The sequence below is a fragment of the Paroedura picta genome, chromosome 2 (genome assembly GCF_049243985.1).
Source record: "Paroedura picta isolate Pp20150507F chromosome 2, Ppicta_v3.0, whole genome shotgun sequence".
Classification (NCBI taxonomy): domain Eukaryota; kingdom Metazoa; phylum Chordata; class Lepidosauria; order Squamata; family Gekkonidae; genus Paroedura; species Paroedura picta.
Window position 1 is genome coordinate 91734671 of NC_135370.1, and position 213630 is coordinate 91948300.

Consider the following 213630-nt stretch of genomic DNA (forward strand, 5'->3'; position numbering starts at 1 on the left):
TTTTTTTCTGCTGCTTGGAGCTGCGAAAGGCTCCTACAGGGTTTTTTTTTTTCTGCTGCCTCTCGTCGGCGCGGCGGCTTGGAGCTCCTACAGGGGTTTTTTTTTCTGCTGCTTGGATCTGCGAAAGGCTCCTACAGGGTTTTTTTTTCTGCTGCCTCTCGTCGGCGCGCCGGCTTGGAGCTCCTACAGGGGTTTTTTTTTCTGCTGCCTCTCGTCGCGCTAGCGGCGAAAGGCTCCTCCGGGGGTGTTTCTTTTTTCTCTGCAGCTTCTCGGCGGCTGGAGTCTTGTGTTGTGTTTGCGGCGGGGGCTTCCTTGGGGCCGGCCTGACGCGGTGAGAGACGCTTCGCGCCTCTCACCGCGTCAGGCCGGGAGCAACTGCGAGCCGCGCTGAGCGCGGCTCGCAGTTGCTGGGGCTGGGAATCGGAGGGACCAATCGGCAGGCGCTTTGCGCCTGCCGTTTGGTCCCTCCGGTTGTCTGTCATGAGGAAGGGTCCAATCCGGACCCTTCCTCATCCCGGACACATCCCGCCCCAGAACCCCTTACTGTTTTATTTAGTCCGTGGCGCCGCGGCGGCGGTGTACAGATAAGCTTTTGCACGGTTCTTCAGATACATTGAAATGGAAGTTGCAAGTCCACACATATTTGTTGTTGTTAGGTGCGAATTCGTGTTCGACCCATCGCGACCCCATGGACAATGATCCTCCAGGCCTCCCTGTCCTCTACCATTCCCCGGAGTCCATTTAAGTTTGCACCTACTGCTTCAGTGACTCCATCCAGCCACCTGATTCTCTGTTGTCCCCTTCTTCTTTTGCCCTCGATCGCTCCCAGCATTAGGCTCTTCTCCAGGGAGTCCTTCCTTCTCATGAGGTGGCCAAAGTATTTGAGTTTCATCTTCAGGATCTGGCCTTCTAAGGAGCAGTCAGGGCTGATCCACACATATAGGCAGCAGCATAATAATAGATGCAAGGACCAAATTGGAATAACAAGCTAAGTTTATATTAGTCACCATTTGTTTGGGTTGTTAATTCTGGGGGGGGAGGGAATAGAGTACAGGAAATAAATATATCAAAATCAAAGGTTTTTAAAATGACTCTTGAATAACATCACACTATATTTTCCCGTGCATTGAAAGCAACCATTGTTGAATCATAGCAAAAGACTCTGGTGAAACACAACTACACATTGGGGGAGAGCTTTAATTACACTGAAGATGTACAAGAGTTTTGTTTTCCTATCGCTTTCAGCCAGCATTTGGGGGAAGGGTTATGTTGAGTCCTTTTCAAAGGCAGAGACAGGTGAATGAATCATGAGATGAGATTAAAAAGCGATCTGAATGGGATTCTGTCATCTTTGCATAGAATTAGGTTTCTGTACAGCTTTTCCCCTGGGAAGCACAGGCTAATTTGCTCCAATACTTATGGTATGAACCAAATGGCTTCAGTTATACTTCTGGTACTCATCTGTACAGCCAAAATAATGCAAAGGAGTTTTGTGATTTAAGGTATTTGAAATGAGGCATTTCAGTGACTCCATTGGAAGCACAGCTTTTTGGAATCACTCTAGACAGAGCAAGGCTGGCATCTCAATCCTAAATATTTTTAATATGCTCACCAACTTCAGTGGGACTGAGTAACAGTGCAACCCTATGCAGAGTTACTCCAGTCTATCCCCGCTGAAATCACTGGAGTAACTCTGCATATGATTGTATTGTCCTCTGCAAGTGAGTGTGCAAAGGATTGCAGACAGCCTGCAGCCGATGCTCAGCTGCTCTGCTGGAGTGTGCAAAGGCTTTACGGAAGAAAGGAGGAATTAGATTAAAATAGCTGCACAACAGCCATGGAGACCCAAATGGCTGTTGTGAATGTGTAGGAAATAAGAGAATGACCCCAGGACATCAAGGCAACACATTACTCTGTTGCAAGCTGCTACACATAACTGTTCTGGCGGATCTTCAATGCCCTTAAGAGAGTGCACCTTAATGCTATTGTTTATTTTGCTGTGAGACACAGAAGTTTGCTTTCCCTTTGATGATAATCCAAGGAATATTGGCTATCAAGCATAAAGTAAATATTAAAGAGAAATATTGTGCATTAACAACAGAAAGGATCTGAAGCATTCATGTTCTGACAAAAAACATCTGTATTGGCCATAATTTAATTTACAAGAAGCAATAAAGTCCAATGGACTTTGTTTTGGCAGCACAGTATATTATGGAATTATTCAATTAATTTCATTTTAGGAAAAAAATTAGAATCAAAGTACAGCTGTTGAACCATAATGATTCTTTGCTCTGGCATTTTAAGGGTCAGCATATCCCCTTTTGCTAGGGATGCCAGTCCCGATCCCCTGGAATTATTGTTCATCTCCAGACTAAAGAGATCATATCCCTTGGAAAAAATGGCTGCATTGGAGGGTGGACTCCATAGCATTATACTCTGCTGAGGTCCCTCCCTGCTCCAAATCCCACCCACTCCTGGCTCTACCCACAGTGTCTTCAGGTATTTTCCAACTCTGAGCAGCCCTACTTGTTGCTGGCTGGTGACTATATTTTGGCTGGCAGTTTGTTTGGTATAGTGGTTAGGAGGGTGGACTTCTAATCTGGTGAGCTGGGTTTGATTACCCGCTCCCCACACATGCAGCCGGCTGGGTGACCCTGGGCACTAATAAAACTGTTTTGACTGAACAGTAATATTAGTGCTCTCTTAGCCACACGTACCTCACAGGGTATCTGTAGTTGGGAGAGGAAAGGGAAGGCGATTGTAAGCCGCTTTGAAATTCCTGCTGGTAGAGGTAAGCAGTATATAAGAACCAACTCTTCATGTGCGGATGGACAAACTCTAACGGAGGATGCAGAAAAAGCAGAAAGGCTCAGCGCCTATTTTACATCTGTTTTTTCCCACAGGTCAAAGGGTTTAGGCACATCTAGAGATGGCAGTAGCCAAGAGATAGTGTCTGGGTGGCAGGTTGACATGGACAGAGAGGTTATCGAGAGGCATTTAGCTGCACTGGATGAGTTAAAATCCCCTGGGCCGGATAAAATGCACCTGAGAGTGCTCAAAGAACTTTCTGGAGAACTTGCACAACCCTTGTCCATCATCTTCGGGACCTCTTTAAGGACTGGAGATGTCCCGGAGGACTGGAAGAGAGCAAACGTTATTCCAATCTTCAAAAAAGGGAGGAAGGATGACCCGGAAAACTACAGACCAGTGAGTCTGACTTCTGTTGTGGGGAAGATAATGGGGCAGATATTAAAGGGAGCGATCTGCAAACATCTGGAGGACAATTTGGTCACCCAAGGAAGTCAGCATGGATTTGTCTCCAACAGGTCCTGTCAGACCAACCTAGTTTCCTTTTTTGACCAAGTAACAGGTTTGCTGGATCGTGGAAATTCGGTTGATGTCGTTAACTTGGATTTTAGTAAAGCTTTTGATAAGGTTCCCCATGATGTTCTGATGGGTAAATTGAAGGACTGCAATCTGGATTTTCAGATAGTTAGGTGGATAGGGAATTGGTTAGAGAACCGCACTCAAAGAGTTGTTGTCAATGGTGTTTCATCAGACTGGAGGGAGGTGAGTAGCGGGGTACCTCAGGGCTCGGTGCTCGGCCCGGTACATTTTAACATATTTATTAATGATCTAGATGAGGAGACGGAGGGACTACTCATCAAGTTTGCAGATGACACCAAATCGGGAGGACTGGCAAATACTCCGGAAGATAGAGACAGAGTTCAACGAGATCTGAACACAATGGAAAAATGGGCAAATGAGAACAAGATGCAATTTAATAAAGATAAGTGTAAAATTCTGCATCTGGGTCAGAAAAATGAAAAGCATATGTACTGGATGGGGGATACGCTTCTAGGTAGCACTGTGTGTGAACGAGACCTTGGGGTACTTGTGGATTGTAAACTAAACATGAGCAGGCAGTGTGATGCAGCGGTAAAAAAGGCAAATGCCATTTTGGGCTGTATCAACAGGGGCATCACATCAAAATCACAAGATGTCATAGTCCCATTGTATTCGGCACTGGTCAGACCACACCTGGAGTACTGTGTGCAGTTCTGGAGGCCTCACTTCAAGAAGGACATAGATAAAATTGAAAGGGTACAGAGGAGAGCGATGAAGATGATCTGGGGCCAAGGGACCAAGCCCTATGAAGATAGGTTGAGGGACTTGGGAATGATCAGCCTGGAGAAAAGGAGGTTGAGACGGGACATGATAGCCCTCTTTAAGTATTTGAAAGGTCGTCACTTGGAGGAGGGCAGGATGTTGTTCCCATTGGCTGCAGAGGAAAGTACATGCAGTAATGGGTTTAAACTACAAGTACAATGACATAGGCTAGATATCAGGGGGGGGGGGAAATTGACAGTCAGAGTAGTTCAGCAGTGGAATAGGCTGCCTAAGGAGGTGGTGAGCTCCCCCTCACTGGCAGTCTCAAGCAAAGGTTAGATACACACTTTTCTTGGATGCTTTAGGATGCTGAGGGCTGATCCTGCGTTGAGCAGGGGATTGGACTAGATGGACTGTATGGCCCCTTCCAACTCTATGGGGCTTTTTGCACGCCTTCAAAATTGCACAATGGTTGCCAATTGGAAACGCTATTGATTTGCCATAACGCACGACGTCGTAGACAATCTGCCACACACCTGAAACCAATCTGCAAAAAGCGCTTCCTTGTAGCGCTTTCAGGGGAATCCCAAAAAGTGGATTCACCCTCCGGAAAGCGCTACACTCTTGCAACCAATCTGCAACACTAGCGAAAAAGACCTGTGCGTTAACATTGTTGCGGTTTCTTCAAAGTCCCTCCTCCTGAGCCTGTCCTCCAAACTTCCGGCAAAGCGATCGCCATTTTTTTTTCTCCGAGCGAGCGGGGATAAACGCACCAGCGAGCCTCTTTCTGTTTAGAGGCTTCCCTGGCTTCAGTCCTTCACCTTTAGTCACTAAGCACAAACCACAGAAAAGCCCGTTTGCTGAAATAAAGTCCCTTTATTTTTTACACATTAATTCAGCCGAAAATCGGGCCCGTGAGAGGGGGGGGGATTTTTTTTTTTCACTCGAGGCAGCGTGGCAACGATCATACGATCAAACGACAGCTCACATTAGGCAGCTGGATGGGTCTCTCCGTTGCAACGAATCTACACAGATTCGTTACAATGGGTCTGTTTTTTTTTTTTTTTAAACCTTTCTTAAAGGGAAAGGGGCTGTTTGGGAGCATGCTAACGGCTGTCCATTGGCTGCTTGACGGCCAGGGGCGGGACGAGCTTGGCAATAGCGCTTCCTTTTCTGCCGAGACCGGAAGCTGTGGGAAACGCTACAAAACGCAACTGGATTCCACTACAAAGGCAGGTATGCATAACGACGAATTCCACTATTTTAAATGGCAATTTTTCATTCAGTGACCAATTTGCAACAAAGATCCCGGTGCGTAAAGCCCCTATGATTCTTTGGTTCTATGTTCTTTTTTTAAAAAAAAACTGTTACTACATTTCACCACATTTATATAGACTAAGGCTATTCATGCCTCCCCTCTTGAGTTCCGTGGGACAATAGGAGCCGTGACTTACCACTGGGCTCCAAGTTGCCATCCGCAGAAGAGTGAGCCTGGCAGCAAAAAGATGCATCTTCTTGACGAGTCGATAGGGTGAGCCTCTGTTTAGAGGCTCAAAGAGGTGTGTGATGCCTCTGTTAGGCGGGGGAGGAGTGGCCATCACTGACGCCCTTAAAAGGGGCTGGGCATGTGTGCTCGGCCTCTTTCCTCCCTGGTTTTGCAGCGGGAAGCTTCCCATCCTCCATCCCTCTTTTGTTAAGTGTACTGTTGTGCAATTGTGTTCAGGGTTCAAGTTAAGGGTTTTTTTCGGGTTGGCATCGGGAGAATCTTTTTTGGGGAAATAGGTCTGCGCCTCAGTTTTCCCCCGTCTTTGGGGGTCTCCTTAAGAGATCGGCGCGTATGCAAGTGGAATGCCAACCCGACTGGGTAGGCAGGCTCTCATTGCCAGGTGGTTTGGGGAGACAGACAGAGGCTAACGCCCATTGGATCCCCATTCAGCCACATTCCCAGGGTGGGTTTCAGATGGCCAGGAGTCCCACACTATAGGCTGATGCCAGGGCACCATCTGAGACCTTGGGCTATTCATGGTCTGCTCACTGGTTCTCTTGCCAGATTCTTCCTTGTGCCACGCCAACGCTCCATTGTGAGGAGTGTAATAAAGCTGTGGCTTTATTTATTCCAAAAACATTCTGGTGTGGTGTCTTTTTCTGCCCTCCTGCTAGTCAATCACAACTAATCAAAATGTAGTCTGTCTCCAAGGCTAAATGGGATATTTTCTATGTGGATATTTAAAAGAAGGGGGTGTGTACTGAAATTTGGGTGTTGTAACGGTAAAAAATTTTACTCAACATTTCCCTCTCCCCGTTAGAATATTCCCAAATTTGACAAAGCAGCTCCAAGTGAGAAACATCACTTATCAGATAAAGTCAAATGTTCCCAGTGCTCCCAGTAACTGAACACGTGCACTCTGTGTGCTTTTATTTCTTTCTGCACAATCCCACATTACAACTGCATGGAGAAATGCATTTCCTTTATAGCAGCTTTGAAAGAGTCTTCACAGTTTATCTTTATGCCTAATTCTTTGCAGCTGTTCCCAACTGCAGACGTACCACAAGCATACAAGGCAACTTGACTGGAGGGGCAGAACACGATCGAGGCCTTTTGCCATTTCTGCTTTTCTGCACTTAATCCCTTTTTGCTGGCCACGATCCGATGAGTGCCTCCCAAAAAACAGATGGCAGTAACTGATATGTTTAGTAATTGTGGCCAGTTAATAGCTCAGGATAACAGTGAGATAAGGACTAGGCAAGCTAGACTTCTTTAGACCAGCTGCTGCTGTTTTAACCCTTTAAAGGGTTCATTACAAACTTGAGAATTTTTTTTAAATCTCACAATTAGCTCACTTATATTCATTATAATAAGTTTTGTATGTGTTTTCCCAACCATTTGTTTGGGTGCTGCTTAATTGTGTTTCACTTAGCTGCTGTTGTTAGCAATATGCATAGCACTTTGAACAGAGTGTAAGACCGATCCCTGTTATTTTTCTCCCACAGTGTCTTTTATTAGTCCAATTTGGATTTTATAGCATTTTATAGCATGTATGCATACATACAGTTTGCATACAGTTTTTCATTTATGAAGATTTTCATCTTCTTCCTTTCAAGGTTAGCCTTCCAATCAGTGCTTTGCTTTGAGGTCACCCCCCCCCCCAATAAGAAGTCCCCTGACACTGATGGGCATCTAAGATTATTTAAATAAACAACTCTTCCTACTAAAATTTAGGCAAAGTATATTTTGAAAACCTAACAAAGATTTTTTACGTCTGAATTATCTTTCCAAATTCCTAATAAAGCAGCCCAAAGCAATGCCAGAGTGTTAATTATAGCAGTGGCTTCCAAAGGCCCATTGTCATATTTTAATGAGTGAATACAACATCATGGGGAAAATATCTAAATTAGGTAGTGCAATTTACATGGTAGTAGATCCCACTGATTCTCGTAGATCAATCCTAAGTGACTCACCTTGAGTTCTCTTTAGAATAAAGGCAGGTTAAATCACACTCTTTGGAGCCGATACTTTGTATTGAATCAATATTATATGTTCAGTTTTAAAAGTACATTTGCAAGGGAAACAAGAGTAGAGTAAGAGAGATTCAAGGGCCTTACAAGCATAACAAGCTAAGTTTATATAATTTGTTTAGGTTCAACTCTGGGAGGAAAACAACCCAAACAAATGATAACCTTATAAACTATGTTCTGCAAGTGAAAGCTTATGCATGGAAAAAATTCTGTTGGCCTTAAAGGTGCCACTGGTCTCAAATTTTGTTCTACTGCTTCAGACCAACACGGCTACCCACCTGAATCTATAAAGTTAGTGCAGTTACACAAAAACAATACCATCTGGAGACTGAACTCGCCTGCCTCCTCTCTCTGGAGTATAGAACCAACTTTTTACATCTCCCCAACTTTTCTTCCCCCATTAAACATCTTCACATTGTTGTGAGTTTGTTTTTTTCAATTTTGTTTTGGAATAGTAGCAATTTTTATATTAATAAAATGTTAACTTTATATACAAAATGCACTTTATAATGTCCATTTTATGTGGTTTATATTGTCAAACTAAATTAGGTGAGAAATATTTTCAGTGTTTTTTAAAAAGCTGTTAATTTCAAGTTTAAATAACAGATTTTAACTTTATCAATGATTAATCTTTGTGTTGCAGTTTTGTCAGCTTCCAGACTTCAGCCAACTCTAATTTAGTAGCAATTACAGTGTACAAGGTAGGTGCCTGAATCTTCCTTGTTATGACATATTCAAGTGGGTAGCCATGTTAGTCTGAAGTAGCACAACAGACCATTTTGTCTGAGGAAGCGTGCATGCACACAAAAGCTCACGCCGTGAATAAATCTTTGTTAGTTGTAAAGGTGCTACTGGACTCAATTTTTGTTGTTATGACATAGTTAAGGAAAAACTATGGTGGGGGCCTTGATCAAACACTCAATCAAGACCTTGGCCCATTCCGCACAAGGTTCAATGTGGCAAATTGCTTTCGGAAAGAAAAAACGGAATTTTAAAATAGTGGAATTTGGCGTAACGCATACCTGCCTTTGTAGTGGAATCCAGTTGCGTTTCAGTCGTTTCCCACAGGTTTCCAGTCTCAGCAAAAACTGCTAGAAAGGAAGCGATTTTTTCTGTGCTTTGTCCTGCCCCTGGCCGTCAATCAAACGAGCAGCCAATGGGCGGTTGTTACCATGCTCCCAAAAAGCCCCTTTGCCTTTAAGAACAGGTTTAAAAAAAAAAAAAACACACGTTGCAACGAATATGCCTTGATTCTTTGATTCCTTGCTTCCTTCTAACGTAGAGACTCATCTAGCTGGCAGCTGGCGTGTGTGCTGCCGATTCATCGTTGCCACGCTCCCCCGAGTGAAAAAAAATCCCCCCCCCGTGCACGGGCGCGATTTTCGGTGAAAATAAAGGGAACTTGCAAATGAGGCTGTCTTGTGCTTGGTGACTTGAGGGGAGCTTTAAAGCAGCTCTGTGGAGGGACTGCAGCCAGAGAAGCCTCGCTGGGTGAATGAAGGATCGCTGGCTCATTGCTCTCTGCTCGCTCCGAGTAAAAAAATGGCGATCGCTTCGCCGGATGTTCAGAAGAGAGAGCCAGGGGGAGGGACTTTGCTGAAACCGCAACAATGTTAATGCACAGGTCTTTTTCGCTAGTGTTGCAGATTGCTTGCAAGAGTGTAGTGCTTTTTGAAGGGTGAATCCACTTTTCTGGATTCCCCTTTAAGCGCTACAACTAATCGCTTTTTGCAGATCGGTTTCAGGAGTGTGGCAGATTGTATGCGACATCGTGCATAACTGCAAATTAGTAGCGTTTACAATTTGCCACACTCCTGCTACATTTAACTTGTGCTGAATGGGCCTAAGATTTTACAAACATAAAACTGACCACAGCATTGTATGTATACAAATTTATTTAAAAAAAAGATAATTAAAATTTATTTTCAGACTCAAAATGGGTTAATTCCATCTGAGCTCCCATTTATGGATTCTGGCAAGAAGTATGCTTTTAATTTGAAGGAAATACTGTCATTACTGTGTTCAGAAATGGTAGTAAATTGTACTATTTTTTTTCTTTTTCTTTTCTTCCTTTTTCTTTGGTCAAATTCCAATATATTCCCAGCAAGTGCAATCCGTTTCTCCCAGCCTGACCTAGAAGCTACTTCCCTTGCTTCTAGAAGAGAAAACCATGGAGAGTTTACTGTTGAAGTTTATAACAAACCTCATTGTAACAATTATTGTTTTTGTGATATCTGTCTTTTTTCTATAGCAAACCAGAGTTGCACCTTTCTAAAATCATTGACTTGAATAGATTTACAAGGGGATAGCCCTGCTTAAGGTGGCACTGAAAATATTCAAAGCCCTTTACTTATGCCATCCCTTGCCTACTATAATTTCACTCCCATACCCCCAGGAGATCCTCAATGAAATGACTAATTGACAGGTTTTGGCAGGAAAAAAGAAAAGGCGAGATGAGTCAAATATATTTATATAAGAAGTTTCAAGTAGATCTAGGAACTCTGACCAAATGTCATTAAATTTAGGGGGAAAGAGTCTTTCCTTTAACAATGAGTCTAGCTCTGTTATTATATTGTAAATTATCACAAGCTTAAGAGAAACTTAAGTTCTTCCTTTGCCATCCAAATTCTGAATTAGAGATGTAAAATTTCCAGAAATTTTGAATTGGGGAGGAGTGGGGTTTCATTTTTGTTTTCCTCCTGGGGGGGAATATGGAGGGAAATTTAAATATATGTAATATTTATTGTCCTATCAAGCCTAAACTAATTTTTCTGCTTTAACAACATAAAAAGCACAATGGATAACTTACTTAGCATATAAAATTGCAGTGATTGAAATATTTATCGAATTTGGGAGTTATAAATGCTTTTGCTTTGTACAAGCCAAACTGCAACTATATCTGATATTTAAGAAAAAACTGGGAGCTGATACACCATATGCTATTTTAATATATATAACATTTTTTTTACTATCCGGTTAGAGAAAGATAATGAAATTTTCAACTTTCCTCTGAGGCACTGGTGCATCTCCTTCTTACCTTTTTTCTCATTCTGCAAGGTAACACAATAAGCTACTATTTACCCCGTCTGCGATTTGACAGAGAGGTGAAAAGGTCAACTACATCCCATCCAAGGCATATAACTGGTATGAAGCAATGAAAGCCCTGCATGCTCCCCTCATGAAGATCATGTATCCTTCTAGGCGAAGAAATATATCTTGGATTTAAGAGCTATAGCATGCCCACCTTGTCTTTAAAAGCATTTTACCCATTTAAAAAGAAAATATTATTTCATAGAGTTACTTCATTACTCCCCCAAATTTACAGAAAAATACCACTTCCCCCCATTCTTTCCAGGGCTTTCACATCTCTACTCTGAATCAGTATGGGAAACATAAGAAGGTTAAAAGAAGTTCAGACTTCTTTCCTTAAGTGAGATATGCAGGCACCTAAAGCAATGCAACTGTCTCTTCTATCTACAGTGGATATGTGTCACTTCCACACCATGACAGTTTTCTGAGTAGCTTTCATCGCCACTACTAAGGCATTTGCTGCAGCAACAGAGCAGCTGCATAGCAGTTCCCTATGTACTTTCTGTGTCTCAGCGCCCTGTGGCCACCATTCCTCTCCTGACACTGGAGGGGTTTTCAGTATTTTCAAAACTGGCTACCCACTTGAAAACTGGCAATTGACAGCTACATATTATGACCCACCTCCTGTGAATTCCCAGCTTTCTTTTTTTTAAAGAAAGAAAGTAGTAGTAGTAGTAGTAGTAGTAGTAGTAGTAGTAGTAGTAGTAGTAGTAGTAGTAGTAGTAGTAGTAGAAGAAGAAGAAGAAGAAGAAGAAGAAGAAGAAGAAGAAGAAGAAGAAGAAGAAGAAGAAGAAGAAGAAGAAGAAGAAGAAGAGGACTTGGAAAGGGAAAGGGCATATCTCTGTACGGAAAAGGGTGACTTTTAAAAATGAAAGCTGGGAATTCAGAAGATCTGGTAGATATATCAGTATAATTGGTATAATTATAATTAATTAAAATAAGATCATATTCATTGTTACACACACACCAATGGGAAACAACCATTTTATTTTGGCAGCTTTAGGGCTACAGTGATGTAATCATTGCTGCTTGTTAAAATTCTGAAAGGTGCCCTAATGGAATATGGGAGGGATGGGTAGCAGGGAAGGGGGGCTGAGACAAGGCAATTGGCTCTGATGTGCACAAGATACACACTTCATCCAAACTAGGTACAAAAGAACTTCAAATATCATACCAAGCAAGGTTTGGGAAAGACTGCAGAAAACTGTGGAAGACTCAGAAACTGGACAGTTAAGGGAGAACATTGGATGGATGCACCAAACCCTCTCGCTCCCCCCAAAAAACTCCAAACAAAATAGCTGTGGAAGCAGCCCTGCTTGGATGCACAGTCCCACATTCTCAGAAGGCACTAAATAAAATTCTTCCAGGGACCCACATCTACATCTTAGGGTGTTCCATCTGTACAGATCAAACTTTGAGCTATTTTATCTGAAAAATCTCAAACAGTCTCAGCAGCATCCAGGTTAGTGGGACGAATAACATCTACAAGGCCCCCTATTAAAGACCACCCCCCCCAGGCCATAGTCTGCTTCCAGGTGAACTGCAGCCGTTTAAAAAAATGGGGCTGTTGATATGGATATTATTTTACATCATCGATCGATTTAATGTTAAATTTAGTTTTAATTCACTGTTAATTTTATTATCTGATGTATGTATGAAATTATGAACACTGCCCTGAGCCAGCTTGCTGGGAAGGCGGTATAAAATTCAAATAAATAAATAATAGTGTCATTAAGAGTAATACAGAGAAGTCCCTCTGCCATGGACCACTTCTACGGATTGTGTAGGCACAATGGTGACTCAGATGCATTGCTACTTTACCACCATTACCCTGATCTAGATAGCCCAGGCAAGCTTGATCCCATCAACTCTCAGAAGCTAGTATTTGGATAGTAGACCTCCAAGGATTTGGGAACTAGTTCCTCCAAAGAATGCTAGAGATCTTCTGGCCATGCTACACAGGCCATACAATAAATAATCACCACCCTCACTGCCACAGAAAAGGCTTGAAAATTTGAACTGGTCCTATCTGTCCCTCTTAAGAAAACAGTAAGGGGTATTGGGGTGGGCTCAGTCCGGGATGGGGGGCACAACAATTGGCCCCGGACTGACAAGCGGAGGGGCCAATCAGAAGGCGCTTCATGCCTTCCAATTGGCCCCTCACCAGGACAGACCAAAGTTCCATCCAGTCAGCCAAGCCAGGGGCACTCTGGAGACATGGCTGCCAGTCTGCCCCTGACCACCACAGGGAGAGGAGGTCAGCAAGGCTGCCAAGGGGAATGAGAACAGAGGCTGTGCCAGACCTTTTCACCCCAAGGCTGTCCTAACTGTCATGTCCAACTGTAACTTGCCTCAGAACCCTGACAGAGCTTGGCCAAGGTTTTGATTGGAATGCCAGCCATGTTAACAATGATTATCCAAAGGGTTGATATCTGGAACTTTGAGAGGAGGCTGCCCATCCCTGCACAGATTTTCCCCTGATAATGGTTTGTCCGAAATCGCCATTTCGGCGGCCGTGCATAATGGGCTTAAAATAGGGCAAGTTTGTGTAAAATAAATGGACTAAAGTTCTTATAGTAAGAGAGAAGAATTAGTATGCAGGTTGTTTTCTAACTGGAGGTACTCCTGCTGTTCTTTAGATAATCCTGTAGGTAACCAAGCAGCATTATGACACCACCTAGTGAAAATGTGTAAGTATCACAAGCATTTCATCAGAGGTTTTTTAAAACACCATTATAAAACTAGGAGCAGGGTTAGGGAAAGAACACGAGGTAGCAGAAGTCTGTGCCTTGATGAACCACAAATAGTAAACTACAACTATTTATCATATTAACTTACCATGAGGGACAGGTTTACTTCTGGCTCCAAAGTTTAAAACTGATGAGTGAATAAATGTATTACATATATTCTATATAAGTGTGTTCCCAAAAAAAGAGAGAGAGAGAGAAAGATTTTATCATAAGACTTGTAAATTGCATTTTAGCCATTGAGTTTCTGCCCAATGAATTACTGCTTTATGGTTGTGGCTCCTTTCTTCATGACATTTATCCCCACCAGCTAATGGTTCCTTGTACATTAACAAAGGAATGGTCGTATTGACTTGACTCAGCTACAGTTACAAACCACTGCCCTTTTCTGTTCTCATGGGGGAAAGAGTTGTATGCTCATTATGGTGCTCTTGTTTGAATAAAGGTTTACAATGAACAATCTTGGATTTTAAGGGAACTTTTCTAATGCTAGGGGGAAATTTTTCTGCCTAAATTTCTCGTTTTGAAATAGGGCCTGTGAGTGTTGGGAAGTTCTACAAAAACTCTTGCTTCATCTGTTTTATCTTCTCCCTCCCTTTGAATGGAAGAAGAGAAAACCGACACTTCCAGGTGCTATTTTTTCTCTGTCCTTGTGACCATTTTTTCCTCTTTTTTATGGCTAGAAGAGTTGTTTTGGCTTCCTAGGGATGCCAAATGAAGCTAGCAAACGAAGCTAGCACATTTACCTATGTGATGATATCTGAAGCTAAAAGTGCATGAGGAAAAAAATCAAGGGAAAAATTGAGAAAAACACTATATTTAGAAAAGTTCTATGCTGCATCTCCCAAGAGAACCTGTTTGAAGTGTCTCAAAGTTCAACAGCTGCAAATGTGACTACCATCATAGGTAGATTGGTGCTTTCCTCCCTTTATGCATGTCTTGAATTGTCTACAGGGATCCCCTGTTCCAGGGCAAAGAACAGGGTAGCAACAGTTGAGAGGGGGGGGTAGATCATCCTTTTTTTCCCCCCTTGTAACCATGCTTCAAGAAGATCATGCATAGGAGACAGATTATGATGACTGAGCACTAAAGAGTCCTTAGGAAACATCCTAGGCAGGTCTCCTCAGAGGTAAGTGCAATTTCATTCACTGGGACTTACTCCCATGGAAGTGTTTTTAGGATTGCAGTTTTAATACAGCAGAACTCCAGGGACCTGTTGTTCATGTGTGAAGGATTTACCTTTTCTACCCATGTGATGCATATTTATTTGAGAGGAGAGAATTGCAGGTCTCTTTCTGAATACAAAACAGGGACCTTTCTGCATCCGTTGGATAATGCACTTTCAATGTGTTTTTGCATCTGAAGTGCGTTGAAAGAGCATTGTCCAGGAGATAACATATATCTGTGGGCTCATGGAAGGAAGCCAAGACACTGGGCATAAGTGTCTTGGCACTTGGTTGTGATCTCAGCATTAGTGCAAGTTGTAGTAAGAAACAAGACAGAACCCCTCCTCCCAAAAAACCCCACATTTTTACACAACTCAGACAAAGGATCTAACTACTGGTGCACGTGATTGGTAGACTGAGGTTCAAACTGATTGGATCTGGCAGATGGGATCTTTGCTGTGCATTGGTTTATTACGCATCTGTTTGGATCATGCCTTGGACCTCAAGCTTGATCCGTAACTGATCCACAAACACAACAATAGCTATCTTGGAATAATCAGTGTAGTGCATATATGATATAAGATTTCCAATATTCAATACATTTGACACAATAAAGTCAGTGTGAGTTTTGCCGCAATGGGAGCTGAAAGATTTGAACTGCGACAAGGAATGAGCAACTGCCACTTGGGTGCCTTATAGGGCAGGGACTGATTATACATTCTTTAATCCCATTTCCTTCTAGCAAAACAATAGATTTACTGTGACTTTATAGCCGCTATATGTCAATCAGTTGGCTTTCCATCGCCAGCATTCTTTCGTTACCACTGACCTGTTGCTTCCACTTGGCCCTAAGCCGTACAGTAAACCCTTTCGTGCTGTATAGTTTGATTCAGACAATGCCAACAGCCCCACTCACGTGCCCTTCCTGCTTAGCGGAAGGCTGTTGCTGAACATCTTGTTTTTTCATTTGCTATAGACATTTGTTCTTGCAGCTGACCATGGACAGAAAAATTTGCTTGAGTTCCAGAAAAGGACAGCTGCACCACAAATTACCTTAAACCTCCTTGCTTCAGGGATTAGTCCAATACAGTGAAGTGTGTGTATCTCAGAAAGGGGGGGCTTTTCTTACCATAAACATAGTTATTAACCTTTTATTTACTATGGACGTTTCTAAACTCAGAAATTGATACAATTTGGGTGTCATTGGCCACTTCTGGTTGATAATTTATTCTTTAAAAGCGGTCCTCTTACAGCATTTGTTTTGACAGTGACCACCTCTCATCCCCTCATGAATTCGACTCTATTTGCTTCCCTTTACTTTGAGCCTTTATATCTGCTAAAGGCCACAAGTTGCACATGCATGAATATTAAAATCTGATAACATCTATAGCATTGGTTTTCTGAAAGTTAAATTGCATATTTTCAGTTGTAGTAAGAGCTCGGAATACAATAAATGAAATAAAGAATATGTTTTCCAAAATATTTTGTAAAGTAAATAACAGTGCTATCCTAAACAGAGTTACTCCCTTCTATGTTTATTGACTTCAATGGATATGTCACCATAAACCAGCTAACTATATTCTCTGGCTCGTATGGGTAACTATGAGGAACTGTAAGATTAAATAAATACCCGATAGTGAACTGTTCTCTGTTGTGAATGGAAACTAAAGCATTTGTTGATATACTTTCTTCATTTATACCCTGACTTGCTCCCCAGTAGGTAGCTTCCATCATTCTCCTCTCCTCCATTTTATCCTAAGCCCTTTGTGCATGTGATAGAAAACAATGACGCCATTACAAATAACCACTGGGACTCACAGAACTCATGAACAGTCGTGAAAACTGTCTTGAATATGAATTGCTAGTTACTGAGAGCCAGCATGAGTTGGTGGTTAGATTTTCTGGACTAAAGGAGTGGTCAAACTGTGGGTGCTGGCAGGGGCTCATGGGAATTGTAGTCCATGGACATCTGGAGTGCCACAGTTTGGCCACTCTTGCAACCACACTAATGAGAGAATGAACAGGCATGGTTGCAGGAGGTGGGGGCAGTACAGTGAGCTGGGCTCAGCCCCAGCCCTGGCCAGCCATCATCTCTGTCACCCATCTTCCTCCCTCCTTGGTCCTTGGCTGCCTCTGCCTCAGCTGTCCACTCTGTGCTTGGCTCCTTTCACATTTACTGGCTGCTCCCTATTTCCCTTGCCTGTCTGGTTTGAGAATAAACATACATGTTTAGGGTGGCAAAAGGCATTTCTGCCTCCTTAATTTAAGAAATATTACTTAAATTTTGTTCAGAGTTTATCCAGTTGTATTGCCAAGAGGCAAATTGTGCTTTTCTGCTAGGGGATTAAGAGGCAATAAACAAATCAATGGTGAAGGAGAGCAGTTATATTGAAATCCCTCAGTAATTATCACAGAAAAGAAATCAGCAAGTCATCAAATAGAGAATACATGCTCATACCCATTTTTGATTCGGAACCCCAAGAACAACACCAGGTAGACTCCTATAACTGGCTGATATGCACAGCACTGCTTCAAGGTCCATCCTGAGGCAAGGTTTGCTATTGAGGGGGTACTCAGAGCCAGTTTGCTATAGTGGTTAAGTGTCAACCTCTAATCAGTGTTCCCCACTGAATTTGTAATCTGATATGGTTTTAATAGATTAAAATTTGGGATAAACATAGGCCACAAATGCCTCTATTGAAATCAATTACTGATTACCCTGAGCTTAAAACAATGAAACTGGCATCTTCATTGTGTGAGTAAGACATTGTTTGAGTAAGTTATTACATTTCAGTGGTATCCAGTCAATAATTCAATGCAGTGAAATAAAAATGGAACCCAAAAGAGATTTCTATGTACTAATACATACAATTAAGGGTCTTACTTTTTCTCAAAAGGGATTACTGAATCTTTCTATAGGGGCATCATGAAACATACCATGCTGGTGTTATCATTCAAGAAAAAAATGAAACAGATTTGTCTATTATTACTAGATCAACAAAGGAATGGAGCAAGCTGCATAAATTAATGTATATAGTAACATATTAAAATTAATTAACCCTCACCCATTCACGAAACCCTTCCAGGGCTGTCAAGAAACCCCAGGGTTTCACAAAACCTTGGTTGAGAAAGCCTGGTTTAGGAAAACATATGAATAAAATAGCAAGTATAAAGTATCTACTGGAAAAGAAACTGTAGGGAAGAAACATTTACAGAAGAATTGTACCGGTTTGTTATTTATTGGAATATGAAGCATAGTGTACTTATGTCCATCAGGAGATTTTATTTTGTGCATAGCACAGGTTATTTTCTTTGTATTTCCCCCCTATCATCATGGTGAATTAGTATTTATTTATTGATTAGATTTTTATACTATCCCTCCTTGCAAATGGACTCAGGATGGTTCGCAATAATAAAATACAATAATAAAAACAGTTTAAAACAAAATTTAAAACCAGTTCCACCTACCCTCCACCACCTGAACATCCCCTGCTAGTTAACCAAAAGTGTGATATAGAATGCGGGGGGGGGGGGGTCAAGGAGGAGGGGATGCCCATATATTTCCAGTCCACCATGGTCTCAAGCATATGCCTGGGGGGGGGGGGGAATGCCATTTTGCAAACCCTGCAGAACTTTGATCGACTTGAAAGTTCTTGTATTCATGTATTTGGCTCAAATCACCTTTCTTTTTTCTTGCCATACATGGCAATTGGCCACTTTGTTAAGGATTTACTAAGGAATGGGGGTAGAATGGTAACAGGCAAGGGAGGGCATAAGTGAAGGGCTTTGTATATTTTCTGCGCCATCTTAGAAATCTATTAATCTATTCAAATCAGGTGTAACTTACTGTGAAAAAAGAGAGAGATCAAAGAAACAATAACTGTTACATTGAACCCAAACAAATGATAACCTTATAAACTTAACTTGTTCTTTCTGTAAGGCCTTGAATCTGTTAAACATCTTCATCACACTGTGTACTAATTTATAGCTCACCCTCTGCCTATATTTGTGGACTTGCAATTCCCATTTCATAGTGTCTAACAAAGTGTGGTGGGCACACGAACCCTTACAACTTACGTAAAACTTTGTTGGTCTTAAAGGTGCCACTGGACTTTTGACTTTAGAGAGTGATTCTGTTCCCTACATGCTGAAATCCAACTGGCTCTCTTTTCTCCTTCTGTCCACTGCTGCCTTAAAGATAAAAAAGAAAAGAATTAAAAAAGAGCAGGTATACTCTAGGCAATTCAATGACTCTGCAAATAATCTTCAGAGTGGCCCAGCCATGTAAATCTGTATATATCCTTATCCATGGTTCCTCTATATATTTGTGAAACAGCCTGGGGAGTGGAACATGCCCAGCTGTCTGAGTTGGAATAGGGTTGCACCCTGATTGGCCCTGCCCCTACAGATCCCTCCCTCCCTGCCTGGACACTAGCCACGTTCCTCTCAGACACGCCAGAGACAGAGAGTGACACACAGAGCCCTGCCAGACTGAACACTGACCCTCATTCCCTCCTATTGCTCCTGCTGCGAGGAAGGCAGAGCGAGAGACAGAGAGAGCTGCTCCAAGCTGCTGACCAGCCCTGCTTCCCTCCTAAGAATGAGCCCTAATTACCTGTTATGCCTCTTGCTGCCATGAAGAGAGAGATACAGAGAAAGCTGCCCCTGCTGTGATGGAGGGAGAGAGAGACAGGCAGAGAGCTGCCCCAAACTGCACTCCAGCCCTGCTTCCCTCCTACAATCAGCCCTAATTATCTGCTATGCCTCCTTCTGTGAGGCACACCAAGAGACACGCAGCGAGAGGGGGAGAGAGACACAAAGAGAGATCTGCAATGGGCTTTCTTGCTAGGTTTTATAATAAAAAGACAGGAATAAGAATAACATGTACAGTACTATGATTCCCCCAACACCAGAAGAATGAAAATGACCCATTTGTCGTGCTATAGAAGAATGCCCTTCATAAGTTTTCAATCGTTATTGGAATTCTGTAAACCTTACAGATTAACCTTCAACATATTAAACCATTTAAGTGTCTACTTTCACATCTGACAAATTCATATCCATGCTCCACCTACTGTTTACAGACAAAACATTTCAGGTATTCAAATCTGACTGCTTGAGGAACTTGAGCAGAGCCGAAAGAGTTAAGAGTTTATTGCATCTTTACACATTTTAAGGGGTCATCTTTCAACAATGGCAGTAAAATCAGCATGTAGCTTGAATTTTCTATGGTTGAACCTTGAACGTGAATCATTATATTACAATGTAGTTATTGATTTCAACAGGAAGAGGATTAAGCCCAGAAAATCAGGTTGGAAACCTGAAACTTTACTGAGGAAAATGGAATTTTTCTGGTGCTAAAAATCTCTTATGTTATGTAAAATACATTAAAATTTTAGACACAAGATTTGGCCATTTGGAAAAGATCATTGCATGTCATCTCAGAAAATATAATTCTATAGTAAGGCACAGAAGTCCCTTATAGTTGAAACAAAGCCCTTCTAATTTTAATGTATTTTTTTAAAACATTGTTGTTGTTGTTATGTGCGAAGTCGTGTCCGACCCATCGCGACCCCATGGACAATGATCCTCCAGGCCTTCCTGTCCTCTACCATTCCCTGGAGTCCTTTTAAGTTTGCACCTACTGCTTCAGTGACTCCATCCATCCACCTCATTCTCTGTCGTCCCCTTCTTCTTTTGCCCTCGATCACTCCCAGCATTAGGCTCTTCTCCAGGGAGTCCTTCCTTCTCATGAGGTGGCCAAAGTATTTGAGTTTCATCTTCAGGATCTGGCCTTCTAAAGAGCAGTCAGGGCTGATCTCCTCTAGGACTGACCGGTTTGTTCGCCTTGCAGTCCAAGGGACTCGCAAGAGTCTTCTCCAGCACCAGAGTTCAAAAGCCTCAATTCTTTGACGCTCGGCCTTCCTTATGGTCCAACTTTCGCAGCCATACATTGCAACTGGGAATACCATAGCCTTGACTAAACGCACTTTTGTTGGTAGGGTGATGTCTCTGCTTTTTAGGATGCTGTCTAGATTTGCCATAGCTTTCCTCCCTAGGAGCAAGCGTCTTTTAATTTCTTTGCTGCAGTCCCCATCTGCAGTGATCTTGGAGCCGAGGAAAATAAAATCTGTCACTATCTCCATTTCTTCCCCATCTATTTGCCAGGAATTGAGAGGGCCGGCTGCCATGATCTTTGTTTTCTTGATGTTGAGTTTCAAGCCAACTTTTGCACTCTCCTCCTTCACCCGCATCAACAGGCTCTTTAGTTCCTCTTCACTTTCAGCCATTAGAGTGGTATCATCTGCATATCTGAGGTTGTTGATATTTCTCCCTGCAATCTTGATCCCAATTTGTGACTCCTCTAATCCCGCCTTTCTCATGATGTGCTCCGCATACAAGTTAAATAGGCAAGGCGACAGTATACAGCCTTGCCGAACTCCTTTCTCAATTTTGAACCAATCCGTGATTCCATGTTCAGTTCTCACTGTTGCTTCTTGACCTGCATATAAATTTCTCAAGAGACAAATAAGATGCTCTGGTATTCCCATCTCTTTAAGAACTTGCCACAATTTGTTGTGCTCCACACAATCAAAGGCTTTAGCATAGTCAATGAAGCAGAAGTAGATGTTCTTCTGGAACTCCCTAGCTTTTTCCATGATCCAGCGTATGTTGGCAATTTGATCTCTAGTTCCTCTACCTCTTCGAAATCCTGCCTGTACTTCTGGAAGTTCTCGGTCCACATATTGCTGGAGCCTAGCTTGTAGGATTTTGAGCATAACTTTGCTAGCATGAGAAATGAGTGCAATGGTGCGGTAGTTTGAACATTCTTTGGCATTGCCCTTCTTTGGGATTGGAATGTAAACTGACCTTTTCCAATCCTGTGGCCATTGCTGAGTTTTCCAAATTTGCTGGCATATTGAGTGTAGCACTTTTACTGCATCGTCCTTTAAGATTTTGAATAGTTCAACTGGAATGCTGTCACCACCACTAGCTTTATTGTTGCTCAGACTTCCTAAGGCCCATTTGACTTCACATTCCAGGATGTCTGGCTCCAGGTCAGTAACTACCCCACTGTGGTCATCAGGGATGTTAAGCTCGCTCTTGTATAGTTCTTCTGTATAATTTTGCCACCTTTGCTTAATCTCTTCTGCTTCTGTGAGGTCCCTACCATTTTGGTCCCTTATCATACCCATCTTTGCATGAAACGTTCTCTTCATATCTCCAATTTTCTTGAAAAGATCTCTGGTCCTCCCCATTCTATTGTTTTCTTCTATTTGTTTGCACTGTTCATTTAAGAAGGCATTCTTATCTCTTCTAGCTTTTCTCTGGAATTCTGCATTCAATTGGGTGTATCTTTCTCTTTCTCCCTTGCCTTTCACTTCCCTTCTCTCCTTAGCTATTTGTAAAGCTTCCTCAGACAGCCATTTTGATTTCTTGCATTTCTTTTTCTTTGGGATGGTTTTAGTTGCTACCTCTTGTACAATGTCGCGAACCTCCGTCCATAGTTCTTCAGGCACTCTGTCTATCAGATCTAATTCCTTAAATCTATTTGTCACCTCTACTGTATATTCGTCGGGGATATGATTTAGTTCGTACCTGAGTGGCCTAGTGCTTTTCCCTACTTTCTTCAATTTAAGCCTAAATTTTGCAACAAGAAGCTCATGATCTGAACCACAATCAGCTCCTGGTCTTGTTTTTATTGCCTGTATAGAACTTTTCCATCTTTGGCTGCAGAGTACATAGTCAATCTGATTTCTGTGTTGACCGTCTGGTGATGTCCATGTGTAGAGTCGTCTCTTGGGTTGTTGGAAAAGAGTGTTTGCTATGACCATTGTATTCTCTTGACAAAATTCTACCAGCCTGTGCCCTGCTTCATTTTGTACTCCAAGGCCAAACTTGCCTGTTATCCCAGTTATCTTTTGGCTTCCTACTTTAGCATTCCAATCCCCCGTGATGATAAGCACATCATTTTTTGGCATTGCTTCTATAAGGTGTTGTAGGGCTTCATAGAACTGATCAACTTCATCCTCTTCAGCAGCAGTGGTTGGGGCATAGACCTGGATCACTGTGATGTTGAATGGTTTGCCTTGGATTCGAACTGAGATCATTCTGTCATTTTGGGGATTGTATCCCAAGACTGCTTTTCCTACTCTCTTATTGATTATGAAGGCTACTCCATTTCTTCTGCGAGATTCTTGTCCACAGTAGTATACCTGATGGTCATCTGAATTAAATTCACCCATTCCTGTCCATTTTAGTTCACTGATTCCTAAAATGTCGATGTTCAGTCTTCTCATTTCTTGTTTAACCACGTCCAGCTTGCCTTGATTCATGGATCTGACGTTCCAGGTTCCTATGGAATAAAAATCTTTACAGCATCGGACTGTCTTTTCGCCACCAGTTACTTCCACAACTGAGCGTCCTTTCGGCTTTGGCCCAGCCGCTTCATTCATTCTGGCGCTACTCGTACTAGCCGTCTGCTCATCCCCAGTAGCATATTGGACACCTTCCGACCTGAGGGGCTCATCTTCCAGCGTCATATCGTTATGCCTATTGGAACTGTCCATAGAGTTTTCATGGCAAAGATACTGGAGTGGTTTGCCATTTCCTTCTCCAGTGGATCACCTTTTGTCAGAGCTCTCAGCTATGACCTGTCCGTCTTGGGTGGCCCTGCACGGCATAGCTCATAGCTTCACTGAGCTACGCAAGCCCCCTTGCCACAACAAGGCAGCGATCCTTGAAGGGGGTTTTAAAACATACATGCACTCAAAAGCATGAGACCACCTCAGTTGGCAATAATAATATTTTCTTCAGCTCATGAATAATGGAAACAACGTCACTCAAAAAACACTCATTTATAGACACGGCATGTCAATAACAAAGTTTGAGTCCAGTGGCACCTTTAAGACCAAAGTTTCATTCTGGGTATGAGCTTTTGTGTACACATACACTTCTTCAGATACCAGATGGTGTATCACCTACTTTGAACTAAGTCAAGGCTTTCTCTGGTGATGTCTTAGCACAAATCACAACCCAGTATTATAAGTATGTGTGGCAAATTATGCATTGGCCTCAAGACAACATCTTGCTATTCAATGTATTAAACTGATTTGTGTCCTATTTAAATATCCTAATGTATTTGAATAGGTGGGCTGTGCTAACATAGGCTGCTGGAGGCTGCCTTTTCAGGCAGACCTACCCCTAACTCCAAACACTGCCAGCATCTTCTACCACATTTGTTTATCATCACCTGTATACAATGCGCAGAGAGGTGCCCAACCCCAGCTCCTCACTTAATGTGCTCCACAGCCACAATCAACTGCACTCTGCACCAAGGACCATTCCTTCCTAACCATGCCACACCACTCAGCCAGTGATATGGCGGTCCAAACACTTTCTCCGCCATTTTGGATGTCTTATGGTGCTTGCCAATTATTCCTCCCTATCATGATCAGCCCACCCTGCCAAATTAGTTATGGCCTAAACAGTCAATTGATCAGGCCTAAATTACATTCCTTCTGGCTCATGTTTGATCCTAAATCAGACAGAACGTTTAATCTAAGTAGAAGGATAAACGATTGTATCATGTGCAATCACTGTGTAATCACATTGTATCACACACTCAAACAATTAAATGTTTCAGTTCAATCTCCTTCCTGCTTGGTTCTCTCATCCTGGGAGGAGAAACTAAAACATTCACTAAGCAATGGGGACTAATATATTGGAGATTGGGGAAAATAGATATAATTACTGGTTTTAGTAAGATGTTGTAAGCTTCTTTGAGGACTTTGCTGTTGAAAAACCATGACATGCTTTATGTGTTTCCCTGTGCACATTATTCATTGATGTCATACTATCACATCTCAGGTACACGTACTGTCCTCTACACTCATCACCAGAAGAAAGAGGATGTCAGACAAATTACAGAAGTGATTTGGAAGTGACAGGAGATTAATCTTCCAGTAATCTCAATAGTATCTAGTTTGGAAATTATTGTACTCATTTTCAAATCACTGAGAAAATAGTATTTGCGTCGATTTAAAGTTCCACCAGGCAGTAGGTTTATTATCTATACTTTTCAAAAAGAAAGAAAGAAAGAAGGTGCACACGTATAAAAACAACATTAGGCTGATTTGTTTTCGATTTAAATCTCTATAGATGGATTTGGCATTTGATGACAGAGAAGAGGGCCCATGAACCTGTATTTCAGACACACACAACACTAGCTTTGGCACTGCATGTGCACCTGGTATCACTTCCACTCTTTTCCCAGGCACCTTTAAAAATAATAATCTAGACAGGATTTACACTAATGCACTATATTAAAAGCACATCTTAAATGGATTTTCTTAAACTCTGTCTTGCACCAACCATTATGCTGCAAATGTTTTTGAAACTTTAATTTGAACTTCAAATGACATATTAACCAAACTAGTCTGGGGGAGCAATGAGAGAACAAGTCTCAGGCTTTCCTTTGTAAACATATAACTCGGCTAGGTTTCCAATTAATTGCAGCCAGCTAGATCATGATTTCTGAGAAGGAATCTGCAACAGCAGACGGACTGTGTTGGCGTATTGGGTAAAATAGCAGTGGAAATAGTGTCCTCAGTTTTTCTAGATATAGCTAGAATACAACTTTTTATTTTTTGCATCCAACTTGTTGAACTGGACACACCTTGGAATGGTGAGAGTGGTGGACAAGTTGTATTCCATGGAGAGAAATCTATTCTGTCTGCTGAAATCCTCCATTTGATCCAACTTATGGGGGCTTTTTGCATGCCTTCAAAATAGCACAATGGTTGCCAATTGAAAACGCTACTGATTTGCTGTTATGCACAACGTCATCGACAATCTGCCACACACCTGAAACCAATCTGCAAAACGCGCTTTCTTGTAGCGCTTTCAGGGAAATCCCCAAAAGTGGATTCACCCTCCGGAAAGCGATACACTCCTGCAACCAATCTGCAACACTAGCGAAAAAGACCTGTGCGTTAACATTGTTGTGGTTTCTACAAAGTCCCTCCCCCTGGCTCTCTTCTCTGATCTTCCGGCGAAGCGATCGCCATTTTTTTTTCTCCGAGCGAGCGGGGATAAACGCACCAGCGAGCCTCTTTCAGTTTAGAGGCTTCCCCGTCTTCAGTCCCTCCCCTTCAGTCACTAAGCACAAAGAACAGAGAAGCCCGTTTGCTGATGTATTTTCACTTTATTTTTTACATATTCATTCAGCCGAAAATCGGGCCCGTGAGAGGGGGGGGGATTTTTTTTTTTCACTCGGAGGGAGCGTGGCAACGATCAAACGACAGCTCAAACACACTAGGCAGCTAGATGGGTCTCTCCGTTGCAACGAATTAACACAGATTCGTTGCAATGGGTCTGTTTTTTTTAAAAAAAACCTTTCTTAAAGGGAAAGGGGCTGTTTGGGAGCATGCTAACGGCTGCCCATTGGCTGCTTGATGGCCAGGGGCGGGACAAGTTTGGCAATAGCGCTTCCTTTCTAGCGATTTTTGCCGAGACCGGAAGCCTGTGGGAAACGCTACAAAACGCAACTGGATTCCACTACAAAGGCAGGTATGCATAACGACGAATTCCACTATTTTAAATGGCAATTTTTCATTCAGTGACCAATTTGCTACAAAGATCCTGGTGCGTAAAGCCCCATGATTTCTGAGTTAGGTAAACAAGTATTTAACCTCCACACTCTGCTGATATATCTCTTTGGATATACTCCGGCAGTCTGTGGTCAGCTTCGTTTGCAAGAGACTGACGGACATTAGTGAACTTTCATAGCACTGTGGGGATTCAAATCCGAGGTCCTCATATTTTAGTCTGATACTGTAAACTATGTGATCAATAGATTGTAGAGCGACCAATTATTTTTTTTTACCAAAGTCTTTCTTACCCACTTTGTATACTGGAGAAGTCTGAAGCAGCCAGTCAGGGCTCTCTAAACCCTGAGAGGGAGATGGGAAGGGGAACTGGAAGAGTTAAGAAGGATAATTTAACTGCTATTTGTTCAGACAGGGTTAGAAATCCTACAGGCAGATTATGAGTAAATCTATCTCATAGTTTCTTCAGGCATCTGTTTAGTAAGATTGCCAGGAAGGGCATACACTAGTGAAGGTATACAACTTAACTCTACATAGAGCTGCCTTTCTCAAGGTTTTTACTGTTGAAAAAACCCTAAAACATTTGTCAGACTTTGATAAACTCTGGAAGTGATGTCAGCAAGCCACATGTCCCTGCCACACTCCCAGAAGCCACATGTCACCAGAAGTGACATCACTCCGAGAGTCCCACTGGATGTGGCATTACATTCTGTCACCCCCTACCTGCTCCCATGTTAGAAGTGGCCCAGTGGACTACTCTGCTGGGCTGGGAACAGGGCTGGGGAAGGCATCCCCCTCCCAATGCAGTTACAATGAGAGTACTTACCTCTCTGGACTCCAGTTACCATGACATGCAACAAGCCTTGCCCAGCAAGGATTTTTATGACTGGATAACATATATATATATCTTATCCATAGTTCCTCTTAATATTTGTGAAAGTGGCCTGGGGGTGTCTGGGGAGTCCAAGTTGGAATAGTGCCAATCAGGGTGTGGCCAGCAAATTAGCCCTGCATCACCGACCGCTTTCCCCTCAGCTCACATGCACCTCTGGCTGCCCGACCCAGCACGTCTGCAACAATCTGCCACTCCGCCCATGCCACAGAACACCCTGGCCCCAATGCCAATGGCCCAGCAGCACCTGCCCACAGATACCGCACTCTAATATTCCATTTCGCCCGCCCAGAACAAGAACCTGGCCTGCCCACTGCCATGGGACATGACCAGCTGACAACCCACCTGTCAATCCTACAAGCTGCAGGCTGCCACTGCACACTGGGGGCATGCCTCTCCCCATGCCCAACACTAGCCCAAGCATGCTAGGGAAGCCGCGGGAACTGGGGTGGGGACCATGCAGAGTGCTCTGCCTGTGCCTCTGATGAGCTGCCAGCCCCACGCAATCACTTCCCGCCTCTGAAGCTGCTCCCCTAACAACGGCAAGCCCACTCAATCATGATCCACCTGCCCCTCGAGCTGAGCCTGTGCGATCCAGGGCAGCAGCAGCGGGGAGCTCCCCACCCTGCCTGATCCAAGTCCCCGCAGCTGCCTGCTCCACTATGGGCCCTGCTCATGCCACCGGAGACACCGCCAGCATGCCACTGGTTCTTGGGTGAGTTACCACCACTGCTGCAGAAGGGGGGGCTGCTAGTGATTTCAATAAAACCTTTATCTACTAGTGACTTCAATAAAACCTTTAATGGTAGTAGCAATAATCCATAATCAGATATATTCTGACTACTTGGAAGAAACAGATATTAGTGATAATAATAATGGAATGATGTATATCAGTGGTCCCCAACCCCCGGTCCGGAGACCGGTCCCAGTCCGTAGATCAGTCGGTACCAAGCCACGGCTCCTCCTCATCCCCCTCCCCAGCTGCTGCCTCAGGGGCTGCCCTGCCACTCTGCCACCAGCTCACCTTTGGTGCTCTCCAGCGACCACCATGGCTGGGGCTCCCCCTCAGCGTGGCACTGCGCAGCTGCTGCCCTAGAGAGTTGGAAGCTAAGGGCAGACTGAAGTCTGTCTTATAAGCTCCTGGATTCTTTAACTGAAGTTGGGAACACCTCATGGAAACATATCTGTTCTACTCTCATATGGCATACTGGCTGTTTCTGGGTCTCTTAGAAACGTTATATTCTAAAGTAAACTCTCCACATGGTTACAAGCATAGTTAATTCTTAAACACCAAAATATGATTTTTCCTTCAAAAAAAGTAATAAAGTTCTTGTTTTATTTACCTCAGTAGAAGATATTTACCTCAGTAGAAGATATTATTCCATCTTAAAGACCAAGGTGGGGTGAAATGAAATGTATCTACATAGCATATTTGAGAAATTAACCAGTAGTAAATTTACTTCAGGGGTGACTAGCTGTCAGGAAATCTAAACCTGAGTCCCTCTCAGCCGCTGCCTCCCAGACTAGGAAGTAATGTTCAAACTTATGGATCCCTGAATGCTAAATGCACACAAGAAGACCAAAACCTTTGGGAAAATACAAACAGATTTATTGAGCAAATAAAATACTACTATGCAATACAATCTCTAGAATTAACAAAAAACACAGCAATAGCTACATTTTTCTTCCTGACACTTTAGTACTTGGCATTAACGGATGCACCAGTCAAGATTGCAGCATCCAGACTAGAAGTTTATGCATCTGTCCCATGGGACTGAAAGTTAGTGTATGTCACCCTGATCAGCCCAATTACAGTTTCTTGCTCTCTGGCATCAGGCAGTCTTTGGAATCCAGTCAGAGTGCTTGTTCACTGGAGCCCTCCAAGAGATTATTCAGCTTGCTCCTGGCTCCCCCTTCCCATGTAGTTATAGAACTGAGTACCCCTTTTTTCACATAGCCAATTATCCCATTCTGATATCAGGCCTTGAAAAAGATACAGACTATCAATGAGAAAGGCTAATTAGAAACACCTGCAAGCTGAAACAGACTCCACTTTTATTCGTATTAACCCTTGATAAGATCAAACATTTTTTGTCAGTTCCTAAATAGTTGACTGAGTTTTCACTGTGGTGGATGATGGTAGTGTGGGAGTTAGTTATATAAAATCCATAAAACTAATGTAATGTCATAGAGGACACTGGGTTTTGTGAGTGTGTATTTTAAGTGTAGGATATTCCTGCCAGTACCTGCAAACTACTAAATAAAATATTCTTAACACATAGAAGTACCATAAATGAATTATGCTTTGAACTTTTAACCTTTATGACTGTGATTCAACAGAGAAGTAAATGACAGGACCAATGATTGTAAAAGAACCAAAAAGGACCAAGAAGTAGAGGAAGTAGAAGGGATAACAATAGATGTCCGAGAGGAAAGGATCCTGGCCCAGTACCTCAGCCAAGAGCACCAAGCAAACCACACAGGGGCTGGCTGCACAGAAGGGACAAACCTGCCCTCCTCACCCCCTTACGGTTGCGAACTCCAGAATGGGCAATTTCTGGAGATCTGAGCTGAATCTGCATGGAGCTTTTATTCCAATCCCAGGTCGATTCAGTCTCTGCCGTCTACACTGAATGTGATTTCCATTTTGATTTTGGGCGATTTAAATATTTCATCTGCAAAAAGCATGAAAGATCTGGAGTGACCCTACCGTGATATCCTGGAGTGGATATAACCCCCTCTGCTTTTCCCAAACTAATGTGCTGCCTCGAGCCTACAATGCTGTAGAAAAGCCCTGATTGGCCAGGGCATCAGCTCAAAGGCCTCCTTGTTCCCAGGTTGGAAGGGACTTCTCACCCAGCCCAGCGCTGCCCCTGCTAGAGGCCTGTGTGGGCAGTCATGGGGCACCACAGAGGCCTGGCAGCCCAGTGCTGTCCCTTCCGCAGGCCTGTGAGATTGCAGTGCAGTGCAGTCCCCCCCCCCCCCCCCGGCCAGTGCACGAGGCCTGTGTGTTTGCAGGGCAGCATGGGTGCCTAGTGGCCCAGCACTGGCCCTAACTGAGGCCTGAATGGTTGCAGAGCAATACAGAAGCCTGGCTGCCCAGCGATGGCCTCTTCCAAGGCATGGGTGGTCACAGGGCCGCATGGAAACCACCCATGCCAGCACTGCCACAAAGGTGAGTCTAGGGAGGGGGTGGGAGGGAGGCAGCAGTCTGGGTGGGGGAGGAGGGGTCTGGGTGGGAGGATTTGGGAGGGAGGAGTCTGGGTTGAAGTGGGAGGGAGGAGTCTGGGTGTGTGTCTGAGGAAGGAACGACGGACCAGGAAGGAGGTCAGGAAAGCCAGAGGTAAGGGTGGGGGGATGAATGGGGGGGGAGGAGTTTGTGTATGAGTGTGTCTGAGAGGGGGGAAAGGAGGGACCAAGGTGCCCCTGAGCGGGTATGTGTTCCACATACTTTGTGATAGTCGAGCTGTCACTGATTTATTTGATATTGCTGTATAAACTTCAAACCATGTTGCTTTAAAAGCCATAGCAAATTTATGAATGGGACTGTGCAAAGAGGATTTAAAAAGAGCTCGGCAGCAAGTGTTCAGGGGCCTGCCACCAGGGTAGCATGAAATCATTTGATAATTATACCATAGCCAAGGTGGATTAGCATATCGCAAAAAAATAGGGCTGCATCATTTTTATTTATATAACAGATAGATCCCAGAAAGGTTTCCTATCCCCCCCAATTAAAAAAAAATGAATGCAACACCACGCCACTGTTGACAGAGGATTTAAAAGTGTTACAATATAGCCAAGCCAAAAAATTAGAACATGTCACCATTCCCTTCCCCCATCCCACAGTCAAGTAGAAGAAAGCTGAGAAACAAATGTTAAATGATCTTGCATGCTGGGGATTACTCAGGATACAATGCTGTCAGGAAATATAGTTTTGCAGTATCTAGGTGGTTTAATTTTCAGCTGCTTACAGTAAGGAATTATACTATACAGTTAGCATTATAATTCTTTAGGAAATTAAAGGAAGAAGAGCACAAAAGAAGATTAATGTATTATCTAAGGCAGATTTATTTTGTTCAGTAACTCGTGAAAATACTACCACATAGAGGAGTCTGAAAACAGCTATGATGCCCATTTCTCTCCCTTGGAGACAACATTTACAAATCAGGGGTTGGAAATGTCTGCATTAAATCACTATAGATAACTCTGGGGTAAAAACAGTGCATGCACAGACTTTAATTTTTATGTTTCAGTCTAATGAGAGTTTAAGCTTTTCACAGAGTCTTAAATCTTTATGTTGAGAGGTTTTTGTTCCAGTGTTTTCCCAAACATTCTAGTACACTTTCTTTTAATATTCTCTGACTCCTCTATTTTCCAGAAGGTTGGTGCACTCTTTCAAGTACTCAAACCTCTTTTCTTGAAATATCTTTTTTAACTAACTCATAAAGTCTCTAAAGCAGTGGTCCCCAACCCGCGGGCCACGGCCCGGTGCCGGGCTGCGGCTCCTTCTTCCCTCCCCGCCCCCCGAAGCGAGAAGCCTTACACATATAAGACCAAAGTTTGTTGACGTTAAAGAAGCCACTGATGTTAAAGATGCCACATGAATACCATGTGAAAGAGTCACTTGTTAATGTTTACAGGACAAATAAAACAAAGATGTTTTTAATGTTTATTATTCAGTGTAAAATATTACTTTTACATTGTAAAATTTGTTGAGACAAAATAAAATAGATGCCTTGGAATAAACAAATTTGCTGCATGGGAAAGTTGTATATCAAAAAGTGAAGAGCTGCACAACCAGAAGGGTACAACTGTATAGAAGGGTACAGAACATGAAGGGTACAGATGTATAGAAGTATCGTTACATTTAATACTTTAAGCACTATCAGAAAACTACCTGCATCAATATAAACATTTCTTCTTATTACAGTGAATAACATGTAGAGGTTGTAAGAAAAAAAACCTAGCAAACCAATTATTTTGACTTTTCCTTTAATAATTTTTATTTATTGTGTACTTCCATTTATTCTCAGAAGATTGGTCAGAATCTGTGGATAAGAGGATGCTTATTATTAATGCACCAGATTACAAGCAATTACAGTTAGGTAAAATGTATCAGCAGTCTTCCAGGTGGGTATTTTTGTTTAGTAATGGAATCCATAAGGAACAGTATCCTGCATATTATTTCACTGTGCAAATTCCATGACTTTAATTAAATATTAAATATTTTAATATTTTACTTTTTGATAAATTGTTTAAGAAGCTGTACTATGTTGCAAACTTAGACACTGGTTGCTTCAAAACTATTAGATTTGCAAGGTGGCTATATGAAACTTTTTAAAGCAGAGCTATGAAACTTGGAAGCTTCTCCATATAATTTTATTTGCCTTAGTTTTATAAAATGTAATTAGCCAAACAGCACCTTCAGTCAAATAATATATTTGATCAAATAAAATATTGAGTCTTTGTAGGTCTGACAAGTTTTATATAATATCTTTTCTTTTGATCTAAAATACAAAATAATTAACAATCTAGAAAGCTACTCAGTTTTGAACAGCAGTGTTTATTTCCAAGTCGGTTTTTTTTTAGTAGTACCCCTCCAAGCTATTGTTTTTGAAATTCTCACAATTTTCAAAAGCAGTTTGTTTGTTTGTTTGTTTTGGGGGGGAGACACTCCCATCCTCATATGTGCTGCTTTTTAGCTTGTGACCACCCTCTTTACAAAAACGAACAAGTCACTTGTGCAATATGATATTTGTAATATTTAAGCAGGATAATGTCAAAACAGAATTTTTATATTTCCTACAAAATATGTTTTCACATAACCCCACAGAACACTGTAGGAAATCATATTTTGTACCAGGATATGTATATACATACATATTGACAATTTGTCCCTGATAAAAATGTCTATAATTTGCCTTTTTTTGTATTATTAGTGTGATTTACACTGAACAGCCTTGAATTTTTTTTTCGTATAGCTCTCTTTGTAAGGTTTACATTCAGTACTGTAGGAAATTCTAGACTTAAAAGTTTTAAGAAAGCAGTAGTGCTGTGAACAACAAATGAACTAGACTACAACTGAAATCAATACAAAACCATCCTGCTCACTGTGTATGTTGAAGTCAATCCCTTTCCTTTTGAAAGTTGGCACATATCACAAAAACTAAACTTTATTAAGTTAACAAGGCTCCAATCCTGCAAAACTTTGGACTTTGTTGTAACAACTGATTAAGAAGAATAAGTAATAAAAAGTCTAACTATAAAAATATGGACTGAGAGTAAACCATGCATCCTGATCCAGTAAAGATGAACTGCGTGCAGAAGTAGCATTCCACACATACACACAGCTGATATGGATGTTCCTTTGAATGCGCATCTTGACCTACACTGCAAGGCCTACCTTTCAGCAATGAATTGGCAGCATATGAGGATGCACTAATTACACTCAGAGTCCAGTACAGTAATAACAGTTGGTCTAGAGCCATTCTGTGTAATAGTTGTAAAGGCTGATTCATATATCAGTCAGCCTCTTATCTGAATATAGTTCAGATGGTTTGTATACTCATACACATAATATAAGATATAAACAAGGAATACTCATAATACTGTAAAAGCAACTTTATTGAACAAGGAAGTTTGAAAACTTACTTCCTATTAATCATAGCTGCTGCCATGGTATCATGTGAATGATCTCCGCACATATTATGTTGCTCACACGAATAAACCACTTACCATGATCTGTCTGTTAAAAATTCCTGTAAACTGGCCATTAGTATTATATGAATTCACACTTGGAACACTGAATTCTTGAAAGAAACAGTTATTTGTGGAGCTGCGTTCAAAAAAATGTATCATTGTTAATGAAAGTTGACCTAAATACAACATACCAGAACTCAGGAGACTGATACATACTTAAATTGTAGCTCTGTTTATAATTCTGGGTAACTGCATTTTTCAAAAGATGAGATGTCAATGCTATTTTTTATAATTCTTGAAGTAAAAAACAATTTCCTGATTTCTTTTAGCAACATTTCATGACCACTGGCAAGAACAGTCTGTGGGTTCTTGAATTGTGTAGCTGACCCATGTTGAGTTGCTACTACAATATAGCTGCACATTTCGTCTATGCAGTCCGAGTTCTCTGCAGCATTTGCAGAATCTTGCATATGCATTGATGTTATAATTATATATACTGGCTGAAGGGCACTTTCCATCACAGGAAACAATGTTTACCTGAAATAAAGAAAAAAACACAAACTTCATGCATAAATTATTTTGAGTAAGCCATAAGACTAAATTTCAACAATGGTAAAAACAGTATCCATGAGCTGTCATGTCTTCACTTACTGGTGTGTTACTTCGGCAGTCATTCTTACGTATTGTCATCCTAACAGTGACTTTTTTACAGAATTTTCCATCTTCTTTGCCTGGAAAGAATAGATTGAAACTGTAGTTCACAGTTTTACTCAAGCAGAAAAGTCACCATAACTGCGTATGCTAAAACCAATATTCCACCCAATAAGCAGCAAGGCTGAGCAGAGTCTCCTTTGTCCTACTTATAACCACACCAGATAAAACATGTAACATCTCAGAAAATCAACAGCATTTATGTATCAGAAGCTGCATAGTTATGCTTAAAGTTATTTATGCTGTTAACCTAGTCAAAATTACATCCTTTTTAATGTTAGGAGGCTAAAACACCACTTAGGATGGCACTGTTAATTCTCCTTAGTTCAATACAACTCATGGTCAAACTAGAACTAACAGTGGGCAAAGGACCATCCATGGATACCAAAGCCATTTGATCTTTAAAAATGGCCACCAGGCCAAGATTGAGATTACAGTACAGCAGCTCCAGGAACTCTTGTCTCCCCAGCCCCCTTTTAAGTATTGAAATGGGCATGGATTGTTCCTGCACCTGAAAAGATACTAGGGGAACAAAAGCTCCTCGGGCCGCCTGATGACACTGACAGACATGGGTCACTTTTAGGGGTGTGCATTTGGCTAATATGAGCTGAAAAAATACTTGAAAAATCCCTTATTGTTATTTTGAGGGTACTAATGCAGCCAGATTTTGTCTGTGTGTGTGCTACTTTTCTAGCTATCAAAATAGCTGAGCTCCAAAATTCCCAGAAACATTCAGGATTTTTCAGGACCACCAGATAGCCATAGTTAAGACATTTAAAGAGAATGAGATTCCTTTGAATGCCTTTGAATGCCTTACTTCAAGCCGTGACTTCACAGCTTGGAGTGGAGAAGGCATTTAAAGGGATCTCGGTGAAGGCAAATGAATTTCGAGGCATTTAAAGGGACCTCAGACCCCAAACACTAATTTTGGGGTTCAGAATCCCTTTAAATGCCTCAGACTCACAACCTCACTTAGAGTGGAAGCATTTAAAGGGATGTAAGTCCCTTTAACAAGGTTGACTCAGCCTTCCATCCTTCCGAGGTCGGTAAAATGAGTACCCAGCTTGCTGGGGGGTAAACGGTAATGACTGGGGAAGGCACTGGCAAACCACCCCGTATTGAGTCTGCCATGAAAACGCTGGAGGGCGTCACCCCAAGGGTCAGACATGACTCGGTGCTTGCACAGGGGATACCTTTACCTTTACCTTTAAGTCCCTTTAAAAGTCTTGGACACATGGAGACAAAAAAACCCACTGGCATTCTTGAATATTTACCAAATCTGAATACCATACCCGTTGGGATTCAGGAATACCAGGAATTTTTTTTTTTTGCATTCAATATACCCAACCCCCTTGCAGGTGTTTTTTTGCACACTCCTAGTCACTTGTAGATTGGTTCTAAATTGGTCTACATATGTGTGTAGGTTTATTTGATGAGTACAGCGCACAAAGCAACTTTTATAGTACAAAACCAGTAAGAATTGCTAAATTTAGTTATTAGATTATTATCCTGCTCTTCAGTCAAGGAACCCAGAGTAGGATATCTAGGATTTCATCCCAATTTTATCAAAACATTGTGAACTAGTTAAGTTAAGTTCAAATAAACTATTCAAATTCACACAATGAGCAGCAGAGCAGTGCAAACTCTCTTTGATCCTACTCCTAACCACCCCTGACCACTACACCACACTCTACTGGCTACTGTAGCGTGGTTACTCTTATTTCTCAAAGTAATCCATCTAAAATTAATGCAGTCTTTTAAAGCATAATCAATTTCGTGATTGTGGTTTAATTAATTCATTCAATAGGCATTATACACCATAACACAAGCTGCAATCCCAATAACACCTGCCTGGGAGTAAGCCCCTTTCAATACAACGTAATTTACTTCTTAGTAGACCTCCATTGGCATACTCCCGAAATGTTCTAAATTAATAATCTGTAATTCTAACAGTCACCAATGTCTAACTGTAGGACAGAACTGCATGGAAGGGTTGTGGTACAGTTAAACAAGAGAGAACTAATCTATGACTCCATTCTAAATAATTTTGTTGTCCCCTCCAATTCTATTTTACACTGGAATTACAAATGACATAATAGGCAAGCATTTTAAATAAGTCAAACTTTTCTCAGTCACCATACATAGGTTTTCAGTGTAGTCACACTGCACAAAGTGACATTGTGGTGAGAAAAAGAGAGAGAACATGAACCTGTAGGGATTTAGAAGGATTGCTTTAGTCATATTGACATTAAAAGTGGACTACTGCACTAAATTTCCACTTTGTTCACTAGTTTCTCATATATCCTCCCAGGCACTGATCAACTTTCTAAGAGTTGAGATAGGATGGATTTATGTTTTCCTACTTGTTGCATTCAAAGACAAAAGGGGAAAAAACTTAATGATGAAAAAATATTTGATTACATTTTTATTTTTAATGGAAAGAAGTGTAATTGTAAGATATCTAGGTGATCTTAAAAATGACCATAAAAGGGAAAAGAACATAAAAATGTATCACAGACATACTGTTTGTGTGAATTAATGTTTCTAATGTGGATCACCTACATTTAAAAAAAAACATCAGACACTGCTATAGAAATCGATGCATTTGTTTAAGACTATCATTGTGAAGGCATAATTTCACACCATTCATGTTTCCATATAAGTTGCACATTGTTCTGCATGCTTTAGGTACTCATGCAGGGACTGTTGCTTCACTGTACTAGCTTTTGCTGGCTTAACATTCATTCAATCCCAAAAGCACCACTTCACTCAAGAAGCAACATTCCATTAATGGTGGTACTCTTTTTTCAATTTATGAATGTCTGTTGCCTTCCTTGAATGAAATGGTACCTCTAAATTCAACCTATTATTACATCACTACCTGATCGCTATACTACTGGCCCTGATTTTTAATATGCTTGTCTATTTTAAATGAAGTGGTTATATTATATCATGTGGTGATATAATGCAAATAGGTGTATTTGATCAAGAAATCCCTTCACAGAGGCCGCGTTGACATGCAGTTGCCATCGACTCACTTCCCTGTTGGAATGATCATATCTAGCTAAGAAGTGCATGTGGGTGACAACACCAGGGCCGAATGCATAATTCTTTACCATCCAATCTGTATCATCATAGAAGGGAGAGGGCAACTGTGTGGGACAGATCCACAAAATTATGACCATCCATGTAGTTAGTTCATCGCTCACACCCCCAGCTACGTGGAATCATACCACGAGTTTGGAATTACACATGTAGAAATGCCTAGGTGTATCAGATTTCAGTGTTTTTAGCTCTTCATGAGGATGCATAAACCACACTATAACTTTAGTAATATTTTATAAGGAAAGAGAATCTTTAGGTATTAATTCACCCCACACCACTGAGTGAAGTAACATATATAGATCCATACCATCTGTGGAACAGTTATTTGAATAGCAAATTTTAACAAGCAAAGCAGTTAGTTTCTATGTTCTACATTATTATGGAAATTACTGGAATGAATTAATGATTTAAACATGCAGCAAGGATCAACAAACATGCAGAAAACTAAACTCTATGCAAATGCATTCTACTCACAGTACATTGTTGGCTGACAACAATGCACTGCCCATACAGTGCAAAATGAAAAGATGTGTGCAAATTGGAATAGTGAACACTTAATAATACCACAATGCAATTTCTTTCAACTAGATTTTATGGCCAGAAGTGTGATGCTCCTATAGGGGAGTACATTGTTGGAAATCAACAATGGTTCTCATCATTTTGTTCCTATTGATTTTTTTTAAAAAATGTACCTGTGTTACAGTTAGCGCTAGGTGTAGGAATGACTGGGCTAACAAGGAATGGGAACAACAGTGATATTGCAGAACCTAGTAGGAACATTACACATTGAACACGTTAAATAGGATACAAAGGTGTTCCAAAATCAATATTCAGCATTTGCTGATCAATTTATAATCTACCTACAATGGGTCAAGACATACAGGATCTTTTCTTAGGACATGCTCTTTTTCAGTGTGCATATAATCCCTATGACTCTTGTTCAATTATGTAAAAAGAAATCCCCAGTGGGTATGACTAGTTTTTATGATCTTCAGATACACAATCCTGTAGGCCTAACAAACTACTGCATTAAAAATATTAACGTGATTCTTAACCCAAAAAAGTTGTTTACAAGACAAGAATCTGAGAACAGCACCATTGGTGGCAGACTAATGGGGGACCCTGTTATACTAGAAGAAGAAGAAGAAGAGTTGGTTCTTATATGCCGCTTTTCCCTACCCGAAGGAGGCTCAAAGCGGCTTACAGTCGCCTTCCCATTCCTCTCCCCACAACAGACACCCTGTGAGGTGGGTGAGGCTGAGAGAGCCCTGATATCACTGCCCGGTCAGAACAGCTTTATCAGTGCCGTGGCGAGCCCAAGGTCACCCAGCTGGTTGCATGTGGGGGAGCGCAGAATCGAACCCGGCATGCCAGATTAGAAGTCCGCACTCCTAACCACTACACCAAACTGGCTCTATGACTGGCTCTACTAGCCCCATACTCTCCACAAAATGAGAGCCAGTTTGGCGTAGTGGTTAGGAGTGCAGACTTCTAATCTGGCATGCCAGGTTCGATTCTGCACTCCCCCACATGCAGCCAGCTGGGTGACCTTGGGCTTACCACGGCACTGATAAAACTGCTCTGATCGAGCAGGAATATCAGGGCTCTATCAGCCTCACCCACCTCACAGGGTGTTTGTTGTGGGGAGAGGTTAGGGAAGGCAACTGTACGCCACTTTGAGCCTCCTTTGGGTAGAGAAAAGTGGCATATATGAACCAACTCTTCTTCTTCTTCTTCAAAAAAGAACTCAGGATCTTAAACTTTAATCCACCACTGTCCAGGACAAAGCATGTGCAAGGAGAAGATATTCTGGTCTATTTTGGATTTGATCCAAAACTATTTGGCTCCATCGAAAACGATGGTGCCATTCAAGTCTATGGGAATTTTCCGTTCCATTGTTTCCAGGTTTGGGGTGGGTGGGTGTTTGAGGTAGAGGCACCAAACATGTAACATATCTGCAGGAGCCTCTCCTCAAAATAACCACCAAGTTGCAAAAAGATTGGATCAGGGGTCCAATTCTAGGGGGACCCAAAGAGGGGTGCCCCCAACTGATCATTATTTCCTATAACTAGCCAGAAAGCCCATTGCAACCAGGAATGCAATGGGCGCTAGGACCCAGGGGACACCGGGAGGTGCAGATCTCTCTCTCTCTCTCTCTCTCTCCCCCTCTCACTGTGTGTCTCTTGGTGTGCCTCGCAGCAGGAGGCATAGCAAGTAATCAGGGCTGGTTTGTAGGAAGGAAGCCAGGCTGGTGTGCAGTTTGGGGCAGCTCTCTCTGTCTGTCTCTCTCCCTCTGTTGCTGCAGTGGTGGCTCTCTCTGTGTGTCTCTCTGCCTCCCTCACAGCAGCAGCGATAGTAGGGAATGTGGGCTCGTGTTTGGTCTGGCAGGCCTCTGTGTGTCTCTCTGCCTCTGGCGCCTGAGAGGAACGTGGCTAGCATCCAGGAAGGGAGGGAGCTGTAGGGGCAGGGCCAGTCAGGGTGTAGCCAGCATTACTGGCTGCACCCCGATTGGCCCTATTCCAACTCGGACAGCCAGACACGTTCCACCCCCCAGGCTGTTTCACAAATATACAAAGGAACCATAGATAAAGATAAGGGGGAAAAGCAGACTCTTTTGTCTTTTTTGCAATTTGGACATTCATTTGAGGAGAAGTTCCCATAGCCACACTGAAAATTTATTTATTTATTTATTTATTTATTTATTTATTTATTTATTTATTTATTTATTTATTTATTTATTTATTTATTTATATGCTGCTACTCTCCAAAGGTCTTGTGGTAGTTCACAACATAATAAAATACAGTAAAATAACATTAAAAACCTGTAAAAACACCCCTCACAAGCAGATGGTGATCAATTGGTGCCTCTACCTCTAACCCCCATCCTTCAAGACGCCAGGAAAGACAAAAAGGGGAACTTTCCCCCCTCTCACTTTCCATTTAAGTTTTAAAGGGTACTTGTTTGAATTGGTGACTCAAGCAAGCTTGATTTGGCCATTTAAGCATATTGGGAAATGGTGATTTAAACTGGATTTAGCTTGGTCATGCCCAAATCAAGGCCGCTTAAGGTACCTTTTGGTCATATCCAATTGCACATGTCTATTAGTAACAACGGGCTCCTTGATGTTAAACCCCCCCTTGTTAGGTATATTAGTTGGGGGAATTTAGATTTTTATGTTTTTAATTTAATTATTGTTTTTATGATGTTGTTTACTTGCCCTGAACTGTATTGGAAGGGCAGCCTAGAAAAACAAAGCATTTATTTATTTTAAAAATCTGTGAGTGAAATAGTATGTCTCAACCTCCTGCTGCAGCCACTGGGCCCTTGCCCAATTCTCTTCCAGAGGTCAGGAAATCTTCATGAAGAGCATAGGAGGCGATCCAGAGATCCAGTAGGAGGCAGGGGGGAAATTAAATTCTCCACATATCCCTCCATCAACAGAAGGACCCTTCAGAATGTTACTTCTTTGGTTGACAGATATTAGCATTGTTTCCATCTCTGCGTATTGCTCTTTAAATATTTTAGAATAACTAATGCACAGATACTTGTTACTTGTATATGAATATAAGTATTTCAATGATCACTTACATGTTTTGCAGCATCCGTCTAGGAATGGTACAATATACCCTCCAACCTGAACAAGCAAAAAAAAAATCAGATTCACTATAATCATTTAACATTTATTTTGCAGTTCCTATTTCTATGAGATAAACTACTGAAAACCTAGAGGGTGGTAAAGCGATTTCTCCCAAAGGATTAACATGTATAGTAATAGACTCATTCTATCTTGCAAGTGTTGTTAATTGGGATACTTGGTCTACAGGACTCTCTTATTATCTTCAAGGCCAGAGTAAGGAATGAGATAATTAGTTCATCATGAGAACCTGTAAGGAACAGGATGGGAGGGGGAGAACCAGGAATGATGAGGTAACTTTCTAGAGGGTTTTAGCAAGAACATATCCTGATTGGCTAGTCATCATCAGCTGGCTTCAGTTACCCAGAAAATCATAAGCGGGCTAAAGAATGATAGAATGGAACTAGCTTGGATTCTAATGGACTAAGGGCCTTGACCATAATCTACTTATTTACAAATGGTCAGCAATGTAGAAAATACGTGAACTAAGGCAGTGGTCCCCAACCTGCGGGCCGTGGCCCGGTGCCGGGCCGCGAAGGCCATGGCGCCGGGCCGTGGCTCCCTCTCCCCGCCCCCCCGCAGTAAAAAACTTCCCAGGCTGCAAGCTTGCGGCTCAGGAAGCTTCTTACTGCGGGAGGGCGGGGAGAGGGAATCAGGGCCGGCCGCGCCCGGGCGCGGCCCGCGGGTGTGGCCCGATGTGTGGGCGCGGCCCGCGGGAGCAGCCCGCGGGTGCGGCCCGATGCGTGGGCGCGGCATGCGGGAGCGGCCCGCAAGTGCGGCCCGATGCGTGGGCGCGGCCAATGCGTGGGCGTGGCCCGCGCGGGCCACGGGCCGCGCCCCAATGCGCTGCCGGTCCCCAACCTCAGAAAGGTTGGGGACCACTGAACTAAGGCCTTCAATGTCATCAATGTAAGATTCTGTCATCTAATACAACTCCTGACTGTATTAGATAAGCTACTTTCCCTTGTTTTCTGTGTTGCATATGTTCAAAAAGATAAATTTGGATTTTGAAAATTATGTTAATAAATTTAAAATATTTTTACAAAAACTGTTTTTCTCGTGCACACCATCTCTGGGAATCCATGGGATTTAGGTTTAGACTTCTTGACATCTAGTCACTATGTTAATGGAGCTAAACAATTCAGGTTTATAATTTAAACGTTTAAAGTAAACAAAATACAATACAAGTTTGCTTAAATTAAACTAGGAACAAAACAAAAAGGCTGTCTGAACAAAGCCCTCTGAACTGAATGCAAATAGCATAATTATTATTCATTTATTTATACCTCACCTTTCTCTCACTGGGGATCCAAAGCAGTTTATATTGTTCTCTTCCATTTTATCCACACAAAATAATATTGTCTTTTATCCTTTAGTTTCTGTTGCTTGTGACTGGTCTGTGAAGTACAAATTCCTAAAGAATTCCACTCCTAATCTCCAGATTAGTAACTGATCATGTTTTTCACATAATCTGAGCCTCTATTTGTCCCTGGAACAGACCACTAGCTGTGATATTTTTGCTAAATCTTTTGCTGATAAAATATCATGAATATGATCAGAACTCAAAGTCAGTTATAACATAGGTTCACCAGAAGAAAGACCTGACACACCACCTGGCTATTTATGGATCATTTTGACCCAATTTCTATGATGAATGTCGTCAAAAGAGCCTCAGGCCCTACAGGCCCAACAGAGCTCTTCCAACAAGTTTCTGGTTGGGGCCAGTAAATTAATAACACTACATAAGTGAGCCCTCCCTAAGAACAATCCACCCCTATAGGATAGCGGGATAACATAAATCAAGATTTTTACCTGATGTGGGTTTGATGTAATTTTAACTGTTTTTCATTATTTTAGTTATTTAAATTAGTAGTAGTATGTTTAAATGATGTAAACTGCCCAAGCAGGTAAATACCGGAAGGATTGGTATAGAAATTTAATTATAAATAAATAAAATAAACAATATCCTGGGATCTGTGAAGGCTATTACTTGTACTCTGGACTCTTGCCTGCCCTGGCTGCTAAATCATGTAAGGAACACATCAACAAACTCTTATTGTGTACTATAAGTCATTAACTCAGGGCCTTTCCCTTGACACCTAAAAGAGGCAGTTATTTGTCCACTAAAACAGTGGTCCCTAACCTTTTTATCACCAGGGACCGGTCAATTTTACTGAGGCTTGGGGGGGGGGTAGTCTTTTGCTGAGGGATGTCGCCGCTGCCTGAGCCCCTGCTCCACTCGCTTTCCCACTGGGGCCCCTGACTTCCCACCGCCCACTGAGGGGCACTGTCAGCAGTAGCTGTGCAGTGCCACACCGAGGGGGAGCCCCAGCCATGGCGGCTGCTTGATAGCACCAAAGGTGAGCCGGTGGCAGAGTGGCAGGGCAGCCCCCGAGGCAGCAGCCAGGGAGGAGGACAAGGAGGAGCCGCGGCCCAGTACTGACTGATCCACAGACCGGTACCGGTCCCCGGATCGGGGGTTGGGGACCACTGCACTAAAAAAACAAACCTACAAAAAAATACTGTGGCCAATTATTGTCCATCTCTAATCTACCCTTTCTAGGCAAAGTGATTGAGAGAGCAGTAGCAGACCAAATCCAAGTCCTCTTCGATAGCTCATCTGCTCTACACATTTTGAATTCTAGTTTCAATTCTATGGGACAGAGATGGCTTTAGTTGATGACCTCAGTCTTTGCGTAGACAAAGACCAAGCCTCTCTGTTGCTCTTACTGGATTTATCTGCAGTAAACCATGCTGAAGTCGTTTATCAGGGGATGTGCATTGAACTCGTACAAATAATTCCTCAAGGATTGGATTCATTCCTCACAGATTGCTGTTGGAAACTAGTTGGCACTACTGTGGGACCTATCTTGTGAGTTTTCACAGGGTGTAATTCTATTCCCTATATAATTCAAGCCATCCCAGGGCTTGTTGGAACGCTTGCCCCCGCCTGCTGCTCTGCTGTTCTTGTTCACCCGGTAAGGACTGTTCCCTCCCCTCCTGTCCGGAGGGGTCAGGGGAGGGGAAGGGGGCCTTGTTTGATGTATGCTTTAAGTCTAATTCAAGGTTCTTGGATTCTGTTTGGCCTCAACAATAGGTCCGAAAGAAGATCTTCATCTTATAGACCCTGTGGAATTTGAGAAGTTCCAACAGGGTCCTGATGTCTTAAGGGAACTCATTCCATTAGGCAGTAACTTGGCTGTGGGTGAGTCCAAACGTATTTCTTTGGGGAAAGGGATCCTCAATGGGTTGGTGTTACAAGACCAAAGTGTTCTCTGTGGAATATATTCAGAAAGGTGGTCCCTCAGATAAGCAGGGCCCAGATGGTGTAAGGCCTCAAAGGTAAGTACCAAAACCAGGATAATAAAACCAGTATAATAGTTATTCATTAAATACAAGCTGTTTTCAACAGTAACCCATTGCTCATTGTAAGCATAAGGTGCATTCTAGCCCTTAACTATGTGGTGCTTCAAATGGACATAGGTAAAAATTCTCTGAGGAAAAAAACAGGAATTTACAGAAATCATATGAAAAACTAAAAAAAAGCACCGACCTTCACACACTCTGTTTCATTGAAGGGTGGACAGCTCACAGAAGAAGTAATTAGTACAGGTCCAACTGGTGTGTGTGTGCAGTCATATCTGACACAGTTTGAAACCCAGCTTGTACCAGGCTGTTTAAATATTTAAAATAATAATCAGAAATGCAAGCACCAGAATTTGCAAAATGTTAGCTTAAGGCAAGAATATGTTCAAATATTCACACTGAGGGAGCAGTTATCTTCCCTAAGGTGCAATGTATCAGATACTGTGTTTCTATTAGAAACCAGGTTTCCAGATACATCCTTGAAATGATGCAGTACTACCAATGCAATTCTTACTTATTTTTATATGGTTTTAGCACACTAATCTCTGTGATTCAGTATACACATATGGGAAGCAAATACTATTCAGAGTATTACTGGTTCTTATCTTTTCCTAACTTGTCTCTTGTGAAGCTGAAATAGTAATATCTCAGGCTAAAAGGTAGTTTTATGCCACCTTTACCAACATAGATGGAAGCATAAACTCCTGTGACCCATAAGCATTTATAGTATTCTACCTTCATCAGGCTGACTGGCTCATAGGAAATATGTGGGGTCTTTAAAGCAAGTATTCAATTTCTGGTGGTACCACCATCATGCAAGAAACATATACATTTATCTTTCCTGAGTACTTCCTTAATTTAGCTACTGCTAGTTTGGTACAAACTAACTGCAAAGATAACTTTATACAAATTCTTTTGTTTTGATGTACAAGCTTTACTCAATAAACAGAAAACCAAAAAATTACATATACCAAATTACCTTAAAATGTGAAACAGTTCCATTGCTGAAAGAGTGAACACAAGACACATTCTTGCATTGCCCACAGCAGGTTGTTAAATCTTTTGGGGGTTCATATATCTGGTTCTACAAAAAAGAAATCTTAGAAAGTTACTGCAACTATAGGTTAAATCAAGACTCAGTATTATAACTGTGACTTGGATCTCATGGTAAACCTCCACTAGCAGAAGTTCTATCAACAGAATGGCAGTTCCTTGCCTCTTCCCCTCACTGCTGCTACTGGAGGACTCAAGAAACGCCCACAGCAGCAGCCTGGGGGAACAGCTGGAATTATACAGCAGGAGGGAGGAATCGTAACAATCAGTTGTCTTCCATTAGCAGAAATTTTCCATAGGATTTCAGCCTGTACATCTACTGTGGTGGTGGCTGCTGCCATAAAAAGGGAGGAGAAAAAAAGGGAAGAAGGATGACCCGGGAAACTACAGACCAGTGAGTCTGACCTCTGTTGTGGGGAAGATAATGGAGCAGATATTAAAGGGAGCGATCTGCAAACATCTGGAGGACAATTTGGTGATCCACGGAAGTCAGCATGGATTTGTCTCCAAAAGGTTTCCTTTTTTGGAAATTCGGTTGATGTTGTTTACTCGGATTTTAGTAAAGCTTTTGATAAGGTTCCCCATGATGTTCTGATGGATAAATTGAAGGACTGCAATCTGGATTTTCAGATACTTAGGTGGATAGGGAATTGGTAAGAGAGCCGCACTCAAAGAGTTTTTGTCAATGGTCATCAGACTGGAGGGAGGTGAGTAGTGGGGTACCTCAGCCCAGTGCTTTTTAACATATTTATTAATGATCTAGATGAGGGGGTGGAGGGACTACTCATCAAGTTTGCAGATGACACCAAATGGGGAGGACTGGAAAATACTCTGGAAGATAGAGACAGAGTTCAACGAGATGTGAACACAATGGAAAAATGGGCAAATGAGAACAAGATGCAATTTAATAAAGATAAGTGTAAAGTTATGCATTTGGGTCAGAAAAATGAAAAGCATGCCTACTGAATGAGGGATATGCTTCTAGGTAACACTGTGTGTGAACGAGACCTTGGGGTACTTGTGGATTGTAAACTAAACATGAACAGGCAGTGTGATGCAGCGGTAAAAAAGGTGAATGCCATTTTGGGCTGTATCAACAGGGGCATCACATCAAAATCACAAGATGTCATAGTCCCATTGTATATGGCACTGGTCAGACCACACCTGAAGTACTGTGTGCAGTTCTGGAGGCCTCACTTCAAGAAGGACATAGATAAAATTGAAAGGGTACAGAGGAGGGCAACGAGGATGATATGGGGCCAAGGGACCAAGTCCTACAAGGATAGGTTGAAGGACTCGGGAATGTTCAGCCAGGAGAAAAGGAGGTTGAGAGGGGACATGATAGCCCTCTTTAAGTATTTGAAAGATCGTCACTTGGAGGAGGGCAGGATGCTGTTTCCATTGGCACGCAATAATGGGTTTAAACTACAAGAACAACGATATAGGCTAGATATCAGGAAAAAATATTTCACAGTCAGAGTAGTTCAGCAGTGGAATAGGCTGCCTAAGGAGGTGGTGAGCTCCCCCTCACTGGCAGTCTTCAAGCAAAGGTTGGATACACACTTTTCTTGGATGCTTTAGGATGCTTTGGGCTGATCCTGCATTGAGCAGGGGGTTGGACTAGATGGCCTGTATGGCCCCTCCCAACTCTATGATTCTATGATTCTATAAGTCCTAGCAATAACTGCTTTCTGAAACTGATTGGATGAAAAATGCACCACCAGGGGCTGAATATCATATATCCTCACGACTGGTAAGCATACTCTCCCCAGTCTTGAGTCTAGGGCAATTAACCTGTTGTAGGTAGGAAAGATGAGACTTTTTCTAATAAATGAGGAGACTCAGACCATCTATAGTGTAGTGGTTAAAGAGGACCATTTTTTTCTGAGTTAGCTACAATAAGTCAAACATCTGGATATGGATTACTTTATGGTAGGAGATCACCATGGACATATGTTTGGTGAACACTCTTGGGGCTGTGGCTAGGCCCGAAGACCAACACACAATACTCAAAGCAGAAGTTTCCACACTGGAATCTCAGGAATTTTCTGTAATCTTCATGGATGGCTATGTGGTAATGCACATCCTTTAAGTCCAGGACTGCAAACTACATGCCTTTCTCTAGGAACTCCAGAAAATAACCACAAAGCACTATATTTAACATCCATGCTAGGGGCTAGGCTGAGGTTTTCTCCTGTGCTTCCCCTGTTGTTTTCTGCTGGGTTGCTGGTGTGGTTGAAACTGTTGCTGTGCCAGCTGGTAGTGGTAGAGCTTTGTGTAGTGAAATAAATGCCTGAGGAAATACCACAGCTTCCCTGAAGTGGAAAGGGTAGAAAAAGAAGAAGAGTTGGTTCTTATATGCTGCTTTTCTCTACCCAAAGGAGGCTCAAAGCGGCTTACATTCGCCTTCCCTTTCCTCTCCCTACAACAGACACCCTGTGAGGTAGGTGAGGCTGAGAGAGCCCTGATATCACTGCTCAGTCAGAACAGTTTTATCAGTGCCACCCAGCTGGCTGCATGTGGGGGAGTGCAGAATCGAACCCAGCATGCCAGATTAGACATCCGCACTCCTAACCACTACACCGAACTGGCTGATGCCCAATGATCTGGCTGTTAGTATGTTTTTCCTCATTCTTTCAAGCATGGCATTTGTCTCCATGCAGAAGAGTTCCATTTCCTTCAGAAGTATTTATTCTCAGAAGTTGTTTGGCATAAAGTTTCAAGTCCTAATGTTTCCTCTGGTAAAGGCATTGATAGAATTGGGCAGACCCTGTCTCCAAATTGTACAGATCCTGTTTCAAAGAGATACGGCTGAAGGGAAATGGCACTGACATTGCCGTTTGTAGTCTGGGTCCACATAAGTTGGGTGGTATGCTCACTGAGAGCTCCAAGCTGGCTGCTGTTGGTCATCTTGGCCTTGTGGAGGAGGGAATCATGACAGGTAAGGAGGACTCCATTGGAATTTGGGCATGGTTGGAGCTGGTGTGGTGGAGGCCCCTGTTTTTGATGGAATCAACATTGGAACCTGCGTCAAAACCTCAAAGACAATGCTGTCTTAGGAGGACTGAAACTCAGGCATCTATCCAGAAGATGAAGGAGAATGTTCAGCAACCGGGATTGATTCTGACCAGCTCAGAGACTGGATCGGGGGGGGGGGGGGGTGGAGCTAGATGTTGTCAATGGGATCATGACCCCCTGAACTGAGGGTGGCCTGTGTTAACTTGTGGAAGGGTGTTTAGCCTGGATTTGGGAGTAAACTGCCTGCACAGACCTAGGTATCATGTGCCTCTCCTAAACAAATAAAACAGGAGGTGTGACTGTGCTATCTTTGTGCCACAACTGGAGTATTTCTTAAAAAGAGTCATTAGGCTAAAAAAGAACAAAACTCCCTCCAGACAGCTGAAGAAATCGCAGCTCTAGCTAACAGATTTTCTCTCTATGGTAGCAAAGAGAAGACGGAGGGAAAGACTTCTCTTTAGCTGAATAGATGGGAATGGCTGTCTCTGGTTGAGAAGGTGTACTCTGTCCGCACCTAGAAAGCTCTAGAACAGTGGTTCTCAACCTTCCTAGTACTGCGACCCTTTAATACAGTTCCTCATGTAGTGGTGAACCCCAACCATAAAATTATGCTAGTGCTCTTTCACAGAAATTAAACTGAAACTGACCAATGGTGTGAAGATCCATTGTTCATGATTGTATATAACTTGGTTATAAATTATATATAAATTGACGGTAACCTTCAGGAGGAGCGGCAACAGTGGCACCCCCCCCCAAGCTGCTCGTCCTGCTGCGACCCCTATGAAAGGGTCATTCGACCCCCAGGTTGTGAACCACTGCTCTAGAAGCTTTAAAAAAATTCCCTCTGAGGCTGGCGGAGGCATGTCCAATCCCATGTTGAACAGCAGGCACAAAGTTTAATTCCAAATTTCTTACCGATTTGCATCTTGCCACACAGTCTACAAAGGAAATATTTATCCGGAAGTATTTAGTAACAGGATCAATGACATTTGTGCAATAGGAAGTATAACATATGCCACCAGGTGTGTGTTCAACAATGGATTGTCCTGGAAGCAGAACACCTCTTTCGTTGTTCAGACATACTTTATCTCTCACTGTAACACATTACAAAATAAATAAATAAATAAGCATTGAAATATTTTAGACAGTAAAAACTGATTACAATGTTTCTTTCAGGGCAAAGGCAATGAATTGGGTCCTAATATAATACTTGCAAAACTTCAGATCTATGATCACTGCCATTTTGTTGGATCCCATTAGCTTTCTTAAACATATGGATTAAAACCAATGACTTAAATGGACTCATTCAGTATCCACAACGTTTTTCATAAAGACTTTTGAAAACAGTGAATGGATTAGAGCAACGGTCCGCAAACTTCCACTTGCTGCGGACCGCTGCGGCGAAGTGGAGGGAGCGGGTGGCCCGGGGCCCGCGCACGTGTGGCAGCCCCAGCGCAAACGCACGGCAGGGGTGCAAACGCACGTGCGCGGCAGTCCGCGCATGCACGTTTGCGCCGCCACCATGCCGGCGGCCGCTGCTTCCCCTCCTGGCCCCTCCTGGCCGTGAGCAAATCGGCCGCTAAAGCGGCTGATTAGCTTGTGGCTCGGCAAGCTTCTCGTCCCTCCCCTCCAGAAGCGAGAAGCTTGCCGGGCCACGAGCTAATCGGCCGCTTTGGCGGCTGATTTGCTCGCGGCCTGGTGAGCTTCTCGCTTCGGGGGGGAGGGAAGAAGGAGCTGCGGCCCGGCACCGAGGCCTTAGCGGCCTGGTGCCGGGCCGCGGCCCGCGGGTTAGGGACCACTGGATTAGAGAAGAAGTTATAATCTCCTTAACAGCTGGAGTAACATCCTGGATTCCCACATGGTGACACATAGATTTGAATACTATATACCGAATATATTGTCATGTGTTCTTTTAGACCACCTGCAAATCTCATATAAAATTAAAAAGTAAGAAATGTTGCTCAGCATTTGAAATCTTCCTGGTTTAGCTGGGGTATATTTGATGCATCTCACTTACCATTCAATTTCTGAGTAGAAAGGGCATTCCTAAAAAAAATTAATGAACTGAATTCCTTATCTACTTACAACATTTGTACTTAGTGCAGTGACAAACATTTTCTGTGCTGTTCTGGAACTGTTCATCTTTAATCAGTTTCTCTCCCTGTTCATGGAAGAAAAACAATGCCAATGTATTTACTCAAAAGGAAGACAACTGTGAATGTACAATGACCCCTGCCCCACAATGTTATATACAAAAAAAGGTTTTATTACTGGACACAATTTTAACGCATACAAATTTAAGATGTCCTCTTTTTTATGGCTTTCTCCCTCTCCCTACCTTCATTTTCTTCTTAGATTAAAATCTGGGAGACCTACATTCAAATCACCATTCTGCCATGGAAGCTGGCAGGGTGACATTGAGTCAGTCCTTCTCTATCAGCTAATCTACCTCACAGGGTTGTTGTAAGGATACAATTAACAGAATGCAAGTCACTCTGGGACTGCCTGGGAGAAAAGCAGGATACAAATATCTAAATATATGCTCTCTCTGCAATTTCTTTTCCATCATCTAGAAACCGATCAACCTCCATAAATCTTCCTGTTTTGATTCCAATAATTATTTGCTCTCACCAAAACATGGCTTTGTCTCTCCCTCTCCTACTGCTACTGTGGACATATCTCTCTTCACTCAGTTCAGCCTGAGGGCCCTGATAGTGATGGTAGACTCCTTTCCTCCAAGTCTTCCCCTCCATATCCTCTGACATTATTCTCCAAACAATAAAACAGACTTTGCTTATATTTGACTTCTGTCTCTTTCGCTTACTATACACAATCTGTTGCTAAATCTTCTCATAACATCACCCTGCCTGAACTCCCTCAATTTTGCAAGACCTGTAAAAGAGTCCTTCACCAGGCATTTGCCTGAGACCAACCAAACCCAACAACACCCATAGATTCCCCCCCTCAGAAATCTATGCTCTGAACCAGTCTGACCTCTCTAGGGGCCTATTTAAATTATCGTTCCCGTTATATTGTTGATTAAGATTCAGAAACACTGTTGGATTATTGTTTACTAGAATTTAATCCCGCTGTGGGCAAAATACAGCAGGCGCTAGCGGGCAGTGGCTGGGTGCGGGAGCCCCCCCCCGGCCTAGCTGCCCCCTGCCCCCGGCCCCCTGGGCTCAGCCCCCCAAATTTGGCCGCCCTCCCCCACCCAGCCGCCTCCCCCATGAAACCTCCCCCTGCAACCCCCTTCCGCCCCGAGTCGCCAGCTTCAGCACGGAACTCGGAGCAGGCCTGCCATGTCTGGGACATGGCAGGCCTGCCCCAAGTCCCGTGCTGAAGCCTCTCCTGCCCGCTCCATGTCTGGGACGGGCCAAGGGGCCAATCATAAGCCACACGCTGCGTGGCTCCTGATTGACCCCCTGGCCCCGGACTGACACTCGGAGGGGCCAATCGGGAGCCGCGGAGCAGCTCCCAATTGGCCCCTTTGAGTTTTTATCCCAGACTCACCCCGCCTCTTTCTCCTCCCACCTACCACATGGTTTTCTTTTTACCGCTCCCGCAGAGCGGTTTACAGTTGTTATTTTTGACGATGTTATATGTTAGATTTTTCCGTGTATCCCCCGGCTATGTTATATGTAAACTGCCCTGAGCTGTATGGAAGGGTGGTATAAAAAACTAATAAAATAAATGAAATAAAAATAAAGCTTTCCATCTCTGTAGTGAAAACCCTCTTAATGTCTGTCACCTTTTGTTTTGATTGTAGATTCATCCTTTCTGTTCTTCCATTCATATGACTTCAACCCTATTCAGCACTCAGATACAAAATTTCTTTATTTCTCACCATTCTGGGTTTAAATCCCTAAACTGAATCGCATACACTCCCAAATACAGCACATACAATCCTTCTTGATTCCCTTGCTTCTCTATCTCTCTACTTCCAGATACTTAATTATTTAAAGGATTTATATCTTGCTTTTCTCCCAAACAATGGGACTCAAAGGAACTTTAAATTTTAAAATTCCCTTATAGCCACGTCCATGACTTTTGGTTCTGTAGCTTCATCCCTAGATATTTTCTACTGTCTCAAACAACTCCACAGTTTCTTAGTTGCTGCCCCGTTTGCCTGCACTTGCCTTCCTGTATGATGCTCACTTTTTACTTCTCTCAAATCAATGTTAAAACCCCATATTTTCTATTAAACTCAATCTCTTTGTCCTAAAAAAATTAAGCTATATCTACAGCTGGAATAAATCTGTCTTCTTGCATATCTAAAGGACTATGAACATGGGTAGTGCTATATAAATGAATTAATAAAACATTAGAATGTTTCAGTGCTTTAATTAATGGTTTATAGGGATACAGATTTTTCAAAATAAACAAGCTTTTAGTAACATTTCATGTAGACTTTTCATGCACACAATGCTTTACAATATCTATCTTACACATCTTCATAACAACTTGGAAGAGTAACTTAACTGTCAAGGGTTAATGCCGAACAGTCTGAGAACCTCTGAGTGACAGGCTGTTTGAACAAAATTCTGTTGCGAGAGCCAGTTAAGGAATGACTGTTGGGAATTGACAGTTGAAGAAGAGAACTGTGGGCTGAGAAGGAGGCTGAGTGAATCGTGGACCCTCATTAAAGCAAAAAAAAAAAAAAAGAAAAGAAAAGAAAAGAAAAGGGAAATGGCTTCTACTGAAACTAAATGATCCCTGTCCAGTTAAGAAGGAAAATACCTTCTAGTTGTGATTCCTGGTTTGTAAAACTAAATGATCCCTGACCAGTTAAGAAGGGAAATAGCTTCTAGTTGTGATTCCTGGTTTGTATATAAAGAAGGATTTGGGGAACTTGGTTGTATGTACCTGAATTGCTGAAACTCATAATCCTATGCTTGAATGTTTTAAGCAGAAACTGAAATTTCTTCTTTTTTTCCTCTTGGCAGCCCTCAAATCCTCACCTTTCTCTGCTTCTTTCTCTCCATCCCACCTACCATGTGATGTGTTATTCACCTTTCATCTTTAGCTATAGTTACATCATTGCTCACTCTTCCATTCTATCTTCATGAAGACCCTGTGGGGCAGGGTAGATTGTGAGTGTATGACTGGCCCAAGATCAGTGAATTCTTATGCCAGAGTGAGGATTCTTACTAGGGCGGCCCAGGTTCTCTATAGGAATACTAATCACTGCACTGGCTTTTGTGGGACAGCTGATGTTAAGCAGGAATAAGGAACCAAGCCTGGGTGAGTTATACAAACAACATGTTAGCTTGTTGTCTGAGAGTTGCTGCCAAAGCTCTTGGCAAAGCTCTTGGGAGGACTGGCAAATACTCCGGAAGATAGAGACAGAGTTCAACGAGATCTGAACACAATGGAAAAATGGGCAAATGAGAACAAGATGCAATTCAATAAAGATAAGTGTAAAGTTCTGCATCTGGGTCAGAAAAATGAAAAGCATGCCTACTGGATGGGGGATACGCTTCTAGGTAGCACTGTGTGTGAACGAGACCTTGGGGTACTTGTGGATTGTAAACTAAACATGAGCAGGCAGTGTGATGCAGCGGTAAAAAAGGCAAATGCCATTTTGGGCTGTATCAACAGAGGCATCACATCAAAATCACAAGATGTCATAGTCCCATTGTATACGGCACTGGTCAGACCACACCTGGAGTACTGTGTGCAGTTCTGGAGGCCTCACTTCAAGAAGGACATCGATAAAATTGAAAGGGTACAGAGGAGAGCGACGAAGATGATCTGGGGCCAAGGGACCAAGCCCTATGAAGATAGGTTGAGGGACTTGGGAATGTTCAGCCTGGAGAAAAGGAGGTTGAGAGGGGACATGATAGCCCTCTTTAAGTATTTGAAAGGTTGTCACTTGGAGGAGGGCAGGATGCTGTTTCTGCTGGCTGCAGAGGAAAGGACACGCAGTAATGGGTTTAAACTTCAAGTACAACGATATAGGCTAGATATCAGGAAAAAGTTTTTCTCAGTCAGAGTCGTTCAGCAGTGGAATAGGCTGCCTAAGGAGGTGGTGAGTGCCCCCTCACTGGAAGTCTTCAAGCAAAGGTTGGATACACACTTTTCTTGGATGCTTTAGGATGCTTAGGGCTAATCCTGCGTTGAGCAGGGGGTTGGACTAGATGGCCTGTATGGCCCCTTCCAACTCTATGATTCTATGATTCTATGATTCTATGATTCAACCAAAATAGCTGTGGAAAAGGTCCTAACCCTTCCCCTGCCTTTTACTGACAGAAAACAAAGGTTTAATGAGGGTGACACTATTATGGTTGTCTAGTAACACCCACCATGGCCACTGAAAGGATAGTCATGTCGTAAAGCTACAGGTCTGCTTCTATTGTGAAAGGTTTTTAATTCCCCAGTTTGTTTGTTTTTTAGGATTTCAGATTTATTACCCCAAGCTGGAGCCTGAGTCTTTTTTAATCTTCTCATGGCTTTAGTCTCTTGATTTAAGTATTCAGGTGGCCATGTTGAGATTTAGATCTATTGATATAAAATAAAGCATTTCAGTAAGATTTTATTTTCTTACCATTTTGCACTGAGGCCTAGGAATTGTATCACATGTACACTCTAAAATTGAAAAAGAGAAAAGTGATATAATAAGCATCCAGAAATCCCTCCATACATTCCAACAAATACAGTAAAGAACCATTGCTCATAGCTCAAGACCACCTGATATTCTATACTTTCATATTAAATCTGGCAACTTCTCCAGGATTTTGGCCACTATAGATCACTTTTTCTCTATAATACTGCAAAAGGTTAACTATGTTCCACAGTGGATGACTCTAAATTAAAAGAACTTTGGGAGAAATTCTGTTTATGTAACAAGATTTTAAAAACTACCAAGATAAACCTTTGTACTTGCCCAAATGTGATTCCTTAGAAGATTAAGCAAGTAACAAATAGGGATGGTCATGGCCAAGTTCAAAATAATGTGATGAATTCTGGCCAACTGAAGAACCACCATGAACTTTCATGAATTCTGTTTAATGACTCTGAACCATTAAAGCACCTGCTTTCAGCTCTTAAAGGAAAGCAGCTGAGTGGTGGGAAGAAGAAAGCAGGGTTTTAATTGGCTCTTGAGCTTTCTGTTCCCCACTGGTTTTCACAGAGAAACTCTTTCTGCCTCTCATGAAAGTTGGCAGAAATCAGAAAGCAGAACTCCTGCTTTCTGCTGCTCAAATGTTTTTGATGAAGAACTTGGAACCATTTAAACCACTGCTTTCTGTTCACCACTGCTGCTTTCATTGGGGAGCAGAAAAAAGGGGGTAGAATAACTCTAAGCCATTTAACTGCCTTCCTTTGGCTCTCTGCCACTCAACTGTTTTTCTCAAGAAGCAGAAAGCAGGTGTTTAAATGACTCAAAGCCATTTAAACACCAGCTTTCTGTTCCCTGCTGCTTTTTGTGGGAAAAACCCTGCTTTCAGCTCAACAATGCTCTTTGTGGGGAAATCCCCTGATCTGCACTGCTCTTAAAAAGTGGGAGTAGAAGGTAGGAAGTTAAATGGCTAGGAACTATTTGAACCCACACTTTCTGCTCCCCACGATTCATGGTTCAATTCACAAACCAACCTCCCAGTGTGTGGTTTGGCCATAAATGACAAACAAATTGCAAAAATGCAGTTTGTGCCCATCCCAAATAACAGACCAATGTAAAACAATTACAAGAATTACAAAATGTGGTCAAAAGATAAAGAGCAAAAATATTGACAATAGTAAATAAATTTAAACAATTAAAGGAAAATATGCTGTAATGAGAACAGGAATCCAGGTGTAATGCAATTTCAGCAATCTTTATCAGTCGATACTTGGTTCACATCTGATTGTACAGATCTAAGAAAGACTAGCTGGGGACTTCCACTGTCCTTTCAGCAGTCTTTGAGGAGCAGCCTTTCCCACTGCACAGTGTGATGGCATTCATGCATGTCCAGATGGATGTTAAAGGTCCTCTTCTTATTCACGTGGATGGCGTGTGTTTATTTCGCTACCAGTTTGTTGTCATCATGTGGGCGTGCCTTTGGTGACTGGGGCTTCCACCCAAACAATATGGGATTCACTCCTTCTGCATTGGGGCAGCCCCACAGGCTGCAGCCTGATTGCAGATCAGATTATGTCCTTAGGTAGCTGGCACTCAACTGCTTACAGGCAGTATGTGTATCTGGACCTCATGCTCTAACCGCTATCACTTTTTGCAGGACTTGAGTCAGCTGTCCCATTATTACTGATCACTGGACACAGCATCATGTTTTGGGCTGCTCATTACATTGTCAGGTCTGGTTGGGGCAGCAGCCTGGATTTCGAACGCTGGTTGAATATTTCCTGGTTGGGCTGATGTGGCATACAATGGGGCTCACTTTGTCTGCATCAATGCATCCGGATCGGGCACCAGAAGTCATAATCATTCAGCTGGGCATCCCAAACCATGATGGGAGATTTGAAGTGCATGCCAGCAGAAATGCATGCCAGCAGTGCATATCATCTGGTTGGCCCTCATCGAGTGGCATCCCTGGCGTGGAGTCTGCTCAGATGGGTCTAGCCAAGCACAAGGATACTAACGTGATGGCCAAATTCTTGTCTGGGAGCCAGGGAGCTGTCATTCAGCACCCAGTCATCAGCTATCAGTAGTAGGCCATCTTCTGGGATGATGGTATTCATCTGTCTGAATGGGCTGTGGCAGGTATGGAGCATGGGCAGATCCATTTGGGGGAAGGCTGAGCCATTTAAGGGGGCCTCCACAAGAGGCCAGACAGATGCAGAGCTTACCAAAGAGGGCAGGATCCTTCCCATTACGCTCTGTTATATCAATAAAACTGTAGCCAAGTTTATGCCAAAAGGTTGTTGCCTGTATCCTAACTAAGGCATGGAAAATGTCTCCTTGCCAAGTAAATGTCTTATTCAAGATGTAGTTGAGATCAAGACTAGATTTTAACGTTGCCAACCTAGAAAAGAATATTTAACCAGCTGATTTTTCCACATGTTCTACACTGAGATAATTTAGGATTAATGTATCCTACCACATTGTTGTCTACAAAAAGATATTTTCAGACTAATCTCCAGAATATGACAGATATTTGCTCAAAATTGCAATGTTAGTAAGTTTGTTATCTAATACTACCTTTTATATTATATTATTAGACGGAAGTTAAAAAAACTGTAGTTACCACATGTACGATATGGACAGCACTTTTCCGGACTCCAAACTTCAACCAAGGACATACCTAACACACACTTGAACTCAGGACAACGGTATGTTTCACAAACTGTACATTGGTAAAAACAAAAACAAATGGTTTTAAATGGCCTAGAAAGAATTCAATTGCTGAAGCTACTGAATACAAATGAATATCAGCAAACACATACTATGTACATTTTGCCGATTTAACTTCTTTAAGCTTTAAATAAATATTTTAATGGCCATACGTGTCACTAGGTGAATAATACATACTATTTCAAGATAGCGACTTTCTATACCTCACATATGGCTATTTTTAAAATGAATGTGGAAGATCAAAACAAATTCCTATTAATGATAATACTGTGTCCTTAATTTATTTATAGACCGGGGTGGGGGAACACTGCAAAGTAATAAAGAAAGCCCCTATAGAAACTGTAATATCAACTTACCACACTGGTAAGTAGGGCAGCACCTGTCTGTAGTATTGCCATCCACGGTAAGGACTTCTCCTTCCTGGCACTTTGGAATTTGATCAGAGCATATACCACATGCTGAGAAAGAAAAGGATGCAAACTACTAAAAACTGGGAGTGCATGACACATCTTTTCAATGCATTAAGCAAACAAGGTTGCACTGAACTGTAACTGTTGTTCATTGAAGTCTTGTGTGCAAATACACTTTGAAACTATGGATACTATGGATGCACAGACCCGCCATGGGAAACTTTTCAAAGCAAAACTCCAGTGAGAGGCACCCATGCCCTGAAAAGCACAAGCATCTGCCTTCCTGTCAAATGCACATGTGTCCTCTGGACATTTCCCCAGTTCCAATGACACCACCATAACATTCCTTACAATCCGACCTGAACAGTCCTCTTCAGCTGGAACTCGTAGTGGGGTGTGGTGGGGGGGAGGAATGTGTGTCTGCATACTAGTCCTCAATGAATGACATTTACAGGCAACCCCATTTTCATTTTCCATCTTGTAGTGTAGCCAAAGTTAACTTCGAAGGTGCGGAGCCCTCAGTTGTCTTGCCAAACTCTGTTTCCCTTCTGTCCTCTAAGTCCAAGACATAGTGCTTTATGAACATGTCCTCCCTTGACCAGGTTGTGGCTCTGCAGATTTCATCCAATGGAACCTTTTAATGGAATGTCATGGATGCATCCTAGGGCCAGAGGGAATAGGCCTTCACCTCCTGTGGACACGGAAGCTTCACTACCCTCCATGCTGTTTTTATAGCTGCTACCGTTCACTGGGCTATAGACTGTGATGACACCGCCAAGACCTTTCTAAGTCCCCAATAACAAACATTTTGATTTTCCAAATTGTTTTGTCTTTTCTATATAATAAAGCAATGCATGCTTCAGATCCAAGAAGCTTCTTCTCTAGCCCAGACACAGGTTGGGGGGGGGGGTGAGGGGGGAGGGACTGGTAAAATGATTTCCTGCAAAACTTGAACATTAGAAACTACTTTAGGTTGAAAATTTGCCCTGGGGCATTTGGTCACCATCCCCAGAAAGAATTGTAGATTGGGAGTGGGGAGAGTCTATTCATAGAGCTGCCAATTCTCCCACATGCCTGGCAGATGTGAAAGCCACCAGGAATGCCACCTTAATAGACAGCAATCCTAGTGACACCATGGCCAGAGACTAAAAGAGTTATTCTGTCAATGAAACCATGTGTGGTCATGCAGTTGTTCTTCCCAGTGGTAATGGGGAGGGACAACTGCATGAACACAAGTGGTTTCAAAGGAAAGATATTCATTTGGCCTTTCAGGAAGTGTTGAGTTAATCCTATATAATGAAATGTACAAGGTACTTCTCACAACACTCTGGCCATCTGGTTGGCCCTTGGGGGGGGAGAGGGCTCTCCCTGAGAGCCAGTCAGAGGACTGGAACACTGTCAAGGCCATGGCTGCCTTCTCGTGCCGCTGGCACCTTGAAAAGCTCCCAGTCTCCGCAATGCCCACCTGTCTCCTCAGTGCATCCCCTTGCTGCTACCACTGGCTGGGAAGCAACCCCAGCCCGCACTTCCCCCTCCAAAACTTTTTGTTCGCTGGGTGAAGGCATTCCCCAAAGCTTCCTGTCCCCTCCCTCCTGGGACACTAAACCTTGGGGCTTTTGTGTAGCTGGTGGAAGCAAACAAGTTTACCTTGGGAAACCCCCATACATGGAAGACCCTTACCAATGCCCTTGCCATTCATAGGAGCAGCTCCCCATGGAGATAATCCTTACTGGAGGGTTACCCACCACCTCATTTGAAGGGTTACCCACCACCTCATCAGAAGACAGGTCAGAGGCCACACTGGGGCTGATGACGTGCTCAAGTTCACTCCCCTCCAGTGGTCTGAGACATTATGGCATCTCACTCACAAAGTCAGGTGCATGGTCAAACCCCAAGGAGCAGCCAGGTTCATCATCCTGCAGTGGGAGGTCTCTCTGACGTAGGTACATTGGGGACTGCCCATTGTCTGTGGTCAAAGTGGGTTTCCAAATCAGAGACAGAGGGTGGGCTAATTCAAACTGACCTAAAGCAATTTCAGAAATAGTCTCTCCTCAATAAGATATGGCATTCCCAAATGATCTAGCAATGGGAGGGGGTAGTGCAGCACAAGGTGTCTGGAGTCCCAACTCTTAATCCCTCAGTTTCGACGGAGATAGTTCCTGAGCTGCATGAGGTTGAGATTTATCGTTATGCTTGCTCTTCTTGAGTTCTTTGGTGGAGGATGCTCAGAGGAAGGCTCCTTCTCCGCTGTCTTTTCAGGTGGGGACTTAAGAAAGGCCACTGGCTCCTACTGAAGCTGGGTGCTTCAATGTATCAAAGAGCTAGGCTAGCCTTATAATCAATGAATGCACTAAAGATGGGCCTAACCTTTGAGTCTTGTCAGGATGTGGAATGGACATCAGGGTAGGTTCTGATCTGACTCTGCGGGGCCCCACAGATAAAGCTTTCTTCCAGAGGGTGGCTTTGAGGCAAGAGGCCCTGTCCAATCTAGCCACTGGGGTAAATTTTTGGCATACCTTATACACGGCTACATTATGAGACTTGTTCTCATTGGAATGTGGCATTTTGACACTGCACTTCCCATATTTCTTGAAGATCGCATTGGAAGACATCTCCAACAAGAAGGTAAGTTCTCCACAAAGAGAAAGTGGTAGAGAAAACACAATGAGCAGAGCTCATCGAAAACATGTCACAGCGGTAAAAATGGAACTAGGGAAAGGAATGCACTCCATTCAGAGGACATGTGGCACATCCAGCAGGAAGGCAGATGCATGCGCAGTTCAGGGCACAAGCTTTGCTTGGAAAAGTCTTCCATAGAGGACCTGTGTGTGTGCAGTCCCAATGTGGAGCTCCACTACAAGATGGAAATGAACTGCTGCTATCAAATTCTTCACATTTTTTGTGTCAGTATACAAATTCTTCCTAACAATATGGAAGGTAAAGCAGAAATCTAATCATAACTCTTTAATTAAAATATTCATATACCACATCCTCTCTGGGGTCAAAGCAACTTAAATTACTGAATCTTTTTTCTGGTTTATTGTCTTAGTGTGACGATCCAAATATACAGTATATGGAAAGAAATATTTTTTATTCGCATTAGAGTTCCTTGCTGCTTGTGTAGAGTATTTTGAGCAGAAAATGGGGCAGTCTTGGCATTTTCTAATTTCATTGCTTATTTTAATCTCAGTATAAAATAAATCGCATAGGTTGCTTCTTTTCTGATGTGACTCTAAACTATCTACTTGAATTTGCAAGAAAGCAGGATTTTGGCAATGCACATACAGTACCCAGAACTATGATTTCAACAAAAGAAAGAAAAAATGGATTATTCCAGGTATGCCCCAAAGTGGCATTTGGAATAAAACTGCCATCTTTCTCTATGGCTTTATAACAGTTGAGAGTTTAAAATACTGGTATTTAGTTTCCAGAAATGCAATAGAAAATACTTGTAGGGTTTTTTTCAAAGGAACTAATAATCTTTTCTGATTAACTTTTAGCACTTTTTCTTTGTATCTTATGTAGTTCTATTAGTATGAACAGTACTGGTTTAAACTACATTTGACTATAAACCTTAATCATCTTACAGTATTGCCAGGATCTGATCCCAAGATACTTAAACTGCCTCTGTTCACCCAAAGACTAAAAATGGATTCCCTGTTCTGTTCATGAAGCATGGGCTGATTCCGCACTTACTTTGTTTTTTCCATTGTGGATCCTGCTGAATTCAGATCGATTTGACCTCGGGTCTTCATTCATCCCCTCCCCCCAATTGAAGCAAAAAGTATTTTGCACTCGATTGGGAAAGCTCAGAGCGCAGAGGGGAGCCAAGCGCAGCAGGAGTCTCTTTCTTTCTTTTCTTGAACCAGGGGCATAGGGTGTGGGGAAGACGACTGGAGACAGCAGAGGAGGGGGAATAAATCTAAAAGGCAAATCTCTGCTGATGCCCTGGCCAATCAGGGAAGTCTGCTTTGCTACAGCATTGGAGGCATGGGGCAGTAAGTTAATTCACAAAAAGCAGAGAACTACACATTTACTGATGTCCATTTTTGAAATATTCAGAGTTATATCCACTTCTGGATATAGCAGGGGAAAGGTAGGGTCAGTCTGGATCAATCATGCATGCTGCAGAGGGAAAATTTAAAGCGCCCAAAATCAAATTGGAAATCAAATTCAGTGATCATCAAATCAAATTCAGTAGGGATTTATTTGAGCTGGCAGTGGGTAAAAATCCCCGTGCAGACTACACTCTTCTAAAGCCTTTATATTAACCTGATGACTGTTAGTAAGAAATGAACTTGACATACCACAAATGTATGATACACAGCAGGTACCTTCCACATGGGCAGCAATCAGAGTTTGATCTGGTTGACAGTTTGGAATTTGTTCCATGGACTCACATTTTTCTGGATCACATTCTGAAACACATAGAATAATCTTAATCAGCCATTGGAAAGAGTACTAATATCCTAGTGCCCTTTGTGAAGAGACTGAATCAGCATGGGGGAACATAGATGTAGTTACTTCTCTGTATATGCCAAATTAACATCTTGCACAAAAAACAAGCATATATGTTCTGTAATCTTTTCTAGGCATAGACTATCAAACATATCCATTTAGGGTTAAGAATACTGCCAGCCATGAAGAATATTTGGGTATCTTTTTTTAACCTTTCTTTTGTTTTGTTTTGTTTTTTACTTTGGGCTTGATGTAGACTATGAGATTGTGATAAAAGATGCCTTTCTGTTCACAGAGGTTTTTTAGCTCAAAGAGTCTTTCTTTGAATGGAAGGGGATCTATCCCTAAGATTCTTAAGAGAATTTTTTTTATCTTAGTGGTATTTTATCTTAGTGGTAATTTCATTTGTCACTATTCAGATAGTGAAGGACCTTGATTACAGTTCGTACAGTGAGGGCACAGACTGCTTGTTTGATTTCATTTATTCATTCAATACTTACCACATGTATAATTGGGACAGCAGGAATCATCACGGTAATAAGTAGCTAGCTTCTCTAGCCCTTTGCATTCAGGAATCAATGTTTCACAGAGGCTCTGATTACAAGCTTTTGAGAGAGGAGAAGAAGAAGCAAATAACGACAAAGGCATATTACCAAATGTGGTAAAAGTTGATGAATTTATAAATCCAGTCAGAGTGTTTGTTGAGTATCAGATGTAGGTAACTGCTGTAAGCTAAATCCACACAGGACTATAGTAACAATGATAAACATATTTGGAGTAAGGGGCATTGTGAACATTCAAAGTAAACCACCCTGAGCTGCAAGGGAGGGCGGTATAAAAATATAATAAAATAAATAAAATAAAATAAATAAAATAGGAGATTACAGTTTCCCTTATCCCCTCAGATTTGCTAGTTTGAAATACACTTTTAGATTAATCAAGTCACCTAAAGGGTTATACTGGCAGTCAGCAATGATTTTCATTTTCATTGTTTTAAAGAAGAGATAAGAGCAGCAGTACAAGATTACAGCTACTGAAATATAAATATACTAGCTTCAAAGCCTATTCCTAAGAATGGGCCTTGAAAGTGTCCCCTCCCCTGGCCCCCAGCCAGGCAGCTTAAGGTGACTTTGGGCCTCAGCTTGCAGCCGGATCAAGTGGGGCGGGCGGGGGCTGGCCAGCTTGTTAGCAGGCCCAGGGCAGAGCTCCTTAGCAGGTAGTCAGCAAGCCGGGAGGCCCTCATTAGCAGGCCCTGCTTAGCAGGCCAAGAGGCCCTCATTAGCAGGCCCTCTCCACTTACTTGCTGCTGGCTCCTAGCACTGAGGCTCATCTGAGAGCAAAGAGGCTAGAGTCTGGGGACAGGGGGCTGGAGCTGCAGGGGAAAGGCCAATCATGTGCAGCCAGCTATGCTGGCTGCACCCTGATTGGCCCTATTCCAACTTAGACAGCCGGTCACATCCCATATTTCACAAATATACAGAGGAACGATGGATAAGGATGGCTACACGATATATTTTTAAAATATCAAAAAAGAAGACCTGACCGGGAGCACTTTTAACCTGTTCTAAGGAAAAGTTCACATGTTGTAATAGGATTGGGGGGGGCATGGGGGGAACCAGTGGGAGATTTGGGGGGGGGACATGGAGGGGTGTTACTGGTGCTGATGAGGTATCACTTGTAGGTAAACCTGTAAATTACATCATGACCCTCTAAAAATTGCTGGTAAATCTATTGCAAAACCAAAGAAGAACAATGCTATTTATGGGTTTTCCCCCTACATGACATCAAGCCATTGTTTGTCATTAAAGGAAGGAGCTTGAGGAATTCTCAGGCTCTCATGCTCTTTCTTCCACCCACCACTACCAGTGAGAAAATTAAATGCTCCTGCCTTTGTGGCACTCCATAGCTTGTAATTTCACTTTGTAATGTCACTAAACCAGGTTTCCAAACTAGGATTTAAGCTATGGTTTACTACAAAAGCATAAGCATTACATTTTCTAGTTGTAGATTCAAATGGGTAGCTGTGAAGCTGTTTTATTGCGAAGGAACTTCAAGAACAGGCTAGAAAGGGAGATTGCAGAAATGCAAGTTATTACAACACTCAAAACTATGACATACCCTGGACTTAACAAGGACATAGATTTTTTTTATCTCACTATTCATGCTAACCTTGTTCAACTTGTGTATCCATATTCCTCCTATCATTATTTGTGATAATGTGACTGTAAGGTAATGGTAATGTAATGGAATTTTAAGTTTAACTCCCAGTTCTTGGGATGAAATAATTGCCAACAATTCCCTTACAGGAATGTTTGACACTTGTATGATGACAGATGGGGTGAATAGCAAATGGTGGGGTGGGAGCCTTTGATCACTGACAGAGTTTTATTTTTCCTATGTTTTTGTGAACTACAACTGAATTCCAGGAAATTTATTGCCTGTTTTGGCAAAGAATTATCATATGGCTGTATTTGGATGTGTGACACAGTTTACTAATTTAACAGAATTATTTTTTGGTATATATCCCCACTGTCATGTAGGGAGTTCTTAGTCTGAGGAAGAGTGCTTGCACTCGAAAGCTCACACCTTGGATAAATCTTCGTTGGTCTTAATGGTGCTACTGGACTCTGATTTTATTTTCTAGTTGTGTGGATTTCCCAGGTTGTTCCTGTTACTACAAACCCAGGAACAACAGCCATGGTTTGTTGTACATCTTACCTAACTTTTTTTTTTTTTTGCATCATGAGGATCTTTGTTCATCATATGATTAAACATGTTGGCTAATAAATAACCAAGCATGTTAATAGCCACTACTTAATTGCCAATGGAAAATTAAAATTCCCCTCAGGTGATCAACTAAATGGGTTCTATGAAGAATAGATGTATGGGTCTCTTGTTATTTATAGTTTCAAAGATCTACTAGTTTTGATTCACAGGGACACAAGAACAATGGCCACAATGATATATAAATTTGCTTGTCCACAATGACATAGAAAAAACAGATCTGCAGTATAGCAGAGCCCTCTCTTTAACCTTTCTAGATTAATCTAGCGCCATTTTCACACTCACTGTATAGTCCTGCAGAAAGCAATTTGGGTAGGAAAGCAATTGTGGTACAAGCTGTGTTAGGGCAAAGAGACAACTTTACAACATTCTATTTAAGTTTCTAGTTACCATCTTTGAATAGTGAGGAAAATACGCGAAGGTGGTGGCAAGTGCATTCAAGTCACAGCTGACCTATAGCAACTCTATAGAGATTTCAAAGCAAGAGATGCTCAAAGGTAGTTTGCCATTGCCTGGCACAACCCTGGTATTCTTTGGAGGTCTTCCATGTAAATCCTAAATTGAGGCAACCCTGTTTAGCTTCCAAGATCGGACTAGCCTGAGCTATTCAGGTCAGAGCAAGAAAGAATGTCAGTACAAAGGAGGAACTTCAACCAGGCTAATAATAATAATTATTATTATTATTTATTTGATTTGTATGACCGCCGCTCTCGGAAACCGGCTCGCGGCGGTTCACAACATTTTAATACAATACAATATATTAACCATTAAAATTCCCCATTAAAACCCCATTAAAACAATGACTAAGTCACAATGATGGCGATTAAAACTATTCCCGTACAGGCCCACTGGATGAGCAGAAGGGAACGGAGGATAATTGGGCATAGGATGGAACACTCTGGGGAACCAGGTCAGTTTAGTACTGGCCTCCCCCCTCCGGGGAGAGGGGTCCGATCTTAGCCCCGGGCCATCACCCGGCCTTAGACAAACGCCTGGCGGAAGAGCTCCGTTTTGCAGGCTCTGCGGAACTCAGAGAGCTCCAACAGGGCCCGCAGCTCTTCAGGGAGCTCATTCCACCAGGTAGGGGCCAGGACCGAAAAGGCCCTGGCCCTTGTCGAGGCCAGGCGTGCCTCCCGGGGTCCTGGGATCATCAGCAGATTCTTACCCGCAGAGCGAAATGCCCTGCGGGGGGCATAAGGAGATAGGCGGTCCCTCAAGTATGCAGGACCCAAGCCGCGTATAGTCTTAAAGGTTAGTACCAAAACCTTGAACCTGATCCGGAAACAAACTGGCAACCAGTGCAGCTGCTTCAGCAGAGGCTGAACATGGGACCTCCAAGATGATTTAGTGAGGACCCGTGCAGCTGCATTCTGTACCAGCTGTAACTTCCGGGTTAGAGACAAGGGTAGGCCCGCGTAGAGCGAGTTACAGAAGTCTAATCTAGAAGTAACCGTTGCATGGATCACAGTGGCCAGGTGTTCCGGGGGCAGGTAGGGCGCTAGTAGCCGAGCTTGGCGTAGATGGAGAAACGCCGTCCGGGCTACCTTAGTGACCTGGGCCTCCATGGAAAGTGAGGCATCCAGAATCACTCCCAAATTCCTGGCTTGGGGCACAGATGACAATTGTACCCCGTCCAGGCAGGGAAGACGCGCTTCCTGTTCCTGCTCCCTTCGGCCTAGCCAAAGGACCTCCGTCTTAGAGGGGTTGAGTCTCAGGCGGCTCTTCCTGATCCATCCAGCCACTGCTTCCAAACAACTGGCGAATTTTTCTGGGGGGAGATCTGGCCGGCCATCCATCAAGAGATAGAGCTGGGTATCATCAGCGTACTGGTGACACCCAAGCCCATAACTCCGTACCAGCTGAGCCAGGGGACGCATATAGATGTTAAATAACGTGGGGGAGAGCACCGCTCCCTGTGGCACCCCACATGGGAGTGCAAAGGAGTCGGATAACTCCTCCCCCACAGCGACCCTCTGTGATCTGTTCTCTAGAAAGGAGGATAGCCATTTAAGAGCCACCCTTCCAATCCCAGTATCAGCGAGGCGGTGAACCAAGAGCTCGTGGTCAACCACATCAAATGCGGCTGACAGGTCTAATAGCACGAGAATGGCCGACCCGCCCCGGTCCAGCTGGCGCCGGAGATCATCTGTCAGGGCGACCAGCACAGTCTCCACCCCATGGCCAGGACGGAAGCCAGACTGGTATGGATCAAGGGCCGAAGTTTCCTCCAAAAATGCTAGGAGCTGGTCCGCGGCGGCCCTCTCAACCACCTTGCCCAGGAATGCAAGATGCGATACCGGGCGGTAGCTGGCGGGGTCCCGCGGATTCAGCGATGGTTTTTTCAGAAGAGGGCGAACCACTGCCTCCTTGAGCCGCTGAGGGAATTCTCCCGATGTAAGGGAGAGGTTTATAATCTCCCTCAGGGGAACACCTATCCGTGGGTCGCTGATCTTAAGCAACCACGACGGACAGGGATCAAGGGGGCAAGTGGTCGCCCTCACCGACCCTAGCAATTTGTCCACTTCGGATAAAGAGAGCCGCCTGAAGCCATCAAACCTGATCCCCCGTAACGGCCACGGAGCTTCTAGTTCACGAACTGTATCAACTGTGGCAGTAAGGTCACGACGGAGCGACAAGATCTTATCCGCAAAATAGCTCGCAAAAGCCTCGCAGCCTAGTTCCAATTGACTACTATTTTGATGCCCTCCTTCGAGGGCAGTAAGGGTCCGAACTATCCTAAATAATTGGGCTGGGCGAGAGCTAGCGGACGCGATTTCCGCAGCAAAGTAGTCACACTTTGCCGCTTTCACCGCCATCTCATACGCCCTCATAAGCGTGCGATGAGATGTTCTTGTAGCTTCGTCGCGGGTCTTCCGCCACACTCGCTCTAGCCGTCTCACCTCCCTCTTCCTCTCCCGAAGCTCCGCGGTAAACCACGGGGCCTGCTTGAGGCGAGGGCGGAGAGGGCGCTCAGGAGCTATCTCGTCAATGGCGGCCAACAGGCGGGACTGCCAGTCCTCCACCAAGGCCTCCAACGAGACACCGGAGGGCATCGGGTCCCGCAGAGCATTCAGGAATCCTTCGGATTCCATAAGTCTCCGTGGGCGGACTAAAATGCGTCCGTCACCCAAACAGGGGAGGGGTGGCATCCGTAGGCGAGCCTTCAGGGTATGGTGGTCAGACCACGGAACGATGTTGTTAGCCACCAGATCGATCTCAACACCAGCACCAAAGATCAGATCCAGGGTGTGGCCAGCCTGATGAGTGGGACCAGCAACAAATTGCGAGAACCCCAGTGTCGCCATGGCCGACACCAGGTCCAGGCCAAGTCCTGGAGCCGACGAATCCGCATGGACATTAAAGTCCCCCAAAATTAATAATTTGGGGAACTGCAATGTCCAGGCGGCCGCCGCCTCCAGCAGGCCCAGCAGGGCATCGGGCGGGGCAGTGGGTGAACGGTACACCGCCCAGATGGCCACGTTCTCGACCGATTCCCACGTCAGGCCGACACATTCAACTCCTGGGATCGATGGTGCTGGGAGAGCCCTGAAGGCATAACTGTCCCGGACTAGGATCGCCACCCCACCCCCCCTACCATGGAGCCGGGGCTGATGGAGGACCGAGAAGCCGGGTGGCGCAAGATCTTTAAAGCCTGCCATATCCCCTCACAAAGAACCTCTTAATTGCCCCTTACTTGTCCATCCTTTAGAAGATACACACCCCTCTTTCTTTGTTCTCTGCCATCTAATTTCTTCTTTAACATTTCAAATTGTGAAAAACTCAAATACTGCATTAAAAATTAGACAAGTTAAGTAATAGTATATTTGTATATTTTGATATATAGAATGATGCTGATTAAGCCATAGTTATAATACCATGAAAAATTAGATAACTAGTAAGTAAAACTCATGTATTACATATTAAAGATACTTACTGCAGACTTTCTGAGGACAACAGGTCTGATCATCAGGTACAATTAAAGCCACTTCTCCGAAGTGCTGGCACTCAACTTCTTGACTAACCGAACAATTGTACTCTACAGGAGTAATAGTGTCATTGTCAACACATCTGTACATGCAACATCCACTAAGAGAGGTTTTCCACGTCTCACCCAATGCATGAGGCACTCCAAAGCTGTCTGTACAAGCTGAATTATTGGGAAAAAATATATAAAATGCATAAAGGTCTTGTTTATTCTGTGACAGAAAACAAACACAAGTCATAAAGAAAGTGTGTATTCAGATTCAATATTTATCATGGAAAACCACTGTTAATGCTGCAACTTTTCTGATTTATAGTACTTCGCAATCTACATTTTTGAAATATGGCAGTTTCTATGAAACTCTTAAGTATCTGTACACTCACCAAGAAATGTTTTACTGGAGAAAGCAAAGCAAGCAGACAGCTCTCTAAACTGCAACATTTCAGAAGCAATGCTGCAACTCCTATTTCTGCTAGAAATTACATGCATTTATGCATACCTTTATTTATTTATATTTATTTATTATACTTTCAACTTTTACCCTGCCTCTCCCAGCAAGGCCAGCTTGTGGTGGCTTACAAGTTTAAAATAATACAAAGATATTAAAACCATCATAAAACTTAAAAGTTAATAGCAACCCAGTAGCAGCATCATTTACAGAGATCATAACAGTAATTAAATATGTTCCATCATGTTATCTTCTAGCCAGCAGGATATGAGATCTAGGCCGGATATGAGATCTCCACGGTGTGTTGGTGAGAATCCTGGCCGCTGCATTCTACACCAACTGCAGTTTCCGGGTCAAGGATAAGGGTAGGCCTGCATAGAGCAAGTTCCAGAAGTCCAGTCTAGAGGTGACCGTCTCGTGGATCACTGTGGCTAGGTGTTCTGGTGCCAAGTAGGGCGCTAGTAGTTTGGCTTGGCGTAGGTGGTAGAAGGCCAGCTGCGGTATTCTTGTGACCTGCGCCTCCATGGAGAGGGAGGCATCAAGGATCACTCCCAGGTTTCTGGCAGAGTGGGCTACTGTTAGACGTACGTGCAGGTGGGTAGGCACTCTTCCTCTCTTGGTCCCTTCTTACCCAGCCACAGGACCTCTGTCTTTGTAGGGTTGAGCTTCAGACGACTCTGCTTGAGCCATTTTGTCACCTCTTTCAGGCATCTGGCTAAGATTTCTGGGGGGGGAATCAGGGCAGTCATCCATCAGGAGGAAGAGCTGGGTGTCAACTACATATTGATGGCAACCCAGCCCAAACCTCTGTACCAGCTGAGCAAGAGGGCGCATGAAGATGTTAAATAGTATAGGAGAGAGGACTGCTCCCTGTGGGACCACATGTTAGCTGATGACGGTTGGATATTCTCTCTCCTATTTCAACACTCTGTCCGCAACCCCGGAGGAATGAGATCAGCCATTTGAGAGCTGTCCCCGAATCCCGGCATCGGCAAGGCAATGAGCTAGGAACTCATTATCTACAGCAGTGGTCCCCAACCTGCGGGCCGTGAAGGCCATGGTGCCGGGCCGCGGCTCCCTCTCCCCGCCCCCCCCGCAGTAAAAAACTTCCCAGGCCACAAGCTTGTGGCCCGGGAAGCTTCTTACTGCGGGAGGGGGGGAGAGGGAATCAGGGCTGCGCCCGCGCATTGCGCATGCACGCCGGGCTGCGCATGCACGCATGTGCCATGTGCGGCCAAAATCGCGCATGCGCGGCAGGAGTGTTGCAGATTGTGTGCGACGCCATGCGGAACCCTGAATTTGTAGCGTTTACCAAAGGTAAGACTTCTGCAATATTTAAGTCGTGCGGAATGGACCTTAGTTTGGTAGCTGGATTTACGTGGACCTTTCATTTTCTGGCAGTCATTTTATGCTGATAGCAGACAGGCACCATTGCCCTGCTAATAGCCTAAAATGGTTACAAGCAATTTCACTTTTGCTGCCTCCAAGTGGGGAAATTCAAAATCAATTGCTGAAATGACTTTCATCCACTTAGGCTGAGGCAGATGCTCCTGTCCTCTGCTGGTTCACTTCCCCCCATTTCTCAAGGAAGGAAAGCAAACTGACGAACTGAAATCGATGACTGTGCACTTAGCTCAGTTTGGCCAATCGAAGGCTGGCCCCCTTGCAGCTCTGTTTAATCTGAGCTGCATATGGAACCTGCCCTGCCCACAGCTATCAGCTTCCACTGCACAGCCCTTCTTGGGCTAGCCACCCCTTAACTGAGCTGTAAGTGAGCTGTAACAGGAACCACTCCAACCTGCTGCCCTACCTGATCCCTAGCTGGCACCTCTTGCAGCTCAGTTTAAACTAAGAAATGTAACAATAAATTAATTAATTAATAATTTAACAATAAAAATCATTAAAACATTATCGTTTAAAATTGCCTACTGCAATATCCTTCTAATTCCACTGTCATTTATTTGTTTGCGTGTTTATTTATATCAGTTTTTTAGACCCATGGTGGGAGATCTTTCTATGCAGGAAACCATCCAATAGCATTTGGAGGGCTATGATAGGAGTAGTGGGAAGTGAAAATGGAGGGAGGCCCATAGTGGTTCTTATTTTTTATTCTAACCTCAACCACAGGCCTTGTGGAAGAGCACCGTTTTACAGGCTCTGAGGAAGTGCATAATCTCTGTCAAGACCTGGATCTGCACTGGTGTCAAGGCGTCCTCTGGCAGTTCTTCTGAGGAGTAGGAAGAGTTGCTGGAAGGAAGGGCTCAGACAACCATAGGCTATTCAATAGTCGCCTGAACCACCTGCTGACAAACTGCAGCTGAAAACGGAGGAGTAGACCAATGACTTAGAGTGCTTGGAATCCTCACCCTTCACATTCCAGGAAAAGACTTACAGAGGTCTTGCATGATAGAAGGAGATCTGCAAGGCTAGCCCAGAGGCGGCTACAGTTATCTGACTGAATAGCCACAGAACCAATGCCTAGGCAGTCTGTAAGCTGCATTCAAGCCACAGGCTGGGTGCAAGCCGACATGGAAGTAACTACACCTTGCACTAGAAAGTTGACATCCTCCATGCCCATTTCTTGCTAGCTGGACTGCTTGGACTTCTGACCTTGCACCGAACCTTGTGACTACAGTTTTCTGCCTGCCTCGTACTGCCTGAGACTCCAAGACTGGATTTACAACAATGACCTTGGATGCTCTCTTCTGCTCAGCTCTAACTTGGTACAGGTTTGGTACAGGATTCTCTCTGCAGTCTTGGTTCCCATTCCTCCCTTGTATTCAGCTGGTGTATAACAGCTAGATCTCTCCCCTGAACTAGCACTGCACTGCAGGCCTGCCCCGCTAATAAAGCTGATAGCTTATTCTTCCAGGCTCTGGTCCAGCTGGATTTCTTTGGGTCCAAGGATTATCAGCAGATTTGTATTTGCCAGTCTTAATGTTCTCTGGGGATTATACTGGGAGAGGCAGTCCCATAGGTACACAGGGCCAAGACCACATAAGGCCTTGAAGATTAATGCCAATGCCTTGAACATGATTTGGAACTCCACCAGTAGTCAGTGCAGTTGGTGGAGGGTAGGTCTTGTGCAGCCGCATTTTGTGCCAGCTGTAATTTCTGAATCATAGTGAGGGGTAGGCCCATGTTACTGTGGTACAATCTAGAGATGGCCATTGCATGGATCATTGTGGTTAGGTTTTTCAGGCACTAGTAAGCTTCCAGTAGAGCACTAGTAGCTTTGCCTGGTGTAGATGGCAAAATGCCTGGTGAGCTATATTCGTGATCTGAGACTCCATAGTAAGGTAAGATGCAAAGAACTGTATTCTTTGCCAATGCTGATTGTGTGTTAGAAAGGCAAAATAAGGGGATACCTAGAATTAGTCACACGTACACAACAGATAGCAACTTCTAATATTGTTTAGTGATGGCCACATAATTCAGGGGCTTCCACAGGAGTTAATTGAGGTTTTTCCAGCACATACCATTCTACTTTATATGTGAAAATACATATACACAGAAAAGCTTGTTTAATTTATGTATGTATACAGTAAATAAACAGGTTAGGATCATAATTTTTGGTCATCACATTACTAGGTAAATGTAAAAAAAAATGTAGCAACCTACCACACTTCTCTTCTGGAATGCACAAATCAGAATGAGCACGATGAAGGATAGTTCCTTCTGCACAGACACATCCCTCTGTGAGTATTAAACAAGAATCTGAAACCTGAGGTACTGGGTCCAGATTCTGACAAGTAACCGGTGTATCACAGGCAGATATACAGGCCTTATAGAGAAAACCTTCTGAACATGGAAATGCTAGTGAAAAAACATATGAAGAGAACGTTCAAGGTTCAGTTACAAGCTATATGCCAAAGCATAAGAAAACAGATATAGGCACCTCTGTGTTTTATAAGCTTCATCCCATACAATGCCTTTTTAAAAAGTACATTAACAAATATAAGTCAAAATATTTTAAGCATAAAAAACTAATTAAGAAAAAGGACAAGTACACTTTTAGTTCTAGCATCGCTGCAATCAGTAACAATACAAGGAAGCAAATAATATGTTCTTGCTATTTGTAGACATATACAGGTGAAAAGTCACTGATTATATATTTTTTTCTTGAACACTGTGGAGACCTTATATCCCCAAAAGAGAATTCAAAGGACTTAACTGCTATGGATCTTTGAGCTTTGGTCTCTGATTAATGCTTAATTTTTTTTTCAAAAAAAAAAAAGAACGTATCAAGCTGAAGATGGCTATCTTTTATTCAATTTTCAAATAGATGTCAATCTTTCAAATGAGTGTCAAAACGAGCTCCTAGTTTCTTCAGTGACACTGTGTCAATTTTTTACTTGTTCTTCGAATTTTATACTATTTTAGATTGAAGTATCTGATTAAAGTTACACTGGTATTCTATTCTCAAATTACCTTCCACATTTTTTCTTTTAGAGTCTACTGGTATCAAGTTCACCATAGTGTAATCAATTTCAACATGACCTTTTCCCTTCTGTATGTGCTGAGGCTGGATGAGATGCTGTATGCTATATTCTGACAACTGTAAACTTACTATAAACCACTCTGAACCACAAGGGAGGGCAATACAGAATTGCAATAAAATAATATGAATTCTCATGTGTGGGGCAGGATGTGGTCACTTCTGTAGAAGTATGTGTGTGATGTACTGAATTTAAAAGCCATATGCTTAAGCACTAAGGCAGGTAACACTTCCTTATCTCACTTGATTTACAGCAAATTATGCAACAAGTCCATGAACAAGTTTGAACTTGAATCAGGTCTCTGATACTAACCTTCAAGACTTTGTCCCACAGACCAGTGGTCCCCAACCCGCGGGTTGCGGCCTGGTGCCTGGCTGCGGCTCCTTCTTCCCTCCCCCCCGAAGCGAGAAGCTCGCCAGGCCAAAGTGGCCGATTAGCTCGCGGCCCGGCAAGCTTCTTGTTTCAGGAGGGGAGGGAAGAGAAGCTTGCTGCTTTAGCGGCCGATTTGCTGGCGGCCCGGAGGGGCCGGGAGGGGGAGGCGCGGCCGCCGGCATGGCGGGGGCGCAAACGTGCGTGCGCGGACTGCCGCGCATGCACGTTTGCGCCCCTGCCGGGCGCAAACACACATCCGGGGCAGTCTGCACATGCGCGTTTGCGCTGGGGCTGCCGCGCGTGCGCGGGCCCCCGGGCTGCCCTCTCCCCCCACTTCGGAGCAGCGGTCCGCAGCGGCCAAAAGCTTGCGGACCGCTGCCACAGACCACACTATCTTTTCACCAACTGGCATTAACATGTTAGTAACATCAAGGCAAACATAGTACATGAACACAAAATACTTACGACAGTAATTGGAGCTCCTCCACTCTATGCAGATATTAAATTTGTTACACAAGGCCACATAAGCAGCCAGTGCTATACATGGATTCTGAATATATTCCATATCTTGGACCCACAAATCGCAGAAAGAATCTGGAGAAACCTTAACATATACACAAACACACACAAAAGTACTTATTTAAGTTAGACATAGGTAATTAGAAAGAAGGCTACAAAAGTTTAGTGTTGACTGGTACAGTATAATGACTAAAATATTACAATAGAGCTCAGGTATTCCCTTTTTGAATCTTATGTTGCCATAAACCCATTAGACAAGTCACCGCCTCTCAGTTTGCCCCCCCTTGCACTTCATCTGTAATATGGGGAGGTGGAATACATTTTATATATATATATATATGTCTGTCTGTCTGTCTGTCTGTCTGTCTGTATTTATTTACCACCCTCCCCGGAGGCTCAGGGCAGTTTACATTGAACTTATGAACCATACATGAAACAATCTGCATTAATAATCAAACAATAATATTAACAACAGTGGTTGTAACAATTAAATAATACAACAAATAAAGTAACAGCACACAATACAATATAATAGCACAACAGTGCAACAGTGCAATGGCACAACAGGTCCAGAGTGCTCTGGTAGAGTTTCGGGGTTGGGGGGAGCAAGGGCCCTTCATTCGCTCTTGGTTATGCCTGGTCTCAACCAAATGCCTGGTGGAAGAGCTCCTTTTTGCAAGCCCTGCGGAACTGTTTAACTGTTTCACAGTTTTGAAATTGGGCTATAGAAAGGCGGATAGCGGAAGGACTCTTGCAGAGTAGGGCAAGCCAGTCAGGTTGGCAGAGCAGGTGGGCCGGCCAGGCTGGCAGGGCAGGCCTGGATAGACTCCCCCGATGGCCAGGAGGCACAGGAGAGTGGTGTGGCCATGACAGAGCAGGCCCACATAGGCTCACATGGTCACCCAGTAGCCAGGGAGTGCAGCACGCCTGTAGTGGAGTATACCCGGACAGGCTTCCCCGCTCTCTTGGCTTACCTAGTGCCGGCTCTTCCTCCTCTTGCCAAGTGCTGGGAAGAGGCATGGAGGAGGAGGAGGACTACAATTAACTTCAAATCATCTTGATTACAAACAAAAAGAAAAGAACCAAAAACAAAACAAATACTCTATTTGCAGTCTATCTTGAGTTTAAACGAGCAGCAATACGAACAGGTATCAAGATCTTAACCTCCACTCTCCACCAGTTGCTGAACTTGCTTTGTAGTCAGTATTATTACCTGAGCTTGGACTGCTTTTGGAAGATGTAACCCAACCCTGGGTGGCCTTCTGACTTTTCCTTTGATTATGCTATTGGAGCCTGGACTGTGATTTTTGGAGTGTGATCTGAGAATCACTGCGGTCAGACCCTGTGGTTAATTGGGCTTCCCTTTTGCTTAGTAGCCAGGACAGCTGCATATACGCACTCAAGCACAGCGCAAAAGACAGTCCACTCTGGAGATCAAATTAATTGAAAAAACTGCATGTGGAATGGTCTTACTCCCTAAGCCATAGTTCAATCACTAAATGAGAAACGGAGGTGGTGACGACATTGTTGATTTTAACAAATTATGGGTGATCCATTCATAGATATCTTTTGTCATGTGTAATTTTGTCCTCCCAAGGACTTTTCCACACAAAGGCTTCCTCCACACATGGACCTACAACCTTGATACTAAACAAAAAACAGAAGAAAATAAAACTACAAAAATGCCAAGCAGAATTCCTAGCATGGGAAATACCTCATTATGTGCCTTGGGAAATGCTGTATGATTATCTTGAGGAATATAGTTAGATTACAAGAGCACTGAATCAGTATTTTTAAAGAACAATTATCAATAAATTATTCAACTGCATTTTCACCTTTAATGTCTATATATTTGTTTGGTGGCATTTGTTGTCATTCTTGATTTCTAAAATTCTGTATGTTGTTGCTCCAGGTCACCATCTTTGATATGTAGCTACATTATGCTTGGATAGTAATCATCAGCCAGTAAAGTGCTAAACAACTGGTGAAGAGTGTCAGCAGACAGCTCACATGATGATCAACCAAGGCCCTTTCCCAGAGAAGGTTTTTCTCCAGAATTTACCAATGATTTGGATTAAGGAAGTTATGGGTAAAATATAACTCATATGACAATAATTTCCACTCGTAAACTATGGCTAATAAAAATATTCAAAATTAAATAGAATTTCATCAGAAAATCAGAAGTTAACGTACATAAGGATGGCAGCTGCTGAAAGTCTGGTTCAACAACGTATTTAAACAAAATGAACAGTCCATGACAGAACAGTTTGTTTCACGGCTTCTTGGTTCTCCAACATACTTCAGTGTATTTGCCACCTGCCAGCTATCTGCAAAGATAACTGAAGCATCCACAGCAGTTACAACAGTCCTGTTAGGTAGCATGAGGTCATTTGTTGAGCGTCCATCACAGAAACCTGCACAAGGCAACAGTCATATATTAACAGATTTTCATATAATCACTAAACCCTAACGTATTAGGGTTTATATACATAACAGGCGTTGTCTCATGGCTTAAGTGCCACTCAGCGCTTAACACCCACTCAGAGCGGCTGTCTCGCCCCTGTGGTGCCTCCTCCTCCAACTGGCTTGCCTGTCTGTCCAGCAGCCAGCCAATCGCCTTCCGTTCCCCATCCCTGACCACCCCCTCCTTGTTCTGCTTCCCTCTGAGGCTTGGAGGCTGCGGATCCCTGCTGTGTGAGAGCTGCCCCTGCCGGTGAGTTCCCTAACAGCTGCCTGCAGCCTTTCCAGGTCCTGGCGGGAGGGGGAGCCCATCTGAGCCTGTTGTATTCCTGAATGCAATGGGCTTGGTCCTACTATACTACATATTATGTTTATATACAAAGCTGCATGAAATAGCTTCAATCATGTGACAATACAAAACCACATTGTACTTTTGACTTGCAAAAGAAATTCCATAATAACATTGTTGCCTCACAGAAATTAAGACCTTTGTGTAGTTCTAAATTGTGATGATATTTCATGTTCTAGTAACATCTAGAAAAAGCAGTTGCTAAGCCATTTTCCATGCAACTTCTGTTCTAGCTTTCCAGAACACAAGCAGCTGGAGAATAGTGCCAGCCTGTCAATCAGCCTTACCATATATACCGTATTTGCTGGTGTATAAGACGACCCCCCAACATTTCCACTCAAAATATAGAGTTTGTTACATTACATTACAGTACTATGGGCCACTATGGGCAGCTATGTCTATCCTAACTGAAGTGCACCCGGCGTATAGGACGACCCCCCCACTTGGAGGCATGTTTTTCAGGGGGGGAAAGTAGTCTTATACGCCAGCAAATACTGTACTAAAAGTCTGCTGCATGTCTTGGCCTGGAGGATGTAATAATGCCATTTGTAGTCAAAGCCAGTCAAATTGCTGGTTTCTACCTGGAAAATGTATTATTCAGCTGTATATATATGTGGATCCTTCAGTGCTATAAAGAGAGATCAGCATGTTCACTTTCCTTCGGTATCTACTATTTTCATGAAAATGCTTTATGATGCTTGGGTGGAGATGGATGGGGCAAGCAACTAGTCTCTTTTTAATTATTTCTTTTCACAACTGAGAAAGTGTCTAACCTTGGTATTTTAATTTCTTGAAAGTTTTTGTGAACTAAAACTGAACTGAAAGGATGGATTACCTTTTTCAAGCAAAGAATTATCAAACCGCATAATTTGGAAGTTATGACATAGTTTACTAATTTGCTATTAATTTACTTTTGCCTTATATCTATATTCTTATGATCCTTGTTCCATTGTCTGAGTGCATGTACTCAAAAGCTCATACCTTGAATGTAGTAGAAACTGGTGTCCAGAGAGCGGATAGCGCTCTCACTTTAACTACCAGGGGTAGGGGACAGAGCAGCATAGGCCTGCTCTGGTCCTGTTTCTGGAATTGGGGTGTGTGTGGAGCTAATGGAGTACCACAGGCCTGCAGGCTCCCTTTGGTAAAGAAGATCAACCTGGTGGCCAGCCAAGAGTGTAGGTGTGGTTCTGTTCACTTCCTGAGCTTGGAGAGTGATGTCACTTCATGTGCCAGTGATGTCACATCTGGTGGAAGTATCTGAGTGATGTCATTCTGACAACATGTTAATTCTTGGGGCATGGCAGGAGGGTGTAATCTGCTGATATCACACCTAAAGTTTTTTCAAGCCTGAAGAATGCTACAGGGGGTTCTCAATGCTAAAATGTTTGGGATAGGCTACCATAGATTATCATGGCGAATCAATCTGGGGATATCCGAGGTTCTGGGGGGGTTGGCTAATTTTTGAGGTAGAAGCACTAAATTTGCAGCATAGCTGCTGGTGTCTCTCCTCAACCCCCAGCCAAGTTTCTAAAAGACTGGACCAGGAGGTCAAATCCTATGAGCTCTCAAAGAAAGTGCTCCATTCTCCATTGTTTCCAATGAAGGAGAAGGTATTTAAACTTTAAAGACAATATGGTCCCTTTAAAATTTAAATAGCTTTTGCAAGCTGCACTGGCTGTGCAAATAAACTCCAAAGGCATTTAAAAGACTCATAGTCGCTTTAAATGCCTTCTCCAACCAGAGAAGAGAGTTTGCTTCAAAAGCATTTAAAGGGACTAGCTATCTGGTGGTCCATGGGATAGGATCCAAATTGTTGAAACGAAAGAGTACAGTTAAGTGGATAGTGGGAGAAAGAGTAAACATTCTAAATAAATACCCTATTTCTAAATTAAACGAATCCATCCAAAACTGATCAGGTCTTCTCAGAAATCAGCACCATTCATTTCACTGGCATTTATTTTGAACTTCAGCCTAAATGCAATTCAGAGGCTAGTTTTAAAAAATGTGTTTGATTTTAAAATCTAAGATTAAGCTTGAGGGACAATAAATAGAAACCAGTCAAAACTTGAAATAAATAGTACCTCTTCTCTTTAGCACCACTACTTTGCAAGATCTGAAACTTGACTAAGTATAGCTGATATTTCATACTGCAGCTACACATATTTGCCCTTTCTGGAACTTGGCAAGCTTGTCCATGTATTGATGGACTTTGCATCCAGAGCCTTCCAGCAAATGATAATTCCAGTGTCAGAGTGAAAATTTATATCAATGGATATTATGCTTCCAAGAGGTATATACCTGGCATCTCATCTAAGGTTACAACTTCCAGAAAGAATGAAGCCATGTGTGCATACCAGTCTTAAGAGAGATTCCAATTTAACCATTGTTTTTTTTAACCCTCAGTATTTGAACTACTGTTGGTATGTAGATAGCCTACGGAAAATAATTGTAAATCTAAAAGTACAGGAATATGTATAATTAAGAATGAAAACATGAACCAAGTTTTACAAACACTTGCTTCCCACTTTTGAGGAGATTATGCTGACCCTTGCAGACTCAAGAAAAACTCTAGCAGTTATAACAGACTCAGCTTTACTGCTAGAGTAGCAGATTAATGCAGCTGCAAAAAAACTGCTTTCATCCAACTTAGTTTAGCCCAGAAGATGGCCTCCTACCTTGAAACATCAAATCTGGCTACCTTGATTCATGTCACAGTAACATCAAGACAAGACTGGTAAACAATGCTGGGAAGGAGCCAGTGGTTGTGGTACATATTGGTACCAATGATGTGGGGAAATATATTCATGTGGTCCTGGAGAAAAGAATTAGGCTGCTCGGCAGGACATTCAATGACAGGACCTCCAAGGTAGCCTTCTCAGAAGTGCTATCTGTTCCTCACACAGGATCAGCTAGACTGGCAGAAATGTGGAGTCTCGGTGAGTGGATGAGACAACAGTACAGGGAGGAAGAGTTTAAGTTTGTTAGGCACTGGGATGCTTTTTGGAACAAGCAGCCTTCAACAAAAGAGATAGCCTGCATTTATCCCGAGAAAGAGCCAGGCCACTGGGTCTTAAAATCAAAATGTGGCAAAGCAGCTTTTAAACTGTAGTTTGCAGGGGCAAAACATTAACTCCAGTATTTTTGCCTGCCTCTTACCTCTTCCAATGAGGGGCCTGAACCAGGAGTCTCGGGACTTCCTATGCCAGTGTCTTTCCACTGAGCCATGCCTGCCTGGTCCCATGTCACTGGAGTTGATGTCAGGACAGCAGTGGAGTGTCCGACAGCATGTCTCTTTTGAGTCTATCCTGGTAATTAGGATGCTAGTTTTAGGTGTGGGGGCTATGGGTTTGAACCTTTATATTTCTTTTTCTGCATTGTCATGGAAAGGGGGCCTGAGGTTTGGAACAGGGATGATTTTGTGTGACAGCACTTTTCTGCCAATCAGGCCCTTGCTGGAGCATCTGCTACAGAGGTACCTATTCCCTATGGGTGAGAAGGCACTCAGGCCACCTGCCTCTGTTGTGCTGTTGCTGGGTCCTTCCTCCCTGTTTATTTGCTGTCTGGAGGGGATGGGAGTTACATAAAGGGGCAACGGTCAGATGCGTGGTGACAGGCATGTTTGCTCTGTTATCTTCGCCTTGTGGAGTGGTGCAAGTCGTTATTTTCCCATATGGAATGCCCACAAGGAAAGGACCTGCCAGGCAACTACTTGATACTATCACAGTACCATTGCACTACCAAACATCTGAATTACTTCAACACTTTACAAAGTATCAGCTCCCTAATTCTGACATCACTTCTATGTGATTTCTAAAATCATTTAGCTTCCTAATAATATCTGTCAACAAGTAAATATGTCCTAGTTTCTCCCTCGCCAAACAACAGAATCTTATAAACATTTGCTTACCACACAGTCCAGTTACTTTTGCATTGCTGGTTGCATTAAGTCCTATTATCATCACACCAGTGGTGTGAAACCACTGAATTCTAATACTTGTGGGGGTTTCAATAAAATACATGAAACCAGTGTCCTCAATTTTGAATCCATATTTCCTAACTGTAGGCCATGCATATCTTGAGTTTACTGCTATCTGAAAAAAAATATGCCAAGGAAGATAAGTAAACATTAATATTTATTCTTTATCATAAAAATGATGCTTCCGTCAAAGATTTGCATAAATGATAATAATCTAAGACAGGCCGGCATGGCTTATGTTTTTTATGTGATATATTTCCATGCGGTTTTTCCTAAAAGTTCAAGAGTTCATGGTCTGACTGATGTTTTAAAACTGCTCTCAATAGTCAATAGCAAAACCAAAGGTATTTTTGAGCATCTGTGACACCACAATACCTGGCTGCTTGGCTGTATTTAGCTTGTGGGGTTCTCAGGTTATATATAGTCACACTTCAATTCCTTTGGGACACTGGGTAAACCTATGCTTCTTTCTGAGAAAATGTGACATGCTTCCCCAAAAGGTTTCCCACTGAATCACAAAAGCTCATTTATAATTTTGGAAAGATTATCTTCATTACATTGCTAAAATGGGTAGTTCAGGAAAGTAACAGAACATAGCATAACGCTACATATGTTATGTTCTATTACTTTCCTGAACTATCCAATTTCATATTTGAATCTTAACATTTTTACATCTATTGTATAGCTGCAAGAGCAACTGTACAGTTAGGTAATGTGGTCTTTAAAAATGTTTTATTATGCTATCTGAAACTTTATGCTTCATAAAATCAAGAGTATTTTCCCCATAAAATCTGTAATTTGTTTTGGAAAATCCTGAGAGTGGAAAATGCTAGATTTTAAATGGCTGAGTTGCTTATTTCTTTCTTTTATTCCAGATAAGAATAAGAGGAAGAAAGGAAAAATTCAAGCCAGCTTGCACATTTCTTGGATGGCCGAGTTACATACGTTTAATTTGCTTGATTGCGGAGGTAAAAGAAAATATATTACTAATTTTGTGCACAGAAAAACACTTTCATTTTCCCCATTTGACATTTATATTATGTTGAAAATTCCCAAATATTTTATGGGTCTTGCCCGTGCTGGTTTGGTAAAAATCCATTGTGAATACATATGATGTTTCAAAGTTACTATTTAAATTATTTACTGAAGTGGCAAGTTACAAGCTCCCATATGTATACACATGAATAAATACAAGTGGACACCATGTCATATCAAGTTTCAGTACAAGAACACTTTGACTACTGAATGAGAACAAAAACTATGGAACATCTAAAATGAAAAATACTTTCTGGTCCCTAGGGCAGATACTTCACTAAATCTTACAAATGCTGAATAACTTACAAATAACTTTATTATTTCAAAACTTTCTCATAATATTCATGACATATAGTAACAGCCTATTAACTATCTTATAAACCAGGGGTAGTCAAACTGCGGCCCTCCAGATGTCCATGGACTACAATTCCCAGGAGCCCCCTGCCAGCGAACGCTGGCAGGGGGCTCCTGGGAATTGTAGTCCATGGACATCTGGAGGGCCGCAGTTTGACTACCCCTGTTATAAACCATCATTCCTTAAATTGATCTTCATTAAAGGCTTTGTGTTTTAATGAATTCATTAATAAAGTGATGGTCAGACCTATGAGTAAAAAACTTATTCCAGCACTGACAGTAAGCCACAATTACTGAGTAACTGATGAGGATTTTTTTTCAGCTCAGTTGACTAAGATGGCTGCCAGTACTACCTGGTTTACATTTTTAATCATACTTAAGCTTTATTGTGTATATATACAATATACATAATAAAGGGCTTTTACATGGACTTTCTTGTTGAAATGTGTCTCTTCTAACAGCTGGCAACAGAACAGAGCAACACCCCTATTAAGCCCCTATTAATTCAATGGATTTAGAAGGCTATAACTCTGTTTAGATTGCAGTGTTAGTTATTGTTGAAGTACCTGACAAACCTGGGAACTTTAAATAGTCAGAACTGATTGGAACTATAACAAATGAATTAAACTTTACCTTTCTGTTTAAATGGTCAACAATAATCTGGTTAGATGAATATGTTAAATTTAGTGATGCCAGACACAGCTTATTAGAGGCTAAAATGCCCTGAATGGGAACAAAAATAGAAATTTTTTCCAAGGTTAAATATATAATTAACTTCCATAGCAATGTCAAATAAAGATGAATCTTGCATGTAACAATACCAACTATTACATTAGCTTTGCAACATTCCTCTAGCGAAGGGCTGATTTTTGTCTGTTACTTGCAGAATAAAGGAGAATGAAAAGAAAGATGGCTAGATTTATAGGCTCAGCAATTATGTAGTTAGATTCATAAACCATTTGCTATATTCATAAACCATATTTAAGGTTTACAGAATTAGAAATTAGCTCAAATCAATAACGTGTACATGCAGTAACACACAATGGCTGTCATAGAAAATGCTGCTGCTTCATGCAGCAATGCAATTCCTATTATGGATGCCTACTGAATATCTAGAAACAAACAAACAAAAATTACCATAGGCATGTTTCTGCAGGCAGTGACACGGATGCTTATAGTTTCATCAGAAGTTTGGGCAACAACATAGGATGCTTCCTTAAATAAAGCCAAAGGGTGCCCATCAAAGGTGATATAGCTCAGATCAGAGAACAGCGTACAACGACCTGATCAAACAAAATAAGGACTCCTGCTGAAACTGGCAACAAGCTGCTGACAAAATATTAGGAATAACTTCATTCATTATTAAAATGTTTTGCTTGTTACCCTACTTTAGGTATAGTTAAAATCATCAACAAAAGAAATAAAAAAGGCAAATGCTCTCTCACTTTGGAAAAAGAGTAAACTAAAAATATTGTCAACAATTAAAACAGGTCATTTTTGACCAGAGTTGAACTTAGTTTCATGATTTCAGAGATTCAAACTGCCATAAGACTGGAGGGGTACAGGTTAGACCTTGATTTCTTTAAACCCCCCCTCTCCTGACAAAAGGTCCCACTGATTAAAGACGCATGTATACTACAGTTTACAGATCAGTTCTTTTTTTAAAGAACTGGTCTGATATATCTATAAAAGGTAGAATCCCCTGTTGTATGCTGTGTACTGAAACTGGCAAAACAACAGGTTACAGATTTTAGAATCATGATGCTTATCATGGTGCATGAAACCTCATAATGTTTCCTTTTTCTTTATACTGCACATAATAATAATAATAATAATAATAATAATAGTAATAGTAATAGTAATAATAATGAAGAACAATCAAGGTGCAATGACCTATAGCAACCACTCAAGGTGTTTTCAAGATAATTGATGAGCAGAAGTGATTTGCCATTGCCTTCCCCTGCATAGCAACCCTGGTCTTCTTTGGTAGACTCTCATCCATAGCCAACCCTGCATTGTTTTTGATTTCTGACTAGATGAAGGTTGGTCTAGGCTATTCCAGCTTCTACACTGTGTTTATTGTCCAATTATAAAATGCATGCATACAATCTTTCTATTCCAAAAACATCTTCCTACTTTTCTTATTTAAACAAGCTTTAAGGGTTCCATGTTCTATTCCCATGAAACTGCCCCAAAAGGAATTAAATTATTACTTCCCTTTTAAAACAAATATTTGATGTAACAAGAACACTAAGCTACTTTTGACTTTAATACCCAACATAATGGAGTTCTTCCTATTCCTAGGGTCACTTGGTGGTTATGACATGCAAACAATTAGTAATCCATAAATAATCCCACCATATGGCCCTGTGAAGAGAAATCTTTTAGAGTACTTGTAAATGTAAATGCAAACCTTCATTGATCCACTAACATTTTAAAATTTGTATTGTATGATAAAGACTTACATGCACATTCCCATTTGGGGCAGCATTTATCTCCATTAATTTGAACAGCAAATCCTAGAAATCCACAGCCAGGTTGTGTTGCATTGTACGGGCAGTTCTGTGATCTATTAACTTGAATTAGTTGTCCATCCAAGCAAATGTGCTTTATGCATTCATCCTCTGAAATTGGCTAAGACATATTTTAGAAAACATAGGTTACTACTGTTATTACCCTTTTATTTATACCACTCCTGCGGATAGATACAGACAGAGAACATAAACAGTAAATAAAATCACTCTTTGGGCTTTCCTTGACCCTTTAACATATTCCAAATTTGTAATTTTTTCCACAACATAAATTTTGTAAATGATGTGGTCTCAATATTTGTAGAAGATAGCAAATTACTATATTAACATGAATACAAAGCCACTTCCCGATTTCCAGTGGGAAATTGAGTTTCATATCTTGAGACACACATTTGTCTTTGCAGAATGCAAGCTGGGTTTTTAAAAAGTATAACACAAGATATGAAACTAATTTTTCCACTAATTTAGAAGTGATCTTTCAGATGGCACATATTTTAAATGAATACAAAATATGTCCATTTCAAGTTGGGGTAATATAATTTCAGAATTACACACCACAACAATCATCACATATACTGCTTTTGAAAACATCACATATGCTGCTTTTGGGTTCCCCCATCCCACCCTACCCCACCCCACTCCATTCTGCAAGGATGGCCAATTTGATGAGGCAGACTTCAACAGACAAATAAAAATATATTTTAGACTTCTCTAGTATTACATTTCAGGGTTTTATAGGTTAGAGGAACACCTTAATTTTTATTTGCCTGTCACATAGTGGGCCCAAGTGCCTTCATACAAAGAGAAAACTCTCATATGACTGAGGCAAGATAACTGTTACTTACAATACAAGTTGGTATTGTCACTGTTTCTCTAGATGGCATGAAAACAGAAGCTGTGGCTCCAGAAACACTTTCAACTGTTGCTAATTCCACAGAGCCTTCTGTAGTAGACTCAGATATTGGCTTGGTAGATAAATAAGTGGGAATGGATGTGGCAACTGTAGCATTTGAAAAAACTAGTACTGGCAATAAGCGTGATGAAGATGTGAGCACCTTTGTTGCAGATGGTATCTCAAATGTTGTTAAGCTAGTAGAACCAAAGGTCAACAAGGAAGGAGGTGACTGTTTGGTAGACAAATGCAGTTCAGGAAGCTCTGTAACTGTCTTGGTTTCTAAAGCAACAGAAGATACTGAAAACAAGGATGCTGTAATAGGTTCTCTTATCCCTGCTGTTTTCTCTGGTGATGATTTTGTGACACTCTGTGTAAGGAGACCACTTGTTCCCAGAGGTGCTGATAAAGTTGTAAAATGTGGGGTAGCTGGTGTCATACTAACTGCAGGGAGTGCTGAACTATAGGAAACAGCAGGAAATGGTACTTGTTGGGATAAAGGTGAAATCTTCTCTGTAGCACTCTTGCCCAATGATGTGATTGCCGTTGATACTAGTGGAGTTAAAAATGCCTCCTCCTGTGACTCCATCTGACTCACAGCTAGAGTTTCTGGAAATTCCAATGTAATAAATGAAGACCTTGTTGACTTTGATAAAGGGCCAGACTCTGTAAGCGTTAATGCTTGCTTTTTAGTAGCTGGGCCGGTTTCTAACTTTTCAGCAGGAGTCAAATCCACTGCACCCTCCTTTATTGTAGTTAATGGCAACAGCATTTCAGTAACTTTAGATGTAGTAAATGGGGGTCTTTTGCTGGAAGTCAAATCAGTAGCCTTTCTGGTTGATGCAAGTAAAGTTGTCTTTAGACCCATATCAACTTTTAGAGTCTGTGGTATTTCTTTTTCACTTGTTAAAGGAACTTTTGTTGAAAATACTGATACAGCTGAAGAACGAACCACTGGTTCTGAAGTACTCCGGAAAGGGAAGGATGCTGCAAGTTTAATTGCTGACTCAGTCGTGCCAATAGTACTCACGGAGTGGATACTTGTTCTTGCCACTTCAGGTGGAAAGTGATAGGCTGTAGTGGTTCCTCTGGTTGTTAAATAAGCTTTAGAAGCTGGTGAAAAACCATACCTCCCAGTTGTTTTGGTTATCAAAAATGGAACAGAGAATTCTTCCTTCATATGGGAAGATACCCTTTCCATTGGAGAAATAGGAACAGAATGTGTAGCTTCTGGAATTGTGGAAGATATTTTTGTCTCAGCTGGCTGTTTTGCTGTGCCTAGAATTTCAGGCATTTTTTGTGTTAAAGTATATGGAGAAACTGCTGTCTCTGCCAGGTATAGTGTGGTAGAAAGAGATGTCATAGGAAAAGCAACAGAGGTAGAGAAAGTTGATGTTCCTTTAGTTGATGCTACTTCTTTGACTGTTGCTGACTGGCTACTCAATTTGGTGTATGGGAATATAGTAACACCAGTGTCACTTAAAGCTTCCTTTACTGTCAGTTCTGGAGTTGACCTTGAGGTTACCGTGCTTCGTAACTCTGTTGTAAGAGGCAACACTGAAAAAAAGGATGTAGTTGCTGTTGGTTGTTGGGTAGCAACCACTGTAACTTGAGTTTCAGGCAATGGAAGTACTAAACTAGTTGGAATCAGAGTAGTAAGCTCTGTTGTAGGTACACTAGTGATGTCTTCTGACTGCATTGTGCCAAGACCTGTTGTCACAGCATGCAGAGAAAATGAATATCCAGTTGTTTGAACTGGTTCTGTTTTTTTAGTTACTGGTGGAACTGTGACACCCATGTCTGTGAATTCTTTTGTGAAATCAGATTTTGTCACGTCAACAAGCTGTGGTCCAGCACTCATCTTTGTAGTTTTCAGAAACAAAGGTTCTTTGTATTCTGTAGATGTTTTCTGGGACACTGAAACAAACTTTGGGAATTCTGCAAAAATTGTTGTTTTAGGGATTACTTTTGTGGAGAGAGGAGTTGCTGTTACAGTGTGAGTTGTAGCAGGATATTGGGTTTGCAAAGAAGTCACACCTTCTGTTTGGTTTATCTGTATCTGTGGGGAATATTCAACTACTTTTCCAGTTTGTAAAATTCCAGAGAATTTGGTAGAAAGAATATCATGTTTTGTGGTAGCTAAATATGGAGAACTGGGTGGATGTATGGATGAGCTTCTTGTTGTTTGCGCCATTTCTTTTTCAACAGCTGAATAGAGTAAAGCAGTTTGTACGGTGATAGGAGGCTGTGTAGGTACAGGGATAACTGTGGTTTTAATTCCTTCCTTTGTTAAAACTACTGTTGTTTTTGTTGTTTCAGAAGGAACAGGCTTCACAGCTGGCTTTAGTGTTGATAAAGTAGTAAATATAGGGGGAAATGAAGTTATGGTGACATTGGCAGCCATTATAGGCAGCTGACTTATACCAAGTGTTGTTTTGTCTGCAGTTGTTGTTCTATTTATTTTGGATAAATATGATGAGATTCCCAACGGTATCACTGTGGTTTGTTTCGTAAAGAACTTACTTGTTACTTCTGTTATTGGTGATGCTATGGAATAAGTAACACTTTCTGGCATTTTTTCAGGTTCTGCTTGTGTCTCCTCTGTAGGGAAGACTGGAGTGCCTATTACTTTAGTTTTGAATACTGTTCTAGTTGTGACTGGTGATTCACTCCCTGTAATAATTGATGGGATCCTAATAATGCTTACAGTAGAAATTGGTTTGCTTTCTGTCCCAGTGATGATGGGTGCTGAGAGGGTTGCTGTGATTGTTGTACTACTTGTCTGTTTATCTGGCAATGGGCCTGTAATGGCAGCAGGAGATGCAGGAACTTCAATAGAAGGGAAACTAGATTTTGGGGGTGAAAAAAGTATACTTGTACCCAGAGTAGAATGTTCTGAAACTTTTGGTACTGCAGAGGTAGCTAAAACTGTAGTGGTTGGTAACAAAAGGGTAGAAAACTTAGTTATTTCCATTGTTGAACTGAATTGCCACTTGGATATATGAGTCGTTTCTCTGCCTTTTGATATGGGCCTTGGAGATGTTGTTATCTCTTTACTCAGCCCTGCTTCAGAAGCCTGAAGAGCCACTGAAGATGTATGTAAAAATGTGGGTGTCTTTAAGGTTGATGGTAGAAAATGGATTGTTGCAGACTCTACACCTAAAATAAAAGGGAAAAAATGTTATTTTCTGAAGATGTAATAATTCGTAAGGGTTACTTATATAGACTACATATTTATAATTAAGAAATTAATTTTAGCATAGGTTGCGGCTGCTATGAAATAAAGCTATACAATGTAATATTTCAAAAAATGATCACTATGACCACAAAAATTACTTTACATTAATTCCACTCAAATCAACTGTACTTACTACATTCAACATGATATTCCTATTAAAAATGTGTGATGACCTAATAAGCATGAAAAGTATTGTATGAAGACATCAGGTAAAGCAATTTTCACTGTTCATGGCAGCATTCCATAATAAATCTTCTCACTATCAGGACTGTCTGCACTTTCTTAATGAACTTCCTAAATTCTACCCCAACATCATACACAAGTCTTGAGGTGTCCATTGGGCTGGCTCTCCCCTTTCTAGCAACCACTATAAACCACACCCCTTCCTCCCTCACTTCACTGATGAAAAGGGTACAGCTGTACAACACTTATTTCCATGTGGAACACATACCTGCTCTGGAGATCTCATTCCTCCTCCCCCCTCTCTCTCACAAACAAACACAAGCAGACCCCTTCCCTCTCCACTTCCCCCTCCCCACTCTCTCCTTCCCTTTTTTTGGTCCCTTCCCCCCACACACAAATATCCATACAATGTCCTCCCCTCTTATCCCAAGAGGGCCCCGGTCTCCTCCAGCCTGGAGGGCAGCACCCGGGCCTTTGGCGGTGTTGCAGCATGTGCCCCAACCCCTAGGGGCCTGAAGAGCAGTGGCCTGACCCCTGGGAGCCACGTGGCCTGCACCCCAGCCTCCAGAGGTCTCTAGGGCAGTGCCTCGACCTTCACAAGCCATGTGGCCTCCGCCCCAGCCACCTGAGGCCTCTGGGGCGGTGCCTTAGTCTTTACAAGCTATGCTGCCTGCCCTGGCCCCTGGAATGGCACCACAGCCAACACAATCTGCGTGGCCTCTGCCTGGGCCCTCAGACACCTCTGGGGAGCGCCTTCTCCTCCATCAGCCACCTCCCTCACTCGTGGTTGGTTCCATGGCCTCCTCCTCCACTGACTACCTCATTTCCTCCCTTCTTCCCTCCCTGCCTCTTCTGGTGCACTCCCTGGGGCGGGACTACAGACATCATGTCCATACTCATTTCCATCCCAGGAGGCATGCCAGAAAATGTGTTCCACATCAAAAAGAGTATTACTCCTAATTTATTTATTTATTTATTTATTATATTTATATACCGCCCTATATGGAAATGGTCAGGATGTGAGCTCTAAAATTTTTATATGCTATGTTTTAATTATCTTAACAGAATATTAATTTTATGCAGTATTTCTTATTCCTTCCTATCGTGGGTCCTGACAGTGTTGAAAGATATGGGGGATGCAGAACTATCCTATCCTAAATATAAACAAACAAGTTCACTTTTTCCAGAGCATAACAAAACAAACTGTGCTGTACATACAGTCTTCAAAATAGACACATCGTAGAGTGATTTCATCCAAAACCATATAGAAAGGACACATGGGTACACATCCTTCCACTCTAAAAGAGAAAAAGAAAAGTTTGAAACAAAACACTAAAAATCACTCTTTCAGTCCAACCACTATTTAATCTGGTTTATTTTTTTAATTAAGGTATTTTAAACTGTTTGGCAATTACAGGTTTAATTTGTTAACTGTTTAAAGAGCCTCAGCATTATTCTTGTTTGTCTCATTGGCTCATATTGAGTTCCCATTCTACTAAACTGAACTAATTCATGACCAATGTAACATAACTTTTGTAACAAATATATATGCTTTTCTGAAATACCAGTACAAACAACCTCTCATGGCTCTTCTGCATGGAAAATCAAAAGAATTACTATTATAGAAATAATGGGATCAAGGACACTGAATATTAAAGATGAGATTCTAACTCTCTGAAATATGATTGCTGAGATACTATTATTAAAACAATGGGATCAAGGACACCGATCATTAAGGATGAGATTCTAAATCTCTGAGGTCTATGCCAATTATTGAGCAATTATATTAGTAGGACAGTGAACAGACCTAAATTAGTCAGAAGGATCTCAATATGGGCAGTTATAGAAAATGGAGGTCTTCCGCCAAGCCTTTGGTTGAGATCAGTACATACCTACTGCATACAGCAGTATTTACTTGGCCTTTGCCTACATACATCTATATATATGGACGTATATATATTTACCACCTCTACGTCTGGGGTAAAAATCTTACCATCTTTGCCTGGGTCACCCAATTATACCCACACTGAGATTATTGAGGATGGGTTTGGTAGACAATTTTATGGAGGAGCAGTGATGATGTTGATATGGCATTTTTATGAGTATTTTTATTCTCTAGTTTACAGGTTTTATTTGAAATCATACTTTTGTTAGCCACCCCAAGGCAGCATGACTGAGTGATTCAAGATCATCATCTGAGGTATCCTTGGTACTATAGCTATGGCTTGACCGCTTACTGCAATAAAACTGTACCCGGTATAGTAGGAGAAAGCTCAGTTTATTTCATTTCCTTTTTACACAGTAAGATTATGTACAAGTTTCAGAAAAAAAAGATTTTATTTGCCAAATGCATGATGTGTGAATTAGCTGTGCAATGAAAATATGAAGAGGTAAGAATGTCACTCAGTTTCATCCTCTGAAAAGACTATGTGTAGATGAGTGAGGTTTGCTGGCAGCCCACAGAAGGGAATTGGGGGACAGTTGCATGACTAGGCTGGCACACAAATGGGAGGGGGGAATGCAAGAGAAAGCAATACCAGGTACTATCACTTTGTCCCCTGTCTCCTTGCAGACTGGTCTATACCTCTTAAGGTGTATATGCAGTGTAAAAAATTGGGAAAGGGAGCTCCTTTAGCATCTAGCTTTTCAGACAACCCATTCCCTTCATACACATAATTTGGACTGGCAAAAAGAATCCATACCTTTTTATTTTTGTTGTTTATAATAGAACAATATAAAGATCTGGATAACTCCTCCTTAGCCACATGATGCTAATAAATGTGTGATGCTAATAAATGGTAAGTAAGTAGAGTTGTTTTTTATATCCCACTTTCCACTGCCCAAAGGAGCCGCAAAGTGGCTTCCAATCGCCTTCCCTTCCTCTTCCTCAATAGGCACCCTTGTGAGAAAGGTGAGGATGAGAGAGCTTCTGACAGGACTGCTCTGTGAAAGTAGGACTATCAGAACTGTGACTAACCAGGATCACTCAGCTGGCTGTATGTTAGAAACCACCGCACTCACACAATGCTGGCTTTGCAAATGGGAAAAATATATTAAAGCAACCCCCCCCACACACACACACACACTTACTTGGGTACAGTCTGACAGTGTTCTGCCAAAGGATCTCTGCATGTCTTGAAACAAGGACTTGTACAGACATCATAGCGCCACTCACAGGTAGAGTGTACAAGGCTAAATTTTGTATCTAGAAATAAAGTTGAAAGTTTTTTTAATTACATGTTCATATGTTTTCTCTTATATCTTTTAAAGTGCAGAATGAGTTGGCAAGCTTGAAACACCATTATCAAAGGCTCTTGATGTTATCAATGTTACTAAATTCCTTCAGTAATCAATATAAAAACCCGTTTCAAAAGGGGTTTTTTTGTTTGTTTTTTGTGTGTTTAAAAATGCACTAGACTTATTTTAAACGCGCACACACACATACACAATTTCTGAAGGCAGAAATGTGTTAATAGAGACTCCTTCCTAGTATTACCCATTCTGCCTAGAACTATACAAAAACAATTATTGTTTTCAATTTCATAGCACTTTTTAGTAATTTTAAAGAATGAAATCATAGCAGTCGTTATCGTTATTAATATTATTAATTAAATTTGTATGACCACTCCTCTTGGCACAGCCGTCTCACGGTGGTTTACAACAGTTAACCACAGTACATTGAAACAATAACACTAAAAACACTTAAAACCCCTTCTCAGTTCTAGGTGGAAGTTCATAATAAAAACTAACTTTGTACTTTGTCTCTCTTAAAAATACTCAGGATGGCTTTGTACATTAAATCAATATCAGCAAATGATATTTCCAGGTTGGGTGGGGGCTGGACACATATAATATATATGTAATAATCATCTCTAATAGATCTGGCTCCTGGTATAAATTTCACCACTAATGTCCATTTGGGAACTATATCACTGGTAGAGCTCTATTACATGGATGAATGGATCTCAACAGGAAGCAGAATACAAATATTATGGCACTCATGCATCCTTTTCACTACAACAACACATTTCTGGGATCTCCAATTGCTGACTAATCATTCCTTTTGATGCAGCTTTTCAGTGGCAGGCATATACAATTTTTGCAGCTACTAAAAGATTCTGCAATATAGCTAGAATATTTGACCTTCCTCTAAAACTTTCAGAAATAAAAACAAGTATTTGTGTTATTTTCCCAGTAATTAATGTTAATGCTTATTGACATGGATTTCTAAAAAGCTGATCCTTCAGCATTTGGAGCAAATTTATATATTTTGAAAGGCTATCTAAAACTGCAGTTAAAATTTAAGGCTTTGTCTTAGCTTTCCGTTGTCTCCTATCTTCTTTCTCCTTCCCATACTGAATTTCTAGAGATTTCTGGATTAATATTGGTTTTTACAGAAAAGTTTTAAATTTAGTTATATAGTTCTTATTATCTTTGTCTCTAATAAAGACTTATTCTAAGGTGGTGGTTCAACTACATATGACCTTTATAAGTTAAAGATCTCAAATTTAAGGGCCATTCTGCACCCAAGAAATAAAGTGAAAGACTTAACTTTTGCAGATGATTTTTTTTTGGGGGGGGGGGGCGTTTCAAACGACATTGTCAGCATCCAGCATTCCAGCAGTAAACCAACAGCTACATCCTCCATTTTAAACCACTAGCTGGGGAATCAAAAAAACTGGATTCCCCCAAGTATGTATGGGAGGGGCAACAAGCAACCACAAGTGAAATAAATCTACGTAACTAAAGTAGCCAAAGTAGTGCTATCTCCATCTCCAGTGTCAGCCCTTGCACCTACCTCCCTCTCCCTTCTCCCAGGAAGGGGGCTTTTTTTGTAGCAAACTGCCTGGAGCAAAGAATACACATTGCTTCAGCCAGGCAAAGCAAAAAAAAAATTTTTCCCCACCAGCTGATGCACAAAGCATGCCTCTCAGACACTCCCGCAAAAGAATCGTTAAAAAATAACTTTTCTTAAGCTTCAAGGCTGGGCATTAAAATAAGCACTGTGACTAGATTGCATAGGCATACCAACTGAGAAGTTGATTGTCTGCCTGGCATGACTGGCAGGTGGAGAGAATGATGTGTAGATATCGCGTCCCTCTCCGCTGCCATTTCAGGCAGCCATGCGGAGTTCAAGGAAGCGCCAAAAAACGGCATAATAAAGCAGGAGAGCAAGAAGGTGAGAAATGGCAGGGGGCACGTGATTTTTTATAGTGTCATGCAATTTCTCGGTATGATGCTATTTTTTTAGATGTGCGGAATGGCCTTAAATGTTGCCAGGAGTATTATGCGGCTTGCTGCCATGTATGATTGGGTCTGCCCTATATCCCAAATTATCAGCTTTTTTTCATCCTCTCTCTCCCTATTCAATATACTATCAAGACAAGCCACAATTACAAAACTAATCACCTCCCAGTGAATATTCTGTTTCATACACTGGTCAATTCAGCCCTTGGCTACCACAACCTCTTCCTCCTCTCTGGCCTTTCATAACTGTATTCAGTCCCTTCACTTCAGCATCAAATTAATGAAGGTATTCAGCAGGCTACAAAGCATTAAGAACGGAACTTCAGTAGGTAAAGGCTCAGAATGTTACTTGATAAAACTCCAGAAAAGCAAATTGTAAAATGTCTTTGCCTAGTGCAGGAGGCCTCTTTATGTCTGCAGCTGTTTCTGGAATTCTGACATAGCATAGTGGGTACAGTCACAAAATGGTTACCCATAGGAGGCAAAATCAGCCACAAAATAACTGCTGCAGCTTACCTTAAGTCTCACAGTAAATATTTTTGTGCTGTGGTGGGAGCTGCTGCCAAGCAACATTTGTAAAAATCTTCATAGCCAATCAAATTTCCAATAACCAATAAGAAGCCTTGCTGGGCAAATGCCCCCTCCCCCAGCCCCACCAATCTCTAAAGGCACTAGGTGAGTGCCAGAAATGATGTTGGTGGGCTCCACTTTGGGGACTTCTTGCCTAGTGTCCAGAAGTTTGCAGGGTCACAATACCAGTTAAGGCTCTCATGAAAATGCACCTTTCCGTTGTGTGAGATGGAGGCCAGTGATCACAAATTTTATACCTGTGTTTCCCATTTGAGTGCTGTTTTATATTTTGTTTTTAACTAGTTAAAACCACATTCCGCTATTAAAATTATACTTTATTGAAGCATGTGCATATCACTTCTACACAGCCTTATTGTAAATCAGAATTTGTTCCACAGCAGTGAGTGAATTCTAGGTTATTCTGGTTACAAATAAACAAATATTGATGACCCAAAAACTTTAATTTCCAATGACTGTGAAAGTAGAATCACAGTCAATCCCAGGCCTCCTCAGCATCTCACAAGGTAAAAACATAACTGACCATGAGTTTCCTTGCATGTCCTCATATTACACTTTATTGGAGGGAGGTCAAATCACTGGGTGATCCAACAGAGTTCCTTTATGTTTGTCTCAGTTGGAAGGAATGTTTTCATATTACAAACACAGCAACTTGGGTTTCGGATACTATTTATTTATAGTATACAGCAATCCCAGTTGAGTTTCAAGTGCCTATGACATGCTTGAGTATAGCAGTCTAGCTCCTGGAGACTTCTTTTTCTATAAGGTTGCATGTTCTAGGATTATAGAAAAAGCTGTATACAATCCCAAATATAGTAAACCTTTCAGGATACTGACTTTTCTAAAGATAAAAGGAATGGGAATTGCCTCTGTGTCAAATCTAGAACAATTTCTCACATTAGTATTTTTCCTCCAAGGGAATCTCCCCTCCCAAAACATGTGTCAAACAGTTTCCAACCACACAATTTTAGACTGCCAAAATAGGATGAAAAATAAAATTAAACTCCTACCATAGAATGCTAAATAAATTTATCCCTAGATCACACTGAATCCGGAATCTTGTTCAGCTCAGCTTTCAGCATCAACTCTCATCATTGTTTAAAACAATGGTTCTCAACCGCTCCAACTTGGTGACCCCAACTACGGCAGCAGGGGTGGGGTGCACACGTGCACAGGCAGCATGCGCGCGCGAGCATCCATAGGCACACAACAGTCAGGGCGGTGTGGAGGTGGCCATTGCCATGGCTCCTCCTCCGCCCACCGCCTGCTGCTGCCCGCCACCACCGCCTGCCACCGCTGCAGCGACAACCAACCTGGAGACCCCACATAAGGGGCCAGGCAACCCCAAATAGGGTCAGGACCCCAGGGCTGAAAACCACTGGTTTAAAGGAAACACAATAGACTTCACCCTAGTTGGCCTACTTCCATAAAAGAGCCGGCTTGGTGAAGTGGTTAAGAGCACCAGCTTCTAATCTGGAGAGCCAGGTTTGATACCCCACTCCTCCACATGCAGCCAGCTGGGTGGCCTTGGGCTAGTTACAGTCCTGTTAGAACTGTTCTCAGAAAACAGTTGTCACAGCTCTCTCAGCCTCACATACCTCACAGGGCGTCTATTGTGAGGAGAGGAAGGGAAAGCAATTGTAAGCCACCTTGCGCCTCCTTTGGGTAGTAAAAAGCAGGATATAAAAACCAACTCTACTTCATTACATCACAAAGGAGCTGATATATAATGATATCAGTATAAGTTAACACAGATATCATTTGTTTGGGGGGACACAGAGGATGTTACATGAATGTTATTTGCCTCCCTGAGAGAGAGATTGGGTATTAAAAGCTAAACAGTGAATACTGAGGGAAACACGTTGTCCAGCTTTATAACATTTTGTGTACAAACAGATCTATCAAGCAACTTCCAATTTATGAAGACCCTATGAATTAATGTTCTCCAGAACATCCTATCATTAATTGCCTTGCTCAGATCTTGCAACCCCAAGGCTGTGCATTTCTTTGATTGAGTCAATCCATCTAATGTTTGGTCTTCTCCTTTTCCTGTTGCCTTCAGCTTTTCCTAGCATTACTGTAAGCTATCTAGATATCTAAATGAAATATTACCATCTTCATCCCTGAGAAGTGGGGCATCACCCCAATACCACATCTGATGAAAGAAAAAGACTAAAACAGGATGGGCCTAGTTAGCTGAAAAAATGAGTGATTTGAATTTCCTTGAATGGTATGATGAATCTGGATCATCTGAGAGGTAATTATGAAAACTCTTCCATGAACTTAGAATAGCATAGTGGGCTCAACTTTTAACTAAAGTAGGTATGAGGAATTTTTGGGAAGGCTAGAAATGTTAAAGACTTAACCGGCATTACCCATTACCATTTGCTCTTGTATGCCACAATTATTTTAAAAAACAGCTTTATTGTAAGATGTTTCCATTACTTCATTTACATACACATTATTCCAATATTGCCTAGAATACTAGGGCATTCATATTTATTCTGTTGCTTTCCCTTTATTACATTTTATGATATGCTGCTTATTGTACCTCAATTAACAATTTGTTAACTATTTAATTAATCTTTCTTTGGAACTATAGGTATGCCATATAAAATGTTTCCTCTTTGAAAGTACCATATGTGTGTGTTGGGGGTGGGGTGGCTGGTTATATATAAACAAAACAAATCTGGAGGAAAATCTTAGGCTGAAAGGGCTCGGGTATTCATATTGGCATATATCCCACCAATCCACTCAGCAAAGTTTCCTTCCTACCTAATAAGCTTTCTTCCAATTCAAGTGGCTTTTCTGACAAAGGAAGACCCAATTATTTGGAAGAAGGCTTCAAACTTTGCTAAGTGGCCTGGTAGGATACATGCCATTATGGTACAATAATTGGTAGCAAGTCGGGAAGAGCGACTTTTCACATGACCTTTGGCAACTAATTATCTTTGGTTTTTAAAAATCTTTTTCGATGTATCTCATAAAACCCAAAAAAGACTTACGAAGGTATTTCATTGCAAGTGAGTTTACAGGACCTATTATACTACTCCTAATATTTATAGTCAGGAAAGGGGCTCCCAGTTGGAAAGATTCTGATTTAATATGCAAAGCATTTATGATAGTCAGCAGGAAACTCAATCTGCCTTTGCCTCTGCACTCTAGAACTGGTGTAACTTTTCCATTAACTTAAACAAATGCTGCTGTATTTTTAGACCATGTAATTACCCTGCATCAGCAAGCAGAGCCTTGTGAAAGAACACTGGAAAAAGATTCAAGCTCTATATTTCTTTGCTTATAAAACCCTGAAACCCAAATCCTCGGATGTGGTGATTAATGAAATGCTTCATGATCATTTGATATGATCCCACTTGCTGAGGTAAATTGTTGTAGTTTTCCACTTGCATATAGAGGATTCTTTGGCATGACTGGAAGGCAAAGACTTCACACTTTAAAAAGATATTCCATTCTCTGCTAATGCACCAGCAGGAAAGATAGTTACAGCTCTTATCCTGTTCTTTTCCCTCTCCAAGATAAAAGACTAAGACTATTTTGTTCTGGACAAAATGTGATCCATCTTGTATGTCTTGGGAATAGCATTAGCTCCATGTGTTCTGCTGTTCCAAACCCCCACAGCACAATGATTAAAAGAATTTATCAAGAGACAACAAATATTTGGCACTGACAAAATCTGTCATTTTTTGTGAAGTTGAAGTGTGCCAGCCAACAGCTGCATCATTTTAACATGCTTCAAAAAATGAGCAGATTCACAATGCCACTATTTAACACTGGTTAACAGTAGTTCAATAACAGAAAACTCTGCAAAGCAGGCAGTTGTTAACTTCTGTCACAAAAGTTAAGCACTGGTACAGCTTGCCCAACTGAAACTTTATTTCTTGCAACATTTTTCCCTGTTGCTTGTAAAAAAAAAAGCAACCCTAAATTATTTTTACTTATAAAATCATATAGGAAGTTACACAAAAGTATACATGGACCAAATGTCTGGTTTTAGTTTAGGCATTACTGAATAGTTCCAAGATACAAGAGGTGTCACAGACACTGTGTGGGGGGTGAGATCGAGGCCCACAGCAGGAATTTTGGCTGCCACCATCACCACTGCATAGTTCCCAAACGGAACCAAAGAAGAATTTAAACTCTGTGACACTCTCCTTACTTTGAAGGACATTCTTAGTTGCTTAAACTCCTGCTTTGAGCAACTACACAACTTAAAAGGCATTTAAGATGAGCTGTGTAGACTAAGGTTCTTTGACTAAACTTTATGAGAGACTGGTTCTCTTTGGTCCTTGCATCCCCCTTCCAATCCTTGGATGATTTGTAAAGGTTTTGTTATTTATTCTGTGCATGCGTACACCAGAGATTAAGCTATTTCTGTTTACAGATACTAGGACATTGTTTTTCAGCAAGTGACTTCTTCCAGAAATTCTATATTATAGCTCAGATGCTATGGTTACAGCTAAAATTCTTCTTTTGTTATCATTGTCTTGTTAAAATGAATATTCCTTCACACTTTTAGAAATGGCTTAGGAGAAACACTCTTAATAACTGAAGGTCTCAGAATGCCTGATGTTAAATGTCCATGTTCATCCAGGGCCCCTCCCCTTCCAGGCCTATCACTGGCCATTTTGGCAGGGGAGAGTGGGTCGATATGACCATATATGGCCATATCACCAGATAAATGCTTAATTTTTTAAAATATATATAAAATTCCCACCCACTCGGGAAACCCTTCCAGGGCTGTCAAGAAACCACAGGGGTTCATGAAACCCTGGTTGAGAAAGCCTGCCTTAAGGGGTCAAAAGTAGGGATGTGTGCGATGGCATCCGAATCAGCTGTTCCAGGCTGACGAAGCCAGAGCCACGCCGCGGGGGGGGGGGGGGGAGTGCAGGCGCTGGTGTGTAACTTGGTGCACACATGCAGGCATGGAGTTCCATGCCTGCATTTGTGCGCTGACTGATGCACTGGTGCCCAAGCCTCCCCCCCCCCACACACACACACCGCAGCACGGCGCTGGCTACGTCGGTCTGGAACAGCTGATTCGGACTCCGCTGCACAAAACCCTAGTCAAAAGGGTGGGGTAGCATCACTGCAAACCTTGGGGGTGAAACACTGACTATGCCCAGGAGGATGGTGGACATAAATAAGCAGTTTTCACTGTTTCCGACTGAAATGCCAGCCCTCTGCCCTCAATTGCTCCAACAGGTGGGTCTTGAAAGGTGCCGACAGCAGTTAGAATATCAACTGAGACCAGTGTCTCAGACTTTGCTACACCAAGACCCAAGGAACCTAAAGAAAGTTGTCACCCATTTCTTCCCAACTTGGTGTCTATGTTATACTTCTCTCTCCTTCCCCCACCGCCAGAGGATCACCTCCTGTACTCCTTAGAATAGCTTGCTTCCATTGCAAAACCATATAAACAGAAATACACAGCTCAAAACACCAGTTTCCATATTGGTGAGTTCTTAGTTCCCCCCTCTCACCCAAGGAGATTATAGCACCAGTGAAATATGTAAACAACACCCTTTCTTCACAGTCAAACTTATCTTCCCCCCCCCTGTCTCTCCTTTTCCTTAACCCTGAACAGCACCACTGTCCTTTCCTGAGTTTCACTCCTAATTTTCCCAACCTTCAGTCATCTATCATTCATATTCAATCTTTACTTATACTTGTTGAGACTTATGCAACGCCTTCCTTCCTTTGCTCATCCAACTTTCAGTTGCATTTTAGACATAGCTGAAATTCCTTCATCCTTCTTACAAATCCAGAGGGAGCCTTTCTCCCAGTTCCTCTCAGAGAGCCAGTGTGGCGTAGTTAAGGGTGGCAGACTAATCTGGAGAACCATGTTTGATTCCCCCCTCCTCCAAATGTAGCCAGCAGGGTAACCTTGGGCTAGTCACAGTTCTTAGTACTATTCTTGTAGAGCAGTTTTGTTAGAGCTCTACCTTCCTTATAAGGTACATTTTGTTAAGAGAGAAAGGGAAGATGTTTGTAAGTCAATTTTCAGATTCTCTCAAGTGGTGGAAAGTGGGGTATAAACAACCAACTCTTCTCTTTTAAAAATCTCTTACTGTTTCAGGGACACTGAACACTTAGGGCTAATCCTGCGTTGAGCAGGGGGTTGGACTAGATGGCCTGTATGGCCCCTTCCAACTCTATGATTCTATGAACACAGAGGCTGCAATTCTGGCCCACATCCAAACATCCAGGATGAAGCCCAAGAATCACTGCCACTCTCTCCTAGGTGTAAACTGCACAGAGCTTTTATTCCAACCCCAGACTGATTCAGTCCCTGCCCTCTACACAGAATACGATTTCTGTTTGGATTTGGGGCAATTTAAAATTTCCTTCTGCAGCAAGAAGGATTGATCCGGAGTGACCCTACCTTTATTGTGCGATATCTCAGACTGCTTTTAATCCTCAATATCCATTTGGGAAAGAAAGCTCCATGGTAGAGAACCTCTGATAGGCTACACCTGGTCATGTGACACGCTTGCCTTAAAGGAGAAGCCCCTAATTTCTCTCAACTTCTGTCGGTCCTGGATTTTTCCTCCCTCCTCTGCCTTTTTCGATCCTCTCCCCCACCCCTCCAAGAAAAGAAAGAGGCTCCCTGCCTGTCTCCTCTCCCCCCACCCTTCAAGAAAAGAAAGAGGCTTGGCTCCCCCCCCCACCTTCTAAACTACCTTAACCATTTGCAGAAGGCTTTCCTGTTTCAATGGGGGGGGGGGAGAGAGAAGAAGACCCGAGTTCAAAGCGATCTGAATTCAACAGGATTGACAATAGAATAAAGAAAGTAAGTGCAGACTCTGCCCTAGCTTAAGCAAAGGATGGCCCTCAAACTGCAAAAGGTAGACAGCAGGTACACTGAGCAGCTGCCAAGGCAGCTACTGCCAGAGCTCCTGAAGGGGCAGGCAGGCAGGCAGGCACACATAGTCTCTTTTACTTCATGATAGTATTACTCCAACCAACCAAACATTTGTGTACCCATAAACCAGGGCTTCAGAGCTGTGGAGGATGAACAGCTGCCCTCTTAATCTGTGATCCCTAGGTAAAACTATGCATACCACAGTAGTACAACCTGTTCTATCCACTTTTACTTTTACACAGTGAGCTATAATAACTGCAAGAGTAAACTTTATACTGTTATTCAGTCTTCTTAAGTAAATAAAAATTGTGTAGTTATTAATAACTATCAAGAAAGGCCATTGCAACCAGGAATGCAATGAGTGCTAGGACCCAGGGGACACCAGCAGGCGCAGATCTCTCTCTCACACAGCAGGAGCCATAGCAGGTAATTAGAGCTCCTTCCTAGCAAGGAAGCAAGGTTTGTCTCTGTCTCTGTCTCTTTCTCCATTGCAGCAGGAGCCATAGCAGGTTGTTTGTGGTTTTGCAGGGCTCTCTGTGTCTCTCAGGCATCTGAGAGCAAAGTGGCTAGCGTCCAGGGAAGGAGGGCGGAAGCTGGAGAGGGAGGCTGGCTGCACCCTGACTGACCCTATTTCATCTCGGACAGCCAGGACACAAATATTAAGAGGAACAATGGATAAGGATGTATAATTATTAGTTTACTGCTTTGCATAGTAATTGGAAATCATAAGGGCTTCAGGACAAAGATAATAAGCAACTTAACTTACATGTGTTCTTCAACTGATTTTTATAAAACTGCAGTCTATTAATAAACACATTTAATTTTTATAGCACAATAATTTCATATAAAATATGGCCGAGCCAAGTTTGCAAGTGTAGCTATCATATTTAACAATTCAAATTTAAATACTTACCCACAAGTTTAAAAAGTGTAGAAAGTCTGAATGCCTCAGAATGCTGGTATTTTAAAACATGCACAGAAGAACCTAAAATGGTGATGAAGGCTCCTGGCACTGCAAACGACTCGAAAGAACTGTATCCCAAAAGCCATGTGTTCTTATGGATAGCAAATGTTGATCTATTGTGAAAAATTTCATTTCTTTCCCACTTAGAAAAAACTAGGGTACCATTGGAAGCCAAATGAAGAAAATAATTTGGCCTGTCAGCAATTTCAAATGAAACTAAGTTTGGATCTGGAAAACAAACAGCAAAGATTATATTGTTAGCTGAGTTGAGCAGAATTTGATGCTGGTACAGTGAGCTGTTGCAAAACTACATTTTGATCATTATTTCATGTTACAACCAGATTCACCCGCATGCAAAATATCTATTTTGCCACATAAAATCATTGATTTAAACAGCTACATAGATTTGTAACTATGGAATGAAGAATATGAATGTAATATCTTTAACAAAAACTAACTCCATAACAGTTACATTTTCCATGGAAAAACTCCATAGGAGTAGTATTTTTCAATGTAACCCTCCCCAAATACTGATCAAAACCCACATATCCCAAGCTATTATTCATCAAACTATCAAGAAAACAAAATATGAAATGTCTGGTGCACAGCCTTTGTTTTCACTATCAACATAATCAGTTGATCAAAGCAACATGAATTGGTTCAGGTGCAGCATCAACTACAGTTGAAGAAAAAGCATTGAGCTCACATATCCCCTTCTCCTCTTGTAAATTCTGATTGCTTTCTTCAAACTGCTGTGCTGTAGTTGTTTCCCTTTTTTTATTTCCTACAGATGGAAAATTTGCAGTTTTTTCAAAATTAACTATCCCTATGTATCATTTGGTATAATCAATAAATCTAATTCTCAAAATAGCCAAATATGTGGATACTTAAATACCAAGATTGGAGCCATGAACTTTCTTTCTAATAAGGGTCAATTCGAATTTGCTCATAAGGTTTTTAGGAAATTGGGAAAATTTCCCTCTTTATCATAATAAAAAAGGGAAGGGACATGAAAGTTTTTAAAAATTTCCAATATTAATTAGTGATTGTCAGGAGTTTGATAAAAAATTGAAGAGAGGCGGTACTCCCACACTACATAAGGCTTATAGTCTTAAGATAATTGTACTATGCTTTATGTGAATTATGGGCAGAACTGCATCCATCTGATAATTCTATTTTTAAATTAAATGTTCTTATTTTGAAAATAAATACCAATATAATAGAAATGTAGGAGGGATATAGAAAAGGAGGTTATATATAACAATTCATACAATCATGCAAAATTTACTTTACACTACACAATACATTAGACAAAGTAAAAAGGTTCCTTCTTTTCCTCATCATAATCATACAGTGGTTCTTACTTCAATTATAGCCAATCTATTTTATTGCTATATTTTTCCACAATATTATTTTCATCATTTTCACACCTCGTCAGTTATTAACTATGACAGGAAACACATCAAAATCTATTAAAATAAGAAAATAAGAAAATCCATTATATATCTCACATTTTAAAAGTGAGCTAAAAATGAAAGATATTATTGTTCACATTTCCATTATTTGTACATTTATATTCAAATTTTATTATCCTGCTTTATCAAAGAACTACATTTCCTACATAATTATATACTATTTTAACTTTAAAATTGCTTCTCACTTGAAATTTATCTCCTGCTTTCATAGCCTTCCTGTGGACCTTTACTTATCCCTGACCCAGAAATCACAATTGGTACAGAACACAGCCACCTGATTCCTTATGAGGACCCCATGGAGAACTAACATTTGACCTGTTCTCCAACAGCTGCACTGGTTGCCAATTGAGTTCCACATGAGGTTTAAGTTGTTAGTTTCAACCTTTAAGGCCTTACAAGGTTTGGAACTGCCTCTCTGCATGTGCCCCTTGAAAGGCCTATCACTCAGCAAATTCCAACTTGCTGGTGATTCCTGGTCCCAAAGATGTATGCCTGGCCACAATCAGAGTCAGGGCTTTTTAGGCCCTGGCTCTTGCCTGGTAGAATGAACTGCCAGTGGAGAACCCAGGCACTTTCAGAACGCCCTAAGTTCTGAAGGACCTGGAAAATGACACTCTTCCACCAGGCACTTGGTTGAGCCCAGGGGTCATACCTCTGCCATCTTTTTTGGGGCCCATACCTATTCCCACACCTGAGGATTTTGCCTAGATGTTTTGCTCCCATCCTAGGCCAGTCAATAGAATACCATCAGTTGTATGCCTTGACTCATTAGGGAATGATCTATGGATGGAGCAAATATGTAGTGATTATGTAGTGTAAATAATTTTAGCAGATAAATTTTTAGGTTTTATATGTGTTTTGTATTTGGACTGTTTTTATGAATTGTAGTAAGCTGCCCAGAGACCATTTTGAAGAGGGGCAGCCTAAAAGCCAAAAAAAAAAAAAATTATTTCGCCTCAAATGTTAAGATCTATTTTTCTAATATTACATTAATTTCACCGTTACTGCATATTTAGCCTAATTAGCCTTCTAAACCTGGACATCAGATTTTTCATTTTGAAGAATCTATAATTCTGTCTACTGACACCAAATATTCATATATGTCTTCTAAAACTTTTGGTAGTTTCTTATGCAATATTCCTAATGATATACTTTTGGCTTTCACAGGGAATTTAACTTTTACTATATTCTGCATTCTCCTGTGTATTACCTTCCAAGGACCCTGGCCACTGCATTCTGGACCAACTGTAGTTTCCAGGTCAGAATTAAGGGTAGGCCTGTATAGAGTGAGTTACTCTAGCCAGAAGTCTAGCCTAGAAGTGACCATCACATGGATCACTGTGGCTATGTGTTTCAAGGCCAAGTAGAGCACTAAGGGTTTGCTTTGGCAAGGTGGTAGAATGCCAGCCGTGCTACTCTGGTGACCTGGGTTTCCATTGAGAGGGAAGCATCCAGAATCATTCCCAGGTTCTGGGCAGAGCAAGCTACTGATAGCTGCACACCAGGTTGGGCAAATGCATTTCTTCACTTGGATCCTTGCAGGCTAGCCATAGGACCTTCATCTTTGAAGGACTGAGCTTCAGAACACTCTGCTTGAGCCACATCATCACTGTTTCCAGGAAGTTGGCTAATGCTTCTGGGGGAGAATCAGGGTGGTCATCCATCAGTAGAAAGACCTGGGTGTTATCTGCTTCTTGGTGACATCCCAGCCCGAACTTCCATACCAGTTGGGCAAGAGGGCACATGAAGATATTAAATAAGATTGGAGAGCTGACCGCTCTTTGAAGGACTCCTCATGTAAATTGGTGGTGGCTTGAAGATGTCTCTCCTGTTGCTAATCTCTGTACACAGCCCCGGAGAAATGAGATCAGAGATTGGTTGTCCTCCATATTCCTGTGTTGGCGAGGCCATGAGCTAGAAAGCTCATGGACGACTGTGTCAAATACTGTTGAAAGGTCACATAGTAGAAGCAGTGCTGACCCGACTCAGTCCAACTGGAGACAAAGATCAGGGCAACTACCGCTGTTTCTACCCCATGATCAGACCGGTAACCTCATTGGGATAGGTCCAGGGCTGAAGCTTTTCCCCAAAATGCTGATATTTAGTCCATGACAGTCCTTTCAACTCTATGCGCAAAACAGGTCGGTAGATGTCAGGCTCTAGTGGGTCTAGAGATGATTTTTCCAGCAGTGGGCAAACCACTGCCTCTTTTAGTTCCTCCAAGTATTCTCCCATTGAGAAAGGTTGATTATCTCCTGGAGGGGGCCCCTTATTCTTATATCTGGTGTTTTTAGTAGCCATGATGGGCAGGGGTCTAGTGAGCATGTGGTTGGTCTCACTGCTGCAAACATCCTGCTCACTTCAGTCAGCATGAGTCTTCTAAAGTTATTCAGTGTTCTTTCCGAAGATGGCCAAGAGGCCTCTAGTTCACTTTGTGTCAAAGGTTGGAAGAAGGTCATGGTGGAGTGTCAAGATTTTGTCTGCAAAATGCCTCACAGCTGATATCCAAGTGGGTATTGTTTTGTTGCTCTTCCTCTAGGGCAGCAAGAGCTCGAACTATCCTAAACAATTGTGCTGAGTGTGAGTTAGCAGAAGCTATAGTAGTCAAGTAAAAATTGCATTCTATAAGGCAGTGGTCCCCAACCTTTTTATCATCGGAGACCGGTCAACACTTGACCGGGGGGAGTAGTCTTTTGCCAGGCCAATTAGAGAAGTGTCGGGAGGCACTGGGTCTCACAGAGCATTCAGGAATCCAACTGGATACATAAATCTCCACAGAAGAGCTAAATTCTGCTCAGTGCCCAACTTAGGAGAAGGTTGAAGCCTTAGCCGAGCTTTCAGGGTATAGTGGTCTTACCATGGCATGGCATTAGCCATGACCACATCCACATTCAAACCTTCACCAAAAGAAAGGTGCAGGGTGTGGTCTGCCTGATAGGTAGGGCCAACAACAAATTGTGAGAGCCACAGTGTCGCCATGGCTGACACCAAGTTTAGCTCACTTCCAAATGATGCCAAGCTCAGCATGGATAGTAAAGTCCCCCAGAACCAACAGTATAGGGAACTGTAGTGTCCAGGATGTTACCACTTCCAGCAGGGCTGGCACGGCTTCTGGTTGCATGCTGGATACATGGTAAACCAGCCAGATGGCCATACTCTCAGTTGAACCCCATCCAAGACCAACACATTCAGTTGCTGAAACTTATCACGTGGGAAGAGCCCTGAAGAAGAAAAACTCCTGGATTAGTATTGTCACTCGGCCTCCTTACCCCGCAGTCCGAGACTGATGGAGGACGGAAACCCGGTAGGGACTAGCTTTTGAAGGGCAACAGTTTCGCTCCCCATGACCCAGGTTTCCATCATATCCTGCATGTCTCATCTCAACCTCCTCTTCTCCAAGCTGAACATTCGTATATCCTTTAGCTGTTCCTCTTAGAGCTCGGTCCCCGGGCCCTGAATGATCCTCTTTGCTCTCCTCTGCACCCTTTCGATTTTGTCCACATCCTGTTTGAAGTGAGGCCTCCAGAACTATTCACAGTACTCCAGGTGCAATCTGACCAATACAAGGGGACTGACAACTTAATATTTTGATGTGGTACCTCTGTTGATACAGCCTAAAACTTACTTCCCATTACATCCCCGTCTTCTCATATTTAGCTTACAATCCACAAGAACCCCAAGATCTCGTTCTCATACACTACTACTCAGAAGCATTTCTCCCATCCAGTATGCATGCTTCTCATTTTTGTGACCCATATGCAGAGCTGCACTTTTCCTTATTGAACTGCATCTTATTCTCATCTGCCCACTTTTCCAGCATATTTAGAAATCACTGAACTCTGTATCTTCTGAGGCATTCGCTTCTCCTCCCTGTTTAGTGTCATCTGCAAATGTAATTTGTCCCTTCACCCTCTTATCCAGATCATTGATAAAAATGTTGAAAAGTACAGGACCCAGATCCAATGGCACCCCACTGTTCACTGGTAGAGGTTTAGAGCAAGAAAAACACAGACGACAGCAAAACAGAATATATCTAATTTCTTTTACTTTATTTCTACTGTCTTTATTAAGGATTTTAGTGCTTTAACTCCAAACTCTGTACTTTCTCAGTTAATTTATTTGTTCTTTTTTCCTGTTAAGAGGGTTCTTCTAATGAAAGTTTTGTTTCACAAATTATAGCTTGTAACATTCTTTTTGTGTTGTTTTTTAAAGGATTAATCCAAATCTTTTCTACATTTTTATTTATTACAGTAGCTTGTAACAAAAGAGTAGCATTTAATCTCCATCTTCCTCTTGGTTTTCTATTCCATTGTCCAGCTACCTCCAATACACCAGCGGGTCCCGCACCTGTAGCAGCAATGCAGCCAGCAGCCCCAACCCCAGACCAAACTGCCGAGCACATTGGGAAGAAGAGTTGGTTCTTATATGCTGCTTTCCTCTACCATGAGTCTCAAAGCAGCTTATAATCATCTTCCCTTTTTTCTCCCCACAACAGACAACCTGTGAGGTAGGTGAGGCTAACAGAGCCCTGATATTACTGCTCAGTCAAAACATCTTTATCAGTGCTGTGGCAAGCCCAAGATCACCCAGCTGACTGCATGTGAGGGAACGGGGAATCAAACACGGCTCGCCAGATTAGAAGTCCCACTCCTAACCACTATACCAAGCTGACACATCAAGCAAAGATGTGCCCTGGGGAAGGCCAATGCTACAGATGGGAGTGATCCCAGAGGGGCGGAGTGATGTCCCGGGTCAGGCACGGCTCCAGAAGCATGCCAAGTGGCCAGACTCAGCAGCTGGAAATGCTGAGGCAAGCCAGGTGTGAGCTCAGAGCCTCTTGAGCACTCATAGGGTGGGCCTTAAGGAGCAGGGAAGGGATATATTAGGGAATCAGCATGGGTCAAGGATAAGATGGGGCTTGGGGATAGTGGTGGTAACTATTCCAGACCCAGGAGAGACCGCCAGGGATGTGAGTCCAACATGAAACCCCATTCTGAGACTAAGCCAAGCCTCACCCTTCATCATCCCATCCCACAGCCCATCTCTCAGAGCAAGGTGGCAGAAGGGGGGGAACTTCCCAGAGTGGCACAGCCGACCCCAACATTGGCACAACAAGTTAAAGAACATAGTGGCACTCAAGAAATTAACAAGTAAGATCTGATCCAACCGGGGAGAGAAAAGAAAGATGTTTTTTTTTATTATTTGGAATACTTTTATAATTTGATGAAATTTCTAGAATAATCAGGTGGAAATCCTTACCTGAAAATTGGACTAAGGAATTTAGTAATTATAGTAGAGGATATCATCTTTCAGAAATAAAGTTTTGTAAAACTTTAGCCAGCTTGGATGGACTCCCCCCATTTTCTTTTCCTCTCTTTCTTGATTTTGGTTTCTATATTTTCATTTTTGTGTGTTTTCTTTATTTGTTGGAGCAAAACCATAATCTGATGGCATTATCTCTATATTAGATATGAAGATTTTGGTGTGCTTTCTTGTGGCATTTGTTTTGTATGAGTTAAATACATAAAACTTTAATTTTAAGAAGACAGAACTTTCTACAAATTTGAAAAATTCCCAGGTTTGCTGAAAAATCAGAAATAAAAAACATGCAGAAAGGGGTTTAAAATCTCCAAATAACAAAAGCAGTGCATATGCCTTAAAGAAATTAATGTGCTCTCAATTGTGGGGGTTACTGTATTGCCAAGCCTTCAAAGCTTGTTTTTGTCAATAAAACCTAGCGGAATGGCCCTTTACAGGACTGTTTTGACTTTTGATGGAAAAATCATTATGACCAGGCCTAGTAGCAATCACTAGGTGACTTGATTTCATATGAACTGTATGACTTAGCCAGGAATGGCTACTTCTGAAAATGTCTTTTTGGTCTTCGACCAAAGATGAGGTATTTTAAGTACAAGGTCAGCATACAAAACATTTAACTCTGGTTTTTCTTCAGATTGCATAAATCTTTTGCGTTTTACTAAAAGAATGGCTACTCGCTATGTTCTACTCCAGCAACTCCACAAAAACTACTGCATATAGTAGTAAGCATTCCAGATTAGGACATATCAAACAGGGTTGCTACAAGGATAAAGTGGAGAAGAGAATAATGTAATCCAGTGGTCCCCAACCTGTGGTCCGCGGCCCGGCAGGCCAGGGCGCCAGGTCGCGGTTCCCTCTCCCCGCCCCTCGCGCAGTAAAAAACTTCCCCGGGCCACAAGCTTGCGGCCCAGGAAGCTTGTTACTGTGGGAGGGGGGGAGAGGGAATCAGAGCTGCGCTGCACATCGCGCATGCGCGGCCTGGCCCTAAATTGCGCGTGCGCTGCACTTTTGCGCATGCACGATTTCGGCTGCGCACCGCACATGCGCGCTGCGCTGGTGGGGCAGTTGCCCCGCCGGTCCCCAGCCGGAAAAATGTTGGGGACCACTGATGTAAGCTGCTTTGGGTCCCCAATGAGGAGAAAGGTACAGTATAAATTAAAATAATAAATATAGCTGAAGATGGAGAGAGCAGATAAAAGGAAGGTGGGTGGAAGGAAGGAAGGAAGGAAGGAAGGAAGGAAGGAAGGAAGGAAGGAAGGAAGGAAGGAAGGAAGGAAGGAAGGAAGGAAGGAAGGAAGGAAGGAAGAGAAGAAAGTAGAAGTCAGGATACAGGAGTTGCCAGGAGGAGGTAAAAAGGAAATCACATGGGAAGGGAACACAAGGGGAAGCAAGATACCCTATCAAGTTCTTATGGATTCCCCACCATGCAACTAGGGCCACCCTGATGGGCAAAACACTATAATTGGGCCCAGAGCAGTATCTGGCATTGCACAACTGGGCCATAGTTTTGCTGGAAGCAGGCTGCCAGAGGGAGAAAAGAAAGGAAAGCTGAAGGCAAGGGGGTCAGATAAGGGTGGGTTGGCTGGGAGGTGAAGAGAAAAGAAGAAAATTGGAGACTCTATCAGGACTTTAAAAGAGAAAGAGGAAATAGTGAGGGAGGTGAAAATGATCCCTCTTTGCAAACCCCCACTTCTCTAACCTAATTGAGTTAACTGTGAACATTTCTAATATCATATGATGCTAATGAGTCTGCTGAGAAAGGGTAGAATAAAAGTCTAAATAATAATTAAAATAAATATGTGATACTACTTTCTCATATTATAATTTTTCACACATACTTTCCAGCAAAACACTTCCTTTACCTTTCATGCATTCCAATATCAAGTACACACTTATACTTTAAATACTAAACATATTCTCTAGACCTGTTGCTGAAGTTATTTTGTTTACTCATTTTCTTTGAGAAAAATATAATATGCAACTAGCCTCACAATACTGGCGTATGTCTGGTAGTACAGGTCCAGAAAGATCTGCCAGGTAGCCATAATGTGCACACATCTATTTGTACCTCATTTGTGTCCACAACTGACCACCCATCACCAGCTTCCAGACATCCATCATATCACAGAAGACAGCAGACATATAAAAACCTACTCACTGAGTAGAGACCTTAGCAGACACTCTACTTGTTGAAAACATACTGAAAGCTGCAAAGAAATGTTTATTTTTCCTTCTGCAAAATTTTTAATATCAATACTGCAGACCGAAAACTGCCTGGCTGTATTGTCAATAGGTGAAAAACCACAAAAATCAGGGATAAAACCAAATATAGCAAAATAGAAACAATTTATTATTAGAGTTCAAAAATGATTTTAAAACCATTTAAAAATATTGTATCTATTGAGGACACATAAAACATCTCAGTGTGTACACCATACATGCCAACAAGTTCAGACATAATGCATTTCAATCATACTGATCTTCATCAGAGGTCAATATATAGATATACACAATTGTATAGCAATTTTTTCCCAATTAACAATGGAGGTATGGACTTCATTAATCTGATATGGTTGGTTCTGGTCCTGCAAAGTATTAGCAGAATCCACAGTCAGCAAATATTTCCTATTCCTCCACTGGGTATTGGAAAATCGTGTTGTGTGCTTCTCTGTGAAAAGGTCCAAAATAAGAGGTATTATCACTAGAACATTATCTCTAAACAGCCAAGATAACTGAAAAGTCAGAATACAATAGAGTTATCTAGTTCAGGGGTCCCCAACCACCGGGCCACGGTCCGGCTCTCCCCCCCCCCCGCAGTGAGAAAATTCCCAGGCCGCAAACAAATTGGCCGCCAAAGCGGCCGATTAGTTTGTGGCTCGGCAAGCTTCTTTTTGTGGGAGGGGGAAGCAGGGCAGCCGGCGTAAATGCGCATGCGTGGCAGTTCCGGGCATTCGCATTTGTGGCATGCGTGGCCGCAAATGCGTGCGCGCAGCAATTTCACGCATGCATGTCAAGCCCGCACATGTGCAGCTGCTCATGGTGCACATGCACATGCGCGGACCTGCCGCACAGGCACAGCATGCTCAGCTGCTGTATCACCCTCCCCCCACACCAGTCTGCAGCCTTAGAAAGGTTGCGGACCACTGATCTAGTTCATTGCACCAAATATTTGGTAGTCAATAGTAAATTGGTTGATTTGAAAACTAACTTTGTCAAAGTTTTTAAAACCGATTTTACTACATTTCTCAATAGTTCTTAGTGACAGTAGGTTTACCATGTGCTTTGGGTTTGTATAATCCTGAGGTCAACATAAAGTTCACTGTCTCCCCAGAAGAAAGACCATTTCCTTTTGTCAGAAAAACAGAACCATCCAGATGTTTGGCTGCAATTACAACTTCTTTGTCCAAGTAGCTAACCAGCTTGTAGGGACCTTTTCCTAGAACTGTCAAGAGAAGACAGGATTAATTTCCTCCTGAGAACAGGTCAGATGGAATCAGGAGTAGGATATATGAGGTGAACCAATCATAATTCTGAGATAAATGTTTAATCAAACTAAATCCAGATAACATAGAATCATAGAATCAGAGTTGGAAGGGACCTCCTGGGTCATCTAGTTCAACTCCCTGCACTATGCACAACACTCACAACCCTATCGCTCATCCACTGTAACCTGCCACCCCCTTGAACCTTCACAGAATCAGCCTCTCTGTCAGATGGCTATCCAGCATCTGTTTAAAAATTTCCAAAGATGAAGAACCCACCACCTTCCGAGGAAAACTGTTCCACTGAGAAACCGCTCTAACTGTCAGGAACTTCTTTTGGATGTTTGGACAGAATTTCTTTTGAATTAATTTCATCCCATTGGTTCTGGTCTGTCCCCCCAGGGCAAGAGAGAACAACTCTGCTCTATCCTCTACATGGCAGCCTTTTAAATACTTGAAGATGGTTATCAGATCCCCTCTCAGTTGTCTCCTCTTCCGGTCTAAAAAGACCAAGGTCCCCCAACCTTTCCTCATATATCTTGGTCTCCAAACTCCTCACCATCTTTGTTGCCCTCCTCTGGACATGCTCCAGTTTGTCTACATCCCTCTTCAACTGGGGTGCCCAAAACTGAACACAGTACTCCAAGTGAGACCGAACCAGAGCAGAGTAAAGAGCAGAGTTTAAAAAAAATGTTGCCAACAAGTGTTTTTGCTTTTCAATAAGGTCCTTGAAACTTTGAGGAAAGTTTGTTCAAGTGGAACATGCTTACCCTTCAAATTTGCCTGATTTTACCCTGCTCTGTATGAAGTGCCAGGTCAAAGCTTATCTTTTTACCCTCACTATCAAATAGCTACATAATGTCTAATATTATCTAACTTTAATTTCATTCTCTTTGTTAGCCTCAAGAGAAGGGTGAAGAATAATGGACAATTGGTTTGCATTTTACAAAGCATTCCCTCCTTTACAGAGAATCAAGAACAATCATACGTACATGTACACAGCAATATGGGAACTTAATCATTTCCTACTACTAAGCAATTATTATTTTGTATTATTCCTCAAATAATCTCATGAGCATTATTTATAAAAATGAAAAACTATTTACAATATCAATTTAGTGAGCGTTTTAAATTTGCTTCCATTATCTTGAATTGCTATAGAAATTGAATTGGTATAGAAATCTAAACTACACTGGCAAACTGAAAAATCAAAGAATGTTTTCCACATTCACATTGTCTTCGTTATATGAGAAGATTCACAAACTTAAAGGCAATATGAAGCAATTTTTGTCAAATACTTATAGCAGTAAAATTTAATATGGCCAGGGAATTCCTGCCAATTGCTACTGCTTGCAAACTAGCTCCCTCCTGTGGCTCTTCAGAAAAAAATAGATGCATATAATTGTTGACTTTGCTGGAATTTTAATATTTCTCTTCTCCAAAACACTAAACCTGTGTAGCAATTAGTAGCAGGAATGTGGGAAAGAGGGAACACCATACTCTGCAGGCAGAAAGCCTTTTACCTATGGAAATGTTAGAGAGTGCAGAAGAGCAGCATTACTTTGAGATGTGAGAAAAAATACAGCATACTTGAGCAAAAATGTATATTGTTTCTAAAACTTTGAATCCAAAGAAACTGATTTATTAAGAGGCAGGAATTTTTTTTTTCTATTATCCGTTCACCCATCAATTACTTACCTTTGTTGACATATTCACAATCATAAGCTAAAAGAGGAAGAGAAAAGTAAACACGTTAGGAACAGACGTGTGGCATGCAACCAGCACATATCATACTTCATATATATGTGCATATACTTACAAAAGCACATTTCATTTGAATTGAGAAAAAAAGACTGGTAAAATTAACAAAAGTATTCAGTTGACGGATTAGCATGGTTCATCACAAACCATGAAGAGGCTAGTAAAGTATCTGATAAGGTACATGTTTCCCACTGTAATAAGTACAGAAGGTTATCCTATTGTGACCTCTGGTGGATTAGAATAAATGTTGCTGTTTTCCTCAAGTCACATATCCTTTATTAGTATTTATAATCTGAAGTCTCTTGTGGTCCAGAGTGGCAGTAGACATGCTGTCTGAAAGCTCTGCCCATGAGGCTGGGAGTTCAATCCCAGCAGCCGGCTCAAGGTTGACTCAGCCTTCCATCCTTCCGAGGTCGGTAAAATGAGTACCCAGCTTGCTGGGGGGTAAACGGTAATGACTGGGGAAGGCACTGGCAAACCACCCCGTATTGAGTTTGCCATGAAAACATTAGAGGGCATCACCCCAAGGGTCAGACCTTTACCTTATAATCTGAAGCATGCTACTAACAGATTCATAATGCAAATATGAAGCTACAGAAATTTTCTGAATGACAATCAAGATGATATCACCTTTTTGACCTTCATAGAAACAATATAGCCTTTAAAAAAAAAACAATCCTGGGATGCTATTCTTCCAAGACGAATTGTTTCTGAACATTGTACCTTTAATCCTTTTATTCCTTCAGATCTGGCAGCCACAATGGTTTTCCCTGATTCAAGTCATGCTCTAAATAAATGAGGGTATAGTCTTTGATTGTATGCATCAGGTTACACAGGAACCCAGGAAGTGATATATAGCCATTAAAAATCAGAGTGAATCTCTCGATCTTCTAGTTGAGCATTCCCCCTTCATGTCCAAAGAAACAACAAAAACTAGGGTATCCAGCTTCAACATGTCCCAAAAAATCTCTAATTAAGATTTTATTAGATTAAGTTGAAAGTACATGCTGACTAAGTGCTGATGTTGTTACTCTAATATTAATACTCACGACACAGTCTAGGGGATCTCCAGTCTACCGTAACTCCTTGCTGACAACACTGATGTGCATAGGCTGACACACTTGTACAGAAACACTCGCAGTCTCCTCCCTGGTTACAACCACACGTGTCCGTCAAGCAGTTGGAATAAAACCAGGTTACATCAACCTGAAATATATAAATGTTATCATAATATATTATTTGAATAATACTGTTGTAATACTAGCAATGGGACAGGATGTCCAGCATTTATTAATTTGCTTTTATTGAGCTAGTGGAGTTATATTACAGAAAATAAATAATATAAATACATGTACTATACTAGCATGCTAATATATACAAAATTTGCTGTTGGATGAAAGTATCAATAGCTAAATTTGAGCACTGACATTTGGCTTTCCATCCTAAAGTAGGAAATGACAGCCTCATATGCTAATTCCTTTATATCCAAGAAACAAAAAGGTCTTCCATTAACTTTTAACTTAAAGCATTTATTTATTTTATTTATTAGATTTTTATACCGTCTTCCCATACGGCTCAGGGTGGTTTACATATAACATCACAAGGTGATACATGGAATTGGGTGTCAGTTTTACAAGGATGTGCCTATTCATGGATGCAGGCTCTCTGATGTGCTGGAACTTCAGCCCACTTGAGCTAGGATGGCTTGTGATAGGCTTTTCCTTCCCTTGATATTGTTTGTATTCTGTCCATACTTCCTCCAGTGGAAGACCACTTTATTTGGAGAAAGACCCTCAAGGCTGGAAGAAGGCTTGTGGAGGAAAGTGATCATTTTTACAAAGTGATGATTACAAAGTGTTGATCATTACATCAACCATTTAATAGGCAGGCCCAGTGACTATATGGTCCAGGCTAAGCATTATATTTATTTTCTATTGCAATGGATTTTAGGGCCAATCTGGAAATATAAATGCAAGATCAGAGTTCTGTTATGGAAAACAAATTACCACGAACAGACTATCCATTCAGAGGCTTTATTTCATTTCACACTAAACCTGTAGATTTTTTTTAAAGTCACATAGAAACTTTAAAATTCTTATTTCATATTGCTACTCACCACTGGATGACAAGACTCAAACACTTCACTTAGTAATATCCCACATTCTTTTTTTGCAAATGGTTCTCTGAGTGGATTTAAAATGCATGGATGCCGGATGTCAGAGCTGTCAACACACTGAATACAAAAGCAGAAGCATTAACAAAGAAAAAGTTTCTTATAGGAAGTATAGTGATCCAACTGCTGAAGTAATCAAGTAATAAAACTTATATATATCTACAACAGGTGGATATAGATGCAGATTATGGCACTCAAAACCCTGTTACTCCTAGTAGTGACTTTATTAGTCTTCCCACCAATAAAAAAATAGGGCTTATGACTACCCTTCCATATGTGGGCAGCTATAACCACATAGAAATGAAGTTATGCTCACAGGTGCTTAGTTAGGTATATAACTGATATATTTTTCAGTCTACCGTTGCTGGTAGATAACTGAAATACCATAAAACCTCCGCAGATGCCCCTTATTATCTTCACTATTATCTGGTTCTGATCTGATTTTCTGAGCATTCTGGAAAGTTGTTCAAAAAAGTCCAAAAATTTCCATGAGTTTCTATGAGACGTTTTCACAGTTATATAATTGGTTTTTAGATTTTCATTCTGTTCTATCTTAAGTCTATGTAGTTATAAGATGTTTTGAGTACTCAGAATAAAAAACAGGGTATAATTTTTCTAACAAAACAATACAAATAGAAATAGAAAAGAGTCACATGAAGATGTGAATGTAAAAATACTAATGAAGTCATACAAGATAATATACAAAAGGAGTTTCTCAAAACTGAAATACAGAAGGCACAATTACAGACAATTCCCTTGAGAAGGAAAACTGGGAGGAACTTAAAGAAACAAGGATGGCTCCATAAACAGCTTACAAAAGAACTGAATAATAAAAAAGACTAATTTAGGAAATGGAAGGAGGGCCTTATAACCAAGGAAGAATCTAAACAAATAACCAAGGATTGTGGGGAAAGTGTTAAAAAAAGCTAAAGCTCAGTATGAGCTTAAGCTAGCAAGAAATACTAAAAACAAGAAGAAAGGGTTCTTAAGGTTTTATTCAGTGTAAAAACAAATAGGGACAATGTAGGACCATTGTGGGGACCAGAAAGTGACATTGTAACAGGTGATGAAGAGAGGGCTGAATTGCTCGATTCCTACTTCTGCTCAGTCTTCTCTTGCAAGGGGAATCGTGCTTGATACGCTCCTTTCTCCATAAGCTGAGCCAGAGGGTGGCCCTGGGGGAAGAGTTGTTGCGCACCTACCAATTCTCTTGCAGGATCCCATAGGGCATGGTTCTCTCCCCCATGCTTTTTAAACATCTTTGTGCACCCTCTAGCTCAGCTGGTGCGGAACTTTGGGCTGGGCTGTCGGTATGCTGATGACATCCAGCTCTATCTCCTGATAGATGGCTGCCCAGACTCTCCCCCCCCCCCCGGGAACCATTCACCAGATGTTTGAAAGTGCTGGCTGGATGGTTGGAGCAGAGTCGTCTGAAACCCAACTCCTCCAAGATGGAGGTCCTATGGTTGGGAAGTAGGGGGCAGATCAGGAAGGGCTTTTGGCCTGCCTGGCAGGAATGCAATTTACCATCACGTCCCAGGCCAGGAATTTGGGGGTGACCATAGATGCCTACCTAAGTATGGAGGCACAGGTCAAGAGGGTAGCTGGCCAGGCTTTTTTTCATCTTTGCCAGGCCCGACTACTAGTGCCCTGCCTGTCCCCTGACCACCTAGCCATAGTGATCAATGCAACAGTCACCTCCAGGTTAGATTTCAGTAACTTGCTCTACACTGGCCTGCCCTTGCCCTTAATCCAGAAATTACAGCTGGTACAGAATGCAGCTGCTACGATCTTCACAGGAAAATCTTGGAGGGCCCATATCCAACCTGTGCTCAGGCAGTTGCACTGGTTGCCAGTTGTTGCCCGGATCAGGTTCAAGGTTTTGGTTTTGACCTTCAACATCTGGGCCCCACATATCTGAGGGACTATTTGTCACCCTGTGCCCCCCCCCCGCAGGGCTTCACACTCTTTGAGTACTTATTTGTTGGTGATTCCCAGCCCTAGAGAGGCACACCTGGCCTCAATCACGGACAGGGTCTTTTTGGTCCTGGCCTCGACCTGGTGGAATGAGCTCCCTGGTGAGCTGCAGGCTCTGTGGGAGCTTTCTGTATTCCTCAGGGCCTGCAAAATGGAGATCTTCTGCTAGGTCTTTGGTTGAGACCAGGGCAGTGAGGAAGATCACATCCCCCCCCCTCCCAGTGTTGGTGTTAGTACCTGGGTTGTTGCCAGCTAGGCCCCTTCTCCCTCCCTAATAGTGGGTGTATCAGTCGTTTGGCCGCACAGATAGAGTTATTTATTGCTTTGTTTCCTGTGATATTGTATTGCTATGTCCTTTTAATGGGGGTTTTAATGGGTTTTTAATGAGGACTTTGTGATATAAATCACATAAAAATAAAATAAATAACATGGCAAAATCATTTCATGTGATGAGGGATGGGAGTTGTGGCCTTGGATCACTGTAGGGTTAGTCCATAAACACCTAGTTTCTTTAAATGAAACCAAATCTTCCAGGCCAGATGAATTGCATGCAAGGGTACTAAAAGAACTTGTAGATGTAATTTCTGAGTCTCTTTTATTTTTGACTATTCTTGGAGAACAGGCGAAGTACCAGAAGATTGGAGGAAGGCAGATGCTATCCCTATCTTCAAGAAGGGGAAAAAGGAGGATCCGGGTAACTACCGACCTGTCAGCTTGACATCTATAGCTGACAAAATGTTATTAGAACAAATAATCAGCCAGTCCTTGAGCAGCTAGAGCGGATGTCTGTAATTACTAAGAGTCAGCATGGTTTTCTCAAGAACAAGTCATGTCAGACTTTATCGCTTTTTTTGGGATAAAGTTACCAACTTGCTAGATCAGGAGAATGCTGTGGACATTGTTTATATTGATTTCAGTAAGGCTTTTGATAAGGTTCCACATGAAATTCTTATTGGCAAGTTGTTAAAATGCGGTATGGATCCTATTACTGTTAGGTGGATCGAGAACTGGTTGACAGATAGCACCCTAAGGGTGCTTGTAAATGGTCTGCCATCTTCTTGAAGAGGAGTGAATAGTGGAGTGCATCTGGGATCTGTCCTGGGCCCTGTGTTGTTCAACATATTTATAAATGAAGGAATAGAGGGGGTGCTTAAATTTGCAGATGATACTAAACTGGGAGGGGTAGCAAACACACCAGAAGACAGAATTAGGATTCAGGATAATCTTGACAGGCTCGAAAACTGGACTAAAATGAATTTTAATAGTGAAAAACGTAAAGTTCTGCTTTTATGTAGGAAAAATCATATGTATCTCTATAGGATAAGTGAGACTTGGCAGTAGTATGTGTGAAAAGAATCTGGGGGTCTTATTAGACCATACACTGAACATGAGTCAGCAGTGTGAATTGGCCAATTGGATTTTATGCTGCATTAAAAAAAGTATCTTGTCCAGATCACACAAGGTAATATTACAACTTTACTCCACTCTGATTAGACCTCAACTTGGAGTACTGTATTCAGTTTTGGGCACCACAATTGGAGAAAGTGTGAGTGTGACCAGAGGAGGGCTACAAAGTTGGTGAGGTGTTTGGAGACCAAGTCATATGAGGAAAGGTTGAGGGAGCTTTGATTGTTTAGCCTGAAGAGAAGGCGACTAAGAGGTGATATGATAACCAGCTTCATATACTTGAGGGGCTGTCATATAGAAGATGGAGCAGAGTTGTTTTCTGCTGTCCCAGAGGGTCGGACCAGAATCAATGGGTTTACATTAATTCAAAAGAAAATTCCTGACGGAGCGGTTCCTCAGTGGAACAGATTTCCATGGGAGATGCTAAGTTCTCCTTCTTTGGATGTTTTGAAGCAGAGGCTAGATAGTCATCTCACAGAAATGCTGATTTTGTGAACTTAGGCAGATTGTGAGTAGGTAGGCAAGAAGGGATGTGCCAGTGTTTGTCTCTTGTGGCCCTCCCTTGCATATCCAGGGAATTGCTAATTGCCGCTGTGAGATTGTAGGTGAACTTCCTCTAGGCCAGGCTTTATTCTGGAGATTTTTGGTGGATGGATCACTTGGGAATGAAATTGGAGTCACCATGGGTAGGCAGGTAGTTATGAGTTTCTGCATTGTGCAGGGGATTGGACTAGATGACCCTGGAGGTCCCTTCTAACTCTGAATATGACAAACCTCTTCTAAATTATTTTTGAAAACTTCTCCATGAATTGAACATCTTTCTCAACTTTTTTCTATTAAAAAAACCCCTGAAATCACAGGTGGCATGATCAAGCAGAATATGGTTGGAAAGCATAGATGTGTATATGCCCAACTGAGGCCCCTCCCCTTCCCACCTAACATTGGCAATTTTGAGAGAGGGGTGTTGACATGACCATATATAGTCATATCACCCAATAAATGTTTAAACATTTAAAATAAGATATTTAAAAATTAATTAACTCCCATTCATTCGGGAAACCCTTCCAGGGTCATCAAGAAACCACAGGATGAGAAAGACTGGTCTTGGGTATTAGTAAGAAAGATTTCAAATTAGGTAAATGTAAAGGCTTATGTTAAAAACACGAAAGTATTGCTAGTACTGCTGCTGGCCAATTTAAAAATAACAATGATTTATTGTTGAGTAACTATGATTAATCATTTAGTGATGAGTAACAATGATTTTGTGATAACAGAATGAATAACCATTCTCTGTTTACCTCTGCAGCTGCCCAGCTACTTCCAAATTCTTGTGCATTGGTTAACTCAAAATTTTCTGGAGTCCTCATTTCATTTACTGTTTTTGAGTCAAAATTTCCACATAGTCCAGTCAGCTCACCCTGGAAAAGAGACTGGTCAGTGCTGGTGGCATGTGTTTTTAATTACAAGAGCAAAAACATGACTATGTATCTACTCTTAAATTTCCTCATAGACATAGAAATAATTGCAGAATGGCACTTTCCTTTACCCATCCCAGTGAGGGAACTCTCAGATCCCACAGAGAGGGCTCGAGCATAATTACATGTCTCACTTGTAATATCATTCCTGTGAATATCCCTCTATTCACACAAATTCAGAGTTCTGTCATTAGTGGAAAAGCATTGGAAAATGAACTGTCAACTGGTACAGTATATTGTCAAGAAAATATGACATTATATATTACAAAGATGAACATGTAATATATCACCATTTATTTAACAAAATTCTGTTATTTAAAATGCATATTCTTAAATTTGTATACACTTGTATCCTTGGACATTATTGAGGGGAGAACAATCACTATACATAGATTCCATATCCTAATTTCTGCACTGCTAGGAAAATAGACCAATTCCATTCCAATATTATAACATAAGTAGATATAAAATTTATGAATAATTAACTGACCATAGGTATCATCTAAGATGTGAAAAATACTTTATTTTAATCCTAATAAACCAGTGAATATTAACATGTAAAATACTTCCTGAGGAACTCTAAATTTAAGCATTTGTTATTTTTGTTTAATATTCTAGTTTAATTATTTGATTTTACTTAATTAAAACATTTCTATGTCACTTTTCCAAGGCGGCAAACACCAAACAGTTCAAAAATATAAACATTTAAATGTTAAGAATGTGCAAAGAATGTTGTCAATGTTACACGGACAAACCATGTTGTTGTTGTTGTTAAGTGTGAAGTCGTGTCCGACCCATCGCGACCCCATGGACAATGATCCTCCAGGCCTTCCTGTCCTCTACCATTCCCCGGAGTCCATTTAAGTTTGCACCTACTACTTCAGTTACTCCATCCAGCCACCTCATTCTCTGTCGTCCCCTTCTTTTGCCCTCGATCGCTCCCAGCATTAGGCTCTTCTCCAGGGAGTCCTTCCTTCTCATGAGATGGCCAAAGTATTTGAGTTTCATCTTCAGGATCTGGCCTTCTAAGGAGCAGTCAGGGCTGATCTCCTCTAGGACTGACCGGTTTGTTCGCCTTGCAGTCCAAGGGACTCGCAAGAGTCTTCTCCAGCACCAGAGTTCAAAAGCCTCAATTCTTTGACGTCAGCCTTCCTTATGGTCCAACTTTCACAGCCATACATTGCAACTGGGAATACCATAGCCTTGACTAAATGCACTTTTGTTGGCAGGGTGATGTCTCTGCTTTTTAGGATGCTGTCTAGATTTGCCATAGCTTTCCTCCCCAGCAGCAAGCGTCTTTTAATTTCCCCATCTGCAGTGATCTTGGAGCCCAGGAAAATAAAATCTGTCACTATTTCCATTTCTTCCCCATCTATTTGCCAGGAATTGAGAGGGCCGGATGCCATGATCTTTGTTTTCTTGATATTGAGTTTCAAGCCAACTTTTGCACTTTCCTCCTTCACCCGCATCAACAGGCTCTTTAGTTCCTCTTCACTTTCTGCCATTAGAATGGTATCATCTGCATATCTGAGGTTGTTGATATTTCTCCCTGCAATCTTGATCCCAATTTGTGACTCCTCTAATCCCGCCTTTCTCATGATGTGCTCCGCATACAAGTTAAATAGGCAAGGCGACAGTATACAGCCTTGCCGAACTCCTTTCTCAATTTTGAACCAATCAGTGATTCCATGTTCAGTTCTCACTGTTGCTTCTTGGCCTGCATATAAATTTCTCAAGAGGCAAAGAAGACAAACATATTGCCTCCCTTTTCCTTCTTGCTGGAACCATTTCAGCTAAAATTCAGCATCCCCTTTTTCATGGGATCACCCAAGGCAAAAACCACCACAGGGGAATATTATTTTAACATGCCGAGTACCTAAGGAAAGTACTTAAGAAATTATGCAGATTATCTCAAATTAAACAATTAAAATGGAGCTCCTTGAAGCTATCGACAAGATTGCCCCTCAGTGACTACTCCCGCCCTGACACATAAACCAGCCCCTGGTTTACTATAGAAGAACTCCAGGAGATCCCTAAATAAATAAATATTTTTATATCCCACCCTTCCTAAATGTTCAGGGCAGGTAACAATATGGAATAGCATCAATCATCAATACATATATAAAATCACATGATATATATGGTAAAATATTTTAAGATTTAGTTTCCCCCCCCCCCCAACCATTTTGCACACGTTAGATAATGCACTTACAATGTGCTTTTACAGCTGGAATTTCCTGTGCAGAACAGGATAATTACTTCTAAAGTGCATTATCCAACATGTGCATAATGAGCAGTAGCTCCTTGGAGGTCAATCCGCAGCAGTCCACAGCAGGGAAAGAGAGAGAGCTGTGTGACTGCACAGAAGATCACTCAATAAACAGCAGTTACAGGTAAGTTACAGGTTCTTCAGTCTGCTTCTTTCCAGAGTTTATGAGCCAACCATCTTCCAGGTTTATCAGCATATTCAAAATTCTTTTGCTTTAATAATGTTAAGATTATCCTCAGTATCAGATCTGTTTCCAATCCTAATTTTTTTATTTCCCTTAATAATGCCTTCATGTTTTGTTTTTGTTTTGTTGTTTGGTGCTGATCTTCTACTTCCTGTAATTGTGTCATTATATCTTCTCTTTTTTTCTCTTTCCCCTTATATAAGCTTTGCTTGCTTCCCAAACTATACTCTTAGAGGTATCTCTGGGGTATTATTCAACCAGAAGGATTCCTTCAACTCTTTCTGGCATTTGTTCACAATTTGTGAGTCATCCAAAATAAAACCATTCATCCATCTTCTGTGCCCGCTCCTAAAATACCGTAGTATTAGTTCTAGAGGTGAGTGAACAGCAAAAGTATTTGGATGAATTTCCATATTAGCCACCATTGGCATTAAGTTCTTTGATATCCAACACTGATCCAATCATAAATATATTTGATGTCAATCTGGGAAATAGGTGTAAATTGTCTTAAATTAATTTCTGTCTCTTCAACACCCACAAGTGACACCTGTTCTAAGTAGCAGGGGCAAATTTTTGGCATCTTGGCTCCTTTTATCTTTTTTGACTCGTCAATCGATGGATTGGGAACAGCATTAAAATCTCCAACTATCAAGGTTTCACCATCTGCAAAGTCCATAAGAGAATCAAAAAAAATTTCAACTTTTTTTTACTATTGTTCAGTGCATAAAGATTGACTAGAGTTCAGCTTTTATTGTCTGCCAGGCCTAGTTTCAGAAACAAGCTTCAACCAACCTTCAGGGTCTTGGTATATCTTTTGTACTCTCAGTTTTAAATTTCTGACATAGATGACAACTCCTCTTTGCTTCACCTTCAAAGAAGCTGCACAAGACTGTCCCAATTTTTTATGCTGAAGTAAAAAATGTTCATATCTTTTCTTCACATGCATTTATTGAAGACAAACACAAATTCTTAAATTGGGTAAACAACCTTAGATCTTTTTGTAGGTGAGTTCAGGCCATTTACATTTACCAAAGTTATTTTAAGTTTGTCCATTTTTCTGTTTTGAGGGTCCTGGGTGATAGCCTTTTTCCTTATTTGGACCTTGCTTCAAGAGCTGATCTGCCAACTGTTGAGTTGAGCTAATGTTCTGATAATCCACCTCCCTTCTGGTAAGATCACTTTCAAGACAAATGGAATTTTCCAAAAATACCTTAACTCTTGCTTAATCAGAATTTGCCTTTAGAAATGGAACTCTTGGCTTCTTGATCTTGAATTTTCAAAGACTCCATCCAGTTTTTCATAGTAGGTCTCTCATCTTCCTACAGCACACAAGAATATCTCTTGGCTGTTTCCTATGCACAGCTGCTTTGGGTTTGATTTTTTTTCAATGCCTATTTCCTCTTCTTTTTGCAGGTAATCTTGATTTGAGTCTTTAAACTCTTGTTCTAGATCTGTTTTGCCAAATGGCACCCCACAAAGGCGAATATTTCCAATTTCTTCCTTGAACTTCCAGTAGTTACAGCCTATTCTCAGCTGTGGATTTCCAACCCTGTATCTCTTTCACACCCTTCTCTACTTCTTGAACTTTGGCCTTCACCTCTTTAATCTCCTGAATATTTGTCTCAAAGCTTTGCTTTGAACCAGCTATGGATACAGTTAAATCTTGTTTAGACTGGTAAATAGAATCTATTATTTCTTTCTTTAATTCTGTCCTGACATTACCAAGCTCTTTTGTAAGCTGGTCTAGTATTTATAAGATTTGGGAAAGATCTTCTGACTCCTCCAGATCTTTTTCTCCTCCAGTCTTCTTTTTGTACTTAGGCGGCATTTCTCTTTTCTGTTCCTTCTCCAAAAGTTTACCAATTCAGTTACACTTTTATTGGTTTTTGGAGATTTCTTATAGTAATGTGACTTTAAGTAAGACATCTAATGTTTGGCTTATCACAAACTGTAAGTCATAAACCAGTTTTAGTAGTCTCAATATCTGCATTAAAGTAGTTGGCTTCTGCCTATCTATGGTTAATAAAAGCTCAAAGAGACAAATATGGTACAATACTCAGAAACTTTCTAAGTAAAAAGTTGTCTGAACACTAATATGAACAACACAAATATGCAATGATGTCCAAAAATAATCACTCTGCAAGTATTAACAGTCTTGATCATATATGAAAATATAGTCACTACAATATAGTTAATAGAATATCCAGTACAGTATTTAAAACCTATATATGTAATCAATGACAATCAATGAACAGAAACCATGGAGTGATTATAATCATTTAAAAACTACTACTTCTGTCACAATAGTAATTTCCCCCGTCAAAACTTGGTGTCTCAGCCAGAATCAACCATTTCCTTCCTGTTTTGTACAGGCTTTTCCAGTTTCTGTCTGTCACCAGGTCTCTTATTTCTGGATTCTTTTCTGTCCCTTCTTTGAAGGTTCTGTCTACACACTCCACCACCGTTGTCACCAACCACCTCTCTGAGCTCCAGTCCATATCTTGCCCCTCTATCCTTCACCCCCTGCTTCTCTTCCCCCTTAAGCTTGTCTGTTCCTTAGCAACTCCTGCTCACAGACAGTTTGTGCACTGGAGGTTTCATGCCGGGCTGCAGGTTGGAGTTTTAGTCGTAGCAGGTTGCCCCACCTCTTCCTGCACCCACATGGGGGAGTATTTGGCCCAGTGCACCTCATCTGCCCCCAATTTGTGTTCTTGTATGGAAGCTGGGGCAGTGAAGTTCCCAGTGCATAAACAGTCACAGTCTCTCTCTATGATCTGAGGAAGAAAATCTCAAAAAGAGTCCTTTATCCAATCCTGAGAAAAAATGGCTGTGATAAGCTGACAGAATGTCACACAGGTGACACAGGAAATTCTGATCAGAAGAAATAACAAACTACTGAGTAAAGAGCTCTCTCCCCACCAGGCAGCAAAAGAATTGAGGGGAGAGTGCTAACCCCCTCCACATCATCAGACCTTTGGGTGGGAAAGTCACCCTCTCTGAGGGGAGCAGTGAGCACTCTTGGGAGCTACTAGGGGAAAAAATTAAGTTTGCTAGCTCTTCTCCATGGCACACTTGTGAAGATGCAGACCCATGTGGGACTGCACAGAAAACACAAAGATGAACAGATTGCTCCTGACTCTCAGCTATTTCTCAGGATTCTACCGCAATTCCTTTACAGTTCAAAGGGACTGCAGTAGACAGCTCAAATCAGCAGGTAACAGACTATTCTTGCTGGCTCAAGCTTGGGGCTGACTTCTCGTGCAGCCAAGTTAAACCAGGCTGCAGGAGAAGCCAGCCCAGCCAGGATTGGCCCTGCCAGCTGACCTATGTGCTGGCTTCTTGTGCAGCCTGGTTTAAACTGGGCTACAGGATAAGCTAAGCCAGCACCAGGATGAGGCTTACTTTTCTTTTTTGCACAAGAAGCCAGTCAAGTCCAGGATTAACTGCACCCGCTCAGCTTTGCGCTGGCTTAAATTGGCCTGCAGGATAAGCCAGCCCCAGCATCTGTTGTGCTGGCTCAGATCTGCACTGGCAGCCCACCTAAGCCAATAAACATTTTGTATCAATTATAAATCAGTCACTAACTCAGTACACCTTTTCTTGAACATTCAGAGAAGTACTACTTAAAAACTTCATTCTACAGAAAAACGATACAGCCAGTTATCTGATTTCAGTTGGAATTTTTTAAACAGAGGCTAGATAGCCATCTGACGGAGAGGCTGATTCTGTGAAGGTAAAGGGGTGGCAGGTTACAGTAGATGAGCGATTGGGATGTGAGTGTCCTGCATAGTGCAGGGGGTTGGACTAGATGACCCATGAGGTCCCTTCCAACTGTATTATTCTATGATTCTATGATTTCTAACCTGCTTTTTCTAGGCATAGTGATTGAACAGTTGCTGACAAATTCCAGTTCTTCTTGGATACCTTATCTGCTCAAACCTTCATAGAACAAATAGTTACTATTGGAAACTAGTTTTCCTCACTGTGGGACGCATCCTGTGGCGTTCCACAGGGCACAATTCTATTCCCCATTCTTTATAATCTCTATTTAAAGCCCTTGGGACAGGTATTCAAGATGGATTTTCTACACGGGTAATATGGTTGCACTATATGAAACGTTTCACAAGATTTGATAAATTATTAGGGATTGTGGTCTATACTACTGTATATAGCTTGCCTAAATAAAGATCCTACTATGTGATTTTTTCAATCTTTAACCGCTCCTGTGGTATTAAATAAAAGAGTAAGGCCACCTGGGGAGGAGTTAGGGTGGGCCCTGTGCAGGATAAAAACTCAGAGGGCCCAATCAGGAGCCGCAAAGCACCTTCCTATTGGCCCCTCACCAGGACTGACCAAAATTCCATTCAGCCAGCCCAGTCTGGCTGACAGTCTGCTCCTGACCACCAAAGGGAGAAGAGGTCAGTGGGGCTGCCAAGGGGGATGAGAACAGAGGCTTGGACAGGCTGCGCCAGCCCTTTTTGCCCCAAGGCTGTCCTAACTGTCATGTCCAACTGCAAATTGCCTCAGAACCCTGACAGAGCTGGCAGGAGGCTGCAGAGTGCTCCCCCTCCCCCCCTTCAAGCCTGCTGCGAAGGAACCTCTGAAAGCCCCTGACTGAGGGAAGGAGGCCTTTCCAAGAGCAACGCAGGAGAGCCTGAGAGCCTTCCTTTTGAGGGGCGGGGGTCTTTCCCCTTCTGCCAAACAGTTGGCTGACAGGGAGGCCACAGATAAGCCCCTTCTCACTTAAAATACTGCTCTGCCTGGAGGTTAGACACAGCCAAGCCATGTGTCTTTCTTCTTTGCAACTCTGCAGATTTGAGGCCACTGCACAGCGTTATTCTGCAGAGGAAACTGGCTCTTTTGTCTCCTGTTTCATATGCATAACAACCCTGTGCAATAGGCCTCAAGTCTTTCAATTCAACAACAACCTGTGTGGGAAGCCTTAAATGTTTCTTCTCTACCACAACCCTGTCCAAAGTTGCCCTTTCTGCCTGGGGAGCTGATCTTTATACTCTGCAGGTGAGCTTTAATTCCAGGAGCTCTCCAGGCCACACCTGGAGGTTGGCTACCCCTGGGCTGGAAATATTCCTGGAGGTTTGGAGGTGGGACTTCAAAATCATACAAACTCCTCCCCTTCCTCTTCCCACTGCCAAGCTCTAGCGCCCGTTGTATTCTTGGATACGCCGAGCCGCCGCCCGCCCTCCAAAATGGCTGCTCGCAATGGTAAGCTCCCTGCCCTCATGCTACCCTTGCGTCTTCATCCCTCTCCCTCCGCCATCCGGCCCACACTATGGGCAGCTGCCGATGCACCACCTCTACCACCCCTCTCCCTTTCTACCCACTGGGGGGGCTGCCACTGCTGCACAGTACGGGGCTGCTTACACGGACCCCTGCCAGAGCCCCTCCCCACAACGTCAAGCGCCTGCTAGCGCCCTTTGTATTCTGACTACAATGGGCTTTATTCCTAGTAATGTAATGTTTCGTGTTAGTGCTTATGCTATTCTTCAGTTCTGTTTTTATACTTCTGGTTGGTTCTACAACCCTAATCATATTGCATTGTTTACTGAATAGCCCATCCTGTTGATTGCATTGATTTACTCTGCAAGAATAGTGGACTATAAATAATATTTTAAATTAAAAGTATATATACAATAATTCAATACAAATGTATAAAAACATGAAATACTAAAAACCACAAAGAGGATAACAACAGTTTTTGGAGGGTAAGCCAAACAGAATAAAACAGTCTTCAGCCACAATATACCCACAATAATCACATTAATATTCTCACATGAGACACATAGGGCACAATTCAGCCAAAGCATATTTTATACCCCACTGTTTTCCAAAGGAAAGTTTATCATATGCTCAAGACACTTAAAAGTGGCTTTATAGGAATCATAATTAGAGTGAATGATTTGTCGTTACCTGCCATTGAGGGCCTGTCTGTACATGAAGAGTTGTTCGTTGATCCCACATTACAGTGATGTGTTCATTAGGAAAATGAACAAGTGTGAAAAAGCCAGCTTTCCATATATGTATTTGTTGTAGTTTGTCTATGTAACTCAAAGGACTCTGTAAAAAAAAAGTCAGCCCATATATAGTAGGATCTCATGAAATTTTAACAACTTTAACAACTTGAAAATTTGGTAAAACTATTGAAAACACACAGTTACTTGTCTAGTGAGTGTAGTATTTATTAAACAGCTCTAGATCTTCAAAATATGTGATAAAAATGGGGGCAAAAAAGCATTAGATGTGTCTAAAAGTGGCTTTGGACAAATTTTAATATGCTAGCTGCCAGTGCCACCACTGCTTAACTCACTGGGGAGGGGGCGGGGGAGGGGGAGGGGAGGCCTTTTGGTGGTGAAATTCTGGTCACCTTAGATTATCTGCCAATGCAAAAATGAGGGCAGAGATTTAAAAATGCATACATAGGAGTTGTTGCAGTGCACTGAGATGATGGAAATGATCATATAGGGACAGATGCTATTGATCCCAGCGTTCCTAATCTAACCACTTTAGGATTCAAGTTCCACTGAAATAAATGAGGAAACAGCCAAGCAATGATTCATAAGAACATAATTTTTAAAAGATTTTCTGATTCGGTCCAGGGATCCAGCCAGAGTCCTTTTTCTAATATTTGTCATCTATTTATTCTTGAGAAATTCATAGCAGGCACAGATCAAAACCACTCTTAACCTTACCTCTCCCCCCAAAATGTAATAGTCAGAGGAATGGACACCAATACCCATGAATCTATCTAATCTTCTTTTTAAAGATTTTATGACAGTGGCTATAACACTGTATAGAAAATTCCAAATATTAATTATGCGCTGGGTTAAGAACCTTTACACATCCTTATAGTGAATCTTATTGGCTCTATAAACTCATAAAATAAATCTCTATAAACAGAGGGTACCATCTAGATCTCTGAGACTGGTGAAGGGCCTATATGGGTGGAAGTATTTCTACAAGTACAATAGATCCAGGCCATACAACTGTAAATGTAAATCTGAGCTCAATATATCCAAAGGAAAGCTTCCATCACCCTCACTGGTCTCTTTCATCTGACAGCCAGAATATCTGGGGATGATGCTGGACTCCAAGCTACCACAAGGTTTGTACACCAGCAGCCACAGGGAAGGCTGAGGCTATCCAGGCCGAGAAGCAGCTCAACCACTGAGGCCTGAGGAGGGGCAAGCCCAAGGGAAAGAAGGGATGGGTCCAGATGGCCTACAGCCTATCCTAACCAGCCCCAATGAAAGGGATAGCTGGAAGAGGGAGGCTGAGAGGAGGAAAAGGGAAAGAGAAAACAAGCACCACTCCTGAGGAATAGGGCAGGTGAGGACTGGCAGTCAAGGAAGAAGGATGGGGCTATAAAGCCTCTTTAAAATGGGCTCCTGTAAGAGGCCAAGGAAGCAGGAAGAGCAGAGCTCTGGGCCTAAGAAGAGCTGCTGTTCTGTGATAATCAGGTGAAACAATCCCTTTTCTTCCCATTCTGAAATCTTTGGAGACCTGCTAGCAGGACAGCCAAGGACCAAGCTGATAGAGCTGGAGAGGGGAGAGGCTCACACAGAGTAAGTGAACTATCAATGGGCTGAAACACATGGAGTGCATTTAAAAAATCTACTATGTACCAAGAGTAACATCACAGTTTGAACACATTTAGTAAAGAATAAATCCTACTGACTTCAATGAGTGTTTACATTTTCTTAGAATCACATTAAATGGTTGGGAAATTTAACCCAAAATGCTTAGCAATTATCTGAGCTTTAATAGTTAAAAAATATTACAAGTATAGGTTTGTCAGAGCATGATATTACATCTTGGATCTAGTGCAAATTTCACTTTCAATATCTTTTGTTATTAAAAAGTTATTTGATAACATTGTCCTCAAATCCCAAAGAGTCAATGCAGGATTCGCATGTTGATTAGTGGACATATTTTTATCATGTTCTACATATAAACATTTGCACCATTATATCTATATTCTTTCCTTCTATGTTGCTAGAGCTTACCGGATCTCCAGTGTCATCATCAAATATTATGAATGATTTTCCAACATTGATGAAAATATACTTTCTGCAAATTATTCCAGTGTTAAAGCAATTAAGATTTTCTATGATGATTGAGAAAGTAGTAACTGAGGAACTCTGCAGGAAAAAAAAGTCAGTTTTGTAAACAGCTAATGAACCCCCCACCCCCCTGACCACAGCACTTTTCTGCCTCTTATCTTTTACAATGTGAGCAGCCTTCTCTTTCCATTTTATTGCTTCTTTCCTCACTTCTGTCTTTGATGATAAAGTTAAGCAGGAAACAAGTGGGAGCTTGTTTATAGGCAAGCTTAGAGAGATGATAGATGGAGGAGGAAAAATTGGCTGAGCACCTATACAGGAGTGAACATAAGCCAATTATGTGATGGTCCATGCTGGATGCCATCCAATAGTCATTTAGCACCAGTCAGGCCCATCTGCACCTGATATATATCTCATATCCACTAGTAGGATCGTGAGGCTATCTATCACTTCACAAAACAAAAGCCTGGACAGATTGTCAAGAGAGCTCTATTTCTCATCCTTAAAAAAATCAAAGGAGGAATAGGCATAGGGGGCATACATGATGTCATACATGCACTAGCCTGGGAAACAGAGTATTGGTAAATTACAAGTTCTTACCAGATTACAGTTCTTAATAAGAAGGTATGTTTTAAATTCAAATGGGTAGTCATGTAAGTCTGAAGCAGCAGATCAAATTTTGAGTCCAGTAGCACCCTTAAGACCAACTAAGTTTATTTAAGGTATGAGCTTTCATGTATAAGCACACTTCCTCAGATACAATGTCCCTGTACCTGAAGAAGCATGCATGTACACAAAAGCTCATACCTTAAATAAACTTTGTTAGTCTTAAAGCCGCTACTGGACTCAAAATTTGTTCATATGTTTTAAGTATAATTATTGTGGCACAAGTCTCAACAAAAGAATTTTTCAAGTCGAATATATTTATTTAATTACATTTCTATACCACTCTCCCTTGGGCTCAGGGTGGTTTACAGTAGGAGTGCTGGTACATACAATACAGAGAAAATGTAATAATAATTAAGGATTTAGCAGTATGAACACAACATTATAACTTTAGATAATACAACATTCAACCTTCATTACTTAACTGTGGGTCTAACCTTGGATAATGGGTGGCCAGTGAGGAGTCACTCTGTTTTGTCACCGTTGGGTGCAGCTGGGGGGGGGGGCTCTGGGGCCCTAGCTGGTGGTGTTGTTTTAATGGCCTCAAAGGCTTGGTGGAGGAGCTCCATTTTGCAGGCCCTGCTGAATTGTTTGGGTTCTGACAGGGCTCTGATCTCCTCTAGGAGCTTGCTCTACCAAGCAGGGGCCCTGACAGAGAAAGTCCTGGCCTGGTTGAGGCCAGACATGCTTCCTTGAGGCCAGGGACCCCCAGTTTGTTGGTATTTGAGGAGTGTAGTGCTATTTGGGGGTGTAAACAGAGAGGTGGTCCCTCAGGTACACAGGCCCTAGATGGCAAGATGATTACACCTGATCTGGAATTCAAGTGGTAGCCAGTGCAGTTGTTGGAGCAGGGGCCAAATGTAAGCCCTCCAGGGTATTCCTGTGAGAACCCATGCTGCTGCATTCTGTTCCAGCTGGATTTTCCAAAACAGGGCTGACAGGAAATCTGCATACAGGGAGCTATAAAAATCTATTCTAGAGGTGACCGTTGCATGGATTGCTGTGGCTAGGTGTTCTGAGGTCAGGTAGGCCAGTTTACCTTGGTGCAGGTGGAAGAACGCCAGCCACACTACTCGTGACTTGTTCCTCCATGGAGGGAGGTGTCAAAGTTCATGCCCAGGTTCCTGGCTGAGTGTGCCACTGGTAGTTGCTCCCCATCCAGGCAGGGCAATAGTGCTTGCTCACTGGGATCCTTCCTACTGAACCATAGGACCTCCATCTTTGAAGGATTGAATTCCAGACAACTCTGCTTGAACCAGACATCTGGCTAATGAGTCTATAGGTGAGTCAAGGTGGCCATCCATCAGGAGGAAGAGCTGGGTGTCATTAGTGATTTGAACATACATATCTGTTGAACACACACAACCAACTAGGTTGGTAACTCAAGAGGCCCACAAACTACAAAACTAATTAGGCATGTTATGCTCTCCCCTTCCCTGGGAACAGCAGGACATCATAACTGACTTCCATAGTTAGTAGAGACTTATCAGATAAAATGTTGCTCCTTAATTGTTTCTTTATTGGATACAGCAACGTTTACATAGGCTTCCTCAAAAGCACAGTTCCCTTCAATAGACCATTTCTGCACTTGAAATCACAGGGGGCTGAGCTGTGCCTCTACCTTGGGGCAGAGCTCCATCAACTGCTCTGTGTCACACAAACACCAAATCCAAGGGATCATCAAGATGTCTACTCACAGGGCCAGAACTCCAAAAGCTCTCCCTCTGTTGCCCCCCAAGCACCAAGAAAGACAGCATCAGTGCCCCAGTCATAAGAGCAAAATAGATGCCATGTTGGGTCAGGTCAGCAGCCCATCCAGTACACCACTCTGTGTAACACAGTGGACAAATCCCAAGGGCCATGAGGATTAGGGTCGGTTGCTTCAGCTGCCACAGCAGCCAGCACCGTGGCTTGGGGGAGGGGCAGTGCCCGTGCTGCCTCCCCCCGTGCCACAGCACTGGCTGCTTCAGGCACGAATGGCTGCTTTAGCAGCTGAAGCACCCAACCCTAATCAGGAGCCCTTGCTTCACACAGGGAAGGCCTAATGAACTAAAAATCCCCAAAGTCCATGCAGAAACCAACCAATTGGGAAGGGTTTCTAGAGTTCTTTTTTGTTGTTGTTGTTATTTTTTATTTTTATAACATATAAAGCGTTTACAGAAAGATGAAAAAAAAAAAAAACGACCAGCTAGCAAAGTAATTATTGATACATATGAGAGTATAGTCTGTTATTATCTTAAGAAGTATATAGTCAGTTCTCATCGCATATTAGCCCTAACCTAAAAGTTACTGCTGTCTTTCTTAGCAAAATAATTATTGATACATATGAGAATATAGTCTGTTATTATCTTAAGAAATATATAGTCATCGCATATTAGAATCATAGAGTTGGAAGGGGCCATACAGGCCATCTAGTCCAACCCCCTGCTCAAAGCAGGATCAGCCCTAACCATCCTAAAGCATCCAAGAGAAGTGTGTATCCAGCCTTTGCTTGAAGACTGCCAGTGAGGGGGAGTTCACCACCTCCTTAGGCAGCCTATTCCACTGCTGAACTACTCTGACTGAAAAACAATTTCCTGATATCTAGCTTATATCGTTGTACTTGAAGTTTAAACCCATTACTGCGTGTCCTCTCCTCTGCAGCCAACAGAAACAGCATCCTGCCCTCCTCCAAGTGACAATCTTTCAAATACTCAAAGAGGGCTATCATGTCCCCTCTCAACCTCCTTTTCTCCAGGCTGAACATTTCCCAAGTCCCTCAACCTATCTTCATAGGTCTTGGTCCCTTGGCCCCAGATCATCTTCGTCGCTCTCTTCTGTACCCTTTCAATTTTATCTACGTCCTTCTTGAAGTGAGCCCTCCTCTGCACACAGTACTTAGCCCTAACCAAAAAGTTACTGCTCTTTCTTAGCAAAGTAATTATTGATACGTATGAGAATATACTGTTATTATCTTAAGAAGTATAAAGTCGCATATTAGCCCTAACCTAAAAGTTACTGCTGTCTTTCTTTAAAAAGTCCAGGTAATTGCTCCACTGTTTGTCATATTCTTCAGGTGGTCGCAAAAAATGAAATTGTGCTCTTTTCCGTAATATATCTGCTGGCAAGTCTTGAAACATTTGTGCTTCTTAATCCACCAATTTCAGCAGCATCTCCCGATGCTTTTTGAGTAGATTGTTTCTTGCAGCCTTGCTGTCAAAGCTTACAAAGGTATCTCTTGGTTGTTTCTTGCGTGCGGCTGCCTTTGAATAAACTCTGTATACTTTGTCAATCCGGATCTCTTCCTCCTCTAAATAGTCTTCCAGGCTTTCGGTGATTTCCTTCCTCCGGTCTGTTTTCCCAAATTCTTCCGAAACGCCTTTGATTTTTACGTTCCTAGCTTTAGATTCTACTTCCAGGACTTCGAATTTGTATTCTGCCACTCTCTCCCACTCTTGTTGATTTACTTCCAGACGTTGAATTCTCATTTGGTGTGTTGCCCGCTGAGTTGTGTTTTCATCAGCTACTTTTTTCAAACCATCGATTCTGTCTGAGAGCTCTTTCTTGGTATCTTGAATCTCCTTTTCAACCTTTTTGACTACTTCCAATATCTTTGAATTGCCCTTGCATAACAGGGGAAACATCTGTGCATTGGTTAAGTTTTCCATTGCAGTATTTATCAACTCCGTAGGATGCATACACCACCATGTAATCACAGATCACAGACTCACAAGAGTTCAGGAGATCAGGAATTATCAGTTAGTCAATCTCCGTGTTCTGTCAACAACTCCTGCTGGGCTCTCCGTCGTAAGATCTTAAGCTCTTTCTTTTGTTTATTTTAACGAGTGTATTTAGCTGGCTTGGCTCCCATCCGAAAAAAGAATTCCCTTGTGAATTGGTTAGGGGGGAGAAGGGGGGCTAGTGCCTGGCTTTAAAGAAAGAGAAAGTGAGCAGAGAACTCACAGTCTTTATGATGATAATTCACCGGCTGCCGCTCCTTGTCTTGATTGTTCAAGCTGGGAAGAGATAGCCTGAGAAGAATGCAGGGTTTTATGTGGCTGGTTGTTTGAAGATTAGAAAGTTGCTTTCGACAACGGTGCCATTATGGCCCCGGGCACAAGCAGCAATGATCCGGAGAACTAAGTCTCCGCGGATCTGTAGGACCCTCAGGATGCTGTTCCCGGCTCCTGGGGCGACCAGCGAGCGAGGTTTGCGCACCTTGCTCAGGTCTGCCAGGTGCTTATGCTCCTGGCCCTCTGCTTGGCTCGGGAGCCCATTACAAAATGGGCTAGCACAGCGCCATCTTCTGTCGTCTCTGGGTTTCAGGAGTTCTTGTCCTGCTGGGGGGGGCCTCCTGATGGCCCCTGGGTTTTGGGCACTGTGTGACACAGAGCATTGGACTGGCTGTGTGGGAGGATGCTGGGATGGATGGACTACTGTTCTGATCAAATATGGCTTCTCTTATGCTCTGCCCAGAATGCAGGTATTGATCTGTTCATGAAGCAAAGGATATCAGTTTGTACTTCTTTGAGATTGCCAGGTCCCCCCTGAAGGTTGACATCTCTAGAATGTTTGAGTCAAATTCAGGTAGGGTAGGGTGAGTCTAATAGATATGTCAATTCTGGAGACACGGGAAGAGGTCTAGCAACCCCACTTCCTGTAATGGGAAAGTGTCAGTGTGTATAGCATCTTTAATAAAATAAAATGCTTATCATATAAGAAGTTAGTTTCATTTTTGTGCAGTATGCTAAATAGCTAACCTTGCCTGAACAAAACAAGGAAGCATTCACCTCAGCTGTTATAAAGTCTATCATGCAAAGCAGCAATTGTCAGGGAAATTGATCTGTGTGATTTGAAGGGGTCTTTGGAAGATCTCTAGGTACCACCAGGAGGCTAGCAATCATAGCAAGACCTGTGAATATATCTTCCCAGGGTCAGAAGTGGCTGCAAGGGGAAACCTGAGAAGAAAGGAATCCTTGTGCAGGCTGTGTACAATCTTTGCACTAGATCCAGGCACAGTAACTCTTGGCTAGGAATGCCAGCCTCCAGGTGGGACCTGGGGATTCCCTGGAATTACAACTCATGGCCAGATGACAGAGATCAGCTTCCTTGGAGGAAATGGTTGCTTTGGAGGGTAGACATTGTGGCATTGTACCCCACTGAGGTCCCTATACTCCCTAGCCTCTTTCTCCCCCCTCCCACCAGCCGTTTGTGAAGAGGGCTGAGCAGGCAGGGAGGGGTCCCCATGTGCAGTGACTCATGAACAACCCCATCCTGGAGCTGTCTTGGAGGGGGGAGAGCCCAGCTGAAACAGTCTGGCCCCTCTGTCTGGGTACTGTGCCTGGTGGGAATGGTGGGAGAGGGTTCCTCTCCTCCACCTGCAGTCCTGAAGGGTTAAACCCAGCCACTACTTCCTAGAGAGGCCAAGCAAGGAGGAAGGGGAGGAGGCTCAACCACTGAAGGGCCAAATAGACAGCCTGGCAACTGGAGGATCCCGGGGATGTTTCCACAAAAGTAAGTTGTGTGAGGGTGAATAGCCATGGACCCCCTGCATACCTGCCAGGGACTCCCAGAAGGCTTGAGGCCCCTGGTTGGAAATGACTGTTTTAGAGCCTTGTTAATCTCTTAACTCCTTCCTTGCCTTAACCCACTCCAGCTGTGTTTGCATAAGGCTGCTACTGGCTTTTCATGAGGTGTCCCATCCTATTCTGCCCAATAAGGGGAGCCTCCTCTGGCCTCCACAAATTAGTGCCTTAGTGCTACACATGCCCAAGATGACTATGTACTTCTTTCACTTGAACAACTCTCAGGCCCACATGACAGCCCACTTTTGGAATGGAGTAGACTTTCTCAACCAATTAGTGATGCACCTTATTGTTTACAATTAAAATGTTTAAAACTCCACAGAATATGTCAGGCCCTTGAGTATACTAGAAGTATCTAGTTGTAATGTAGTTGCATCATTGCCAAAGTATTATTGTGCAATGTAAATATACCAAATCTAGTTTAATTCTCTTCTATAGGTGAGAAGATCATGTAAAATTGCACGGCAATAAAAATGTTGGCTATATAATTTTTTAAAAATTCTCTTCATATCAATTGGTAACAATTCAGGATACAGTTAGGGACATTTAAGTTCCTTTACAAAGATATATAGGCTTTCATCCAGCAATGTGCAAGCACAAAGACAGATTTAGCACTGTATCCTTTTCACAAGATCTAGTCTCATTGCTATACAGAAACTGTGCAAGCAGAAATGCAAGTAGCGATACAGTGTGATGGGACCCCCCCAGATTTCCACTTGAACAAGACCTCCAGAGCAAGTGAAAATTTTCTATTAGATCCAACCTTCTGACTGTACACTAATTAAAAGGTATTTGGTGGGGCGTTTCTGTTGATTGTCTGTAATTAATTATAATAAAAAAAATTTTAAGGTATTCTAACAGAGAGAGGGGGAGGGAGAGAGAGAGAGAGAGAGAGATTAGAAGTTGCACCCAAGCTAAAGATCAAAATAATTAATGAAGTTGCTTTTAAAAAACAGACATCACCTTAACCAGGTAAACCTTGCAATTTCCAATGTAATCAAAAGAAAGTCCATCAAAAGTCCTGTAGTGACGATCTCCATAAGTAGTACACATTGATGGGCAAGGGTGGAAAGTGCATTCAAATGACCCATGATGGCAGATGCTGGGGAAAATGTAAAATCAACAGTTAAAAAACCCACTAAAAACATGATCCTCTGAAATCCTGCCATTTCATCTTACATAAAGTCCATGGTGTCAAGATTTATATACAGTGCTCTTAGATTTTCAGATAACAGGGTTGCACTTACTGTTGAAACTGTTGCTTAGCAATGTCTTTTGTGTAGATACACATTGGGACTGCGCTTGCTCAGGCCAGACATGGATCATTTTCCTACTAGCTAAAGCTCTAAAAAGGGAAGGTTCCAAGCCAATGAAACCAAGTATACACCAGCTTTCCCTCTGGCGGAAATCACATGTTGTGTGTCTGGGTGCATGTGTGTGTAATGAAAGGTACCAAGTTCAGAGACAGGGAACAAGGCAGATAACCCAGGGTCACTTTACCTTCCTGCCAAGAAGCGATAGCTTGTGAGTCGCATCACCAGTCAGTCAAAGGGCTACAAATGTCTTCTAGAGGAGATACTGAGGACCTGACAAGAGGCAGAGGCAGTCAGTCAGCACAAGACTGGAGTGGGCAAAGACATCCAGACAAGGCATTGACTAGTGCTGACTGGACCAGCCTGAACTGTAGGCTCTGTAGAGCTCTATAAGCCCAGATAAAACCAGGTGAAATAAATGTGCCCAATTGACTAAAATAAGGAGTGGAAGGAAAAATAACAGCACTGAGAGTTAAATACCAGGTTGCAGTTTTGTGTTACGTCCTGATGTTGCTTCCTACACTTTACACCAGTGGTCCCCAACCTTTTTATCACCGGGGACCACTCAATGCCGGGGACCACTCAACGCCTTTTACTGAGGCCCGGTGGGGGGGGGGGTAATTTACTCCTCTACTCTCAACCACTGCCCTAGCGCTCACTGATTGCTATGGTAATGTTTAAACATCCCTTCAAAATAAGATACAGACACACCACAACAATGAAGTGTGTTGTAAAGGGCTGGGGGGATGAAGTAAATGCCAGGGGGGGAGAAGGCGTCCTTCGGGGCCCACCTCCAATTACTCGAAGGACCACATGTGGTACGCGGCCCACAGGTTGGGGATCGCTACTTTACACAATTGTTTGTTTCGCAGCTTACAGAAAAGAACAATATATCTTTATACAGCTTTAGCTGTATTTATATTTGTCTAAGAGCTAAGTGGGCGAAGAGTGAGCAGGGCCAGTCCGGGTGAACGGACTGAGCGCAAAGCGCCTTCCAACTGGCCCATCACCAGGACAGACAGCAGTTTTAGCCAATCGGGTGAGGGCACAATCTAGGCCCTCACCAGCACAGGCCAGAAAGGCTTCTAGGACAGGAAGCGGCAGAACACTGTAAGTAAAGATGGAGGCCTTTCCCTCGGGCCTAGAAGCACAAGGGGGTGGCATGTTACAATGGATGAGAGATAGGGTTATGTGTGTCCTGCATAGTGCAGGGGGTTGGACTAGATAACCCTTGAGGTCCCTTCCAACTCTATTGTTGTATGATTCTATGAGATATTTCAACAAATACATTACTTTAAATATTAAAACACAGTAAATCAGATTCAGGTATAACTGCATTTTCTAAAAACAAGATTTCAAAGGTATGGCACTCACCAGGTATGGCATGAAGAAACTACTTTATCTCCAGGAAAATATTCTTTGCCTTTCCAAGAACACGGACACTCATCTGGCTTGAAGCATGCATCACCATGTTTAACAAGGCTATAAAAGCACACAAATAATGCATCTTCAATAATTATGTCCAAATTAGCCATGTACTTACTACCAAATGCAGCTTGAATTCTAAAAAAAAAGCACTACAAGGTGCCATGGGAATCCCCTCTCCTTCCTACTAATACTGTCAGAAAACAGCTTTGTTGTAGTAGAAAATTATTTTAAAAGACAGTATATTCTAATTTTGAGGAGTGACTCAAAACAGATGTGACTCAAAACAGGGGGAAGAAGAGAAGTGATTTATGTCACAATACCCATAATATTATTGTGCAGGATAGTTGTCAGCCTTGATTTAGGTGTCATGAGCCAGATTCAGATTACTGGGGACTCCTCGGAGGGTGAACCCAGCTGAAGAACTATGAGACAAGCAAAACCCTAACAAGAGAAGTTAGAAGAGCAGGCTGCTCTGGATTTTCACCATAATTTAACAGCCTTCCATATCTGCTCAGTTCAAGCCCAGCTGAAGAACAGGCCACTCAGGAGCCTGAGTTAAAAGCACCTGCAGAAACTCCTCAGATCAGTTGCTGGCCCCTCCCCAGACTAGCTGTAACTCACTAGGCTGACAGCTCCCCTGAGGCAGCTGCAGATCATTGCAAGCAGCTTCTTCAGAAGGTGCTAACAACTAAAAGACACAGCACACAGCTTTTAGCCTATCACCGGTTGCTGCAAGGAGATGAGTTTTCTCAGGATGATGACTGAGGCACTAGAAATGCCTATTTAAGTGGAGCTGGGAGATCAAGCCAGTATGGAAATAACTGTGTAAATGGCTACTATGCTGCCATCCACTGTGCCTGATTCCTGCTTTGCAAAGCTTGACTTTGTACTGGATTGTTGGATTATAGTTCTGGTTTTCATCTACCTGCTTGCTTGGAACTTTTTGACTACAACTTGTTTTCCTTCACCATGCTCTCCCCTTGACCAGCTCAACTCTAAGAACTCCATCCAGCTGCTGCTGTAATGGGACACCACTCTGCCAAAGACAGCAGCCCTGCACAGTGGGGCCTGGAGATCTCCCAGAATTACAACTGATCTCCAGCCAACATAAATCAGTTTCCTTGAAGAAAATGGCTGCTTTGGAAGGTGAATTCTATGGCATTATACCCCCCCCCCCCGAGGTACTCCCCTCCCTAAACCCTGCTCCACCCAGAGACAATCCTCAAGTCTCCAGGATATTCCCAACCCAGGGTTAGCAGCCCTAGTGTGCGAATCTCTCCCTACAATTCTGTGTATGTGTTGTGCCATCAAATAATCTCCAATATATGGAGATGCTATGAATTAATTATCTTCAAGATGTCCTATTGCTAAGAGTCCTGCTCAGTTTTTATTAATGCAAAGGAGAGACAGAATTTGTCCAGAATCTTAATTAAGTATAAGAAGATAAAAAGTCTCTTATCTCATTTATTTAGACTTAGACTCTGCCAAAACGGTCTCTAGATTCATTTGTTTTCCATTTTTAGTCTGGCTTTCGTCAGTGGCAATGAGTCTGTCCTTGTTAATGTTGAGCCTTGACTTCCATTATACAAGAGCATTTGCCTCATTATATTCAAACATTAACAAGGACTGAAAACAGAAAACAAATGAATCTAGAGACTGTTTTGGCAGAGTCAAAGTCTAAATAAATGAGATAAGAGACTTTATCTTATACTTAATTAAGCCACTGGACAGATTCTGTCTCTCCTTTGTCACAATTTTGGAATCGTCCACTTTTTTCGTGCAGTTTTTATTAATTGCAGACTCAGGCTTCTTGATTGAGTCAATTGTTTCATGTAGGGACTTCCTCTTTTCCTGCTGTTTCAACTTTTTCTAGCATTACTGTCATTTTCAGTTACTCTAGTCTTCTCATAATGTGACCAAAGTATGATAGCCTTATAGTTTCTACGGAAAGTTCAAGCTTGATTTGATCTAGAACCTACTTGTTTTTTGGTGGTCTACTGTTTCTATAAAACTCTTTTCCAACAACACATTTCAAGTTAATCAACTTTCTGTCTCCTTTCTTCACTGTCTGACTTTCAAATCCATATATAGTAATGGCAAACACCACAGTATGAATTATCTTAAGCTTGGGTGCCAGCAACATATCCTTATACTTAAGGATTTTTTAAAATCATTCATGGCTCCCTTTTCAATTTCAATCTCCTTCTAGTTTCTTGATTGTGGTTGATGATGCAACTAAGGGACAGAAAATCTTTAACAATTTCATTTTAAAGTTGTATAATTACTTTGTAGTCATTACTTTTGTCTTCTTAATGTTCAGCTACTTACTTTCCCTTTTAATGTTCTCTTTAGGTTTAACCATATTCATTTAGTGGAGAGACTATGTTTTCATGGTTGTATGGTCCCCGATCTTCTTCCTCATATTATTATTGTTTTGCCCCTAAGTTTTCTTTATATCGCTATGTGATATCTGACATTGTATCCTCCTTTCAATTCCATTGTGATGAAACTGTAATAGTTAATAAATTACTTGATAGCAAGGATCCTGCTCAAATCACCACATTGCAGCATTTTTAGGCTAGGTTTTTAGAATTAATTCCTTGTTTTTAACGAAACTGAGTAACTCTGCTTGATTTTTTAAAATTTTATTACTTTGTATCTCCCTACTTGTATTGTTAATTATGCCAGTAAAGGCTTCTGTATCTTTTTCTTAGGCATTTTCTTCAGCAAATGTTAATTCAAAAGCCTTTGCTATTTTCTTCCAATAATGCGGAGTCATCTGCACATATTAATGTTAATATATATGGCAGTTATGGCTAGTAATTAATAGCATGGCTCGTCACTTGTGTGGGGATGCTTCTATGATTGGATGAAGACGGGTGGGGTAAGCAACTAGTCTCTTTTAATTATCTCTAATTACTAAGTATTATCTGTCATTAATTACTAATCTTGACATTTTTATTTTCCAGTATTTTTGTGAACTTACAACTGAACCCAAAAGACTGATTCCCTTTTTTAGCAAACAATTATCATACTGCATAATTTGGAAGTTATGGTGCAGTTTGCTATATTTGTTACTAATTTATTTTTGTACTCTTATGATCCTTGTTCCATTGTCTGAGGAAGTGTGCATGCACTCAAAAGTTCATGCCTTGAATAAAACTTTGTTCATCTTAAACGTGCTAATGGACTCAAATTTTGTTTTGCTACTTCAGACCAACACAACTATCCACGTGAATCTCTCTTCTGTCTAGTTATTCAGTGTATTGTTCCCATATTTTCTTTAAGTTGTCTCATTACATAATGTATTTTTGTGTTGATCTTTCAGCATGCTTTAAATTTCCCTTTGATTTCTTAGGTCTTGTGGAACATATCTCTTGTTCTTCCTTGTTGTTCTCTTCTGTTTCTTTAAACTAGTTAACATAATAGTTTTGTTTGTCTCTATCTGCCAGTTGTTGGATCACTGCATTTAAACTTCTGATTCTATTTCTGCTGCAGAGAAGTTCCACTTAACTTATAATAAAAATTATAATTTAGTATGCCACTACTGAATAAGACAGTAAGTGAAAATATATGCTACTAATAATGTTCAAATATTTAAAATTGAATAATAATAATAACTCTTATTTTAGCATATTTTAACAACTTTCCAGCTTAGCCAGATTTTTTTGCATCTCCTTCTAAAATGGTCATAAATTGCAGGGATAGTTAAAGTAAATGAACTTTGGAATGTCTGAACACTTAAATATCTACAACCATCTCTTCTTCCTGACTGATTCTCCTAGTCATGAAGAGGTGGATTTTGATTATTTGTTAGGTTTATTTATAGTGTATTTTTCTCACTTGGACCCAATATCAATTAAAGGAATGATTAAAAAATTATAATATAAAAATTCAAAAAGGAACAAGACAGGGCTGCCCACTCTCACCTTTATTATTATTCAACTTAATTTTAGAAATGCTGGCGATCAAAATATGCCTTTCAGACAAAATAAGGGGGCTGAAGGTAAGAAATGATGTATTCAAGTTGAAGTGCTATGCGGATGATGTGGTGTGCATCCTAACCGATCCCCTATCTTCCATACTGGCGTTATTTGATTTATTAAATTTATTTGGCAAACATTCAGAGTATAAGGTCAATAGATCAAAGACAAAACTACTCCTATATAAAACAACGGATCCTGAGAATATCTCCCTTAAGCAAATATCAAGCTGCGAGATCAACCCCAGAGTGATAAAATATTTAGGAATATATTTGGATAAAGACCTCACAAAATTGAAGAAAAACAACTATGAAAGAGAATGGAAATTCATACAAAGCGATTTGGAGAGATGGTCTAAGCTGATGCTTTCGTGGTCGGCCCAAATGACGACATTGAAAACGAATATACTACCAAAGATCAATTTTCTGTTCCAATCTCTGCCCATAGCCCTAGGGGACAAGCAACTAAATAGATGGCAATCGGAACTTTACAACTTTGTTTGGGCACATAAAAGACATAGAATAGCAGCAAGGGTAATGCAAGGCGAGAGGTGGCCTAGCTCTGCCAAATTTAAAACTTTATTCTCATGCAGTAATGGTGACAATGTTGACCGACGGGATGATCAACCCTTTGCATAAAGATCTAGCATTGGATAGGGAAAATTTTGGAGCAGGGCTACATGAAATACTATGGCCATCAACAGTTCAAACAATAAAGAAAGGGAAAAATCAATGGAATGCGGGGGCCATCAAAATATGGCATTAAATACAAGGAAAGATTGTCACCGGCTCCTTCCCTACTAAAATCGCCAATAGAAGCACATTTCACTCCAACACAACAGACCAGGATCACTTGCTTAAAATACTATGACCTTCTAACCAAGGCCAAAAATTTCAAAGAATTAAAAATATTGAATCAAGAGGGGATTCCTCTAAATTGGCTGGAGTATAATCAATTAAAATCCATATATAAAAAAGACTTCAAAACAAAGGAGGATATAAGAATGCAAGTGACGGAGTTTGAAGAGGTCATCATACAACAAAAAACACACCTGCTAGGTAACATACAGAATACTTTTAAAATATGAGACTGAATTGGAAGTGATAAAAAACTGCATGATTAAGTGGATGGAAAACCTCAAAAAGACAATCATCATGGAAACTTGGGAGAGCATGTGGTCAAAGGTGAACAAAGTAACCAGGAGCCAATCGATAAAAGAAAACTGGTACAAAATGTTTTATCGCTGGCATATAACCCCTAAGGCCCTTGCAGAAATGTCTAAAAAGAACAGTGACAGATGTTGGAAATGCAGCAAAAAAGTGGGGTCATTTTTCCTTGTATGGTGGAGATGCCCTGCTATACATAGCTTTTGGGGTAAAGTACATTGAGAAATAGAAAAAATGCTGGGTCTTAAGTTCAACATGGAAGCAGAGTATTTTCTGTTAAGCTTTATGTCAAATAAACTTAAACCACAAATGTATGTGTTATTTTCTACGCCACAACTGCGGCGAGGATAGTAATTGCCAGGAGATGGAAGACCAAAGAAATCCCTACGCTGGGAATGTGGCAAGAAAAGATGGTAGAAATGGCCAAAATGGCTAGGCTTAGTGAACGGATATGGAGAAGGAAAATTTCTTGAACAATGGAAATGGTTCCTAGATTACCAAGCCAAGTAATAATGTACAAAGAATGACAATTAAGACATAATACTTTGATAATCAGAGATATACACATTAAGCATGTTTGTGCAAGTCAATTTATAATATATTTTGCAAAACTCAATTACTTTGATCAGAGTCAGGGTTAGAAAGAAGAAAGGTTGTAAACATGAATTTCTATTGCAGCTTACATAGATTCAGGTGAAACAGTGAGCAACTTATATTAAAAATAGAGTTGAGATAAGTAATTTTATGTTGAATGTAATACATGAAGAGGACCGTTATGAATATTGGTTTGGATTTGTTTTCACAATTCACACAAATAAATAAAATAATAATAATTTTAAAAAATGCAAAAAAAATTATAATCAGTTACCAGATTACAATATGATAGCATTTGAATCTAACAGCAAAGATTCCTCAAATCTCAGTCAGGCTGGGATTGTAAACCAGAAGCTAAAGTCCAAAAATGAATGCAAAGATTAGTTTAATGTAACAGGACACTGTACTATGCAAACAGGTATGTCTAAGGTAGCAAGACAATGTGAGAAAAGACTTAATCATCATTCCTAATGAAAGTCACCTTCTGAGCCGAACCATTATATTGCAGATTCGCTCTTTCTACAAGAATATCCCCCTGAATAATCCTTTTTTTGCACATTCCATAAAAACATAGAAGGATGGGAGCCTTCCTTAACAGGCAGACATTTTCACAATGCAGGAGACACAAGGTGGGTTCTATGCCACAGAAATCTTGTCCCAATAGTGGTGAGAGCTATAGTGCTCAGTTTTTAAAATCTAATCCTAATGGTACAATTTATACTGAATTGCAAAAACAGCTCTGTGTCATCCAATATTCTTAATAGAGGAGGAAAATTAACAAGGTTGCAAGTGTAAAGCTTTTTCTATCTTCTCCAGTGGAACAGTCATGAAAACATATACAAGGCTAGAAGAAAAATTCAAAAATTAGTCAAAGAATAATCAAGGAATGGTACTAAATAATTTGTGCCTAATAGATCCTTTTAAAAAAGTAATTGGCATGATTATCATTTCAGTCCCAATCTCAATATAATATAAAGACAACCAAAGCATTCAGTGGAAAGTTTTTTGTAAAAAACTGAATTCATCTTTTGTAAACTGAAATAGTCTCCTATTCCCAAGCCATTTTCTCTAGGTAGTTCACTGAGAAAACAGTAACAATTTCAGGAAGGAAAATCTTTTATATCAAAATTGAAAGACTATCATTATTAAAAAGTGCTTTCCATTTTCCTTTTATACTGTACTATTCCAAGTTTTCTATCACTTATTGGATAGTTAGTGAACTATAAGGCTGAAAATTCCCACTGGTTTAAGCTACCAACTGAATAAGCCACATTCAGGAACAAAGAGAATCACTTTGACAAGAAAAGACCAAAGTGCAAATTTCATCTATGTAATATTACCCTGGATGAAACAAGTGCTAACAGCTTTGTCTCTTGCAAAGCCAAGCATCGAGATTGATTACAATGATCGTATTCATAAAAACAAAATGCTACTTAGATGACAAGTGACTTTTTAAAAACTATTAACTTCTATTATTTCTAATGTCAAAGTTAAATATCCTGCTTACAGATAATCTGAAGTGATGCACCTGCTCTTTAATTCAGCAAGCCTTCTTCAAATTCACTGGCATATTAGTTGTACTCTATGCTGGCATATTTAAATAACAGATGCTATTACCAAGGTTGTACTTCCCCATATACACCTGTGATTCAAACACACATTTTACACACACTATAAGGCCACTCTGAAAGTGCTCAAAAAGTACCAACAGAGGAAATATACATGACTAATGTATACACCTCTGGAAGAAATTCAGACAAGACCACTGTATTAGCAGGAAGCACAAATCTTAATATAACACACCAATGTGAAATTCATAAGGATTGCAGGTGGTATTATTATTCCCTCCCCCATCATTTCCTTTTTATTTTACATGAAAGCCCCCATTATCCTCTCCCCTTTTCCATCATTCCTTCAATCCATGTTGAAACAGACACATTTTGATCTTATTACTACAGATCTTTAACAGCGGGTTCACTGTTAAAATAACTTGCAAAGGGCTCAGTGGGCAGAGAGTGGGTGTGACCTGTCCGAGGCAGGGCCCAACTGGAAAGTGCTTCATGCGTCCTGATTTGCTCCTGTCTTCGACAGGCCACGCCCACTCCTGCCCACCCAGCTGGCCAGGGGCTCTCTGCCGGCATTGCTGGTAGTTTGCCCCTAAATGCTCCCCAGGACACACGTAAGTTCCCTGGGTGTGGGGGCCTCGAAGAGGCGGCATGAGGGCTTCGTGGTACAACAGGCAGAAGCGGGGAGAGGGGGGTCTTTCCCTTCCCCCTTCGGCCAGGAAGCTCTCACACCGTGAGGCAGCATGAGGAAGCCCTCACACCGCCCCTGTGAGACGGCGTGAGGGCTTCCCGGCCCAAAGGGAAGCTGCCGAGGGGGAGGGGGGTTTCCCTTCTCCCTTGCCCCCCCCCAAAATGACAGGAAGCCTTCTTTCTCCCCAAGCTGTTCCTATCATTTTTAAATGGTGCTGGGAGCCAGGTCCTACCCACGATGCCATTGCAAAATGACAGGAAAAGCCGGGGGGAGGCTACCTTTCCTTCCTTCCTCTTTCTCTCTGTCTGTCTTCCTGTCATTTTTTCTGTCTGTCTCCCCCCTCCACTATCCCACTAGCGCCCGCTGCATTCCTGACTGCAGTAGGCCTTTTTACTAGTATGTCACATAAATTCCATATTTTGCAATAGTCTCTAAATACATAAAAAGGAAAGTTTTAATGGGTGTTTGCATTAATCACATTCAATCTGGCTGATAACACAGAATGGAGGCTGTGATTCACATATGCATATTAAGTGCAGTTGTGGAAAAATGGAGATTGATTTTTTGTTCCTTCACTTTTGTGCCACCATAATCAAGAGAAATGGATAACCTACACACAAATTGCATTATACTAACAGGCAACAACGCAGGTTTGTTTGACTTACTTAACAATCAGGCATAAGAATAGTTTCAACAGATTCATAACATTCCTTGCATTATCTAGCACCCCCAATGCTATTTAACTGGTATGAAATATTCTGAATGTCTTCTGAAAATCACAGATTCGTGCATAAATGTTTACATTGCACTGATATTTATTCTGAAGCAAATAAAATGTATCCTAAAATACTGTAATTAAAATGTTAAAATAATGGATGGCTTCAATCTAGCAGCCTTATATGCATGTGCAAACATGGTATACAAAAAACTGACTTCCAAGACAAAACAAGTCCAAAATAAAACTCAGATTTAATTATTTCACTATTAGAGTTACAGATGTTAGTGTTTAAAAATCAGTTTCTGTCAGATAGACTGTATTCAGGTGCCACTTTCTGTCAGAACTAAGTTGAACCCGGCTTGCTGCTGAGTTATTACTCATTTCCTCCCCCACTATCCTGCAGGTGCCTGCATTCATATACCATAGATAACTGCAGTTACTTTCTAACCAAGATTCTCCAAGCTCTTGAAGCCAAACGTAAGTAAAGTTAGACAAAAATAAAACAAACAATTACAGAATTTTAGCTGGGTATCTCTTATCTAAATGGTTCCAGATGCTGATCGTGAAAACCATAGTTTAGAGCTATGTACAGAATTGCCGGGCTGGAAGAAAAACCAAAAAATGAAAAGAAAAAAAAAGGAGGAGGAAGAAAGCACTGGCTGCCCTTCTGAAGATTGCTTAGTAGCTTGACAAACAGCAGAGGGCAGCAGGACCAGTGAGGAAGAAAGGGAAACTAATGAAACAGCAGAAAAGGCAGATAGATAACCAACTGAGGGAGCAAAGAATAGAAGAGGAGCTGAGGCAGGTGGGCAGCAGTGTGGAAAATCAGGTTCTCCAGATTAGAGTCCACGCTCTTAACCACTACCCCAAGATGGTTCAATTTAAATTAATATGGGTTTAGGGAAATCAAAATCTAATTATCATTTTATGTTTCAATTGGTGTTTTTAAATTTTAAATTCATTTTTATTTTTTAAGGTCAATGCCAGCAATGATTCTTCAGATTTGAAATCTTTATTAAAGATTATTCAAATTACATTTCAGGACGATAGACTACCTTGGTTTAGAACAAAGCACAATATTTGCTACAACATAGCACTCCTTTTCAAATGTAACTAGTATAGTAGAACAAAATTCAGAGACAGTAACATAACATCTTTACTAGCTTGAATTCATCCTGTTTATTACTACTAGAATTTGCAGGTGGCGCCAGTCTATGTTGGGACAAAAAACTGAGCAATGTATCTTGACCATTAAAACAAAATTTGCTTTTACTTACCCCTGAAGACACATGCATCCTGAAAAACAAGGTTGTTGAGTAGAAACAGTGAGGTTCAGCAGCTGATTTTCACATGTTCTTTCCCTGCCAAGCTCCATGGTTCCTTGATCACTACAGTTAACATAGATTTGCTCATCAGGGCAGTCATGAACTAGAAAAACAGAATGAACAGAATCACAGTATCACACAGAATCATAGAGTTGGAAGGGGTCATACAGGCCATCTAGTCCAACCCCCTGCTCAACGCAGGATCAACCCAAAGCATCCTAAAGCATCCAAGAAAAGTGTGTATCCAACCTTTGCTTGAAGACTACCAGTGAAGGGGAGCTCACCACCTCCTTAGGCAGCCTATTCCACTGTTGAACTACTCTGAATGTGAATTTTTTTCCTGATATCTAGCCTATATTGTTGTACTTGTAGTTTAAACCCATGACTGCATGTCCTTTCCTCTGCAGCCAACGGGAACAGCATCCTGCCCTCCTCCAAGTGACAACCTTTCAAATACTTAAAGAGGGCTATCATGTCCCCTCTCAACCTCCTTTTCTCCAGGCTGAACATTCCCAAGTCCCTCAACCTATCTTCATAGGGCTTGGTCCCTATGAATTAAAAGTCATGTTACATTTGCTTTAAGATCCTTCTCTTCAATTTTGTATCTGGACCTGCCATTCCCAACCTGTTGGTTCATGGTGGTTAACAGATAAAATGTGATACAATAAAATACATAAAATCCCTACAATCCCCAAATCCCATAACAAACTAAAGCCCTCACCCTGCCTCCCCCAATCTGCCAAGTCTCCAGGGATGATGTTACCAGTGGAGACACTAGAGGATATTCTGTCCAGCCAGCCCCAATCAAATGCCTGGTGGAAGAGCTGTCTTACAGGCCCTGAGAAACAGAGTTAGCTCCGAAAATGCCCTTAGCTCTCTCAGCTCATTCCACCAGGTAGGGCCAGGCGAACTTGGCACAGACCAAGGATCACCAACCTATTTATACCTACAGAGTGAAGAGCCCTGTGGGTGGCATAGGGAGACAGACAGTCCCTCAAGTACACTATCCTGGTTTTCTTCTGAGGATCATAATCATCTTTTTTTTCTGGTAAGGTTTTTATATATTTCATAAGTAGTCTGACAAGTAGCGATTCAGTAAATGATGCCTATTACCCATCACTATACCCATGAGCTAAAAAGACCAAGATGCTTATAGCCCCCATTCCAGCACGAGCAGAAATGCTTCTATTTGGCTAAAATTCACATAATGGCACTGCTATTAATGTTCATATACTTTCAGATGGCACCATGAAGACCCAGAAAGCAGCATACTCCATTCCTAACTCAATTTCAATTATTTTAATTTTTGTCCTGCCTTTAGTCCCGTGTGCATGCAAGGTTTCCCCCCCCCCTTCCCATTTTTCCCTCAATGTGACCGGTACGCTGAGGGAGAATGACTTGCCCAAAGTCAGTCAGTGATCTTGTTGGTAGAAAGGAAGACTGAATTTAGTCCCAGTCCAACAAATGAATCACTATGCTGTAATGGCTCTCTCAAGAATGTTAGAGAATTTGGAGTTAACATAATTAAATTTTACATACCAATATTACTATTCTCACAGTTCATCACCCCATTTCTGCAGTGGCTGAAAGGAAAATATAAAAAGTATGAGCTTTAAATAATCCACTTAGCAATTTGGTTGAAAAAATTGGACCATGGTAAAATTGCACATGCATTGCAGTCCCTCAGAATCTTGTATCTACCACTGAATTAAAGAATCCAGTAATGACAATGTATATAAGCTTATTTATCATAAATATGCAAAATTATACATTATATTTAGATGGATACAAAGACATACAGAGTGGGAGAATAACAGTGATTCTTATCCTTTAATTCCACTACCATCCACCCAATATACACCTGTATCACCAAATGTCCCTCATGTAATATTTATATGCCACTTTTTGCATAACCCTTGCAGCTCACAGAACCCTCCATATTTCCTTGAGCAGGACATTCTATAATGCTGCAGTTACTATCAAAGAAGAGCAAGCCTGTGCTGTGGCCAGATAGCAAAAAGAGGGTTCAACCAGGAATAGGTGCTAGGAGTGCCTGAAATGACAACAGGCTTTTAACTAGTTTAACTGTACAAAATTAGGAGGACATAAAAACAGGCAACTTCTTTAAAATTCAGTAAATGATCCCTATTACTCATCACTGTGCCTATGCGCTAACAAGACTGAGATGCTTACAGCATCATGCTCAGGCATCATTTAACTCCTTGGTGATAGATTTGATTCCTATTTGCTGTGAGTCACTATATAAAGAACATGTAGGCAAGCAGCCTTCTGTCAGAAGGCGCTGCAAGTACAGAGATTACCCTCAAATGTACCATTCTGACTTATGAAACTAGACAGGTCTCAACTCAAGGAAGGGCCTTCTCAATTGTATCACCAAAACTTTGGAGATCACTCCCTGGCAGTTTGTCTTCCAGTACTGGTTTCTCACTCCTTTCTGCATCATCTGGCATATCCCCAATAGGGTTTACTGTTCCTCCTCTGAGTGCTGTTTATGTGTTTGAATTATTTTACAGTTTTAATTGTACTTTTAATTGTTCAAATGTATTACATTTTTATGTGTGCTGTTGTTGGAAGCGGACATGTACTCTAATTCAACCACACACTGGTTGAGGGGAGCTAGGGCCTGAAGTCACCCATGCCAAGAATGCTGGGAGAGAGAGGTCGGCAGGAGCCAGGCAGCTTCTGGAAAGGGTGTGATAAGTAGGCAAGGCAAGGGTGGGAGATGTTAAGAGGCATTCCTGAACAGCCAGGGGAAGGAGCAAGCAGGGGGGCAGGCAGCACAGGAAGAGACAGGAAATACTTATTTTTCTTTCCAAAATAGGCTTCCCTGGTGGAGCACATAGAAAGGGACTGGATGCAGGCCAGGTCTAGGTAGGGAATCCTATAAAAGGGAAGGTACACCAGGTAGGCAGGCAGGCAGGCAGGCAGGCAGGCAGGCGAACAAGCGACTGACCTCCTAGAAGGATAGAAAGCCAGGGAAATTAGAAGACTAAGGTGCCAGAACCCAATTCCTTCCCAATTCCGATGCTGAACTGGGGACTTCCTCTTCACTTCCCTTTCATATGGGGAAACTACAGAGGGTAAGGAGCCTGACCTGTGGACAGGGGAGTCTCACAGTCATCTTGTGGACCCTGACAGAATGGAAATCTGGCTTGAAACTGTTTAAAATAAATACAATCCCTGTTTGCTCACGAAGTTCTGAATATCCTCCAAGATTTGTATAAAAATGCAAAAATAACCAGGGGGGATCTGATAAGAATCACTGGGATAGACATTAAATTTCTTAGATTGCACATTTAATACATGTATACACACATACTTGCATACAGATAGCTATGCAAATTTAGTAGACTGTACACATATTTATTTGCCTATTTCATATTTGCTGCTGGATATTTAATGTGGACACACACATACCCCACATAAAAATATATAGATATATGTGCAGGTTTTGTTTAGGTGCTATCCAAAGACACAGTATGCCATATTCTCATCTGTTAAAAAGGTATCCCCGGTGCAAGCACCGGGTCATGTCTGACCCTTTGGGTGACGCCCTCTAGCGTTTTCATGGCAGACTCAATACGGGGTGGTTTGCCAGTGCCTTCCCCAGTCATTACCGATTTTACCCCCCAGCAAGCTGGGTACTGATTTTACCGACCTCGGAAGGATGGAAGGCTGAGTCAACCTTGAGCCGGCTGCTGGGATCGAACTCCCAGCCTCATGGGCAAAGCTTTCAGACAGCTGCCTTACCACTCTGCGCCACAAGAGGCTCATCTCATCTGTTAGAGAGGTCTTATAAGATACTTTCTTTCAACAACTACCCAATGAAAATACAAGTCACATTTTAAGTAACCCCAGATTCCAGGATAAATGTGAAAGGAGTGATCAATCTCATTCATAAATGTCTACTTTTATTCAGAAAGGACCACTTTTATATAAGATGCTTTACAAAAAAGAGCTATTTTCCTTATAAAACAAAACAAAAACCTACAAGCACAGCAAAAATGTTATAATGGTTTTGTCTTAATAATAAACACAATAAACACAGGCTATTTTAAAATGTCCTAGGAACATTTGACAACTCCCAAGAGTCTGAATGATTCTCTCGACAGCTTTCCAAAGTAGGCTTGAAACTTGTGATATTTTTGCAAAAATAATATACCGTGTATACTCGCATATAAGCTGAGGCACTTAATTTTACCACAAAATCTGGGCAAAATTATTGACTCACTGGGAAATGCAGCAGTTACTGGTAAATTTACAGGATGGCCTAAATGCTTAATCCATGCTCAATCATCACAGGCTCTCCCATCCAGCCTCCCCCCCCCCCCCCCGCGCAACAAATACAGAACAGTCAAGAGGATAAATAGCTGCTGGGGTTTGTACTCCGCTTTTCACAAACCAAAGGAGTCTCTAAGTGGCTTACAATTGCATTCCCTTCCTCTCTTGATGCCAGACACCCTGAGAGAGCACTGACAGAACTGCTCTGTGAGAACAGCTCTGGCAGGAGAACCAAACAGTGCCCCCCAGGCCAGCAACCCAGAGCAGAACAATAGTACCCAAAGTTGGCAACCTACTACGACAAGTACGATACCTACCAAACTGGGGGCTACAGTGTCCCCCAGAACAAAACACTGAAAAAAAGAACTGTAAAACTGAAAACTGAAAGAAAGAACTGTAAAAATCAACTTTTAAAAGAAACACAACCCCAAGAAGAAAAGGCAAGCAATGCTGCTCCTCAAATAAGAGAAGAAACACTGAAAAAACAGTAAATCCCAAAGCACCCCCAAAAACCCACCCCACCCACAAAAAGTGATTAGGAAAAGAAGGGGAAAATATCAGAATCCCTCAGTCAAACCACTGATCTCCTACAAGCTGCCAGAGTAAGCTTTCGAGATATTTGCAGAAGGAAATAGTTAGCTGGGAGCAAGTAGCTCACTTGCAAAGAGCATAGTTTTTAAGATCTTTGCAGAAAGCAAAAGTTAACTGGAGGCCACTAGCTCACTCGCAAAAAGCTTAGGTTGCAAATGCAATGCTGCAATTGGCTGGTTGGGGGCAGGCTGTTAACCAATTACCTGCGTACACGCAGAGGAGATCTTTTAAGTGCAAAAAACTGCTGGAAAACTCGGCTTATATGTGACTATATATGGTAAGACATGAACATTATCATCACTTATAGAGAAGATGTCGAGACACATGTCTTGAAAGCACCATGGTTTTTCACCCAGTGTACTGCAGTGTGCCACAAGATCCCCTGAGATGTACTGTAGTGTAGGGGATTGCAAGATGGCAGCCACACTGAGCTGGTAGTCAATGCCACAGCAACGCTTCTGCCTGCCAATGCCAGCCTCAGCTCGACCTTGGCTGCTACTCTCCTGATTACCCAAGCCCTTATTCTTCCTGCTTCCTGATGCATCTTTGTCCTCTTCCACAAATTTGTCATGGCTGGGCCCAGCCGATTGGCCCGGGCCTGTCCTCCTGAGATGGCTGGTCCTGCCACCAGCTATCAGACCCTTGGCATGGGGTATGCCTATCCCAGCCAGAGTGGTACCCAGATCTGACTGGATGTGGCTGCCTAGGCTTCTGGAATGTGCTTTGCCCTGCTTCCCATCATCTGCCAACCCCCACCAGACTCTCATGTCATTGAGCCACTCTCTGCCATCTTTGGCCTCCTCTGGTTCCCACTGATGGCCTGCCTGTCCCACTGCTGCTGCCTCTCTCAATGTCCACTGGCACCTGAAAGCCTCTGGAGCTTTTGGGCTGTATGCCACCACCTCTCCCAGCCTCCACCATTTCCCAGGCTTCGATGCTTCTAGGCTCCACTGATTCAAGCTGGTCTCCAGTGCCATGCTCAATCTTGTTGCCTTCTTCCCTTGTGGCAGAGGAAGCTGGCCTGATGGGCCTTCTGTTAGACACTGGTGCTATCTTGAATGGGAGGAGGCATATTTTTATTTGCATATGTTAATTTTATTTTTATTTGCAAATGTGGCATTGCAGGCAAAGTGTGGTAGATAAGGAGATGGGGGCTGGCTTTTCTGTTTATTTGCCTATTTAAATTTTATTTTTATTTGCATATGGAAGAAAAGTTGGTTTATATATGCCACTTTTCTCTACTGGAAGGAGTCTCAAAACGGCTTAACATCACCTTCCTTTTCCTCTCCCCACAACAGATACCCTGCGAGGGCTGAGAGAGCCCTGATATTACTGCTCAGTCAGAACAGTTTTGTACTGTGTCTAGCTCAAGGTCACCCAGCTGGTTGCATGTGGAGGAGCGGAGAATCAAATACAACTTGCCAGATTATAAGCCGCCACTCTTAACCACTACAGTAAGCTACATCGGGGTGTGACAAGGGGGCATGGCCAACTGACTTCACTTCCATGGTACCTTGAAGTCTGATAAATATTTTGGGGTCTATTCATCAGTTGTCAGGTTGAAAAAAGCAGCCTTTAACAAAAATACTAATGGGGAAAAATGAAACAGAAGTGCGATGTGATAAGTGTGCTTGGTAATGACGAGCCCACAGAAATATGTTACATCCGAAAAAGTCAGAGCAACTTACCATTTTCCCAAAGATGTAATAATGTTCTCTCCAGGAGTATAGTCAATACCCTGGAAATAGCAGGGGCATTCACTTCTAAAAAGGGGAGAAAACAAAATTTAGTTTCAATTGTATAAATCACAAGCTGGAAACACACCCTTTAAATATAGTGTAATGTTTACTGTGAGTAGTCGTTATATTCCGGCCCCTCCACATGACGTTGCCAGCATCCAACATCCAAGCAGCAACCAACTGGCTATATCCACCATTTTAAAGTGCTAGTTGGTGAATTCCAAAAATGGATTCACCAACATATGTAGCGCTACCTACCAGAGAGCAACCAGCAGGCCACCACCACCAGCAAAGAAAAAAAAATTATGGAGAAGAAGCAGCGCTATCTCCGCCTTCCAATGTCCCTCTCTCGCACCTGCCTCCCTCTCCCTTCTCCTGGGGAGCGCAAAGCATGCCTCTCCAAGCGTCCCCACCCCCTGCAATCAGGTACGAGATTTATTTTTAAAAGAAGCAAGACTCATGATTCCATAAGGGGTGGCAATAAAGAAGCACTATGCATCTATGATTAGATGCATATGTGTTTCAATAGAGAAGTACTACTTTTAAAAATAAAATAGTGGGTATTGCAGACCCTTTAAAGCATGGAGAAAGGGGATTGGTTGCCTGGCTTGATTGACAGGTAGAAGAGAGTCGCATATAAATAGTGTTGCTCTCTTCTGCCATATCCAGCAGCACTTGTGGAGGGGAAGAAGTGAGAAATGGCAGCAGAGAAGAGCGAGATAGCAAAAAAGGTGAGGAGGGGCCGGAAGGCACAATTTTATTTAGCGGTACGCCACTCAGCTGGCGTAACGCTATTTTTAAAGAAGTGCGGAAATGCCAACAGTGAAAAACAGGAGCTTTCCAAGCGACTATAAAGTTACATTATTAAAACTATTCCCTTTCAGCATGGCATACAAAAACAGAACATATAATTTGATCAGAAACATTAGCATTTCCAGTATCTAATATTGCCATATGCAACACTCCTCCTTTCTTTGCTTACGAACAGTCTAGAAACCTTCAGGACATGTTAGGAGCAGAATTAATGAACCTAGAACTGACAAAACTACAGCAGATGGCAGAGGGATCCCTCATAGGAATTTCCCTTGTAGGCATTGTGTAGTATGTGCCTTTTCTGTTAAGAGACACACATTCCACAACTCATCCAATGACAAGACCTTTTACATCAACTCTTTCATCAACTGATTCAAAAGGGATTGGTTATATTATAGAATCAGGGTCATCAACCCCCTGCACAATGCAGGAACTCATAACTATCTGCCTACCCACAGTGACTCCAATTTCATTGTGAAATGATCCTCCCTGCTCCCACATGTTGTTGTTATGTGCGAAGTCGTGTCCGACCCATCGCGACCCCATGGACAATGATCCTCCAGGCCTTCCTGTCCTCTACCATTCCCTGGAGTCCTTTTAAGTTTGCACCTACTGCTTCAGTGACTCCATCCATCCACCTCATTCTCTGTCGTCCCCTTCTTCTTTTGCCCTCGATCACTCCCAGCATTAGGCTCTTCTCCAGGGAGTCCTTCCTTCTCATGAGGTGGCCAAAGTATTTGAGTTTCATCTTCAGGATCTGGCCTTCTAAGGAGCAGTCCGGCCTTATCTCCTCTAGGACTGACCGGTTTGTTCGCCTTGCAGTCCAAGGGACTCGCAAGAGTCTTCTCCAGCACCAGAGTTCAAAAGCCTCAATTCTTTGACGCTCGGCCTTCCTTATGGTCCAACTTTCGCAGCCATACATTGCAACTGGGAATACCATAGCCTTGACTAAACGCACTTTTGTTGGTAGGGTGATGTCTCTGCTTTTTAGGATGCTGTCTAGATTTGCCATAGCTTTCCTCCCTAGGAGCAAGCGTCTTTTAATTTCTTTGCTGCAGTCCCCATCTGCAGTGATCTTGGAGCCGAGGAAAATAAAATCTGTCACTATCTCCATTTCTTCCCCATCTATTTGCCAGGAATTGAGAGGGCCGGCTGCCATGATCTTTGTTTTCTTGATGTTGAGTTTCAAGCCAACTTTTGCACTCTCCTCCTTCACCCGCATCAACAGGCTCTTTAGTTCCTCTTCACTTTCTGCCATTAGAGTGGTATCATCTGCATATCTGAGGTTGTTGATATTTCTCCCTGCAATCTTGATCCCAATTTGTGACTCCTCTAATCCCGCCTTTCTCATGATGTGCTCCGCATACAAGTTAAATAGGCAAGGCGACAGTATACAGCCTTGCCGAACTCCTTTCTCAATTTTGAACCAATCCGTGATTCCATGTTCAGTTCTCACTGTTGCTTCTTGACCTGCATATAAATTTCTCAAGAGACAAATAAGATGCTCTGGTATTCCCATCTCTTTAAGAACTTGCCACAATTTGTTGTGCTCCACACAATCAAAGGCTTTAGCATAGTCAATGAAGCAGAAGTAGACGTTCTTCTGGAACTCCCTAGCTTTTTCCATGATCCAGCGTATGTTGGCAATTTGATCTCTAGTTCCTCTACCTCTTCGAAATCCTGCCTGTACTTCTGGAAGTTCTCGGTCCACATATTGCTGGAGCCTAGCTTGTAGGATTTTGAGCATAACTTTGCTAGCATGAGAAATGAGTGCAATGGTGCGGTAGTTTGAACATTCTTTGGCATTGCCCTTCTTTGGGATTGGAATGTAAACTGACCTTTTCCAATCCTGTGGCCATTGCTGAGTTTTCCAAATTTGCTGGCATATTGAGTGTAGCACTTTTACTGCATCGTCCTTTAAGATTTTTAAGCTCCCACATACACACACACAAATTTCCAGAATACAGCTTGGGCTGGAGGAAATTCATAACATCTATGTAAATTCCTTTATGTGGGTTTTTCTACAAACCTGTTAAAACTCATATCTGAGAACAGAGAAGCTATATATGCTCTCATGCAGCACTTTGTGACCTTCAGTCATACTGATAAGGAGCTACACTTGTGGGTGGCAAAACAAGTCCCCATTCCTGCCAATCTACTCCCCAGGCAGTTAACCATTCTGGATCTACACTCTTAGAACTTTGGCACCTTATGGACTCAATGAAGACTGACTGGTTGTGCCTCTTTTAATATATGTTGCAATCCAGTTTTTTTCCCCACCATTTACTGTATTGCACACATAACAACTTTGTGTCAAACATTCTGGCAAAATAATTTCACTCCCTTTCCTTCTCCTCCCTGCTCTTCTCCCACCCTCTCTCACAGAGTTACAGGGCTGCTTAATCATTCCTAAATGGGATTGCATTATCTTCTCTTCTTTCCCTAACACCTACAATACAAATCAATCTACTTTCTATAAAACATTCACTTTTGGCTATATACAGCAGAATGCACCCTGAGCATATTATTTTGGTCCAAGATAGGGCTTTATGTGCAAACATCTTGAAATCTTTCTGACCTTTATTATGGCATAGTAGATGTTATTTACTTAACTTTATGCCATAGTTTTCATTTACAGAATGGTGGTTCTTAGCCACCATTTCTGAATGTGAGTTCCATATTCTTAGAGAATCTAATTCTATATATTGTCTGGAGCTCGACTTTTTATGTAACTACCATTCCTTACTAATATCCTTTAAAAAATATCTCCTTAAAAATTCAGTACTCTTCCTCTCCCTACAACAGATACCCTGTGAAGTAGGTGAGCTGAGAAAATTCTATCAGAACTGTTAAGTGAGAACAGCTCTAAGAGAACTGTAACTATTCCAGCTGTACTACACTTATTTTCAGCAGAACCTGCCTTAGTAGATAAACCTTATGGTTCTTTTAAACTGCTGTGAGCCCATGCCAGCCTGTAACACAAGTGTCACAACCAGCACATCCAGCTGGAATTTGTGGTATACGTGGAACGAGCAGGAACGCTTGTACACAGAATCAGAATAGGTGCTAATTCCCCCAGCACTGCTGCCTAATCAGTGATTCAGTCAACTGAAAGGAAAAGCATCTCAAGGTCTGGGAGGACCTTGACAGTTCACTGGAATAGCACTGTCTTATATTTATGGGTGGATGTGGCAAAAGTACCGAAAATAGAAAGTCTGTGGTGCTATAGGAAAGATACATTCAATTTTCAGCCTCAGTCAGATAAAATGACAATGTCTGCACTGTAAATATACCTACTGTTGTACACATCTGTCAGTTTTGCTGTTCAAATACATTCCAGGAGGGCAGGTGCAACCTTCAGCACAATCACCACTGCACGTCTCTGGCATGGAGATTGCTTGGCAAGTTCTGCCACAGGTAGATACACAGGTACTGTACTCCTTTGTATCTTCACATGAAAGAGCTAGCAAATGAAACAGACTTCTCACATTACAAAGCTAAAGCATCAAAAACAATCCGTTCCCAAAGGTCTGCCCGGTATTTCATCCCACACACTGTGATAAAATTCACTAAACATGAACAATCCAGCCACAACTTAGCTGGCTAAAAATAAATCACACATTTTACAGCCAGCAATGTACAAGGAATGTATGTTTCCTACTACACAGACACAAACAAAAGTTTAACTTATTTATAGCACTCAGTGTGTACAAATTCTGCTCCCACCGACACCCTTATACTTCATTTTCATACTTGCAAAGTAGTACAGCCTTTCTCAACTTGTTTATTGTTGAGAAACCCCTTAAACATTCTTCAGGCTACAAAAAATCCCAGAAGTGATATAACCATGCAGAATATGGTTGGGAAGCATAGCTGTATACATGCCCGACCAGACACCATCCCTTCCCACCCCCTCTAGGTCCATCATTGGCCATTTTTGAAGAGGGGGCGGGTCAACATGATCATATGTGGTCATATCACCTAATAAACATTTAACAGATTTAAAAAATATATTAAAATTAATGAACTCCCATAGTGCTGGCCTGGAGGAGCCATGACATCCACTCATTCAGGAAATCCCGAGGCCATCAAGAAACCCCAGGGTTTCATGAAACCCTGGTTGAAAAAGTCTGTAGTAGAACTTAAGTATTCAAACCAATACATCCATATTATGGTATTAATGAGTTAAAGGGGGAAGAACTTTTAAAGGGTCAGCTGAAGAAGCAGCAACAGAATTTCAGATTTGGTTAAAAAAATTCAACCAAAGTACAAAAAACAACATTTCTGCTTAATATATCAAAAAAAGAATTCAATTCAGAGAGTTATTTCAAACTCACATTTCATTTGAAATCTGATTTGAAATTTGTGCAAGATGTCAAATTAAACATGGACTGAAAAACAACTTACCACATTCTGGGACATTACTCCGAAAATCTATGACTACTCCAAATCTATAGCACTGATGAGCATAATGAGCTAGAGCAGAACACATACAGATCTGGCCACATTTGCAGGTATCTCTTCTACACTGTTCAAAATATGGGAGAGGGCTCAGATAGGAAAAGCATGAGGCAAAGAGTTCTTTCGTAATTATGCTGCAAGCTTCTGTTGAATAAGAGGCTGTTAAAGTAACAGAAAAAACATGTTTTAGTAAAAGTCTACCTAAAAAATCCCTCACTCAAAGCCCGTGCCCACTTAGCTATTCTGAAATCTTGGAAGAAAGACATCACAACCAAATTAGATTCTTTAAGCCATCAAAGTTTTAAGCTCTTATTGAGCAAAGACAGGACTCGGTCTGATTATTTTAGCTCCATTCTTTCACGCTATACCATACCAGATGACTTACTGCATACATCAGCCAATATTTCTGATTTACGTGATTGGGTGTTCAAAGCTGACTCACTGATTGACCACTCTTCAATACAGCTATCACAAGCAGCCCCATGGTATAAAACAATTTAAAAAGACCATTCTAGAGCATCATATTTAGTAAATATAACAACACGTAATCTTAGAATGGCCCTAACATCTTTGCGGTTTGAAATGATGCCATCAGCCATGCTCTCTGGGCGATATCTCCGAATACCAACAGCCCAACACCTGTGCATATGTGGAAATCCATCTGTGGAGGACCTGCCCCACTATGTTTTGGCTTGTCCCCTGTACTCCGAACCCAGGGGCAAATTCCTTGCCAAGTTATTACCAAACTCTCACCCTATTTCTGATTTTAACAAAGTCACCTATCTGTTATCAGATGTCGACCCCTATATCTCATATAGGGTGGCACTTTTTGCTCTGGCTGCCAGGAAGATTCGAGCTAATGCATTTTTACAGGAGCCTCCACCTTGATACACCATTTTATCCCTTTTATTGTAACTTAGTTGTCCATGTTTACATTTTTAGGTACACAATATTGGAGAAATATTGTTCTATTTATTTATATTTGTGCCATATTGTTTTAATTGTGTTTTGTATTGGCCTTTGGCTACATACAATAAATGTTATCGTATCGTATCGTACCTAAAAATAGCTATCCCAAATCTTTCCTATCCAGGAGACCATTTTTTTGTACGAAGCCCAGTATAAATTTGCAAAATGGGGCCTCTTCCATGTCATTTTCATCATCCCATCCCACATGTGTAATCTCATAAATCATGAAATACATTTTTTAATTTTAATTATACATTTACACTGGTAGATTTCCATTCTTGTCCCATAATGCTTTCTGCAGTTTAAGATTAGTGCTACCTTTATAAACTGCTATACCCACTTTACTAAAAATTAGATGCCTTTTAATTAAAACTTTTTAAATAAGTGGGGATAGTTTACGCTATTTCCCTAAAAAATCACTAGTTTAACTGTAATAACTATCATACTCTCTTGGTCCTAGATAAGAACTTGGCCTATGGCAACAATGCATTCTTTAGAATAAAGGTAAAGGTAAAGGTATCCCCTGTGCAAGCACCGAGTCATGTCTGACCCTTGGGGTGACGCCCTCCAGTGTTTTCATGGCAGACTCAATACGGGGTGGTTTGCCAGTGCCTTCCCCAGTCATTACCATTTACCCCCCAGCAAGCTGGGTACTTATTTTACCGACCTCAAGGATGGAAGGCTGAGTCAACCTTGAGCCGGCTGCTGGGATCGAACTCCCAGCCTCATGGGCAAAGCTTTCAGACGGCTGCCTTACCACTCTGCGCCACAAGAGGCTCTTATTCTTTAGAATAATGCTGTAATATTGCAACTTAATAGTATTTTTCAAAGTATGTTTACAGATACCTTCATCTTTGAACTCACCTGCTTGCAGGTGAACATCACATGGATCCACCGGTGAATTATCTTGCTCAGAACCACAGGCTGATGAAGTTTTCCAGGCATTTCCAAAAAGCTGAGGTGTACTTTCTGGCACTCCTACTGGAGATCTTTTTTATTTCATTAAAAAAATAAAACAATATTGTTACAAAAGGACATTAGAAAAATAGTAAGTACAATCTAGATCCATTCAAATTAATAGCATGGCAGCCTTTCACTTACAAAAGAACATAGATTGGTTCTAACGAGGCTAAACACATGCTAGGGATGGCTTTTTACTACATTTTGGGACTGTTGTTTTATCATTTATTAACTTTAACATTGGTACAACAAAAATTGAGTCCAATAGCACCTTTAAAATCAACAAAGATTTATTCAAGACATGAGTTTTCGTGGGCATGCACACTTCATCAGACAAAATCAAGATCTGGGTGAGGGAAGAGTGAAATTGTTGCCTTAAAAGAGCTTGCCCCACCTGATTTCTTGGAACCATCATTAGTCACAGACTTCAGGCCAGGGAAGGGTAGTGATTCTGTTCCAGAAGGCTTATACCCTCAGGGTGCTCACAGCCCCAATGGTCCCAAGTCTTGAATGTGTTTGTCTCAGGAGGGACACAGCCAAGAGCTTGGCTATCTGGGTGGCATACTGGATTCCCAACTCATGGCCAGATGCCCTGTCAGGACTGCTGGAGGTGGTGGCCATCTGGGCACTGCAGTGCCCTAGACTGTTCGTTTTGGAAGATTTCTATGTCCGTGAGGATCTTCCACCCTCTGGAAATGGCCGAAACCTGGTGTTGTCCAGGGCAACACTGGGGTCCTTGCAGTTTGCTGCTGGCCCCATCCATCAAGCAGACCACACCCTGGACTTGATCTTCAGTGCCGGGTTGGAAGTGGACCTGACTGAGGCCAATGCTATATCATGGTTGAACCACTATGCCCTGAAGGCTCGGCACTGTATGCCACCCCCACCCCATTTGGATGGAGGGCATATTTTAGCCCACCCACAAAGACTTATGGATCTGCAGGATTCAATAGTCCCCAGTGTCTCATTGGCTGATATGATCAACAATTGCATAGTCAAATGTTGACTGCCATCCATGAGCACTCCCCAACATCCTCTCTCCCCCAATATCCGGTGGACTCGTTGGTATACAGTGGAGCTACATGAGAACGGAGCAAAGACTACTTGAGTGAGTTTGGAGGAAAACTTGTGAAGAACTTCGAGAACATCTTATAGGAGACTTATGAAAGCCTATGAGATGGAAGTGAAGACTGTAAAACAAGCATTATGTTGTTTCCATCACATCCACGAGCTCGCAACCAACATAATTATTTAGGGTAGTTCATTCCCTCGAAGGAGGGTATCAAAATAATAGTCAATTAGGTGTCAACTGTGAGGAATTTGGACATATCCTTGATGCTTTAGGCTCATCCTGCATTGAGCAGGGGGTTGGAATAGATGGCCTGTATGCCCCCTTCCTTCCAACTCCACGATTCTATGACTCTGACCAGGCCATGGGGTCAAAATGGCACTGGTCACTTAACTGATGATCGCTGGAAACAGCTGGACTAGGGTGGGTCAGCACTGTTTGCATTACTTGATTTTAAGTCAGCATTCACCATTGTTGATCACGAGCTTTTAGCTTGCTTCTTCACCACCACCAGGACACAACAGACAGCTTTCCAATGGCTGATCTCCTTTCTATGGGTCATGGACAGAGGGTAGCAATAAGGAACATGCAATTGTACTAATGCCATCTCCCTTGTGGAGTAGTGCAAGGTACAATTCTCTCCCAACTTTGTTTAACAACTTCATGCACCAATATGTGGATGACACTCAACTCTACCTCCTGATGGATGGCTATCCAAATTTATCCCCCAACTTTGCCAAATGTTTGGAATCAACGACGGGATGCCTCAAGCAGTCGCCTGAACGTCAACTCTTCAAAGACAGAAGTCCTATAGTTGGGTTTTCATTACTTTTGGCTACAACAATAGTTTCTGCACAGTCTTCCTTGATAAGTATCTCTGGTTGCCACCTATAATTCTTCTAGTTCACGTTCACTTCATCTTAGTGATGCAAACCTCTTCTTTATATGGCCTTTAAACACTTCAGGAATTTTACTTTGTATTTTGGCACTAAGAATGTTTTCATGTGTTTCTTCACCTTTATTCTAATTTTCAGTATTAATAAATCATGCTCAGTCTCATAATAAGCTCCTGCTCTTGTTTTAACAGACATAATTGCATTTTATGCTTCTTATTATGTAATTTATTTGATTTCTATATTGGCTGTCAACTGATGTTCATGTATACAATAGTTGATTTATCCATAATGTGCAAGAAACGTTGATGCGGAGAAGTCACTGTATTTTTGAGACTTTTCCAAAGAAATCACCCAACCTCTACTGACCACTTAAAATCTACCATGAAAGACAAGGATTAAGTGCTTAGGTGACTGATGGACTACTCCAAGTACACAGTCCATATTCTCACATTAAAAAAAAAACCCTAAAAACATTCAAGCAAAAGACAGTAGGACATTTCAGATGAAGAACACACTGTTAAATGAAGGTAAACTCAGATAATATATTATAGGTTTTATTTACAAAATGTTTTGCAAACATGTCACAGCAGATTACCTAGAAGCTAACAGTTGGGGGGGGGACAAATCAGGGTGCCTGCTAATTGGAACATGAAATGAAAGAATTTTTAAAAGTTTGGCATTTCAACTAAATATAGTACACCTCTTATTCAAGGTGACTATTATGGATTCAAGTTCTCCAACATGATTTATTCTAATACACCAAAATGATCCATTCTACCATTCTACTGAACTGGGTGAAAAGAACATTCTAGATAATCAGGATAAGTCAAGGTATGTCTGTAAAAAGAGTTTTAATGACACTTACAGAAAATCATCTTCAGTGTTCCCATTAAATGTTCCACATAGACCCACAGAATCATCTTTCCATCTTGCATCAGCTTGGAGATAAAGTCTCAAGCCCTCCCAGTCATATAATATTTGTAATCCAATATATGATTTTATTTGCAAAAATACTGAGGAAAGTTTCCGTATTTCAAAAGAATCTAGAAAAGAAAAATTAGAGAAACATTAAAAAATAGTAGCCTAACTTATTCTTAAGAGTTCAGAATTTTTAATCTCCATTTAATCAATATTTTAATACTGTTATTGATTATATATTTTGTATCAATGTTTCTTCAGATACAGATTAATCAAAGTATTGTGTGAAAATACATGATCTTGTATATTGTTTAAAGTCCTATTGACTTGGTTCTTCCCCTTTCTTGGATTCCAAGGAAATTCACAAACAGAACTCCATTGGATTTCCCCCCATCCGAAGGCCACACCCGTTCAATCAACATTTGGGATTCCACTTTAGTGTCAGACCTATAGACAAGCCTTTGTTGTGGATCCTCAATTTCCTCCAGCCATTTCTCCCCTTTTCTTTTTCCTGTTGAAATGTGCATCGCACAGCAGGAGGGTTGAAAACTGCTTCCAAAGATTGCCATCTGCCCCTTCTCCTCTCAACCTGTCAATTTCTTTTTTAAAAAGTAAAGGGAACTTGGTACAGTCTGATTTATGCTTGTTTGGTTTTTTTAACCATTCTACCCAGGCAAAAAAAGATTGGGGAAACCTTTACATATCTGTTTATCTGCTCCACAATCAGACCTAGGCTTTATACCTCCATCAGTGAGATTTTAATCTGAAGTTCAGAATTTTATGAATTCTAACCTAGCTCTGGGTGTTAACTTTTTTTCCTCACAGAAGTAGCCATGCCAATATTACATTTTTTGCTTTTGAAAAGATCACATTTTAAAAATGGTCATATCATGTTTTCAAAACAAAGCAAAAAACAAAACAAAAACAAAAAATGGAGTACTGTTCTAAACAAGCCCCAAACCTACAACAGCATGAAATAACTACTTCATTCACATGCTGCATTTTATACTAGTTTGCATGCAGAATGCAAGAATGCATGCAGCATTCTTAAATCATGGCAAAGCTAAAGATTAAAATAACAAAAGTCCAGATAATGTATCAAGATTTTCTTAAACAGCATAAAAATGAGATAGTGTCTCAGAAATATTCTAATGAACTTAAACTTTACAACTGCAACAAATAGTAAAATTTTCACCTCCCCAACTCACATCTCTAAAGGACAAGTTCAATTCCAGAAGATTCTGAATTTTCTCAAGCTAAGAACTTCCACAATCAACCATCTTCCCAAACATACCCAGGCAAGAGGCAGCCAAAAAACAATGGGATTCAGACGGAAGACCTGGAAGCTGTGTTCCGTTTTCCTGCAAGCCTTTCTAGAAAAGTAGATGGTAGCAAGAAGGTGGTGGTGGTGGTTGCTGACAGAAGGATGGTTATTCCAATTACAGTCATAATGACAACAACAGTAACATAAGAGGGTTTTCGCTTTCATCACATTTAACTAAAGTGGTTTATTTTTAGACTTTCAAAAAGCATTTCTGGGGAAAAAATTGTTTTGTGGAGTTCACACACCCCTAAAAAATACATGGATGTGTTGTCAAGCTAGTCAACTTCTGAGATATTATGAAGTGATGAAATAATTAAAGAAAAAAGAAGCAAACAATGACATAGAATTGTAAATAGAAGAAACAATTGTATAAACAGGATAATATGCATAATTTAAAATAACATTCTTGGAAGGATTATTTTAATTGAATATTTATTGTTTCTTACCATCAATATAAGGCAGATTAATTTTGTACTGGTCATATACCAAAACATCTCCCAAATGGGTCAAAGTCACTTGCCTCTTGGGGTCCTGGTCAAGCACAAGGCTGACTGACTGGATACAGGCTCCATCTTGGTTCTAGGCATATCATAAAGGGAAGCATTTTAGGATGGTTTGGTGGAGTTAATTATGAAGCAAGGTCAGAATAAGATTCATTAATAGATTTTTTTTAAAACAGAAAAAGATTCATAATTAAATTAAACATCAAAACAATTAAAAACCATGACCCTGTTTAAGTATTTTAATTGTATGAATGCATACATCAATATATCTAAATCTCAAAATGGCCAAATCTATGAAGACTTAAATCCAGAGACTGAATAGACAAGACAGATCTTTCTAAAAACCTGGGGAAAAGTCCCAGGTTTGCATAAAAACCTGAAATCTTTAACTGCTCCGCGGGAGCGGTATAAATAAAACAGTAAGGGCCCTTGGGGTGGGCCCAGTCTGGGATGGGGAAAGGCGCCCATTGACCCCTTCCCCCCGGCATGACAAGCGGAGGGCCCAATCGGCAAAGCACCTGCCGATTGGGCCCTCTGCTTGTCAGACCGGGGTCATGGAGCTAATTGGCCCCTTGGCCCTGGCCTGATGAGTCAGGAGGCGCAAAGCACCTCCTGACCCATCCACCCCCCACGCCGCCATTACCATACTGCCCAGCACAATGACAGGTAGCCGGCCAGGCCAGCCTGGTGCAGGCAGCAGGGGTGTGGCTTCACCCCCGGGAAAGGGACAGCCCTGCCGCATCATGGACGCGGCGCCCCTGTCCTTTTCCCGGCCCCGAGGCCTCAGATTACGGCAGGAGCCAGGCGGGGAGGGAGGTTTCAAAGCCACCTGTCCTTGGGGGGGGGGGGGCTATCTAGCGGCTGCTGTATTTTGTATACAGCGGGTTTAATGTCTAGTCTAAAATAAAAGCAATGCATTAGAGGGCTTAAGAATTTCAAAACAACAGTAGTACCAGTGCTTAAGAAAGGAACGCCATCTCAGTTGCTGCAGTGGAAGTCACTAGGCTTTGAAATGAATATACTAATGAAATTAACATTTTTATTTACAGAGGAGTACAGAGGAGAGCGACGGGGTACAGAGGAGAGCGACGAAGATGATCTGGGGCCAAAGGACCAAGCCCTATGAAGATAGGTTGAGGGACTTGGGAATGTTCAGCCTGGAGAAAAGGAGGTTGAGAGGGGAACATGATAGCCCTCTTTAAGTATTTGAAAGTTTGTCACTTGGAGGAGGGCAGGATGCTGTTTCCATTGGCTGCAGAGGAGAGGACACGCAGTAATGGGTTTAAACTACAAGTACAACGATATAGGCTTGATATCAGGAAAAAAAAATTTCACAGTCAAGGGTAGTTCAGCAATGGAATAGGCTGCCTAAGGAGGTCGTGAGCTCCCCCTTACTGGCAGTCTTTAAGCAAAGGTTGGATACACACTTTTCTTGGATACTTTAGGATGCTTAGGGTTGATCCTGCGTAGAGCAGGGGGTTGGACTAGATGGCCTGTATGGCCCCTTCCAACTCTATGATTCTATGATTCTATGATTTCAGGTGTTACCAATCCATATCGAAGAAAAAAATAAATTATGGCAAAGGACAATAAATAAATTTATATTAAATAGGAAAAAGTCAAGAATAAAATTTAAGGTGTTACAAGAGGATAAAAAAACGGGAAGTCCTTGAAATACTAAATATTAATTTATACAGACAAGCAGCAGCATTAGTTTGAATCACAGACTGAATAACTGATCTTCAAGGAAGTAATATTAAATTAGAGATGATGAATATTAAAGATATCCCCCTCTACGACTCTGTTACCATATGTTAATTGTGTCTTTTCCTGTTTTCTGTAAACTGCCCTGAGCCCTTGGGGAGGGCGGTAAATAAATAAATAAATAAATAAATAAATAAATAAATAAATAAATAAATAAATAAATAAATAAATAAATAAATAAATAAATAAATAAATAAATTACAGGTTGAAGCATCGCTAAGAATGATCCAGAAGCAAGGATATGGTTTAAATGTAAAGCAAGATTAAGCCCATAAATTTCACCAATGATTTCCTTTAATTAATGCTTATCATGATTTGAATTCAAGAATGAAAGTAGACAATCTAATCTGCAGGAACATGATGGACAAACAAGAGAAAATAAAATAATGACGAGCTATTAAGGAAAAAGGAAAGAATATACTCTGGTTATTACCAAATAACCTCAAAAATGAAAGAGTAGAATACGAGAGAAGTTCAGCTGAGATAAAAAAACTGTTTTTGAAAAACTGATAATGGGCGATACAAAACATCTGTTGGGGAAAATTTACACATTGCTTTCGCAATATGATTCTGAAAGAGCAAGTCAAAGATTGGATAACAAAATGGGCTCAAAATAGTGGAGAGAATATAAGTATGGATCAATGAACTAAAGTTTACTGAATGTCAAATGTTAAAAGAAAATTGATATAAAATATCTTATAGAGTTACCCCACTAAAGATTAATAAGAGTTATAATGGAAAATGTTGGAAATGTAATGAAATAAATGCATCATATTATCATAGTGCGCTTATCAGAGAACAGGGAAATAGTGGATTATGATTCACGATAAAATGCAAGATATTGAAAATTAGACTTGCACTGGATCCAAAATGCATGTTACTAAATATAGTATCAAAATGTATATTGAACTTTTAAAATATACATTTATAACTTTTAAAATGTTACCAGCTGTCAGGATCTTAAATGCACCCAGATGGAAAAGAGAATCTTTACCAGATCTTGCAGAGTGGTTAGAAATATTGATGGAATATGGATCAAAGGCAAAACTTACATATTGGAATCTCAATTTTAGACTATATTGGTTGATATAACGAGATGGAAAGAAATAATTGATATACACGAGGTATATGTAAACAATGAAAATACAAATTTGGAGGGGAACAATAGGTACACTGGAAAATTATATGACATATTGTGACATCAGCTTCATATTCCTAGTTTTAAAAATGAAGCATGTACTGTCTTTTTCTTTTCTATACTCTATCTTCTTGTTTGAATAATTTTTTTACACCAAACCCCCACCACCACCACCTCCACCAGTACTGCCATTCTTCAAGCCTTGTTTTCTGTTCGTAAAAGACATCATCCTTTCTGAGGCTGCTTTGGCCTTCAAGAGGAAACGTAAGAGCCAGGCCTGGCAGCAACCACCAGAAAGTTTGAAAACCTAATTTGCATGACTTACCCAGGACTGGATGCTTCAGTGGCAATCACCCCATGAAAGGTAAACATTTTATTTTCTTTTGAATTGCTTGTTTGAACCACCCCTTTAACATTATACCTTAAATACAAGACTTAAAAGCCCAGGATTGAAAATCCCAATAAGCAGTCTTGTGGTAAACAGGAAAACTTTATTAGAAATGTATAAAGAACACAAGAAAGACTTACCTGGCTGAAACTAAATTACACATAAACTAGCATACCTTTAGGAAACCTCTAGAGCCCCTCCCCCAAAGTTGATTCTTGGTTCATTGATTAGTGGCTCGGACTCAGGGCTATTCCGCATGACTTTAATATAGCAGAAGGCTTGCAAATTGTAAACGCTACTAATTTGCAGTTCCGCAAAACGTCGCACACAATCTGCCACACTCCTGAAACAGTCCCGCAAAAAGCGATTCGTTGTAGCGCTTAAAGGGAAATCGGGGAAAGTGGATTCACCCTCCGAAAAGCACTACACTCTTGCAAGCAATCTGCAACACTAGCGAAAAAGACCTGTGCGTCCCATTGTTGCGGTTTCAACAAAGTCCCTCCCCCTGGTTCTGTCCTCCGAACTTCCGGCGAAGCGATCGCCATTTTTTTTTCTCGGAGCGAGCAGAAAGCAACGAATCAGCGAGCCTTCATTCACCCAGCGAGGCTTCTCCGGCTACAGTCCCTCCACATAAGTGCTTTAAAGCTCCCCTAAGTCCCCAAGCACAACACAGCCCCGTTTGCAAGTTCCCTTTATTTTCGGCTGAAAATCGCACCCATTCAGGGGGGGATTTTTCTTTTCACTTGGGGGGAGCATGGTAACGATGAATCACCAGCTCACACACCAGCTGCCAGCTAGATGGGTCTCTCCGTTGCAACGAATCAAGGCATATTCGTTGCAATGTGTGTGTGTGTTTAACCTGTTCTTAAGGAGAAAGGGGCTTTCCCGGGGCATGATAACAACCGCCCATTGGCTGTACGCTTGATTGACGGCCAGGGGCGGGACAAAGCACAGAAAAAATCGCTTCCTGTCTAGCGATTTTTGCAAGACCGGAAACCTGTGGGAAACGAATGAAACGCTACTGAATTCCACTAAAAAGGCAGGTATGCGTAACGCCGAGATTGCACTTTTAAAAATAGCGTTTCCGCTGTGTGGGACCAATTGGCAACATTGGTCCTTGTGAGGAAAGGCCCCCAGTGTCATCTGTGGCGGCACTGGGACTATTGCAATTTGTTGTCAGTCCCACCCATCCGGCATGCCACAACCTAGATCTGATCCTTGGGGCAGGGCTGAAAATTGACTTGATAGCAGCAAAGGACATTTCTTGGTCAGACCACTTTACCCTGAAGGCCTGGTTCAGTATCAACACCCCCACCCTTCATTGTTCATTGAACTTTGCCTGTAGATGCCTTTGTACTAGTCTTTTGAATAAAGCTTCCTTTTGGATTTCACAAACCCTGTGGTCTCGAGAACTGGCTTTGCAAGGACTTGACTCGGGCATCTTCTGCCTAGTCCCTGTTCTCAAAGCTTTGTCATGAGTTTTCCTCCAAACTCACTCTAGCTTTCTCAGCTCGCATATCTTGCATAGTTCCTGTGTGGCAAGGGGCCTGTTTGAGGTGGGGTTGAATACAATGTCGAAGAGCGATTTCATCATTAGTGGCCAACATTCGGCTGTGCCAGTCATTGACCAGCTCTTCCAGTAGTTGACTGGGGCATTGGTTCCCGCAGAGCATTCAGAAAACCTTCAGGATCCATAAGACACTGTGGACAGGCTAAAATATGCCTTCTGTGGTCTGGGCCCCACATACCTTAGGGCCCGCCTTCTGCTCTATGTTCCCCTCAGAGCCTTACACTCTGCAGGAACAAACTTACTGATCATACCGAGGGAAGTGCACTTGGCCTTGACCAGGGCCAGGGCTTTTTTGGTCCCTACCTGGTGGAATCCCAGAAGAGCTACGGGCCCTACGGGATCTCTCAGCATTCCACAGGGTCTGTAAGACGGAGCTCTTCTGCCAGGTTTATGGTTGAGGCCGGCGCACCAGGACGATCTGGACCCCCCCCCCACACACACACACACACCTGGATCATGCTACTGGCAGCTTGAGATCTGGTTTCCTCGTGTCCACCCCTGAAATGGTACTTGGGGTTTTGTCTTGGATATTGGATAGTCTATTGTTGACTGTGTATTTTAGGGGGGCTTATTGGGGAATTTTTATCTGTTGCAACCTGCCATGAGCCTTCTCAGGAGTGGCGGGCTAAAAATCAAATACATAAATAAAATGTTACTAGTGTTGAGACTTTGCAGCTTCTAGCAAAGTCATTGAGAGCAGGATGAGATAAGGTGTTCTGACGGTTAGATGCTTTGGTATGCAAAGGGAGGACAGGAACCAATAGGCGATTTATGACACTCGCTTGGGAGTCTCCAAGAGAATTCAGGTGAAACTCGGATAAGGAACCGGGGTTCATGACACTACCACCCTGTTTTGCATCTAGCATTTTGGGGGAAGGTGGTTAAAAGGGCCACCGCAGACCAACTGCTGCATACCTAGGTGAAGTTACAGTCTTGGATTCATTCTATTCTGACCATAGCATGAAAACAATTCTGGTTGCCTTAATGGATGACCTACAGATACTACTGGACCAGGGAAGGTTGGCTCTGCTTGTGTTACTTGAGCTCACGACAATGTTCAATGTAGGGGTTCATGAGCTCTTAGCATACCACCTTGCCGATGCCAAGGGTCAGCCCTTTGGTGGGTCAGCCCTTCGGTGGCAAACACAATCACATTAATGCCATTTCCACTGTGGGATTCCACAAGGTGCAATTCTCTCCCCAACTTTGTTTAAAAAAATTATGTGTCCTCTTGCCCAGCTGGTCTGGGGCTTTGGGCTTGGGTGCCACCAATGTAGATGACACCCAGCTCTAACTCCTTGTGGAGGGCTGCCTAGATATCCTCCAGACAATTTTGTCTGGAAGCAATGACAGGATAGCTCAGTCAGGGTCACCTGAAACTCAGTCATTCAAAGACAGAGGTCCTGTGGCAGGGTAAGAAAGGACCAGGCGAGGAAGCACACTTGCCCTATCTGGACGGGGTGCAATGGTTGCATTCTCAGCCAAAAATTAGGGTGTGATCTTCGATGCCTCCTTACCTATATATGTGGAGGTCTCCAGACTAGCACGGCTGGTGTTTTTTTCACCTTTGCCAAGCCAAATGTTATCTGGCCCCAAAACACCTGGTCATAGCCATCCATGCAACGGTCCCCTCTAGATTGGTAACTCACTTTACGTGGGCTTTCCCTTATCCTTGCTCCTGAATGCAGCAGGTGGGGTACTCAGAGGAACTTCCTGCAGGACACATATTCATCCTGTGCTTCAGTAACTATACTGGCTCCTGGAGGTATTGGTACTCACCCATAAGGCCATTCACGGTCTGGACCCCACATATCTGAGAGACTGCCTTTCTATCTATACTCCACTCTGCAACTTCCAACCAACTGGTGGTCCCTGGCCCCAAGGAAACACATCTGATCGTAGTCTAGCTCTAGGAAATCTGACAACATCCCAACCTAGGACTGCTGATGTTGATGTTGTTGATACTATTTGCTTCAATTTCATTTAAATTTTTAAAAGTGTGCAAAAGCCAAAAAGCACCACATGCATTCCTCTCCAGTTACCTCACTTACCAATAAAATATTTCCCAGAGGCTATAATGAAAAAAAGATTACAGTGACTGTATTAGGACAGAAAACATGAATGAAATCCGGGAAATAACATGAAAAATACAAAGGCTTTCCATGAGGAGTTCAGAATATATGTCACAGCATATATGGCAAAGAGTATAAAAAACTTTTCACTGCAAAAGTAGGTGAACTTGTGAATTGGATCTTGACGGAAAGTTTTATTATTTGGTTTTGTACACAAGCAAGCTGTTCTCACCAACACCAGCCACTGTTGAGATTTAAATTTGCAGACAAAACCCAACAGCTTAGAGGGAGGATGAATTGTAAAGCAACCCTTGGAAATGGCCCAACCCCCACAGAGGAGGAAGAGCAGTCAATCTAACTTGAGTAAGGCGATGGCTGCTGGCACACATTCATCCAACTCCTGCCTGCCTTGCACATGACAGGAAGTACTAGCTCATAGTTGTGGTGGCTTACGCCCACCTCACATGTTACAAGGACTACCCACTCACAGCAACAGTCCCACCAGTTTTGTTTTGTTGCCAGGTAGGTTTTGGTGCGGTGTTGGCTTTCCTGGCCATCAGTTCACTGTCCAATCTGCCACTGACCTGGATAGAACACCTTCATTTCTTTGCAGAAATGAGTTCTTTCAATATTGCAGTTTAGCAGGGCTCTCCCAAACTGCAGGATTGTTTTGCATGTAGCATTCATGAAAAACCACTCCAATGGATTTCCTAACTTGATTTGTGAAGGAAAGGCCTTAGCCACTGAAACCACTTCACTGTCTTCCACAGAAACTGGGACAGTTGCCAGCTACTTATGCAAATATTGACCCCAGCAAGCAGGAAGAAGAATCATGAGGGGGGGAGGTGCAGGCGCTGGTGCGTAACTCACCGCACACACAGGCAGGCACATGCCTGTGTGTGTGTGCCAAGTTATGCACCGGTGCATCCCCTCCCCCCCCCACACACACACAGCCTGGCGCTAGCTGCGTCGACCTGGAAATTCAGACACCGATTTGGACACCGCCACACACAACCCTAGCAAGAGCTGAGTTCCATACCACCTCTCAGCTCCTGCTGCCGTGGTTGATCCTGTGTTAGCTCCTCTTGCAGCTTGGTTTAATAGATGGAACATCCAGTCTCATAATAGGAAAAGCCAGGACTACAATGATATAGCATATCATATCATATAACTTTCCATAATAGCAAATCATGTGTGGTTTGTGTTGCCATACATGACTTGATAACGTTGTTAATTTCAAGCCCCAATGCTATGACTAGATATACTCAGATAAACATGCCAGTTTAATTTTCAGTGTATCTAAAAGAAATATGAGGAAATGTCTTAAAACCGTGGAGCAGTATATGTAACTGTTAGCTAAATAATTATGAATATGTATTTTTCCAAGTATGTGTTTTTAAAACCCTACTTGCAGTAATTTTCTGTTCAAGTGAATTATCTCTTTCACAACACTGACCTAGCTATCAGCAACTGTTTTCTCTTGATCTGTGCCTCACTCAGTAGTCACTTAACAAAAATTCCTACAGTCATAACACTTTTCAACATAAGCAACTACATAATCTAATGATACTGTCACTTGAGCCTCAGACAAGGTTAAACTGTGCTGATCACTTGCCTGATTCAAAAAATGTTTGAACAAAATGACACATCATTCAAAAAGCACTTGTTACCTGATGATTATTTATGTCAACAATTTTAAGGCTCTAGATGACTGTACTCCCTCTTGATTCAAAGAGCCAGAATCTCTTTGGTTATTTTATTTGCATATATATGTTTGAATGTGATGGAACTGCATCATTTTAAAGGAATTTTAAAGATCTCTCCAACAGCCTCAGGTTTTTGAAATAAAGATTATGAAATGAAATACTTTGGTTTCATTTCAAATAGAAATAAAACAAATAAACTGACATCATTTCAAATAGAAAGAAAACTTTTTACCTGTTCTGAGAATTGTTATTTGCTTTCAGACATCCTCACTGAATGCACTGAACAAGCAAAAACCAGAATGATGAACCTGTTGTTGGTATGCATTTATATAAGACTAGCTGAAGAGTCCGTTGTAAAAAAAATACAATGGGTGCTACCCTTCCCCGGACAGGCCCACCAAGGTTTGGTGAGGCCATGGCAGGGTTGCTCACAGTGGAGGCGAGTGCTGGCAGGAGCTCCCTCCCTGCCCCCCCGACCCAGGGCAGCAGTCCCAGGCCCTCCCCACCAGCTCACGCTGGCTGGCTTACCTTTTGCAGTCAGTCCAGTAGATGGGGCTAGCATTTCTTCTATGTGTGGCCAGGAGTGGGACAACCTACCTGATTGGCCATTCATTGGACAGGTGGCCAATCAGGTAGGCAATGAGTCACAACTCCTCCCACGACCTCAGCCAGGCTTTATTTACATTACAGATAATAAAAGATGATAGATTAAAGATGCATGCATAATTAAATCCAAAGATACCCTCACATGAGCGAAAGGACCTTTCATTCATGCAAAGAGTAAGTAAAGGTAAAGGTATCCCCTGTGCAAGCACCGGGTCATGTCTGACCCTTGGGGTGACGCCCTCCAGTGTTTTCATGGCAGACTCAATAAGGGGTGGTTTGCCAGTGCCTTCCCCAGTCATTACCGTTTACCCACCAGCAAGCTGGGTACTCATTTTACCGACCTCGGAAGGATGGAAGGCTGAGTCAACCTTGAGCCGGCTGCTGGGATTGAACTCCCAGCCTCATGGGCAGACAGCTTCAGACAGCATATTGCTGCCTTACCACTCTGCGCCACAAGAGGCTCTTGCACCACAAGAGGCTCTGATGCAAAGAGTAGAGAATACCATTTGTACAAATTTCCTACTTAATCTGCTGTTAACCTGGAAAATCACCAAACTTGAGAAAGCAGCAGAAATCAGGAGGCAGAAAATATCCATTACATCAGTGGTCCGCAAGCTTTATTAGGCTGAGGACCGGTGGGGGGGGGTGATCCGGCTGCTGCGCATGCGCAAACACACAGCCGTGATCGCAAACGCGCATGCGTGGACCTGCTGCACATGCGCAAAAGCGCCACACATGCACGTTTGCAGCCACGCATGGCGGAAACACGCATGCACGGACCTGCCACACATGCACAAAAGTGCAACGCATACGCGTTTGCAGCAACTCATGGCGCAAACGTGCATGCACGGACCTGCCACGCATGTGCGTTTGCACTGGCGGCCGCGCTTCCCGCTCCCCCCCTCCCACAAAAAGAAGCTTGCCGGGCCGCAAGCCTGCGGCCTGGGAAGTTTCTCACTGCAGGGGGGGCAGGGAGAGGGAGCCGCAGCCCGGTGCCAGGGCCTTCGCGGCCTGGAACTGGGCTGCGGCCCGGTGGTTGGGTACCACCGCATTACATGACCAGAGATTCACTTTTGATTCTCTTGATCCAATCAAACGTATGACCAAAAAAAAATGGGAGGAAAGAGATGATAGCATGAAAAAAAGTTGGAGATAAGAAACCAATGCCATCTACACATCGTAACAAATGATGTAGTTGTTTTTTTTTCAATCTGATGAATTCATTTTAGGCAGTAAGCCAATAAACACTATCGACTATTATTAGTTGGGACCACACAACTGCACAAACTACAGAGACTTCCTTACCAGTCTCTATAAGATGCACAGGAAAATTCTATTTCAGATTACTATTGAGGATTCTGACACTATTTGGTTATGGATTACTGAACTCTGACAATGTATTTTGTATGGTTTTAATTTCTGAAGTTTTATAGCTATGATTTGAAAGCTGTCTTAGATCCTCCCTCCTATCCCCAGGAAGTGCCAGGAACACTTTGAATCAATAAAGTCACAGAAATCAGTTGCCATTCAATTCTGTCACCTGATACAACACATTTTTGGAAAGAGATAAATATTGTGCTTATCTAACAAGCCTGAGTTTAATGCTGCCATCAGTTCTTTGAACTCCCAGAAAAAGATAAAGCATCATCATTATTTTGAATATATGATGAGGAAAAGCTTCCAAGCTGGGATATATACATGGGAAAAGATTGATGTGGGGATGCAAATGCTTTTTATGCAGCAACTCTGTGAAGAGATCTCCAGTCTGAAGATCTACATATATCTATCTGTTGCTGTGTTTAAAGCCACAGCAATTTCCCTGAGTCAGACAAATGTCCATTTACCAACAGCAATTACCAACCAGGAGTTCCCTTCTCCCGCCAACCAACCAACTGCTCAAAAGGGTAAAAATGTGGCAATGTTTAAAATATAGTCATGAGTAAGGACAGATGCTATAGTCTATGTCTGCCATTCATATCTGATGAAGAGAGCTGATTCTTCAAAGCTCATACCCTGAAAATTTTGTTTGTCTCTAAAACATTTCTGGACTCTTATCTATGTGTTCTTTTTCAGTGTATTGGAAATGTATGCACAGCAATTTTTGGGCTATTAAGATTAAGAAATGGAAGATACATCCCCTAAAATCTCAGTCATTCATTGGTACAAATGCTGTTGTTGTTTTTATCACTTTGACCCATTATGCATGGGAGTTTTAGCGCACATTCGGGGTGGAATGGCGGCGACTAAAATCACGGATAACGCACGGAGCCGGCTACAACCGGCTGCAGATTCGGTGCATGCCGCCGAAAAAGCCGCGTCAGTGAAACGCGGAAGAAAGCGCAGCTTCCGGGTGAGCGGGGCGCAACCAGAAGCGGCGCCCGGATCGGCGCGTGCATAATCGGTTACTCTGGGTTTTGCCGCCGTCGCGCCCCGCCCCGTGTATAACCGGTATGCGTCGCGTCTTCCCCCTCCGCGTTTTCCATGTGACCCGAAATCGCCGTTTCGGCGGCCGTGCATAATGGGCCAATCATAAGAATTTAACTGCTCTAGATCAGTCATACATGAAGCTGCGTTGTACTGAATTATATAGCCCAATGCTGTCTTACAGGCAGTTGATCTCCAGCCAAACTATTTAAGATCAGTAATTTCTGGTGCTAAACATAGGACTGCCAAATGTGCTCTATTACTGAGCTATATTCCTTCCCCAAATTAAGAAAGTAATCACTGTCCATATACCCATTCTATATTGCACATAATATATCATAATATATCTTGATATCAAACAACCAACACAATTATTTTACAGGCTTACCTGTCCACAAGGAGCATTCTGCAGAGTAACAGCAAATTTACTAGAGATGAGGGGTTTTGCCAGAATATACTGGCAGGTAGCTTGGAATGTGTACTTGCGTCCATCAAATGTCATGAAGTGCATGTCTCCTGAGATCGAACATTCAGCTAACAACAACACAAGATAAAGTATTTAAATGCACTATAAGATTATGATGTGCAGACATGTAGAGTCCTGTTTAGGCTAATATTAATGTCCTAGTATTGATTTAAAAGCCTGAATTGACTACATTATTTTCTCAAATGGATGAAGTAATAACTAAAGGCGAAAAAAGTGAGGCTGAACCAGAGCAGAGTACCATCATCTCCTGTGATCTTTACACGATACTCCCTCTGATACAAACCAAAATACTATTTGCCTTTTTAGCCACTGCTGACTCATATTCAATGTATGGTCTACTAAGACTCCTAAATCCTTTTCGCACATACTACTGCCAAGACAAATCTCCCCCATCCTATATTGTTATCCATGGCTTTTCCTACCTAAATGAGAACTTTACATTTGTACCTATTGAATTTCATTTTATTCAGTTTAGACAAGTTCTCGAGCCTATCAAGTTCATCCTGTGTTCTGATTCTGTCTTCTGTTGTGTTTGCTACCCCTCCCAGTTTAGTATAGTCTGCAAATTTAATAAGTATCCCCTCTAATCCTTCATCCAAATACTTTATAAATATGTTAAACAACACAGGCCCCAGGACAGATCCCTGGGGCACTCCACTTGTCACTCTTCTCCAAGAGAATACTGAACCATTAACAAGTACCCTTGGGGTACTATCTGTCAACCAGTTATTGATCCAACTGACAGAATTAGGATCCATACCACATTTTACCAAAAACTTATCTCACCAACCTAAGGTCATTCTGTGAATTTAGGCAGATTATAAATGGATGTGCAGAAGGGATTGAGTTCGTGCTTGGCTCTTGTGGCCCTTTCTTGCATGCCCAGGAAAATGTCAATCGCTACTTTGGGACTGGGGGTGAATTTCTTCCAGGCCAGACTGGCCAGAGATTATGGGGGTTTTTTGGGGGGAGGCATCATCTGGACATGGAATTGGGGTCACTGAGGGTGGGCAGGTAGTTGTGCATTTCCTACATTCTACAGGAGGCTGGACTAGATTACCTTAGAGATACTACCCAACTATATGATTCTATGATTATACTAAGGATTTTTTAATCACTCAAAAAACTTTTTAAATGCTGAACACATGAGAGAAAAGTGCTCAGCAACTTCTGACAAAAGAAACAAATATGAACGAGGTAACCGCTGCACATCAAGCAGACTGCCTAACCACATGGGCAGTGGGAAAGTTTTACCAGACTGGAGCTAGAGCAAATAATATATTTTTACAGAATTGTAAGTGTTTGGAAAAGGCTTTTCAAGGATGGAAGAACTTGGTGGCTATCAACTCTAACTCTGTCTTCCTAACAACAACAAAATCAGAAGAGTCTAGAAATGGGACAGAGCTTAGGGATGCAGGGAGCTAAATGCTTCAAAACAAGAAGAAATCCTAAAAATATTTACTAAAAAATGAGTTCTATTGATATCAATGGAGGCTGTTCCCAAGTAAACATGCTTATAATTAGCATTTCAAAGTTGTCTGGCTGCCATCTATATCCCCAAATTTTAAAATAGAAAGTAACCAGTTGATCACTTTTCCATGGAGAATGCACAAAATATAAACGAGAATAATACAAATCTTAATACAAAATATTTATACGAAAACTTTAAAAAGCCAAGTCATAAAAAATCCCAGAAGTATATGTAATGTAGTCAAGTGTGCAAAAACAAACAAACAAAAAAAACTTGGTAAAAACAAACTAATAAGCAAAACCATTGTTGTAGATCTGCAGAACTTAGCATAAAGGTGTGATGCATTTATCTTTATTTTGTTATGCATCTATCTGTATTTTGTTATTGCATTTATGTAAAAATTTCTGACATCACTGTGCTTTTATAACTATAAAAGGACAGGCAGTAAAAATTAACAGGTTAAATTTAAAATAATGATAGAAACTGTCAATACATACTCATATTGCAACTCATAGTAATAAAATGCTTGTGTGAAATATCTGAATAAAGACATACCTGGACAAGTAAGATTTGTGCAGATCCACTTTCCTCCAACACATGTACTGAAATACAAATTTATGTCTGTTAACCTGAAGACACTGAAGAGAAATTCCTTATGTGACAATGGGAAATTGCAGGATAAAAAAAGAAAGCAGTGTCACTTGAGACTAAACCATGCAAGATCAGAGACTCTGAATACAGAGTTAATCAGATGGGGAAAACACAAGTTTCCTCAGGGGGGAAGTAATGGTATTTCAGGTCACAAGATCAACCAACGAAGAAAAGAGAATTCCCTTCTCTACATAGAATATGGTCCTGAGGTGAATCGGGCACCTTGCATGGCAGAACTGAGGGGAACCTACAGTTCATATTCTACTTTTATTCCGGGTAAGAACCCCAAACTCAACCTGTGAACATAAAAAATGAATCATTCTGGAGAAATGAATGGGTAATTCTACATTAATGAGAAAATGGTACACTGATTAAAAGGTGCATAACTGCAAACTTTTAAAAAGGGGAAGATACAAGTTTCATATAAACTGTACACCAAATTAGAAAACTAAAAATGAGTTAAATCCACCCTGTCAGTATGCAAAGACATGGTTATTTGAGAAGAATCAAAAATATCCTCTCTACTTCTGAAGCCTTTCAAGACTAAGTACATGGCCTGCTAGCAACAGACAGAGCCTCTTTTCAGCTAGATCAATATATTTTATAGAACAGAGCAGCAGTGTTATACTGAGAAGAATTTACTAGTTCTTGAGTCAGGCCCCAGAGACTTGCAATCTCTGATTATTAATGTAGATAATCACTTATGTCATACCACCCAGCCTTCCTCCATCCTACAGGGTCTTACTTTAGTGAAAGAGGTTCTTCCTCCTGAGGTAAGATCTTGGCACTGGAGGAAAACTAAGCTGAGTAAAGTGGTAGGATATGACCCATAGATTTCTACCTTCACAACTAACAACAACAACAGGTCTATATACCAAGATATGGAATTAGGCATGATTTTGGATGCAATCAGAATTTTAACTTTGTCCCCCAAAATCATTCTGTCTACTGTCAATGAGTATTATCACTCCAAATTCACAGGTAACAGGTCAGAAGTTTCAACAAGAGCAATATTGAGTGGAGATGCAAATGACAACTTATAAGAGTGCATGTTTAACAAAAATAAGCACTTCTGGTTTACATATTCTAACCTATGGAATGCATAAAATATTAAGGGAATAAATGTTAAAAATTACAAACCAATTGTTACATTCTTCATGAATCACAGAACCAGTTCTGTGAACAGTTCCATGGTAATCACAAGGGCATTCTGTGGGGTTTACACATAATCTGTTTTCATAAATAAGTCCTAGAATGAAACAATAAGAACAAAATTAAATAATAATTTTGAAATACAAGTCGACTTCAACATTTCATGCATCAACTAGATTATGTCTGGTTAACTTTAATTAATCCAATTATCTGGAACAATTGTAATCTGGATTCAATCTTTGTTTAAACTCTGAAACTGTGAAAGTCAAATGGACTGATAGCCTTAGCTTGTAAATAAGTATGACCCTGTTGCATTGATGCTGTGATCACTATTGAACTGGAAGCGAGAGATAAGCGCAAGGAGTATTTCCACTCCTACCTGCCAGGCAAGTTCTAAACGACAGCTCTGAGGCCTTGCAGCTCCACTTATGGGGTCACAGAAAGCTTCCCATTTATCTGCTACCGTGTTTCCCAGAAAATAAGACACTGTCTTACATTTATTTTTCCTCAAAAAGACATACTATGGCTTATTTTCAGGGGGTGTCTTATTGGTACTTAGTCAATGCCATCAACAAAGGTGGTTGTATGGGGTGAGAGAGACCCACAGACTGTTGCTGGTCAGTGCCGGGGAGGAGCAGCTTTACTGGTGTTTGTGGGAGGTGAGAGAGACTGGGGCAGCCAGTGCCATGGCGTGGAGGAGCGCGGGTATTGATGCTGGCAGCACACCAGCTGGCACCCGCAGGCAAGCACAGAGCTCTGCACCCATCTGCGGATGCGGGCTGGCACACTGGTGCTGGCTCTGCCCCTCTCCTTCATGCTCCAACGCTGGCATCAAAACAGCCACAACCCTACCACAGACAGTTGCTGGTTGGTGCTGGGGGAGAGAGACCCACAGTGCTGAGTAAAACAGCAGCCACAGCTTTACTTTTATGGCGTATATTGTGCAAACACTTAGAAATCCTGCTACAGCTTATGGGTATGTCTTATTTTTGGGGTATGGCTTATATTGCACAAATGCTTTGAAATCCTACTACGGCTTATTTTATGGGTATGTCTTATTTACAGGGAAACACAGTACTTCCTCTCAGATAGCTAAAACCAATGATGCCAGACAGGTATCAAATGACATAGGGTAATATAGTTTATTCCTAAATAATTACATAGCATGCAGACAAAAGGAGCAGATAGCTTCCCATACTTATACGGCTGCATTCCAAATATTATTTTCAGTTTAGATTATTTACGACAATTATGGAATGGGACATTTATTGATCAAAGCTTTGATTAGTTAATAGATACAGGCACATTCCTGGCATTATCCTTCTGCTTTCAGTTGTAAGCATACCATAATAACTTTCTGAAAGACGATACTTTATACCAAAATATTACTCGAAAAATTGTATTACCATCTGGGCAGAAGCATCCATCAACACATGGAAGTTCACTGCCAACACACTGAGTTTTTTGTTGACATGAAACAGGGCAGCAGTCAATACATTCATTGTACACAAGATGCTCCTCACATACAACAGCTGAAAAATACAACAGAAAAATTATATGTAATTATAAAGCTCCACTGGGGGGATTGGTTAGTTTATCCATCTGATGAAGTGAGTTCTAATAAACAAACAAACAGGCAAGGCAAGCCCAAATATTGGGGTACTGCAGACAGACAGGATGTGGATAACCAAGCTCCCCCCCCCCCCAGTAGTATTTTCATGCTGGGAGCAATAATCTGAACTGGTGGGACTCATCAGAGCTCTTTGAAAACCTGAGGTCACCTGGGCATTGGGTCTGGACTCTGCCTTCCTGACAAAGGTTTCTTCTTCTTTCTTTTCTTTTTTCTTTTGCCCCCACATTCTACTCCTACCCAGTTTTGCAAGCTGGGTCGCAAAACTGGGTAGAAGTAGAACATCAAGTTAAGGAAAAAAGAGGGGGAGGGGAGATAAATACAGATCAAGATTAAAAGACAGAAAAACTAATCAAAGACTTGGAGAGAAGGTAGTGTGCTGGAGCCCTACATTACATACCACATTGCTCAAAATGTGCCCGCCACTCATGAAGAGGTTTTCCTGCTTGAGCACAAGCCCTTGCATATTCTGTTAATGCTCGACACCATATTGCATTACCAACTGCTGACCTTAAAAAAACATAATTTTATTTTCCTAATTATCATGCAAGAACACACAAAAAGCTTCCTAAACATTATTTCATTGAGATGTTTGCCATTTCAGAGTCTCAGTAAAATTTTCAATCTGCTTCATTTTGTAATATAACAAATTGTTATAATTATAATTAATAAATGGATTTATCACGGCCACAACTGTGTGTAGAACTATATCAGACACATGCACCAGCTCTATGAATCCTAATTCTAAAATACTCAAAAAAAGGATACTTACATGCATAGGTCACTGGTACAACTGGCCATGAAAGGGTATGGACTCACAAATTCATGACACTGCTTGAAAGGAGGCCAGAGCAACACATTGCACAATGTGTAAGACCTCTAGATATACAGAGAATAAAGTTGTGTAAAGAAATCATCAGATTTTAATAATACCTAAATAATAACTAAACATGGTATTGAAACTAGATTTTCTGATAAAGTTAAATATTTGACTGTTTATTAGCAGTTGCTTGGAATTTTCATCCTTGATATGGTGTGAGGGATGTATTCTCAAGTTACATTTTATCTAGACTCTGCATTATTTACCTTATAGATTTTTAATTAATTATATCAATGTGAAAAGTATAACCAACTTTTGTATTCTTATTATGTAAATATAATGTAACTATAATGTGAACATATTTTGTGGATAAAGGTAAAGGTAAAGGTATCCCCTGTGCAAGCACCGGGTCATGTCTGACCCTTGGGGTGACGCCCTCTAGCGTTTTCATGGCAGACTCAATACGGGGTGGTTTACCAGTGCCTTCCCCAGTCATGACCGTTTACCCCCCAGCAAGCTGGGTACTCATTTTACCGACCTCGGAAGGATGGAAGGCTGAGTCAACCTTGAGCCGACTGCTGGGATTGAACTCCCAGCCTCACGGGCAAAGCTTTCAGACAGCTGCCTTACCACTCTGCGCCACAAGAGGCTCAATTTTGTGGATACAATTCTATATTTTCTCCAGAATACATTTTCTCTGCCCTGCACAGTAAAAATCAAGGAGCTTTGTCTGGACAGAGATTTTGGATGTGTGTATGCTTGTTTTTAATACAAAACTGAAAACTTTCTAATCAGATTTTTTCTGCGTTACCATCCAATGAAGAGAGAAACTCTTTCAGAGATATTAATAAAAGCTGAGAAGGAATAATTTAATTACATTTCAGTACTAGTTATGAAAGGAATCTTCCAGCTGCAGACTTTGAATGCTAAAACAGTAAACCCAGAAGAAGAATAAGTGATCAAGTAAAAGAAGGAATTAAAAATAACTCCAACCTGAAAACAAGTCTTTGAGGTAAAGAATAAGAACTGCATCTTAAATAAATAGTAGGTAACTATAAACAGTAGATAAACTATTCTTATTTGGTATAGTCGGGGTAAAGAATAAAGAATTGTATCCTTAAATAATAAAGAAGAACACTTGAGCAGAATCTGATCTCAGCCTTACAAGTTACCTAGGCAGTATGGCTGCTATCTCCTTTAAGACTGCCCAATATCAATCTGAGCATCTCCCAAAAGGCTTGCTCAAACAGAATACTAGCAATCAATGCCACCCAGTGGCTCAGTTGAGATGAAATGAAAACAAACATGATTTATTTTGACTGTGGTTGGCTTGTGAAACCAGGGTGTAGTCAGCACAGGATTTTTTACCGACTGCCAGTTCAAATATATCCCTGCTGTCTACACTGAATTTGATTTCCACTTTGATTTGTGGCACTTTAAATTTTCCCTCTGCAACATGCATGATTGATCAGGAGTGACCCTCTCTTTCCCCCGCGATATCCAGAAGTGGATATAGCCCTAGATATTTCAAAAATCGACATCAGTAAATGTGCAGATCTCTGCTTTTTGAAAATTAACTTCCTGCCTCGTGCCTACAACAATGTAGCAAAGCAATCTTTCCTGATTGGCCAGGATTTCATTTCAAAGACTTCCTGGTTCCTGGTTGCAAGCCGTGTCTTAAAGTGACTGCGCTCCAGAAGCCCTAACTTTTCTTAGCAGAGATTTGCCTCTTGGATTTATTCCTCCTCCTCTGTTGTCGCCAATCCTCTCCCCTCCCCTTCAAGAAAAGAAAGAGACTCCTGCTGCACTTGGCTCCCCTCTGTGCTCTGAGCTTTCCCACTTTCTGTTTCAATGGGAGGGGGATAGAGGAAGACCTGAGTTCAAATCAATCTGAATTCAGCAGGATCCACAACGGAAAAAACAAAGTAAGTGCAGAATCAGCTCAGGATTCAAATCACAGACATACACTTAAAATCTGATGAAACTCACAAATGCTAGTTTCACTGCCTTCACTTTGTACTCTGAGGGATATTACCAAGAGAGTCAGGATTACGCCAGGATGTCTGCATTCAGATATCACATGAAATCATAGTTAAGACTAAATGTAGTTATTCACCCAATTCTAATAGTCAAGAAGCCTGCATTCAGATAGCCATACTAAATATAAGCTTAATTAAACCATGGATTTGCGGGATGTCTGATGATGGTTTACTGGAATTCCTTAACTACAGTTTTCTGTCAATTAACTGCTGTGCAATGGGGCTTATTCTGTTCCATTTACACAAGGCAGAAAGGCATGTAATAAATATTAAAATATTAAAATATTAAAATATTAAAATATTAAAATATTAAAATATTAAAATATTAAAATATTAAAATATTAAAATATTAAAATATTAAAATATTAAAATATTAAAATATTAAAATATTAAAATATTAAAATATTTTAAATACTAAAATATTAAAATATTTATCAGGTGCCTTTCTACCTTGTGTAAATGGAACAATTATTATTATTAAAAATCAAAAACACAATTTAAAATCTAGAACTATAGCTTTTTTGGGTCCATCAATTAGGACTGCCAATATCTTTAACCGATCCTGAGGTATTAAGTAAAAGGGTAAGGCCACCTGGGGAGGAGTTAGGGCGGGCCCTGTCCAGGATAAAAACTCAGAGGGCCCAATTAGGAGCCGCAAAGCGGCTCCTGATTGGGCCCTCCGAGTGTCCATCCTGGGCCAAGCAGCCAATGGGGAGGCACGCCTTCCTATTGGCCCCTCACCAGGACAGACCAAAATTCCATTCACCCAGCCCAGTCTGGCTGCCAGTCTGCTCCTGACCACCGCAGAGAGAGGAGGTCAGCAGGGCTGCCAAGGGGGATAGGAACACAGACTGTGCCAGCCCTTTTTGCCCCAAGGCTGTCCTAACTGTCATGTCCAACTGTAAATTGCCTCAGAACCCTGACAGAGCTGACAGGAGGCTGCAGAGTGCTCCCCCCCCCTTCAGGCCTGCTGCGAAGGAACCTCTGACAGGCCCTGACTGAGGGGAGGAAGGCCTTTCCAAGAGTAATGCAGGGGAGCCTGAGGGCCTTCCTTTTGAGGGGGGGGGGAATTTCCCCTTCTGCCAAACAGTTGGCTGACAGGGAGGCCACAGAAAAGCCCCTTTCCACTTAAAATACTGCTCTGGCCAGGGGTTAGACACAGTCAAGCCATGTGTCTTTCTTCTTTGCAACTCTCTGCAGGTTTGAGGCCACTGCATAGCGTTATTCTGCAGAGGAAACTGTTTTTTTTGTCTCCTGTTTCATCTGCACAACAAATGAAGGCCTCAACATTCAACCCCATGTGCAGTACGCCTCAACATTCAACCCCATGCCCTTACAGACTGGACAACTCCTCCCCTTCCTCTTCCCACTGCCAAGCTCTAGCGCCCGTTGTATTCTTGGAGACAACGGGCTTTGCCCCTAGTATTGTAGTATAACGTAGTATAAACTACATTAATCAAATGCAATAATAAATAACATTGTTTTCAGATGCCTTTTAAAGTTTGAAAATGATAGGGAAGATGCACCTCTTTGAAGAGGTTATTATATTGTTATGAGGTAGCCAATGAAAGGCCCTCTCACATGGGTCCACAAAATGACTTTTGATTGGTGGAACAACTTGGGTATGCAAGGGGACTATACTATATCCCCACTCTTAGTATCATCATCACTTGATTATAATCAAGTTAATTTTCCTCATTATTTCTCATTCATACCTGTAAAAATGCTCGAGTTTGAGTCAAACATGGTGGCTCATAGTTAAAAGAGGTAGCCCAGGAGAGAATATTCTCCTGGGGAGGATTTTCTCTCCAGCTTTCTACAAACTCCTCAATGTCTTCTGTAAGCATTCCTAGGGAACAGGACACGAATACATAAATACAGGAACTTCAAAAACTATTTACCAAAGCAAATTCTTTAACCAGAACAAACACACATACACACACACAGTATGCCAACAGTACGGCAGGGAACAAGTTTGAAGAAACCACCAATGTTGTCTTTCAGATAAATGCAATCAGAAATACCAATGATTTGCTGCTCATGTACAGCTTAAAGAGTAAAACAGTTATTTGAATAGAAAAATGGTCCTTCAAAGCTACACATCTTTCACTTCATAGTTTTGTATAAATGTACTGCTTACAACAATAAGCAATCTTCCGAAGCTCCTGTACCTGTGTACACTGTTACCATTGTTACAATTGTCAGTTAATAATATTAATGTTATGGTTATCTATATGTTATGGATTGTTTCTTGTATTGTTTTCTACGTTTTATGTAAACCACCCTGAGCCTCCGAAGAGAGCGATATATAAATATCTTTAACCGCTCCTGCGGAGCGGATAAAATAAAACAGTAAGGGCTGTGTGGGCAGAGAAAGGGCAGGGCCTGTCCGTGATAAAAACTCGGAGGGAGGTTTCGTGGCTCCTGATTGGCTCCTCCGAGTGCCACTCAGGGGCCAAGTGGCAGCGCGCCTCCCAATTGGCCACTTTGCCCGCCCTGGACTGGCTGCGCAGATGGTTCGCCACAGGGAAAGGAGCAGGGCCGCCACATTGAAGACACAGCTGCCCTGCTCCTTTCCTACCAGCAAACCATGGACCTTGCTTGGGGAGGGAGAGGCCAGGCAAGGAGCCTTCCTGAGCCTCCCTGCCAGCTTCCCTCCCAGGCCACGCTTGCCACCCTGCTGGCCACTACTGTGGCGAGCCACCTGCCTGGAGACACCAGGCCGTGGCACCGCCGCCCACAGTGGGGAACCTTGCACCCCTCGCCAGCCACCAATGTGACCTGACACCACTGCGACAGACAAGGTAAGCCCCCCCGCCATGCCACCCACCCAACACCCACCGTCCATGCTCTGGAGCCCCCCACCCAACTCGCCCCCACCACCGGCGCCACTCGCTGTAGGTTTCCCCCCTCCAAACAACCTGCCCATCCCCGTCTCCCCCCACCCAAACGCTTGAGACTCGCCCCCGCTCCCCTCGACTACCCACCCACCCGTTGTCATCTTCCCCGCCACCCCTTACGCCACCCCCATGATCCATGCACCCACCCATCCCAGTCTTACGCCCCCACCCTGCCAACACTCACTCCACCCTCTCCCCCACACCCTGACGCGAACCCACCGCCTCACTCACCAACCTTCCGACCCTCCAGCAGGCCTCAGGAACAGCCTCGCCCCGTCGCACATGCTGCGGCGCTGCCCCTGGGGCTGGCTCGAGGTTCCTCCGTGCTTCCCGACCCAACCCCGGCCATCCTTTCGCCGCTCCCGCCCACCCTTTGTGCCGCCCCTACTTACCCTTCCCTGCGTCGCGCATGCCTGGTTAAGATCACCCACGGCTGCCCCATCAACCAGCCGTAGCCGAGACACTACGCATGCAAAGAGTTCCGCGCATGCCTGGTTGCCATCGCCATCGCTCCCCCCCCCGCGCCACCCCCCAGCCGTACCCACGCCGCTGGTCACCACCCAGCACACTTTGCCCACACCTCCCTATGAGCAGAGAGCAACCTCCGTGGTCCACCCCTGCTCTGCCCATTTTTATAAATGGGCTTTAATTCTAGTATAATAAATAAAATAAATACATTAAATAAAATAAATAAGTAAATCTGTTTCACTGTCTGCTGATTCATGCATGCTGATTTATTTGGTAATGGAACAAGTTCCTGGGTACCCTGAACACTCATCATCAAAAATATATGGCATTGTAATGTGGCACTTTTCATACTGTTATCCTATCTTTAATATCGCTAATATGGACTCCGAATAAACAAGATCACATTTGGGGGTGGCTTACTTAAGCTCTTGATTATATTCATAATTACCATTTCTTTCCATCAAAACCTTTGTTTTATATTTTGGTAATACAGAAATGTCTGTAATTTCTGAGATTAAAAAATGACACTTGTAATATGAAAGGCCATAGGAAAATGTATAAAATACTCACCATAACTTGTAACAAGTTCATCTTGCAAAATAGCATTGTTGTTACCACACAATCCATGTGTCTTCCCCAGATAGTCAGGAGCCATCTTAATATAAACAGAAGACGTACCATCCCATGCCAGAGAGAAAGCATACTGATGTCTGATAATAATATATCCAGCTAGTTTTTGAATATACAGGTTTCCTATGGCATATGGTAATTGGACTCTGGGAAGCCAAATAAATACCATCATAAATAAAAGAATAAATGGCCAGTTTTCAATTGTTTAAACCCATTTATAAATATATAAATATTATAAATATATAAACACTAATCCTATCCAAAGCCAGGTAAACGGAGGTCAATCGTAGAAGAGAACCATTTCCTCACTTTTGCAACCTAAAGTTACAAACACTAAACCTGAACTGAAAGTGACTTAACCCCCCACCCCACACTGAATTACATTTGTGTGATTCTTGCTCCATCCTAAACATTAGTGGCTCTGATATTTGTAAAACAGCCCTATGAAAGGAGCGCTGTGTGGGATACATCCAGGTGTCCGGCCTACGCTTCCGCCTGCACAGGCTAATCCAGGCACGCCCAGCCTGCCTGTAGAAGTCGGCTGCAAGGCACTTGCAGGCTCACACCCAGACCTTTCCTGGCTGCCAAGGAGGGAATTTCCACAGTGCCCTGCCTCGGCTGCCAATCTACCTGGGCCCCAGCGGCTGCATCAGGCCAACCGCCTGCGGAGCCATCGGTCCAGCCACTAGCACAACTTTCAGCTTTCCCATCGTGTGGCAGGTCGACCATTGACCTAGCCACAGCAGGAACACCAGGTCACCCGGTGACACCGCTGTCAGGAGGGCCGCAAGGTACTCAGCCGGCCACGAGGCACTCAGCCAGCCTCGCGGCCCGACCCTGCTTGCCCACCGAGGAAAGTGCTCCCGCGGTGCCCTGCCTCGACTGCCAATCGAACTGCCTGCCTGTAGCCACACCAGGCCAACCGCCTGCGGAGACGTCATGCCAGCTGCAAGCAGGACTTCCAGCTTGCCTGCCACATGCCAGCCCAACCAGATGTGGAGTTGTCGCCCCGGCCGCCAGTGGGAACACTAGGTAAGGCAGCGGCAGCACCCTCGGGGGAGGGGGCACCATTGTATTCCTGGATGCAATGGGCTTTCAGACTATAAGACAATTTGCCTATGGGAATAAAACCAGCATATCTTAAGCATGCTTGCACTGTACATATCAAAATGATGAATCAAGTAAAACATTAGAGACTGTAAAAATAAGTAAGTAAATTTACCCAGTTCCTCTGTAAGTAACCTCATTACTTAATCTTATTTCCCCATCTCCAGAAAAGTATAAACTAACAGACCGCTTACAAAAATAGGGAGAAGAATTGCATTCTGGATCATTATGGACCTGACAAAAATAAAGTAGAGAAATTAATGTTTTAATAACAGGAACTACAACCTCTGCATTTGCATCCTGCTATAGAAACAGAACCAAGTAATGCACTTTTTATGAGTGGGAACTTAGTTCGGTCTTCTTATCTAAATCATTAAGTTTAGGAAAATGACTAAGGGGAAAACATGATCACTGTGAACAGCAATTAGAGGAAAGGTAGCATAAACTTATTCATCCATCAAACCTCTCTGCTACTACTGGGAAAAATACATATTTTGTAATATACTCCATTACAGTGAGGAAAAATCAGTTTTGCCCAGCATCAAATAGCATCAGATGCAGTTTCCCAATCACAAAAGCATATATGGGTTAAAAGGTAAAGGGATCCCCTGTGCAAGCACCGAGTCACGTCTGACCCTTGGGGTAACGCCCTCCAGCGTTTTCATGGCAGACTCAATACGGGGTGGTTTGCCAGTGCCTTCCCCAGTCATTACCGTTTTACCCCCTCCCCCCACAAGCTGGGTACTCATTTTACCGACCTCGGAAGGATGGAAGCCTGAGTCAACCTTGAGCCAGCTGCTGGGATTGAACTCCCAACCTCATGGACAGACAGCTTCAGACAACATTTCTGCCGCTTACCACTATGCGCCACAAGAGGCTCTATATATATGGGTTAGATTTGCAATATTTTGATTTTCAGGTACCCACACAACCCTTTGGTACACAAATACACTGTGCATTTCCCTCTATTTTCATCTAAAGTGTCTTTCAATATTAGCTGGCTCTCTTTTTATTGAATCTTCCCAAATACCAATTGATAGGTTGACAATGCTTGGGGGAAATGAGTCCACCTCATTCTTTGGAATAGGGAGACCTGTTTTACATGTATTCATGGGCTTTTCTGAATCCTAGTGATGAATTCTATAGTCAGCTACACTTCCTTGACTCCATCCTAAATTCTCTGGAATACACCCTGAGAGCTAAGTCTGAAAACTTAACAACGTAAGCACTCAATCAACTGAAGTATATCAGAAAATATAATCTCTCTATTTTGGATTCAGGAGAAAGCTGAAGTTTCTCACAACTATTTTTAAAAAGTCTTACATTTAAATTTATTTGAAATACTTTAATAAAATTAAGATTTACCTGTATAGAGAAGCTCTGCTCATCTATTTCATTCTGCCTCACAAGCACATATGTAGATTTCCCAGAGAAAAAGTAATAAAGCCCATCAAAGGTTTCATAATGATATTGTCCCCACGTTCGGCATATATTATCTCGTTCTGCTCCTGTGTTATATACTATAGAAATACAGAAAGTAATTGATCGTTTCAGAGAGTAGCCGTGATCTGGAGCAGAACAGTTATATTCAAGTCCACTAGTACCTTAGATACCAACAAAAGTTTCAGGATACAAGTTGTCAAAATCAAGATTTGACTCGTAAAAGTTTATATCCTGTAATTCTTGTTGGTCTCTAAACTGCTACTGGACTCGAATCTAAGTCAGAAGGAGCATACCTTGCTGATGTTTATGTAATTTATGAAGGAGAGATGATAGGTACACAATAATACACAAAGGAAGAACATTTACATAAGCAGAGTGATGCAGCATAACCTTTCATCAACTTCTACTTCAGAATAAGAAGATCCCTAACTTTCCAGTTGCACTTAGTATACTTTAGGAAGTTGAACTGAGTTCTAAGCACAGTTCTGTCAAAAGGGCTATAATCCTAATTTAGAGTCTTCAATTAGCCTAGCTGTGGAATTTACCCTGTAAACTGCATTTTCTACTCACCTATCTGACATCTTGTTCCAGTAGCATTGTATCGACTACAGTCACACAACTGCCAATGCACACACTCGCCTCCATTAAAGCATGTGAATGAATCTGTTTAAAAGGTATACATGATTGTTGCATTACAAATCAGTAATTATTCAAGGCCTAATTATGCCATCCAATAAAATCATGGGCCATACAGGTCATCTAGTCCAACTCCCCACTCAATGTAGGAACAGCCTAAAGTATACCTGAGAAGTATCTATCCAGCTGCTGTTTAAAGTCTGCCAGTGAGGGGGAGTTCACCACCTCCTTAGGCAGCCTATTCCACTGCTAAACTACTCTGTGAAAAAAAATTCTGATATCTAGTCGATACTGTTCTACATGTAGTGTAAACCCATCATTGCAGGTCCTATCCTTTGCTGCCAACAGGAAGCCCTCCCTACCTTCCTCCAATAGACGGATACTTAACCAAATAGTGACAATATCACATCCTTCTAACTGATGGATTACTAAAGAATATGTTTACATTATATTATTAATATTATATAAGGCTACCATAATTATCAGAGATAACAGTCTTATATAAAGGAAAATTAGTAGCATATATACACATATTATACATTTGTATACATACACAACTATACTGCAAATTTACATTGGTTGTTGGAATATACAAAAGAATTTCAGAAGACAATTTCATAGATTACAGTAAAGTTTTTGACTGTGAATCATAAAAAGCTACGGTTGGTTTTAAAGAAAATGGGTGTGCCACAGTATCTGATTGTTTTGATGCACAATCTATACTCAAGACAAGAGAACACTGTTAGGACAGAATATGGAGACACAGAATGGTTTCCAATTGGCAAAAGTGTCAGAGAAGGGTGTATTTTATCTTTTCATTCTGTTTGCAGAACACTTTATAAAGACACCTGGATTAGATTTATATGAAGGTGACATGAAAATTGGTGGAACATTAACAGTTTGAGATAGGCAGATGACACGATATCATTGGCAGAAAATAGCAAAAACGTGAAGCAACTACTAATGAAGGTTAAAGCAGAAAATGCCAAAAATGCCAAAGCAGAATTATGGCTGATCATCAAGATGACAAATTAATGATAACTGGAGAATTATATAATATAAAGGTAGATGATGAAGAAACTGAGAATTGTTCAAGATTTTCCATTCCTTGACTCCATCATCACCCAAAAGTGGGACTGCACCCAAGAAGTCAGAAGACAACTGAAACTGGGGAAGGCTGCCATGTGCTAGAAACGGATATGTTGCTGGAGACCAAGGTCAAGTTAATTCATGCCAAAGTATTTTCATAGAATCATAGAATCATAGAATCATAGAATCATAGAGTTGGAAGGGGCCATACAGGCCATCTAGTCCAACCCCCTGCTCAACGCAGGATTAGCCCTAAGCATCCTAAAGCATCCAAGAAAAGTGTGTATCCAACCTTTGCTTGAAGACTGCCAGTGAGGGGGAGCTCACCACCTCCTTAGGCAGCCTATTCCACTGCTGAACTACTCTGACTGTGAAAAACTTTTTCCTGATATCTAGCCTGTATCGTTGTACTTAAAGTTTAAACCCATTACTGCGTGTCCTCTCCTCTGCAGCCAACAGAAACAGCATCCTGCCCTCCTCCAAGTGACAACCTTTCAAATACTTAAAGAGGGCTATCATGTCCCCTCTCAACCTCCTTTTCTCCAGGCTGAACATTCCCAAGTCCCTCAACCTATCTTCATAGGGCTTGGTCCCTTGGCCCCAGATCATCTTCGTCGCTCTCCTCTGTACCCTTTCAATTTTATCTACGTCCTTCTTGAAGTGAGGCCTCCAGAACTGCACACAGTACTTTCGATAAGTGCAGTCCATCAGGTGCTAGTAGGCCTTCCTCAAGAAAGCCTATCCCATGGTCCCAGAAACCAAATCTCTCCTGCCGGCACCAACTACGCAGCCAGTGATTCACCTCCATTATCTTCTTCTCCCGACGCATTCCTCTTCCCTTGACAGGCAAGATTGAAGAGAATACCACTTGTGCCCCTATTTGCTTGAGCTTCCTCCCCAGATCTTGATAGTCTTTTTTAATAGGAGCGATGGTATTCAGGGACATGTCATTCGTTCCCACATGGACCATCACAAATGGGTAGCGATCCGTAGATTTGAGGAGTTTGGGCAGCCGTTCTGAAACATTTTCCATAACTATCTATGAGTGGGAAAGAGGAAGACAGGCTGACAGGAAAAAGGTAGATTCCTTTGAAATGTGGTGTTGGGGAAGAGGTCTACAGATACATGACTGCCAAAAAAGACAAATAAACATGTCTTAACCAAAATCAAACTGTAGTCTCCCTAGAAGCAAAAATGATTAAACTGTGGCTATTGGACTTTGGTCACATCATCATCATCATCATCATCATCATCATTATTATTATTGGACTTGTTACTTGCTTCTCCACGGAGGCTCGAGGCGAATTACAGCATAAACCCCCCAAAAAACCATACAAAACGAGTCACTAGGAAAGACAATAATACTAGGAAACACTGATGAAGCATGAAAAGAGGAAGCCCCAACTTGAGATGAATAAAACAATAACATTTGCAACAGTAAAAATCCCCTCCCATCCACCCCCAACTCTCCCTCCAACACCTTCCCTCCCCTTACCAAGCCGCCAGAAATTCTGCATTGCGCCCAGACAGTGCAAACCCAGATGCCCAAAGGGATCGAAGGAGGGGTCAGATCTTCATCAACCTGGCCTCAACCAAATGCCTGGTGAAACATATCCATCTTACAGACCATGCAGATGAAGAAGTTTCGAGAGGGCCCTCAGCTCTTCCGGGAGCTCATTCTACCAGGCAGGGGCCAGGACCAAGAAGGATCCTGGGATTAAAGACATCATATTCTGTTTGAGGCTCCCTTTCCACAGGTAGCTGTGATGATGCCCTTTCTATGTATCTTTTTACTGCTTTAAAGGTAAAGGTAAAGGTATCCCCTGTGCAAGCACCGAGTCATGTCTGACCCTTGGGGTGACGCCCTCCAGCGTTTTCATGGCAGACTCAATACGGGGTGGTTTGCCAGTGCCTTCCCCAGTCATTACCGTTTACCCCCCAGCAAGCTGGGTACTCATTTTACCGACCTCGGAAGGATGGAGGGCTGAGTCAACCTTGAGCCGGCTGCTGGGATTGAACCCCCAGCCTCATGGGCAAAGCTTTCAGACGGCTGCCTTACCACTCTGCGCCACAAGAGGCTCATTTTTTACTGCTTTAGTAGTATATAAATGAAGCAGCTGCCATAGCATAAGTCCTGATCCAGCAAGTACCTTGTAAACTAGGCAAACAAGTACCTTTACAAGTACCTTGTAAACTAGGCAAACGTTAAGAAGAAATTGTGAAGAAAAAGAGTTTGTTATGGCAGCTTCCCCTAGTCAGCAGCTTGCTAAAAAAGTCAGCAGCTTGCTGAAAAATATTTTGGTCCAGTCCAATCTTGCAGGAAAATGTGCACTGTAAGTAAACAAGGATATATTTCATGTACTAAAAGATCAATTTCTATATTCTATTTGTTAAAATCCTGAAGGACTCTCTCTTATTGTATGCTGCCATATAACATAAGGTGACCAGATTTTAACATTGGTAAAGCGGGACACCATTGGCCCGGGGTGTTCTTGGTTAAAAATGTGGTCTATATGGAGCAACAAAAAGTTTCATAGAACACATAGAACGCAAATATAGTATTGTAATATATATTTTTTAATTTCAACATAAGTACTATTTGCCAGGTACCTCCAAAAGTGGGACAATCTGGTCACCTTAATATACCAGCTTCACTTCTTGCATGGTTTCCTGTCTGTGCCCACTTTATCTAAGGTGCCAAGTCAGCAATAGCCCAGGATTGGGCTTTTTCTGTGATTGTTTCATACCAGTGAAACAGCCTTTGGAAGAGATAAGGATGGTATCCACACTTCTAGTTTACCAGTGAGGCAGAAAAACAAAATTATTCTGCAGAACTCTAGGACAATTTGGACCAAAAGACATATTTTTCATGCTGTGGTCAAATTTTTGTAGAAACAATTTTAATGTAGTTTTTAATTAAATATTTTTCATAAAGTTTTATTGTAGTTACTTACCTTCAGTTTTGGGTTCATCAAGATAAAAAAGGATAACAAAAATAAAATACAAGAAAATTGTAAATAAATCCTCAAGCTTTAAATTCCTCCTCCTTCTTTTAAATTCCTCTTTGAATACCACAATTTTTGAAAAGTATTCCCTAAACCAATATTAGCACATCCAGTTGTCAATTAATTTCTCCTATCTACATTCTTCATGAAATCTTATGAAAAGTTTGCTGTAGGCACTATGTACTAAGTCTCCTGGAACAGTGGTCCCCAACCTGCGGGCCGCGGCCCGGTGCCGGGCCGCAAAGGCCATGGCACCGGGCCGCGGCTCCCTCTCCCCGCCCCGCCCCCGCAGTAAAACTTCCCAGGCCGCAAGCTTGCGGCCCGGGAAGCTTCTTACTGCGGGAGGCGGGGAGAGGGAATCAGGGCCGGGCCGCGCCTGTGCGGGCCACGCCCGCTCGGCCCGATCCGCGGGCGCGGCCCGTGGGCGCGGCCCGATCCGTGGGCGCGGCCCGGGCGCGGCTCGGGTGCGGCCCGATCCGCGGGCGCGGCGTGGGCGCGGCCCGTGGGCGCGGCCCGATCCGCGGGCGTGGCCCGCACGGGCGCGGTCCGCGGGGGCGCGGCCCGATGCCCTGCCGGTCCCCAGCCTCGGAAAGGTTGGGGACCACTGTCCTGGAACATCTGATAAGTTCATGTTTCCAAGCATACAAAGGAGACATGCCAAGGAACTATGGCCAATTGTGCTTTTCCGTTATGCATCCCATTATGCATATGTTCATGCTTCAAATGCTGCAGTGTTCATTATGACTCATACAGGGACACATTTTCCCTCTCATTCAGGGTTATATTAGGATGATGTAACTATAGTATTAACGCAATCTTTCAAGCACATTGTTGATAGTACAAAAATATTAATCCCTAGAAGTCTCATTTGTTCAAAGATCTGGGCACAGGAAACATAATCACATTGATGTGCAGCACCAGATTAAAGTGGATTTACATAGCTTCCTTTAACATCATAGTGGAATCTTTTATAACTTCCCTATATGGCTGATTCACATGAAACTTGGATATGGGAATAGTTTCATCTATGAGTATCATAATAATTCTGGTAAAAGCACTTTCTGAACCATTTTCATTAGTCCTCATTATGCAGCGGCAAACACACTATTCAAACCTACCCAGATTTCAGTAACCAATCTGGAGCTTTGATCCCAAGCTTTGTTTCCGCCTCCCTTTTTCATAGCAGACTATACCCTCCAAAACAGAGCACATTCCTTATTCCTTTATTAAGTGTCAGATTGGGAAACAGAAATTTCACTTGCCTCTCTGCCACTCTCACTGAAGAGCAAGGCAGATTGTAGAATAAAAAACAATGCAACCATACTGCACAAGACATCCAATGAACAATTCCAAAGGACTTACAAATTATAAACAATAAACAGCAAACTGCTTAAGATAAGGTATAAACCAGGGGTAGTCAACCTGTGGTCCTCCAGATGTCCATGGACTACAATTCCCATGAGCCCCTGCCAGCATTTGCTGGCAGGGGTTCATGGGAATTGTGGTCCATGAACATCTGGAGGACCACAGGTTGACTAGCCCTGCAATAAACAATGCAGAAATTGAATGACAGTGGCTTAAGACTATGCACAGAATGCAAGACATACATAATCTTTGTAGCAGACTATATTCCATTATAAAGGCACCTTCCCAGTCTGTTCCATTCTACAAGTTGAGTCCCTTTTTAAAAATTCACATTTTGCACATTCTGTATAACGACAGAAGTGTATGATCCTTTCTGGCCTCCCCAGGGCTGGAGGCCACAACAGAGAATGCGTGCAAATCAGGAGTTGACAATCTTATCCATTTGCAAAGTGGTAACTTCAGAAGGCTTTGCTTAGAAGAGTGAAGGTGCTATGGATGAGCATGACTGGACAGTCAGTTCAGCAGATATGTAGGAACCATTAAGGATTCTATATGTGACAGCCACTACCAGGAACTGCCCTGTAACCAGTGCGATGACTGCAAAATGGGTGTGACATGCATGTTCTGCCTAGTAACTGACAGTAACCAAGATGCAGCATTATGTAACAAGTTTCTGAATTGACCCATGGAATAGATACACTTGGCTAGATCAACTGAGTCAGTGTGAGGGGCCCTTTTCCAGACTAGTAAATTAAAATGGAAAAAAAAAAGCTTTTTAGTAACTACAATAACTTGTTTCTCCAGCAATAATGCCTCAAAGCTCTTAACTGATGAAGTCAGTGTCAGCTGGACCACAGCAAAAGTAGGAAGCACAATGTCCTTTAAGATATCAGTCCTTACAACCAAAATCACCTCCGTCATGTAAGGATTCTATTTCAGCTTGTTTACTCTTATCCATTGAAACACAGCAGTGAGGCACAGGTTCAATATCTATACAGCATCACCAGGAAATTTAGAACAAGTAATATAGAGCTGGGTATCATCAAAATACTGATGACAGCCTATTCCAAAACAATAAATGAGAGCTCCTTGGTAGAAGGGTGTGACAAAAAAATGTAATAAATACATTTGGTGATAGATACTTTGAAGCCCATAACTAAAAGGATGTAGACTGCAGTGGATGACCACTTTTTCAATATCCAAAAAGAAGCACAAATGGAAAGACTTAGGAATCAGTCCCTTAATTGCCATATCTCCTAATTCTTTTCCTCAGGTAAAAGAAGAGTCCCAGTGAGCTGTCTTTTTTCAGACATAATTTTTCTTCATAACTCGGGATTTCCGCAACCCTTAAATGTAGCGTCATGCCAGTCAAATGCAAGCTGAATATTCCGGCCGTTTCACATGACATCACCCACATTTTGCATCTGACTCGCTGACTGCTCACTACATCTTCCATTTTAAAGCACTTCTCTGGGAACCTCAAAAAGTGGATTCACCACCCTGAAAAGTGCTAGCAACCGGAGACCAACCAGCAGGCAACCAGCAGAAGGAAGGTATGGAGGCTCAAATGCACTAGAGTTGTCTGCAGCATCCCACCCTCGCTCAAGCCTCCCTCTCCCTTGCTCCCAGAGACAAGAATTATTAATTTTCAAATAGCAAACTTCCTGGAGCAACAAATAGGTAGACATGTGTGTAGGTGATGCCAGTAATAAAATAATATTTCATTCAACAAAATATGCCTCTCAAAAGTTTTCTTCCCCCCCCCCCCCAATCCAGGAACAATATTAATTTACTCAAAGGACTCCGCCACTTCAGCTTCAGCGCCCATGGAAGTCAATCGCGCCATAGATTATAATGTGAATGTCAGCATTCCCACCTTTCCTGGGGCCAAGGGGTTGGGGGTTTGAGGTATAGCCTCCAAACTTTCAGGGTAGCTCCAGGAGGCTCTTCCTTGACTTCCCTCCAAATTTAAAAATGATTATAATGGAGGGCGGGGGGCACCCTCTTTGGGACCCCCTAGATGTGGGCCCCTTGGACCAATCATTTTGAAATTTGGAGGGAAGTCATGGAAGAGCCTCCAGGAGCTACCCTGAACGTATGGAGGCTGTACCTCAAACCCCCACCCACCCAGACCCTGGGAAAGGCAGGAAGGCCAACATTCACATTATAGTCAATGGAGCCATTGACTCCCATGGGCACCGAAGCGGCCGAATCAGGCCCTTCGTGCACAAGCCTACTCATGATCCAATAAGCATTCAAAAGCACTATGCATCAATGATTTTATGCATAGGCACTGCAACGGAGAAGTATGGTTAAAAAAAAATAGCAGGCATTGCAGGACTTTTAAACTGTGCCAGAATATGAAGGAAGGGGGTTGGTTGCCTGAATTTATTGACAGACAGAAGTGCAACACATATAAGATGCATTGCTTTCTTCCACCTCTTACAGCAGCAGGTGAGGAGGGTAAGACCTGCAAAACGAAGGCAGACAAAGGCGAGACAGCAAAAAGGTGAGGAGGGTGGGGGGGTTCCATAGAATATTGCGCTTTGCCATTTTGCGAGCGTGACACTATTTTTACTAATGTGTGGAAATGCTCTCAGTAAAACCCACGTATGTTTATGAAGAAAAGCCCCTCTGTATTAAATGTAGTGTTCTCCCAGGAAAATGCACATAGAATACCTGCGTAAGGCAATTTATTGAATTACTATTAATTCTGTCTGTAATTTTTTTAAAAAAAATTTTAAGCAATAAAGAGCTTACTGGAAGAGTCACAGATTGTGGTATGAAATCTTCTTTCCCTGGAAGACAATACTGTGATGGATGAAGAGTTAAAAACTGATGTTCCAAAAACCTTTAGAGAAAGAAGATAGATATTACAAACATATCAGTGTTTGTGCCTTGTAATAATTAAAAGTGTAGAAATGCAAGAATATGCATGCATATTTGAGAGAGAATTATGAGACCAAGCCTTGCATGCTGCCCTGATATATCATTCAAGACTGTATAATACACATGCCCACAAAAATTGATCTAAAAGTGTCATTGTTTAATACTGCAATAGGTTCCAAGTTGTAATCTCAGGCTGGGTGAAAGAGGACTACAAATACTACAGTGGATTTTGTTAATATTAGATATGACATTCACCATAATCAGCCCTAATTAATAATTCCAGTTTTGAGATTAACCTTAAACGCCCTAAAATCTTCACTTTTGCATATGAATTTGCTACAGACCTCTAACCAAAATGTCTTGACAACACCCAAAAGAAGATGACCCTAACACAATGTGAGTGGACATCAAGCTGGAACCCAGCTGAAAGATGGCAAACCTGGAAAGCGAGGCTCATTCCAACTGTGCCTTCCTCCTGCACAAGTAATGGGTGTCACTCACTGATATGGAGAAGTATGAAGCACTGAATTTATGGTGAATGATAAAGCACAGGTGACACCTGTTCCCTACTCAGGTAATGGACAGCTGATCACAAGATCACACGGTAAAATGCAACACCTTATGAAGCTGATTATGCAGTGAAGTATTTTTATACCCAAGAATCAAAACAAAATAACAACTAGACATAAAACCTGTGTAACCCTGTGCCATCCACCATCCAAAACAATAGTGCCTTACAATTTTCCCTGACTTGCTAACTTTCATGAATCAAGTCATTGAAATTCCCCTTTAATACAGTAATGGCTTCAGCAGGGATATACTAACAGAAACTTATGCACTTTCAGCCATTCAGCTGAACAACTGGTATCATTGTGGGTGAAAATTCAGAAACACACAAGTTATTTCTCCCACTAAGCTGATGACATGCACTATCAATTCTGACCACACCAATAATTTTTCCCATTATGAGTAGAATACTGTGATACAAATTCTAAGATTGTCTATGCAGGAATATTATAAAACTAATTCTAAGCAGGTCTACTCAAAATTGGTCTATTTAGTGGCTTACTCCCAAGAAATGTTCTTAGGATTGCATTGTATGGGTTGTGGAAAAAACAAATAAAGTATCAAACATTCCCCATTTCAACCTGGAGAAAAAATTGACAAGAAACTTGATTTTTCAAAAGGAAATGCTGGATAAAGTACTGGATAAAGTATAATTTTCATATTGAAAATTACACATTGGAAAAATACAATGCAACACAAACCAGAATTATTTTTTTAAATAATCTAACCAAACGTAAACACTTTAAATCCCACTGATTTCAGTGGAAGTAAGTGTATATATAGTTCTCCCACTGAAATCACATTTACACGCCACCATTTTCCTCTAAATATAGGGACCCAAGGCAAGTATAATAACATAAAACAATAATTAACAGTATATTAGACATACAAGAAATGATTGGGGTTAAACCAGGAGAAGAGAATCTCCTGGTTTAACCTCAGTCATTTCTTGTATGTCTAATATGCTGTTAATATAATAATCACATATGCCTATATTTTTAATTTCTGAATTTGCCAATATTACAAGACCTTCTATTTGGTTTTTGCAAATGTACTTTCCTATGATCCCTGTCCTACCTGTACACAATGGCATTACTTCTAAATCATAGGGCTGAGCTGCAATAAGCGTTTGAATTACTAGATATTAGCGCTACTTCAGTACCGTGAATATGGTTTGACTCAATAACATTTAAAATATTGCAACTTTCACTAGATCTTCTATCAAGCTTATATTTCCAAGTTACACACATTCCGTGTGAAAGATCTGAGAAATAGTTTGAGAACGCAACAAAGAGGCCATTTCCGTTCTATGGATGCCTTTTATAAAACCAAGCCTTTGGCCTTATCTACAGTTGATTTAATTACCAGTGTGTAGATGTGTAGAATGTTCCTCTCTCTGCTGAACTTTCCAAATAGTGATCAGAAAGAAGGAATCTGAGTCTTTTTATTGGCCATAATTAAGCTGTAAAAAGCCAAAAGCTAACTTCTTTAAAATTTAGTTTTTTCTCATTCAGCTAAGGGTATGCAAAGTGTGAAAGGAAAATATATATGTGTTGATATGTTTCTTATACAGAATTACTGAATGTCAATGTTATTGGGGGTCTTTTTATTAATGCCCACTCTTGAATCGGGCCTCCATTATTAAATTAACTATCTATTCTCCATCTATTTCAATGACAGTATCGAATTTAAATTATAATATTTTAAATGCATTAAGTTGGATTCAGTGATGCATAAGGGGAAAGGAACATTAATTTAGGGCAGTCATACAAGAATTATGTAAGGGTGGCAAGAACACAGTGCTTCAATATCATTTGTTAAAAAATATTATTATGGCACAACAGAATGTAAAACAGAGATTCACGTGTCTTTTTAAAATTGAAATTGTATGTGTCTTGCACACTTGGAACAGATAGTAGGGATACAATCACTTATTCCAGACTAGGATGAGTAATTTTATCATTTATATTTGCACAATATTCTTCAATCAAATCTTGTTACGATAGGGTTAGAAATAACATTGCTAGAAACATACCAGGAGAAATATGCCTATGATTACATCCTATATGATCCAATGCGTTTCTAATATCGATTATATTATTCATTATGCCTAGCATTATAAAAGTTGATAAATACCATAAAAGCAATATTTTACATTTATACAATTATTCAGTGATTTGTTCCATTGTTGACGTTTCTGTGGATTTCTGTCCAGATATAATGTCAAAGAAAACTAAACAACCAGAACAGGTTTGTTAATTTGGAATCAAGCTCTTTTTGCCACTGGTAGCATTGGGACAGTTGTAGTTTGCGTTCTCCGTCAATTACAGGACAGTCACAATCTAAAAACATCTGTAGTAATGGGGGCACTTCTAAAATGATCAGCCCATTAACTCTAATTGTGACATTCAAAATGCATCCATCATCAAGATATCCAGTGCGAGTCATTAATATTTGATGTATATAAAGTATTGTAACACCTTTTCATTAGTAAGTAAATATACAGGAAAAAAACAATTTATTTAACTGTCCATCTTTTGCATAACATCCTTGCATGAAAACAAAGGCAAAATGCTTTCACAGCAAACATGACTATTAATGAAAGCAAGGCCTTTCACTATTCTCCCCTGAAGACTCCTACAAACACAATTCTTTTCTAACACTGCTGGCAAATCAAATGTGAGATAAGAAACACATTTAGCTCCGCAGTCAAATGACTGAAAGAAAATATGACACCCCCTCCCTTTGGTGAATGTATGGCTAAGCTAGCCTGTGAGCTGTTGATTACAGAACTCCATCCTTTATACACAGAAAAACAGCTCCCATTAGGTGAGTGGGTGCCCTTGCCCTACCTGCTCTCCCAGGGCACTAGGATCTCCTTTCCGAGGTACTGCATTGCTGCCGTTCCTAGGAAGGAAAGAACAAGGCTAGGTTTGTTTGGCAGAGGTAATCTGCACCTTTCTTACTCATGCAGAACACAGGGACGCTGCAATTCTACTTTTACTCAAACAGGCTGAGGCCCCCAGGCTGAATTTGGAATTTCCTCATGTGTGCATACTTGACAAAACAGATTTAAAGGTTTTTGTCTCCTGACGCTGCATGCAGAGTTAATTCTCAAACTGTTCAGCTAAACTGGTTGCTAGTTTTTAGCAGTTAAGTGTTGAGTTCTCAGTGTATTTTAAGTTGTAGTGGCTCCAGATTTCCATATTTCCATCTTACTGATGGGAACAAAATCATGTCACTGTTTTGTAGGTAAGTACTGTTGCTGTTACTGAACTAGATTCTGGTATTACATGTATCTCCCATAGGCAAAAAAAAAAAAGGGGGGGGAGAATGTTCCTTTCCTTCAAAAATGTATCAGAGGAAAATTGATATATATCTTGGAATGTTAAATGACAGAAGCAAACAAGGTTAACAACTGAAAAGGCTTTGAAATTTTACCTTCAATTATGTTTCCCTACATCACGGCTACCATACATTACCACCTTTAACTGAGGCAGATATGTTCAAATTACCCAAGAGAGGGAGTACTGGGATTGTCAGATTCAGCTGCCAAACAAGGCATGTCACTGGCTGTTTCGGTATGTATTCCAGATGAAACCATGATAAAACTCCCATACCGTAAAAAGTCAAAGTTTGGGAACAAAATTTCACTAGGTGTTGTTTTGCCCATCCCAGGGTCACAGTCATCCTTCACAGGGTGGCATTTTTCTTTCTACGCTACTCTTTTTAATTAATCTATGAAAGGCCAAGGAGCCCTTCCAGATCTGTTCCAGGCAAACTTCCCTTCAAGGACCTGTGCACATAATGAGAAACAGGACACAATGCGTGCAGGGCACGGGCAAAAGGTAGCGAGATCCAATCCCACTTCCCTTAGCCGGTTGTCCGCAGCATCAGGAAGTCAAACCCACTCCGCCACCCTCATTCTTACCACTATCCGCTCCTTACCTTGCCTGACTACCGGCCGCGCTTGGGCTGAGTTGCGTCGCCGTGGAGCAGGAGAAGAGAGCTGCAAGAGAGAAAGGAGGCCGATAGCATGAGGCACCAGAGCCCCCCTCCCCTCCCCTCCCCTCCCCCAGACGTAGCAACGCCTGAGTCCAGTGGCACCTTCAAGCCCCACGAGCTTTGAGGCACGACAGCGTATTCCCAGAATAAATCTTTGCTGGTCTTGAAGATGCCATAGGACTCGGACTTCCGTTCTGCTGCATCAGACCGACCTAAACGCAGAACCTACGAACCCTTCGCACAGCCCCCACAGACGGTGCGCCTTTTCTAGAACTCACCGTGGGAGAGCCAGGCATAAAGTAGCACCTTGGCGTGCCTGAGGCACGGCTCCATCTGTAGCTGACAGCGTCGTCTGAGGCGGCCACCGAAGAAATGCGCCTTGCGTCGCCCTCTCCCTTTACTCGAACCGAGGACGCATCACCGCGCCAAGTGAGCGCGCAGCGCCGCGGGGCAATGGGAGGCGAGGGGCGGACCCGCTGGCTCGGCTCTTTTTGCCGTGTTCTCTTCCAGGCTTCGGCTTTGTGCCCGGATGGCTGCAGCTACAGCACCTAGGCTAGCCACTTGGGACGCCCCCCGTCATTAGCATAATGTAGGTCCCTCTGGAGGCGCCATCCCATCACCTTTTCCAAAAAAATAGGGACCTGCATTGCAGCTTTGGGATCCCCATGGCAAAATATGTGGGGGCTTCTTAGCCAGCAAATGGACATTTCCTTAAATCTTGGTCAACTGGCAAATTTTCTCCAAATCGAGTGGCAAGAAAATAATTAATACTGAAGTGTGTGTGTGGTTTATAAAATTTACATCGAGTTCTGGATTTTAAAAACAATTCTTTATTTATTTGCATGATTTATTTCTGAAAGATATAGGTTTCCTCTCTAGAGGCAAAAAATATTGTAGCCCTGTTTGTCAGTTACAGTAAACTTATAACAATCCATGTGCAGTGCATGCGTTCAATAGACATGTGTTCAATAGTTTTTGTGTTATGTTAATTGCTAATACTAATATAGAAGAAGATCAGATAGACAGAATAACTTTATGGGCATAACTCAATTTTAAAAAATAATGACAAATACAACCCCAATATTATGAACAATCCCAGCACGTCAGTTTAATTGTCCTTTTTCAAACTAAAATTCCCTGGTTTAGATACAGCCACCTTTTGTATAACCTTGGAGTCTCGATTGGCTAGCAATTTATAGCTCCGTTTCTGACTATTTGGACAAGGTGTTAGATTTTATAAGGTGTTCTCATTTGGACAAGGTGTTAGATTTTATAAGGTGTTCTCATAAAGGTGGCAATCCAAAAGTATGTCAGACAGGGAGTCAGGAAAACTCACTCCACATCTGCATCTGGTGACCCCCAAACATAAAATTATGCAAGTATTCTTTCACAGAAATTAAACAAACTGACTAATGGCGTGAAGCTCCATTGTTCATGATTGTATATAAATTGTTCTTTTTCTGGGGTTTCTCAGTTCAGTTCTGCCTCTTGTCCCACCATGCCAATCTTGCTCTTTTCTGCTGCTCCAGACAGATGAACACTCTACCTCGATCTACCCTGCAAGGCTGTTGTACGAATGCCGCCCCCCCCTCCCCCGGCCAAGCTGCTTGCCCTGCCGCAACCCCTGTGAAAGGGTCATTCAACCCCCAAAGGGGTCCTGACCTCCAGGTTGAGAGCCACTGGTCTAAAGAGTCTCAATAATTCAAGCAGACATTAGGTGGAATTCCAAGATATTGAGGTGAACAATTTGGTGGAATGAACGGAAATTAAATCTGAAACTCGTGATCATTGAACCTTTGTTTAATTGTTTTTAAGATATAACACTCACCTAAAGGAAGCAAAAAAAACTAAATCAATGCCAATCTGGGCAATTTTCTCCCTGATCTTGGTTGTCCAGATCAGGGAGTTCAATAGGGATCTTAATGTAAATATTTTATAATCATTAAACCCCCTACTTGGAAATGGATCCTTAGCCAGAATTTGATGGTGATAGACCGAGCTCTGGTTTACAATAACTTTTTATTTACTTCGGAGCATATAGTAAGGTAGAATATAGCAGAATGTGTACAGCTCCCCATTTTGTTTTGGGAAGCTAACATGTTTCCTTTTTTTGGCAGCATATATACACACCTCCTGTAAGATACACCTCCTGTAAGGTGTGAACAGAATAAGTTTTCAAGTTCTCAGAAGTAAATTTTTTTTAAAAACCCTTAACGGAGTGATGTTGTAGGGGTTTGTCCCCCATCCCCCCCCCCACCCACGGACATAAACACGC

At 41.8% G+C, this 213630-nt stretch overlaps 1 protein-coding gene and 2 long non-coding RNA genes across 5 annotated transcripts; 2 read left to right on the plus strand and 1 right to left on the minus strand.

Annotated features, from left to right (window-relative positions):
• The first annotated feature begins 8158 nt into the window (after nucleotides 1–8158).
• LOC143829960 (uncharacterized) lies at nucleotides 8159–111417 on the plus strand. The gene is made up of 6 exons (XR_013228301.1): nucleotides 8159–8327; nucleotides 83139–83231; nucleotides 92616–92696; nucleotides 98394–98588; nucleotides 109968–110157; nucleotides 110688–111417. It is a non-coding gene; the product is annotated as an uncharacterized LOC143829960 (long non-coding RNA).
• OTOG (otogelin) lies at nucleotides 31788–211833 on the minus strand. Of its 2 annotated transcripts, XM_077321602.1 has the most exons (56): nucleotides 211634–211833; nucleotides 211299–211359; nucleotides 210203–210257; nucleotides 206655–206745; nucleotides 198370–198462; nucleotides 197722–197876; nucleotides 196472–196590; nucleotides 195190–195395; nucleotides 192967–193100; nucleotides 189165–189271; nucleotides 188793–188902; nucleotides 188169–188294; nucleotides 186751–186859; nucleotides 185515–185561; nucleotides 183390–183535; nucleotides 171277–171409; nucleotides 169454–169631; nucleotides 166528–166652; nucleotides 164641–164853; nucleotides 163531–163696; nucleotides 159370–159444; nucleotides 154328–154371; nucleotides 152741–152891; nucleotides 142693–142800; nucleotides 140969–141107; nucleotides 133719–133853; nucleotides 131626–131772; nucleotides 123068–123187; nucleotides 118329–118445; nucleotides 117262–117418; nucleotides 116150–116176; nucleotides 114244–114411; nucleotides 104125–104403; nucleotides 93587–93701; nucleotides 91715–91794; nucleotides 87029–90234; nucleotides 86118–86286; nucleotides 84790–84935; nucleotides 84286–84375; nucleotides 82195–82378; nucleotides 77672–77892; nucleotides 75425–75563; nucleotides 73710–73904; nucleotides 69593–69805; nucleotides 63375–63479; nucleotides 62724–62834; nucleotides 58363–58464; nucleotides 57900–57998; nucleotides 55265–55305; nucleotides 50803–50878; nucleotides 49633–49811; nucleotides 45626–45730; nucleotides 44834–44953; nucleotides 41235–41280; nucleotides 34481–34560; nucleotides 31788–34366 (listed from the first exon to the last, which is right to left on the minus strand). In XM_077321602.1, exons 1-56 carry the CDS (start codon nucleotides 211686–211688, stop codon nucleotides 34166–34168), a joined length of 10119 nt encoding a protein of 3372 aa, XP_077177717.1. In that variant the 5' UTR covers nucleotides 211689–211833; the 3' UTR covers nucleotides 31788–34165. The 2 variants fall into 2 exon arrangements, with proteins under 2 accessions (XP_077177717.1, XP_077177718.1); XM_077321603.1 differs by lacking the exon at nucleotides 44834–44953.
• Nucleotides 53276–59280, plus strand: LOC143829959 (uncharacterized). Of its 2 annotated transcripts, none has more exons than XR_013228300.1 (3): nucleotides 53276–53540; nucleotides 57874–57984; nucleotides 59019–59280. It is a non-coding gene; the product is annotated as an uncharacterized LOC143829959 (long non-coding RNA). The 2 variants fall into 2 exon arrangements; XR_013228299.1 differs by having other exon boundaries at nucleotides 53278–53476.
• Nucleotides 211834–213630: the final 1797 nt, after the last annotated feature.

What these genes read in the sequence shown, in the direction of transcription:
- OTOG (XM_077321602.1), bottom strand. Translation starts at nt 211,688, where the DNA reads ATGGAGCCGTGCCTCAGGCACGCCAAGGTGCTACTTTATGCCTGGCTC. An exon ending in CCCCAAATGGGAATGTGCAT is followed by an intron (nt 84,936 to 86,117) that starts GTAAGTCTTTAT and finishes TTGTTTGATCAG; the next exon opens with GTCGTTGTACGCTGTTCTCT. An exon ending in CTGCCCTACTTACCAGTGTG is followed by an intron (nt 57,999 to 58,362) that starts GTAAGTTGATAT and finishes ACCAATGTACAG; the next exon opens with TTTGTGAAACATACCGTTGT.